The sequence below is a fragment of the Pongo abelii genome, chromosome 19, assembly GCF_028885655.2.
Source record: "Pongo abelii isolate AG06213 chromosome 19, NHGRI_mPonAbe1-v2.0_pri, whole genome shotgun sequence".
In the NCBI taxonomy this organism is placed as follows: Eukaryota; Metazoa; Chordata; class Mammalia; order Primates; family Hominidae; genus Pongo; species Pongo abelii.
Window position 1 is genome coordinate 72898464 of NC_072004.2, and position 276669 is coordinate 73175132.

General features: G+C 49.0%; 16 protein-coding genes, 1 long non-coding RNA gene and 5 pseudogenes across 52 annotated transcripts in view; 16 read left to right on the forward strand and 6 right to left on the reverse strand.

Annotated features, from left to right (window-relative positions):
- The first annotated feature begins 2375 nt into the window (after window positions 1-2375).
- Window positions 2376-2871, forward strand: LOC100453529 (large ribosomal subunit protein P1-like; annotated as a pseudogene).
- Window positions 2872-15593: 12722 nt separating this feature from the next.
- LOC112129698 (ATP synthase subunit g, mitochondrial-like) lies at window positions 15594-15903 on the forward strand (annotated as a pseudogene).
- A 12-nt stretch (window positions 15904-15915) lies between these two features.
- On the forward strand, window positions 15916-26955 carry LOC100452801 (high mobility group protein B3-like; annotated as a pseudogene).
- Window positions 26685-34546, forward strand: TUBG2 (tubulin gamma 2). 4 transcript variants are annotated; one of them, XM_024234604.3, is made up of 12 exons: window positions 26705-27010; window positions 27292-27404; window positions 27606-27773; window positions 28096-28164; window positions 28658-28684; window positions 30431-30510; window positions 30835-30961; window positions 33013-33099; window positions 33215-33364; window positions 33628-33780; window positions 33864-34025; window positions 34143-34546. In XM_024234604.3, the coding sequence occupies exons 1-12, from the start codon at window positions 26962-26964 to the stop codon at window positions 34338-34340; spliced, it is 1383 nt and encodes a 460-aa protein (XP_024090372.1). In that variant the 5' UTR covers window positions 26705-26961; the 3' UTR covers window positions 34341-34546. The 4 variants fall into 4 exon arrangements, with proteins under 4 accessions (XP_002827551.1, XP_024090372.1, XP_024090373.1 ...); XM_024234603.3 differs by lacking the exon at window positions 30431-30510 and adding an exon at window positions 32119-32216 and having other exon boundaries at window positions 26726-27010; XM_002827505.4 differs by lacking the exon at window positions 28658-28684 and having other exon boundaries at window positions 26685-27010.
- PLEKHH3 (pleckstrin homology, MyTH4 and FERM domain containing H3) lies at window positions 34465-44562 on the reverse strand. 10 transcript variants are annotated; one of them, XM_054546442.2, is made up of 14 exons: window positions 43940-44562; window positions 41896-41951; window positions 41476-41555; window positions 41185-41376; window positions 40941-41098; window positions 40718-40838; window positions 39628-39754; window positions 38892-39099; window positions 38529-38665; window positions 38108-38240; window positions 37453-37911; window positions 36968-37159; window positions 36237-36442; window positions 34465-35840 (listed from the first exon to the last, which is right to left on the reverse strand). In XM_054546442.2, the coding sequence occupies exons 1-14, from the start codon at window positions 44099-44101 to the stop codon at window positions 35816-35818; spliced, it is 2256 nt and encodes a 751-aa protein (XP_054402417.2). In that variant the 5' UTR covers window positions 44102-44562; the 3' UTR covers window positions 34465-35815. The 10 variants fall into 10 exon arrangements, 8 of the variants coding, with proteins under 8 accessions (XP_054402417.2, XP_063574282.1, XP_054402414.2 ...); XM_063718212.1 differs by having other exon boundaries at window positions 38538-38665; window positions 39628-39934; XM_054546439.2 differs by having other exon boundaries at window positions 34466-35840; window positions 39628-39934; window positions 43940-44561.
- A 1376-nt stretch (window positions 44563-45938) lies between these two features.
- On the reverse strand, window positions 45939-49562 carry CCR10 (C-C motif chemokine receptor 10). The gene is made up of 2 exons (XM_024234734.3): window positions 49367-49562; window positions 45939-48164 (listed from the first exon to the last, which is right to left on the reverse strand). The coding sequence occupies exons 1-2, from the start codon at window positions 49388-49390 to the stop codon at window positions 47091-47093; spliced, it is 1098 nt and encodes a 365-aa protein (XP_024090502.2). The 5' UTR covers window positions 49391-49562; the 3' UTR covers window positions 45939-47090.
- An 801-nt stretch (window positions 49563-50363) lies between these two features.
- Window positions 50364-67587, forward strand: CNTNAP1 (contactin associated protein 1). Its single transcript, XM_002827502.6, has 24 exons — window positions 50364-50492; window positions 51416-51517; window positions 51634-51827; window positions 52599-52746; window positions 52825-53028; window positions 53563-53747; window positions 54518-54661; window positions 55335-55596; window positions 56069-56218; window positions 56484-56655; window positions 57129-57235; window positions 57696-57815; window positions 58347-58550; window positions 58745-58901; window positions 58993-59120; window positions 59415-59600; window positions 60114-60335; window positions 60909-61148; window positions 63197-63550; window positions 63701-63828; window positions 64942-65035; window positions 65224-65469; window positions 65573-65620; window positions 66213-67587. The coding sequence occupies exons 1-24, from the start codon at window positions 50426-50428 to the stop codon at window positions 66503-66505; spliced, it is 4155 nt and encodes a 1384-aa protein (XP_002827548.2). The 5' UTR covers window positions 50364-50425; the 3' UTR covers window positions 66506-67587.
- Window positions 67588-67873: 286 nt separating this feature from the next.
- EZH1 (enhancer of zeste 1 polycomb repressive complex 2 subunit) lies at window positions 67874-116916 on the reverse strand. 4 transcript variants are annotated; one of them, XM_054546208.2, is made up of 21 exons: window positions 116846-116916; window positions 101459-101549; window positions 99781-99908; window positions 98610-98711; window positions 95271-95390; window positions 93754-93874; window positions 91246-91422; window positions 90088-90190; window positions 89438-89601; window positions 88960-89051; window positions 81066-81246; window positions 80138-80334; window positions 77452-77543; window positions 76476-76516; window positions 75558-75683; window positions 73605-73783; window positions 72685-72780; window positions 72199-72280; window positions 71334-71414; window positions 70488-70572; window positions 67874-70203 (listed from the first exon to the last, which is right to left on the reverse strand). In XM_054546208.2, exons 3-21 carry the CDS (start codon window positions 99895-99897, stop codon window positions 70143-70145), a joined length of 2217 nt encoding a protein of 738 aa, XP_054402183.1. In that variant the 5' UTR covers window positions 99898-99908; window positions 101459-101549; window positions 116846-116916; the 3' UTR covers window positions 67874-70142.
- On the forward strand, window positions 82166-82568 carry LOC134760492 (large ribosomal subunit protein eL34-like; annotated as a pseudogene).
- An 8867-nt stretch (window positions 116917-125783) lies between the features above and the next one.
- Window positions 125784-126162, reverse strand: LOC100938311 (non-histone chromosomal protein HMG-17-like; annotated as a pseudogene).
- A 7188-nt stretch (window positions 126163-133350) lies between these two features.
- Window positions 133351-135256, forward strand: RAMP2 (receptor activity modifying protein 2). Its single transcript, XM_002827500.6, has 4 exons — window positions 133351-133570; window positions 134046-134111; window positions 134567-134675; window positions 134809-135256. The coding sequence occupies exons 1-4, from the start codon at window positions 133474-133476 to the stop codon at window positions 135062-135064; spliced, it is 528 nt and encodes a 175-aa protein (XP_002827546.2). The 5' UTR covers window positions 133351-133473; the 3' UTR covers window positions 135065-135256.
- Window positions 135257-145593: 10337 nt separating this feature from the next.
- On the forward strand, window positions 145594-151774 carry VPS25 (vacuolar protein sorting 25 homolog). The gene is made up of 6 exons (XM_024235657.3): window positions 145594-145708; window positions 145912-146057; window positions 146820-146873; window positions 147554-147642; window positions 148418-148493; window positions 151132-151774. Exons 1-6 carry the CDS (start codon window positions 145656-145658, stop codon window positions 151242-151244), a joined length of 531 nt encoding a protein of 176 aa, XP_024091425.1. The 5' UTR covers window positions 145594-145655; the 3' UTR covers window positions 151245-151774.
- Window positions 151775-152762: 988 nt separating this feature from the next.
- On the forward strand, window positions 152763-169230 carry WNK4 (WNK lysine deficient protein kinase 4). 4 transcript variants are annotated; one of them, XM_063718216.1, is made up of 19 exons: window positions 152763-153483; window positions 155009-155181; window positions 156184-156404; window positions 156669-156826; window positions 157341-157429; window positions 157510-157726; window positions 159502-159766; window positions 160002-160123; window positions 160354-160412; window positions 160514-160631; window positions 160905-161021; window positions 165778-165915; window positions 166784-166838; window positions 166942-167552; window positions 167631-167691; window positions 167791-168199; window positions 168289-168488; window positions 168647-168744; window positions 168852-169230. In XM_063718216.1, the coding sequence occupies exons 1-19, from the start codon at window positions 152866-152868 to the stop codon at window positions 168852-168854; spliced, it is 3732 nt and encodes a 1243-aa protein (XP_063574286.1). In that variant the 5' UTR covers window positions 152763-152865; the 3' UTR covers window positions 168855-169230. The 4 variants fall into 4 exon arrangements, with proteins under 4 accessions (XP_063574286.1, XP_063574287.1, XP_063574285.1 ...); XM_063718217.1 differs by having other exon boundaries at window positions 166945-167552; XM_063718215.1 differs by having other exon boundaries at window positions 168647-169230.
- Window positions 169231-170029: 799 nt separating this feature from the next.
- On the reverse strand, window positions 170030-170865 carry COA3 (coiled-coil domain containing 56). The gene is given in 2 exon segments (NM_001132854.2): window positions 170030-170332; window positions 170635-170865. Coding segments are annotated over 2 exon segments (321 nt in total). The 5' UTR covers window positions 170849-170865; the 3' UTR covers window positions 170030-170225.
- On the forward strand, window positions 170666-180515 carry CNTD1 (cyclin N-terminal domain containing 1). 7 transcript variants are annotated; one of them, XM_054546446.2, is made up of 7 exons: window positions 170666-171000; window positions 173212-173287; window positions 173802-173973; window positions 175301-175463; window positions 176260-176404; window positions 177355-177451; window positions 178946-180129. In XM_054546446.2, exons 1-7 carry the CDS (start codon window positions 170847-170849, stop codon window positions 179114-179116), a joined length of 978 nt encoding a protein of 325 aa, XP_054402421.2. In that variant the 5' UTR covers window positions 170666-170846; the 3' UTR covers window positions 179117-180129. The 7 variants fall into 7 exon arrangements, with proteins under 7 accessions (XP_054402421.2, XP_054402423.1, XP_024091428.1 ...); XM_024235660.3 differs by having other exon boundaries at window positions 170977-171406; window positions 178946-180515; XM_024235661.3 differs by lacking the exon at window positions 170666-171000 and adding an exon at window positions 171023-171188.
- On the reverse strand, window positions 179718-202672 carry BECN1 (beclin 1). 9 transcript variants are annotated; one of them, XM_063717881.1, is made up of 13 exons: window positions 202422-202497; window positions 193455-193680; window positions 193047-193178; window positions 190153-190220; window positions 188934-188995; window positions 188173-188263; window positions 187930-188066; window positions 187607-187801; window positions 185316-185462; window positions 183937-184086; window positions 183360-183420; window positions 181235-181377; window positions 179718-180512 (listed from the first exon to the last, which is right to left on the reverse strand). In XM_063717881.1, the coding sequence occupies exons 3-13, from the start codon at window positions 193174-193176 to the stop codon at window positions 180344-180346; spliced, it is 1353 nt and encodes a 450-aa protein (XP_063573951.1). In that variant the 5' UTR covers window positions 193177-193178; window positions 193455-193680; window positions 202422-202497; the 3' UTR covers window positions 179718-180343.
- A 73-nt stretch (window positions 202673-202745) lies between these two features.
- Window positions 202746-212536, forward strand: PSME3 (proteasome activator subunit 3). Of its 2 annotated transcripts, none has more exon segments than NM_001131189.2 (11): window positions 202746-202982; window positions 203657-203689; window positions 203812-203874; window positions 204068-204172; window positions 206930-206978; window positions 207368-207480; window positions 208004-208072; window positions 208217-208284; window positions 208384-208438; window positions 208566-208652; window positions 210791-212532. In NM_001131189.2, coding segments are annotated over 11 exon segments (765 nt in total). In that variant the 5' UTR covers window positions 202746-202940; the 3' UTR covers window positions 210872-212532.
- A 508-nt stretch (window positions 212537-213044) lies between these two features.
- On the forward strand, window positions 213045-219979 carry AOC2 (amine oxidase copper containing 2). Its single transcript, XM_009251723.4, has 4 exons — window positions 213045-215509; window positions 218355-218640; window positions 218870-218999; window positions 219351-219979. Exons 1-4 carry the CDS (start codon window positions 213922-213924, stop codon window positions 219615-219617), a joined length of 2271 nt encoding a protein of 756 aa, XP_009249998.1. The 5' UTR covers window positions 213045-213921; the 3' UTR covers window positions 219618-219979.
- Window positions 219980-220476: 497 nt separating this feature from the next.
- Window positions 220477-227397, forward strand: AOC3 (amine oxidase copper containing 3). Of its 2 annotated transcripts, XM_054546224.1 has the most exons (5): window positions 221381-221499; window positions 221676-222210; window positions 223713-223998; window positions 224710-224839; window positions 225551-227397. In XM_054546224.1, exons 1-5 carry the CDS (start codon window positions 221491-221493, stop codon window positions 225824-225826), a joined length of 1236 nt encoding a protein of 411 aa, XP_054402199.1. In that variant the 5' UTR covers window positions 221381-221490; the 3' UTR covers window positions 225827-227397.
- A 12848-nt stretch (window positions 227398-240245) lies between these two features.
- Window positions 240246-247872, forward strand: LOC100445915 (membrane primary amine oxidase-like). Its single transcript, XM_002827494.5, has 4 exons — window positions 240246-241896; window positions 245410-245695; window positions 246398-246527; window positions 247116-247872. Exons 1-4 carry the CDS (start codon window positions 240300-240302, stop codon window positions 247389-247391), a joined length of 2289 nt encoding a protein of 762 aa, XP_002827540.3. The 5' UTR covers window positions 240246-240299; the 3' UTR covers window positions 247392-247872.
- Window positions 247873-262133: 14261 nt separating this feature from the next.
- Window positions 262134-264223, forward strand: LOC134760493 (uncharacterized). The gene is made up of 4 exons (XR_010137996.1): window positions 262134-262166; window positions 262545-262706; window positions 263172-263269; window positions 264127-264223. It is a non-coding gene; the product is annotated as an uncharacterized LOC134760493 (long non-coding RNA).
- Window positions 264224-273849: 9626 nt separating this feature from the next.
- Window positions 273850-276669, forward strand: part of G6PC1 (glucose-6-phosphatase catalytic subunit 1) — a 13610-nt gene continuing 10790 nt past the window's right edge. The window contains exon 1 of one of the 2 annotated variants that reach the window (XM_024235238.3): window positions 273850-274157. In XM_024235238.3, the coding sequence (XP_024091006.2) occupies window positions 273922-274157 (236 nt within the window). In that variant the 5' untranslated portion in view covers window positions 273850-273921. The remainder of the gene's footprint in view (window positions 274158-276669) is intronic. The other variant, XM_024235239.2, reaches the window with a different exon arrangement.

Consider the following 276669-nt stretch of genomic DNA (forward strand, 5'->3'; position numbering starts at 1 on the left):
TCCTTAGGATTTTCTATGTACAATTATGTCTTCTGTAAATAACAGTTTTATTTCTTCCTTTCAATAATAAAAGTAGAAAGACATCTCTACATTAACAAAGGTACCAGAGTATACATTTTCTTTTTCTGTATCCTCAGTAGCTTCTAGATAGGCCATGAAGGAGAAACAGTGCTACACAGAGGTCAATTCAGATTAGGAAAGATAAGATTAAAATCACTTTGATTCAAACACATGAGAACAGCTTAGGAATGACTATGCTTCAACATGTGATTAACAGCCATATATCACTCCTGAGATGGGGAGGAACTACGGCAGAGGGAAGCAGGGAAGTGCACACAAGTTTGTTTCCTTGGTTTATCAGCTCCTTATTTGAGCACAGAGTGATTCAACCAGCGAGCACTGCTTCAACCTGTTTGGTCTATCTAGAAAACTCACTGGCAGACTTGTTTCTATTGCTAACTTACAGTTGGGCTTGAAGCAAGCAAGGGAAGAGTTCTCAGAATAGTCACGGACTGGCCCAGACAGCCAGGGACTGTCTGAGACCTGCTGGGCCCTAGGGACAATCACCGAAGTCGGGAGAGGTAAGAAGCCAGAGGGGTCCAGGCGTGGTGGCCCATGCCTGTAATCCCAGCACTTTGGGAGGCTGAGGTGGGCGGATCACTTGAGGCCAGGTGTTCGAGACCAGCCTGGCCAACTTGGCGAAACCCTGTCTCTACTAAAAAAACAAAAATCAGCCGGGCATGGTGGCAGTCGCCTGTAATCCCAGCTACTCGGGAGGCTGAGGCAGGAGAATCACTTGAATCTGGGAAGCCGAGGTTGCAGTGAGCCAAGATCGCGCCACTGCACTCCAGTCTGGGCGACAGAGTGAGACCCCGTCTTAAAAAAGGAAAAAAAGAAGCCAGAGGGGAAGGCCAGCCAGGGCTCAGAAAACAAGAGCTCCAAAACTAGCAAACGAAACACTTTTCATTAGTGCAAAGTGTTAAGGACTTAAAATATCCTTAAAAAGCTATATCTTCTCTCTCTTTTTTTTCCATTTCTTTTTAGAGATTGGGTCTCACTCTGTCACCCAGGCTAGAGTGCAGTGGCCTGATCATAGCCCACTGCAGCCTCGAACTCCTGGAAATATTTGGAACTACAGGCAGGGGCCACCATGCGTGTTTTTTTTGGGCTTTTTTTTTTTTTTTTTTTTTTTTTTTGGTAGAGACAGGGTCTTCCTACGTTGCCCAGGCTGGTTTCAAACTCCTGGCCCCAAGGGATCCTGCCACCCTGGCCTCCCAAAGTCCTGGAATTATACACATATGCCACTGTGCCCAGCCTCCTGTCTTCAACTAGACTGTGAAATTACTATTCTGAGAACTTTACAGTGTTGATTTTTTTTTTTTTGAGGCAGTCTCGCTCTGTCGCCCAGGCTGGAGTGCAGTGGCGCCATCTCTGCTCACTGCAAACTCTGCCTCCCCGGTTCACGCCATTCTCCTGCCTCAGCCTCTCGATTAGCTGGGACTACAGGTGCCCACCACCACGCCTGGCTAATTTTTGTATTTTTAGTAGAGACGGGGTTTCACGGTGTTAGCCAGGATGGTCTCGATCTACTGACCTCATGATCCACCTGCCTTGGCCTCCCAAAGGGCTGGGATTACAGGCGTGAGCCACCACACCCGGCCTACAGTGTTGATTTAACAAACCAAATGATAGTAGGAAACTAAAATCATGTCAAATGTTAATGCTTAATAACAACATCCTAAATAGTTTTTAATTTAAAAATTTGCCTAGCACTGTGTTACTAACCTGTAGTCCTGCCTACTACTAGGAGGCTGAGGCAAGAGAACTGCTTCAGCCCCAGGAGTTCAAGGTTGCAGTGAGCTATGATCATGCCACTACACTCCAGTCTGGGCAACAGAGACTCTGTTTCTACAAAAATAAATAAATAAGTAATAAATATCAATTAAATCAAAATGGACTAAAATTCTCAACATACATATAAAAATAATGGAAGCAGGCCGAGCATAGTGGCTCACGCCTGTAATCTCAGCACTTTGGGAGGCCGAGATGGGCGGATCACCTGAGGTCAGGAGTTCAAGACCAGCTTGGCCAACATGGCAAAACCCCGTCTCTACTAAAAATACAAAAATTATCTGGGTGTGATGGCAGGTGCCTGTAATCCCACCTACTCTGGAGGCTGAGGCAGGAGAATCGCTTGAACCTGGGAGGCGGAGGTTGCAGTGAGCTGAGATTGCACCATTGCACTCCAGCCTGGGCGACAAGAGCAAGACTCCATCTCAAAAAATAATAATAATAAAATAAATAATGGAAGATGTAGGAATAAAGGAATAATAACTTAATCCCAGATACTTAAAAAAATCAATTTACCTTTTCCTCAGATGCCGCCAAGGTGCTCGGTCCTTCCGAGGAAGCTAAGGCCGCGTTGGGGTGAGGCCCTCACTTCATCCGGCAACTAGCACCGCGTCCAGCAGCACCAGCCCTACACTCGCCCGCGCCATGGCCTCTGTCTCCGAGCTCGGGTGCATCTACTCGGCCCTCATTCTGCACGACAATGAGGTGACAGTCACGGAGGATAAGATCAATGCCCTCAGTAAATGTTGAACCTTTTTGGCCTGGCTTGTTTGCAAAGGCCCTGGCCAATGTCAACATTGGGAGCCTCATCTGCAGTGTAGGGGCTGATGGACCTGCTCCAGCAGCTCGTGCTGCACCAGCAGGAGGTCCTGCCCCCTCCACTGCTGCTGCTCCAGCTGAGGAGAAGAAAGTGGAAGCAAAGAAAGAAGAATCCGAGGAGTCTGATGATGACATGGGCTTTGGTCTTTTTGACTAAACCTCTTTTATAACGTGTTCAATAAAAAGCTGAACTTTAAAAAAAAAATCAATTTACAAAATATAATAACATATTAAAACTTTATGTAAGAAATATATTTTACCATATTAGAAAATATTTCAGGCTGGGGACAGTGGCTCATGCCTGTAATCCCAGCACTTTGGGAGGCCAACATGGGAGGATCGCTTGAGGCTAGGCGTTTAAGACCAGCCTGGGCAACGTATCAAGACCCCGACTCTATTACATTTTTTAAAAGTATTTTAAGTTTTGGTCAGGCACGGTGTCTCAAGCCTGTAATCCCAGCACTTTGGGAGCCTGAGGCGGGTGGACCACCTGAGGTCAGGAGTTCGAGACCAGCCTGGCCAACATGGTGAAACCCCCATCTCTACTAAAAAAACAAAAATTAGCCGGGCGTTGTTGTAGGCGCCTGTAATCTCAGTTACTCAGGAGGCTGGGGCAGGAGAATTGCTTGAACCCAGGAGGTGGAGGCTGCAATGAGCCGAGATCATGCCATTGCACTCCAGCCTGGGTGACAAGAGCAAAACTCCATCTCAAAAGAAGAAAAAAAAAAGTATTTGTGAACGCATAGAAGCATAAATGGCTGGAACAGCAGGATCTTTTCTTTTCTTTTTTTTTTTTTTTTGAGACAGGGTCTCGCTCTGTCACCCAGGCAGGAGTGCAGCGGCAAGATCTTAGCTCACTGCAACCTATGCGTCCTGAGTCCAAGCAATCCACCCACTTCAGCCTCCCGGGTAGCTAAGACTACAGGCACATGACACCATGCCCGGCTAATTTTTGTACTTTATGTAGAAATGGGATTTCACTGTTGCCCAGGTTAGTTTCGAACTCCTGTACTCAAGTGATCTGACCACCTCAGCCTCCCAAAATGCTGGGATTATAGGCGTAAGCCACTGCGCCAGCCCAACAGCAGGATCTTAGGATCTCTGACAAAAGGCCCAACATAAATATATCATTGGTTAAACAGAAATCATGTTTAAGAAGGAAAAAATATATATATGTAATTTTCCTAATAAAAGGAAAATACAGACCATGCACATAATACTAATACTGTTATTTGTAAATGATTCAAATACATTTTTGAAAAAGAAAAGGGTCTGAGTTTCCTCATTCACGATACGGTGAGTTAAAATAGACTTGTGTGCCTATAATGGGCCATAGGTATGCTGGATCGGGACCCTTCAGCTTTGGATGGAGCCTGCAGGCAGCCCATCCTGCAGCAAGCTGCTTCTTCCCTTCCCTTTTCTTGGGGTGTTGGATAACATCTTCATTTTCTATGTGAACCCTGTGCAGGAAAGCCTGGGAAGCCTACTTAAGAAATGAGCTCCAGGTCCTGCCTAGGTCTAGCATGTGTCACTGTACCTCTAATAAATCAACATCATGATGCACTGGAGCAACAAGACAAACAGACAGAACCTCCATGTTGCACAAAAGGTAATGAAAATGACAGAAATGGCCAGGCGCAGTGGCTCACGCCTGTAATCCCAGCACTTTGGGAGGCTGAAGCAGGGAGATCACAAGGTCAAGAAATCAAGACCATCCTGGCCAACATGGTGGAACCCCATCTCTACTAAAAATACAAAAATTAGCTGGGCATGGTGGTGGGTGCCTGTAGTCCCAGCTACTTGGGAGGCTGAGGTAGGAGAAACGCTTGAACCCGGGAGGCGGAGGTTGCAGTGAGCTGAGATCGTGCCACTGCACTCCAGCCTGGTGACAGAGCAAGATTCCATCTTAGAAAAAAAAATGACAGAAATACCCCTATTCTTATAATAGCTACATTTCTGTAAGTTAAATACTTCAAAAAAGTTAGGGTCGGGCGCGGTGGCTCACACCTGTAATCCCAGCACTTTGGGAGGCTGAGGCGAGCGGATCACGAGGTCAGGAGATCGAGACCATCCTGGCTAACACGGTGAAACCCCGTCTCTACTAAAAATACAAAAAATTAGCTGGGCGCAGGGTCAGGCGCCTGTAGTCCCAGCTACTCGGGAGGCTGAGGCAGGGGAATGGCGTGAACCCGGAAGGCGGAGCTTGCAGTGAGCCGAGATTGTGCCACTGCACTCCAGCCTGGGTGACAGAGAAATACTCCGTCTCAAAAAAAAAAAAAAAAAAAAAGAAAAAGTTAGATGGGGTCTTGCTATGTTGCCCAGGCTGGAGTGCCCAGTCTGGCACTTTTCTGTCTTTCTTTCTTTTTTTTTAGACAGAGTCTCACTCTGTCGTCCAGGCTGGAGCGCAGTGGTGCAATCTTGGCCCACTGCAACCTCTACCTCCCAGGATCACATAATTCTCATGCCTCAGCCTCCCTAGGATTAGAGGTATACACCACTATCCCCAGCTAATTTTTGTATTTTTAATAGAGACAGGATTTCACCACGTTGGCCAGGCTGGTCTCGAACTACTTGAACAAGTAATCTTCCCACCTCGGCCTCCTAAAGTGCTGGGATTACAGGTGTGAGTCACCTCGCCCAGCCTCAAATTTATGTTTGGAATAAGTTTTCCATTTAAAGGCAACTGTAGGCCAGGCGTGGTAGTTCATGGCTGTAGTCCCAGCACTTTGGGAGGCCAAGGTCGGCGGATCACCTGAGGTCAGGAGTTTGAGACCAGCCTGGCCAACATGGTGAAACTTCATCTCTACTAAAATACAAAAATTAGCTGGGTGTGGTGGTGCGCACCTGTAATCCCAGCTACTTGGGAGGCTGAAGCAGGAGAATTGCTTGAACCCGGGAGGCATAGCTGAATCCTGAACATGTAACTTCAATCTGATCAGTTATGTATCTTTTCAGTGCTCTTCAATAAAAGAAAGAAAAAGACTCAATTAAGCATATTGTAGAGCAGTGCTTCTTAAACTTGAATATGTGTACAAACAACCCAGGAACCTCCTAAAAATGTAGATTTAGATTCAGTAGGTCTGCATGTAGTGGGACGTGAGATGGTATGTTTTTCTTTTCCTTTTATTAAAAATAGAGACAGGATCTCTGTCACCCAGGCTGGGGTACAGTGGCTCCATCTTGGCTCACCACAATCTCTGGCTCCCGGGCTCAAGTGATCCTCCCACCTCAGCCTCCCCAGTAGCTGGGACCACAGGTGTGCGCCACCATATCCAGCTAATTTTTGCATTTTTTGTATTTTTATATTTTTTGTAGGGTTTCTCCATGTTGCCCAGGCTGGTCTTGAACTCCTGGGCTCAAGCGATCAGACTTGGCCTCCCAAAGTGCTGGGATTACAGGCTTGAGCCACTGCACCTGGCCTTGCTTTTCCTTTTTTTGAGACAGGGTCTGGCTCTGTCCCCCAGGCTAGAGTGCAGGGACGCTATCATGGCTCACTGCAGTCTCTGCCTCCTAGGTTCAAGGGGTCCTTCCACCTCAGCCTCTGAGTAGCTGGGACTACCGATGTGCACCAACACACCTGGCTGATTTTTTTTTTTTTTTGGTAGAGATGGGGGTCTCCCCATATTGCCCAGGCTGGTCTCAAACTCCTGGGCTCAAGCGATCCGCTCACCTCAGCCTCCCAAAGTGCTGGGATTACAGGTGTGAGTCACTGCAACCGGCTGAAGTGGTATTTTTAAGCAAGCTCCCACGTTGTCCAGAACCACACAGTGAAGAGCATGGCTACAGAACGGTGGTTCTCACACTTTCGGTGCATGAGAATCACTGGGAGGGCTTGTTAAACCAGATCGTTGGGCCCACCCCCAGGGTTTCTGACTTAGAAGGTCTGGGGTGGCATATGATATTCTGCATTTCTGACAAGTTTCTCCGTGATACTGATGTTGCCTGTCCGGGGACCACACTTGGAGATCCACTGCTGCCAAGGAAAGCATATTAGATTGTGAGAGTCAGAACCTGGGTTACTAACTGGCCCTATGACTCTATCAGGTAGAAATGCATTCAACAGAACAACCAATTAACAGTAGCTTAAACAAATAATAGTTTGTTTTTCTCATTTGTTAAATCCAGAGGTGGGCAGTCCAGGTCTGGGGCGCTTCTTAGAAAGTCAGCAGGAACACGTGGTCTTTCTTTCTTTCTGCTCCACCATCACTAACATGTGGCTTTTGTGTTCATAGGCACAAGATGACTGTGGAACCAAGTTCCGAGCAGAAAGAAGGGAGCAGAGACTGGGCATGGTGGCTCACACCTGGAATCCCAGCAGTTTGGGAGACTGAGGCGGGATAATTACTTGAACTCAGGAGTTCGAGACCACCCTGGGCAATATGGTGAAACCCGGTCTGTACAGAAAAAAACACAAAAATTAGCTGGGAGGCATGCACCTGTAGTCCCAGCTACTTGGGAGGCTGAGGTGGGAGGATCACCTGAGCCCAGGAGGTTGAGGCTGCAATGAGCCGAGATCATGCCACTGCACTCCAGCCTGGGTGACGGAGTGAGACCCCGTTAAAAAAAAAAAAAAAAAAAAAAAAGGAAGGAGGGAGGGAGGGAAAGAGAGGAAGAGAGAGGAAGAAGGAAGGGAGGGAGGGAGGAAGGAAGGAAGGGAGGGAGGGAGGAAGGAAGGAAGGAAGGAAGGAAGGAAGGAGCAGAGCCAATGGGGAAGGAGCATCCAGCTTCACTTGCCCTTTTGAGAAAGTGTACCCAGGAGCCCTGCTCCATGACTTCTGCTTACATCTCATTGGCCTGAACTGTGGCAAACACAGACCAATCACTGGGCGGTAACTAGGGCAAAAGGGTGAGACTTGCTGCTTGACACTCTGCCACAGGGACCTCAGATATAGACACAAAATCTTAAGCCATGCATAGTAGTATGCATTTGTAGTCCCAGCTACTTGGAAGACTGAGGCAGGAAGCTTGTGTGAGTCCAAGACTTGGAGGCCAGCCTGGGCAACAGAGTGAGACCCCCTCTCTCTCTGTCTCTCTCTGTCTCTCTCTCTTTGAAACAGAGTCTTGTTTTGTCACCCAGGCTGGTGTGCAGTGGTGCAAAGACTGCAGCCTCGACCTCCTGGCCTCAAGCGATCCTCCCACTTAGGCCTCCCAAAGTGCTGGGATTAGGGGTGTGAGCCACCATGCCCAAGACAAGGTCTTGCTCTGTTGCCCAGGCTGCAGTGTGGTGGCGTGATCTCATCTCACTGCAGTGACCCTATCTCTTAAAAAAAAATCTTAATATAATTTAAATGCTACAGAAGCTCCCAAAAGTAGGCACATACCTCAGCTCTGTGAGCCTCAGTCTGCTTATCCATAAAATGTATGAGATGCATGACTGGCATTTTGCATAGGACAATTCATCAGTGTGTGGAGCTCTCCTGTGCATCGCAGAGTGTTTAGCCTCTCTAATCGCTAGATACCAAATGCCGGTATCACCCACCCACAGCATTGTGATAAAACCAAAGGCCTCTGTGGGTTTGCAAATACCTTCTGGTTGGGGTGGGGTATGGGAGGGGACCACCTTCCTGGGCTGGAAACCACCATACTTTTTTTTTTTTTTCTGTCACCCAGGCTGGAGTGCAATAGTGTGATCATAGTTCACTGCAGTCTCAAACTTGTGGGCTCAAGCAATCCTCCCACCTCAGCCTTTGGAGTAGCTAGAAGTACAGGCACACAACACCATGCTCATCTAATTTTTAGGTTTTTTTAAGAGACAGGGGTTTCATTGTGTTGCCCAGGCCGTAGCCTCTTTTATAAAGGTTTTTCTGTTTCTTGTTTTTTTTTTAACTTTCTTTCTCTGTTGCCAGGCTGAAGTGCAATGGTGCAATCTTGGCTCACTGCAACCTCCACCTCCCAGGTTCAAGCAATTCTCCTGCCTCAGCCTCCCAAGTAGCTGGGATTACAGGTGTATGCCACCACATCCGTCTGATTTTTGTATTTTTAGTAGAAACAGGATTTCGTTATGTTGGTTAGGCTGGTCTCGAACCCCTGACCTCAAGTGATCCTCCTGCCTCAGCCTTCCAAAGTGCTGGGATTACAGCCATGAGCCACTGCACCTGGCCTCTATCTACTATTGTTCCAATGATCTAACGACTTCAAAATCACTCCTCCATATTCCCAGAAGACCTTCCTTTCCACATTGCGAGGGGGGGGGGGGGTCTCACTCTCATCCCAGGTGACTTTCATTACGTTGGTGCAAAAGTAGTTGCAGTTTTTGCCATTACCTTTATTTTATTTTATTTATTTATTTTTTGAGACGGAGTCTCACACTGTTGCCTGGGCTAGAGTGCAGTGGCGCAATCTCAGTTCACTGCAACCTCTGCCTCCTAGGTTCAAGCAATTCTCCCGCCTCAGCCTCCCGAGTAGCTGGGATTACAGGCACCTGCTACCACGCCCGGCTAATTTTTTGTATTTTTAGTAGAGACAGGGTTTCACTATGTTGGCCAGGCTGGTCTCCAGTGCCTGACCTCATGATCCACCTGGGATCACGCTGGGATTACAGGCGTGAGCCACCGCACCCAGCCTATTTTTTTATTTTTTATTTATTTATTTTTTGAGACAGAGTCTCACTCTGCTACCTAGGCTAGAGCGCTATGGCTCCATCTTGGCTCACTGCAACCTCTGCCTCCCAGGTTCAGGTGATTCTCCTGCCTAAGCCTCCTGAGTAGCTGGAATTATAGGTGCCCACCGCCACATCTGGCTAATTTTTGTATTTTTAGTAGAGACAGGTTTCACCATGTTTGTTGGCCAGGCTGGTTTCAAACCCCTGACCTCAGGGGATCCGCCCATCTTGGCCTCCCAAAGTGCTGGGAATATAGACGTGAGCCGCCGCACCTGGCTGCCATTACCTTTAATGGCAAAAAGCACAATTACTTTTGCATCAACCTAATATGTCCATCTGGATGGTCCTGGCTGGACTGGCAGTTCCCCTTTACCAACACCCTTTACCTCTTCTCTATTTCACTTGCCCACACAGTGGCCAGAGCCCAGCACTTGCCGTCCATGAACTATTCCTTAACCTTAGACTTCACTGGCTCTGGCCGGGCGTGGTGGCTGTAATCCCAGCACTTTGGGAGGCCAACGTGGGCAGATCACTTGAGGTCAGGAGTTCGAGACCAGCCTGGCCAACATGGTGAAACCCCATCTCTACTAAAAATACAAAAATTAGCCAGGTGTGATGGCGCATGCCTGTAGTCCCAGCTACTCTGGAGGCTGAGGCAGGAGAATTGCTAGAACCCAAGAGGCGGAGGTTGCAGTGAGCTGAGATCATGCCATTGCACTCCAGCCTGGGCAACAGAGCAAGATTCCGTCTTTAAAAAAAAAAACTTCAGTGGCTCATCCGTGGTTCATCCCTTCCTGCATCTCCACTTTCTCATTCCCTTGGTCTCATTCTTCTTCCCCGTGTTTATTTGCCCTCCTCAGCTATCAGCCCCATTCTAGCTTCACATTCTTCTTCCTGCAGCCTGGATATGCTGATCCATGCTTCCTCCATTCCCCTGATCCTCCCCTCATCCTCCTGGGAGAACCCCAGCCTGGGCTCCAGCTGACTTTCTGCCCTCTTATCCCACACTTGGCAGCTGAACACTGATGGAGGCAGTGCACACCCAAGCAGATGGTTGCCATGACAACCCGGTGGTCTCTGGCCGCCCCACCCCCTCCACTCCTGGGCTGGGAGTTCTTCTGGGCTGTCCTTGTCAGCCCTTTCTGTTTCCTACCTTTATCCTCCTCCCTTCTCATTGTAACTCTCGACAGATAACTTCACTCCTACTTGTAGGTGAAAATAGAAGCCATCAGGCAGAAGCCCCCTCAACTTCCTGCCCCCCCACTCCCACCCCACTGAAACATTTATTTTTATCCACTCTTATCCTTTCCTCCCTTTTATTGTGGGAAAGGTTTCCTTCCTGTAGTTAATCCCTCCACCTGAGCCCTACATCCCAGTAGTTCAGCCTCCTCAGGGACCTTGGCTCTCAAAATCCCCTCTCTGCCCTTTCAGTATTTTAACATGTTAGCCTCTCCTCTCTCCTAAAAAGCCAGGTTCCCCAGATACTACAAGTCTCCCTTTCTCTCTTCTCTTGGAGCAACGGTTCCTAACCTTTTTTAACTGTGGATTCCTTTGGCAGTCTGGTGGGGGTTTTTTTGTTTTGTTTTTTTTTGTTTTTTGAGGCGGAGTTTCGCTCTGTCACCCAGGCTGGAGTGCAGTGGCACAACCTCTGCCTTCCCGGTTCAAGCAATCCTCCTGCCTCCGCCTCCCAAGTAGCTGGGATTACAGATGCCCACCACCCCGCCCAGCTAATTTTTTTTGTATTTTTAGTACAAAAATACCATGTTGGCCAGGCTGGTCTCGAAACACCTGACCTGAGGTGATCCGCCTGCCTCAGCCTCCCAAAGCGCTGGGATTATAGGCATGGGCCACCACCCCGGTGTTTTTTGAATACATAAAATGATACACATAGAATTAGCACAGGAACCAATTACATGCAATATGTGGTTACAATATTTTTAAGTTGCCTGAATAATTTTTGACAAGTTATACATTTTCTTTTATTTTGTGTCCTTTATTAATGCATTCAATAACGAGATCTTGAAGTGGGCCTAATAACTTCTGTATTTAATTTTTTTTTTTACAGACAAGGTCTCACTCTGTTGCCCAGGCTAGAGTGCAATGGCACCATCACAGCTCACTGTAACTTCAAACTCCTGGGCTCAAGAAATCCTCCTGCCTTAGCCTCTCAAAGTGCTGGAACTATAGGCATGTGCCACCATGCCTGGCTAATTTTTATTTTTATTTTTATTTTTTGTAGAGAGAGGGGGTCTGCATGTTGCCCAGGCCGGTCTCAAACTCCTGGGCTCAATTGATCCTCTCACCTTGGCCTCCCAAGATGCTGGGATTACAGGTGTGAGCCATCACACCCAGCAATTTCTGTATTTTTAAAATATTGATAATTATAAGCAATATTTTGCAATATCTGCATCAAAAAACTTTTTTTCACTAGCCGAGCATGGCAGCATGTGCCTGTAGTTCCAGCTACTCGGTAGGCTGAGGTGGAGGATTGCTTGCGCCTGAGAGGTTGAGGCTCCAATGCATGGTGATTATATCACTGTACTTGGGCAACAGAGCGAGACCCTGAACCTTCCAAAAAAAAAGTGTATACTCACTGACCACTTTCTTATCTTCCACACATCTCAATTTTATGATTTCTCAAACATCCATTTGTGTGAACTGTGTATAAGGATAAGCAGTGATTGTTTCGGCAGCACATATACTAAAATTGGAATGATACAGAGATTAGCAAAATTAAATTAAAAATTCAAAAATACAAAAAGGATAGGTAACCTTTTGCAGTCTAGTTTTTACTCCATGGCCCAGGGCCACTAGTCTTTCCAAAAGTTCCAATGATCCCTTGAATTTTTTTATTTTATTTTATTTTCTTGAGACAGAGTCTCACTCTGTTGCCCAGGCTGGAGTGCAAGTGCCATTCACTCAGCTCACTGCAACCTCTGCCTCCCAGCCTCAAGCAATTCTCCTTCCTCAGCCTTCAAGTAGCTGGGATTACAGGCGCGCACCACCATGCCTGGCTAATTTTTGTATTTTTAGTAGAGACGGGGTTTCACCATGTTGGCCAGGCTGGTCTCAAACTCCTGACCTCAAATAGTCCATCCACTTAGGCCTCCCAAAGTGCTGGCTGGGATTACAGGCACGAGCCACCGTGCCTGGGCTCTTGAATTTAAAGCACATTTTCTGGCCGGGTGTGGTGCCTCACGCCTGTAATCCCAGCACTTTGGGAGGCCGAGGTGGGTGGATCACGAGGTCAGGAGATTGAGACCATCCTGGCTAACATGGTGAAACCCTGTCTCTACTAAAAAATACAAAACTTTAGCCAGGCATGGTGGCGGGTGCCTGTAGTCCCAGCTACTGGGGAGGCTGAGGCAGGAGAATGGCGTGAACCCAGGAGGCTGAGCTTGCAGTGAGCCTAGATCGCGCCACTGCACTCCAGCCCAGGTGACAGAACAAGACTCCGTCTCAAAAAAATAATAATAAATAAATAAAAAATAAAGCACATTTTCTTTTCTTTTTTTTTGAGACAGAGTTTTGCTCCTGTTGCTCAGGTTGGAGTGCAATGGCACAATCTCAGCTTACCTCACACAACTTCCGTCTCCCGGGTTCAAGCGATTCTCCTGCCTCAGCCTCCTGAGTAACTGGGACTACAGGCATGCGCCACCACGCCTGGCTAATTTTGTATTTTTAGTAGAGATGGGGGTTTCTCCATGTTGTTTAGGCTGGTCTCGAACTTCTGATCTCAGGTTATCCACCCACTTCAGCCTCCCAAAGTGCTGGAATTACAGGTGTGAGCCACCATGCCTGGCTTTTCTTTTCTTTTTTTTTTTTTAATAGGCGTGTTTAGAGCTCAGTTTGATTATGTAACATCTAGCATGAGTGACTCCATTCTGGTTTGGTCTGGATCCCTAGGGCCTAGGACAGGAGGCTAGTCTAAAGCAATGGCCTCCTGTAAATTGTATTTAACAGCATGGATGGGATCTTCCAGGGAAAATATGTGGTGTGGGAACATCCTAGATTGGAAGAGGACTAGACTAGAACCTGATAGTGAGTGGCAAAGAAAAGTGAAGGAGCAAGCAAAAAAAGCAGAAGGAAAACTGGCGTGTGTCAGTATGGCTTCATTGCCTACCCCTTCATTTGGGACAAAGCCTCGATTTCGTTTTGCATTCCACCCTTCCTCCAAGTGGTTCAGCAATGAGTCCTGATTAATCCAAGCCAATCATTGTTATCACAATTTCCCTGTCAGGGACTGATTTAGGAAGGGGCATATAATGCAATACAGGCCAGTGAGATGTGAGGATAAAGACTTCTGGGGGCTTCTGGGGAAGGTCTCCTCATTGGTTAAAAATAAAGAGACGTATGGGAAAAGACACATTCTCTAGCTGCATTTTTTCATGTTGTGATATAGCATTGGAATGACTTGTATTAGGGTTTTCCAGAGAAACAGAACGAGTAGGTTCTAGATATAGATATATAGATAGATATTTATATATGAGGAGATTTATAGGAATTGGCTCATGTGGTTATGGAGGCCAGGAAGCCCCATGATATGCTCTCTGCAAGCTGGAGAATCTGGAAAGCCAGTGTGTAATTCTGCCTGAGTCCAAACGCCAGGTAATCAGCCGAGGGCCAATGATGTGGGTCCCACTCTGAGTCTGGAAGCCCAAGTCTGAGGGTAGGAGGAAATGGGTGCCTCAGCACAAGCAGAGAGAGGGAGTTCACCCTTGCTGGATCCTTTTGTTCTATTCAGGCCTTTAATGAATTGGGTGATGCCCACCCACACTGGGAGAGCCATCTGCTTCACTCAGTTCATCAGCTCAAACGAGAATCCCTTCCAGAAACATCCTCACAGACACAGCCAGAAATAATGTTTTACCAGTTATCTGGGCATCCCTTAGCCCAGTCAAGTAATACACCCAATTAATCATCACACACTGCTGCAGTCATCCTCGAACAGTGCAGAGGGCACCTTTAGGACAAGCCATCGTCTTCAGGGTGGTAGATCAGAATGGTGGATGGTAGCTGGGAGCAGCAGCTCATGCATGTAATCCCAGCACTTTGGGAGGCCAAGGCAGGCAGACTGCTTGATCCCAGGAGTTCAAGACTAGCCTGGGTGACATGGAGAAACCCTGTCTCTACCAGAAAAAAACAAAAAAATTAGCTGGGCATGGTGGCGCATGCCTGTACTCCCAGCTACTTGGGAGGCTGAGGCCAGAGGATCATTTGAGCCCAGAAGTTGAGGCTGTGGTGGGCCAAAATCATGCCACTGTACTCCAGCCTGGGTGATAGAGTGAGATCCTGTCTCAAAAAAAAAAAAAAAAAGGTGGAAGGCACCCAAGTCCCTGATGACACTGCAGAGCCTTCAAATTAATCAGCCCTGAAGCTCTTCAAATGTGAGGTATATTTTTCCTATGGTTCAAGCTACTTGACTTGGATTCTTTTTTTTTTTTTTATTTGCAGCTAAAGACATAGCCATAGAGAAGAATACTGCAAGAGCCTAGGCGGCAGAAAGCTCCAAAGAGGAAACGAGTTGGCATCTGAGGCTGCAGGGAAATGGAGTCATATGGAGACAGAAAAAGGTACTTTAGGCTGGGTGTGGTGGCGCATGCCTGTAATCCTAGCTACTTGGGAGGCTGAGGCAGGAGAATCGCTTGAACCCAGGAGGCAGAGGTTGCAGTGAGCCGAGATCGCACCACTGCACTGTGTCAGCCTGGGCAACAAGAGTGAAACTTCATCTCAAAAAAAAAAAAAAGAAGAAAGAAAAAACGGCCAGGCACAGTGGCTCATGCCTGTAATCCCAGCACTTTGAGGGCCAAGGCAGGAGGATCACTTGAGGTCAGGAGTTTGAGACCAGCCTGGCCAACATGGTGAAACCCGGTCTTTACTAAAAATACAAAAATTACCTGGGCATGGTGGTGCGTGCTGGTAATCCCAGCTACTCGGGAGGCTGAGGCAGGAGAATCGCTTGAACCTTGGAGGCGGAGTTTGCAATGAGGCAAGATCATGCCATAGCACTCCAGCCTGGGTGGTAGAGTGAGACTCTGTCTCAAAAAAAAAAAAAAAAAAAAAAAATTAAATTAAATAATTAAAAAAAAAACACACCACGAGATTCACAGCACCCAATCTAAAGAGCTCAGTTTACCTGTTGCCGTGATAATGAGGCCCCCTCTGTTTCAATCCTGTAAGGAAATCACTTTGAAACAACCAATCCACTTTTTGTTCTCTGTTTCTGCTTTCCTCAGTCCTTTTCTGTCTATAAAACCAATCTTTTGGATGTTCAGCTGCCTGTTTGGGGTGACAGACTTTCCATCCTAGAACCACGGCCTAATTTGTCTGTAACCTCACAGAGGTGACTCTGTCGCTAGTGAACAATGCTGCTGTGACTTATGCGAAACCTCAATTGGCCACATTTTGGTACTATGCCAAAGTTGAGCTGGTTCCTCCACCCCTGTTGAGATCCCTAGAGCTATCCAAAGCCTGGGGGAAAAAAATAAGTCACTAGTGCTCAAACTGGTAGCTTCAAACCGCTCACAGTTAAGGAAGTGGTGCTGAATGATTTGGTGGCCACTGAGGTGTGAATGTGGTTTTGTGTCGGAGGGATCACAGGCAAGTGTGACATGACTGGCTATAATATTTGAAGAACAAGACTAGCGAACAATACAGTCAGGATGGCTAAAGGTGACCCCAAGAAACCAAAGGGCAAGATGTCTGCTTATGCCTTCTTTGTGCAGACGTGCAGAGAAGAACATAAGAAGAAAAACCCAAAAGTCCCCATCAATTTTGCAGAATTTTCCAAAAAGTGCTCTGAGAGGTGGAAGACAATGTCCGAGAAAGAGAAATCTAAATTCAACGAACTGGGAAAGGCGGATAAAGTGCACTATGATCAGGAAATTACGGATTATGGACCAGCTAAGGGAGGCAAGAAGAAGAAGGAACCTAATGCCCGCAAAAGGCCACCGTCTGGATTCTTCCTGTTTGTTCAGAATTCCGCCCCAAGATCAAATCCACAAACCCCGGCATCTCTATTAGAGACGTGGCAAAAAAGCTGGGTGAGATGTGGAAGAACTTAAATGACAGTGAAAAGCAGCCTTATATCACTCAGGCAGCAAAGCTGAAGGAAAAGTATGAGAAGGATGTTGCTGTCTATAAGTTGAAAGGAAAGTCTGATGGCGCAAAGAGTCCTGCTAAAGTTGCCCAGAAAAAGGTGGAAGAGGAAGACGAAGACGAAGAGTTCTGTATTCTACACTCGGTGCTAACTTTTTGCTATGTCTATCTCCTTCACAAAACCATATGACTTTGGTTTGCTATCTCTATTTTCTGAGCTTAAAATAGTGTGCAAGGCTAGACATGGTGGCTCACACCTGTAATCCCAACACTTTGGGAGGCCGAGGCAGGTGGATTACCTGAGGTCAGGAGTTTGAGACCAGCATGGCCAACATAGAGAAACCCTGTCTCTACTAGAAATACAAAATTAACCGGGCGTGGTGGCGCATTCCCGTAGTCTCAGCTACTCGGGAGGCTGAGGCAGAAGAATCGCTTGAACCCGGGAGGCGGAGGTTGCAGTGAACCGAGATCGTGCCATTGCACTCCAGCCTGGGCAACAAGAGCGAAACTCCATCTCAAAACAAAACAGTGTGCAAACTTGCACATGTACCCACTGAACCTAGAATAAGAGTTGGAAAGAAAAAAAAAATATGGCAAATAAATCTATAAAGAAAAGGGGCCGGGCGTGGTGGCTCACACCTGTAATCCCAGCACTTTGGAAGGCTGAGGCGGGCGGATCACAAGGTCAGGAGATCGAGACCATCCTGGCTAACACGGTGAAACCCCGTCTCTACTAAAAATACAAAAAATTAGCCGGGCGTGGTGGCGGGCGCCTGTAGTTCCAGCTACTTGGGAGGCTGAGGCAGGAGAATGGCGTGAACCCGGGGGGCGGAGTTTGCAGTGAGCCGATATCGCGCCACTGCACTCCAGCCTGAGCGATAAAGACTCCGTCTCAAAAAAAAAAAAAAAAACTATCAAGAAAAAAATACCAGTGTTCCAGCCTAGTATAGATGCATAATAAAAAAAGAATAATCAAATGATCTACAAACAGGATTACTTTTAGGCTTATTTTCTTTTTCCTATTCCTTGAGAAAACAATACAGAAATAGGGCCGGGCGCGGTGGCTCACGCCTGTAATCCCAGCACTTTGGGAGGCCGAGACAGGCGGATCACAAGGTCAGGAGATCGACACCATCCTGGCTACCATGGTGAAACCCCGTCTCTACTAAAAATACAAAAAATTAGCCAGGCGCGGTGGCAGCGGCTGTACTCACAGCTACTCCGGAGGCTGAGGCAGGAGAATGGTGTGAACCTGGGAGGCGGAGCTTGCAGTGAGCCGAGATCGCGCCACTGCACTCTAGCCTGGGGCGACAGAGCGAGACTCCGTCTCCAAAAAAAAAAAAAAAAAACACAACTACAGAAACAGCCCATTTTGTTCTATTTCACAACTAAAATATGTAAAATATGAATTTAGTACAACTCCCTTCACATAAAGAGGGTCGGCTCTTTGCCTTCATTGTTTTAATTTTTCCTTTTCTTTTTTATTTTGTTCTGTTTTTGAGACGGAGTCTTGCTCTGTGCCCAGGCTGGAGTGTAGTGGCACAATCTCGGCTCACTGCAACCTCCACCTCCCTGGTTCAAGCAATTCCCCTGCCTCAGCCTCCTGAGTAGCTGGGATTACAGGCGCATGCCACCATGTCTGGCTAATTTTTTTTTTTTTTTTTTTTTTTTTGTATTTTTAGTAGAGACGGGGTTTCACCATGTTGGCCAGACTGGTCTCGAACTCCTGACCTCAGGCAATCTGCCCGCCTTGGCCTCCCAAAGTGCTGGGATTACAGACGTGAGCCATTGCGCCCGGCCCCCTTTTCTTTATTTCAAAAGTTAAACTCCCCGGGGTCATAAGATTCCAGTCTTATGACTAGAAGCAGCTCTAATTAGCTGCTCTTCTTCCCAGTCCCTGCCACAGCCTCATTCGGCCACCTCACACCTCTACCTCCTCACCTTGACAAGATACCTGTGCTCCTGACATACCACAGGCTGGGCATTCAGGAAAGGTCAGAAATGAAAGTGCATCCCAAAACATGTTTTATTCCACCTGGGATGTCCAAGAAAGGCTCTGGACATTTAACAAACTTGTTAGTTTACAAATGCTACGTTTATTATCAGAGGCCAACCAAGGCCTCAGACTAAGGAACAGCACATCCCACTGCATTATCACAACCAGGACCAGAGAACTTGCAGCCAAGCCAATTAAAGTCAACCTTCAACAATCAAGCCACGGGTACATGACCTTGAGGCCCTGGATGTGAAACCTATGAGAAGGACCATGACCCTGGGCTTTCTGCTCAACCTCATGAAAGTTCTATCTTAAACTGAATCTGTGGGATCATAAGCACTTGGGTGTTCAAGACCAGCCTGGGCAACTCCCGTCTCTACAAAAAAAAAAAAAAAAGCCGGGTGAGGTGGCTCATGCCTGTAATCCCAGCACTTTGGGAGGCCAAGGCAGGAGGATCACCTGAGGTCAGGAGTTCGAGACCAGCCTGGCCAGCATGATGAAACTTCGTCTCTACTAAAAATACAAAATTAGCCGGGCATGGTGGCTGCCACCTGTAATCCCAGCTACTTGAGAGGCTGAGGTGGGAAAATTGCTTGAACCTGAGACGGGGGCGTTGCAGTGAGCCGAGATCGTGCCACCGCACTCCAGCCTGGGCGACAGAGTGAGACTCTGTCTCAAAAACAAAGAAACAAACAAAAATTAGCCAATATGGTGGTATGTGTCTGTAGTCCCAGCTTCTCAGGAGGTTGAGGTGGGAGGATCAATTGAGCCCAGGACCCAGGAGGTCAAGGCTGCAGTGAGCCATGATTGTGCCAGTGCACTCCGCCCTGGGTGACAGAGCAAGACCTTGTCTCAAAAAAAAAAAAAAAAAAAATCTTTCATCTGCAGCAGCAGCCAAGCTATATACTTCAGTTCCGATTGCATCTAGTGATAATAATAACAGTGGCTAATATTTGTTAAGTGCTTACTATGAGTCAGTCACTGTGCTAGGTGCCCATGCATCATCTCATTTAACCCATATTGATTGGAAAGCATACCCTGCTAATGACTGGGAGAGCTACGGTCAGTTCTGCGAGTGCATTTCAATTTCCAACCCATTTCTACAAGACCAGGAAGAGAGGAGCCTCCTGTGTGTTAGAGATGGCTTCTGAGAGGAACTGTGCCGTGCAACTCCTCCAACTCAGAGTCACGTTTTCTTTTTTTTTAATTTGAGACGGAGTTTCACTCTTGTTGCCCAGGCTAGAGCGCAATGGCACGATCTCAGCTCACCGCAACCTCCACCTCCCAGGTTCAAGTGATTCTCCTTCCTCAGCCTCCCGAGTAGCTGGGATTACAGGCATGTGCCACCATGCCCAGCTAATTTTTTGTATTTTTAGTAGAGACAGGATTTCTCCATGTTGGTCAGGCTGGTCTCGAACTCCCAACTCAGGTGATCCACGGGCCTCGGCCTCCCAAAGTGCATGAGCCACCGCACCTGGCCAAATTCACATTTTCTAACCTGCTCGCCTACAGCCTGGGATTTGAAGAAAGTTTTCCAACTTTTGGGAGACTTAAACTCATCCTTCAACTTCTGGGAGACTATATGTTTGAGTAAGGCACTGTTACGAATCACAAGAAAAGGAGAAACTTAATTCCCCGGTTTCCCGAGTGTTTATGAACTAATTATCATTGTTATTATTGCTTTATTTAATTTAATTAATTTATTTTTTGAGACGGAGTTTCGCTCTTGTTGCCCAGGCTGGACTGCAATGGCACGGTCTTGGCTCACTGCAACCTTTGCCTCCCGGGTTCAAGCGATTCTCCTGTCTCATCCTCCCAAGTAGCTGGGATTACAGGCGACCATCACCATGTCCAGCTAATTTTTGTATTTTTAGTAGAGATGGGGTTTCATAACATTGGCCAGGCTGGTCTCGAACTCCTGACCTCAGATGATCCATCCAGCTTGGCCTCCGAAAGTGCTGGGATAACAGGCGTGAGCCACCGCGCCTGGCCTATTTTATTTTTTTGAGACAGAGTCTTACTCTGTCGCTCAGGTTGGAGTGCAGTGGCGAGATCTCGGCTCACTATAACCTCTGCCTCCCAGGTTCAAGCGATTCTCCTGACTCAGCCTCCCAAATAGCTGTAACTACAGGCATGTGCCACCACCCGGCTCATTTTTGTATTTTTAGTAGAGACAGGGTTTCACCATTTTAGCCAGGCTGGTCTCGAACTCCCGACCTCAAGTGATCCGCCCGCCTCGGCCTCCCAAAGTGCTGGGATTACAGGCGTAAGCCACCACACCCTGCTAATTATTATTATTATTATTTTTAGAGATGGGGGTCTCGCTATGTTGCCCAGACTGGGCTCAAACTCCTCTGCTCAACCAATCCTCTCTCCTGGGCCTCCCAAGTACCTGGGACTACAGATGGCGCCACCGCGCCTGGCTTTAGCTTACTATGTAAAAGCTCTACCAGACTCACGTGGCCGGGGGCCAGTTTATTCTCATCTCTTGAAGCCATGTGCTTCACCTGGGCCGACTGGGAGACAGTCCTGGCAAAGCTTCTGAAAACAGCCAGCCCCTAAGGAGCGGTTCTGTTGGGGGAAGGGAGCCTCAAGGCTAACGAAGGAGCTCCGATCCCACCCTTCAACTTCAGAGGGAGCAATGAACCCTTCCCTGAGAGGGCGAGACTACTGGGTCCTCCTGGGGGACGCTGGAGCTCCTCCTGGCCGGAGCTGGAGGAAGCTAGGAGGCTCTGCGGGGTGCGGGGAGGGAAACTGAGCCAAGGCCGGGTAGAGGGCGGGCGTGGGGCGAGCCAGACTTCTCAAGAAGCCCAGAGGATTCTGGGGACTGGAAAGCGGCCGAGTTCTTTAAAAAAAAAAGAGAGAGAGAGAGAGAAGGAAACAAAATCTCTCGTCTGAGCATGACTTTTGGCGGTGGTGCTTTCGCCAGCGCGTCTGCAGCGGTTCCCAGAGAAAGCCCGCCAGGCAGGGACAGACGGACAGACAGACTGAGCGGTCTTCCCAGCGAAGACTTGGAACGCCCCAGGGGGTGGGGGAGGCTGCACCGCCTCTTCAGTAATTGGTTTGGAGACAATTGGCCATCCATATGGAAAAGATAAAGTAGATCCTATCTGACTGCAGGCCTCCAAATAAATTCCAGATGAACTAGAGACCTACAGGGAGCAAGCGACGCTCTTACAGAGCTTCGGGAAGAAAACGGAAAGGTAGCTGTATGACACTGGGATAGGGGATGTTTTCTCTAACAAAGTATAAAACGTGCAAAACATAAAGGAAAAGATGGTATGGACCGGGCGCAGGGACTCACGCCTGTAACCCCAGCACTTTGGGCGGCGGAGGAGGGAGGATCGCTTGACCCCAGGAGTTTTTGTTTTTGTTTTTTTGAGACAAGGCGTCTTGCTCTTGCCCAGGCTGGAGTGCAGTGGCAGCGGGATCTCTGCTCACTGCAACCTCTGCCTCCCAAGGAGCTGGGTGGGGCTACAGGTACCACCACCACCACACTTGGCTAATTAAAAAAATTTTTTTTTGCAGAGATGAGGCCTCACTATACTGCCCAGGCTGGTCTCAAACTCCTGGCCTCAAATGTTTCTCCCGCCTCGGCCTCCCAAAGTGCTGGGATTACAGGCTGTTCCACTGTGCCCAGGGAGCCCAGGAGTCCGAGATGAGCCTGGGCAACACAGCCAGACTCCTGTCTCTATTTTTTTTTTTTTTAAGATGGTATGGTGTTATGATACATATTGGTTTTCCACAGCTCCTGGCTCATGACTCTCATAGTCCTTGTTAGTGTTTTGTTATAATATTGGGTGTGTTAGACCTCAGGGGCAGTATCTGACCTTCTTCTGCCCTCCTTTCACTCTAACCTTCCTAGGCTTTTCTGACCGTGGGCCTTAAGACCCTCCCATAAAGCTTCCATGAAAACCCAAGAAGACAGGGTTCAGTGAGCTTCCAGATGCCTGAACACCTGGAGGTTCCTGGAGAGTGGAGCACCCAGAGAGGGCATGGAAGCTCCACACCCCTACCCTCATACTTTACCCTCCGTGTCTCTTCATCTGTATCCTTTGCAATATGCTGGCTTTTTTTTTTTTTTTTTTTTCAGATGGAATCTTGCTCTTTCACCCAGGCTGGAGTGCAGTGGCGCCATCTCGGCCCACTGCAACCTCCACCTCCAGGGTTCAAGCGATTCTCATTGCCTTAGCCTCCCTTGTAGCTGGGATTACAGGCACCCACCAACCACGCCTGGCTAATTTTTTTTTTTTTTTTTTTTAGTAGAGACGGTTTCACCATGTTGGCCAGGCTGGTCTCGAAGTCCTGACCTCAAGCGATGCACTTGCCTTGGCCTCCCAAAGTGCTGGGATTATAGGCATGAGCCACAACACTAGGCCTGCAATATGGTTTCTGATAAACCAGTAATTGTCAGTGTTTCCCCGAGTTCTGTGAGCTGCTCCCACAAATCAATTGGACCCAAAGAGGGGGTCATGAGAACCCCAACTTGAAGCCTGCTGGTCAGAAGTTCTGGAGGCCCAGACTTGGGACTGGTAAGGGGCAGGGAGGCAGTCTTGCAGACTAAGCCCTCAACCTATGAGGTCTGACACTATCTCTGGGTAGATGGTGTTGGAACTGAATTAAAGGACACCCAGCTGGTGTCCACTGCTGGGTAGGGAACAAAAGCCCACAGAAATTTTCTGTGTGGATGATTGCTGTGGCATGAGAGTAGAGGAAATGGTTAGAGAGTTTTCTCTAAACAATTGGTGTCAGTGAAGTGGGATTTGCAGGAATGGCCCTGACTCACATAAACATGTGGTTTGGGAAGAAAAAGGATAAAAGGGTGGAGGAAGAGGTCATCAATTCCTGGGTGACCACGTGGTCACCACGGTGTGAAGCCACAACTCTGTTGAGATCAGTTACTAAAGGTAAAACTTACCAGTGGAATTTAGAGATGGATCCAGCTCCCAGGAATTTGTTCATTGAATGCATAAGGAAATGCAAACTAATAAGAAAAATGTGAAATATTCAGTCCCCTGATTATTGTTATCTATAATGGCTAAAATGAAAGTAAAAGAGGGTGCTGGGTTAGGAACTGAGGCTGGACCAAGCACAGATGTGGGTCTGGCTGAGCTCAGGCCACTAGCCTCAGAGTCACCCACAAAGGAGGAAATTATGCAGGGACAACAGAAAGTACCTCTGAGACCTGTGGTTACCAAGAAGGTAGTCAATGTGAAGGAACCAAGTAATTATCGAAACCAGACAGTAGAGTGTGGAGGAATTGTTCCAGTTCGTAGATCAGTATCATCAGCTTCCTGAGGAACATTTACTAAAATGGATTCTGAGAGTGACTAATTTAGGGGCAGTATGCAGAGTGAAAGAGCATGTTTGGGTTGATGCAGGACTCACAGTTCACTATTCTAGTCACAGTTGGGTATATATGATTCAGAGACACAGGAGATTATTCCTGAGGGAACAGCCAGCCTGGTGGAATGTAGAAAAGTCACTGTAAAGGTCGGGCATGGTGGCTCACACCTGTAATCCTGGCACTTTGGGAGGCCGAGGCGGGTGGATCACCTGAGGTCAGGAGTTCAAGACCAGCCGGGCCAACATGGTGAAACCCCGTCTCTACTAAAAATACAAAAGTTAGCCGGGCGTGGTGGCTCATGCCTGTAATCCCAGCTACTCGAGAGGCCAAGGCAAGAGAATCACTTGAACCCGGGAAGCGGAGGTTGCAGTGAGCCAAAATCATGCCACTGCACTCCAGCCTGGGCAACAGAAAGAGACTCTGTCTCAAAAAAAAAAAAATTAGCTGGCATGGTGGCATGTGCCTGTGGTCCCAGCTACTCAGGAGGCTGAGGTGGAAGGATCGCTTGAGCCCAGGATTCCAAGGCTGCATAAAAAGTCTCAGAGGCCGGGTGCGGTGGCTTACGCCTGTAATCCCAGCATTTGGAAGGGATCACAAGGTCAGGAGTTTGAGACCAGCCTGGCCAACATGATGAAACCCCGTCTCTACTAAAAATACAAAAATTAGCAGGCTATGGTGGAGCGTGCCTATAATCCCAGGTACTTGGGAGGCTGAAGCAGAAGAATTGCTTGAACCCGGGAGGCAGAGGTTGCAGTGAGCTGAGATCAAGCCATTGCACTCCAGCCTGGGCTACAGAGTGCGACTACATCTCCAAAAAAAAAAAAAAAAAAAAAAAGGCTGGGCGCGGTGGCTCACGCCCGTAATCCCACAGCACTTTGGGAGGCCAAGGCAGGTGGATCACATGAGGTCGACCAACCTGGAGAAACCCCGTCTGTACTAAAAATACAAAATTAGCTGGGCGTGATGGTGCATGCCTGTAATCCTAGCTACTTGGGAGGCTGAGGCGGGAGAATCGCTTGAACCCGGGAGGTGGAGCTTGCGGTGAGTTGAGATTGAGCCATTGCACTCCAGCCTGGGCAACAAGAGCGAAACTCCATCTAAAAAAAAAAAAAAAAAGATTGTAACTTGGCTGAGCATGGTGGCTCATGCCTGTAATCCCAGCACTTTGGGAGGATGAGGCAGGTGGATTACCTGAGCTCAGGGGTTCGAGACCAGTCTGGGTAACATGACGAAACCCCTGTCTCTACTGAAAATACAAAAAAAATTAGCTGGCTGTGGTGGTGCACACCTGTAATCTCAGCTACTAGGGAGGCTGAGCCAGGAGAATCGCTTGAACCTGAGAGAGGCAGAGGTTGTAGTGAGCCGAGATCATGCCACTGCACTCCAACCTGGGCAACAGAGTGAGACTTTGTCTCAAAAAAAAAAAAAAAATCTTAAGTGGCATTTACAGTGTTTGTGATTCTAGAATCAGGCTACATTTCATTCCATAAAATAAACAGAATGAGTGTTCAGATGACTCAAGCACAGGTTAGTTTTTATGGACAAAAAAGGGTAGAGAAAAATAGAAACAGAAGAAAAAAAGCAGATTGGTCCTTTCAAAGTTACTTTTCTTGTAAAGGTTAAAGCAGAAAGGACTTCCGTATCATGCCGGCTAACACTGGCTTGTTTGGGGTTTTGGCTCTTCCTTCCCGCTCCTGATTCCTCTGAAGGTTTGATAAACAACTTAGTGTTGCTTAGTGACATGGAACTTTAGCATGAGTGACTCCATTTTGGTTTGGTCTGTTGGGCCGAGCACAGGAGCTCAGTGCAAATCAATGGCCTCCTATAAAATTTATTTAACTGAACCCTTGTGCATCGCTGGTGGGAATTTAAAATGGTGCAGCTACCATGGAAAATCGTATGGCGATTCCTCAGAACATTAAACACAATGACCATATGATCCAGCAATTCTACCTCTGGGTGTATATCGAAAATAATTGAAAGCAGGGACTCGAACAGATATTTGTACACTCACATTCAAAGCAGCAACATTCACAATAGCCAAAAGGTGGAAGCAACCCAAATGTCCATGGAGGGATGAATGGTTTTGCAAAATGTGATACATCTATACAATGGAATATTATTCAGTTGTAAAAAGGAAGGAAATTCTGACACATGCTACAAAATGGAAGGATCTTGAAGATATTATGTTAGGTGAAAGAAGCTGGACCCAAAAAGACAAATACTGTATAATTCCACTCATATCAGGTGCCTAGAGTAGTCAAGGGGAAGTTACTGTTTAATCATGATAGAGTTTCAGTTTGGGAAGATGAGAAAGTTCTAGAAAAGAATGGTGGTGGTAGTTACAGAACAATGTGAGTGTACTTGATGCCACAGAACTGTATGCAGTACTTACAAATGGTTACAATGGTAAATTTAGGCCAGGAGTGGTGGGTCATGCCTGTAATCCCAGCATTTTGGGAGGCCAAGGCAGGAGGACTGATTGAGGCCGGTAGTTCAAGACCATCTTGGGCAACACGGTGAGATTCCCATCTCTATAAAAATACATTTTTAAAATTTAAAAATTAGCTGGGCGTGGTAACACACGCCTGTAGTCCCAGCTACTCGGGAGACTGAAGTGGGAGGATCACTTAAGCCAGAAGTTCGAGGCTACAGTGAGCTATGATCGCGCCACTGCACTCCAGCCTGGGCGACAGAGCGAGACCCTTCTGAAAAATAAAAAGGTAACATACATGTGTATGTATTGTAACACCATTAAAAAATAGAAATTTAAACGAAGAAAAGTTGGCTTCTAGCCTTTGGATCTAGCAAAGCTGACAGAGTCCTCACCTACCAATATAGGTAGGGGACTCCTCACACGTTGGACAAGCACATCCACCTGGTCGCTTCTCCCCTTTCCTCCCCTCCCCCGCTCTTCCCCTCCCCAACACATCCAGGTTCCGACCCTGCCACCCCCAACGAGTCTCACTGCGCAGGCGCGGAGCGGTGGGCAGGAGCGGGCGTGGCCTGACTCTGCGCCTGTGCCGAATTCCGGCTGCGACTGCTGAGGGAGAAAATGATGCCCAGGTTGGGCTCCCCGGCCCACCGGCCGAGGAGAGGCCTGCGCTGCACACGCGCAGACCGAGCATCCGCGTCAAGAGGCGAAGAGAGCGCGCGCTCCCCACGTCCTGCGCGCCTGGCTGCCAGGCATTCGTCTCAGCCGTGACTCTCGCCAGGCCGGGGCTGGCGCGCGCCCACGTCTGAAGAGCGATGCCCCGGGAGATCATCACCCTGCAGCTGGGCCAGTGCGGCAACCAGAGTGAGCAAGCGAGCGCCGGCCCCGCCGGTCTCTGGTTCTGCCCCTTCGGGTCCCACCCAAGTGCCTGTCTTCCACCAGTCCCCCTTTCCCTTCCATGAACCCCCTGCCCTGCTGCTCTGGATAACCCAGACCGAGAGCTGCGCCTCCAGCCCGGGGCTGGGGCAGCTACCAGACCCAGGCATCTTGGGTCCACCCTCTGATCGTGTCAGCCTCTGAGACTAAAACTGGGCTCCTCAGGCCTTAAGGCTCCAGCAGACCCGGGCATCTCCCCCCTCCCCCAGTTGGGTTCGAGTTCTGGAAACAGCTGTGCGCCGAGCATGGTATCAGCCCCGAGGGCATCGTGGAGGAGTTCGCCACCGAGGGCACTGACCGCAAGGACGTCTTTTTCTACCAGGTGCCCCCAGCGACTTGGCCAGGGGCGGCAGTGGCCAAAGGGGCGGAAGGGAAGGGAGTGGCCTGGTACTGGGAACCCCGCTGGGCAGAGGGGCCAGGCGGCTGGCTTGAGGAGGGAGGGCCGGAGGGAGCCAGAGTTGGGAAGACTTCGGACTTGGGCCGCCCTAGCTGATTGGGCCCCCTCCTGGACTCCCCTTGACAGGCAGACGATGAGCACTACATCCCCCGGGCGGTGCTGCTGGACCTGGAACCCCGGGTGATCCACTCCATCCTCAACTCCCCCTATGCCAAGCTCTACAATCCAGAGAACATCTACCTGTCGGAACATGGAGGAGGAGCTGGCAACAACTGGGCCAGCGGATTCTCCCAGGTGTCCAGGCGACCATTCCAGAGACCTTTGATATTCCCATCCAGAGGCAAGGCAGGCTCAAGCTACTAGGAATTTGGCCGGACTGACAGAAAATAAGACACAAAAGGATGCCCCGAACAAGAGGGACAGCCAGGGAGAGGTTTATGCAAATTTTGTGCAAATCATTTGCAATAGTAGCACTTCTGGGTTGAGGGCTACAGCCTAGGCTCTGCTTCAGGGTGGCAACAATATTCCAGGGTAGACAGAATTCTTGGTGCTGTGCTGAGAAAAGATGCTCTCTGGAACCTTTGGCCTGACCCTCCCTTTCCATGTCTCTATACAGGGTGAGAAAATTCATGAAGACATCTTTGACATCATAGACCGAGAAGCAGATGGAAGTGACAGTTTAGAGGTGAAGTTATGGAGTGGGGGAAGGAATGGGCAGGGAGGCTGAAGAGTGCTGGGGAAGGGTCAGGAGGTGGCCTGGATAGGTAATATGAGGGGAGCAATTCAATTCAAAACCTGTTTATGGAGCATCAGATGTGGGATATTGAGGTGAATAAGATATAATCTTTGTTCTCAAGGAAGTCATAAATCTGAATGGCACCGGCCCCTTAAGCATGAGTCATTCAGCTGCTTCTCCAGCTCCAAACCTTCCCAAGGAGCCTCAGCCTGGATGCATAAGAGGAAGCTTTGAGACATGGGCGTTTTGGGAATGGGGAATGAACTAAGCCGAAGTCCCTCCCCCAGATCCTTGGAGACTGCCTCTCCATCTCTCCCCATGCTGGGTGTGATATGTTCCTGGCTTACAGCTCTTATAACCCATGTAATTTCCTAAGGGACTAGAGCAATAATAGTATGTTTTGTTAAAATATTTGACCTTTTGTCCTTGGTTTCTGAAACAGCTCCAGAACAGCTCCAGAGTGATAAAGGTGAAAGACAGTCTTCTGTTATTTATAACAAGCCCCTTTCTTTTAGTTTAATCTTTCATTTTATTTTTAATTAGTTAATTTTACTAACCACTGTACTGAGGAACAAGTGCCTTTCAACCAAACCTGAGCTTATGTTAAAGAGGTGATTTTTGGAAAGTCCCAGATAGCCACTGGATGGGGGGCTGGTTGCCAGGGGAACAAACCTGGTGCTCTGAGGGTTGGAATTTACAGGCCCACCCCTCACCTCTGGGGAAGGGAGAGGGGATGAAGATTGAGTAGAGCACCAATTGCCAATGATTTAATCAGTCATGCCTGTGTAATGAAGCCTCCATAAAAATCCAAAAGGACTGAGTTTGGGGGCTTCCAGGAAGGTGAACAAGAACACATCCACAGGCCAGGAGGGTGCAAACCCAACGCCACAGGGCAGCAGCTCCTGTGCGCCGGACCCTTCCAGAGCTTCCCCTCGGTATCTCTTCATCTGGCTGTTTATTTGTATCCTTTAAAATATCCTTTATAACAAATGGATGAACGTAAGTAAGTGTCTCCTTGAGTTCTGTGAGCTACTCTAACAAATTAGTTGAACCCAAGGAGCAGTCCTGAGAACCTCGATTTATAGCCGGTTGGTCAGAGGCACAGATAAAACAACCTGAAGCTTATATTGGCATTGGAAGTGGGAGAGTCTTGTGGGACTGAGCCTTCACTCTGTGGGATCTGATGCTATCTTCAGGTACAGATAACTCCTCAACTTATAATGGGTTTATCAGGATGTAAACACATCACAAATTGAAAATATCGACTAGGCACAGTGGCTCATGCCTGTAATCCCAGCACTTTGGGAGGCCGAAGCAGGTGGATCATCCGAGCCCAGGAGTTCAAAACCAGCCTGGGCAACATGGTGAAACCCCATCTCTGCAAAATATACAAACATTATCCAGGCATGGTGGTGCATGCCTATAGTCCTAGCTACTTGGAGGCTGAGATAGGAAGATGCCTTGAGCCCAGGAATTCAAGGCTGCAGTGAGCTATGATCACACCACTGCACTGCAGTCTGGGGGACTGAGTGAGATCCTGTCGCTAAAACCAAAACAAATTTGAGGCCAGGTGCGGTAGCTCACGCCTGTAATCCCAACACTTTGGCATGCTGAGGCGGGCAGATCACTTGAGGTCAGGAGTTCAAGACCAGCCTGGTCAACATGGTGAAACCCCGTATCTACTAAAAATAAAAAAATTAGCCAGGCATGGTGGTGCATGCCCGTAGTCCCAGCTACTTGAGAGGCTGAGGCAGGAGAGTGGCTTGAACCTAGGAGGTGGAGGTTGCAGTGAGCCAAGATTAGGCCATTGCACTACAGCCTGGGTAACAGAGCAAGACTCCGTCTCAAAAAAAAAAAAAAAATTGAAAATACCATAAGTAGAAATGCATCAGGTTATAACCCAATAAGCCCATCATGAAGTTGAAAAATTGTAAATTGAACCATTGTAATTCAGATGCTTCTTGATTTAAGATGGGATTATGTCCTGATAAACCCATCATAAATCCAAAACATCTTAAATTAAACCATCCTAAGTCAGGGACAGTTTGTAGGTAGTCCAGAATTGAAGTGAATTAGTGGATACCCAGCTGGCATCTACTGTAGAATTGACTGCTTACCTGATGTGTGTGGTAAAACCCCACCCATCTGGTATCAGAATTGTGTTGTGAGAGTGTGGCAGGAGAAACTGAGTCTGTTTATTCCTGTATACACACAGGGCTTCGTGCTGTGTCACTCCATCGCTGGGGGTACGGGTTCTGGCCTGGGCTCCTACCTCCTGGAGCGACTGAATGACAGGCAAGCCTGTGTTTGGGGAGAGGGCATTAACCCTGGTTCCCTGGGTAATGTCATTGCTTTTTTCTCTTGAGCTAGAAAGTCTGCCACTACCCCTTTTGAGTCATAGGGACAGACCCACCCAAGGACCATGTTGGAAGCTATTTTGGGGGGTGGGGGTTTACCTATGGAAGGGAGGGGATCTACAGAATTTGAAGCTTTCAGGCTTATCCTTTTTGGCTCTGAAGACTCAGTTCTGCCCTCACCCCTTTTGTACAAAATGGCACATATGGGCAGTGATGGAGGAGTCCTTCCAGTTCACTATGCCGCCATCCTCTTTTCTCTCAGGTACCCCAAGAAGCTAGTGCAGACTTACTCAGTGTTTCCCTACCAGGACGAGATGAGCGACGTGGTGGTTCAGCCCTACAATTCACTCCTGACACTCAAGAGACTGACGCAGAACGCAGACTGTGTGGTGAGCAAAGAAAGAGTTGAGGGGCTGGGTGTGGTGGCTCATGCCTGTAGTTCTAGCACTTTGGGAGGCCTAGGCAGATGGATTGCTTGAGCTCAGGAGTTCAATACTAGCCTGGGCAACACGTGAAACCCTATCTCCACAGAAAATACAAAAATTAGGGCTGGGTGCGGCGGTTCACACCTGTAATCCCAGCACTTTGGGAGGCTGAGACGGGCGGATCACCTATGGTTGGGAGTTCGAGACCACCCTGACCAACATGAAGAAACCCCGTCTCTACTAAAAAAACAAAATTAGCCGGGCATGGTGGCGCATGCCTGTAGTCCCAGCTACTCGGGAGGCTGAGGCAGGAGAGTTGCTTGAACCCGGGAAGTGGAGGTTGCAATGAGCTGAGATCACACCGTTGCACTCCAGCCTGGGTGACAGAGCGAGACTCCGTCTCAAAAAAAAAAAAAAAAAAAAAATTAGCCAGTCCTGGTAGCATGTACCTGTAGTCCCAGCTACTTGGAGGCTGAGGCAGGAGAATCACTTGAACCCGGGAGGCAAAGATTGCGGTGAGTCAAGATCACACCATTGCACTCCAGCGTGGGTGACAGAGCGAGACTCTGCCTCAAAAAATAACATAAAAAAAAATTAGCCAGGCATGGTGGCATGTGCCTGTAGTCCTAGCTACACAGGAGGCTGAGGTGGGGGGATTGCTTGAGCTCAGGAAGTCGAGGCAGCAGTGAGCCATGATCACACCACTGCACTCCAGCTTGGGCAACAGAACAAGACCTTGTGTTTAAAAAAAAAAAAAAAGGGTAGAGGACTTTGGTGTGTCTCCTCAGGCCAGTGAGTCTCATTCACCCCACCCTTCCTCAGCCCCTATACACACAAAACAGAAGACCAACAAAGCCATACCTGTGGGCCAAATTAGGAAATAAAGTCCTGACCTCTAAGTTTCTTAGAATCCTTTTAGGCAGCAAAACTCTCAACAAAGTGAATATACCTTCCCCACACCACCACATATCCCACCTTTGCCTACTTAATGTCCACTCATGCTTGTATTCTCAGCTCAAGGATAACTTTCTTAGCAAAACCCTTCCTGACTACTCAGTCAAGATCAGATTCCTATATGTGTATTTCAGGGAGTTAACTATACTTTTCTGTTTTATATTTAGTGTGCCTCCCTCCACGAGACTGTAAGCCTAATGAAGGGAAAGACGGTGCCTGTTCCTCTCTGTGGTCTCCCCAGAGCCAGGCACAGTGTATGGCACATGTGGGTACTCACGTGTTTGTTTACTGCCCTGCGTAGTCCGAGAGTATCTCATGGTGCCCCAGAAACAGTACTTTTCTATTTTTTATTTATATTTATATATATATAATATATATTTATATATGTATATATTATATATATTTTTATATGTGTATATATTATATATATATTTTTATATGTATATATATTATATATATATTTATACTTTTTTATTTATATTTTTTACAGAGATGGCATCTTGCTGTGTTGCTCAGGCTGGTGTCCAACTCCTGGCCTCGAGTGGTCCTCCCACCTTGGCCTTGGGATTACAGGGCTGAGCCACCATGCCCAGCAGTACTTTTATTTTATTTATTTTATTTTATTATTTTATTTTTTATTTTATTTTATTTTTGAGACGGAGTCTTGCTCTGTCCCCCAGGCTGGAGTGTAGTGGCATGATCTCGGCTCACTGCAAACTCCGCCTCCCGGGTTCACGCCATTCTCCTGCCTCAGCCTCCCAATTAGCTGGGACTACAGGCGCCTGCCAACATACCTGGCTAATTTTTTGTATTTTTAGTAGAGACGGGGTTTCACCGTGTTAGCCAAGATGGTCTCGATCTCCTGACCTTGTGATCCGCCCGTCTCGGCCTCCCAAAGTGCTGGGATTATAGATGTGAGCCACAGCGCCCGGCCTCAGTACTTTTTTTTTAAACTAACAAACCTACTTCCTGGCTTTGGAGTTCAGCAGGGGCTAAGCCAATATCTTATTTCTATGCCCATTTTATCCTCAAGATGCTGTGACACTCTTCTGTCCCCCCAGGTGGTGCTGGACAACACAGCCCTGAACCGGATTGCCACAGACCGCCTGCACATCCAGAACCCGTCCTTCTCCCAGATCAACCAGCTGGTGGGCCCCCACTCCCGGACTCCTTTGGACTGGAAGCCCTCCTTGCTGGAGGGTCATCTGGGGAAGGAAGGTCCCACCCAGGCCGAGCCCCATGACATGGCACGCGTGTCCCCAGGTGTCCACCATCATGTCGGCCAGCACCACCACCCTGCGCTACCCTGGCTACATGAACAATGACCTCATCGGCCTCATCGCCTCGCTCATTCCCACCCCACGGCTCCACTTCCTCATGACCGGCTACACCCCGCTCACTACGGACCAGTCAGTAAGAGCAGCCTTCAGTGTCCCAGGCCAGGCCAGCCCTGGGCCCAACAGGCCCTGCCCCAGCCTTTCTCTCTTCCCCACTGCCCCCCAGGAGCTGCCCTTTGAGGGCCCCAAGGTACTGCGCTCAGGGACTGGCACAGAGCGGGCGACTTTCTTGCTGACTTGCTCTCCACCCTCCCTCTGCCTTTGGCTTCTGCCAAAGAGAAGCCACAGGGGGACTGTGCCCTGAGCGCTGGCCGGGTCCCTGTCTCACTGTCCCATCAGGTGGCCAGTGTGAGGAAGACCACGGTCCTGGATGTCATGAGGCGGCTGCTGCAGCCCAAGAACGTGATGGTGTCCACAGGCCGAGACCGCCAGACCAACCACTGCTACATCGCCATCCTCAACATCATCCAGGGAGAGGTGGACCCCACCCAGGTAGGGGAGGCCCCTTCATCCCGTGCCCCGGACCCGCAGGGGTAGAGGAGAGGCCACCTCCACTGCTCCTGTGCCCACCCCAGGTCCACAAGAGCCTGCAGAGGATCCGGGAACGGAAGTTGGCCAACTTCATCCCGTGGGGCCCCGCCAGCATCCAGGTGGCCCTGTCGAGGAAGTCTCCCTACCTGCCCTCGGCCCACCGGGTCAGCGGGCTCATGATGGCCAACCACACCAGCATCTCCTCGGTGAGTCTAGGTTTCTGTTCTTCTTAGGAGAGTCTGTTCTACTGGCCACCTTCATCATCTTCCCCAAGTTCACTCCTAACCCCTGGCTCGCATTTTGGAGATTTTCATCTCTTTCAGCTCTTTGAAAGTTCCTGCCAGCAGTTTGACAAGCTGCGGAAGCGGGATGCCTTCCTCGAGCAATTCCGTAAGGAGGACATGTTCAAGGACAACTTTGATGAGATGGACAGGTCTAGGGAGGTTGTTCAGGAGCTCATTGATGAGTACCATGCGGCCACCGAGCCAGACTACATTTCCTGGGGCACCCAGGAGCAGTGATTTCCCTCCCCACTACTCCTTCTCCTTCTGGATGGGAACCACAGCCTCGACCATGCCTGCTCCCTCTGACCCAATTTCACCTCATGGACAACCCTTCTTGGTTCATCTCCAGCCCATGAGCTGGTCCTGCTTCCTCCCTTCCATGCCCTAACTCTTAATATGCTTGTTCAGCTCTAATAAAGTAATAAAGCTTGGTTGTCAGTATAGCCAGGGCTTGATCTGTGAATACGGGGGGTGGTGAAGAGGTCCAGTTTCTAGGCATCTGACAGTAGGGTGGCCTTCACCTCCTCCAGCATCTTATCACTTAGTCCAAATCTTAGTGTGTTCACTGTTTCCACTGGCATCCCTCACCTTAAACTAGGCTGTTTAGTATTAAAAGAGTCAGCCCTTGTCTCAAGATTACAGAGCTTCACTGAGGTTTGCTGTCTCCTCAGTGCCTATGCCTTGTCCCAATGAGGGTCAATGTTGCCCCAACCTCTTCCACTCAGGGCAGAGGAGGTGGGGTCTACCGAAGGAGGGCACACTACATTCTGAGCAGGCCAGGAGAGCCAAGATTCCAGATTCCCAGTGCCCAGGGCCATGAGAGTTCCAGGAACTCAATCCAGTTCAACCCAACCTGATAAGTAGAAACAGAATTCAAGAGTAGGGCTGAGCACATCCTGAGTTACTTTTCTGTGCCAGAGAAATTCGTGGGTTGGTTATCTGCCCCAAGCTTCTCTCCATTCTAGGCCCAAAGCATTAGGCACACCAATGATGGGCCCAGAGCTGGACACCGAGTAAGAAATGGGCAGTGCCAGATCTGATGACTCACTGCCCTCCAGCCTCAGGGATTCCAGGAGGCCATCTGTATGCCACTCAGTAGAGAAGGGAGGGTGAGTAACTGCCAGCTTCCAATGAGGCCTGTTGGCCTGCTCCACCCACAAGCCTGTGGCAGCATACTGGCCAGGAGGAGGTTAAGTCTGGAAGGTCAAGGAGGGGGAGGGTGAAGCCCTGTGGTGTCCAGACTTCCCCCAGAGCCTGGTAAAAGCCCAGGGTGTGGGCGTCCCCAGAGGCGGGGCTCTGCGTTATGGGGTTCCAACTTGTCCCACTGAATAACACTCCCACAGGAAGGGTTTGTGTAAATAAGAAACTTTTTTTTTTTTTGCTTCTCTTCTACAAATAAATTAAGAAACAAACTAGAAAATTGCCCACACCCATTGTAGCCCTTGGGTGTGGGATGTGCCCTGTCCCTGCAGGGCCAAAAGGGTCCATGTTTCCCTCAAATCTCAGAGCAGTCCTGGCCCAGGCTGCAGGCAGGAGGGAAGTTGTGACCTCTTGGCAGGCTCAGTCCTGCAGCTGCCCCAAGCAGCCAGACTGTCCCTGGGGCTCGTCCAGGCCCGGGCGCTGGCTGGGAGGGGAGGTGTCTGGCAGGTCTTGGCATGGAGGAGAAGAGCTGCTGCAGGGCCTCTCGGGGGAGGGGTTGGCCAAGTAGGCATTCACCAGCTGCATGATCTCTTCCACCTAAGAGACGGCAGAGGTCAGTGTGCAACAGGGGCTGCCAGGTTCTCTTCTTTTTCTCATCCTTTCTCCAGGCTCTAGGGCTCCAGCTTCCCCACCAGGGTCCTATGTGCTCTGGCCCTGCAACCTTTCCTTCCTTGTCACCACTCTCTCCTCTCTCTCCTTCATTTCCTTTTTTTTTTTTTGAGATAGAGTCTCGCTGTGTCCCCCAGGTTGGAGTACAGTGGCGCGATCTCAGCTCACTACAAGCTCCGCCTCCCGGGTTCATGCCATTCTCCTGCCTCAGCCTCCCGAGTAGCTGGGACTACAGGCGCCCGCCAACACGACCGGCTAATTTTTTGTAATTTTAGTAGAAACGGGGTTTCACCGTGTTAGCCAAGATGGTCTTGATCTCCTGACCTCGTGATCCACCCGTCTCGGCCTCCCAAAGTGCTGGGATTACAGGCGTAAGCCACCACGGCCGGCCTCTCTCCTTCACTTCTATGTGCGCCAGTTATACTTGGTTCTTTCTGCTCTTCTAACATTTTTTGTTGTTGTTGTTGTTGTTGAGACGGAGTCTTGCTCTGTTGCCAGGCTGAAGTGCCTTGGCTCACTGCAACCTCCGCCTGCCGGGTTCAAGCAATTCTCCTACCTCAGCTTCCCGAGTAGCTGGGACTATAGGTGTGTGCCACCACCCCCAGCTAATTTTTGTATTTTTAGTAGAGATGCGGTTTTGCCATGTTGGTCAGGATGGGCTCGATCTCCTGACCTCGTGATCCGCCCCCCTCGGCCTCCCAAAGTGCTGGGATTACAGGCATGAGCCACTGCACCCGGCCACCTTACAATTCTTTCTACCTGGAATGCTGTTCCCCCAGGTCTTCCCTGGCTAGCTTAAATGGCACCCTTTTTGAGAACCCTTCCCTGGCTTCCTGTCACATCACTCCTCTGTAGCATTTCTCACTGTCTTCGTAGCCTGGGATTCCTTGTTTATTGTCTGACTCCACTCTAGTGTAAGCTCCTTCAGCTTGTCTGTGATCACTGCTGGATCCCCAGTGCTTAGAGCTCTACCTGGCCCATGTTTGGTGTTCTGTAAATGCTTCCTGACATCGCTTCCCTTCTCTCCTCCTCCCACAACTCCTCTTCTCACTCACCTGGGGGCTCTGCAGGAGAAGCTGGCTCTCTCCCACCCTCAAGGCCAGGGTGTGGGGGCCCATTAGCTGGCAGGCGGCCACATGGCCATAGCTGACACTGTGGATGGGCTCTGTCTCCCCTGGCCGGGAGAGGGACATGGCCTTGGCTCCCAAGCCCAGGCACAGCTTCTGTGGAGCACCCCCACCAGGCTCCTGCACACAGAGGGGCAGAGTCAGGGTGGAAGGAGCCCAGCGTTATTTTTGGTAGGGGGAGATGGGTGTCTGTGAGCAGGAGTTTCCTGATCCCCCTCTGATTCACAGCACGTGTGTGGAGGGGGCTAAGGCTCCGGGGATGTGAGGGCCCAAGGGCTGGTGACTCCTGGGGTTTGAGATGGGTAGCTGTTCTGGATGTGGGGAATTACGTGACCCTCCGTGGGACCTGTGGCTCTGGGGCAAAGGTGTGGGGCTTGGGCCGCCAGAGTCCCCTTCTCCCTTCTCCCCCTCACCGTGCTCAGCTCCAGAACGTCATACCGAGCAGCGCCGAACCCCGGACACTGCGCCGCCAGGGCCAGGTAGGTGGCCATGGCCTCAGCTCGGCCCATGCCCCGTAGCCGCTTCCAGCCGCCCAGCACGGCAGCTGCCGTGCCGGCGCCGCCTCCTCCCTCGCGGGCAATGCTTCCCGCAGTGCGGCCGGCCCCGCCGCGCCGGGCCCGCTCCGCCCGCCTCTTGGCCAGGCCCGGGGTCCAGAGCGCCCCGGCCAGCAGGGCAGCGGAAGGGGGCGGCCTGGGGGTCGGGCGGGGCGGGTCTTCGCGCGGCGGGGCCGGGGGCGGGAGCAGGCGGTCCAGGCGGGGCAGGGGCACCCGCGGAGAGAAGTCCCGGTGCAGGCTCTGCAGGCGCAGCGCCGCCAGGGCGCGCAGCGTGTCGTCGGGTGGGGGCGGCCGGCCCCGCAGCAGCAGAGCGTGAGCCTGCAGGGGAGGCACCCGGCGTCAGTGCACAAGCGGCGGCGGAACCGTCGCGAAAACGCCTCGCGGAATCTGAGGAGGTCTAGGTTCCAGTCAAGCCTCCCGAGGGGCTGCCATAGTGATGAAATGAGACGGCCCAGAAAACCAGGGGTTCAGGCTTGGGAGTCTGTTTGGAGGCGTGAACGCCGGAGAGCCTCACCTGCTCAAAGAGGAAAGGCAGTTCGTGACCGTCTGGGGACAGCCCCTCAGGGTGCAGAGGTCCGTGAAGACGCAGACATAGTCTCCACCCGGAGTCGGGCGAGTCCTCCAACCCAGCTTCCTCCGCCGCCAAGCTGCATAAGAGGATCGGACGAAGCGCTACGGAGAAGCCGGACCCCTACGGCGAGGGCAGCTTGGGGTGGGGGCGGGGCCATATGTTTGGGGCGGGGCCTGGGTGGAGCCGACAGCGGAGATGATGCTGCAGTCGGACTGCAAACCTGCGGCGGGCAGGTCCATCTGTAAACCAGCGAACACCACAGCGCAGGGCCAGGGGCAAGCGCTGGATAATGTCCGCTTAGAGACTGACCTCAGCTGAGAAGTGGATGGGCTAATAGAAAGCAGGGCTGGGGCTGGACATTTACTTCTCAAACCTGGTGAGCACGTCGGCCACGAGGGTCCCCCCAGCCAGGGCTCGCTCCTGGGCCCCTCGCTGCTCGTACAGCGCGAATGCGTTGCGGCTCCGCGCCAAGCCCAGCCGCCCCACCAGCTCTCGAGCCACCTAGAAGAGGAGGGTGAGGGGAAAGTTAGACCACTCAGGGGTCTTGCCAGGATTCTGGGAGGGGTTGATTCAATTGGAAGGGGTCTCTTAGTCCTGTCACCACCACTCCCTCCCTTACCAAAATAATCTAGACTCGGGGCAAACCTAGGGTCCAGGAAGCGGGAGAGACAGGCGTGAGAAGCTGGCAGGGTGGGTTGGAGGTCATGGGGCCTTTCTCTGGCCTCACCTCCCCCGCCGTGGTGTGGGAGTCGATGGCCACAGCACAGGCACCAGCCCCCGGACAGTGCACGGTACACAGCAGCTCCTGCCGTTGGCTCAACGCGGAAATCTCCGCCAGCGAGGGCACCAGCTCTCTGCCGCGCGTCCGGCCCAGTGCTTTCCGGATGAAGCGCGCATATTCCGCCAGTTCCGAGTCCGGGAGTGCCTGCTCGGTCCTGGGTTAGGAGGAACCCAGGGATCAATACTCCAAGGGCTTTCCTTCTCCCCCTCCCTCTTGCCTTCTTCTCTTATAGTTTATTTTATCTAGCCGATTTCCTCCCCGCCCCAACTCAAGTTCTTTGAAGGCTCTTCTAAATCTGTCCCCAGTGCTTTGCATAGAGCTGAATTACTTTTCAAGTCCCCTGGCAGCTTTCTCCCAACTGCCTCTACCACTTCCAAAAGTCTTCGTGATCTTCCTTCGGCCTGAAATCGAAATCCAGCCACTTTACTACATTTTCCTAAGCCCTGGCGCTGGCCTGCATCAGCTGGAGGAAAAGCAGCGTTTTCATAACTCCTCAGCCCAAGGGGGCCGTTTTATTGTAATTCATCCACTCACAACTGAGATAGGATCTTGTATCTCCCACAAAGGCACTGTATGTATTACTAGGTTCTTTACCTACCAAGTCTTTTGCAAAAGACCTTTCATTCTCTCCCAGCCCGGTAGCTCCTCGCCTAGGCCGTAACCCCCGCCCCGCCCCTCTCACCTCTCCAAGTGCCCCAGGAGGTGCCCCCGCACAGCTCCCCCAGGTCGGAAGGTGCAGCTCATGCAGGTGAGGAGTTGCCAGTACCGCAGGGCCGCAGGGTCTTGGGTAGCCGGGAGCCCGGGGGGACCTGCAGGGCCCGAGGTCTGCTTAGCCAGCTGCAGGAAGAGTTCATCCCGGAGCGCGGGCAAGTCCCGGCAGGTTTGGAGCACACCCTGCATCAAGGGCCCGGGGCGCCGCGCCCCCTCCAGCGCCTGCAGCGCCAAGAACAGCCGCACCGCCTCCTCGCGCAGGGGTGCATAGCCCGGACCTGTGGGAGGGTGGGGGCGGAGGGACGGTTTGGAGAGGGGACACAGAGCTGCGCCCTGGGAGGAAGGCATGAACCAGGGGAAGGTCAGAGGGAATATAAGGGGATGGGGTGGCAGGGAGGGGAGGGTACGAACGACAGGAAGAGTGAAGGGAAAGCAGTGGTCCCACGGATCCAGACTCTCAACCTCTGCCTCCCAGGAATCCCCTTCCCAATCCCTCTAAGCCTGGATTTGGACTTAGGGAGAGGGACGGCCGGGAAGGGCTGTAGATTCACACCCCACATTCTGTAACTCCATACTGAGGCTCACCACCATAGGTCAGAAAACAGGCTGGACTAGGAGTCAGAAAACCGGGGTTCCTCTCCCAGCACCCTTGAATCCTCTGACTTTAGGACCTGGGCCAGTCACTACACCGTTTAAGGAGAAGTACAGTTGGATGAGGCCAGCACGTTCTACAAAAGTGGTAGTTTTTCTACCACTTGTAAAGGTAATATGGCATGGTCTCAAGAGGATAATGAAAAAATAGGAGAGTGTACAAACTCCTGAAGGAACATCAGTAGTCAGAATGAGACCCATAGAGAAGGTGGCCAAAGGGGGCCCTTTTGTGTGTGCTGGCTTCCTCCCCTCCACCCTGGCCAGCTTCCAGTTTCACCTTCATCCTTCGAAAAGTGAGGAGCTGGCAGGTCCCTGAAGGATGCTTAGATCCCTGTCAGTTAAGGGATTCAGATTCTTACCTCTGAACCACCCCATCCCATCCAGGGGACTTGGGCCATGGGACCACTCACCTGGGGCACTGACTCCATAGGGCAGGGGCAGGAGCGGGGCGTACAAGGCTCCACTAGTGTGTCTCAGAATCGGGTTCCTCAGGTAAATGAGGGCAACGGCCTCTGGGTCCCCGCAACTTTCCTAGGGGGCCAGGGAGAGGGTCACCTTGATGGGGAAGGGAGTTCCTCACGAGCCCAGAAAGGTTTGGGGTCTACCACTCTCCCGGCTCTCCCTGGTGTGTACCTGTATGTCCCTGAGCAGTAGCTGGGTGGGGGTCTCCAGGGGTGCCTTGGAGGCGATCACTTCCCGCAATGCCACCCCCCAGCGCTCAGCCTCTGCCTGGCGTGGGGAGCAGAGGCGGACACTGTGTTTCCGACCAGACACAGTCACTGACCACAGACCTGGGGAAAAGAGAGGCCAGGGAGGGCCATTAGGGTCTGCCGGGGCTCCTGCCCAGGAAGGTAGGAGAGTCCCCAGGAGGTCTCACCTGTCTCCTTACGCCTGCGCTCTGGGCCGGTCACCGAGCACAGGCTGGTGAGCACGAGGCTCCCGAGACGCCGCGCCCCTTTCCCGCTGCTGCTGAACTGATCCAGGGAGTCCCGCGTGAGCACAAACCAGGCTCGGCGCGGGGGCAGCCAGGGCCGCGCCCCTCCTCCGCGGGGCTCCCGGTACAGCCAACCTGGGGGCCGGAGAGGGAGGGAAGGGACATCAGTAGAGACATTAATCCCTAGGGGGTTGGGATTGGGGGCCTCCAGAGTGCACTGAGGGGGATCTCTACCTTTCACAACGGTGTCCGGGTCATCCTCCGGCAGCCCTTTCTCCGGGATGAGGCTCCAAGTCTCCTCCCAGCTCTGCAGCCTGGGCCAGAGGGGAGGGAGGGTTGGGCCTCCACTCTGCCTCTAGGGGGCTCCTCTGTAGGGGCTCCCCAGACCGCAAAGGTGTCTGCTCCCAAGCTGGGCACCCCTCCCCCAGGCTGTGGGAACCGCTGGGCCATTCTGACCTCGAACCAGAAATAGCCCCGACCCCCCTCTTTCTCCCCGCGCCCCCAGCCGGACCGCCCCCCGGGACCGCAGCCAAACCACAGCGTCCGGCATAGGGCCTCTCCCTTATTGCACAACCGCTAGGGGAGACAGAGAGGATGGGGGTCCCGGGAACATGCTGGGGTCTCCAGACTATGGGACGTAGGGGCGTAGCTCACCTGTTGGAGACAGGCCCGCTCCTCACTGGCTGAGTCAGCGTCACTTCCAGGGGACCCTGGGGAGACAGGCGGGGAAGCCCTCAGGGTCAGAGCCCTTCCTGTGCAAGGTTCGTGCCTTCTGCCCTCAGGACAGGGCTGCTCAGGGGATTGAGGAAGGAGTCACAGAGTGGGGTCCTGACTAGGGTGGAGCACGCTGGAGCCGCTGGGCTCGCCCCTCCCGCCAGTCTCAACAGGACAAGCTCTCCAGAACAGCAGGAGCTAAGGAGCCGAGGCTCCTCTCAGTTACCCTTTGAAAATACAATCAGGGGTAGGGTAGGGTGGAAAGAGCACTGGGCAGAGAGTCAGGAGACTTGGGTTCCAATTCCCGCCCCACCACTAACTCACTGTGGAACCTTGGGCAAGTCTCTTCCCGTCTCCGGGCCTTAGTTTCCCCATCTTTGAAACAGGAGAGGTGAGCTCGTTCTGCCAGGCTCCAAGGCACCCTCTCCTCCTCATTTTCCCTTCTTCCACACTGCCTCCCTGGCCAAGGCAGGGCAGGTGGTAGGCACAGAGGTGAATGAAGGGCAGAGGGACCCTTTCAGTATAGGGCTTTCTCCAAAAGCGTCTTACATTCTCCCATAGACACTCCTGAGACTCAACGGTGAGCAGAGACCCTGCCCCTTTGCTGGGGCTTAGGAAGGGCGGGCCAGACTGAGGAATGGCACACCCTCTGGAGGCAGGTGTAGTTCAGGGTTTTGTCCTCCCCCTCCCCCTCCTCCTCCCTTCCCCCTGTCCTGGAACTTCAACAGTAGACTGGGGTCTGAGAGAGGCCACAAACCCAACCCGGAGGCCAGTCAGGCGGGAACCGTGCCATCCTCATATTGCTCACAGACTGCTAGAGCCAAGAGGGGGAGGTGGGGGAGGGGGCCAGGGACACCTGTCCCCAGGCTCCGGGAAGGGGGGAGTTGAGGTGGAGCATGAGGGAGGCAATGGCCTGGTAAAGCCGACCCTGCCCAAGCTGGAAGCTTGGGGACGCCTGGGTCCTGCGCCCTTCCTACGTGAACCTCCACCTATTTTCTGGAAGGTCTGAGTGGGGCTGTCAGCCATACCACATGTGGCAGGTACTGACCACCCTCTTAGGCTAACTCCCCTAATCTCAGTGCCCTGCTTCCCTCCCTCCCCCCCCTCTATATTTATCCACCCTCCGCCTCCGCCAGGTGCTGGCGCCGGCCCCGGCGGCGCAGCCCGCCCCAGCCGGGCACCGAGCCACTGGGCCTGCTGGGGACCCCTGCGCGGGGGATGGGAGCCTGACCCGGCCCATAGCACACGGGAGTCTGGCCGCCAGTGTGCAGGAGGGATAGGGGAGGAGACGTCAAGGGATGGAGGTCTCCCACACCAATCGTGCCTCCGTTTCCCCACGGGGAGATTCGACAAAACCAGGCAGCAGCCCAGTGTCCCTCACCATCCATCCTCTCAGGGGTTTCCCAGGAGCCTCACCGGGGAAAGCCGAGAGTTCTGTCCTGAGTGGCAGGGTAATGAGGAGGGGTCCTCAAAGAGCCCCCACCTCCCTCTCCGTGGGGTCCCCGCCACAGACCCCAATCCTGGGATGACTTCTCCCCCTCGTCCGGGTCTCCGCAGCGGGAGCTCTCGCATCTGGCCTCCGCGCTTGCGAACTGAGAGCGGAGGGGGACCCAGGCGTTCGAGCCGCCCAGCCGGCCTCGCCACATTCCTCGGCGCTGGCGGAGGCGGAAGGAGACGGGATGGGACGCGGGCCCAGCGGGGAAGGGAGAGGCAGGGCCAGGTCGGGCCACGCGTGACGCCTCCCCTGCCTCAGGGCCCCCAGCAGGTGGACAGCGCCCAGCCTGCAGCGGGAGGCCCACAGGCACATCCCGAGTAGGGCTGCTGCTCCGAGAGCTCCCGGGGGCTTTGGCCCCCAGGCAAAAAACTCTCCCTCGTCCCTAGTTCGCCAAGAGCGCAGCGTGTGGCTGGAGGCTGGAGCGGATCAGCGTGACGGCCGGTTACAGCGAGAGTGACTGAGACGAGGCTCCGAACCCCCGGGACTTACCCTCCCGCCGCCAGCTGGACTCGGGGTCCGCAGCTCAAAGGTTTCCTCGTCCTCGTCCTCGTCCCCGTCCCCGCTAAGCTCGCCGTCCCCGTAGTCCCGGTGCAGAAGAGTGAAGCCTCGACGGCAGCAGAGAAGCCACCACAGTCCCCCGGGGAGAGGCATCCGGGCGAGGAGCTGGGGATGGGGGCGCGGGCAGCCGCGGCCGAGCAGCAGGGGGTCGGAGGAACTGGCGGGGCTCCGACCCGAGCAGGGGAAAGATGAGGTGGGAGGAGCAGAAGGGAGAAGAGGACAGGGAGGAGGCAGTGTCCTGGGCTGGGGTGCAAGGGGACGCTAGCCAGACGCTGAGGGGGGCTCAGTGTCTGGGCCCCCGGAGGGGGGAGGGGGAAAAGCGTCCAGGGCCCCGGGAGAGGAGGGAGCAATGTCCGGAGCTGGGAAGTAGTGTCCGTTGGAGTGTCCAGCCCTGTGGGGGGCAGTGTCCGGTGCAGCGTCCGAGGTGGGCAGTTGTCCAAGCTCCAGGGAGGGTCGTGTCCGGTAGGGCGTCCGGTGGCCGGGGCCCGGGCCGCGCGCGCTGCGCTCCCTGCAGCCCCGGGACTGGCGCGCTGGGGGCGCGAGCACAGAGCTGGGACCCCGCCCCCCGGTCCCCTCCCTCTCGGGGGCCCCCCCTCTCTTCTTTCTCTCCTCCCTTCTTTACTAGGCAGGGTCCAGGTTTCGTCACAGCCTCCTCTGTCCAATCCCTGTGCCTGGCGCCGGGCGCGGCTACCAATCAGACGGCTGAAACCGCGTTGGGTTGCATCATGTGCCCCTGGCCTGGTGACAGCGGGGAGGGGCGGGGAAACAGGGAGGGAGGGGACGAGGTTATGTTAGCCACGCCCCAGTCTCTGAGGTCGGACGCGGGGTGCTAGTGACGTCACGGAAGCCCGCCTTCAGGCTCTTGTTTTAACTCTTGGCTCACCAACCAACAAATTAAAAACCCTGTTGAGGAGCTTTGGCACAGGACAGAGGAAAACCCAACTGCTGCTCTCTGAACCCGTGTCTCGTCTCAGGGTCCCTGAGAAAGGGAAACGCCTTGGCTACTAAGAGGATGACACCAGACCTGCAAGGACACAGCTCTGGAGGTGGCCCTCCACGTCTGGGGAGAAGGAGTCCAGTTTCTCGAGTTTCTCGGTCTGATTCAGCTCTCCCCCACCTTTTTTTTTCTTCCAGACAGGGTCTCGCTGTCTTGCCCAGGCTGGGGTGCGGTGGAGCCATTATAGCTTACTACAGCCTCGAACTCCTGGGCTCAAGGGATCCTCCCACCTCAGCCTCTCCAGGAGCTGGGACTACAGGCGCACACCACCATGCCTGGCTAATTTTTTAAATTTATTTTTTGTAGAAATGGAGTCTCACTATGTTGCCCAGGCTGGTCTCGAACTCCTGGGCTCAAGCGATCCTCCCAGCTTGGCTTCCCAAAGTGCTGGGATTACAGGTGTGAGCCACTGCACTCGGCCTCACCTCCTTTTCGAGGTGAAGGAGTTGAGGCAGGCACTCTGGGAACGTGCAGACCTAGGCCGGAAATAAAATCGAATATAGAGCTCACAGCTCACCGAACTCAGCTGGGGAGAGTGGCTTGGGATTCTAAGGAATTCTGTGGTCTCCGAATAGTGGAGGTCTCTTAGGGCTAATATCCTGCGGTTCTGTATAGGAAGGGGTTAACTCAGGCGCTAGGCGGCCGGGGCGGGGCCGCGGCCTCCGCGGGCGCGCGCGCGCGCGTTGCTGACTCAGCGGCGATTCCCGAGATCTCCGATGGAGGGTTCCAGGTCGGTCCCCAGTGGCTGGCGTGCGGGACCCTTTGAGGATCGGCGCCGTCTCCGGGCCTTCCCTGGATCCTGGCCCCTAGAGGCCGTGGGGGACCCCTTTTCGCCGCTGCTGCCGGAGGCTCTGAGGACTGCTAGCCTGGGCAGGGCTGGGCTGGGCGGGGAGGGGCGGGGAGGGGCGGGGAAGGGCGGGACGGGCGGGGCCGTCAGGTCAGCACCTCCCTTGAGACCTCCTCGCCACGCCCCGCCCTTCTCGACCCTAGACTCCCGGCTGGAGCGGTGGGGACAGTTTTGCTGACCGATATTAAACCGCGAGAACTGTCGCACGTGAACACTATCCTCCCCGCTGTGATTGTGTAAAACAAAGACCGGGAATCAAGGCGAGCGTGTCTAGGAGGCCATCTCGGCCGTGGCCTCTCTCCAGATGAGAGTGGCCTGTACTGAGAGATTACCTAGGAATGGAGATACCACAACCATCTTCCCGGTCTGGATCCCAGGCCCTTGCCTGCAGAGAAGTTTTTTCCCATATCCAACCTCTCTCTTTCCGGCCAGCTCAGTGCATTTCCTCTGACCCAGTCCCCAGAGAAGATGGAGAACAGCAAATATCCCTCACCCCCACCACACCCATGATAACTACTCTGGAAATTTGCAGATTGCAATCCCTCCTAGGTTTTTCTTCAAGGTGAAAAACTTCAACTCAACTTTTACAATTAATTTTTTCATTTTTTCTTTCCATCACAGACACTAGGAAGGGATTCTAAAGTGGTAATGTAATTCAAACGCCCACCAGAAACGGGAATCCCCTGCCCCTCCCCCTCCCCCCACACCACGCAAAGGCCCACAGCGTCCCCGACAGTTTGAACATTCCAATAGCGGGAACTCAGTATTTGCTAAGGCAGCCATTACTGGAGAGCGCTCTGGTTGTTAGAAAGCTCTTCCTTACAGCATTGCAAGAGGAACCTCCGCCCCTCCTTGCCTGGCAGCTTTCCCACCTCACCTCTGTTGGCTGAGGCCAGGTGACGGTGGAGGGGGTGTCAGTGGCTAGAGCTTTAGCAGACTCAGCAGCCCCCCACCCCCACCCAGGCCCTCAGCGTCTTCCACTCAGAGAGCCAAACGCAGGGCGGGGCCGGGGGGCGGGGGCGGGGTGTTAACCCACCGGTTCTGCCCTGCCACAAATCACTTCCAAGTCGGTGACTCAAAAATAGTAACAGTTGTTGGGTTGCATCTCATTTCCATGTTATCAATTTAATGTGGCGAGGCACAGAGGTAGTCCCTTTAGGTCCCTGCCTCTTAGTATTCCCCCACCTACTCCCCTTTCCCACGACCCTCAGCCTGCCCCCTCCTCTAGATTCGCAGCCCTAGTTGTCCCAGGAGAGACTGTGGGTCTCCGTGGGAGCTGAGCAGGAAGAAAGGCGGGGCCGGCGGGGCCGGCGGGCGCAGCCGCGGCGGGGTTGAGGCCCTGAGGGGCAGCCCCCACCCCGTAGCAGCCTCCGCAGGTCCTGGCGGAAGCGCAGGCCCAGGAAGGCGTAGAGCACGGGATTGAGGCCACAGCGGGCGAGGGCCAAGCCGCTGGTCACCAGCAGTGCGACATCCTTGCGTTTGCTGGCAGGGCAGCTCCGCTCGCGCGCAGCCAGTAGATCGGCCGTATCCAGCAGCAGGGCGAGGCTGTAGGGCAGCTGCAGCACCACGAAGGCCGCCACCAGAGCCACCACGACGCGCAGCGCACGCCGGCGCTCGGGCCCCCTGGCGGCCAGCAGCGTGCGGCCCAGAAGCGCGTAGCAGGCTACCATGACGCCCAGCGGCAGCGCGAAGCCCAGGGCCATCTGCGCCACGGCGCTCGCCCCCTTCACCGTCTGCGTGAGGCCCTCGGGGAAGATGAGGCGGCAGCGTCGTTGGCCTTCCCGCTGCCCATCCCGGCTGAAGAGGAGCGCAGGCAGAGCCAGGAGCAGTGACAGCAGCCACACGATGACGGAGACCAAGTGTGCGCGGCCGGGAGTGGAGGGCCGCGGCCCGGCTGGGAGCGCTCGCGTGATGGCCACGTAGCGGTCGGCGCTAATACAGGCCAGGAAGAGGAAGCCGGCGTGGAAGGAGGCCGAGTAGAGGCCAGAGATGGTGCGGCAGGTGGCACTTCCCAGACTCCAGCCCTGAAGAGCCCCTGCTGCCGCGAAGGGCAGAGTCAGGGCCAGCAAGAGGTCGGCCAGGGCCAGCTGGAGCAGGTGGGCGGAGGTGGGCGAGCGCGCTGCGCGTCGGGCTGCCAGGTGGGTGGCCAGGACCAGGCCATTGCCGGCCAGACCCAGCGCAGCCACGGTCAGGGAGACACTGGGTTGGAAGGCCCGGCTGAAGGCCTGGACATCGGCCTTGTAGCAAAGCTCTGGCAGTGGCTCAGCCGAGTATGCGTCCTCTTCATCCCCAGAGTAATGGCCCCAGGAAACCTGGGAGGGTCAAATGAGAGGCGGGATCTTATGAGACACATCTGACCACACAACTCCCCCGCCCACATTTGCCTTCCAAGCTGAGAGCTCCTGTGTGGCCAGATGTAACAGTATACGGGGAGACATAAGCTCTTCTCCAGACTCTTCCTAGCACACCTTCAGCAGGCCTTGGCTTCCCTTGCACCCCTCCTACCTCTGCTTCCAGCTTCCTGGGTGACCTTGAGCAAGCCACTTGCTCTTTCTAGACCTCAGTTACCTAACCTATAATGTTGAGATTATAAATCCTGACCAGCCCATCTCTCAAGGTTTGCTGTGAAGATGGCAATATGGAAAATGATGGATGGGGAGAACCTGTGTTCTCCAAAGGCCATAATACAAAGTTTGTATTATTATTATTATTATTATTATTATTATTATTATTATTTATTATTATTTTTGGAGACAGAGTCTTGCTCTGTCGCCCAGGCTGGAGTGCAATGGCACGATCTCGGCTCACTGCAACCTCCGCCTCCGGGTTCAAGCGATTCTCCTGCCTCAGCTTCCCGAGTAGCTGGGACTACAGGCGCCCACCACCACGCCCAGCTAATTTTTGTATTTTTAGTAGAGATGGGGTTTCACCATGTTGGCCAGGCTGGTCTCGAACTCCTGACCTCAGGCGATCCGCCCAGCTTGGCCTCCCAAAGTGCTGGGATTACAGGCCTGAGCTACCGCACCCAGCCCAAAGTTTGTATTATTAATAAATCCCACAGCTTCAGTTCCCTTTGCAGCGCCCTCTCCTGGAAGGATGCCCATATGCAGGCTTTGCTTCAGACCTGAGCCCTGGACTCCAACCTGGGTCTGGAGTGGGTTTCTGTTTCTCTTCTTTCCCTTCCTACCCACTTTCCCTGTACCTCCAATACCAGCACACTGAACCACTCATGCCAAGGGGGTCTCCAGGGTTGGGACTCAGTTTTTCAGGGCCCAGGTGGGACCCTGGACCTCTAGGTTCAACCCGCCTTTCCCCTCAGCCCTAGTCCCTGTCCCACAACCCCAGCCTCACACCACCAGCCCATTTATCTGGAGGACCCCTAGTCTGAGATAGCGCCAAGAATCCCGAATAAGCCATAGGATGGCAGAGGCCTATTGCCAGGTGGGGAATCCCATTCCTTCCCTGTCTCCTCCCTCTCTGTAACCCTTCTCCCCCTCCCTGCCCCCACTCCCACCTGCTCTGTGGCCTCCGTCCCCATCTCTGGCTACACAGGTTTCTGAGGTATAGCCACAGGGGGCAGAAGTTAAACTACTAGCGGCACAGGAAGGAAGAGGCGGGGAGAGGGGCCGAGAGGGAGGTGGGGATTAGGGTCTACGGGGTCACTTTCCCATTCCACCTCCTCCAAAAGACTTTACTCTCTTGTGCAGGATCTGGGTTTTACGAAAAAAAAAGAAGAAGAAAGGAAGGAAGGAGGAAAGAAAGAAATAAAGAAAGAAAGAAAAGGAAGGAAAGAAAGAAAAAAGAATGAACGAAAGAAAGAAAAAATAATTTACTGTCTTTGTCAGTGAAGAAAGAACGGGCTTCGGAATATAATCATTTGCTGTGTGATATTGACTAAGTTTCTTGACCTCTTTAAGCCTGAGGTTTTTCATCTGCAAAGTGGAGTAGGGCAAAAATGCTAAATTCACAGTGCCCAGCACCACTCCTAGAGCATAATTTGCCTTCAGAAAATTATGCTCTAGAAGCATAATTTTACTAGAAGATTCTTTTACTTACCCTTCATTCCATTTCCAGGCACCCTTCCCCCAAACCACCTCCCTTTTCTTGAAATTTTCAGGATGCTTCTGGCCCTAGGTTCCCTGTCCTCACCCCTGTGGCCCTAGTCCCGGGCAGCCTCGGGTTACTTGGGGTTTTCCCGGTGGCTAGAGGCTCTCTACCCCCTCCCTTTCGCAGCAGGGCTGAGGCACGCGCTTGCGCGGGGTCCGGGAAACCGGCGCGTGCCAGGAGACAGAGGCTGGGGAAGGGGGGAGGTGAGAGGAGAGAGGGTGGAAAGGAGAGGATAGAGAGACAAGAACGGAGGACCAGGAACCAGAGAGAGAGAGAGAGAGAGAAAAGAGAGGGGAGAGAGAGAGCGCTTGGGGGCGAAAGGAGAGAGGGAGGGAGGGAGGGCTGGGTAAGGAGGAGAGAGCGGTCTGCTGCAAACCCCAGGAGGAGAGCTTGAAGCCCAAGCCAGAACTCGAGCTCTAGCCGGAGCCGTTCACAGGGAGGCGGCTGCCGGGACCGTCAGCCCTGCATGATGCGTCTCCGGCTCTTCTGCATCCTGCTCGCCGCGGTCTCAGGAGCCGAGGGCTGGGGCTACTGTGAGTGTTGGGCTTGGAGGCAGGTGGGGTTGGGCCCAGGAGTCCAGAGCCTGCAGGGCGGCCCCGAACCGCATTGCGGCTGGGTGGTCGCGGGTCCTTCCCGGCCGGCGCGCGCCCGCTGGCTCTCATCTTTTCCTGCCTCTCCCCCGCGCTCCGCATTGCAGCTCTGAGGCTGCCGCGCGCGCCCGGGGCTGGGGCTGGGCTCCGGGGCGAGGATGAAGTCAGCGGGCAGGGATTTGGGGATGGGATCCAAGCAGGAGCTGGTGCCTGGGTTTGAGGCTAGGGCCGGGGGATAAGTGTATACTGGTGACCGATACTAGGATTAAGGTTTTGCCAGGGCTTGAGGCTGGACTTTGGAGCTGGCCAAGGGGTGAGGTTTGTGGCTAGGGCTGGGGTTTGTGGCTGGGGCTGTTTTGTGGCAGGGATCCAAGCAGGAGCTGGTGCCCCTGACTGATGCTAAGGCTGGACATGGAGCTGGTGATGGTGCTAGTACTGGCTGAGGTTGGGTGCAAGGCCTGTATTTGGGGATGGTGCAGGTTTTGGGGGCCGAGTTGGATTGAGGCTAGGGTTGGAGCTGGATTGGTGTCTTGGGTTGACTTAGGCTGTGGAAGATGCTGAGGTTTAGGATTGAGTTTGGGAAAGTACTAAACCAGGGCAGGTATTGGGCTAGCTAGGGAGGGTCTGGCCTTGGGCCTATGGGTGTAGCCTAGGGGTTTCCCTAGAAGGAGAAGGCAGCCTCCTCTGAGCATGCAGCTGTTGCTGCAGCCAGGATTGAATAGATGGCTTTAAGGTAGGGCTGGGTGTGCCTCTGGGGGTGGGGGTTGGGGGCACAGAAGGGGAAGCTTCGGTCGCTAAGTGGGCCGGCCTTTGGAAGGGTCTGGGAGGGGCCAGCGCTGACTAACATGTCGGTTTCCCTACCCTAGACGGCTGCGACGAGGAGCTGGTGGGTCCCCTGTATGCACGCTCCCTGGGCGCCTCCTCCTACTACAGTCTCCTTACTGCGCCGCGATTCGCCAGGCTGCACGGTGAGCTCCGCGGAACATCAGCTGCGAACTGGCAGCGCACCGCGGAAGGGTGGGGGCCTCCGGAGGACTTCGGGGAGAGGGATAGCCGCCGGTTAAAGCTCCTGTCCCTTCTGTAGGCATAAGCGGGTGGTCACCACGGATTGGGGATCCGAATCCCTGGCTCCAGATAGACTTAATGAAGAAGCACCGGATCCGGGCCGTGGCCACACAGGGATCCTTTAATTCTTGGGACTGGGTCACACGTTACATGCTGCTCTACGGCGACCGAGTGGACAGCTGGACACCGTTCTACCAGCGAGGGCACAACTCGGTACTCTGGGCGCCAAGGCGGTAACACTTGGGGAGCTTCCTCTGCTCCAGGCTCTGGGCCGGGCACCAGCCTCTGGGAAAATGGAGGGGGTGGTGGTGAAGGCTCGGACGAGGAGCAGTGACTCCACTCCAGGGATTCTGTCCAGAGGGACTGTCAGTTTAGGACGTGAGCGAAACACTCGGTTCACAGGGTTTAACACACTTTAGGGTAAAACCTGGGAGAGCTTCCTAAGGAGGAGACATTTGATTTCAGGTCTGAGGAAATAATAGGATTGTGGGAGAGGACACTTTATGGAAACTGTGCGGGCAAAGTCCCCAAGCAGGGAAGACCAAGGAGTGTTTACTTTCCAGAAGTCCAGATTGGCTGGGTGTGAAAGTGGTGGGCTGGGAGGCTATGGAGAAAGAAGCAGAGGGGGGCCGGGCGCAGTGGCTCACGCCTGTAATCCCAGCACTTTGGGAGGCCGAGGCAGGTGGATCACGAGGTCAGGAGTTTAAGACCAGCCTGGCCAATATGGTGAAACCCCGTCTCTATGAAAAATACAAAAAAATCAGCCGGGCGTAGTGGCGGGCGCCTGTAATCCCGGCTACTTGGGAGGCTGAGGAAGAGAATTATTTGAACCTGGGAAGCAGAGGTTGCGGTGAGCCGAGATCGTGCCACTGCACTCCAGCCTGGGCGACAGAACGAGACTCTGTCTCAAAAAATAAAATAAAAAAAAAAAAAAAAAGAAGCAGAGGGCGGGACGTGGTTACTACTCTCCCCCCACCCCCGCAGACCTTCTTTGGTAACGTGAACGAGTCGGCGGTGGTGCGCCATGACCTGCACTTCCACTTCACTGCGCGCTACATCCGCATCGTGCCCCTGGCCTGGAACCCACGCGGCAAGATCGGCCTGAGGCTCGGCCTCTATGGCTGCCCATACAGTAAGTGTGCAGAGAGAGCGGAGGGGGCCCGGGAGACAGCCTCCCCAGTTCCCGGCCCACCTACGGTCCTTTGCGCAGAGGCCGACATACTCTATTTCGACGGCGACGATGCCATCTCCTACCGCTTCCCGCGAGGGGTCAGCCGAAGCCTGTGGGACGTGTTCGCCTTCAGCTTCAAGACCGAGGAGAAGGACGGGCTTCTGCTGCACGCCGAGGGCGCCCAGGGCGACTACGTGACGCTCGAGCTGGAGGGGGCACACCTGCTGCTGCACATGAGCCTGGGTGAGCTCGGCGACCGGGTGCGATGCGGAGCCAACCCCTGAAGCTCTCTCACCGCCCTCTTCGTGGCACCTCCTCCGCACATCCGCGCTCAGCCTGGTCTTCCACTTCTCTAAGGCCTGGACCAAACTGCCCCTTTCTTGTAGCATTTGATGCTAGCAAAACACTGGAGTTGAGTGAGAACTGGATTCCAGTCTCAGCTCTACCACTACACAGAGATGTGACCTCGGATGGGGCACTTCCGAGCCTCAGTTCCCTCCTTGTAAACACACACACACACACACACACACTGTATCTCATCAGCTTTTCCTAACACCCGCAGATGAAATAGAAGCAGCTCATGTGTTCCCAGTTTTACAGACAGGAAGCCAGGCTAAATGGCTTACCCTGTCACACACTCGCCAGTGGCTGTTGATCTATTCGCTCACTCTCCCTGGTTGCCCTGGGCTTTGTTACACGCTGCTGCTCTGCCTAGGAGCTTGGACTCCATGCAGTTCTCCTGGCTTGAGGTCTCACTCTGTCCTGCCCCACCCTCAGGCAGCAGCCCTATCCAGCCAAGACCAGGTCACACCACCGTGAGCGCAGGCGGAGTCCTCAATGACCAGCACTGGCACTACGTGCGGGTGGACCGATTTGGCCGCGACGTAAATTTCACCCTGGACGGCTATGTGCAGCGCTTTATTCTCAATGGAGACTTCGAGAGGCTGAACCTGGACACTGAGGTGAGAGACTAGGGAGGTGCTATTTCGTGGTAGGGTAGATGCTGGATGAGTGAGTGCAGGTCGGTCTCTCCCTTTCTCTCTTTCTCTTTTTCTCTGTCTCTCAGAGGTAAGACCTCGCATTCAGGCTGTGGGTGGTGGCTCATGCCTGTAATCCCAGCACTTTGGGAGGCTGAGGTGGGAGGATTGCTTGAGGCCAGGTGTTCAAGACTCACCTGGGCAACATAGTGACATCCTACCTCTATTTAAAAAAAATTTTTTTTTCAAAGACTTCGCATTCCAATTCCTGAATATCCTAGCAGCCCTTGGCAAACTTGCCGCTCACCAGAAAAAGTCTTGTGTTTTTTTTTTTTTTTTTTTTTTTGTGGGTGGTGGTGGTGTTAGCATGCAGACTCCCAGGCACTATTTTAGAACTAATGAGATGGGGTTTGGAAATCCAGATTTTGGGGACTAGGCAAGGTAGGAAAATTGTTCCCTTGGATCCTCCCACAACTTTGTGGCGTTGTTAAAGACCCTGACCCCATCTGCAGATAAGAATCCCAGGCAGGCTAATTGACTTGCCCAAGGGCGTGCAGCCGATTTGTGTTGGAGTCAGAGCTTGAACTCAAGCCTTGAAAGGCCTAGCGAGCTTTAGTACCGACACTGGGGAAATGTGTGTTTTAAGTCTTTTACAAAGTCCCACCTGGCATTTGGGAAAGCATACGGTGGGGACGCGGGAGAAAGGCAGGCGCGCTCCTGTGCCCAAGAGGCCTCATTCCCCACGCCTCCCGCAGATGTTCATCGGAGGTCTGGTGGGCGCCGCGCGGAAGAACCTGGCCTATCGGCATAACTTCCGCGGCTGCATAGAAAACGTAATCTTCAACCGCGTCAACATCGCAGACCTGGCCGTGCGGCGCCATTCCCGGATCACCTTCGAGGCCAGTGGGCAGGGGGGTCTGGGAGGACAGGATACCAAAGCGTCGTGGAAAGCAAAGAGGTGGAGCGGGAAGAGATAGTGAACATCAGATAAAAGCCGAGGATCCCTCTGTCCCCAGCCAGATGCTCAAGTTGGGAGGGGAGCGGGTCTCACTTGAGGTGCATGAGCCACGCAGGCCCGTAGTTAAGAAGTAGTGGTCGGGTCCAATCACCTTCTTAGTTCATAGATGAGGAACGTAAGGCGCAGAGACAGGGAGTGGCTTGTCCAGGGGTCGTGCAGCTGCACGGTGGCTGAGTAGGGACTTGAATCGATGGCTTCTCTGATATGCCCCCCTCACCCCTCTCCGACTCTGGAGCTCTGTTGGGAAGCTGGCAGGAGCCAGGTCTGTGGTCCAAAATTGCCTCTCGATACTGGAAGGAGAGAAGCGGTGGAGTCGCAGACGGTGGAGATCAGCGAGAGCAAGCGAGCAGAGTTCCGAGGGCCGACTGGGTTGGGGCTCACTCCACAGATGGACGAGCTTGGAGGGGAAGAGGTCACGTCATGGTTGGAGATCTCACCCCCGCCAACACCGAAGGAGGGCGGTGACCAGGGTCTTAGACCGGTGTGAAAACTGAATTCCCAGCTGAGGCAGAGGCGGCTCACGGGTGTTGATGCGTCTTCACTTTTGCCCCTAGGGTAAGGTGGCTTTTCGTTGCCTGGACCCGGTACCGCACCCTATCAACTTCGGAGGCCCTCACAACTTCGTTCAAGTGCCCGGTTTCCCACGCCGCGGCCGCCTGGCAGTCTCATTTCGCTTCCGCACCTGGGACCTCACCGGGCTTCTCCTTTTCTCCCGTCTGGGGGACGGGCTGGGTCACGTGGAGCTGACGCTCAGCGAAGGGCAGGTCAACGTGTCCATCGCGCAGAGCGGCCGAAAGAAGCTTCAGTTCGCTGCTGGTGAGGGCGTTTCGGGGGAGGCACAAGAAGAGAAGAGAAGTGTAGAGGAAAGTTGTAGGCCTGGACTGAGGCCTTTACCTTCTGGAGAGGGGAGACGGAGTGAAGGGGGAAGGGCAGGAGGCCCCAGGGTAATGGGAAAGGTGGGAGTGGCTGGAGGCAGTGAGGAGGCGGATCTGAGGGACTAAGTATTCTTGGAGAAGGGGGAAGCCTGGGAGTCCTGGTATTCTCCGGTTCCAGAGGGCCCCTGGAGATTTGGTTACTCATTTATAACTATGCAGACTCTGTGGCAGTTGCTGGGTCATGGATACTGAAGAGACATTCAGAGAGGTCTCCACTGGGTGTGAGAAGTGTAATCACAGGGGCACACAGGCTGCTACTGGGACACAGTGGGGCTGCTGCTTCCCCACTCAGAACATTCTTCTAGCATAGTTGCTGCTTCCCTCCACCCACAACATCATCCGTTCTTGTCCAGGGTACCGACTGAATGACGGCTTTTGGCACGAGGTGAATTTTGTAGCACAGGAAAACCATGCAGTCATCAGCATTGATGATGTGGAGGGGGCAGAGGTCAGGGTCTCATATCCACTGCTGATCCGGACAGGGACCTCATATTTCTTTGGGGGTAAGTGGGGGCCAACCTGACCAGACCTCTGCTTCTGGGTGGGAAGGCTCCATCTAAGTTCACCCAGATGGGGCCACATGGAGAATTTTGGAGGGATCAAGCCCTCTTTCCCCTCTGGGGCCTTGGGGAGTGGAAGGTCATTGCCATCTACAATTTGGTTGTAGCCCCCTTTCTTCCTTTATGTCTGGCTCCCCCTCAGCATCTCCCTGGGGGAGGGTCTTTGGGGTCTCCCCTGGGGAGGGTCTCACAGGGGTGGTTGCTCCAGGTTGTCCCAAGCCAGCCAGTCGATGGGACTGCCACTCCAACCAGACGGCATTCCATGGCTGCATGGAGCTGCTCAAGGTGGATGGTCAACTGGTCAACCTGACTCTGGTGGAGGGCCGGCGGCTTGGATTCTATGCTGAGGTCCTCTTTGATACATGTGGCATCACTGATAGGTATCCAGAAGCCCCTAACAAGAGGTGACCCCTCCAAAGCCCTCTTCCCTGGTCTCCCAGTAGGAATGGCCTTTCTCAATAATCTCCCTTCTCCTTGTCTCTGCTCCTTAGTCCCCTGCTTGGGGATGATTCTTCTTTGATCTTTTACCTCCTATTTCTTCCCTTAAGGTGATACATGTTCAGGATGGAAATGACACCATCTGCTTTTGGTCCTAGAGGGGTTTTTTGTGCTAGGGGGTGACGGGGGTAGAATAAGGCATGTTTTGATGTTTTCGGGAAGGGGGAATAGTAGTACTTGAGCCCCGAGGACTGCCTAGTGCCCCTGCATCTGCGCTTATACCCGGATGGCTAGGCGGGGTGTGTCTCACTGGGTTCTGGGGCTTCAAGGAGCTGGGATTGAAGCTTGCGGGGATCAGACCCCACTCTCCAGCTCCTAGTAAGGCTCCTTTCCTTGGTCCTGACCCCTTCCCTAGGTGCAGCCCTAACATGTGTGAGCATGATGGACGCTGCTACCAGTCTTGGGATGACTTCATTTGCTACTGCGAACTGACTGGCTACAAGGGAGAGACCTGCCACACACGTAAGCCAGATGTGGTATGGGGGGAGTCAGGGGCAAAGGAGGTCAGGAGAAGGTTGCTGGGGATCATCAGGCTGCTAGAGATGGCGAGGATGGCCCTTCCAGCCCTCTCTCTTTTTGTTTTTGGTTTTTTTGAGACAGAGTCTTGCTCTGTTGCCCAGGCTGGAGTGCAGTGGTGCCATCTGGGCTCGCTGCAACCTCCGCCTCCTGGGTTCAAGCGATTCTCCTGCCTCAGCCTCCTAAGTAGCTGGGACTACAGGCGCGTACCACCACGCCTAGCTAATTTTTGTATTTTTAGTACAGATGAGGTTTCACCATGTTGGCCAGGCTGGTCTCGAACTCCTGACCTCAGGTGAGGCACCACCTCGGCCTCCCAAAGTGCTGGGATTACAGGCCCGAGCCGCCACACCTGGCCAGCCCTCTAACTCTCTAACTGCCTTTGTCTCACCCTATTATCTGCCAGCTTTGTATAAGGAATCCTGTGAGGCTTATCGGCTCAGTGGGAAAACTTCTGGAAACTTCACCATTGATCCTGATGGCAGTGGCCCCCTGAAGCCATTTGTAGTGTACTGTGATATCCGAGGTAAGTGTCTCTGATGGGTGGTAAGGGGGTGAGGAGAGAACCGGGAAGGATAGAGTGGTGGGTGGGGGCCAGTTAGACTAAACAGGTGAGGGTAAAGGAGGACAGAGGGGAAGGGGATACTGAGGAATTTGTAACCTAGCCTTAAAAGCAAATCCCAAGCCAGGCGTGGTGGCTCACACCTGTAATCCCAGCACTTTGGGAAGCTACTCGGGAGGCTGAGGCAGGAGAATCGCTTGAACCTGGGAGGTGGAGGTTGCAGTGAGCTGAGGAAGCGCCGTTGAACTCCAGCCTGGGCAACAGAGCGAGACTTCATCTCAAAAAAAAAAAAAAAAAAAGTATATCCCAGCTTCCTTACCCATTCCAGCTATCTTATTTCCAGCCTACGATGCAGAGTGCCCAGGGCAGAGGTGGAATGGAGCTGCTGGCCTCGTTCAGTGGCTCTGAGTTGCAGCAGTGGTGGTGGAGGTGGGCAGGGAGATGGGTAGAGAATGCCCAACTCCAGCCAAAGCTCTGTCCCCTCTTGTCTCCCAGAGAACCGAGCGTGGACAGTTGTGCGGCATGACAGGCTGTGGACAACTCGAGTGACAGGTTCCAGCATGGAGCGGCCATTCCTGGGGGCTATCCAGTACTGGAATGCATCCTGGGAGGAAGTCAGTGCTCTTGCCAATGCTTCCCAGCATTGTGAACAGTGGATCGAGTTCTCCTGCTACAATTCCCGGCTGCTCAACACTGCAGGTTAGGGCTGGGGTCAGGGAGGTGGCGGAACTGGAGGAGACACCAATGGGAGCCTGGGAGAAGGAAGCCAGAGAGCCAGCTGGGGCCTTGGGCTGGAAGATTCAAGGAGGGGTCTGAACTCGTTGGAAGGGCGAGAGGAGCCCAGAGGCTAATGGAGGGACAGGGCCTGGAAGCTGCCTGCACCTCTTCCCCAGGAGGCTACCCCTACAGCTTTTGGATTGGCCGAAATGAGGAGCAGCACTTCTACTGGGGAGGCTCCCAGCCTGGGATCCAGCGCTGTGCCTGTGGTCTGGACCGGAGCTGTGTGGACCCTGCCTTGTATTGCAACTGTGACGCTGACCAGCCCCAGTGGTGAGGGGGCAAACGGACAGGGTTTTTAGGACTCCGGGATGGGGGGGGAGCTGAGTGGCTAGGGCTGAGCCATGGCATCCTGCCCCCACAGGAGAACTGACAAGGGACTGCTGACCTTTGTGGACCATCTGCCTGTCACTCAGGTAGTGATAGGGGATACGAACCGCTCCACTTCTGAGGCCCAGTTCTTCCTGAGGCCTCTGCGCTGCTATGGCGATCGTGAGTGGCAGTCCCCTTTTGTGTGCCCTCCCAGAGCTGACTTTCCAGTTTCCAAAATCTAGGCTGCATGTCACTGGTGGTCTCTAGCTGGGGTGCCCGACCCCCAGCTCCTGCTGTGATGCGATCTCATTGCCCCTCTGCACCTGGCTCCTCTTTCATTCTACTCCTTAGTCTCCCCTCCGTCACCTCAAACCCTCCCCCTTTGCCCGACCTTCCCTGCCCCCAACCCCAGGTTCTCTTCCTCCTCCACCCTCCAATCTCCCTGACAAGACCTTCCTCCATCTGCTTTTCTAGGAAATTCCTGGAACACCATTTCCTTCCACACCGGGGCTGCACTACGCTTCCCCCCAATCCGTGCCAACCACAGCCTGGATGTCTCCTTCTACTTCAGAACCTCTGCTCCCTCGGGGGTCTTCCTAGAGAATATGGGGGGCCCTTACTGCCAGTGGCGCCGACCTTATGTGCGGGTGGAACTCAACAGTGAGCAGGCAGACTGTGGGAGGGCCTCAGGGTAGATGAAAGTGCTGTCTGGGGAGACAGGGGTAGGTGCAGGCTGGGGTTGGAGCCAAGGGCAGATGCCCTTTTGACAGGCAGCATGGGAAGGGTTGAGATACCCTGTGTTCTAGCCCTCACTCGGTCTTGATGGCTGGCTGGGTGACCCTAGGCATTCACTTGGCCTCTCTTGGCCTTAAGCCCCTTCCTTGTGCCATAAGGAAGCTGGACCTTCGAGTCCCTCTCACCGCTGATTAGCCATGCTTCTAGCCTGGGAAGTGAGGCTGGGAAGCTGGCTTCAGGGATCTGTGATGTGGGGAGAGACTAAGGGTATGAGGTTTTTAAGCAGTTGGTAAGTTTCAATGCAAGCTACAGATAAATTGGAGGGATATTCAAGAAGCTCCAAAGAGGTGAGGGAAAGAGGTTGTATTGGGCAAGGATCTATGAAGGGTCTTGTAGGTCTGAGTCCTTTTCTCCCCCACCCCGAATCACACTGTCCAGCATCCCGGGATGTGGTCTTCGCCTTTGATGTGGGGAATGGGGATGAGAACCTCACAGTACACTCAGACGACTTTGAGTTCAACGACGACGAGTGGCACCTGGTCCGGGCTGAAATCAACGTGAAGCAGGCCCGGCTCCGAGTGGATCACCGGCCCTGGGTTCTGCGGCCTATGCCGCTGCAGACCTACATCTGGATGGAGTATGACCAGCCCCTCTATGTGGGTGAGCAGCAACCCAGAGGCAAGTCTGAAGCCTCCTTTACCTCCCCACCCTCCAAGGCCGCTCACCTTGTTTCCAGGAGCCTCCTCCTGTCTTAGGTGCCAGTCCCCTCTGCTTCAGAGCAAGCCAGTGTCTCACTTGTCCCTCCAGGCCTTTGTATCCTATTCTATTCTTCCAGCCCCCTTGGCTCCCTTTCCAACTACAATACTTCATCCTGTCTCTGGCTCTGCCTCCATTTCTTTTTTTTTTTTTTTGAGACGGAGTCTCGCTCTGTCACCCAGGCTGGAGTGCAGTGGCACGATCTCGGCTCACTGCAAGCTCCGCCTCCCAGGTTCAAGCAGTTCTCCTGCCTCAGCCTCCCGAGTAGCTGGGACTACAGGCGCCCGCCACCGTGCCCGGCTAATTTTTTTTGTATTTTTTAGTAGAGACGGGGTTTCACCGTGTTAGCCAGGATGGACTCGATCTCCTGACCTCATGATTCACCTGCCTTGGCCTCCCAAAGTGCTGGGATTACAGGCGTGAGCCACCGCGCCCGGCCCTGCCTCCATTTCTTGACCTGTTGCCTACCCTTCCCAGGATCTGCAGAGCTTAAGAGACGCCCCTTTGTGGGTTGCTTGAGGGCCATGCGTCTGAACGGAGTGACTCTGAACCTGGAGGGCCGTGCCAATGCCTCTGAGGGTACCTCACCCAACTGCACAGGCCACTGTGCCCACCCTCGACTCCCCTGTTTCCATGGAGGCCGCTGCGTGGAACGCTATAGCTACTACACATGTGACTGTGACCTCACGGCTTTTGATGGGCCATACTGCAACCACGGTCAGCGCTGCTGGTTATGGGGCAACAGGGAGTCATAGGGCGTAATGGGATGTCGGGAGGGCAGGGAAGGAAATAGCATGTAAAGCCCACATCATGGAAAATTAGAGTTGTCCCTGGATTCCTGAGCTCTGAGTTTGGGGAGTTAGGCAGTTGAAGATCATGGATGACTCCAAAGGCATGGACAAGGAAGGGATGGTACAGATAGCTGGTGCAAAAAGAGCTCAAAATCACCAAGCATGCTTTGGGAGCCCAAGGTGGGAGGATTGCTTGAGGCTAGGAGTTTGAGACCAGCCTGGGCAACATGGCAAGACCCTGTCTCTACAAAAAAAATTTTTTTTTTTATGAGATGGAATCTCGCTCTGTCACCCAGGCTAGAGTGCAGTGGCACGATTTCGGCTCACTGCAACCTCCGCCTGGTTCAAGCGATTCTTCTGCCCCAGCCTCCCGAGTAGCTGGGACTACAGGTATGCACCACCATGCCTGGCTAATTTTTGTATTTTTAGTAGAGACGGGGTTTCACCACATTGGCCAGGCTGGTCTCAAACTCTTGACCTTGTGATCTGCCTGCCTCAGCCTCCCAAAGTGCTGGGATTACAGGCGTGAGCCACCGCGTCTGGCTAAAATAATTTCTTTTTTCTTTTTTTTTGAGACTGAGTTTCACTCTTGTTGCCCAGGCTGGAGTGTAATGGCTCGATCTCGGCTCACTGCAACCTCTGCCTCCTGGGCTGAAGTGATTCTCCTGCCTCAGCCTCCCAAGTAGCTGGGATTACAAGTGTGAGCCAGCACACCTGGCTAATTTTTGTATTTTTAGTAGAGACGGGGTTTCACCATGCTTGCCAGGCTGGTCACGAACTTCTGACCACAGGTGATCCACCCACCTTGGCCTCCCAAAGTGCTGGGATTACAGGCGTGAGCCACAGTGCCTGGCAAAATTTCTTAATTAGCTGGGCATGGTGGTGCACACTTAGGCCTAGCTACTCAGGAGGCTGAGGTGGGAGGATCACTTGCACCTAGGAGGTCAAGGCTGCAGTGAGCTATGATCGTGTCACTGTACTCCAGCCTGGGGGGCACAGCAAAGACTATGTCTACAAAAAAAAAAAAAAAAAAGCAAATCACTTCTCCATCTTCCCACCATCACCATGGTAACACAGGCGAACTCCCTTGTCAATGTATTTGATGATTGCTGCATTCCTAAAACATATCAATGACCCAGTTCTTGGTTAAGGTGAGCCTTGACATTCCCCATAGCAAGATCCTACACACATGCCAAGACTGCATCCTCCCTAAGGCTGGCCTATAGGGAGGATATATGGGCAGGTGGGTTACTGGTGGGAGGAGTATGGGGGACTAGGGAGATACAAGACTTAGGGACCAACAGATTTCTGGTGGTGGTTTGGAAGTGTGAGTAGTGGCACATATACTACACGGGGTCAGGATATCCCCATTCTAATCTTGGCTGTCCCCTTACTGTGTGTCTTTTTTTTTTTTTTTTTGAGACGGAGCCTCACTGTCACCCAGGCTGGAGTGCAGTGGCATGATCTTGGCTCACTGCAACCTCTGCCCCCTGGGCTCAAGCAATTCTCCTGCCTTGGCCTTCCTACAGTAGCTGGGATTACAGGCATGCACTACCACACCTAGCTAAGTTTTGTATTTTTAGCAGAGATGGGGTTTTGCCATGTTGGCCAGGCTGTTCTCAAACTCCTGACCTCAGATGATCTGCCTGCCTTGGCCTCCCAAACTGCTGGTATTACAGGCGTGAGCCACTGTGCCTAGCCTTACTGTGTGTCTTTAAGCAAGTCACTACTCATCTCTGAGCCTGTTTCCCCATTTGTAAAATGCAGGGGTTGGATCAGATGATCTCAAGTTTCCCATGGCTGTAAGATTCTGTTCTGTGACAGAGGGGCTCAAGGGGACCTAAAAGTAAATGGAGGGTTGTGAGGGTGGCAGAAACTGAAGTAAGTCTCAGGATGTGTGTATGGATGACATAAAACCTCTGAAATGGGGAGTGAGCAGTGTGGGGGCCCTAACCTCCCTGCTTCTACCTGCAGATATTGGTGGTTTCTTTGAGCCGGGCACCTGGATGCGCTATAACCTACAGTCAGCGCTGCGCTCTGCAGCCAGGGAATTCTCCCACATGCTGAGCCGGCCGGTGCCAGGATATGAGCCTGGCTACATCCCGGGCTATGATACTCCGGGCTATGTGCCTGGCTACCATGGCCCCGGGTACCGCCTGCCCGACTACCCCCGGCCTGGTCGGCCTGTGCCCGGTTACCGTGGGCCTGTCTACAATGTTACGGGAGAGGAGGTCTCCTTCAGCTTTAGCACCAGCTCCGCCCCTGCTGTCCTGCTCTATGTCAGTTCCTTTGTTCGTGACTACATGGCTGTGCTCATCAAGGATGATGGTAAGCTCTCCCGGGCTCTCTCACCCCACTCCAGCTTCACCCCGGTGCCCCTAATTCTTCTACTGATTCACAAATACAAGGACCCACGTGCTGTTAGAAGAGAGGAGTCATGGGGCCTGAGACCCTGAATTTCTTCTCCCCACCCCATAGGGACCCTTCAGCTGCGATATCAGCTGGGCACCAGTCCCTACGTGTACCAGCTAACCACTCGACCGGTGACCGATGGCCAGCCCCATAGCGTCAATATCACCCGTGTTTACCGGAACCTCTTCATCCAGGTATGCACAGAGGGAGGTGAGCCAGTTCAGATCATAACCTCATGGTCTCTGTTGTGGCATCCAGGAAAACATCAAATACTTAACATTTGCAGATCACATTTGAATGTATAGAGGATTTTCACGTGTGTCGCCTCAGGTAACCCTCACAATAGCTCCAAGAGGACAATAGGCATTTTTTTTTTTTTGAGATGGAATTTTGCTCTTGTTGCCCAGGCTGGAGTGCAATGGTGTGATCTCAGCTCACTGCAACCTCCGCCTCCCGGGTTCAAGCAATTCTTCTGCCTCAGCCTCCTGAGTAGCTGAGATTACAGGCATGCGCCACAACACCCAGCTAATTTTGTATTTTTAGTAGAGACAGGATTTCTCCATGTTGGTCAGGCTGGTCTCGAACACCCAACCTCAGATGATCTGCCTGCCTCAGCCTCCAAAAGTGCTGGGATTATAAGCATGAGCCACCGCGCCCAGCCAGACAATAGGCATTCTTATTTGTTTTACAAATCAGTAAAGAGAGAGCCTCAGAAAGTAAAGTGGTTTCAGCTACTCAGGAGGGTGAGGCAGGAAAATTGCTTGAATCTGGGAGGCAGAGGTTGCAGTGAGCTGAGATCGTGCCACTGCACTCCAGGCCTAGGCGACAGAGTGAGACTCCATCTCAAAAAAATAAAGTGGTTTCCCTAAAGTCAAACCGCAGGTAAGCTGCAAAGACGGGGCTTAAAACAGGGTTTTAAAAAATATATAGGCCAGGTGGAACGGCTCACACCTGTAATCCCAACACTTTGGGAGGCTGAAGTGGGAGGACTGCTTGAGGCCAGGAGTTTGAGACCAACCTGAGCAACATAGCAAGACCTCATCTTCACAAAGAAAAATATTTAATAAATAAAATAAAATAATAAAAATAAAAATATGTATACCAAATCCTACAACTAGGCCCAGGGGTTGCCCACTTCAGAGCTAGGACTCACCCAGCTGGCACTGCCAGTTTGGACAGAATGAGAGATCTCCAGTATCTGCCCCCAAGTATATTCCCAGGGTCCACACAGTTCCAGTCCAGCCCACAGGCATCTGCTTCTGGTCCTCGCTCCCTCATCGCCCTCCCCCTCCCCCTCCCTGCCTCAGGTGGACTACTTCCCACTGACAGAGCAGAAGTTCTCACTGTTGGTGGACAGCCAGTTGGACTCACCCAAGGCCTTGTATCTAGGGCGTGTGATGGGTAAGCTGCGGGTGCGGACGCGTTTTAGGCAAGGAGCTGTGGGATATGTTCCTGGATCCTCAAGGAAAGTGAAGGCCCTGGGAATGGCTGTGAGGGCGGTGGGAAGGATGAGTGGGAAACCTGTGGACAGTGAGAGTGGCAGGGCCTTTGGGTCCAAGTCCCTCTTTCCGGGCCTGCCTCTCTCTCAGAGACAGGAGTCATTGACCCGGAGATCCAGCGCTATAACACCCCAGGTTTCTCGGGCTGCCTGTCTGGTGTTCGATTCAACAACGTGGCTCCCCTCAAGACCCACTTCCGAACCCCTCGACCCATGACTGCTGAGCTAGCTGAGGCCCTTCGAGTTCAGGGAGAACTGTCCGAATCTAATTGCGGAGCTATGCCACGTCTTGTTTCAGAGGTGCCACCTGAGCTTGATCCCTGGTATCTGCCCCCAGGTACATTCCCAGGACACAGAGGACGGAAGGGAGGGATGAAAGGGAAGGGAATGATTCTTAACATGGAGGAGGCATCTCCTAACTGGTGCTTTCTCCTCTCCAGACTTCCCTTACTACCATGATGAAGGATGGGTTGCCATACTTTTAGGCTGTGAGTAGCACTGATCACTAACCTGACCTCCCAAGACTACCCTCTGACTGTCAGCATCCTTTCCCTGCCCCTGATCCCCAAGGCTGCAGGATGGCAAAGGCACTAGATGCACGATGGCACAAAGGATGATGAGACAGGCTATGCTGAAGGTGCCATATAACTGGGCACAGATTTTTAAATGTTTGAGGATGCTACAGATTTTTAAATAAAATATTAAAATGGGGCTATAGCTAAGGGATGGGAAAATGGGGATATAGTAACACCTAGAGAGATGAGAAATGGGGGTAACTACCAGGGATGTGGAAAGAGAATATTAGCAACAGAAGGTGGCGGGGGTAAGTCAGGAATTCAAACCTGCCAGACACTTGAGATGAGTTTAGTGTGGTCGAACAGCTAACTGAGGGTCATACATTATGCTTTTGGCCAAAAGTAAGTGTGTGTGTGTGTGTGTGTGTGTGTACAGGTGAAATCCCAAAGTGTGTGTATGTATACAGGTGAAATCTCAAAGTGTGTGTGTGTGTGTGTGTGTGTGTGTGTGTGTGTATACAGGTGAGATCCCAAAGATCTGAATTGTCCCTTTTCTTCCTTTCAGTTTTGGTGGCCTTTCTGCTGCTGGGGCTGGTGGGAATGTTGGTGCTCTTCTATCTGCAAAATCATCGCTACAAGGGCTCCTACCATACCAACGAGCCCAAGGCTGCCCACGAGTACCATCCTGGCAGCAAACCTCCCCTACCCCCTGCAGGCCCTGCCCAGGTCCCCACCCCTACAGCAACTCCCAACCAAGCTCCAGCCTCAGCCCCAGCCCCAGCCCCAACTCCAGCCCCAGCCCCTGGCCCCCGGGATCAGAACCTACCCCAGATCCTGGAGGAGTCCAGGTCTGAATGAGTCAGAAGGGCTTCTGGGACCAATTCCAACTCCTGAAATTCCCCCAGTCCTGCCTCTCCCCCATCCTATCAGGGACATTTGGCTCCTCTTAGCTGGCTCTGCTCATCCAGAGGATATCCCCCATCCCCCCCCACCCCCCGTCAAGTTTGGTGGGCAGAGCTACAGATGGGACCCAAGGGAGTGGCCGAGCCTCACTGCCTAAACCAATGCCCCGCTCATCCCTGTTTCCCCAGGCTCCTGGCTGTTTGTCTGCCCCAAAGGAGAAGCCTCATGGGGTTGACATAGGTCCTTCCTGCCATCTCTGTCCCAGCTGCTGTCAGGGATTAACAACAGAGTGTAGGGGAGATTAACTGCCTCCCTTCCAATAGACACTATCAGCAGGGACAGATGTGTGGGAGTGCAGGGCTGCAGAGGGTATGGGGGGAGGAGGCTGCTAAACCCTATCTCCCAGCCTCCCCCCTGCCCTGAAGATCTTCCATCTGCTTCCACTCAGCTGGAGGCTCAAGAGGGCTTGATGGCTGTCCCCTGCCCCCCTCCTTTTGTTTTGTACACAGAGACCAAGAGGCCTCAGTTTAGCACCTTAGTACCTCCACTGCTTCACTTGCTTTAGCCAAAGCCATAAAAAACCTGCAATGTAGAGAAAATAATGCAGATACCCTGACTAGCCAGCCCTCTACTCCTCCAACCTTTTCCAAGATATGCAATGGCCTTTGTGCCTGACCAAAGGCTTCGCCCCCTCCAGTGCATGAGGAACCCTCTTTCCTCCGCTCAGAGATGCTGCTTCATTTACCCAGGAGGTCATATTCTTTATATATATTTTTTGTTGCAAAGTCTCTCTCTAGAGAAACTCTATATATTATTCGAATTTTTAAATTATTTGTTTATATATAAAAGAAAAGTTCAATTGGCTGTGCTGTCCTGTGCTGTGCTGTGCCCACAGTCTGTAGTTTGCCTCTCCTGTGTTGGAAGTGTCGTGAGTCCTGCTGGTCACTCACCAGCCTGGTCCGGCCTCCACTCTGAAGCAGGGTTGAGCCTGCTGTGCTCTCAGACGCGGAGCCGTTCCAATAAAGCAGAGTGGCAGAGCCCCAGTCTGTGTGTGGTAGCTGGCGTCGTGGTTAGGGGATAAGTGGGATGATTTTAAGGGAACTAACCTGAGGGCTCAGGAATTTCTAGAAGGAGCTCTCAGAATCCTTGCATCACCTTCCAGGGACTTGACTGACTGGCTCTTGCCAGACCCCCCATATCCCCCTTTCCCAGATCTCAGTGGGTAAGTGGGGATCAGAATGCTGATGCTTTGGCCCGACCTGCTCCTGGACCGCATCCCTGGATCCTTCCAGCCCCAAAGCACACATACACGACTTGCCAAAATGGATTCTAACACTTTATTCAGATAAGAGGTCACAAGCCACAGGACTTTAAAGTGCATGAAATTTATTGGCAATGAAGCCGCATGTATAACAGGCTCCCCCAGTCCCCACCACCTTGCCCCATCCATCATGACGTGGTGGGGAGGGGTTGAGACCCATCTTTAAAAGTGGGGCACAGCAGGGACAAAGGATGGGAAACTGGAGGAACAGGAGTATTCATGAACTGAAGCTGGGACAGGAGGAGACTGACCACAGTGATTCTGCTCACTGAAGGAAGGGTAGGGTCAGTCTAGTCTCTCAAAGGCTGGTGAAAAGTTTTTTTTTTTCACCTATTCCTCACGGCGAGCCCCTGGCATTTCAAATAGACCTAACTCCTCCTCTTCATCTTTCTCTGGTTTTCTCCTCTATGAGTAATTTGGAGCCCACAGTCCAGCTTGAGGGTATCCCTGATATGCACAATGAATACAAACCACGGCGGATGCAGATTTCAGGATCCTGCTGGGGCCTGGCCCATTTCGGTGGGAGGAGCTTTCTGTCAGGAGTTGCTGGGTGTGGGGTGCATGTGTGCCCTCCAGTGTGGTGAGTGAGAGCATGTGAGTGTGTGTGCCTGTCCCACACCAAACCGTAAGAGGCAGCTGGGTCAGGAGGAACCCCACTTCTTCCTTCATGGGACAACCAGTGGAGTGGGAAGAAGGGGGGCTCTGGGTCCCAGAAAGAAGGGAGAAGCCTGCTCCCTACTGTAACACTCCCAGGCCAATCTATACCCGCCCACGCCCTTTCTACTCAACACACTGCTCCTTGTTCCCAACCAGCCCGGCACACCCGCCATGGACACAGGGCAGCTCTTGCTGGCCCCATTCACATGAAATTCTTCTGTGTGAAGCTCACTCCTCTGCCTCTCCCAGGAGATGAGACAGGACTGGAGGAGAATCTCCCACCCTCTCTTCTTCCCCCTCCCTCAGGAGTGGGATTTAGGCAGGGACCCTAGAGACCTTAGCCCAAACTCTACCCCAATCTATAGACCTTTTAAAAGAAATGGTTAAAGTGCTTTGCTCTGCATGAATGCCAGAGAGAGTGGCACCACAGCCTGGGACAGGTGGTCTACCTGCTTCTTCTCCCACTTCAGATACCCTCTGCCAGTGTGCCCTGCACACGGGGTGCCAGCCTAAACACGTGCAATTTAGCCCCTCACTGACCTTGGAACATGTATTCTAACTCACCCTTTCCAAACAGCAGGCACTACAGACAGGAAAGCAGATTACACCAATCTTTCTCCTCTCTAGTCCAAGCCTGTGCCCGCCTACCCTGAAGAGATAAGCAACACTGGCCATTGGGCCTTGCCTCTATGGGGAATGGAAGGCCTGAAAACACCCACAAATCCAGCGAGCCAGGGTGCTCACACCTGCCAGGCTCATCCCTAATGCTTCTTCAATAGCAGCATAATGCTTGCCTGTAGCTGCTAAGCCAGAATTTTGGAGGAGCTGGAGCACTGGCGTCTGCTCCCAGGAATCTGAAAACACTTCTCCATCTATCTCCAGAGTACACAGAGAAGGCTTTCGCAAAGCCTCCTGGGCCCAAGCTTAGCAGTTTAACTACTATCATTTGGCTGGTTCTCCCTCTCTGGCCAAGGAAGGATGGCGTAGCTTTCCTTCCCCCAGCCTTGAATGCCTGTACTTAGAACCCACACTCTTTCAGTTTGAGCCCTGCCACGAGGGAGGAGGTAGTAAGGTGACCTGTCTACCTCTGAGTTCAGTCCATGCTGCCTGCCAGGCTTGCCTCTAACCCAGACCTCTTGTAGGCTCCAGGGACCACGCTTCACTTAGCCTGTCCTCTCCAGGTCTTAGGACCACAGAGGTTTGCCTGCACCCGAATGACATAAGGACTCTTGATGTGGAAAGCTACAATTACAGGCTAGCGCTTGTTGGGAACTGCCTAAGTTGATTCCTGAGGCCACAGCCTGGGGAGCCGACACGAAATCACACATAAGTCATCCACCCCAGCCTGTGCTCGCTTCCTCTGAGGCCAGAGAAACAGTCTCCCATTTCTGTAACTCTCTCTCCTGGGAGACCAAGCCCTAGCTGCCTCTGTCTCCCCTCTCATTGAGACAGTTTTGTGCCCACTGGACATGGCAGAGGCCTCACTACAGAGGGAGTGGGTGGGGGGTTTCTCAGTGTGGGAGACACAGTGCAGGAGACTCGAGCAGCAGTGGTGTGAGCATGAAAGCCAAGACAGTGCCGCTACCATAAGTGCTGCCGTGGGGCCTGGGAGGGCTAAAGGACGTCGGTCTCCCTCTCGATCCCCACGTACTTGAGAGCATCAGCTTGGCTGTACCTGTCCCAGAGCAGGGAGGAGGAACCAGGTTACTCTCATGACTTTTGTGATTGAAAAGGCGGAGTCCCCTCCCGTTTCACTTCCCGTCCCACTCCTTAACGGCTGTTTACAATGGTCCCACTTCTGAGGCAAGGCACCAGATATCAGAACAAGAGACACAGCCTTGTTCACCGGGAGACTCTCTCCTCCACCCCCATTACCCTCCCTGAGCCCCCAAATCTATTCCAACAGCCACTCTTTCCAATACCTGGGCCACATCCCAAGGACCATTACTGGCACCTCACCTGTAATCAAAGAAGAGCTCTTCGCCAGCTTGAATTGCCCTCTTGGCAAAGATCCCAATCCGATGGTCTCCATTCACCATGACCACTGCAAGCAGGATAAACCCGAGGCTATAGGTTCCTACCCAACTCCAAGTCAATAACCAGTAGGCTTCTGGGTTGATTTTCTCCAAATTCCCAGTGAAAACATGAATCAAATGGAATTAGAAAGTAGTCAATATGGTAGTTGCCTCTATGCCTTTAGATCTGTTATTATGGCAGAAAAATTATCTTTATTATTATTATTAGTGGGGTTTTTTGTTTTGTTTTGTTTTTTGAGACAGAGTTTTGCTCTGTTGCCCAGGCTGGAGTGCAGTGGCATGATCTTGGCTCATTGCAACCTCCGCCTCTAGGGTTCAAGCAATTCTTGTGCCTCAGCCACCTGAGTAGCTGGGACTACAGGTGCACACCACCACGCCCCCCAGCTGACTTTTGTATTTTTAGTAGAGTTTCACCATGTTGGCTAGGCTGGTCTTGAACTCAAGTGATCCACCTGCCTCAGCCTCCCAAAGTGCTGGGATTACAGGCGTAAGCCACCACACCCAGCCTATTATTATTTTGTGAGATGGGTCTCACTATGTTGCTCAGGCTGGTTAAATCACATTTGTGGGAAAGTGTTTATAATGTATTCACTGAAAAAAGCAGATTACAAAACTAAGATTGAGAGGGGCCTAAAATGATACCAGATATTAATCATGATTATCTTTGGACAAAAAATAGCTCAGCTAAGGAAAAGGTTCAACAACGGATGGAAATCACAGTAAAGAGGCATCCATCCCCCACCCCACCTCCCAGGTCACTGGGACTCACCTTTGGCATAACAGTTGGGATTCACTGAATGATTTGCAAATCGAATTTTGTTTCCTTTCCGAGTAGCATCCACTACAAAATCTGTATAAAGTAAATCAAGGAAAACCATAAGCACGGCAGGCAACTCCACAGCTTCTCAGCTTGAATTTAAAATCAGTTAAATGGTAACAGAAACACTTTAGTCTGATGGGAATGTTGAAGCCCAGTGTGCTAACAGGAGCAGAGCAAAGCATGCAGCCTCAGAATTCAGCCTTGTGTGGGAGCACTCCCTTTGGGTCCCTCTTTGAATTATGGATCTTCTCATCTACTGGGCAGGGAGATTTCTCAGGTAAAGATGCTCAGTGCTCCTATCACAAACAGAACCCAGAAATGGAGGTTCTTCCAAAGCAAGGGCACTGTGGCCTGTGGGATCCCCGAGTGTGATCCTGCCCCCTTGCTCTATGCATCTGCTGGAATATTCGGAGCTGATCTAAACTTGGACTACAGCAAGGGCAATCTGGTAGAAAGATCACCTTGGGGCCGGGTGTGGTGGCTCACTCCTGTAATCCCAGCACTTTGGGAGGCCGAGGCGGGTGGATCACTTGAGACCAGGAGTTCAATACCAGCCTGGCCAACATGGTGAAACCCAGTCTCTACTAAAAATACAAAAATATTAGCCGGGCATGGTGGCAGGTGCTTGTAGTCCCAGCTACTTGGGAGGCTGAGGCAGGAGAATCACTTGAACCCAGGAGGCAGAGGGTAGAGGCTGCAGTGAGCCAAGATCGCACCATTGCACTCCAGCCTGGGCAACAGAGCAACACTCTGTCTCAAAAAAAAAGAAAAAAAAAAAAAGACCACCTTGGGACGAAACAAAGAGACTTCATACCATTATTAAGGTTGAAGAGGAAGCTGGACATGTATTTGTCATAGACCTTTCCGCGTCGATCAGCCTCATCCTGAGAGATGAGCTAGAGAGATAGACAAATAACAAATAGGAGTATCAGACTGCCTGCTCAGGGCATGGTACCCTGCCCCCAGAAAGGGCTGGGTGGTATCTCACATGAGTGCTTACTGAGCATCATGATGAGAATCATAAGAGAGCAAGCTCAAGTTAGGCTGTTCCAATTCCCACCCAGGCCGACCAGTTTTAAGGCTGAAAAGAGCCCCCGTCATCTCTTGTGTCTGGAGTTGCCAAAGAGTTGAACAGTGGTTTCAGTACTGCAAACGGTTCTGTGGGATCTCCCCAAGAGGCCACATGAGAACACAGCTGAGTTATTTAGAGATTAATTCAAAGAAGCCTGGCCCACAGAAAATCAGAGTTTCTCATCAGTCTCTCCCGAGTAAGAATGTGGGCCAAAACTATAGCACTCACCTCACCACAGTATTCAGAAATGAATTCGTTCTTCTGCACAGACTCCTTTATGAAGGTGCCCCATCCGGCCACATCTGAGGGGGCCAGCAGCAGGTGCTGGGGAAGAGGGGGCCAAGTCTCAGACTACAGGGTGTGCGTGAGTAGGGGGTGTGTGCTGGATGTGCACATGTGTGGTGGGGGTGGGGTGGAAAGAACCAGCAACTGTTAAGAGGATCTGAAAGCAGAAAAAGGTCTAACCCATTCTTTTCTGCTTGAGGGAGAAAAGAAAATGGGAGGTGGTCACGAACGGAAATAGGATATCTCCTCCTTTATCTATGGAGCCCTCCTGGGCCTTAGTCTATAGGAATTCACTGCGATGTGTGAGGTAAACATAGACATCACCAAAGGTGCATACACCTCTCAGCTCCTTTTTGTCTGGCCAGTTCAAGGAACCACTTTTCTTTCTTTTTTTTGGAGATGGAATCTTACTCTGTCCCAGGCTGGAGTGCAGTGGTGCGATCTCGGCTTGCTGCAACCTCCACCTCCCAGGTTCAAGCGATTCTCCTACCTCAGCCTTCCGAGTAGCTGGGATTACAGGCATGCACCACCATGCCTGGCTAATTTTTATATTTTTAGTAGAGACAGGGTTTCACCATGTTGCCCAGGCTGGTCTCAAACTCTTGACCTCATGATCCACTGGCCTCGGCCTCCCAAAGAGCTGGGATTACAGGCGTGAGCTACTACACCTGGCCAGGAACCACTTTTCTAAGCCCTACTGGGACTGAAGCCTTTATTAATTCAGTAAATATGTGTGTTTTAGGATTTATCAAGCACTTTCACATATAAAGCCTCAAAAGAACCAGTGGAAAGAGAATGCTTGGGACCGTTCCTTCCTTCCCCCTCCATTTTATCTGGTGTGGGGTCCTGAGGAAAGGCCTCACCTTCTTAAGGCCACGCTGGATGCTGCAGTTTTTACAGGAAACCACCTTGCAGTCCCAGTGCTCTGAAGCCCCACAGGTGAGACACAGGTCAGGGTCACATTCTCGCACTGCCAGATAGCAAGGACATTGCTTGGTATTGCACTGGGTCTTACAGCGACAGCCAGGGAAACGATTCTGACCTGGGAAGGGAAGACAGGTAAGTCTTAGAAGGGAAATAAGCTAATACTGGGGCTTGTGGTTGACTCAAGGGACAGCAAAGAAGTAAATTTTTTGTGTTCAAGGATGTTTGGCAAAATAAGAGGAAGCTCCCTTCCCAATAATCAAATACACAAGTTTTGTCCATAGAAAACTGAGTGCTTCCCAATATTCATGCCTTCGAGTCAAAAAAGCAGGTGTGGTCAGGCATGGTGGCTCATGCCTGTAATCCCAGCACTTTGGGAGGCCAAGGCAGGAGAATCACCTGAGCCCAGGAGTTCAAGACCAGGCTGGGCAACTTAGGGACACCCTGTCTCCACAAAAAAATTAAAAAAAAAAAAAATAGCCATGTGTGGTGACACCTGCCTGTAGTCCCAGGCTTGATGGATGTGGGAGGATGAATTGCTTGAGCCAGGGAGGTTGAGGCTGCAGTGAGCCATAATTGTGCCACTTCTCTCCAGCCTGAGCAACAGAGCTGAGATCCTGTCTCAAAAAAAATTAAAAAAATAAAAAAAAAGCAGGTATACTAATAAGAAGTGTCCCCTAGAGATTCCCCAACAATCCTCTCCCTCCCACTGAGGTGGAGAGTACCCCAGAGAAAATGAAATCAGTGCTTTTCACTGGTAAATTGTCACCATCAAAACAAGTATCATTTTGAGAACAGAATGCATCCGTTCTATGCCATCCTTCTCCACCCACTGCCCAACCCAGAACAACCACTTCTCTGCTGTGGCTAAGATCACTATCTGCTATGGGTTAGGAGGTACTTCCTCCAGCAAAACCGCCTGGGCACCAAGTTCTGCAAGCTGTGGGGGACTGCCATCAAACTGCTCAGCTTTGAGTTGGGAAGGGCATGGTGGGATAAGAAATGAAAGATAAGTACCCGGATGTCTCTGCTGACATCCAGGCCCCTGTCTTCTACCTGATATTAAAACTCCAGCTATGAAATGAAAATAGACATACACAGGATCACAAACACAAAATATCTGAATAAAAAAAAATTTTAAACAGTATTCAGAAAAGGGAAACTGGGGCTGTAACTTAAAAAAAAAAAAGAGTCTCACATTTCTTTTCTTTTTGAGACAGAGTCTTGCTCTGTTGCCCAGGCTGGAGTGCAGTGGCACAATCTTGGCTCACTGCAGCCTCTGCCCCCTGGGTTCAAGCAATTCTTGTGCCTCAGCCTCCCAAGTAGCTGGGACTACAAGCATGCACCACCATGTCTGGCTAATTTTTATATTTTTAGTAGAGACAGGGTTTTACCATGTTGGCCAGGCTGGTCTTGACTCCTGACCTCAGGTGATCTGCCCGACTTGGCCTTCCAAGTGCTGAGATTACAGGCATGAGCCACCATGCCTGGCCTAATTTTTTTATTTTTAGTAGAGATGAGGTTTCGCCATGTTGGCCAGGCTGGTCTTGAACTCCTGACCTCAAGTGATCCACCCACCGAAAGTGCTGGGATTACAGGCGTGAGTGACTGCGCCTGCCGCCCCCCACATTTCTTAATTCTCCCCTAGAAGACAAAGTTGGGAAAGTATCTGATTTCTGTGTAATTGCTGCTTTTAGAATCATGAACCCAAACGTTTTCCAGAAACAACTCTCCCAGATCTCATGCACTTATTTCATTCGTAGAATCCCTAAAACACAGCAAACAGAATATCAGAAGGCCATAAGCAGTAAAGGGCACAGGAACGGGGCAAACCTAGGGCACACTGGGGCCAACTGTTTTGGTAGACTATACGGAAAACGTAGCACACTTACAGTCTGGGTTGCACTGGCAGAACTTCTCACAGAAATTCTGAGTCATGATGCAGGGGCAGGTGCTGTCACAGGGGCGGTCTGGGTGGTCGCAGGGTTGGTAGTTGTACACTTGTGTGGAAGAGTTATCTAGGAAAGAAAACAGAGGAGGATGCTGCTGTGACCATACTCTCCAGCTGTCTTCCCTCCCAAGTGTCCAGCTGCCCTGATTTAGAGGAGGCTGGTCCTAACAATCTCCTTGGACACACATTTAGCACCTGAAGCGAGAAGACAGGGATGACCGTTGTTCATAAGCTGCAGTGGGGTGATCTGCTTTGTGGGGAGGGTGTGGAGATGGTCTGGGACAACAGGGAAGCTATTCTAAACATTAAATGAGGTCTGGAACCTGGCAAATGGCACACTAGAAAAGTCACATACTGGCCAGGCGCAGTGGCTCACGCCTGTAATCCCAGCACTTTGCGAGGCTGAGGCAGGTGGATCATTTGAGGTCAGGAGTTCGAGACCAGCCTGGCCAACATGGTGAAACCCCGTCTCTACTAAAAATAGAAAAATTAGCCAGGCATGGTGGTACATGCCTGTAATCCCAGCTACTCCGGAAGCTGAGGCAGGAGAATTGCTTGAACCCGGGAGGCAGAGGTTGCAGTGAGCCAAGATTGTGCCACTGCACTCCAGCCTGGGTGACAAAGCGAGGCCCCATCTCAAAAAAAAGAAAAATCACAGACCACAAGGCCCTTAATGTTACCTCCTAAGAGGTCTTCTCAGTTGCAGTGAGAGGCTGAGCTGTTCTCAGTTGCTGCAGAGAATTCTGCAATCTGCGGAAGTGGCACAGGGTCAACAAGTGCAGCTGGAGGTGGGGTAGGGTGATGACCACAGAGTGAGGCCTCCAGCTGAACTGCTGAAGAATGCCCTGGTAGAACTTACCTTTCTTCAGCTGAATCTTCCTGCAGTGTGCAGCCCACAGTCTGAAAAAGACAGGAAGGACAGGTCTCAGTCACGGCCCTAGGGAGCTCTGCAAATGCAGGTAAATGACAACGTGACTTGCTCTGAGGGACTGTGTTTGATGACTGGGGAGTATCTTCCCAAACTCCTCAACAGGATGACTTTGGTACACGGAAGCTAGAGTCCATCCTAAATCCAGCTGGCCTGTGCTACAAGATTTAAACTTAAACACAACCCCTCCCAAACGAGCAAATAACATAAAAGAACACAACACAGAAACAAAAGAAAGCCCAAGCCTATTGGTTTATTATAAAGCTATTGTTTCTCTCCAAATCTCTCCCTTTGTCTTTGTGGAGGTGGAGATGTGGGGTAGTTTCAAGATGGGGAGGTGGAAAGGCCTTTCAGGAATCTTCTCCGAAAGAACTGAAAGGGAAGAGCCACAGGGATTTCCTTCTGTATCTAGAAGTGGTGTCAGCTCCTTCCTCTGTTAGGTGATAGTCACTAGGGAACAGAGCCAGGGTGCAGAATTTTTAAAAAAACTTCCAACCTAAGCAAAGGCTAAGTAAAGGCTATCATGTAACTCAGAAAAACAACACAAACCAAGCAAATAAATAAACTCTGGTCAGAGTTGAGAAATGGGTAAAGTGGTAACTAAACCAACAAGGAGAAAGGGCTTCAGGGTGGAGCCATGAGGCCAGCTCATGTCCTATTGGCCAGAAGCTTAAATAGAAAAACAGACAGTTATGGTCCACAGCACTGGGGGACAAGAAGAGGGCTGATCCAAGGCACAGACCCTCGGGGAGCACTGGAGGCTGGCTCTCAGTCATGTGATGCCAAGCTGATGGGCTCACACAGCCTGTGCGGTTGCTAAAGAGGGAGGCAGATGGGAACTCCAAGGGGAGGTCAGAGCACAGGGAACAGCCTGGCTGTAAAACAAAACACTTTGTCCAATGCTTGCCTGTGCTTTCTTTTCTTCTTCTGTGAGGGGTTCATGAGCTCATCCGTTGGCAGCTTCAGGATAAGTGATTCTTTGACTGCAAACTGAAAGACCTGGAAGAGAAATCCAATGGGCCTGTCACTCCTTGAGCAAGGGGGTCAGGTAAGTGGCCCAGCTGGGTGCTGGCCTTGGGAGGGTTCTGAGGAACTCAGGCAGCTGACCAAGCCTCTCATCAGTCAGGGAGAGACAGAGTGCCACTGGGACATGGGGTTACTGGCTCTGAAGTTCATTCCTAATTATTTATCCTGACTCAGGAAAGGAGAAATACTGAGCACAGTAATACTGCCCCTGGTCAGAAGCTGTCACCTACTACTCTTTCTACCAAGCCACGGGTAGAAGACTGGGCTGATTGTGACCAACAGTATCTTCTTCTTTTTAGGAAGGGCAACTCTGTGCCTTGTGTAGCTGAGTATAAGGCAGGACAGGACAGGACAGGAATGGTTTCAGTGGGCTAAATATTAGCTCCCTCTGTCAGTATAAAGATACCAGAGCCTTGGCCATTTCAATAGGATGTGTTTTTTCTCTTAAAGCACTGGTTTTTAGTTTTTCCTTTTCTTTGTTGGGGCTATTGGCCCTTTGGGGGGGATCTTTGAAAACTGTAAATATTTTCAGGAAAATACAGACAAGAACATTCTTGCATACAAATCCATAGATGGTTATGTTGAGAACCTGTGATCAGGGAAATAGGTATGAGCTCCAAAATGAAAGCAAAGGGCACTTCAGCTCATGGTTCTTTTTTTTTTTTTTTAGAGAGAGGGTCTCATACTCTTGGCCAGGCTGGAGTGCAGTGGTGCCATCATAGCTCACTGTAGTATAGAACTCCTGGGCTCAAGCCATCTTCCCACCTCAGCCTCCTGAGTACTAGGACTACAGGTACATGGCTTTTTTTTTTTTTTTTTTTTTTTTTTGTAGAAATGGGGTCTCACTTTGTTGCCCACACTGGTCCCGAAATCCTGGCTTCAAGCAATCCTCCCACCATGGCTTCCCAAAGCACTGGAATTCTAGGTGTGAGCCACCTCGCCCAGTCCATGGTTCTATTAATTGTTCTCAGTACAGGAAGCATGAAGAAGAGGCCACAGAGTCTCCTCCAGAAGCTAGGAAGCCAAAGCACTGGGGTTCCTTTCCTGTTGGACATGCTGGCCCTGACACCTGCCTCCCTGTCCCTGTTCTTCAGTCTGTCTTCTCACTGTGGTCTTTTCCTGTCTCCGGAGCATCAGTGGCTGCTGTCAACTGTGTTTCTTGTGATGGTATGAGTGAGAAGGGTGAGGTCCAGGCCCAGCTATTGGGGGTGATAATTAGAAAATCTAGTGATGGCCAAAATCTAGTGGTGGCTCACGCCTGTAATTCCAGCACTTTGGAAGGCTGAGGCAGGTGGATGGCTTGAGCCTAAGAGTTCAAGATCAGCCTGGGCAACATGGTGAAACCTCATCTCTACAAAAAATTTAAGAATTAGCTGGGCTTGGGAGGCCGAGGTGGGCCAATCACTTGAGGTCAGGAGTTTGAGACCAGCCTGGCCAACATGGTGAAACCCCATCTCTACTAAAAAAAAATACAAAAATGGCCAGGCACGTTGGCTCATGCCTGTAATCCCAGCACTTTGGGAGGCCGAGGCAGGTGGATCACCTGAGGTCAGGAGTTTGAGACCAGCCTGGCCAACATGGTGAAACCCCGTCTCTACTAAAAATACAAAATTAGCCGGGCGTGGTGGTGCACACCTGTAATCCCAGCTACTTGGGAGGCTGTGGCAGAAGAATCACTTGAACCTGGGAGGCGGAGGCTGCAGTGAGCTGGGATCATGCCACTGCACTCCAGCCTGGGCAACAGACCGAGACTCCATCTCAAAAAAACAAAACAAAAAAAATTAGCTGGGTGTGGTGGTGGGCACCTGTAATCCCAGCTACTTGGGAGGATGAGGCAGAAGAATCACTTGAACTTGGGAGGCAGAGGTTGCAGTGAACCAAGATTATGCCACTGCACCACTCCAGCCTGGGCAACAGAGCGAGATTCTGTCTCAAAAAAAAAAAAAAAAAATTAGCTGGGCATAGTGGCCTGCACCTGTAGTCCCTTGCTACTTGGTTGGCTGAGTGGAGAGGACTGCTTGAGCCCAAGAGGCAGAGGTTGCAGTGAGCTATGATCATGCCACTGCACTCCAGCCTGGGCGACACAGTGAAACCCTGTCTCAAAGACAAAATAAAGATAATCTAGTGATAGAAAATATGGAGAATAAAATGACTGAGGAGGCTGGCGGAGTGGTGGAGGGAGCAGCAGCTGCAGCAGCAGCAGTGTGCTCGCTAACAAGAGCCAGAGAAAGACCCGGGAGTCCCTTCTGGGAAAGGGGTACACATTTAGAAAGGAGGCCAGAGCGAAAAAAAAGAAGCGAAAGAGTGTAGGACCCAGAAGCATTAAATAGAGGCCAGACAGAAATGAGCATTCAGCAAGGAGGAGGCGGGTCCCCAAACATCATTAGGCCTGGCACTTGCAGAAGGGCCATGTTTGGGAAACTCACAGATGCACAGGCTCATCAGGGACTGAACTTAAGACAACTTCTCTCCAGACCCAGACACACAGCCTGATAAGATGGCAAAGGGCTGGACAGAGCAACGCATGAAAGGAGGGGCCCATTTGTTCTGCTGCTTCCAGATGGTACCTGCTTGCACGTCTTGGTCCCCAGAAGCCTGGCTATTGAACAGAAGTTGTTGAAGTAGGTGCCATGGAAGACTCGAAAAAGAGATTCTTCAGCCCCAGTCCATTCCACAGGCTCCGAGGGTGCTTCCACTACGCACAGTTGAGGTGGGGCTGGACTAGCCTTCTGTTTTGTGGGAGTCTGACAGCGAGAGTTAGCCTCTGAGAAGGGAAGAAATAACAGAATCAGAAGAAGGTAGAATGCAGTTGTCATCAGTAGTTTGTCACAAACTCAGAAGTACTTCATCCTACTTTAAAAGGTAGAATAGTTAGGAATGAAAATATTCCCTATCTTTAGGCCAGGCATGGTGGCTCACGCCTGCAATCCCTGCATTTTGAGAGGCCGAGGTGGGTGGATTGCTTGAGCTCAGGAGTTCAAGACCAGCCTGGGCAACATGGCGAAACCCTGTCTCTACTAAAAATACAAAAATTAGCCAGGCAGGGTGGCTCACACCTGTAATCCCAGCACTTTAGGAGGCTGAGGCAGGTGGATCACCTGAGGTCAGAAGTTCAAGACCAGCCTGGCCAACATGGCAAAACCCCGTCTCTACTAAAAATATAAAAATTAGCCGGGCGTGGTGGCAGGCGCCTGTAATCCCAGCTACTTGGGAGGCTGAGGCCAGAGAATCGCTTGAACCTGGGAGGTGGGGGTTGCAGTGAGCCAAGATAGCACCACTGCACTCCAGCCTGGGCAACAGAGCGAGAGACTGTCTCAAAAAAAAAAAAAAGAAAAGAAAAGAAAAGAAAATATTCCCCATCTTTACTGTTTACAAAACTTGTAGAAAGAATTTATAATTTTTAAGAGGGAGTAAAGTTAAGTGTCAGGCAGTGATCCTGGGTTTACCAGAGTTCTTGCATGGAAAGAAAAAGTCTTCATTTTCTGTTCATCATACCTGAAGAACTGGAGGCCCAGTCATTGCCTGTGTCCCTGTCACTGTCTCCTTCTTTAGTCTCAGCCACAGCAGAAGCTGAGGCATTGGAGCAGGAAGCACTGACTATGTGGTGCCTTCTCCGGCGACGACCAGAGCACTTGGAGCGGGGGTTATGGAGCATGGCATACTCCTTTGCTCCTTCCTGCAGTGGACACATAACAGACAGGAAATAGGAACAGGCCCATCACCATATTGATCTCATCATCACAAACCTTCATCTTTACAATATCTGTGCTTAAATATAATAATAGTGTCTTTTCTTTTTCTCTGTACCATATAATAAGTATGATCATATAACAATGAGAGCTGCTTAACAAAACTTACAAACATACTTTTTCACAAAAGAGTTGTCCTATAATTTTTTTTTTTTTTTTTTTTTTTTTGGAGACAGGGTCTCTCTCTGTTGCCCAGGATGGAGTGCAGAGGCCTGCTCACTGCAGCCTCGAATTCCTGGGCTCAAGTGATTCCCTTGCCTCAGCTTCCCAAGTAGCTAGGACCACACGCACATGCCACCATGCCCAGCTAATGTCCTATAATCTTAAAAAAGATATAATCTATGCATCTGTGTCTTCAATTTTCCAGTGAGTTGTATCTAAAATTAACTTGTGTGTTACTTGTTTGGAATTTGAGAACACATTCTCCTATGGATGAAGAAATGAGATTCAGAGAGGAGAAGAAACTAGCTTGAGAGTACACAGCTAATAGTTCCAGAGGGGTATAGGATTCAGGGCTCCTTGTCTCCCTAGGCCACTATTCTTTCCATTCTACCACACTTTCTCTGTTTCCTGAATAAAATGTGTAATGCTTAATCTGTACAATCTTACACTTAATTTTGAAACTTCCACCCAAATCTGTGTATGAAACTCAGAAGAATATTGTTTCATTATTTTACAGCTATCACCCCCTTTTCTAAAAAATGAAATAATTATCACTCACGTAGATCATCAATATTTTCTCATCAGACTTGGTTTTCAAAGACTTCCTAGCTGTTTCTGAAAACTAAATCTATTTCTACAAAATAAAGGTTTATCTTCCAGTGACATTGTCTAGAGGCACTCAGAATGGTCCAGCATTTGACATACATGTAGGCTTTCCTACAATATAGCTTTTAACAAAACTAGGCTGTCCTGAGCCCCTGGTAATAGAATTGATTACCTTTATACCAAGAGGGTTGGGAAAGCACTGAAATCTGCATGTGGCATGTGCCCAGCAGACTTCGGGGGGTTTGTGCTATGAGACCTAAAGTTCCTATGAGATTGTCCAAAACAAAAAAGCATGTCAGCAGGGCCTATGGTGGATCCGTGTGTGCTGAATGTATTGGTGCAGGAGCAAGTGTGCTTTCCTTAGCGAGCAGCAGAAAATTGTTGTGAAAGTGTTGAAGGCACAAGCAGAGTCAGAAAGCTCAATTTAAAAATGAAGCTTTTTTGAGTGATAAAAATGAAAAAAAAATAAAGGTTAACTATCATTAAGGCTATTTGGAATTTGGAATAATATACAGTAAGGCCTAAAGGAAATTCCAAAAGAGAAGTTTTGAAATTAACTGAACCTGACATTATGTGCCTATGCTGTGTGTGAAGTATACAGTAACACTTATACTATTTTAAACATTTATATATATATTTTCTATATAATACATATATTTATATATGTATAATATATTATATATTAATATATAATATATAATATTAATATAAAACATATATTTATATATAATTCTACATTATATATAAATTATATAAATATAAAATATATATAAATATATATAATTTATGTAAATATAATTTATATATTATATGTATTTATATATTATATATTATATGTATTTATATATAATATATTATATATTATATATTATATGTATTTATATATTATATATTATAAGTATTTATATATAATATATTATATATTACATGTATTTCTATATAATATACTATATATGTATTTCTATATAATATACATTATATGTATTTCTATATAATATACATTATATGTATTTCTATATAATATACATTATATGTATTTATATATTATATATTATATGTATTTATATATAATATATATTATATGTATATATATTATATATGTATTTATATATAATATATATGTATTTATACATATATATTATATATGTATTTATACATAATATATTATATTCTATGTATTTATACATAATATATTCTATGTATTTATACATAATATATTCTATATTATATGTATTTATACATAATATATAATACATTATATGTATTTATACATTATATATTATGTATTTATACATAATATATTATATATTATATGTATTTATACATAATATGTTATATATTATATGTATTTATACATAATATGTTATATATTATATGTATTTATACATAATGTTATATATTATATGTATTTATACATAATATGTTATATATTATATGTATTTATACATAATGTTATATATTATATGTATTTATACATAATATGTTATATATTATATGTATTTATACATGTTATATATTATATGTATTTATACATGTTATATATTATATGTATTTATACATAATATGTTATATATTATATGTATTTATACATAATATGTTATATATGTATTTATACATGTTATATATTATATGTATTTATACATGTTATATATTATATGTATTTATACATAATATGTTATATATTATATGTATTTATACATATATATTATATGTATTTATACATAATATGTTATATATTATATGTATTTATACATGTTATATATTATATGTATTTATACATATTATATATTATATGTATTTATACATAATGTTATATATGTATTTATACATAATATGTTATATATTATATGTATTTATACATAATATGTTATATATGTATTTATACATAATATGTTATATATGTATTTATACATAATGTTATATATGTATTTATACATAATATGTTATATATTATATGTATTTATACATAATATGTTATATATTATATGTATTCATACATAATATGTTATATATTATATGTATTTATACATATGTTATATATTATATGTATTTATACATGTTATATATTATATGTATTTATACATATTATATATGTATTTATACATAATATATTATATATTATATGTATTTATATAATGTATTGCATATAATTATATATTATATGTATTTAATACATATAATAAAAAAATATACATATATATAAAAAATATACATATATACATATAAAAATACATATAATTATATATTATATGTATTTATACATAATATATTATATATTATGTATTTATACATAATATATAATATATTATATGTATTTATACATAATATATATTATGTATTTATACATAATATATATTATATGTATTTATACATAATATATAATATATTATATGTATTTATACATAATATATTATATATTATATGTATTTATACATAATATATTATATATTATATGTATTTATACATAATATATTATATATTATATGTATTTATACATAATATATTATATATTATATGTATTTATACATAATATATTATATATTATATGTATTTATACATAATATATTATATATTATATGTATTTATACATAATATATTATATATTATGTATTTATACATAATATATTATATATTATATGTATTTATATATAATATATTATTTATATATTTATATATATATATATTTTTTTGGTATTTTTAGTAGAGATGAGGTTTCACCATGTTGGCCAGGCTGGTCTCAAACTCCTGACCTTGTGATCCACCCGCCTTGGTATCCCAAAGTACTGGGATTACAGGCGTGAGCCACCACGCTGGACCCTATATATAATATATTATATATTATATGTATTTATATATTATTTATATATATTATATGTTATATGTATTTGTATATATTATATATGTATTTGTATATAATATATATGTATTTTTATATAATATATTATATATTACATGTATTTGTATATAATATATAATATATATTATATGTAATATATATTATATGTATTTATATAATATATAATATATATTATATGTAATATATTACATATTATATGTAATATATAATATGTATTTATATAATATATAATATATATTATATGTATTTCTATAATATATATTATATGTATTTCTATAATATATAATATATGTATTTATATAATATATTATATATTATATGTATTTATATAATATATAATATAATATATATGTATTTATATAATATATAAAATATATGTATTTATATTATATATAATATATTATATGTATTTATATTATATATTATATGTATTTATATAATATATAATATGTATTTATATAATATATAATATGTATTTATATATAATATATACTATATATTATATGTATTTATATATTATATATATTATATGTATTTATATATTATATATACCATATATTATATGTATTTTTATATTATATATACCATATATTATATGTATTTTTATATAATATATACCATATATCATATGTATTTATATATAATGTATACCATATATTATATGTATTTATATATAATGTATACCATATATTATATGTATTTATATATTATGTATACCATATATTATATGTATTTATATATAATGTATACCATATATTATATGTATTTATATATAATGTATACCATATATTATATGTATTTATATATAATGTATACCATATATTATATGTATTTATATATAATGTATACCATATAGTATATGTATTTATATATAATGTATACCATATAGTATATGTATTTATATATAATGTATACCATATAGTATATGTATTTATATATAATGTATACCATATAGTATATGTATTATATATAATGTATACCATATAGTATATGTATTATATATAATGTATACCATATAGTATATGTATTATATATAATGTATACCATATAGTATATGTATTATATATAATGTATACCATATAGTATATGTATTATATATAATGTATACCATATAGTATATGTATTATATATAATGTATACCATATAGTATATGTATTATATATAATGTATACCATATAGTATATGTATTATATATAATGTATACCATATAGTATATGTATTATATATAATGTATACCATATAGTATATGTATTATATATAATGTATACCATATAGTATATGTATTTATATATATATATTTTTTTGAGACAAGGTCTTGCTCTGTCACCCAGGTGAGTACAGTAGCATGATCTCAGCTCACTTCAGCCTTGACCTTCTAGGCTCAAGTGATCCTCCCACCTCAGCCTCGGAAGTCCAGTCCAGCTAATTTTTGTGTCTTGTATAGACACGGGGTTTTGCCATGTTACCCAGGCTGGTCTCGAACTCCTAGGCTCAAGCTATCCACCTGCTTCATCCCCCCAGATTGTTGGGATTACAGGCGTGAGCCACCATTTTAATATAATGGCCAAACTTAACATAAATAAAATCAAGTTTCCAGACCTAATTTCTAGGTTATAAGAAAGAGGAGACAGAAGAACAAAGAAATGACACTGTGAAAAAACAACAGATGAATCCAGGATGTGGGTCATCCTACAAGACAACCAGCCTGGAACTTTTAAAAAGATTTTAAAAGTGATAGAATTATTTGAGATTAAAAACGAGTAAAAAGACATAACAAGGCCGGGCGCCTTATTACGCCTGTAATCCCAGTACTTTGGGAGGCCAAGCAGGCTGATCACCTGAGGATGGGAGTTCAAGACCAGCCTGACCAACACGGAGAAACCCTGTCTCTACTAAAAACACAAAAATTAGCTGGGCGTGGTGGCACATGCCTGTAATCCCAGCTACTTGGGAGGCTGAGGCAGGAGAGTCATTTGAACCCAGGAGGTGGAGGTTGCGGTGAGCCGAGATGGCACCATTGCACTCCAGCCTGGGCAACAAGAGCGAAACTCCGTCTCAAAAAAAAAAAAAAAAAAAAAAAACACCAAATATGATGCCTGACTGGATGATCCTGGTTTGGAAACAAAACAAAACAAAACATAAAAATACCTATTCTTGGTACAGCTGAAAAAAAAATTAAATATATTAATAGAATGGGTAATAGAGGATATTATATAATTTTTGTTAATTGTCCTAGGTGTAATAATGTGGTTATGTAAGAGAATGTCTTTATGCTGAAACATTTAACAAATGAGCATCACAAGGTCTGCAACTTATTGTCAAATGGTTCAGCAAAAGATATACATACACAAATATATGGAGAAAGGAGATACAGAAAAAAATGTTATCAAATCCAGGAAGAAGGTATCTTTCAACTCTGCATGATTGAAAATGTTCTTAATAAACAGTTGGGGGAAAATAGTCCAGCATTATATTTAATATGCACTCAAACCTGAAACGCAATAAAAGAAAAATTGTGCATACATATCTCTGTAAGTTAAACATGCATACATTTCAGGCATTGGCAGCATCTTTGTAATACATGTACAGGGTATCAAGGTGACTCCTGTGAGAAGGGCAATGCCCTTTTGACTTATATAAATGCTGTTATGTTGACATAACATGGTACATATATATTTTTAAGCATGAAGTAATTTCATTTTATTATTATTATTTTTTGAGATGGAATCTCACTATCTCACCCAGGCTGGAGTACAGTGGCGTGATCTCGGCTCACTGCAGCCTCCACCTCCTGGGTTCAAGCAATTCTTCTGTCTCAGCCTCCTGAGTAGCTGGGACTACAGGCGTGCGCCACCACACTCGGCTAATTTTGTATTTTTAGTAGAGACAGGGTTTTTCCATGTTGACCAGGCTGGTCTCAAACTCCTGACCTCAGGTGATCCACCTTCCTCAGCCTCCCAAAGTGCTGGGATTATAGGTGTGCACTACCACGCCTGGCTGAAAAACATGGAGTAATTTTAAAAGCATGATCTGTGGAGTTAGAACCTGACTTGAATTTCATCGCTGCCATACCACTGACTTATCAACAAACTTTAGGCAAAATATATAACTTCTGTAATCCAGTTTCCTCTACCTCATGACACTGTTACAGGATGAAAATAAGACAAGGTATGTTAAAGGTCTACTACGATACTTGGCACATAGGAAGGAGTCAATACACATTAGGAAAAAATAAACCCAATAACGTCTATTCTTTTGCTTTTACAGTACGGCCCATTTTCCACATGTGTGCCCAACAGCATTCTCTACCATCTTTCCATCTATTATCCCACTAAAGATGGTTCCAAAAGCACTTGGCTGGTTGTATAATATAATTTTAATAGATGGCAGAAATTTTATCGAGGTATTTTATTCATCGCCTAGGCTCATCCTATTGTGTTAAAAGCCCAACTGTGTCTTTGGCAAGTCCAGTTGATCGATTTCCTTCCAGCTCTCAGTATATGGCCTCCCCACAGGTATGCCAGACCATTTATGCTGCTTCTTAAGGTCTGTCCATCAGGGAACGGTCCATCTGGTTGATCACAACAAGACATCAGCATCATCACGTGCTATTCGTCTCATAGTTATATGCATTTGTAAGAAGATAGCAAAGAAACTAGAGTGCATACCCACCCCCCCAGCACACACTTTGCTCCAATTCTAACAATACAGTTTTAGGCTCTGAAATCTAAGCAGATGATATTTAGAGCAGGCAAGCCTTTAATGATCTTCGAATCTGCACTCCATCAGACTGACTTTATAGTCCTACCATGTCTGGGGAGTTCCTTAAGAGCGGTCCCACAGTAACTGGGGAGCTCCTTAAGAGCAAAAGCCATGTTTTATTTGTGCTATATGACCTCCAGAGTGCTGTGTACTGGCTCACGTGGCTTGTGTTCCCAGAGGCAGAGAGCCTGAGGACCATTTCCTGCTCAATCTTCAATGAAGTTAATAACACCAGAACAGCTTAAGAACATACCAGCAAAAGGAAGCAGTCTGTGCCACATGGTTCTGGTTCAATCTTGATTTCTTTATTCTTGCGTTTATATACATTAGGGGTGGCATGAAAAGCTGGAAAACAAAAACTGTCTTGTTGCCAGTGGTCTATCCACTTGACAAGATGGGGAGAAACATAAGTGAATTAGAGAGCTATTGTAGCAGTTAGAATTCGATATAAATGGCTACCATCAGGGTGCACAAAATTCAGTCATTTCTGACATCAACACAATGCTTTCAAAGCTAAGAGGTACTGAGGGACAGATAAGTTGCTAGTTAGTCTGCCCCTATCATGCAAAGCATGTTGCACTATAATTGAACAAGGGAAAATAGAACTGGCCCTTTGTAAAACGTTAGAACAGAAGCCAGGAACTCTATATGAGAAACCAGAACAAAGAGAAGGAAATGGTGGCTGGGGATGGAAGAGAGGAGAGCATTTCAAACAGAGTAGCCCCACTCACGGTGAAGGAAGCAGTCGTATTTAAAGCAGCGCCGGCAAAAAAGTGTGTGGAAGGAGTGCAGAGATTGCTCCCGCTGCACAGACTTGGCATTGGGGCCATCGATGTTGGGTGTGCACTGAGGGGGAAGTGCATTGGGGTCTGACATCTCTGTTAGCTCTCGATACCTATTTAAGAAAAGAGAGATAAGAGTTCCTCTGAGGAACTGCCTCCACTGAGGAAATACAGATTGGGTACTGACAGTAGCTCACCTATGGTCTGCCAAGGGAGGATGGGTGTTTTTTATAGGTCTGGTTGATAAGAGAATGGTAGATAACTAAAGTGGGTCCACCATTGTAATTATGCTGGGTTGGGCAAATGTTGGAAAGTAAGGGGAGGGAAGGATTTGATAAGACGGTGCTGGAGTAACTCTCCAGGAAAATGGCAGAGTAAATGTTCTCTGCCCAGACTCAGTCAAAAGCCAGTATACGATGACCCTTAATATAGTAAGGGGGGCATTTAGAGGTAATTGAGTAAGCAAGAAATAATCAAATTGCAGGCAAATCATAATGCCCTTACCATAAACAAAGCTTTTTACTAACCAAAAATTAGGAGGGAATAAAGGTTTTGTCCGAGCACTCTGTATATGACCTAAGTGGGACAGCTTTCCCTACCTCTCCTTCATGTCATCTGGGACACCATTCTCAGGGAACATTGAGGCAATTGCACTGAAGATCATGTCATTTGGGAACTGTTTCTTGGAACTCTTTTTGTTGCCTGAATTGGAAATGACAAAAAGCTCCTGAGTGTGATTATCAGAACACGCAAACAAATCTGTGTGATCTTTTTTCCTTTTGTCACAGCATTTTGATTACAGCTGCTTTGTTAACCTAACCACTGATTGTTTGGAGATATATAAACATCAGTGCTATCTGGACTTATCTGATATATGCTACCAGTAAATAAGGAAGTTAGAGTAGTCTACATATTAACAACAAAATCCACAGTCCCAATTAGAATCTGGATGTGAGGTGGCTCACGCCTGTAATCCCAGTCAGTACTTTGAGAGGCCGAGGGGGGCGGATCACTTGAGGCCAGGAGTTTGAGACCAGCCTGGCCAACGTGGTAAAACCCCAACTCTACTAAAAATACGAAACTTAGCTGGGCATGGCGGTGCATGCCTGTAGTCCCAGCTACTTAGAAGGGAGGTGGAGGTTGTAGTGAGCCGAGATTGTGCCACTGCACTCCACCTTGGGTAACAGAGCAAGACTGTGTCTCAAAAAAATAATAATAGATTTTTAAAATAAAAATAAGAATTCGGAGGTGAAAAGAGTATTCATAGAGAGGCCTGAACATAGAAGAATCCTATCATAAAGTGGATGCTGAAGAACTACACTGGGATACTATAATTATGATACAATAAAAAAGAATATACTATGTCCCTGGACATATAGTATAATTAAAAAACATATAGTATAATTAAACTATTAAATTTTAAATTAAACATTAGTGACATGGAAAAGTACTCATAAGATTAAATAAAAAGGGATATAAAATTTAATATATACATATATATAAATTGGCATGATCCCAATTTCACATAAGACATATAATTAGAAATGAATAGCAATGATTATTCTATCAGTTCTTCTACTTTCTTCTTCACCCAAGTCACAGCTATCTGAAGCTATCACTTAATGATCATGTTCTCCTTTTAAGTGAACCAACAAGAAGCACCAACAGCCTTTAATAGGCAACAAACCTTTCCAGTTCTTCCTTCTTCCCTATCCCTGTCACTTTAAAAAAGGAATAAGGGAGCCAGTGCTATGTACCTTCAATAGCATGTCGCTTTCTCTTTCTTGTTACTGGCAGATCTTCTTTGCTGTCATCCTGCTTTCCATCTGAGGTGTCATTGTGCCCTTCCTCCTCCTCATCTGAGTACTGATTCAGGGCATCGACCAACTCCAGAAAAACAGCATCACTAATCAGGACGGATCCAGGGATCATCTCTGAAACATGAGGATTCGAAGGATGGGCAGTGGTCACTTCACATTCCATTAGTCCTCCTAGGCAGGTTTTCTTGTACTCACTCCAGAGGCCCAGATATGTCACATGTGTACATTTTTACATGGGAGATCAGGAAATTACAATCATTTGATTGGCTCCTACACATGCAGTGGGCAGCTGGCTAGAGTAGGAATACAGCTATAGGCTTCATTTATTTTTATTATTTTTTTTAGATGGAGTTTCGCCTTATTGCCCAGGCTGGAGTGCAATGGCGCAATCTCGGCTCACCGCAACTGCCACCTCCCAGGTTCAAGTGATTCTCCTGTCTCAGCCTCCCGAGTAGCTGGGATTACAGGCATATGCCACCACCCTGGCTAATTTTGTATTTTAGTAGAGACTGGGTTTCTCCATCTCAGGCTGGTCGTGAACTCCAGACCTCAGGTGATCCACCCGCCTCGGCCTCCCAAAATGCTGGGATTACAGGTGTGACCCACCGTGCCCAGCCATAGGCTTTATTCTTACTGAAGAACTTCACTTCCTCAGTCACAAGTCAACTCTGAATTTCTGCTTCAAAATCTCATGAAGGTGTTCAAACAATCTCCAAGTAGGGCAGAGAAAAATAATAAAATGAAAATTCTCTTGGCTTTGCTGCTGATGGGTCAGTAATGACATCTCTAAATCAAAAGACAGCAATTTTTCCTAAAATTGTACTTTATGGAGATGTACTACAATGTAGGAGGTCTTTGAACACTAGGAGGCACTGTGGACAAATAATGTAGTTCAACAGCATCACAACAGTGCCCACAATTGTCAAAAGAGCAGGTGGGGCTGTTGGTTTACGAAGTGATGGGGAGCCTCTCCTCTTTCCATTTCTTACACACGGACAGACTTTTCTAGAATTATGACTAAATCCAAACAATTGGCTTTTAGGAAATTCAGATTATTAAAACCAACTTCTGGGAGATCCAGGGGATGCCTGGATCAAAGAAGTATGACAGACAGCCTCATTGCCATTCTCAGAGAAAGAGAAATAAAGAACAAAATGGTCTTGGATGTCCCTTATGGAAAACTCCTAAGCCCTAAGATTAAACTTATTTGTACAATAAACTTTCCCTCTAGCCACTGATTACTACATAATCCTTTTATGTCCCAACTCCTTTTAAAATTTAACTAGGGTACTTTAAATAATTTTTACTTCTGTTTCTGCTGCTTGAATTAGAAATAACTAGGGTAATAAAAAAAAGAAAGAAAGAAAGAAATAACTAGGGTATTTTGGGCCAGGCATGTTGGCTCACTCTTGTAATCCCAGAGCTTTGGGAGGCCAACGTGGGAGGACTGCTTGACGCCAGGAGTTTAAGACCAGCCTGGGCAACGTGGTGAGACTCCATCTCTACAAAAAATTTTAAAAATAAGCCAGGGCCGGGCACAGTGGCTCACGCCTGTAATCCCAGCACTTTGGGAGGCTGAGGCGGGAGGATCACAAGGTCAGGAGATCGAGACCATCCTGGCTCACGTGGTGAAACCCCATCTCTACTAAAAATACAAAAAATTAGCCGGGTGTGGTAGGCACCTGTAGTCCCGGCTACCTCGGGAGGCTGAGGCAGGAGAATGGCATGAACCCGGGAGGCGGAGCTTACAGTGAGCTGAGATTGTGCCACTGCACTCCAGCCTGGGTGACACAGCGAGACTCTGTCTCAAAAAAAAAAGCCAGGTGTGGTGGAGTGCACCTGTAGTCCCAGCCTCCGAGGAGGCTAAAGCAGGAAAATCACTTAAGCCCAGGAGGTTGAGGCTACAATAAGCTATGATCGTGCCACTGCATTCCAGCCTGGGTGACTGAGTGAGTCCCTGTTTCTAAAAAAAAAAAAATAATAAAAAAATTGGGCTAGGCATGGTGGCTCACGCCTGTAATCCCAGCACTTTAGGAGGCCGAGGTAGGTGGATCACCTGAGGTCAGGAATTCGAGACCAGCCTCACCAACATGGTGAAACCCCATCTCTACTAAAAATACAAGAATTAGCTGGGCGCAGTGGCAGACACCTGTAGTCCCAGCTACTTGGGAGGCTGAGGCAGGAGAATCACTTGAACCCAGGAGGCAGAGACTGCAGTGAGCCTAGATTATACCACTGCACTCCAGCCTGGGCAACTAAGGCAAAACTCCGTCTCAAAAAAAAAAAAAAAAAAAAAATTAACTCCCAGCCATGTGATGACATTGAAATATTCTGCAGTGTGTACCCCATGGGGCAGAAGATAAAAGCAAGATGGTAAGATGATGAGGTACCAAAGAAGAGGCCTCATTCTAACAAAATTTTCTCCAAAGAGTTCAGTACCACTACCTTCTTCACCATGGACTTTCCCATCATAGTTATTGATCAGCTCCTCAATAAAAGTCTCATCTTCTTCTTTCACTTCATCTCCCATGTAGGGAATATTGCACAAAACCGTCTCATCTTCTACCTGAAATCAAACCAGATGTGATTTATTCCATGAAGCCATCATGCATCTCCTCTTTCCTATTTAGTGGAATCTTTGCTGAGCTTTGTTTGTTGCTTGAGTCTCCTGAAAATGCCTTTGTCCCAGAGTTTCCTGCATTTTAAACACCGGCCATTTTGTTTGGCCAAAAAAACCTCAAATGGGGCCAAGTGTGGTGGCTCACGCCTGCAATCCTAGCACTTTGGGAGGCCGAGGCAGGCAGATCATGAGGTCAGGAGATCAAGACCATCCTGGCCAACATGGTGAAACCCCATCTCTACTAAAATACAAAAAATTAGCTGGGCATGGTGGCGCGCGCCTGTAGTCCCAGCTACTAGGGAGGCCGAGGCAGGAGAATCGCTTGAACCTGTGAGGCAGAGGTTGCAGTAAGCTGAGATCGCGCCACTGTACTCCAGCCTGGCGACAGAGTGAGACTCCATCTCAAAAAAAAAAAAGTTTCTAATTGTTTTCATAAGTAGAGAGACAGATGGATAAATAAAAATGAAGGCTTCTAAGATTATGATCTGTAATTTAACTACAAAATAAACTGGGCAACCATAAGACATGGGTATTCTATAAAATGGACTAAGATTCTCCAATAATAAAAAAAAAATTATGATTACAACTCATGCCAGTCACACTCAATGGGAACCTAAAGTCAACTGCAGCCTAGGCTATGGATATTTTCTGGCAATAAACAATAGTAAATAATTTGGGGGGAGTGGGGTGCTTAGCAGAGAATATAGTCATTCTAAAATCCCCAAGTAGTAAGTAAAATTATTCTGAAGTTCTATTCTAAGAGATGATTCCCTTCTATAAACCTCGACCTCATTCCAACCAGTAGTACGGCTGTCACCAGGCAGATGATAAACAATGGCAGTATTTAGAGAGGAATGATTATCAAAACCACAAATAATCCTAGTAGGAGTCAGCACAAAGGCCCAGATGAAAGGACTGTGTGCACCTCTGTTGTCTCAGTTGTTTTTGTAGCATCTTGCATTTAGAGAATTCAGAAAGGATTACTCCATCAACAGGGAGCAGACAACCTGCTCAAGCCTCAAGAGTCTGATTTAGACTGCATTTAACTGTACATAATATTGGGCCAAGGTACTAAGAGAAAATTGAAGTCTTGCCCAATATTATTCATTTAAAAAAGAACCAGCATCAATTCCAAAGCACACATCAGAGAGCATAAAATCTGGCAAGTTAGAACAACTTGCAATAGATATTGTTTAGAGTAAGTAAATTACAACCTTGTTCTGCCCTGCGTGTCCTAGCTTTGTTAAATACTGGATAATCTTTACCCTAAGAGGAGCTCTGGCATATCAACGTAACACAATCATACAGTTTAAATAGCCACCACAGTGCTTTCAATACATACCATAAAGTTCTGTTGGAGAGGGGACCAGGAATACATGATGGGAACCAATGCAACTGTGTTCAGTGACCTCATTAACATATGTTGGCTTGCAAATCCCGGGAAAATGCTCTCTATGGTACACTGAAATATAAGCAATGACATGGAGAGGGAAAGACGGGCATATAACCCAAGAAATAAATGTAATTTCCTTCCAAAATTGGCCGGGCATAGTGGCTCATGCCAGTAATCCCAGCACTTTGGGAGGCCAAGACAGGCAGATCACTTGAAGTCAGTTGGAGACCAGCCAGGCCAACATGGTGAAACCCCAGCTCTACAAAAACGTAATACAAAAATTAGCTGAGCATGGTGGTGCACACATGTAATCCCAGCTACTTGGGAGACTGAGGTATGAGAATCACTTGAACCTGGGAGGCAGAGGTTGAGTGAGCCACTGTACTCTAGCCTGGGCGACAGAGCAAGACTCTGTCTCAAGAAAAAAAAAAAAAGAAAAAAAATGATCTTAGTAGCCTCTAGCTCTTACAAGCTAATAAATTAAATTTTTAAAATTCAGATGGCATTTAAAATTATAAAAAATTTGGCCAGGCGTGGTGGCTCACGACTGTAATCCCAGCACTTTGGGAGACCGAGGCGGGTGGATCACGAGGTCAGGAGATCAAGACTATCCTGGCCAACATGGTGAAACCCAGTCCCTACTAAAAACACAAAAATTAGCTGGGCGTGGTGGCACATGCCTGTAGTCCCAGCTACTCGGGAGGCTGAGGTAGGAGAATCACTTGAACCTGGGAGGTGGAGGTTGCAGTGAGCCAAGATCATGCCACTGCACTCCAGCCTGGAGACATAGCGATACTACGTCTCAAAAAAACAAAAACAAAAACAAAATTTTAAAAACAAATTAATAAATTGAGAGTTTTGTAACATCATCTCCTAAAAGGAATCCCTAGACTGCAAACTTGTGGAAAGTAGAAACTCTTTTTTTTTTTGAGACAGGATCTCACTCTGTTGCCTAGGCTGAGTGAAGTTGTGCAATCACAGCTCACTGCAGCCTCTGCCTCCCAGGCTAAAGCCATCCTCCAACCTCAGCCTCCCGAGAAGCTGGGATTACAGGCATGTGCTACTACATCCAGTTAACCAGCTAATTTTTCTTTTTTTTTTTGTAGAGACAGGGTCTCACTATATTGCCCACGCTGGTCTCCAACTCCTGGACTCAAGCAATCATCCTGACTTAGCCTCCCAAAGTGCTGGGATTACATGTGTGAGCCACTACACCCGGCCAAAAGCAGGGACTCTTATTCACCTTTGTGTCCTCTATAGAGTTCAGCACAGTACTTCCCATACTCAGCTGATGTTTACTTCAGCTCAAACTGTTGGTCTACTTGGGTTATACACAACAGTAAAGAGCCTCTGAAAGTCCTAAAAGATGAGGAAGTTTTCTGAAGACCTAAACTTTAAGACAGTGGACATCAACTTAGCTGCATAGGTGATAGGGCTAGTACATGGAGAAGCAAAGTGGTATAGAAATTATAGTAACATTCTGCTTCAGGAAAGATATTTGCTCTCAATACACTATCTGCTTTTTGTTTTTTGTTTTGAGACAGGGTCTCACTCTGTTGCCCAGGCTGGAGTGCAGTTGCACGATCTTGGCTCATTGCAACCTCCGCCTCCCAGGTTCAAGCAATTCTCCTGCCTCAGCCTCCCGAGTAGCTGGGATTATAGGTGCACGCCACCACGCTCGGCTAATTTTTGTATTTTTAGTAGAGACAGGGTTTCACCATGTTGGCCAGGCTGGTCTCGAACTCCTGACCTCAGGTGATCCACCTGTCACAGCCTCTAAAAGTGCTGGGATTACAGGCGTGAGCCACTGTGCCCAGCTTCTGCCTTTTTTTTTTTTTTTTTTTTAAGAGACAGAGTCTGACTCTGTCACCCAGGCTGGAGATCATAGCTCACTGCAGCCTTGAACTCTTGGGTTCAAGTGATTCTCCCACCTCAGTCTCCCGAGTAGCTGGGATTATAGGCATACAGTACCATGCCTGGATAATATTTACTTTTTATATTTTAAAAATATTATCTATTTCCCAGGTGTTGGAGGTTACAGTAAGCTATGATCATGACACTGCACTCCAGTCTGGGTGACATAGTGAGATCTTGTCTCTAAATAATAATAATGATAATAATTTATTTTCATAAAGTTTTTTTTTTTGGAGATGGTGTTTTGCTCTTGTTGCCCAGACTGGAGTACAATGGTGCCATCTCAGATCACTGCAACCTCCACCTCCTGGGTTCAAGCAATTCTCCTGCCTCAGCCTCCCTAGTAGCTGGGATTACAAAAGTGTGCCACCATGCCTGGCTAATCTTTTTGTACTATTAGTAGAGATGGGGTTTCACCATGTTGGCCAGCCTGGTCTCAAACTCCTGACCTCAGGTGATCCACCCACCTCGGCCTCCCAAAGTGCTGGGATTACAGGTGTGAGCCACCGCATCCAGCCAAAGTTTCTTAACTAGAAAATTCTTTTATTTATTTATTATTTATTATTTTTTTGAGACACAGTCTCACTCTTTCACCCAGGCTGGAGTGCAGCGGCGTGATCTTGGCTCACTGCAACTTCTGCCTCCTAGGTTCAAGAGGTTCTCAGGCCTCAGCCTCCCAACTAGCTGGGATTACAGGCATGCACCATCACACGCAGCTAACTTTTGTATTTTTAGTAGAGACAGTGTTTCGCTATGTTGGTCAGGCTGGTCTCAAACTCCTGGCCTCAAGTGATTCATCTGCCTCAGCCTCCCGAAGTGCTGAGATTACAGGTGTGAGCCACTGCGCCCAGCCCCCAAGATTATTCTTGAAGCTGCAGATTTACTATCTTAATTATTCAAAGTTGACTAAAATAGCTGTATCTATTAACCTTAACCTTATTTATTTATTTATTTCCTTTCTTTCCTTTTTTTTTAGACATAAGGTCTTGTCTGTCAACCCAGACTGGAGTGTTGTGGTGAAATCATAGTTTATTTCAGCCTTGAACTTCTGGGCTCAAGAAATCCTTCCACCTCAGCCTCCCAAGTAGCTAGGACTACAGGTGTGCACCACCATGTCTGGCTACTTTTTAAAAAAATTTTTTAGAGATATAGTCTATGTTGCCCAGGCTGGTCTCAAACTCCTCACCTCAAGCGATTTTCCCACCTCAGCCGCCCAAATAGCTGGGAATACTTGTGTGAGCCACCATACCTTGTCTTACTTACTCACTTTCTAAAAAGCCACAAATATAGGAAAAAGCTTTAAGCCCAAGGAAGAGAGGAAGACTGAGCTTAAACTCCCAAAAGTACCTTTTTGAGAAAAGGGTGTCCACTCACAGGCTTCATTGACTGAACAGGTTGGACACGAAGCTTCTTCCATTCTTCATTGAGGATCTGGGTTTTTTCTTGAACCTTTGCAAAATTTGCCACATACAAAGCCTAGCAAAGCCATGGAAAAGATTAAGATATATTGTTATTTAATTAATTAATTAATAATTTTTTTTTTTTTTGAGATGGAGTCTTGCTCTGTTGTCGCCCAGGCTGGAGTGTAGTAGCACGATCTCAGCTCACCACAACCTCTGACTCCCAGGTTCAAGCGATTCTCCTACCTCAGCCTCCCAAGTAGCTGGGATTACAGGCACAGACCACCACACCTGGCTAATTTTTGTATTTTTGGTAGAGACAGGGTTTCACTATGTTAGCCAGGCTGGTTTCAAACTCCTGGCCTCAAGTGATCTGCCCGCCTCAGCCTCCCAAACTGCTGGAATTACAGGCGTGAGCCACCGTGCCTGGCCTTTTGTTTTTTGTTTTGAGATGGAGTCTTGCTTTGTCACCCAGGCTGGAGTGCAGTGGCGCCATCTCGGCTCACTGCAACCTCTACCTCCTGGGTTCAAGCAATTCTCCTGCCTCAGCCTCCCAAGTAGCTGGGATTACAGGCACATGACACCACGCCTGGCTAATTTTTGCATTTTTAGTAGAGACGAGGTTTCACCAGGCAGGACAGGCTGGTCTCGAACTCCTGACCTCAGGTGATCCACCTGCCTCAGCCTCCCAAAGTGCTGGGATTACAGGTGTGAGCCACCGCACCTGGCCCTGTTAAGATTTCAAAACAAAAGTTAAAAAAAATTCCAACCCCTGGGCCAGGCGCGGTGGCTCACGCCTGTAATCCCAGCACTTTGGGAGGCCGAGGCGGGTGGATCATGAGGTCAGGAGATCGAGACCATCCTGGCTAACATGGTGAAACCCCGTCTCTACTAAAAATACAAGAAAATTAGCCGGGCGTGGTGGTGGGCGCCTGTAGTCCCAGCTAATCAGGAGGCTGAGGCAGGAGAATGGCGTGAACCTGGGAGGCGGAGCTTGCAGTGAGCTGAGATTACAACACTGCACTCCAGCCTGGGTGACAGAGTGAGACTCTGTCTCAAAAAAAAAAAAAAAAAAAAATCCAACCCCTTTTCACTGGGTTAGTATATTGAAATATATAAACTTTCACTTGGGAATTATTTTTTACCTTTGCACCCATATTTGCCTGAAGCCGTTTAAGTTGTCGAAGTCGCATGTATTCAGATTTCACTTTTCTTTTCCAGTAAGTGATACATTTGGAGGTAGGGGGATTTGGTATTTCCATCTTGCTGTAATCTAAGAGAGACAGAGATGAGAAATAGCATTTTATTGCCTGGAAATGAAGCCCTCCTCAAATACAAAAAAAAAATAAAAAAAAAAGATCAATTATGCTTTCATTCCCATTAAATTTACTCATAAAAACATACATTTAAAGAACCCAAATGTGTGAGTTCAACAGAAAGTTTCAATTTAAAAAAAAGAGGCAGCGGCTCACACCTGTAATACCAACACTTTAGGAAGCCGAGGTGGGAGCACTACTTGAGCCCAGTGATTTGAGACCACCTTGGGCAACATGGTGAAACCCCATCTCTACAGCAAATACGAAAGTTAGCCAGGTGTGTTGGCGAGTGCCTGTAGTCCCAGCTACTCAGGAGGCTGATGTGGGAGGACGGCTTGAGCCCAGGAGGTCAAGGCTGCAGTGAGCCGTGATCACGCCACTATACTTCAGCCTGAATGACAGAGTGAGACCTTGTCTCAAAAAACAAAACAAAACAAAAAACAAAAAACAACAAGAAGTCCAGGCATGGTGGCTCACGCCTGTAATCCCAGCACTTTGGGAGGCCAAGGTGGGCGGATCTTCTGAGGTCAGGAGTTCAAGACTAGCCTGGCCAACATAGCAAAACCCCGTCTCTACTAAAAATACAAAAAAAAAAAAAAAAAAAAATTAGTCGGGCATGGTGGCTTGTGCCTGTAATCCCAGCTACGTGGGAAGCTGAGACATGAGAATTGCTTAAACCTGGGAGGCAGAAGTTGCAGTGAGCCGAGATCGCACCACTGCACTCCAGCCTGGGTGACAGGCTCCATCTCAAAGAAGAAAAAAAAAAAATGCCGGGCATGGTGATTCATGCCTGTAATCCCAGCACTTTGGGAGGCCAAGGCGGGTGGATCACGAGGTCAGGAGTTCAAGACCAGCCTGGCCAAGATGCTGAAACCCCGTCTCTACTAAAAATACAAAAATTAGCTGGATGTGGTGGCACACGCCTGTAATCCCAGCTACTCAGGTGGCTGAGGCAGGAGAATGGCTTGAACCCGGGAGGTGGAAGTTGCAGTGAACCGAGATCGCATCACTGCACTCCAGCCTGGGCGACAGAGCAAGACTCCGTCTCAAAACAAAAACAAAAACAAAACAAAAAAAAACAACAACAAAATTTCACATCAGCAATTTCTGGTCCAATTATCAAAAAGCTTAGCCTCTGTCCTCCTGTGGTATCTTGTTTTTAATTTAGCACTCAAGAAGTTCTTCCACAGGTACTACGAACTTGGATTACTTCAAGATATGGAAGTCTTCTTTTTACTTTGAGTAAGAGAAGTGGTCAGCAAGAACCAAGTTTGCATCCAAGGGTTTCATGGAAAGATCCACCCATGCTACAAAACCGTACTGCCAAATTGTCTGAATTTACCACATGCCTAGCAATAAAAGTAGGATATGACAGCAGTATAATCTCATCTCCAAGTCAGCAGCAAGACATATGGAAATAGATAGCAATGCAAATCCCCCCTTTTTTGATATTGGAATTAAGGTTCAACATTTTAAAGAAGTATGTATTCTAATATACTTTACCTACCTCATAGAATGCAAGGGGAAATGTTGGGTTTTACAGTGTGCCTCTGTTCTTCAGGAGAATGGCAAGACACAACAGCAGAACAGGTGTCCAGCTTTTCAAAAGAGAACAGACAGTGGTTCTATTAAGTTAGTGCAGCAAGTTAGACCCTGATACCCTCAGTAGGATTTTCCCCCAGAATCAGAAAGACTTCAAGGTTTCTCCTACTATTTTTGTATGTCTAAGACAGGTCTCTATAACACTTGATGCCATTTGGGAAAAGCCCTTTACTTTATTAAATTCTATTTTTTCATAATGCTTTTTTTTTTTTTTTTTAAGACAGAGTCTCACTCTGTTGCCCAAGCTGGAGTGCAGTGGCACAATCTTGGCTCACTGCAACCTCCGCCTCCTGGGTTCAAGCCATTCTCCTGCCTCAGCCTCTCAAGTAGCTGGGAGGCACACCACCATAGCCGGCCAAATTTTTTTGTATTTGTAGTAGAGATGGGGTTTCACCATGTTCGCCAGGCTGGTCTTGAACTCCTGTCCTCAAGTGATCCGCCTGCCTCGGCCTCCCAAAGTACTGGGATTACAGGTGCAGGTGTGAGCCACTGTACCTGCCCATAATGCTTTTCTGAACCAATTTCTAGGCTCAGCTAACAGGCCTGTCAATTATTTTAGAGAAAGTACAAACACTAAATACATGTAAAAATTCAATAAAATCCACAAGATGATGCTTTTACTCTATAATAACTACTTGGGTTTCTTAGATAACTAGCTCTATTTGTTCCACCTAACATTAAAATTTTTTTAAAACATTACAAGGAGCTAGCCAGGTGCAGTGGCTCACGCCTGTGATACCAGCACTTTGGGAGGCTGAGGTCAGGAATTCAAGACCAGCCCGGTCAACATGGTGAAACCCCGTCTCCACTAAAAATACAAAAAAAAAAAAAATTAGCCAGGTGTGGTGGCAGGCACCTATAATCCCAGCTACTCTGGAGGCTGAGGCAGGAGAATCACGTGAACCCGGGAGGCAGAGGTTGCAGTGAGCTGAGATCATGCCATTGTACTGCAGCCTGGGCAACAAGAGTGAGACTCTGCCTCAAAAAAACAAAACAAAACAAAACAAAACATCACAAGGAGCTATGAAGAGCCAAAATTTGAAACAGAAACTAAAGTTTCACACCCTATTTTTTAAAATTTCCTACACATTTTTTTTTTTTTTTGCTGAGGTGAGAGGATCACTTAAGCCCAGGAGATTGAGGCCACAGTGAGCCATGATTGTACCACTGCATCCAGCCTGAGCAACTGAGCAAGACCCTGTCTCAAAAACAAAAACAAAACAAAACCAAAAAAAAAAAAAAAGGAAAAGAAAAGAAAAATAAATGATCAGGCAATGTGCAGTGGCTCATGCCTGTAATTCCAACACTTTGGGAGGCCAAGGAAGGAGGGTTGCTAAGAGGCCAGGAGTTTGAGATTAGCTTGGCCAACACAGATCCTATCTCTATTTTTCAAAATTTTATTTTGCTGTTGTTTTTGTCATTTTTTAAAGGAAAAGAGGCTGGGTGCAATGGCTTACATCTGTAATCCCAGCACTTTGGGAGGCCAAGCTGAGAGGATAGCCTGAGCTCAGGAGTTTGATACAAGCCTGGGTAACATAGTGAGACCTCATCTCTATAAAAAATCAAAAACATCGGCCGGGCGCGGTGGCTCACGCCTGTAATCCCAGCACTTTGGGAGGCCGAGGCGGGCGGATCACGAGGTCAGGAGATCGAGACCATCCTGGCTAACATGGTGAAACCCCGTCTCTACTAAAAATACAAAAAATTAGCCTGGTGAGGTGGCGGGCACCTGTAGTCCTAGCTACTCCGGAGGCTGAGACAGGAGACTGGCGAGAACCCCCAGGGGGCGGAGCCTGCAGTGAGCCGAGATCGCGCCACTGCACTCCAGCCTGGGCGACAGCGAGACTCCATCTCAAAACGAAACAAAAAAATCAAAAACATCATCCGGGCATGGTGGTGCATGCCTGTAGTTCCAGCTACTCAAGAAGCTGAGGCAGGAGGATCACTTGAGCCTAGGAGATCAAGGCTAGAGTGAGCTACTGAGATTGCGCCACTGCACTCCAGCCTGGGCAACAGAGTGAGACTCTGTCACGTGCAGTGGCTCATGCCTATAATTTCAACACTTTGGGACTCTGAGACCAGCCTGGGCAACAAAGTGAGACACCATCTCTACAAAAAAAAAAAAAAAAAAAAAAAAAAAAAAGCCAGGTGCGCTGGCTCACGGTTGTAATCCCAGCACTTTGAAAGGCCGAGGCGGGCGGATCACTTGAGGTTGGGAGTTCGAGACCAGCCTGACCAACATGGAGAAACCCTGTCTCTACTAAAAATACAAAATTAGCCGGGCGTGGTGGCGCGTGCCTATAATCCCAGCTACTCTGGAGGCTGAGGCAGGAGAATTGCTTGAACCTGGGAGGCAGAAGTTGCGATGAGCGAAGATTGCGCCATTGCACTCCAGCCTGGGCAACAAGAGCAAAACTCTGTCTCAAAAAAAAAAAAAAAAAGGCTGGGCACGGTGGCTCACGCCTGTAATCCCAGCCAGCACTTTGGGAGGCCGAGGCGGGCGGATCACGAGGTCAGGAGATCGAGACCATCCTGGCTAACACGGTGAAACCCCGTCTCTTCTAAAAATACAAAAAATTAGCCTGGCATGGTGGCAGGTGCCTGTGGTCTCAGCTACTGGGGAGGCTGAGGCAGGAGAAAGGCGTGAACCTGGGAGGTGGAGCTTGCGGTGAGCCGAGATCGCACCACTGCACTCCAGCCTGGGTGACAGAGCAAGACTCCATCTCAAAAAAAAAAAAAAAAAAAGGCCGGGCAGGGTGGCTGACGTCTATAATCTCAGCACTTTGGAAGGCTGAGGCAGGCAGATCACGAGGTCGAGACTGAGACCAGCCTGGCCAGCACAGTGAAACCTCGTCTCTACTAAAAATACAAAAAATTAGCTAGGCATGGTGGCGGGTACCTGTATTCCCAGTTACTTAGGAGGCTGAGGCAGAAGAATCGATTGAACACAGGAGGTGGAGGTTGCAGTGAGCCGAGACAGCGCCACTGCACTCCAGCCTGGTGACAGAGCGAGACTCCATTTCAAAAAAAAAAAAAAAAATCATCAGCACGGACAAGAAAACAGCAAAATTTAACCCATTGCCTCACATATACCACAATAAGCTCATGATTATATCTCATGAGCATGGATTTTTTTTTTTGGAGACGGAGTGTCGCTCTGTCACCCAAGCTGGAGTGTAGTGGCACGATCTTGGCTCACTGCAGCCTCCACCTCCCAGGTTCAAGTGATTCTCGTGCCTCAGCCTCCTGAGTAGCTGACATTACACCACCATGCCCGGCCAATTTTTGTATTTTTAGTAGAGACAAGGTTTCACCATGTTGGCCAGCCTGGTCTGAAACTCCTGGCCTCAAGTGATCCGCCTGCCTCAGTCTCCCAAAGTGCTGGGATTACAGGCATGAGCCACCGCACCTGGCCAAAATAATGGTTTTAAATTGCAATCCCTCTTCCGTTCCTTTTGGCATTCATTTTCCTTTTTTCCTATTTTCCTTTTTGAAATAGTAAGCTTAGGTTTCTCCATGTATTTGAAAATGAAGATTACCAGCTGGGACAACATGCCAAAACCCAGTCTCTACAAAAAAATTACAAAAATTATCCGGGCATGGTAGCCTGTGCCTGCAGTCAGTCCCAGCTACTCAGGAGGCTGAGTTGGGAGAATCACCTAAGCATGGGGAGGTAGAGGCTGCAGTGAGCCATGATTGTGCCTCTGTACTCCAGCCTGGGTGACAGAGTGAGGCCTTGTCAAAAAAAAAAAAAAAGTAAAGAAAGAAAGAAAGAAGGAAGGGCCGGGCGCAGTGGCTCACACCTGTAATCCCAGCACTTTGGGAGGCCGAGGTGGGCGGATCACCTGAGGTCAGGAATTCGAAACCAGCCTGGCCAACATGGTGAAACACATCTCTACTAAAAATACAAAAATTAGCCGGGTGTGGTGGTGGGTGCCTGTAATCCCAGCTACTTGGGAGGCTGAGGCAGGAGAATCGCTTGAACCTGGGAGGCAGAGGTTGCAGTGAGCTGAGATCGCGCCACTGCACTCCAGCCTGGGTGACAGAGTGAGACTTGGTCTCAAAAAAGAAGAGGAAAGAAAAGAAAAGAAAAGAAAGGAAGAAAGGAAGGAGGGAGGGAGGGAAAGAAACAGAAAGGCAGGGAGGGAAAGAAACAGAAAGGCAGGGAGGGAAAGAAAAGAAAAAAGAAGATTAAGTAACGGAATAGAACATAATCTACAGATGCTGTTGTGTCTGGCTGGCTGTGGTGGCTCATGCCTGTAATCCCAACACTGGGAGGCTGAGGCGGGTGGATCACTTGAGGCCAGGAGTTCGAGACCAGCCTGGCCAACATGGTGAAACCCTGACTCTACTAAAAATACAAAATTTAACAGGCCATGTTGGAACACACCTACTTGGGAGGCTGAGGCAAAAGAATTACTTGAAACTGGGAAGCAGGGGCTCACTTCAGTGAGCCGAGATCTTGCCAACTCCAGCTTGGGTGACAGAGTGAGACTCTGTCTCATAAAAAAAAAAAATACTTTTTTTTTAATTAAAGAAAAGAGCTATAGCTGAAATGTGATCTCCTACAGTCTGTCGAGATGACAGTAAACATATCATCATAATCCAATAATTAATGGCACCATTTCTAATTTTACTCAACTGTTTTATTTGGCCAGAGGAATACACACATACATGAAAATGCCATTAAGATTTAACCAATCACAATGTATAGTAAGCCACACTTCCTCCTTTTACAATTAGAGTGATATTTGACTCTCATGTGTCCATAAGTGAATATTTATCTTACATGGCTTTTCAGCGGGTCTTCAATGTCTCTAAAAGTTTATTTGGCAATTGGTCAGTCCCCACAAAGTGTCTAAGAAAGATGAGAATACTGCTTGAAATAGACAGATATGATTAAAATAAACACCTGAAACTCAGCCACAAGATGAGTTTTCACAGCAGCTGGACCCTAACCAACAATTATCATATCAAAGTTAAAAAAAAAAAAGTGAACAAATAAAAAACTTAGCATTCACTAGAACAGGCAGATTTGGAGAGATGGATTCATTCGTGTTGGGCAAAGGGAGTGGCACACAAAAAATACTTTATATTTCTACCAGATCTATTCTTTAGTTACTTAACACATGCAAAACAGCACTTATATTCCAGTTAGGTACTTAGCTAGTACTTAAGAGCCTTTCATTATGCTCATCTACACATTGAAGATAAACTCCAAAACATATGCTGTTTTGATCAAGAAATTAAAAAATAATTATTTATATAAGCAAGTCCTATAGCTCAATAATAAGACAAATCACCAATAAAAAGTGAGCAGAAGGCCGGATGTGGTGGCTCACGCCTGTAATCTCAGCACTTTGGGAGGTCAAGGCGGGCGGATCACAAGGTCAGGAGTTCGAGACCAGCCTGACCAACATTGTGAAACCCCATCTCTACTAAAAATACAAAATTAGCCGGGGTGGCGTGTGCATGCAATCTCAGCTACTCAGAAAGCTGAGGCAGGAGAATTGCTTAAACCCAGGAGGCAGAGGTTGCAGTGGGCCAAAATCGTGCCACTGCACTCCAGCCTGGGAGACAGCGAGACTCCGTCTCAAAAAAAAAAAAAAAAAAAAAAAAGTGAGCAGAAATTTGAACAGATATTTCACCAGAAAAGATACAGGAATGGCAAATGAGCACACAAAAGGTTGCTCCATATCATTAGTCCTTAGGGAAATGCAGATGAAAAATACAATGAGATACTATTAAACACCACTACCATGGCTAAAATGAAAAAAGACTGATAATACAACTTGTTAGTGAGGACGTGAAGCTACTGGAATCCTCATACGCTGCTGGTAGGAATGCAAAGTGATACAGCCACTATGGAAGGCAGTTTGCCAGTTTTTCAAAAATAAAGCTGAATATATACTTACCACAGAACCTGGCATACAATTTCTAATTATTTATCCAAGAGAATTGAAAACCTATGTCCCCACAAAGATCTGTACCCAAATGTTCATATTTATTTATAATAGCCAAAAGTGAAAACAACACACATATCAATGGATTGGCTAATGGATACAAAATGTAGTGTGTATAGATATATATACACACAATGGAATACTACTCAGCAACAAAAAGCCATGAATAGTTTCTATACATTCACACCACATCTCAAAACCATTAAAAGACTATGCTGGTTGAGCGCGGTGGCTCACGCCTGTAATCCCAGCACTTTGGGAGGCTGAGGCAGGCAGATCACTTGAGGTCAGGAGTTCGAGACCAGCCTGGCCAACATGGTGAAACCCCATCTCTAAAAAAATACAAAAATTAGCCGGGCATGGTGGTGTGCACCTGTAATCACAGCTGCTTGAAGGCTGAGGCAGGAGAATAGCTTGAACCTAGCAGGGCAGAGATTGCAGGGAGGTGGAGATTGCAGTGATCTAAGAATGTGCCATTGCACTCCAGCCTGGGGAACAGAGCGAGACTCTGCCTCATTAATAATAATAGTAACAATAAAATAAAAGCACTATACTAAGTGAAAAAAATAAGACACAAATAACTGCATATGATTCCGCTTAAGATGTTCTACTGGCCAGTTGCCGTGGCTTCACGTCTGTAATCCCAACACTTTGGGAGGCTGAGGCAGGAGGATCCCTTGAGCCCAGGAGTTTGAGACCAGCCTGGGCAACATAGGGAGACCCTGTCTCTATTAAAAAAAAAAAAAAAAGTGTTCTACTAGAATAAATCTAGAAAGGGCAAAACTAGTGACAGAAAGCAGATCAGTGGTTGCCAGGGGCTGAGGTGCGGTAAGAGATTAAACGGGAAGGAGCACAAGGGAACTTTCCTGGGATGATGAAATGTCCTAGACTTCGGTAGTGGTGATGGTTACATGATTATACACTTTTATGAAAACTCACTGAACTATATAAAGTGGGTGGATTTATTGTATGTAAATTTTTATCTTAATAAAGCTGACTTAAGAAAAAAATAAGTCTTGGTCAGGCCAGTATTTTCTAGACATTTGCTATTAAAAATCTGCAGGCAATTCCACCTTTTTTTTTTAACTCAAGTGAATTCGGAATGAATAAGTATAATAATATAATCAAAAGTGGTTCATTAACTGTAACAAATGTTACATGTATACTAATATAAGATGTTATTAATAGGGGAAACTGGATGTGGATTTATAGGAACTCCCTGTACTAGCTTTACAATTTTTTTTTTTTTTTTTGAGACACAGTCTCGCTCTGTCGCCCAGGCTGGAGTGTAATGATGCAATCTCGGCTCACTGCAACCTCCACCTTCTGGGCTCAAGCGATTCTCCTGCCTCAGCCTCCTAAGTAGCTGGGATTACAGGCACATGCCACCACGCCGAGCTAATTTTTGTATTTTTAGTAGAGACAGAGTTTCACCATGTTGCCTAGGCTGGTCTTGAACTCCTGACCTCAGGTGATCCACCCGCCTCGGCCTCCCAAAGTGCTGGGATTACAGGCGTGAGCCACCGCGCCCAGCCTACAATTTTTAAAATAAATCTAAAACTATTCTAGGGCAGGTGTGATGGCTCATGCCTGAAATTCCAACGCTTTTGGAGGCTAAGGCAGGTGGATCTCTTGGGCCCAGTTGTTTGAGACCAGCCTGGACAACATGGTGAGATCCCATCTCTACAAAAAAAATACAAAAATTAGTTGGGCATGGTGGCGTGTGCTTCTAGTCCCAGTTACCAGGGAGGCTGAGGTGAGAAGACAGATGGAGCCTGCACGATCAAGGCTGCAGGAGCAAGCTGTGACTGCGCCATTGCACTCCAGCCTGGGTGACAGAGTGAGACACTGTTTCAAACAAACCAAAAACAAACAAACTATTCTTTCTTTTTTTTCTTTCTTAAAAAACAAACAAACTATTCTAAAAAATAGAGTTTATTTTTTAAAAAGATTAATCATTGGAAATACGAACCACTTTATTTACGTGTCACATCTCTACAGGAAAAGAAAGCTATAAAAATGTAGAAATCTTTCCCCAGAAAACTGGATCTCAATTTGCTGCAAAGGCTAAAACTAGAATGTAGTCTGTCACTAGGTGGAAATGGGAAAACATTACTGAAATTGTATGGCAATAAAAAATTTAAGGAACGGCCGGGCGCGGTGGCTCACGCCTGCAATCCCAGCACTTTGGGAGGCCGAGGCAGGCAGATCACAAGGTCAGGAGATCGAGACCATCCTGGGTAACGCAGTGAAACCCCGTCTCTACTAAAAATACAAAAACTTAGCCGGGCATGGTGGCAGGCGCCTGTAGTCCCAGCTACTCAGGAGGCTGAGGCAGGAGAATGGTGTGAACCCAGGAGGCAGAGCTTGCAGTAAGCCGAGATGGCACCACTGAACTCCAGCCTGGGCGACAAAGCAAGACTCTGTCTCAAAAAAAAAAAAAAAAAAAATTTAAGGAACAAGTTCTTAAACTTAGACAGACTGAGATCAGAATACAAAAGTTCCAAACTATTAAATTTTTTCATCTACATAAGGTGTCCCTTTGCAGAAATAGCTTCTTTGTCTTAGGGGCAAATTCAGCGTCTTTGATAGTTTCTCTTGAATAATAATTTTATTAACCAGCAAGGCTAAGTAAGGCTTTGGAGGCAGATGGCACTACAGTTTTTTATTTTATTTATTTGTATTTATTATTTTTATTTATTTTTTGTATTTATTATTATTATTATTATTTTGAGACGGAATCTCACTCTGCTGGGATTACAGACGTGAGCCACCGTGCCCAGCCTATTTAAAAAATTTTTTTTTGAGATGGAGTCTCACTCTGTTGCCAGGCTGGAGTGCACTGGTGCAATAACAGCTCACTGCAACCTCTGCCCCAGCTAATTTTTGTATTTTTAGTAGAGACAGGGTTTCACCATGTTGGCCAGGCTGGTCTCGAACTCCTAACCTCAGGTAATCCACCCACCTTGGCCTCCCAAAGTGCTAGGATTACAGGCGTGAGCCACCGGGCCTGGCCTATATATATATGTATATATATATATTTTTTTTTTTTTTTGAGAAGGAGTCTCACTCTGTCACCCAGGCTGGAGTGCAGTGGTGCTATCTCAGCTCACTGCAATCTCCACCTCCTGGGTTCAAGCGATTCTCTTGCCTCCACCACCCCCCCCTTCGAGTAGCTGGGACTACGCCCGCCACCATGCCCGGTTAATTTCTGTATTTTTAGTAGAGGTGGGGTTTCACCATGTTGGCCAGGATGGTCTCGATCTCCTGACCTCATGATCCACCTGCCTCGGCCTCCCAAAGTGCTGAGATTACAGGCATGAGCTACCACGCCTGGCCCCTGGCCTAGATTTTTAAACAGTCCATCCTATTCCTTTTTTGATTCATAATGTAATTGAAACCTGAATGATAGGGGTGAACCTATTCCTGCAAAGAGCTCTAGTAACACACCTTTGGGTCATTCTGGTGATCACCAATTTCATCAACATTCCAATTAAAATAAATTCTGTGACTAGGTACACAGCCTGATCTCTCAGTTAGGATCTATAAAGCACATCTCTAATTTATACCCTCCAACTTCTCTGAGGTATTTTCATCTTCATTAGTTTGAGCTTCTGGGCACTACACACAGAAAGAACCTTCCTAACAGGAACCTGTGGCTCTGAATTCTAATTTAAAATAAAATTATAACATTAGTATTTCCTAGTGTTGCTTAATTAAGAGAATCAGATCAGCTGGGTGCAGTAGCTCACACCTGTAATCCCAGCACTTTGGGAGGCCGAGGCGAGTGGATCACCTGAGGACGGGGGTTCGAGACCAGCCTGACCAACATGCAGAAACCCCGTCTCTACTAAAAATACAAAATTAGCCGGGCGTGGTGGCGCATGCCTGTAATCCCAGCTACTCGGGAGGCTGAAGCAGGAGAATCGCTTGGACCCAAGAGGCAAAGGTTGCAATGAGCTGAGATCGCACCATTGCACTCCAGTCTGAGCAACAAGAATGAAATTCTGTCTCAAAAAAAAAAAATTAGATCATATGCACAGGAGGTAATGGTAACAAAAATCTAAACAGGATTAGTTTTTTTTTTTTTTTGAGATGGAGTCTCGCTCTGTCGCCCGGGCTGGAGTGCAGTGGCGCGATCTTGGCTCACTGCAAGCTCCACCCCCCAGGTTCACGCCATTCTCCTGCCTCAGCCTCCCGAGTAGCTGGGATCACAGGCGCCCACCACCATGCCCGGCTAATTTTTTGTATTTTTAGTAGAGACGGGGTTTCACCATAAACAGGATTAGTTTTTATGAGACCCAAAGGAAAATGCTGGCTCACAGGATTTATAACTCTGGTTTAATTTTATTTCATTTTATTTTGTTTTTTGAGAAAGGGTCCCACTCTGCCGACCAGGCATGATCATAGCTCACCGCAGCCTCGACCTCCCAGGCTCAAGGGATCCTTTGGCCCCAGCCTCCCTAGTAGCTGGGACTACAGGCACATGCCACCACGCCTGGCTAATTTTTTACATTTTCAGTGGAGACAAGATCTTTTTTTTTTTGAAATGGAGTCTTGCTCTGTTGCCAGGCTGGAGTGCAGTGGTGCAATCTCAGCTCACTGCAACCTCCACCTCCCAGGTTCAAGCGAGTCTCCTGCCTCAACCTTCCGAGTAGCTGGGACTACAGGTGCCCACCACCACGCCCAGCTAATTTTTGTATTTCAGTAGAGATGAGTTTCACCATATTGGCCAGGATGATCTCGATCTCTTGACCTTGTGATCCACCCGCTTCGGCCTCCCAAAGTGCTGGGATTACAGGCGTGAGCCGCTGCACCCAGCCTACAAGATCTTGCTATGTTTCCCAGGCTGGCCTTGAACTCCTGACTTGAAGTAATCCCCCTTCCTCAGCCTCCCAAAGGGTTGAGATTACAGACATGAGCCACCGTGCCCAGCGAGAATGCTGACTTGGAAGAGTAAAAGCAATCTCCTAACAGGCCACAGCCCTATCTTGACTGGTCTGTACTGTGTCAGCCCAAAGTTTAATACTGTACTGTATTTAGTGCCTGCTCATATCATCCAATAAAAATAAGACTTTTTAGTTTATTTTGAATCAAATTATTAGGGTAGGTGAGTTAGAGAATAAAACACACTAAAGGTACTGAATGAACCCCAACTACCCATTAAGTAACTCATGACTTTAGGGTGTAGTGTACTCAAGTCCCAACTGATGATTGACTGATAGACTAAGGAGTAGGAAAGAATCCAACATGTACACAGTTTGGACATAAAACAAAACAAAGAAAAAGCTGGGGACTTTCCAGAATGGAGAAGCACAATTTTTCTTTTTTTAACCTTTAACCCTTCCCCTCAATACCAACCTATCTAATTATCTTCACTTTTCTCCACACATTGTTTTCTCTTTTCTCTTTAGTTTATTCTATGTAGAAATGGAATTAGTGTGTTTTTAGTGTTGCTACCTCAAATCTTTTCTGGGACGCTACTAGTGAACAAAATAGAAATAGTGAACAAAGTGGAAACTTTTTTTGAGACAGGGTCTCCCTTTGTCGCCCAGGCTAGAGTACAGTGGCGCCATCTCAGCTCACTGCAACCTCCGCCTCCCAGGTTCAAGGGATTCTCGTTCCTCAGCCTCCCAAGTAGCTGGGATGACAGGCGTGGGATGCCCACGCCCGGCTAATTGTAGAAACGGGGTTTCACCGTGTTGGACAGGCTGGTCCCAAACTCCTGGCTTCAAGTGATCAATCCCTCCACCTCCTCCCAAAGTGTTGGGATCACAGGCGTGAGCCACAACGTGGGGGGCCCAAAGTGAAACTTTTTAAACTTAATCTAAGACCAGAAAAAGATATACTTAATGACATGAATTGTTACATGTTTCATATAAACAGCAAATCAAAGGGAAGGAACTGTTGCCTATAGAGTAATGAAGCCAGGTTTCAGATCCTAGGAATTAAAAATAGACAAAATTAATATTTTGAATCGGTTTCTTATTTTGTTTTGAGACAGGGTCTTGCTCTGTTGTGCAGGCTGGAATGCAGTGGCTTGATCTCGGCTCACTGCAACCTCTGCCTCCTGGGCTCAAGCAATCCTCCCTACTCAGCCTCCTGAGTAGTTGGGACTACAGGCCCACACCACCAGGCCTGGCTAATTTTTGTAACGTTTTTGTAGAGACAGAGTTTTGCCATGTTGCCCAGGCTGGTCTTACACTCCTGAACTCAAGTGATCCGCCCACCTCGGCCTCCCAAAGTACTGGGATTACAGGCGTGAGCCACAGTGTCCAGACTTAAATTGGTTGTTTGAAGGTATAATTCAAAGGCAAATATATAAGAAACAAGCCCGACCACATTTTTCTCACCTTTCCCTTCTCCCAAATGTCTTCTTGGGAGTAAAATTTCATTTTTAGTTCCAGCCTCCTTATTCTAGTGCTGTCTCTCTTTTTTTTTTTTTTCCCCCGAAATGGAGTCTCGCTCTTTCGCACCCAGGCTGGAGTGCAGTGGCACAATCTCAGCTCACTGCAACCTCCCACTCCCAAGTTCAAGCGATTCTCCCACCTCTGTCTCCCAAGAGCTAGGATTATAGGTGTCCGCCACCACGCCTGGCTAATTTTTTGTATTTTTAGTAGAGATGGGGTTTCACCATATTGGCCAGGCTGGTTTTGAACTCCCCGACCTCAGGTGATCCAACAGCCTCAGGCTCCCAAAGTGCTGGGCTTATAGGTGTGAGCCATCAAGCCTGGCCCCTAGTGCTGTTTCAAAGGGCACTAATGTAACCATCATAATGAAGAAGTCATTTACACTTTAAGGAATTTTAAGCTGGGCCTTAGCATCAAGTTCCACGATTAGCATACAAGTACTCTGCCAGTTACTGACAATACTAGCATCCGGATCACCTGACTCCCAGTGCCAGAAATTTCCCCACTATTTATTCCACAAATATATGTTGAGCACCTACTATTATACTTAATAGTAGTATCTACTATGTGTTACCGTTTTAGGTGTTTGGGGTACATCAGTGAATAAAACATATATCCCTGCCTTTGGAGTTGATTCATTATGTTTGTGACACACAACAATAAGCATAAACCTTGACAATGATAGCATTATTACAGTTTTATAGATAGTCCTTTCTCCTATTATGTATGTGCATTTTTAAGTACTTCTCTCTCCCTTTTTTTTTTCTTTTTTGAGATGGAGTCTTGCTTGTCACCCATGCTGCAGTGCAGTGGTGCAATGTCGGCTCACTGCAACCTCCACCTCCCGGGTTCAAGCGATTCTCGTGCCTCAGCCCCCTGAATAGCTGGGATTACAGGCACCCACCACCACACCCAGCTAATTCTTGTATTTTTCTAGAGAAGGAGTTTCGCCATGTTGCCCAGGCTGCTCTCGGACTCTTGACCTCAAGTGATCTGCCTGCCTTGGCCTCCCAAAGTGCTGGGATTACAGGCCTGAGCCACTGTGCCAGGCCTCCATTTTTTTTTTTTTTTTTTTTTTTTTTTTTTTGAGACAGAATCTCACTCTGTTGCCCAGGCTGGTGTGCAGTGGCACAATCTCGGCTCACTGCAACCTCCACCTCCTGGTTCAAGCGATTCTAATGCCTCAGCCCTCCCGAGTAGCTGGGACTACAGGCATGTGCCATCACACCTGGTTAATTTTTGTATTTTTAGTAGAGATGGAGTTTCGCCATGTTGCCCAGGCTGGTCTCAAACTCCTGGGCTCAAGTGACCGGTCCACCTCAGCCTCCCAAAAGTGCTGGGATTACAGGCATGAGCCACCGTGCCAGGCTTTTTTTTTTTTTTTTTCTTGAGACAGGGTCTCAGGTGCTGTCACCCAGATGGAGTGCAGTGGCAGGATCAGAGCTCATTGCAACCTTGACCTCCCAGTCTCAAGCAATACTCCTGTTTCAGCCTCCCAAGCAGCTGGGACTATAGGAGAAGGCCACCACATCTGGCTAGTTTTTTTTTTGTAGAGATGAGGTCTCGCTATTGCTGCCTGAGCTGGTCCCAAACTCCTGGGCTCAAGCTATTCTCCTGCCTGGGCCTCCCGAATGCTGGGATTTCAGATGTGAGCCACCGAGCCCAGTCTAAAGTACTTATCTCCTAACACATACTCTCTCCTGTGTAAGTAATCTCTTTTATCAGTGGCATATCTGGGGATTCCAAGACTTAAAATAGACAAGCTTTCACAGAAACCTCTAATAGGGTTAGCACCTTCTCAGGCTGGAAACCTCCTTCAATATCAGTTTCCTAAATTTAAAAAACACTGGGTGTGGGAATTTTTCTATTCAGCGGCAGCATGGCAGCAAACGTGGAGAAGGAGACCCACGTTTTCAATGCCATCCTTGCACACACCTAATTGTTAGTCTACCTGAGCTCCTTTGCCTTCATCCTCCCCTGCCAAGCGTCAGGTTCCTATCGGCCTGGGCTACATCACATACAACCCTATATTTCACCCTCCATATTCCTTCACATTCCACGGGGGGCACTAACATCCTTCAGGTATCCCTTCCCTTCCCTGCTCAAGAAACAATTCCTCAGTAGTCACTTTTTATTGAAATAAAAGTTTGTCCCACATTTCCTAACAGGCATGTCTCAAATACAACACCTTGTCTTTGCTTCAAGGCACTTTTATTTATATCATTTGATCCTCGGGAGAATGGTGGGGGTGAGCGATCATTGGCGTGAGACCAAAAGTCTGGAGTGAAGGAGATCCTTGCTCAGGGCCAGGCCTGGGCTGAGGCGACCGAGGCACCCAGGACGCACGTGAGGAGGCGCTCACTGCACTTGCGCGACCCTGAGTCAGTACTCCTTTACACTTTGTGCCTCGGGAGCCTTACTCACCTCACCCTAGTCTCGGCCTTGTTTTTACTGCTACCCCTCCTCAACATCCCCGAAAACCATCGCAAGATCAGCCCCGGTCTCTAGCCCTCCCCAAGCACAGCTCCAGGTCCCCAGAGTCCACCTCGCTAAAGGCCCCCGCAGGTGCCACCGCCCACCCCGCGCCCTTTGAGCGCTGGGGCTCCCGCCCACCGGCCCACCCCGCCGTCCAACAGGATTCCCTGTCCCCGAGCCCGCCCCCGCCGCTCCTCCTCCCGGGCACACAGCCCTCGTAGCCCCAGACGCTGTCCTCGCCTGGGGCTCCCTCGCCCCGTCGCCCCCATTCCCCCAGCCCTCGGAATGAGGAGGGGCGCCTGCTACCCCCGGCCAGGCAGGCAGTGTGTCCCTCGAATTCCTTCCAATTTCCTGATCCCTCCGCCTCTCCCTCCCTCAGGCCCAGGGCGGCGAGGGGAGGAGGCCCGGCCCCACCGCCCGGCCCAGGCTTGTTTACTCACTCACCCTCCATCCTGAGCCGCAGGGACCCGCTGCTAGGACGCATGCGCGCCGCGGCCCCACCCCTGCGCTGTGCCCCGCCCCGCGCCTGCTGTCGGCGCGTGCGCATTGACCAACCCGTGCAGCGCTGACGGACTACTGTCATTTGCCGCCAAAACCCCGCACTCAGGAGTCCTGGCGGGTGCAGCTGCTCAGACGGCTTCCAAAGCGGCGCTGGCAGGGGAGGGGAAGGGCTCTGGGGAAACCTTCGCAGAGCCACTAATATCTTCCTGAAGACCCTATTCAGCGGATGCGCCATCCCCACGCGCTGGTGACAAGCCACATCTCACTTCAGCGTTTGAAGCCAACCCAGATCACCTTCATACCGATGCTTCACCCCTACCAGTTCCCCAGACACCGGTCTATGGGTTCTAAGCCCTTTATTTATGTCTGATCTCCCTATTTCTGTCCACAGTTTTCTAGTCACTTAGAATCAAAATTATAGCCTTGTATCGAAATAAATCCCCACAAGACACCTGCTAGTTACAAAGGGAAAAAATAGCAACTTTACAGATAAGAATCTGGCAGACACCACCTTAACCAAGTGATCAAAGTTAGCATCACTAGTGATATGAGGTATTGTTTTCTTCTTCTTTTTTTGCCAGGGGGCGAGGCTGGACGGAGTCTCGCTTTGTTACTTACACAGGCTGGAGTGCAGTCGCGATCTCGGCTCACTGCAACCTTTGCCTCCCGGGCTCAAGCAATTCTCCCGCCTCAGCCTCCCAAGTAGCCAGGAATACAGGTTCGTGCCACCATGCCCGGCTAATTTTTGTATTTTTAGTAGAGATGGGGTTTCACCGTATTGGCCAGGCTGCTGTCAAACTCCTGACCTCAGGTGATCTGCCTACCTCGGCCTCCCAAAGTGCTGAGATTACCGGCATGAGCCACCACGCCCGGCCTCCCTCTTCTTTTTAAGGAGACAGGGTCTTGCTGTGTTGCCCAGGCTGGTCTTGAACTCCAGGGTTCAAGCCATCCTCCCACCTTGATTTCCCAAAGTGCTGGGATTACAGGCATGAGCCACTGCCCCCGGCTGAGAGGTATTCTTACCAGGTCCCTCTCAACATGATGCAATGAGAAGCGCACAAAATCACTTCTGTGATATTCTTGACAAACACGCATAATCTGATTTTGTGTGTGTGTTGTTTGTTTTGAAACAGTTTCACTCTTGTTGCCTAGGCCGGAGTGCGATGGTGCAATCTTGGCTCACTGCAACCTCTGCCTCCTGGGTTCAAGCGATTCTCCTGTCTCAGCCTCCCAAGTAGCTGGATTTACAGGCATGCACTACTACACCTGGCAAATTTTGTATTTTTAGTAGAGATGGGGTTCACCATGTTGTCCAGGCTGGTCTCGAACTGCTGACTCAGGTGATCCACCCACCTCTGCCTCCCAGTGCTGGGATTACAGGCATGAGCCACCATGCCCAGCCTGCATAAGCTGAATTTAATTATGAGGAAACATCAGACAAATCCAAAATGAGAGACAATCTACAAAATAACTGGCCAGTATCTTCAGTTGTCAAGATCATGAAAGACAAGGGGTGAGAAACCATCTCAGATTGGGAGACTGAGGAGATATGACAACTAAATGTAATGTGTGATCCTGGCTTGAATCCTGGTCCAGAAAAAGAACACCAATGGGATAATTTGATGAAATTAGAATAAAATCGCTAGATTAGTTAATAGTATTTTATCAATCTTATTCCTGGTTTTAATCATTGTAATTAAGGAAGTTTGATGGACATATAGGAACTCTACCATATTTGCAACTCTAGTAAATCTGAAATTATTTCAAAATATAAATTTTTAAAATTAAAAATTAAAATGCAAAATAATAACATCTTGATTTTGATTTTGTCTCAAAGTGTATAATTAGAAAAGCTTATAATGTTCATTTTTTCAAGTAATCTTCATAACAACTGTATGAAGTACGTAGGGCAACTTCAGTTTACACATCAGGTTATTCTGGCATAAAGGAATTAAAAGACTTGCCTTACACAGATGAATAATTCTGTCAGGTCTTAAACTCAGGTCGCTGGATTTAGTGTTCTTTTCCTTATATAAAAACTTTGACTTTGCTGTTTTTCCCTTGCCCCTATCCGTTTAACTACCAAATCAAGGAAAATATTCCAACCAGATTTAGTGTTCTTTTCCTTATATAAAAACTTTGACTTTGCTGTTTTTCCCTTGCCCCTATCCGTTTAACTACCAAATCAAGGAAAATATTCCAACCAGATTTAGTGTTCTTTTCCTTATATAAAAACTTTGACTTTGCTGTTTTTCCCTTGCCCCATCTGTTTAACTACCAAATCAAGGAAAATATTCCTTTATACTGGCATTCCTTTCTGTTCCCGCTGCCTTCTAGATAAGTGGTTCTCAAACTTGGCTCACACTTGGGGAGCTTGGGGAGCTTCTTTTTGAGATGGAGTTTCACTCTTGTTGCCCAGGCTGGAGTGCAATGGCGTGATCTCAGCTTACCGCACGCAACCTCTCTCTCCCAGGTTGAAGCGATTCTCCTGCCTCAGCCTTCCTGAGTAGCTGGGATTATAGGCATGTGCCACCACGCCTGGCTAATTTTGTATTTTTAGTAGAGACGAGGTTCTCCGTGTTGGTCAGGCTGGTCTTGAACTCCCGACCTCAAGTGATCCGCCCGCCTTGGCCTCCCAAAGTGCTGGCATTATAGGCGTGAGCCACCGTGCCCTGCCAAGGAGTTTTAATAACTACTGATGCCCATCTCCCACACCCAAAAGTCTGATTAATTGATCTAGGGTATGGCCTGAGCTTCAAGAGTTTTTAAAGCATCCAGGTGATTACAATGTGTGGTGAAGTTTGAGAGCCACTGCACAACATTAATAATTTTTGGGAGAAAGACTGTGGCTTTAGCTAGGGAGAGCTGTCCAGAAGATCTGAATGTCAGGAGAGAGACTAGTGAGAGATTTGGAAACCATCAACATATTGATGGTAACTGAAGCCACATAAGTGGACAACACTGCCTTAGGAGAAGATGCCAAATAACAAGAGAGTAGATACAAAGACATTTTGACATAACAAAGTATGGTTACAGAAATATTTTCAGGTGGAAAGGAAGTTGAAGGGATTTATACCAAAGCTGTAGATCAGAATCTGATCTACAGCCTAACCTAAGTTCCCTCTCTTCATTAAACCTTCTAGCCCTCCTGGATTTCCCAGCCCCTCAACTTCAGTATCACTTTACGCTCACTACTACACTGTATATCTCTTTCACCTCCACCATGATAGGACTACACACAGGGCTTAGTAACCCTCATTCACTGAAGGATTACAAAAATAACTTTCAGCCAGGCTCAGTGGCTCACACCTGTAATCCCAGCACTTTGGGAGAATGAGGCAGGTAGATTGCTTGAGTTCAGGAATTTGAGACCAGCCTGGGCAACACGGTGAAACCCCGTCTCTACAAAAAACACAAAAAAATTAGCCAGGCATGGTGGTGTGGGCCTGTAGTCCCAACTACTCGGAGGCTGAGGTGGGAAAATCGCCTGAGCCTGAGAAGTCAATACTGCAGTGAACCGTGATTGCACCACTGCACTCCAGCTTGGGCAACAGAATGAGAACCTGTCTCAATAATAATAACAATAATAATAAAAACAACTTTCCACACCACCAATAAGCGTGAGGTTCTTGGAGGAAAATTTGTTTGCCAGTTGCTTCCTCCTTATTGTGATGGGAGAGTTTTTCCTGAGACCAGACCCTTTCTTAGCTGACATTTCCTGAGACATTATCAGCCAAACTTTAGCTAGCTCTTCTTCTACAATTCTTTTTCTTTTGCAACCCTTCAGGTCTTTGTCCTGTAAATTCGTAGAAAAACTGCTGGCAAGTGGTCAGCAACCGGACCTTTGAAAAACAGTACAATCACCCCTGCCCCACTCCTCCCAGCCCCACCCCCAGGCAGTTAATGGGAGAAGGGAATAACTGTGTCACTCCTGGCTTCCAGTTGCTCATCTTGCTTTAAATTGGAGGTCTCTGGGGCTGAAAGAAACTGGACAAAGTGTGCTGAGTAGCCTAATAGGGCTGGTTCTTTTTCTGAAAGTTCCCTATTGCAGAAAAATAAAATTATGTGTTTAATTTTTGAAACCTGATGCCTGATTTGCCTTGGCAGCTACTCTCCTGGGCTTGGCCCAGAGTCCAGCAACCCTAGTATACTGATTAATACCAGCTCAATTTGCTCCCTGGAGAAGAACAGCATTATTTACTTGACTATTTTCTTAAATCCTTTTTAATTTGCTTATATTTTAGCATAATCTTCTTGGCTTTAACATGCTGTATCTTTGACCACTGGCCCCAGCGAAGCCTTAGGGAAGACCGCTCTGCTCTGTACACTCACATCCCCATCACAAAGCAAGATTGTGTTCAAGCCCATGATTAGAAATGACATGTCACGTGTTCTAGTCCTTCTGGGACGGGCGAGTTCTAAGTGTACTTTCATCCCCTGCTGGTCCTCAGGCCACTGGTAGAAAGGGAAGGAGATGATGCTTCTCAGAATTCAAACAGAGCTCTCTGCACTAGTATTCCTGCCTTCCAACCTGAGCCCCCTTCGGATGGTGACCCCTTGGCCTGTTGCACCCCTCCTTTGTAATGCCCAGAGATATCAAATAGCAATTTTCAGAGGGGACACAGCAGACTGAGGAAAGGCTGGGCCACAGACAGTCCCTGACAGGGAAGTGTAAACACAGCTGTGGAGATGGGAGCAAACCATCCTCCCTCCCCTCAGTTCCCACCCAGAAGCAGGGAAAGGCCACCCTGCCATGAAGAAACAAACAAGAAAACAAAGCAAAGCACAACCCAAAAGCTGCACGAAGGTCACCAGAAACTGGGGCTGCTGCCCAGGACTTGGTGGGGCCCGTTGAAGTGCCAGACCCCTCCCTGAACACTTAGAGGTGAAGGCAGCTCCAAAGCAGTTGAGGTCTGGACATTACAGAGCCTGGAAACAGGGCTCAATTTTTGAAGCCTCTCCACTCCCGGACACTTTGTCCTCTGATCGCAAAATCCTAGCTGTCTGTCTTACGTACTTAGCTCCTGACCCCTAGTTGCTTAGGGATCATAATAATGAATTCAATTCAGCAAGTAAGAACAGGCCCACAATAAACCCTTGTCCATGGCTGTTATAAGTTTAAACTCTGAGCCTCCAAACCAAAATATCAGAAAGGGCTTCCATAGTCTTTGTTAATTACAAAATAAATAATTCCAGCAGGAAGGGACTTTCTCTTTTGGGCACTCATTTGGGTGGAAGTCATGCCTTGATTTGCACATACCCTCAAGGCTCCAACCCCACAGCTAGGGTGGTGCTGCTGGTTCTTGCTCTCAGCACAGTTAATGCAGGGTCTTGATCCCTAAGGACACGCCTTTGGCACAGCCCTGCCGGGAAGTAGCTCTGATCGGGTGGACAGCTAATGAGCTGTGCTTCCTTTCTGGCCATTAGGGTCCTCAACTGTGAAAATGAAATGGCAGAACAAGAGAAAACAATAACAGCTTTCAAATACTGAGTACTTACTATGTACCTGACACTGTCCTGAGAGCTTTATATTTGATTTCATATGAATCAGGAATATTCTTTTTTTTTTTTTTTTTTTTTTTTTGAGGCGGAGTCTCGCTCTGTCGCCCAGGCTTGAGTGCAATGGTGGGATCTTGGCTCACTGCAAGCTCCGCCTCCTGGGTTCACCCCATTCTCCTGCCCCAACCTCCCGAGTAGCTGGGACTACAGGCGCCTGCCATCATGCCCGGCTAATTTTTTTTTTTATTTTTAGTAGAGACGGGGTTTCACCATGTTAGCCAGGATGGTCTCGATCTCCTGACCTCATGATCCGCCCGCCTCGGCCTCCCAAAGTGCTGGGATTACAGGTGTGAACCACTGTGCCCGGCTGAATCAGGAATATTCTTATCCCCACTTTACAGCTGAGGAAACTAGGGTTTAGAGAGATTCTATAACCTGCCCCAGGTCATCCAGCTAGTAAGTGGTATGGCCAGGATTTGGGCTGAGTTATTCTGACCCAACCAATCAATGCTCTGAACCACCCCACTATACCGCCTCCCTTCTCTGAGGTCTTCTAGCTCTGACATCATGATTCTGGATTTTCTCCATTGCTTTCTGCTCTCACCAGTGGTGCCAGAAAGAGAACGTGTTTGGGACTCTAGTCTGCAAGTCCAGAGGAAAACAGCTCCTGAAAGTTAAGGGGCTCCTTACTTCCTCTGTACTGGAGATGCCAATCAAAGCTGGACGCTTGACAGACCCCCATAACAACAGGGAACATACAGCCTGTGTGGAAGACAAACAAATCCTAGCCAGACAGGAAAAGGGAGTTTCCCTTGGTTCTGTGACTTCCCCTTCTCTCTTCTCTATCAGCAGGGTCCCACACTGCTGATGCTGTGGCCTTTTGAACCCTTCTGTGGCTAGGATGAAACACCAGGCTACAGAGACACTTTGGGAGCAAGAGAAGTGGCCATTGTATTCACAGTACACACATCTACAAATTATATCCATGATACTGTATGTAAAGGAGCAAAAATAAATCACATTTACTTATGCATTTAACAAGTTGCTTTTAGCATTTATATTATCACTAGACATTGCGCTGGGTAGGAATCCAATGTAATCCTGGCAAAATGCCTGGGAGTCAGGTATTATCCACATTTTACAGAGAAGAACACTGAGGCTCAGGGAAATTGACAACATTCTCCATGGCCCTAGGCGGGTAAGGAGAGCTGGAATTCAAATCCAGACTAGGTCTGTCTGACTCCAAAATCTATATTTGTTTCAATAAAAAGAGTGTTGTATAGTAAAAAGAGCAAAATTATGAAACTGTAAAGATCCCAGAATATCTTGGAAATATAATTGTCATAACTATATGTGTTACACATTATGATAGTAACTTCCATTTATTGCATGCTTAGCAGTCAGTGCCAGGCATTGGGCCAAATGCTTTACATAGTTCATCTGTACCTCTCAGCGAGATACACGATAGTGATCCCATTTTGCAGATAAGATGACAAGCTCAGAGGAGTTAAGTAACTTGCACAAAGTCTTTTTTTTTTTTAGACGAAGTCTTGCTGTGTTGCCCAAGCTGGAGTGTAGTGGTGCGATCTTGGCTCACTGCAAACTCTATCTCCCGGGTTCAAGCAATTCTCCTGCCTCAGCCTCCCAAGTAGCTGGGATTACAGGTGTGTGCCACTGCACCTGGCTAATTTTTTGTATTTTTAGTAGAGACGGGGTTTTACCACGTTGGCCAGGCTGGTCTTGAACTCCTCACCTCAGGTAATCCGCCTGGCTTAGCCTCCCAAAGTGCTGGGATTACAGGTGTGAGCCACCACATCCGGTCGCACAAAGTCTGATACAGCCAAATAAGTGATGGAGCTGGGATGCAAACCCAGGTCTACTTGACTCCAAAGTGTGTGCTCTTAAGCACTAAGGCAGTAATAAGAATAATGTAGTATTAACTATGGGCCAAGTTGTGCTTTGAGTGCTTTATACCTTGTAACTTACAGATATCATTATCACCCCCATTTTACAGATGAGGAAAAGATTGTCTTTTATAACATTACTTATGCTCACATTACAGACATCACACGCATGTGTTAAACACCCGTGTGTTACTAGTGTCATGTTTGCTTAACGTATGTTGGATCCTTGCTTATGATCTAGAAAATAATGTATTTTTTTCATTGTCCATCTAATGTGTTAAAGTGTCTTGCAGGAAAGAATGTGAAAAGGTACTGTCTATAGACAAAGTAAGCATAATCAGGAGAGGGACAGTACTGAGTGGGGAAAGACCTGTGTGCCCTGAAGGGCCCTGTCAGGTTGCCCTTCTAGCCAATCTTCCTCATTCTTTCCTATTCGATTCTCTCTAGCAAGTTGACTTATTTTTTTTTCAAGCTGTATCCAGCTTTATTAAAGATAATTTCCATAAACAATCATGGCATTTCAGGCAGGACATGGGCAGACAATCGTTAACAGTATACAACAACTTTCAAACTCCCTTCTTCAATGGACTACCAAAAATCAGAAAGCCACTATAAAACCCAATGAAGTCTTCATCTGATGCTCTGAACAGGGAAAGTTTAGAGTGAGGGTTGACATTTCACATTTAGCATGTTGTTTAACAACTTTTCACAGGCTGAACCTGACTTGCAGGAAGTGAAATGAAAATGGCAGAATTTATCTGAAGATCCACAATCTAGAAATGGAACCTACTCTATTGACAGGTGCCATCTCAGCAGCATCACTGGAAAATCCAGATTGCCTGACACACTGGTAACCAATGACTAGAGGTCAGGTCCCAACAGATGTCTGGGCTTAAGGGAGTTAAGTCTATGCTGAAGGATGGAAAGGGAGAAGAGGACATAAAAACTAATTTGTTGGCCGGGCGCAGTGGCTCACGCCTGTAATCCCAGCACTTTGGGAGGCCGAGGCGGGCGGATCATGAGGTCAGGAGATCGAGACCATCCTGGCTAATGCGGTGAAACCCTGTCTCTACTAAAAATACAAAAAATTAGCCGGGCGTAGTGGCGGGTGCCTGTAGTCCCAGCTACTCGGGAGGCTGAGGCAGGAGAATGGCATGAACCTGGGAGGCGGAGCTTGCAGTGAGCCGAGATCACACCACTGCACTCTAGTCTGGGCGACAAAGCAAGACTCTGTCTCAAAAAAAAAAAAAAAAAAAGAATTTGTTTTTCTATACCACAAGGCTTTTGTGCCAAGGTGGCCATGTGTGTCAAAGTCAGGGAATCCCTCCTTCTGGGAGCCAAGAGGAAATCTTTCAAAACTAGAAGGGAAACGTGTTTTCCCCACATCAATCCAGCTTTGGAGACACTCTATTAGTGACATATGCCCCTTCCCCAAAAAACAACAATGAAGTGTTCTGTGTGCTAACAACATAGCTTCAAAAAAAAAAGTAAAACAAAATTCTGCATTTTTATAAAACTTGATAGAAAATAGTATTTCAAACTGTACAGTCACCAGAAGTACACAGTCATCAAAAATGCACACACTTCACTTGGCATCTCCAGCACCTTCAGCTTTCTGTGCCTGGTCTGTTTTGGCATCTTCATTTTCTGCAGGGTTATTCCCCTTCTTGTCAGCATCACCTTTTCCCTTTTTCCCTTTGGGTATCTTCTCTCCCTTCTTTGCAGGGGCCTTTTTAGGCTTGGGCTGTGGCTTTGGAGGAGCAGGTTTAGCAGACAACCTCGCGGATCTTCTCTGTGGTTCGTCCTTCACCTTGGCCTTGTCTCCTTTAGCATCCCTTTAGCCTTTCTCTTGGGCATGGTGGTGGCAGCGACGGCAGTAAGATGTGGGCGCTGGACGCGGGATGCAGTGGCACGAGGGCTTTGGTCGGTCCAGGGGTTGTTCTCACCTCTTCTTCACACTGCTCCAACTTCTTTTTTTTTTTTTTTTGGCGCCCAGGCTGGAGTGCAGTGGCACTATCTTGGCTCACTGCAACCTCTACCTTCCAGGTTCAAGCGATTCTCCTGCCTCAGCCTCCCAAGTAGCTGGGATTACAGGCATGTGCCACAACGCCCTGCTAATTTTTGTATTTTCAGTAGAGACGGGTTTCACCATGTTGGCCAAGCTGGTCTCCAACTCCTGACCTCAGGTGATCCACCTGCCTCGGCCTCCCAAAGTGTTGGGATTACAGGCGTAAGCCACCGTGCCCGGCCTGTTTGTTTGTTTTCAATACAGGGTTTTGCTTTGCTGCCCAGGCTGGAGTACAATGGCATGATCATGGCTCACTGCAGCCTCAACTTCTGGGCTCAAGCAATCCTCCCACCTCAGCCTCTCAAGTAGCTGGGACTACAGGCACACACCACCAGGCCCAGATAATTTTTTGTAGAGATGGGTTCTCCCTATATTGCCTTGGCTGGTCTCAAACTCCCGGGCTTAAGCAATCGTCCTCCCACCTCAGCCTCCCAAACTGCTGGGATTACAGGAGTGAGCCACCATGCCTGGCCCTTACTTAACCTTTGAGACTCAGTTTCCTTGTCTGTAAAGTGAGTTGCTATGATACTTAATCTAATAGTTCAGTTTTAAATAAAACAATTTGTATGATGCATTGAGCATATCAGCATATTGCCTGTCATCTTCAAGGCTTGGTAAACAAATGAGTACCCTGTGTTATGCAGTATCCAGGCTCCTGGCATGCCAGGATGGGGTAGAAGGGTTCCTGGGGAGGGTTTCATAGGACAGTCCTAATGAATGGAGGGAGAAAGCAATCCTGGCATCTGGCATTGGGTCCTACAGCAACCATGAGTCAGCCCCAGGTGCTAAGGGACTAGCTATGTTCTCAGCACTGCTGGGTGTGTGCTATGGGTCACTTGGCCACGGTCCTTGACAGTCACGCTGCCTGAGCATCATTCTTGTAAATCTGGCCTGAGTTCTTTTTAAAAAACAGCCTCCACCATGTGATGTCATGGTCCAGCCAGGGTGGGAGAAGGAAGGAGGAGGAGGGTGTGTGCACACAGTCTGGGGATCTTCCTATTTGTGGAGGAATCAATTCGGTCCTAGAAGAAACTCTCTATCCTTCTCTCCTCCTTTCCAGACCCAGTAAGAAATTGGTATTCTGATCTGCAGTGAGAGGAGGTGATAAATCATAATGGTTAAGACATGAACTTTAGCATCAAGCTATCCTGGGTTTAAATCCTGGCTCTGCCAATTACTAGCTCTGGGACTGTAAACTTTCTCCTCCTGTTTCCCCATTTCACACATGGAGAAGATAATTCTGATGTTATAGTGGTGTGGCTTTAAGACATACATGCAAAGCTTTCAGCACATGTGTCAGTAGGCACATTATGCAGCTCATAGTAAGTGTTCAATAAATGGTAGTGACTGTTAGGTCTCCAGCAGTTGATGAGTAATATGACTTGATCAACTTCTCTGGAAGGACCCCGTCTTTTCCAATGGCTTTTTTTTTTTTCCTTCAGACAGAGTTTCACTCTTGTTGCCCAGGCTGGAGTGCAGTGGCACAATCTCGGCACACTGCAACTTCTGCCTTTCGGGTTCAAGCGATTCTCCTGCCTCAGCCTCCCAAGTAGCTGAAGTACAGGCAGGCACCACCATGCCCAGCAAATTTTTTGTATTTTTAGTAGAGATGGGGTTTCACCATGTTGTTCTGGCTGGTCTCGAACTCCTGACCTCAGGTGATCCATCCGCCTCGGCCTCCCAAAGCACTGGGATGACAGGCATGAGCCACCGCACCAGGCCCAGTGACCATTTTTCCCCCTGAAAGGTAGTCAGGCCCCTCCCAGGTGTGCCATCATTCTGGAGATGAGGAAGCTGGGGAGAGATGGAGTAGTTGTGTCAACACTCCTTTGTCTTCCCTCCCTTAGCTGGCTCCCTGGCTATAGCTCCTCTAGTTCTCCCTGCTATCTCCCTGCCCTCTCAAGAAGTCTGTCTCCTCTCTCTAGTTAGGAAGGATCAGCCCCAGCCAGCCAGGACTTCTGGCTTCCCCGACCCTGCCTCTTTCTCACACCTTCTCGTGCTCTGCTCTTCATTTTGCAGACAGCTGGGGGAGAGACCAGCAGGTGTGAATGACTGTGCATCATAGAGATGCTTATTGCAGGATGCTCCACATATAATTTCAAGGTGTAGAAGGACCTAGCACTTTTTACTTCCTCCTGGGTGGCTCTGCATTTGTGTGTGTGGTGGGGGTGGAGGTCAAAGATTAGAGATGCCACTCTTCCTAAGGGTCAAGTCACCTCTTGCCCTGCTCCAGGCAGGATGACCCTTGGCCTGTAACAAGAAAGGAAGTGGCGGTAGGATGGTAGTAGGATCCCTGCTCATGAGGAATTAACCTACACTGGGGCCAGAAGTCTCAGGACAATGTCCAGCTGGACAAGAACCAGATCCCTCTCTTTCCAAGCCCTAGGTGGTGGGGGGCAGAGGAATAAGGAAATGTGTAAGAAACTTAAAAACTAGATTTATGGCCAGGTGCGGTAGCTCATGCCTATAATCCCAGCACTTTGGGAGGCCGAGGCAGGTGGATTACCTGAGGTCAGGAGTTCGAGACCAGCCTGACCAACATGGTGAAATCCTGTCTCTACTAAAAATACAAAAATTAGCTGGGTGTGGTGGTGGGCGCCTGTAGTCCCAGCTACTCGGGAGGCTGAGGCAGGAGAATCACTTGAACCCAGGAGTCAGAGGTTGCAGTGAGTCGAGATAGCACCATTGCACTCCAGCTTGGGCAACAAGAGCGAAACTCCATCTCAAAAACAAACAAACAACAACAAAAAACAAACAAACTAGATTTCCAGGCCAGGCCCGGTGGCTCACGCCTGTAATTCCAGAATTTTGGAAGGCCAAGGTGGGCAGATCGCTTAAGGTCAGGAGTTTGAGACAAGCCTGGCCAACATGGTGAAACACTGTCTCTAGTAAAAATACAAAAATTAGCTGGGCCTTGTAGGGGGCATCTGTAATCCCAGCTACTTGGGAGGCTAAGGCAGGAGAATTGCTTGAACCTGGGAGGCGGAGGTTGCAGTGAGCTGAGATCACACCACTGCACTCCACCCTGGGCAACAGAGCAAGACTCCGTCTCAAAAATAAATAAATAAAAAACAAAGAAAACCCCCTAGATTTCACTAGACATAAGAAAAAAAAAAAAGGCTAAAGGCAATACTACGTACAGTTAAAAAGAAAGAGGCATACATACATATGTAGTATCATGGAAAGATATCCAAGACAGGTTACTAAGTGTTCCTTCCTTTCCTTCCTTTTTCCCCTTCCCCTTTCCTTCCTTTCTTTCTTCTTTTTCTATTTGGAGATAAGGTCTCACTCTGTAGCCCATGCTGGAGTGCAGTGGCATGATCATGGCTCACTGCAGCCTTAAAATTCTGGGCTCAAGGGATTCTCCTGTCTCAGCTTGCTGTGTAGTTGGGACTACAGGCATGTGCCACCAAGCCTGGCTAATTTATTTTTATTTTTTGTAGAGACAGGGTCTTGCCATGTTGCCCAGGCTGGTCTTGAACTCCTGACTTCAAGCGATCCTCCTGCCTTGGTCTCCCAAAGTGTTGGGTTTACAGGTGTGAGGCACTGCGCCTGGCTTCTTTATTATTATTATTATTATTTTAGACAGAGTCTCTCTATATCACCCAGGTTAGTCACCAATTACTGGGCTCAAGTTCCTGCTTCAGGCTCCTGAGTAACTGGGACTACAGGCATGAGCTGCATACCCAGCAACAGTATCACATTTTTTAAAAGACACTGAGGCCAGGCACAGTGGCTCACACCTGTAATCCCAGGATTTTGGGAGACCAAGGCAGGTGGATCCCTTGAGGTCAGGAGTTCAAGACAAGCCTGGCCAACCTGGTGAAACCCTGTCTCTACTAAAATACAAAAATTAGCTGGATGTGGTGGCGTGCACATGTAATCCCAGCTGCTCAGGAGGCTGAGGCAGGAGAATCACCTGAACCTGGGAAGTGGAGGTTGCAGTGAGCCAAGATGGCACCACTGCACTCCAGCCTGGGCAACAGAGCCAGACTCCATCTCAAGAAAAAAAAAAATCACTGAATAATAGGAGTATGAAATCCCATTTATGCTTTTCTTTAAAAAAATCCAAAATATGTGGGAAATGAGATAGGAGTGGGGATACAAAGTTTTCTGGGTTAAATATTTTGCAACTAGTATATGCTTATATATTACTTGCGATTTAAAAAGTGTATTTTTTAATAGCAAAAGCAGAAAGGGGCTTAGAAAGGGAATGTGAGGGCCCTCAGGAGTGGAAAACAGGGGACTTCCCATGACGAAACCAGCTTCTGTTCCTAATACAGCCCTTCCTCTACCCATTGCTACAGATCATCAGATCGTCGGACTATCTCCTATGGCTACATGGAAAAGAAAGGTGAGGTCTGCTGTCCCTATTCATCTCCAAAGACCCCCAAAGTAAACCCTCAGTTACCCGGATGCTCTCAGAGGTCAATAAAAATATTCAAACATCCAGCTGGCATGGAAAAGTGGAAGAGGAAAATCAAAACGAGAGAAAATTCCCAGATTCTCCAATTAGACAGTTTGGACACCCGAGCTCAGGAATGACTATAATAAGCTCACCTTTGGAGGTCTCAACATCATGATGCAAACTTAACCCCAACCCTAGGCTAAAAATAAAACTTCCCAAGGGCCAGGTGCAGTGGTTCATGCCTGGAATCCCAACACTTTAGGAGACTGATGCAGGAAGATTGCTTGAAGCCGGGAGTTCGAGACCAGCCTCGGCAACAAAGCAAGACCCCATATCTACAAAAAATATGCCTGTTGTCCTAGCTACTTGGGAGACTGAAGCAGAAGGATCTCTTGAGCCTAGAAGCTTAAGACTGCAGCATGCCATGATTCTTCCACTGCACTCCAATGTGGGCAACAGAGTGAGCTCCTGTTCCTAAAAAGTAAAGTAAGATAAAAATAAAATAGGAACTTCCTACCAAGTTACCTATATTTTCTTTTTTGATCTTAAGGCCATTTTACATATGAAAATCTTGAGCTCCAGAGATGTGAAATAACCTGCCCAAGTTACTTGCAGTAAGACAGAGGCAGAACCTACCTTCAGAATCCTCATCAGTTTTTTTTCTTTTATCCATTATCATTATCCATTATCATCATACCATATTGTCCTTTTTTTTTTTTGAGATATTGTGCAGATAGCCCAATCACAGCTCTCTGCAGCCTCGACCTCTGGGGCTCAAGTGATCCTCCTGCCTCAGCCTCCCAAGTAGCTGGGACTACAGGTGCACACCACTATGCCAGGCTAATTTTTAAAAATTTTTTTGTAGTTTTTTTTTTTTTTTTTTTTTGTAGAGACAGGGTTTCACTATGTTGCCCAGGCTCCATTTTAAATCTAACATTTGCTTTTGTCCCCTTTAATCTTGACCCCAACCCCAGCCCTAACCCATAGTGGGCTCATGTGCTTCTGGCCCCAACTCAGTGAAAATGGCTTGTTTTGCTTTCTGCACCTCCTTGCTCCTTCCTCCCATCTTATCACTCAGAAATCTCCCATGCTTCCTTCTTGAAAGGAGCAATCCTAGGCAGGCAGGAAGGACTAGATTTGGTCCCAGCCTGAAATGTCTCAGAGACTGCATGGCTCTTTTCTGCATCGTTGTAGAAATGATCCTTACCAGGAGGACTTTGGAGTTCACGTCAAGCAGGCCATTGACTCTCTCCCCCTGGATTCCTTGCAACAGCAGCCTCTTGACCATAGAGAAGGACACCAGGTTATCCGTGCCCATGATCCAAGAGCTTGAGATCCTGAGATGAAGACTTCAGGAGAGATCAGGACAGATAATTTGTGGTGGGCAGGAATCAGCAGCAGCTGAGTCCAAGGGTTAGCGTCTGGGAGTAATTTAGGAAAGTTTGGTGCTGACAGCTGTGTCTGGGACTTGAACGTCATGGCCAAACCAGCTCCTGGGCTCCTCAGCTGCTTCAGACTAATGAACCTCTGGCCCAGGACACAAGAGGCAGCTGTGGTGTGGCTGAAGTCAGGGCCCCTGGAGGCCCAGGCTCAGCCCTGCTGCTTCCTTAACAGTGTGACCTTAGACAAGTCACTTAGGAAAAGAGGAAAGGAAACTAGCATTTAGCGAGTGCAGTGCCCTTTCACAGCTGCCGTCATACAGTGAGGAGGGGAATGTCCCTATTTCACATGAGAAGTCCTGAAGGTAAACAGTGTCATTCAAGGCTCTATAGCTGGGGAGTAGGAAGACAGAATTAGAACCCAGAACTTCTGAATTCAAATCCCAGGCTGTTGGCCCTGAGCTTTAGCTTCTCGGTCTGTAAAATGGTGATACACTCACCTGGCACACGAAGTCGCACACTGAAGGTTCTAAAACCCCTCCCTTCTTTCTCCCAACCGTGGTCCTGAAGAGCTGTGGTACCTTCTTCCTGGGAACGTAGTCATCGTATTTTGCCCTCCCCACAACAGATTTGTGGGGTCTAGACCCCAGGAGGTGTCTGAAGGGAAGGTATTTGGACTTTGCTTTCCCCTCTACCCCACTCCCCAGACCTTCTCTCGACTCCAGAGGGCCGGCTCCCGCTTCTCCTCCCTAGTTTTGGCTGGCGGGCTGACATCAGCTGGTATTCCTAGGGATAGGATAAGGAACCCTGAGCTGCCTGGCTCAGCCCCAGGCGCCCCTTCCCCCACAACCCAGGACAGCCCCTTAGATGCAGCGGCGTCGAGAGGCCTCTTCTCCAGGTCTGGGAGAGCAGCTTGCCGACCCCTCCAGACCTGAAAGAGAGAGGGGACGACTCGAATCCGGGGAGCGATCCTGGAAGACCCTGGAGAGTCCTGGGCGCCACGCAGCCGAGCCCCCGAAATAGATCCCGGTTCCGGGGTTCCGGGAGCTGTCCAGCCTCGCGGGGTGAGCTACGAGAGGGTGGGCCAACGCCGGCGAGGCGGAGGGAGCCGCGGGCGCCAGGCGCGGGTGCGACAGCGACTCCCCCTCCAGCCGCGGGCCCCGGGCGTCGCCCCCGCCCCCCACGTGGCCGCCGCCGTCCCAGCCCCTCCGAGGAAGCGGCGCGGCTTCCTGCAGCTTGGGCTGGGGATATAGGCGCCCCCACACCCGGGCCCGGCTCAGCGCCGCCGCCGCTCCTCGCCTCCTTGCTGCACGATGGCCTCGCTCCGGGTGGAGCGCGCCGGCGGTCCGCGTCTCCCTAGGACCCAAGCCGGGCGGCCGGCAGCGCTCCGCCTCCTCCTCCTGCTGGGCGGTGAGCACGGCGCCCCGAGGCCCGGGCGGGAGGCGCGAGAGGCCCCGGAGGGGAGAGGGGAGAGGGGAGAGGGGCTGGATGGCCGAGGCCGGAACGGGCCCCGGGGTGCGGGTGCGGACCGACGGACCGAGCAGCACTGGCCCTCGGACGGTCCCTGACCCCACCTCGGGGCGGGCACAGCATGAGCTGCTTCCCACCCAGGGAAAGCTGGGGTGCTGGCCCCGGCCCCTCGGAGAGGGCTTGGGAGGACAGGAGTTGGCCAGAGATGAGGGGGCCTTGGGCCTGGGTGTGAGTGACAAGGAGCTGGTGCCAGCCCCTCCCTCCCCGGCACTGAGGCGTCCGTGGGGGCTAGATTATTCCTCCTTTTCTTCCAAGGTAGCCTATTTTCGGAGAGTCTCAGTCCCCCAACCCCCGTCGCAGGCTCCACTGCCGGGGTCCCCGCTATGCTACCCTCCTCTCCCGTTTCTTCCCGCAGCTGTCCTGAAGCCCCACGAGGCCCTGGCTCAGCCTCTTCCCACCACAGGCACACCGGCGTCAGAAGGTGGGTACCCAGGGTGTGGAAGGGTGGCCGAGGGCAAGGACGAGAGCAAGTTCAGTAGGGAGGGTTCCTTTCCCACGAGGCCTGCCCAACCCCAACTGATGCCCCACTACACTCCCCTCTGTTCTCTCTTGGGGCTCCTTGTGGTCTTTCTCCCTGTCCTCCCACAAAGCCCCTGCACGGCTCTGAGCTGCCCACTTCACAAGTGGGCGAGAAGACCCCAGGAAAAGGTGTACCTGGAAGTTCTTATCAGGCTGGGATGGAAAGTGCTTAGCACATGGAAGTCATTATAGGATTCCTGAGCTGGGACTCTGTCCTCAGCCAGAATGTTTTGCTAGGGAAACTTTCTGAAGGGTTCCCACGTTTGAAGACAGGCGGTTCACCTTGCAAGCACCTGGGCAGGAGTGTTTGTAGGGAGAGGGAGGGGTGTGGTCATTTTGCAGCATCTGTACCTACAGGGGGGACGGTGAAGAACTATGAGACAGCTGTCCAATTTTGCTGGAATCGTTATAAGGATCAAATGGATTCTATCGAAAAGGATTGGTGTGACTGGGCCATGATTAGCAGGTAGGGGCAGTGATGGAGGGTGGCTCAGGCCAGGGGGTGGACCTGCTCATTGCAGGTAGACCTTGAGTGAGAGTGGGGCACTCTTCTCCCTGGGTCCACCCCATCCCTCACTCAAGTGCTCTTCTGCCCCTAGGCCTTATAGCACCCTGCGAGATTGCCTGGAGCACTTTGCAGAGTTGTTTGACCTGGGCTTCCCCAATCCCTTGGCAGAGAGGATCATCTTTGAGACTCACCAGATCCACTTTGCCAACTGCTCCCTGGTGCAGCCCACCTTCTCCGACCCCCCAGAGGATGTACTCCTGGCCATGATCATAGCCCCCATCTGCCTCATCCCCTTCCTCATTACTCTTGTAGTATGGAGGAGTAAAGACAGTGAGGCCCAGGCCTAGGGGGCCACGAGCTTCTCAACAACCATCTTACTCCACTTCCCCACCCCCACCAGACCTCCCTCCTCCCCTCCTACTCCCTTTTCTCACTCTCATCCCCACCACAGATCCCTGGATTGCTGGGAATGGAAGCCGGGTGGGGTCATGGCACAAGTTCTGTAATCTTCAAAATAAAACTTTTTTTTTTGTACAATGTCCTCCCCATTTCAGTGGAACCTGTGTCCTTCCCTGCCACTCCCACAGGCCCTCAGCTCTGGGTAGTAGAACTGGAAAAATCTGGATGGCCCATTGTTCTGTTCATTTCACCTGCCCCCCTGCTGCCTGCCTCCATGAAGGTCACACCCCTATATTCTTTCCTCCCAGGCGGGCCTTTCCTGCCCATATCCAAACTCGGCTCCAGGAAACAAGCAGGAAGAGACTCCCTTCCGGTCTGGACAGCAGCTGGGGGCCTGCAACTGGGGAGGTGTGGGGGAAGGGGCAAGGGAGGAGTCTCTGCTTGTGACTCCTGCAAGAGGAGCAGGAGGCTGCCCAGGAGCCCTGACTATTCCTCTTCTTCATGCCTCAGTTTACTCGCAGGGCCTGGGAAGAGGAACCCTGACTGAGCAACAGGAATCCATTCCAAAGGCCCTCACAATTGAGGGAGAAAGCAGTGGGGGCTTCCTTTACTAGGTTCACCACCCCTCTCCATGTCCCTTGCCCTCATCCTACATTGTCCTGGACTGGGTGTGGCCTACAGCCTAGCAACACACTGCCCCCTGGTGTCCACTAAAGCCAGCAACCAGAAGACGTATCTGATCTGGAAGAAGCTCAAGGCTGAGGAGCACTGGACCCTGGGGTCAGAAAACTGCCATCTCTACAGCAATCACTAGTTCCTTGTTTGTTTGTTTGTTTGTTTGTTTGTTGAAACAAGTCTCATTCTGTCACCCAGGCTGGAGTTCAGTGGCACAAACATGGCTCGCTGCAGCCTCGACCTCCTGGGCTCAAGGATCCTCCCATCTCAGACTTCCAAGTAGCTGGGACCACAGGCGTGTGCCACCATGCCCGGCTAATTTTTTTTTTTTTGAGATGGAGTCTTGCTCTGTCACCCAGGCTGGAGGGCAGTGGCACAATCTCGGCTAACTGCAAGCTCTGCCTCCTGGTTCACGCCATTCTCCTGCCTCAGCCTCCAGAGTAGCTGGGACTACAGGCGCTCGCCACCGCACCCAGCTAATTTTTTGTATTTTTAGTAGTGACGGGGTTTCGCTGTGTTATCCAGGATGGTCTCGATCTCCTGACCTCATGATCCACCCACCTCGGCCTCCCAAAGTGCTGGGATTACAGGCATGAGCCACCGCACCCGGCCTAATTTTTTTTTTAAGTTTTTTAATACAGTTGGGGTCTCACTGTGTTGCCCAGGCTAGTCTTGAACTCCTGGCCTCAAGTGATCCTCCCCAGTCAGCCTCTCAAAGTGCTGGGATTACAAGCATGAGCCTGCTGTGCCTGCACAACCACTAGTTCTTAGCTGGACCCTTCTATCAGCTTCCTGAGACAAACAACACTCTCTTTAGATACCTTCCTACTTTCTAGGATCATACCCAACCCCTCTCTACAAGTCACCATTGCTGTATATGAACACACCTATATGTTCCCTGGATAGTGAGGCCCATTTCTTACCAGGTAACCTACATCTTCAACTCTCCATTGGACACAACTGCCAGGTCTCCAAAAAAATCTACAAAACAACTTTATTCTCCGTGGATACATCTGTTTACTCCTTGCGTCACCCTGAGCCTCTTTAGGGACTTTCCTTCTTGTTGAAATATCTGCCTTCTTGAGTACGTGCATGTCCATTTCTTGGGGTATCCTGCCTTTTCCATATATGCTTGTATGATTCCTGGAACATGCCTATTCATTCTCTGAGACACACATCTCTCAGGGCACATCTCTTTTTCTAGGCACACATATGTTCCCTAAAAATATTTTGAGTTTTCTGGCCGGGCACGGTGGCTGACGCCTGTAATCCCAGCACTTTGGGACGCCAAGGCTGGTGGATCACCTGAAGTTAGGAATTCGAGACCAGCCTAACCAATATGGTGAAACCCGTCTCTATTAAAAATACAAAAATTAGCCAGGCGTTGGGGCATGTGCTTGTAGTCCCGCTACTTAGGAGGCTGAGATAGGAGAATTGCTTGAACCTGGGAGGCAGAGGTTGCAGTGGGCCAAGATCGCTCCATTGCACTCCAGCCTAGGTGACAGAGCGAGATTCTGTCTCAAAAAAAAGTATATATATTTTGAGTTTTCACCTGAAATGCAGGTTTGCTTTATTTCCATGAATGCATCTGTCTTCCCTAAAGGTATATCTACTCCCTTTGTGGCATGTATTTGCCTTCATGCATTTTATTAATATACATCAAGGACCTGCTGGTATAAAACACTGTGTGTGCCGGGCGCAGTGGCTCACGCACTCCCAGCACTTTGGGAGTGTAATCCCAGCACTTTGGGAGGCTGAGGCGGGTAGATCACGAGGTCAGGAGTTCAAGACCAGCCTGACCAGGACAGTGAAACCCCGTCTCTACTAAAAATACAAAACTTAGCCAGTTGCGGTGACAGGCGCCTGTAATCCCAGCTACTCGGGAGGCTGAGGCAGGAGAATTGCTTGAACCTGGGTGGCAGACGTTGCGGTGAGCCAAAATCACGCCACTGCACTCCAGCCTGGGTGACAGAGTGAGACTCCATCTCAAAAAAAACAAAACAAAACAAAAAAGACACCGTGTGGTGTATTATGTTGGAAAGATAGGTTAGATAGAGTCTGGTTTTCCGCCCTCAGTGGCTTTCATCTAGTGAGAAAGTTGACATGTGTACAAATTAACAAACCAAAACAAAAGTGTGATGAGAATCATGCTAAGGATACAAACCAAATGTTATCTGAGTGTGAGGGAAAAAGGGATCACATCTGGCTGAGAAGATCACAAGGGGTATGATCACAGGAGGGTGACTGCAGAGTTGGTAGATGACTAGGCCATAGCTGGGGTACGTTCTTTTAGGGGAGAGAGTAGAAAGGGAGGTGAATTAGGAAATTATTGCAATAATCCAGACCTGAGAAAATGAGGACATGGGGCAAAGGAGTGTTGAATGGGGTAATGGAAAATAAGTATAAAGCAGAGGATAGGATTAAAAATGGGAGGAAGAGGCCAGATGTGGTGGCTCATACCTGTAATCCCAGCACTTTGGGAGACTGAGGTGGGAGGATCACCTGAGGCCAGGAGTTCAAGACTAGTCAGGGTAGCATAGTGAGACCATGTCTCTACAAAAAAAAAAACAAAACAAAACAGAGGCAGGGCGAGGTGGCTCATGCCTGTAATCCCAGCACTTTGGGAGGTTGCGATGGGTGGATCACTTGAGGTCAGGAATTTGAGACCAACATGGCGAAACACCATCTCTTTTTTTTTTTTTTTTTTTTTTTTGAGACACAGCGTTGCTCTGTCACTCAGGCCGAAGTACAGTGGTGCAATTTTGGCTCACCGCAACCTCTGCCTCTCTGGTTCAAGCGATTCCTGTGACTCAGCCTCCCAAGCTAGCACTACAGGCATGTGCCACCATGCCCAGCTAATTGTTATATTTGGGGTTTCACCAAGTTGAGTTGACCTGGCTGGTCTCGAACTCCTGAGCTTAGGTGATCCGCCTGCCTCGGCCTCTCAAAATGCTGGGATTACAGGCCTGTGCCACTGCGCCTGGCCCGAAACCCCATCTCTACTGAAAATACAAAAATTAGGCCAGATGCGGTGGCTCACGCCTGTAATCCTGGTACTTCGGGAGGCTGAGGTGGGCAGATCCCCTAAGCTCAGGGGTTCGAGAAAGGCCTGGCCAACATGGTGAAACTCTGTCTCTACTAAAAATACAAAAACTAGCCGGGCGTTGTGGTGCATGCCTGTCATCTCAGCTACTCCAGAGGCTAAGGCAGGAGAATCGCTTGAACCTGGGAGGCAGAGGCTGCAGTGAGCTGAGAATGTGATATTACACTCCAGCCTGGTCAACAGAGCGAAACTCTGTCTCAAAAAAAAAAAAAAAAAAAAAAAAGGCTGGCACAGCGGCTCATGCCTGTAATCCCAGCACTACCTTGGGAGGCCGAGGCGGGTGGATCCACGAGGTAAGGGGATTGAGACCATCCTGGCTAACATGGTGAAACCCTGTCTCTACTAAAAATACAAAAAATTAGCCGGTGTGGTGGCATGCGCCTGTAGTCCCAGCTACTCAGGAGGCTGAGGCAGGAGAATGGCATGAACCCAGGAGGCAGAGGTTGCAGTTGCGCCACTGCACTCCAACCTGGCAACAGAGTGAGACCCCGTCTAAAAAAAAAAAAAAAATTAGCTAGGTATGGTGGCACGTGCCTGTAGTCGCAGCTACTCAGGAGGCTGAGGCAGGAGAATCACTTGAACCTGGGAGGCGGAGGTTGCAATGAGCCAAGATCACGCCACTGCACTCCAGCCTGGGCAACAGAGTGAGACTCTGTCTCAAAAACAAACAAACAAACAAGAACTCAGCTGGATGTAGTGGCACATGTCTGTAGTTCCAGCTACTTGGGAGGCTGAGTGGGGAGGATCAGGGATTCAAGGTTATGGTGAGGTGTGATTGGGCCACTGCACTCCACCATGGGCAACCCTGTCTCTAAAAAAAATAAAATAAAAAAATACCAACAGACCCTTGATGTATATTCATGAAATGCATGAAGGCAAATACATGCCACGAAGGGAGTAGATATACCTTTAGGGAAGACAGATGCATTCATGGAAATAAAGCAAACCTTTATTTCAGGTGAAAACTCAAAATAGGGAATATTGTCCACTTCCCCATTCAACACTCCTTTGCTCCATGTCCTCATTTTCTCAAGCCTAGATAATTGCAATAATTTCCTAATTCACCTCCCTTTCTACTTTCTCCTCCAGGGAGGAAATTAGCAGGACTTGGATAAAACAGGAGGGAGAGGCCAGGGCTGAGGGAGAGGAGAGGTTGGGGTGACTCAGGCTTTGGACTTGAGTTACTAGGACAATTATGGCAGTAATAATAGAAAAGAGCCATTGAGGAGGAAGAACTGTCCTGAAGAAAAGAATGTACAATTATAAGGTAACAGTGGAACAAGCTGTTATGTTCCACAGAGAGTTAGAAATGGGGAGATGGGAGTGGAAAGAGGTTGGGTCTGGAAATATAAGTGTGGGAGTCTCCTGCACAGAAGTGTGCTGTAAAGCCATTAGATGGATGAGAACTCTAAGACAGAATGGTTCATTGAAAAGAGGAAGGCTGGCCGGGAGCAGTGGCTCACGCCTGTAATCTCAGCACTTTGGGAAGCCAAGGCGTGCGCAGATTACCTGAGGTCAGGAGTTCAAGACCAGCCTGGCCAACATGATGAAACCCTGTCTCTACCACAAATACAAAAATTAGCCAGGCACGGTGGTGTGCGCCTGTAATTCCAGTTTCTAGAGAGGCTGAGGCAGGAGAATTGCTTGAACCCGGGAGGCAGAGGTTGCAGTGAACCAAGATCATGCCACTGCACTCCATCCAGCCTGGGTGACAGAGCGAGACTTTGTCTCAAAAAAAAAAAAAAAAAAAAAAAAAGAAGAAGGCTGAGGTTACACTCTTAGGAAACATCACACTTAAAGAATGAGAAAAGGGCTGGGTGCAGTGGTTTATGCCTATAATCCCAGCACTAGAAGGCTGAGGCAGGACGATTGATTGAGTTTAGGAGTTCGAGACCAGCCTGGGCAACATGGCAAAACCCCATCTCTACAAAAATTTTAAAAGTTAGCCGGGTGTGGTGGTGCATGCCTGTAGTCCCAGCTACTCAAAAGGCTGAGATGGGAAGATCGCTTGAGCCTGGGAGGTTGGGCTACAGTGAACCAAGATCACACCACTGCACTCTCCAGCTTGGGCAACAGAGTAAGATCCTGTCTCAAAAAAACAAATAAATAGGCTGGGCGCGGTGGGGTCACGCCTGTAATCTCAGCACTTTGAGAGGTCAAGGCAGGCGGATCACGAGGTCAGGAGATTGAGACCATCCTAGCTAACACGGTGAAACCCCGTCTCTACTAAAAATACAAAAAATTAGCCGGGCGTGGTGGTGGGCACCTGTAGTCCCAGCTACTGGAGAGGCTGAGGCAGGAGTATCGCTTGAATCTGGGAGGTGGAGGTTGCAGTGAGCTGAAATCACGCCACTGCACTCCAGCCTGGGTGACAGAGCAAGTCTCCATCTCAAAAATAAATAAATAAATAAATAAGAGGGACAGAGGGAAGATCAGAGATGTAATAGCAGAACAAGAATAAAGGAGTGTCAAGGCCAGCCATGGTGGCTCACGCCTGTAATCCCAGCACTTTGGGAGGCTGAGGCAGGCGGATCACCTGAAGGTCCGGAGTTCGAGACCAGCCTGGCCAACATGGTGATACCCCGTCTCTACTAAAAAATACAAAAATTAGCCAGGCATGGTGCGGTGCCTGTAATCTCAGCTATTCAAGAGGCTGCAACAGGGAGAATTGCTTGAACCCGGAAGGCAGAGGTTGCAGTGAGCCGAGATCACACCACTGCACTCCAGCCTGGGTGAAAGAGCGAGACTCCACCTCAAAAAAAAAAAAAAAGCCTCGGCCAGTGGCTCACGCCTGTAATCCCAGCACTTTGGTGGCCAAGGCAGGCGGATCACCTGAGGTTGGGAGTTTGAGACCAGCCTGACCAACATGGAGAAACCCCGTCTCTACTAAAAATATAAAATTAGCTGGGTGTGATGGCACATGCCTGTAATCCCAGCTACTCGGGAGGTTGAGGCAGGAGAATCGCTTGAACCCAGGAGGTGGAGGTTGCAGTGAGCCGAGATCTTGCCATTGCACTCCAGCCTGGGCAACAAGAGCAAAACTCAATCTCAAAAAAAAAAGGAGTGCCATAAAGTCAAACGAAATAGCGAGCTTTGAGAAGGTATTATCAACTGAATGGCTCATTCATTCATTCATTTAACAAATATTTGTTGGTCATTCTGTGGACCAAGTACAGTGCACAGTGTTTTTACTTATTTTTTTTAAATTTCTTTTTTGTTTTTTTGAGACGGAGTCTCGCTCTGTCACCCAGGCTGGAGTGCAGTGGAGCGATTAAGCTCACTGCAACCTCAGCCTCCCGCGTTCCAGCAATTCTCCTGCCCGAGCCTCCCGAGTAGCTGGGATTACAGGTGTGCACCACCATACCCGGCTAATTTTTTGTATTTTTTGTAGAGACAAGGTTTCACCATGTTGGCCAGGCTGGTCTTGAACTCCTGACCTCAAGTGATCCGCCCACCTCGGCCTCCCACAGTGCTGAGATTACAGGCGTGAGCCACTGCAGCTGGCCTTTTCTTTTCTTTTACCCAGAGACTAAGGTCATAGGAACTGTGCCCATGAAGGATTTGGGTGAGGAAAAGGTTGGAAATCAGACAGAAAATTGAGATGAGATGACAAGGTCAAGGTTTGTACTTTTTTATTTATTTATTTTTTTGACACAGAGTCTCGTTCTCTCTCCCAGGCTGGAGTGCAGTGGTGTGATCTAGGCTCACTGCAACTTCTACCTTTTGGGTTTAAGCAATTCTTGTGCCTCAGCCTCCTGTATAGCTGGGATTACAGGCATGTGCACCAACACATCCAGCTAATTTTTGTATTTTTAGTAAAGACAGGGTTTCACCATGTTGCCCAGGCTGCTCTCCAACTCCTGATCTCAAGTGATCTGCCCGCCTCAGCTTCCCAAAGTGCTGGGATTACAAGTGTAAGCCACCATGCCCAGCCTGTACTTTTTTTTTTTTTCTTTAAGAGAAAGGGTCTTGCTCTGTCATCCAGGCTGGAGTGCAGTGGTGCGATCATACCACACTGCAGCCTCAAACTCCTGGGGTCAAACAATCCTCCTGTCTCAGCCTCCCAAAGTGTTGGGACTACAGGCATGTGTCACCATGCCTGGCTAATTTTAAAAATTTTTTGTATAGATGGAGTCTCGCTATGATACCAAGGGATGTAAATATCATTATTATCGGGCCAGGTGCGGTGGCTCACGCCTGTAATCCCAGCACTTTGGGAGGCCGAAGCGGGTGGATCATGAGGTCAGGAGTTTGATACCAGCCTGGCCAAGATGGTGAAACTCCGTCTCTAGTAAAAATACAAAAATTAGCCAGGCGTGGTGACTCATGCCTGTAGTCCCAGCTACTTGGGGGGCTGAGGCAGGAGAATTGCTTGAACCTGGGAAGCAGAGGTTGCGGTGAGCCGAGATCATGCCATTGCACTCCAGCCTCGGTGACAAGAGTGAAACTCCGTCTAAAAAAATATATATATATATTACTATTATTATTATTTTTTGAGATGGAGTTTCACTCTTGTCACCCAGGCTGGAGTGCAATGGTGCAATCTCGGCTCACCGCAACCTCCGCCTCCCGGGTTCAAGCGATTCTCCTGCCTCTGCCTCCCAAGTAGCTGGGATTACAGGTGCCCACCACCACGCCCAGCTATTTTTTTGTATTTTTTAGTAGAGATGGGGTTTCACCATGCTGGCCAGGCTGGTCTTGAACAACTCCTGACTTCATGTGATCTGCCTGCCTCAGCCTCCCAAAGTGCTGAGATTACAGGCATGAGCCACCGTGCCTGGCCAAGGGATTACATATTTTTAATTAAGGAAGACCTGAGCATATTTATAATATATGGGAGAGGAGCTAAGGGCAAGGGCGAGAGGGAAGATGATAGAGAAGTCCTGGAGGAAGTTGAAAAGGGGAGGCAAGAACATATGCCAAAGGGTGCAACACTTCTTCTGAGTCCAAAAGGAAGGAGTAGGCTGGATGCGGTAGCTCACGCCTGTAATCCCAGCACTTTGGGAGGCCGAGGTGGGCGGATCACTTGAGGTCAGGAGTTTAAGACCAGCCTGACCAACATGGTGAAACCCTGTCTCTACTAAAAATACAAAAATTAGCTGGGCGTGGTGGCTCATGCCTGTAATCCCAACTACTGGGGAGATGAGGCAGGAGAATCGCTTGAACCAGGGAGGCAGAGGTTGCAGTGAGCCGAGATCAAGGCACTGCACTCCAGCCCGGCAACAGTGCAAGACTCTGTCTCAAAAAAAAAAAAAAAAAAAAAAGGAAGGAGTAAAAGTGGAGAGAAATTTTTGAGTGATGAATCAAGTATAGAGACAGACGGAAAACTTAAAGGGTTCACATGCATGGCCTCAATCTCATAAAGCAGGAACGAAAGGCATTCTGAAGAGAGCAGAGAGATGGGGACAGGTGGAGTGGCTTGATGAATGTGGAAAAATTTGTATAGTTATCTTGAGGGTGACGGAGTCAATAAAAGACAAAGGATCACCGAGCTGCCCTTAGAGCCCCGCAGTGAGGATAGTCAGGGAATCTGGGACTTGGCAAACATGTTCTGGTTATTTTTCTTCCAGCAATACTCCAGAGCCCAGGAGCGAAAAAAAGAGATGGGGGAAATGGAGCAACGATCATTGGTTTGGGAACTGACCTGTAGGTAGGTAGGTAGGTAAGGGGACAGAATTGAGTAGTTTAGGGTGGTTAAGGAGTCAGATAAAACCAAAAGGGGTCCTAGGTCTTGAGACAAGAAAGGCGAGGTCATGGCAGAGGTGAGAGATAGGTGGTTGTGGTCAAAGGCTGCAGCTCTGAATCATGGAAGTAGGGCTGTCTCTAGTGATTCAAGCTACAAAGTGTGCTCCCATGGGTGCTGCAGGAGCCTGAGGAATGGTGAAGTCAAAGGAAATTGGAGGGCCGGGTTTGTCACCTGTTATCCCTTTGGGAGGCTGAGGTCTGGAGATCGCTTGAGCCCAGGAGTTTGAGACCAACCTGGGCCAACATAGTGAGTGCCCATCTCTAGAAAATATTAGCCAGGTTGCTGGGAGCGTTAACTCACTCCTGTAGTCCCAGCACTTTGGGAGGTCGAGGCAGGAGGATTACTTGAGCCCAGGAGTTTGGTGAGACCCCCATCTGTACCAAAACAACAACAAAATATATTTAATAACTGGGTGTGGTGGTGTGCACCTGTAGTCCCAGCTACTCAGGAGGCTGAAGCCGGACGATCGCCATATCTTGGGAGGTAGAGGCTGCAGTGAGCTGTGATTGTGCCACTGTATTCCAGCCTGGGCAACAAAGGGAGACCTTTCTCAAAGATAAACAAACAGATAAATAAATAAAAAATTAAAAATAAAACAAAGGACACTGGAATTGAGGAGCTTGGGTAATTGTGAGTTGATCAAATTAAATGGTAATTCACAGAAATGTTAATATTAAAAGAAGCCTAGCATAGAGGAAACAAAAGTAGGCTGGGATCTGGAGATCTGGGCTTTATTTGCCGTTCTACTTCAGCAACAAAAATTCACCGCTTTGGGGAAGACATGACCTTTCTCTGGGGTTGAACCAGAAGACTTCCCAGGACTCTTCCTGCTCCAAAAGATAGGGCTTTTTAGGATAACAGCCAGGGACTGGCTGGTGACGAGGACTCCTCCTGCCGGTCTTCCTCTTTCCAGAAAGGCGTCCGGAACCTTTCTGCATTGCCTTCTGCCCGGACGTGCGGAAGCGAAGGCCGGAAGTCCTTAGCCGGTAGCTTCCGGGTTTCCTGGGCTACTACGATGGCGATGAGTTTCGAGTGGCCGTGGCAGTATCGCTTCCCACCCTTCTTTACGTGAGGCTCAGACCCCAAGAAGCCCCGCTGTGCCTCCCTCCCCTCCCCGGACCCTGGGCTCAGCCCTGATGCTTCACATGGGGAGGGGGAGAAAAGACCCGGCCGCCAACACCCTCAGTCCCTTACTTTCTTCCTGAAACGCGTCCCAGGCAAGTGCTGCCTCCCGCCCTCTAATTCTGCGCCCCACTCCCTTCACCCGGCAGGTTACAACCGAATGTGGACACTCGGCAGAAGCAGCTGGCCGCCTGGTGCTCGCTGGTCCTGTCCTTCTGCCGCCTGCACAAACAGTCCAGCATGACGGTGATGGAAGCTCAGGAGAGCCCGCTCTTCAACAACGTCAAGCTACAGCGTATCCTCCCTCAGGCTCTTCCACAGCCCATACACATGCACTAATGCGCTTTCACACATGCCCAGACGCCCCCCCCCGCCGGCCCCCCTTTACCCATGGTAGGCAGATTCCCACCCAAATTGGACTTAAAGAGTGAAAATGTGTAGCTGACATTTTCCGCCGGCAAATGCAGTAGCATACCCTCTTGTTCTTGGCAGTGATGACTGCTCGGATGTCATTAAGGTCTTAGAATTTCTGCCCTGAAGCCAAGTTCCAAGCTTTTTAAACTAAACCCTTTTGACTGTTTGTATCTTCCATCCTTTTGTGTGTGAGGCCCAGACTTGGGTAACTACCTTTAATTATTTTCTCTGCCCCCCTCCTGCCAGGAAGTAAGGGTCATTTGTTTTTGCTGCCTGATTCATCCCTAAAATACCTGTGGAGAAAGGCTGAAGGAAGGCAACAGACAGAGGGTGAGGAATGACAGTACCTTTCGTTTTCTAAAGCTCCTTTCTTTCTTTCTTTTTTTTTGGAGACAGGGTCTTCCTCTCTTGCTCAGGCTGGAATGCAGTGGCACAATCACATAAAGCTCCTTTTAATTGGAGGAGTTTCTCTTTACCTTCCTCCTTTGAATATCCAGGAAATGCCAATTCATATCATGTTGGGAAATTGCACACATATGTGTGTGGGAGAGGAAGGGGCAGGTGTTTCTTAACATGGGACTGGCTCTGAGAATTTTTATCCTACCCAACTCATGTGTATGCCATTCCCTTAACCTTAAACCAGGAAAGCTTCCTGTGGAGTCGATCCAGATTGTATTAGAGGAACTGAGGAAGAAAGGTGGGTTCAGTTCCCCAGATTCCTTATTTTTCTTCCTAGTTGGGTTTTCCTGAGGGCAAATTAGGATAAGTCTTTTTCCCTTTAATAACTTTTTCTCTCTCCTGGCTTGAAGGCCAGAGTCTTCTGTAAAGTAGGCAGCCCAATTCCCACGTCCTTTCTTCTTCTTTGTACACAAAATTGAAATCTCTGTCTGTGCCCTAAACCTGAAGAGAAGTGGAAGAAGGATGAGTGCCTTGTAGATAATAATAGTAAAATAAATATTGAATCTCTCTTTCTGAAAGCTGAGTGTCTTCCACTCTGTCCCACCTTGGTATTTTTTTGCCTGTTTATTTCTTTTTAGATCATGATACTTTTTTGGGGGGGAAAGAGATAAGGTCTCACTGTCACCCAGGCTGGAGTGCAGTGGCTCAGTCCTATCTCACTGCAGCCTCGACTTCCCAGGCTCAGGTGATCCTCCCATCTCAGCCTCCTGAGTAGTTGAGACCACAGGCATGTGTCACTACACACCTGGCTAATTTTTTGTATTTTCTGTAGAGAGAATTTTTGGTATTTTCTGTAGGGTCTCGTCATGTTGCCCAGGCTAGTTTCGAACTCCTGGGCTCAAGTGATCCTCTCGCCTTGGCCTCCCAAAGTGTAAGCCACTGCGCCTGGTTGTGCTTTCATAAGTATCTGTTTTACAGGGAACCTCGAGTGGTTGGATAAGAGCAAGTCTAGCTTCCTGATCATGTGGCGGAGGCCAGAAGAATGGGGGAAACTCATCTATCAGTGGGTGAGATCATTCTTCTGCCAAGTATTCAACAGTGACCCATGGCAAAGGTTAACTATATTAGGGCCTAGCAGATAGCCAGTGTTCCCAGATCCAGACTGAGCAAAATGGGGAGGGAGCAGAAAGAGGAAGTGTAGGCCTTCTAGGCAAACCTCTTTAAGTGACTCAGTGTCTTTGGCTGCATAGAACCTCCCTTTCTTTGCCTGTGGGAGGCCAGGGGCTATGTGAGGCCATATTTGGAGAATGCAGAACTGGGAACCCTGAGTGCTATTGTTGGCTGGAGCCTCTGGCCACAGGAGATAAATGGGGAAAGGAAGGGAAAAAACCTGGGGCCCCTCCCCCACTGCACCGTTATGGGACTGTCCACAACATGAATGAGATATTCTGAACCAGTGTGGGTGTGGGGACAGAATACTCTTCCCCCTAAACCACCAGCCCCAAACATTCCCAAGGAAGAGAAGAGGGTAAGAAGCATCAACATTCTAAATATAACAAATACACACCATCCATTCTTGAACAGGAAAACAACCAGAATGAGAGGTCGAGGTCACTCCTCAGACACGTGAAGACCTGTGGTTTAGTGGTTCCAAATGAGTGTGTACACATATAAATATAGCACTTGTAGGGTTTATGGCTTTTAGGCCACTCTGCAGAGGTGACAGTGAGTCCTGGTTTGGGAATAGGTATCATTCCTGGATCAGAGAGGTGGAGCTGATGAATTTACTTTCTCCCAGGAGATTCTTGGTTCTAATTCACTCCTCATTTTCTGTGTTCACAGGTTTCCAGGAGTGGCCAGAACAACTCCGTCTTTACCCTGTATGAACTGACTAATGGGGAAGACACAGAGGATGAGGGTAATGCCTTTCCCTTCCCACTCACAGTTCATTTTTTGTTTTGTTTTTGTTTTTGTTTTTCCGATATGGAGTCTTACCCACGCTGGAGTGCAATGGTGCAATCTCGGCTCACTGCAACCTCTGCCTCCTAGGTTGAAGCCATTCTCCTGCCTCAGCTTCCCGAGTAGCTGGGATTATAGGTGCGCGCCACCACGCCTGGCTAATTTTTTGTATTTTTAGTAGAGATGGGGTTTTACCATGTTGGCCAGGTTGTTCTTGAACTCCTAACCTCGTGATCCGCCTGCCTTGGCCTCCCAAAGTGCTGGGATTACACGTGTGAGCCACTGTCCAGGCCTTTTTTTTTTTTTTTTTTTGATACAGAGTCACTGTCACTCAGGCTGGAGTGCAGTGGCACAGTCTCTGCTCACTGCAACCTCCGCCTCCTATGTTCAAGCAATTCTAAGTTCTTAACCCGTGTCCAAGGATTCCATAAGCCACCTGAATTCACATGCAAAAAATCCCAAATTTTGTTTTTGTGGATGCATGTGCATTTTTCTAGGGATAGGTTAGATATTGCAAGATTTCCAAGGGCATCTATGACCCATGAAAAGTTAAGAATTTCACTTTCAGCTGGGCACAGTGGCTCGTGCCTGTAATCCTAGCACTTTGGGAGGCTAAGGTGGGAGGATTGCTTGACGTCAGGAGTTTGAGACCAGCCTGGGCAACATAGGGAGATCCTGTCTCTACAAAAAATTTAAAAATCAGCTGGGTGTGGTGCTGTGCACCAGTAGTCTCAGTTACTCAGAAGGCTTAGGTGGGAGGATCGCTTGAGCCCAGGAGGTCAAGGCTGCAGTGAGCTATGATCACGCTACTGCACTCCAGCCTGGGCAACAGAGCGAGATCCTGTCTTAAAAAATAACAGTAGGCCGGGTGCAGTGGCTCACGCCTGTAATCCCAGCACTTTGGGAGGCCGAGGCAGGTGGGTCATCTGAGGTCAGGAGTTCCAGACCAGCCTGGCCAACATAGTGAAACGCTGTCTCTACTAAAAATACAAAAATTAGCCGGGCATGGTGGTGCATGCTTGTAATCTGAGCTACTTGGGAGGCTGCAGCAGGAGGATCGCTTGAACCCAAAGGCAGAGGTTGCAGTAAGCCAAGATCGCACCACTGCACTCTAGCCTGGATGACAGAGCGAGACTCCATCTCAGAAAATAAAAATAATAATAATAATAAAATACTATAAATAAACTTTCTTCATTCAGCATCTGCTATAGATGCCGAATGAGAAACAAGGGCAGGGGATTAAGCTTGAAATCTCATTCTTTGCTGACTCAGGCTCTCTTTCACCCTTTATTCTTATAGAGGGCTCAAGATCTGTGGGTGTCAGCTGAAGAGATTGGGCCAACACCCCCAGCCCATTTAAATACTTTGGTTTCTGGCCAGGCAAGGATTTGTATAGTGTTTGATTTTTACATAGCGTAAACACTCTTAGTTCTTTTTCTCCGACTCCAGATTCTGATCCTCTGGATCACCACAAGTTTCGATCTTAGCTGGGATAACAGGGGGTGTCTCCCCTTTCTGCCAGGCCCTGGCTGCCCTAGCAGAGTTTATAGCTCTTGGCTGTTCCCCCTCCTGCCCTGCAGGTCTCTGCTTGCTACTCCCACCATCACCCCATGATTTTAGCACTGTAGACTTGCCCAGCCCACCACTCAGGCTGGGCAAAGTTGTAGGCTTCCTCAGAAAGCAAGCTCCCTGACTTAGCTGAGCCCCCGCAGGGGGTGAGGTAAGCAAGCCTGTCAGGGCTTGCCTGCTGCCTCCCACATCTCCCTGCAGTATCTTACCATATCTCCACATACTCAGCTAGCCATAGGCTCCCCAATTTTTTTTTTTTTTTTTTTTTTTGAGACGAAGTCTTGCTCTGTCTCCCAAGCTGGAGTGCAGTTGCGTGATCTTGACTCACTGCAACCTCCACCTCCTGGGTTCAAGTGATTCTTCTGCCTCAGCCTCCTAAGTAGCTGGGATTACAGGTGACCACCACCATGCCCAGCTAATTTTTGTATTTTTAGTAGAGACAGGGTTTCTCCATGTTGGCCAGGCTGGTCTAGAACTCCTGATCTCAAGTGACCCTCCCACCTCAGCCTCCCAAAGTTCTGGGATTACAGGCGTGAGCCACCGCGCCTGGCCTGTGCTCCCAGCTAAAAGCTAGAAAAAGGGCAGATAACAGTGCTGGAGTTTAACAGTCTCCTGGCCAGGGGTGCTGGCTATATTCTTTGTGTTAGGATAGATCCTCTAGGGTCAGTGTCTAGTGACAATGGCTCCCATCTCCCTAGGCCTGATTTTCACGGCCCCTTTGTGGCCCTGAAGCAGATGGTGTCATTCTTGTGCATCAGACACAAATGCTAGGTGTGGGGGAGGTTGAGTCTGAGAGGAGAACCAGGAAGGGGGAAATAAGCACAAACTCATTTCATGCTGATTCAGGCTTTCTTCCACCCCTTACTCCTAAGGAGTGCCTGGGAAGTGTGGGTGGCAGCTGTAGCAGTATAGATGGCATATGCATACCCTGCCTCTGGGAGGTCTCGGCTTCCAGCCAGAGCACTCTCCTCAGAGGCCTTGGGCCCCAGGAGCTGATTGTCTCTGACTGCCTCTCTCTCCCTGTTCAGAGTTCCATGGGCTGGATGAAGCCACTCTACTGCGGGCTCTGCAGGCCCTACAGCAGGAGCACAAGGCCGAGATCATCACCGTCAGCGATGGCCGAGGCGTCAAGTTCTTCTAGCAGGGACCTGTTTCCCTTTACTTCTTACCTCCCACCTTTCCAGGGCTTTCAAAAGGAGACAGACCCAGTGTCCCTCAAAGACTGGATCTGTGACTCCACCAGACTCAAAAGGACTCCAGTCCTGAAGGCTGGGACCTGGGGATGCGTTTCTCACACCCCATATGTCTGTCCCTTGGATAGGGTGAGGCTGAAGCACCAGGGAGAAAAGATGTGCTTCTTCTTGCCCTACCTCCTTTCCCATCCTAGACTGTCCTTGAGCCAGGGTCTGTAAACCTGACACTTTATATGTGTTCACACATGTAAGTACATACACACATGCGCCTGCAGCACATGCTTCTGTCTCCTCCTCCTTCCACCCCTTTAGCTGCTGTTGCCTCCCTTCTCAGGCTGGTGCTGGATCCTTCCCAGGGGATGGGGGAAGCCCTGGCTGCAGGCAGCCTTCCAGGCAATATGAAGATAGGAGGCCCACGGGCCTGGCAGTGAGAGGTGTGGCCCGACACCGATTTATGATATTAAAATCTCAACTCCCACTGCCTGCCTCTTAAATTACTACAGTACTGGAATGGGGATGGGGAGGGCTGTGAAGTGTTGCCACCTGAGTAAATCCCAGCCTGGGAGAGGGGAGAGAAAAGAAAGCTTATGGCTTTTGTAGAAGAAAAGGTCCTCCAGGGCCCTGTGGGCTCCAGTGAGCCTGTGGTTTTACATCTGCTGTGTGGAGGAGTGCTGATGGAACACAGCTTGGGGACAGACTGCTTTCTCTCTGAATTGGAGTCACTTAAGGGCTCCCCCTTCCCTCACCATCTCCCTCATGGAAGTCCTGAACTACTCTGAAGCCCCTCCCTCCACCCATCTGGTCTGGGTGGGGTAATTGTGGCCAAGGGGAGCTGAGGGGGGTAAGCCGGATGTGGACTTTGGTTTATTGGAGACTGGCAAACAGAAGGGGAGGAAGGAGAGCCCACATAGCAAAAACAGCCACTCTGGCCAGGGTTAGGCTGCGGCCAAGGTGGCCTGGAGGGGATGGATGACCGGGCTCTTGGTTTGGGGGAGGGATTTATCCTGCAGAGTACACACCCATTCCCTATGCAGACCAGAGGGACAACAACGTCAGACCTTTCCACTGACCTCTCTGTTCGGCCTGGGGCTACTCCGGACAGTTAGGAGGGGGTGGTGCTGCCTTATCTGGGGTGTGCAGGAGGGTGGTAGCCTCCCCCTAAGTAATCCCCCACTAGGGTCCGGGTGTCGTTCTCTCCTGCCTTGCTCCGCGCACAAACAGGTTTGCGCACTCTTAGTGCGGGAGGACGCACAGCGGTCTCCCACTCAGTTCTGGCCTCAGAGTGAGACTGCGGCCGGGGGCTCGGGAAAGAAGGGGACGCGGCTGGGCGGGGCGGCGACTAAGGTGAGGGGCTGCTCGCGGGATCCGCACCGCGGGAGCAGCTCGGAGGGGCGGCCCTGGGGGGGCAAGGGCGGGCCGCGGGGCGGGGACAGGGGCGGGGCCGGGCCGAGTTCGGGGCTGGGGCCCCAGCCGCTCAGCCGGAGCGCTGCGCACCCAGCCGGTCCGCCTGTCAGGCCGCCTCCTCTCCGGCCGTCTGATTTTCTACTCTTCGGCGCCCTGCTCTTCCTCATGTTGGCACCCCCGGCCACGGAGACCACCGTCCCCATGTCCCAGACTGAAGCTGACCTGGCCCTGCGGCCCCCGCCGCCTCTTGCCACCTCGGGGCAGCCCCGCCTCGGGCCCCCTCCTCGCCGAGTGCGCCGCTTCTCCGGGAAGGCTGAGCCCCGGCCGCGCTCTTCTCGTCTCAGCCGCCGTAGCTCAGTCGACTTGGGGCTGCTGAGCTCTTGGTCTCTGCCAGCCTCACCCACTCCGGACCCCCCCGATCCTCCGGATTCCGCTGGTCCTGGCCCCGCGAAGAGCCCACCGCCTAGCTCCAAAGAAGCCCCCGAGGGCACGTGGACCGAGGGAGCCCCTGTGAAGGCTGCAGAAGACTCCGCGCGTCCCGAGCTCCCGGACTCTGCAGTGGGCCCGGGGTCCAGGGAGCCGCTGAGGGTCCCTGAAGCTGTGGCCCTAGAGCGGCGGCGGGAGCAGGAAGAAAAGGAGGACATGGAGACCCAGGCTGTGGCAACGTCCCCCGATGGCCGATACCTCAAGTTTGACATCGAGATTGGACGTGGCTCCTTCAAGACGGTGTATCGAGGGCTAGACACCGACACCACAGTGGAGGTGGCCTGGTGTGAGCTGCAGGTGCGGCTGGGAGCCCCCTCGGTGGCACCTTGGGATGGGACTCTGGAGGTCTTAGGATGAGAGACAGAGGGTGGGGGAGACAGCATCAAGGGAAGGATGTATTTTTCCAGTCAAATGTCTATAGACACCTCTGCTGTCTTTGCCCTGAATGATCTGACTGACTCTGGGCTGCAGAAGGAGAGACTGAGGCAGGTGGTGTCTGGTGATTCCCCCGTGGGTATGAACATTCTCACTTTAAAGTCTCCATACTCAACCCTGAGAGGTGGAAAATAGGATGGGAAATTGCGCAGGGGAGCCAGTTCAGGTCAGTTTCCTGCTGGTGGGTACCCACAATCCCTTCCTCTCCCCTGAGAGGTGGAAAATAGGATGGGAAATTGGGCAGGGGAGCCAGTTCAGGTCAGTTTCCTGCTGGTGGGTACCCACAATCCCTTCCTCTCCCCTAAGTCCTGAGATCCTCAGTTATGACCCTGGTCCTCTTGATCCCCTCACTCCTCCCGTCCCCTACCTATTTGCAGACCAGGAGGCTGGGATGTGGGAAGCCAGGAGCTGGGCAAGGGTCCTGTCCAACTCCAGAAGATTTAGGGCAGTTGTGGCAGAATGGGGCCCCCTAACCCCTTCTGGAGCAGTCAGACTTCTGGACTTCTCCACAGCCGCGAGGAGGGGGACTCCTCGCTCTCGAGTGAGTCCAGTTCTGCTCCTCATCCCACTGCCTACCTGTGCTCTCCCTTCCCAGACCTAAAGGCACTAAGCCCATGGGCTTTAGGGGGGCCTTCCTCCCATTGCTCCGGTGCTACATATGGGTTAGGAGAACCCAGGCAACTTGGGGCCTGAAGCTTTGGATTCAGATCAGGGGACAGAGCCTAGGGGAAGGGTCCCTCTCCAGCCCTGGCACAGGGCTCACCCCTTGCGCCTGCCAGTGCCGCGCCCCAGGCTCTGGGCCAGGCCAGGAGAGGCAGCCAAATTGGGGGGTGAGGGGAGGGAGAGGAGCCGGGGCGGGACAACTATGGGGGTGGGCGGCCTCCTGGCGCCTAGTCCTGGATCTTTTCTTTCCTTCTCAGTACCTCCCTCCATATCCCTCCCGCCTTCCGTCTGGATCTAGCAGTTCTGTTTCTGGGGCCAACCCCCTTGCCGGCCCCAATTCCCTGCCCGCAGTATCCTGCTGCCCGCCTGCTGCCTGCTCACTGCCAGCCCCTGGGTGCCCCTTCCCGCCCCATGGCCGGCCTGGGCAGCCACAAAGGCACTATTGAGCTCAGGGCTCCGGGACCGGGCTGCATAAAGGTGCTTGTGTCCAGCAGGGGGTCTAGGGGGCTCCCCCAGGCCCAGGTTGGGTGTGTCCTTGGATCAGCTTACGTGCGGGACTGTTGGAGAGTTCAGGGTCTGCAACCCACTAGGCGAGTAATCCCACTAACCCCACCCCATCTGTGGGCTCCAACCCTCACCTCTTCCTCCAACCCCACTCCAGGTGTCCCTCTTCCTTTCTGTGGGTGTCCTGGGCCTGACATGACACTCGTCCCCCATCCCACAGACTCGGAAACTGTCTAGAGCTGAGCGGCAGCGCTTCTCAGAGGAGGTGGAGATGCTCAAGGGGCTGCAGCACCCCAACATCGTCCGCTTCTACGATTCGTGGAAGTCGGTGCTGAGGGGCCAGGTTTGCATCGTGCTGGTCACCGAACTCATGACCTCGGGCACGCTCAAGACGTGAGCTCTGCGCATGAGTGGGTGGGGAGAGGGAGGCTGGGATGTGTGCCCACTGCTTCCTGAACTCCCAGGCTCCTCAAACTCTCTAATATCCAGGTGTAAAACCAGGTTCACCATCTCCCTCTCACCCAACCTTTGTCCCTGCCTCGGTGAGTGGCAATGTCCACCCAGCACTCCAGTAAAATACTTGGGTGTCTCCCCAGTCTCCTTTCTCCACTCTGCCCCCTCATCAGTCTGTCCCCAAGTCTTTCCTTAACCTTTCCCCACCTGGCTTTCACTGCTTCATCCATGCCACCACCTCAATGCCATCTCGCTGATCTGGAGCCCTGCAGCAGCCTCCTAAAGGGCCTTCCCAAACTCTGCCACCCTCTAAACGATCCTATCTTCCTGCAGCCTGGAGAATCTTTCCCAGTTGAAAATCTGAACTGTCACTCCCCTCCTTAAAACCCCTTCAAAGTTTCTCATGGCCTTGGAATAAAGCCCACACAGGCTCACCTGTTCACAAAGCCCTTAGGATACAGCCTCACTTTCAGCCTAAGTTCCAGACACACCAAATTCCTGGCACCTCCTCCCACCCTGCCTTGTCACTGGCTTTTTCCGTGCCTTTGAGCACGGTGTCCTGTCTGCCTGAGAAGTCTCCATCCCTTCCCCCTTTCACCTTTGAGCTCCTACTCATCATTCAAGATGCAACACCAAAGTATTTCCTCTCCGAAGCCCTCCCTCATGCTTGGGGCAATTAGTCATCCCTTCCTGCGCTCCCACAGCACCTTGGCCGAGGCCCTATCTATCAATTTACTTCCCAACCCGTTTGGTAACGTCATGTCTATCCACCACGCCCCCGACTCAGTTTCTCCCTGGGGCCGGGCAGACATAGGCTAGGAGAATGCTGGCAGAAGATGCGGAGGCAGCAGCAGGGTGCGGCAGGGGGGAACTTCCCAGTGGGGGGCTCCTCCCCGGAGGACGTGTCCCCCACCAGGACTCTGGCTATGCGCCCTCCCCCAGGTACCTGAGGCGGTTCCGGGAGATGAAGCCGCGGGTCCTTCAGCGCTGGAGCCGCCAAATCCTGCGGGGACTTCATTTCCTACACTCCCGGGTTCCTCCCATCCTGCACCGGGATCTCAAGTGCGACAATGTCTTTATCACGGGCCCTACTGGCTCTGTCAAAATCGGGGACCTGGGCCTGGCCACGCTCAAGCGCGCCTCCTTTGCCAAGAGTGTCATCGGTGCGTCTCTCCAGGAGGGTCCATGCCATTCCTTGCTCCCCCACCTCAGAAGAGAACCTGGGGACTCCCTCCCCTCAGCAAGGGCCTTCAAGGTCCACAGAACTACCAGACGACAGGGAAGCTGAGGAGACCTATGGCACCCCCCTCAACCCCACTGTGGGCCGGAGTCACTTGCACTCGCAGGGTTGCCTGGGGCTGCCTAGCCCAATGGGAAGGCCGAGGCCAGAGTGCCCAGCAATCTGACCCCTGCTGTGGACCCTACAGGGACCCCGGAATTCATGGCCCCCGAGATGTACGAGGAAAAGTACGATGAGGCCGTGGACGTGTATGCGTTCGGCATGTGCATGCTGGAGATGGCCACCTCTGAGTACCCGTACTCCGAGTGCCAGAATGCCGCGCAAATCTACCGCAAGGTCACTTCGGTGAGAGGGATGGGGCTGGCGGGAAAGGCAATTCCAGGGCCACTTCCCATTTTCCTGCGCCGGCCAGCCCGCAGTCAATGCCCTTTGCCTGCACGAAAACAGGCTAGACACAGAGTCGCCTTGGTGAACACAGAAGGATATTGAATGCACACGCGCCCCCACCAGTACACGCTATTTAGAATAATAATATGTGTGGTGCTCCCAAGAGTTCACAAATGATTTCGCATCCCATCTCTCATCCAATCCTTCCAGCTGCCCTGTGAGGTGAGCGGGGCAAATGTTCCACTCTGCGATTTACAGATGAACAAACAGCGGGAGACTTGTTCAAGGCCACACTGTAAATACTTGGGGGGGGAGGGGATTGGGATTTGAAATCACATCTTCCAGTAGCAATCAGGCTTTTGCAACTGCACGCGCAGCTGCCTAAGGCGGGAGTGGAGTAAGGGGTGGGGGGGTGTCAAGCCGAGAGCTGGGGATCAGAGGACCGGAGGTGTCATGCAACCCCTTCCCCCAGGGCAGAAAGCCGAACAGCTTCCACAATGTGAAGATACCCGAGGTGAAGGAGATCATTGAAGGCTGCATCCGCACGGATAAGAACGAGAGGTGGGGGTGAAAGGGCAGAGCGTGGGTAGAATAGGGCCGCGGGCCGCAGCGGGCTCGGCTCACCCACGCGTCACCCTCAGGTTCACCATCCAGGATCTCCTGGCCCACGCATTCTTCCGCGAGGAGCGCGGTGTGCACGTGGAACTAGCGGAGGAGGACGACGGCGAGAAGCCGGGCCTCAAGCTCTGGCTGCGCATGGAGGACGCGCGGCGCGGGGGGCGCCCACGGGACAACCAGGCCATCGAATTCCTGTTCCAGCTGGGCCGGGACGCGGCCGAGGAGGTGGCACAGGAGATGGTGAGCGGAGGACAGACTGTGCTGCCACTGGACGTGTAAAGGACATTGACCTGAGGGGACAGTGCAACAGGGATGGGGCGCAGGAGGGGTGGCAGCGATGGGGGCGGGGCACCTCACCCCTCTCAAAATCTCCTGCAGCGTCTCCCTACCTCTCCAGCCCTAACTTACCCGCACGCACACCCAGTTTTCCTTCACAGAGGGAGCCCTGGGTCCTCCAGCGTCCCTGCTTTACCTCCAGCTGATCTGTTCTTCCTGGAATGCCCTTCTTGCCAATTTATCTTTTCCTTCTTTCCTTCCTCCCCCTTTTTCTTTTTCTTTTTCTTCCAATATGATCAGAACCATCGATTTCGGGAAGCCGTCCCCTTTGGAGTCAAACTTAAATGCTTCTTTCCACTTCAGCAGGTTCTCGGTTACAGCACTCCCCACTATCGGTCTTGTCTTAAACCTGAATAAGTTCCTATCTTTCTTCTCCACTAGACTATAAACTCCCTGAGGGCAGAGACTGTGTTTTATTGATTCTTCTATCCCTGGCAGTGCTTGGCACAGAGTAAGAGCCCACTAATAGCCCACATCTGTACATGGCTTAAAGCACTTTCACATGCATTTGATCTTTGCTACCCAACCTGCATAGGGGGCTCTCTAATGGAAATTTAGAGAGGTTGAATACCTTGTCCAGGGCCCCAAGTAAGTAAGTGGAAGAGCTGGATTGAAACTGTGGTGGTTCAGATTTTAAATCAGGTTACCCTTCCCCACCTCCTTTACTCACTCAGCAAAGCTTGCGACTAAAAGGAATGAGGAGGTGATGAATGGAAGCTGGTAGAAGGGGAGAGGCATAAGATGCAAGGGCAGAAGCTTGGGGGCTGGCTTAGGAAGTCCTGAAGGGAGTATGGGATTCTTTTTTTTTGGGAGTAATGGAGTCTCACTCTGTCACCCAGGCTGGAGTGCAGTGGCGCTACCTCGGCTCATTGCAACCTCCGCCTCCTGGGTTCAAGCAATTCTCCTCCCTCAGCCTCCTGTGTAGCTGGGATTACAGGCAAGAGCCACAACGCCCAGCTAATTTTTGTATTTTTAGTAGAGACGGGGTTTCACCATGTTGGCCAGGCTGGTCTCGAACTCCTGACCTCAAATGACCCACTCGTCTTGGCCTCCCAAATTGCTGGGATTATAGGTGTGAACCACTGTGCCTGGCCAAGTATGGAATTCTTAATAGAGACATGACAGTTGCAAGGGTGGAGACCACCTATGGTACGTCAAGAATCTGAGAATGTGTTAGAAATTTAGAGCAGGTCTCCATAGCACGGCCCAACCTGACCTGAGATCAAATCTTGATCCATTGCTGACAAGAGATTCTTGGCCTTGGCACTGTTGACATGTTTGTTTTAGGGACTGTCCTGTGCATTGTAGGATGTTGAGAAGAACCCCTGGCTTCTACTCACTAGATTCAGTAGCATCTACCCTCTAGTTGTGGCAACTAAAAATGTCTCTAGATATTGCCAAACATCTCTTCTTCCCATTGGAAACCACTGACTTACTGTATAACTATGAACCAGTCACTTCATTAATCTCTAAAAATGGAATGGTAAGATTTATCCCACAAGGTTGTTTGGAGGATCTAGTGATGATAATGTAAGGAGCTGCCAGTTAACAGACATAGTGGGTAATCAGTAAGTGCTGGTTTCCTTCCTCCCATATCCTGGAGTTCCCAAGAAGGTGTCCTGATGGATCTTTGATGGGGGGTCCCAAGCTGTGTTTCTCATCCCCCACCCCAACTCCAGGTGGCTCTGGGCTTGGTCTGTGAAGCTGATTACCAGCCAGTGGCCCGTGCAGTACGTGAACGGGTTGCTGCCATCCAGCGAAAGCGTGAGAAGCTGCGTAAAGCAAGGGAATTGGAGGCGCTCCCACCAGAGCCAGGACCTCCACCAGCAACTGTGCCCATGGCTCCCAGTCCCCCCAGTGTCTTCCCCCCTGAGCCTGAGGAGCCAGAGGCAGACCAGCACCAGCCCTTCCTTTTCCGTCACGCCAGCTACTCATCTACCACCTGTAAGTCACCCCTGATCTTGAGACGTAGGTCCCAGAACACCTTGGCCTCTGCCCCCTACCCAGAAGTTCACCCCCACAGCAGTCACTTACCCTGCCTTCCACCTCTAGCCATGAAGCTCCCTCCAGGAAGGAACTCTCCCACAGCTCCAGGCCCTTCTTTGCTTAGGCAGGCCCCCTCCTCTGCCACTATTCCCTTTTATTTCCCCTTTTTTTGATCCCTTCCCTCCCCAACCAGCGGATTGCGAGACTGATGGCTACCTCAGCTCCTCCGGCTTCCTGGATGCCTCAGACCCTGCCCTTCAGCCCCCTGGGGGGGTGCCATCCAGCCTGGCTGAGTCCCATCTCTGCCTGCCCTCGGTAAGAGGGGGTCGCATGGGGGGCTCCCAGCCATTCCAAGCCTATGACCTATCTCCCTCCTTGTGAAACCCAATCTCATGATCCAGCCCCATGTCCCTGGAAATCTACCATTCTTGTCCTCCTCTTCCCTAATTCCATCTCCCTAATATCCTCCCAGCATCCTTGACACCATCTCCCTAGATCTCAACAGTTATCTTCCCCTGACCCCATGACCCCTTATCCTGTTTCAGGCTTTTGCCCTATCCATTCCACGTTCTGGCCCTGGAAGTGACTTTTCCCCTGGGGACAGGTATGTTCTGGTACAAGTTGGGGTGCCAGGGTGAGACACCTGGGGCACTGGGGTCCCAGTGTCTGCTCTGACAGTCATTCTATCTCCTTTCTCTTTACCAGCTATGCCTCAGATGCAGCTTCAGGCCTTAGCGATGTGGGAGAAGGGATGAGACAAATGAGGAGACCCCCAGGGAGGAATCTCCGGCGCAGACCCAGATCCCGGCTGCGGGTCACTAGTGTAAGGATGGAGTACAAGAGATAGAGAGTAACCTACAGGGCCAGGAGGGAAATGTCAGGGGGAGGCAGGGGAGGTCACCCAGAAAAGGGGAGAAGCAGTGTGTGACTAGTACTCAAGAGGCGGCCAGTCTGGTTTCTAATACCAGACTTTAGGGGTGGGGTCTACTTATCTCCAAGTCCATTGTGGCTGCTGTCACTTGGCTGGGGTAGGGTGGAGACACAGCATGATGAAGAGGGCTTGACCTCCTCCCTTCTGCTGACTTTGAATCTGAAGGTCTCAGACCAGAATGACAGAGTGGTTGAGTGCCAGCTACAGACCCATAACAGCAAGATGGTGACCTTCCGATTTGATCTGGATGGGGACAGCCCGGAAGAGATTGCAGCTGCCATGGTGAGGGGGAGAGAGATGAGGACAGAGTGTTTGGATCTGGAACAAGAGTCTCCTTCCTGATGTCCGCTGGGGCTGAAACCCACTGATCCGACAGCAAGGGTTTTTAAATCTCTGGTTGACAGCACAGTAACGCTGAAGATGTCTCAGCCCTTGTTTTGGGGGAGATTTCTGTTTATCCAGTGAGGTTTGGCTTCTCAGCTGGAGCAATCTGAGACTCACATTGACCAGGTACACACAAGTGCTACGTATAAGTGCCTGGTAGACGTGCAATACTGTGGCTGTAGGTGAAGGATGGACTGGGCAGCAGGGGCAATGGGCTTACCCAGGATCTTGGCAAATGGGCGAGAAAGGCTGTGAAGGGTGGAAAGGCCGTGAAGGGTGTCCCTATGCAGGGACAGCATAAGCAAAGGCATTCCAAGTAGAGAATGACTTGGAATATGGGTCTGGGAGGGCTTCATGAGGAAACCACTATCACTGGAAGTAAAGATTCCTATAGGAGAGTTGTGGGGAGTGAAGCCGGGTAGGTAGAGTGGGCCCAGATTGTGGAATAGACAATGTTAAGAGTTAGGCAGAGGCCAGGCGTGGTGGCTCACGCCTGTAATCCCAGCACTTTGGGAGGCCGAGGCAGGCAGATCACCCGAGGTCAGGAGTTCAAGACCAGCTTGGCCAACATGGGGAAACCCCGTCTCTACTAAAAAATACAAAAATTAGCTGGGTGTGGTGGTGCATGCCTGTAGTCCCAGCTACTTGAGAGGCTGAAGCAGGAGAATTGCTTGAACCTGGGAGGCGGAGGTTGCAGTGAGCCGAGATCACACCATTGCACTCCAGCCTGGGCGACAAGAGTGAGATTCTGTCTAAAAATAAATAAATAAATAAAGAGTTAGGCAGAGTGGGCTGGGTCCAGTGGCTCACACCTGTAATCCCAGCACTTTGGATGGATGAAGTAGGAGGATCGCTTGAGCCCAGGGGTTCAAGACCACCCTGGGAAATATAATGAGACCCTATCTCTACAAAAAATTTAAAAAATTAGCTGTGTGTGGCGGCACATGCCTGTCATCCCAACTACTTGGGAGGCTGAGGTGGGAGGATCACTTGAGCCTGGGAGGTCAAGGCTGCAGTGAGCTATGATCATGCCACTGCACTCCAGCCTGGAAGACAGAGTGAACTTTGTCTCAAAAAAAAAAAAAAAAAAAAAAAAGGCAGAGTGTGACGTGACAGTAGGCTTTATGAAAATTATCTGCCATGGGATGCAGAAGGGGGTTAGGGGAAGGGAAAATACCTGGGAGGTAGACCCAGGAAGCCATCTGTGGACAAAGGAGAGAGTGGCTTATGGGAGGGAAGAGGAGAAAGGGTGAATCTGAGGGTTGTTTCAGGAAAATAAGTTACTCTGTAATCCAGTAACCTATTGACGTAGTACAGAACATAGTACATAGTAGATGCTCAATAAATATTTGCTGAGTTGATATGATAGGGAGTTAGGGAGAAGGGATGTCAAGGACAACTTGTAGGCCACCAAAGGAGAGAGGAAATTAGAAATGAAAGAAGGTGTTTTTAAAGAGGTCATGATGAGCTTGAGTGAAGAAGGGACAGCCAAGACAAGACCCTCCATAGCCATGGGATATGGGTCAGGCAGGGCTGGAGAGATGTGGATGGAGGAGTAGTCAATACAGAGTTGAGAGTGAAGGGAGATGAGCCGGCAAAGCCAGAGACACAGAGGGTTGCAGAGTGTGTCTTGGCGCATACCACCAGTTCTGGAGTGGGAAGCGGGACGGTAGGTCATCGAAGGACACACAGATGAAGCCAGAGAGGTAGGAGGATGTTAGTCAAAACTGAGTGAGGAGAGAGTTTCAAGGAGGTGGCATAGGATGAATCCTCAGGCAAGACCACACTGGCTTTTGTTAGGAGATCTTTGTGGGAGACCAGTTTCAGTGGAGTGGGGGTGGTGGATGCCAGCCCATGGGGTGAAGGAGGGAAAGGAATGGGAGAAATGCCAGGCATCAGGAGCCCTCTCTAAAGCATCTCCTCCATCATGTCATTCACCTTGTGTCCAGGACAAAGACACAATATCACCTGGCACACAAGGCTCATCACCTTCCGTCAAACCACTTGACTCTTTCAGTCTTCCCTCCAGCCACACTGGTTTCAAAATGGGCCTCTGAAGAGGCTGGGTGCCTTCCTGCCTCTGCCTCCACCTGCTTAAGGGTCTCTCACTCTTAGAGCCTTCTGTATTGGGCTTTCAAGCCCCCTCTGATCCTGCACAGCCAAAGTGACCCCACCCCATGCACCCACAGTCTTTTGCCCTCTTTTCTATCCTTACCCAGTCCACCCTCCACTCCTCTGCAGCAGAATTCTCCTGAGACTTGGATCTGATCTGTTGATTTTCACCCGAAATTATTTAGTGGCTACTTGTGGTTGTAGAGTAAGGTCCAAATTCCAAAGCCTTTAAAATTTGCAGCACATTCAGCTACACTTGAGTCCTCACTATTTTAAGAATAGGTTGTGCTGGGCGTGGTGGCTCACGCCTATAATCCCAGCACTTTGGGAGGCCGAGGCGGGTGGATCACCTGAGGTCGGGAGTTCAAGACCAGCCTGACCAACATGGAGAAACCCTGTCTCTACTAAAAAATACAAAATTAGCCGGGCGTGGTGGTGCATGCCTGTAATCCCAGCTACTCGGGAGGCTGAGGCAGGAGAATCACTTGAACCCGGGAGGTGGAGGTTGCGGTGAGCCAAGGTCATACCATTGCACTCCAGCCTGGGCAACAAGAGCGAAACTCTGTCTCGAGAAAAAAAGAAAGAAAGAAAGAAAGATTGAATAGGCCGGGCACGGTGGCTCACGCTTGTAATCCCAGCACTTTTGGGAGGCCAAGGCAGGCAGATCACTTGAGGTCAGGAGTTTGAGACCAGCCTGGCCAACATGAAGACCTGTCTCTACTAAAAATATAAAAATTAGCTGGGCGTGGTGCCAGGCAGTCCCAGCTACTCAAGAGGCTGATGCAGGAGAATCTCTTGAACCCAGGAGGTGAGGTTGCAGTGAGCCAAGATTGTGCCACTGCACTCCAGCCTGGGCGATAGAGCAAGGCTCAGTCTCAAAAAAAAAAATAATAATAATAAATAAAAAAATAATAATGTACCATGCCTTTCATACTTCAAAGCTACTACACTGTTCTTGCTTCCTAGACTGCTCTTCTCTTCCTGATGAACAGCCTGGAATAGAGGAAGGGGTTGCTTTCATGTAATACCTAAGTTCAAACTTCAGCTCTGTTATTTACTAATCCAATGAACTTGGGCAAGTTTCTTAACTCTGTAAACTTCAGTTGCATGTAAGTAAAACGCAGATGATAGTATTTGTTTTGCAAAGATGTCCTGATATGACACAGTGTAATGTAGAAGTGTCCACACATGGTAGGTCCTCAATAGAGGTTGCTTTTCTCATCTGTCGATGTTCAGCTCCAAAGACTTACTCTGTGAAACTGCCCCAGCTTCCCCCTATCCCCAGGGTGGTATTCTGTCTTTGGAATAGCATTTTTTTAAATTGTGATTAAAAAAACATAAATATAAAATTTACCACCATAACCATTTTTAAGTGTACAGTTCAGCAATATTAAGTATATTCACATTGCTGTGAAACAGATCTCCAGGGGTTTTCTTATCTTGCAAATCTGAAACTCTGTACCCATTAAACAAATCTGCCTTTCCACACCCCCATCCCCGCAACCCTGGAACAGCATTTCTATCTATATCTCACTTGTAAGTGCCTTACCTATTACGGGCTGCCTTGCAGTAGGTTTAATTATGTATTTATGTGTCTCCTCCACTAAGTTTTGGGCTTCGTTAAGCCTAGGACCTTGTTTCATGCTTCCCTGTATTCCCACAGTACCCAGCACAATGCCAGCACATAGTAGGTGCTCAATAAGTATTCATGGATTTGAATGTGACATTTGCCATTTATTGCCTTATTCTGACTTAACTGTGTGGGATGGGTGTATGTGGGCCTGTGTGTTATACTTTATAAACCCTATGGGGCAGAAATTGTGTCCAAACGCATGTGAGGCAGCAGTGAAGATAACTCAGGCTCTGGCTTTAGGTAGATGTGAGTTTAAATCCTGTGACCTTAGGCAGACGGAACTTAACCTCTTTGAGCATTGGTTATCTTAATTCTACCACAGCAACATTAACATGGGCCCCAGAAAGTTACTGGTGGTGTTAAATGTGGTAATATATGCAAAGCAGCTGGTATACATACGCATCCTATGAATGTTAGCACCTTTCCTTCTAGGCTGTCTTTATTTCTCCTTACACCACACAGTGCCTGGAACACAATAGGTATGTACTTGTTTTAGGTTGGTGGTTGGCAGAAGCAGTAGTGTGAAGGGTGGATTTTTTATTTTTATTTTTTTGAGACGGAGTCTCGCTCAGTCATCCAGGCTGGAGTGCGGTGGTGTGATCTTGGCTCCACCGTTTCCCAGGTTCAAGTGATTCTCTCGTCTCAGCCTCCCGAGTAGCTGGGATTACAGGTGCCCGCCATCATGCCCGGCTACTTTTTGTATTTTAGTAGAGATGGGGTTATCACCATGTTGGCCCGGCTGGTCTTGAACTCCTGACATCAGGTGATCCACCCGCCTCGGCCTCCCAAAGTGCTAGGATTACAGGCATGAGCCGCCGTGCCTAGCCTGATGTTTTAAGATCAGAAGCAGGGGGAGAGGGATGAGTGAGATAAGAAGCTCTCCCTCCCCATCCTATTGACCCTCGCCAGGTGTATAACGAGTTCATTCTGCCCTCGGAGCGAGATGGCTTTCTCAGACGGATTCGGGAGATTATCCAGCGAGTGGAGACCCTGTTGAAGAGAGACACTGGCCCCGTGGAGGCTGCTGAAGACACCGTAAGCCCCCAGGTCAGACCCCTCTGGACACTTCCAGGGGAAATGGACTCTCTGCTCCAGGTTCATTACTCTCTGCCCTCAGTGGTCCCCTTGGATTTAACTCCTCTTCATCTCTGGGATCCTAAAACAGCGGCTCTTTTTTTTTGAGATGGAGTCTTGCTCTGTCGCCCAGGCTGGAGTGCAGTTGCACGATCTCGGCTCACTGCAAGCTCCACCTCCCGGGTTCACACCATTCTCCTGTCTCAGCCTCCCGAGTAGCTGGGACTACAGGCACCCGCCACCACACCCGGGTAATTTTTTTTGTATTTTTAGTAGAGACGGGGTTTCACCGTGTTAGCCAGGATGGTCTCGATCTCCTGACCTCGTGATCCGCCCTCCTCGGCCTCCCAAAGTGCTGGGATTACAGGCGTGAGCCACCGCGCCTGGCCCAAAACAGTGGCTCTTACCCCATTTGAGAATATGATGAAAGCCATGGACTCTTGTTCTAGAAAACTTGTTCAATACATACTTTTAACTCATTATTTTGAAATAATTTCAGACTTGTGGAGAGAAGTTGCAAGAATTATATAAAGAACCCCTGGATACTCTTTGCCCAGATTTGCCAATTGTTAGTGTTTTGCCACCTTAGCATCATCGTCTCTTCCTCTCCCCTCTGTATGTGTGCACACATATTATATTTTTCAGAACCACTTAAGAGTAAGTTGCAGACATCATGACCTTTTACCTCTATACATTTCAGCACATATGCTTCTGAATCCCTTGAAACTCATGTACAGACTCCTAGAGGTTCATGGGTCCTAGCTTAGGAACCCCAGTCTGACACCTTCCATCTCAGACTGCTCTTCCCCACTGTGACTGTGGACTCCTTTTTCTGCCTCAGGAGGAGCCAGCACCATTACTTGCCCTGCCCGTCCCCCTCCCAGACCCATCCAATGGTATGTACTGAGTTGTGTCCTTGCTCATCCCAACCCTTGGGGTTGCTCCTGGCAAGGGCATAGGGCATGTGGGACTGTGGTCTCAACATACCCTCCTTCCCAGCAGAGCTCCAGAGCAGCACTTCCCTGGAGCACAGGAGCTGGTCAGCCTTCTCCACCTTCTCATCTTCTCCTGGAACTCCTTTGTCTCCTGGAAACCCATTTTCCCCTGGAACCCCCATTTCCCCAGGTCCCATCTTCCCCATCACTTCTTCCCCATGTCATCCCAGCCCCTCCCCATTCTCCCCCATTTCTTCCCAGGTCTCCTCAAATTCCTCTCCACACCCCACCAGCTCTCCACTTCCATTCTCCTCCAGTGCACCCGAGTTTCCAGTCCCACTCTCTCAGTGTCCCCGGAGTTCTCTCCCCACGACTTCTCCACCTACATTCTCTCCCACTTGTTCTCAGGTCACTCTTAGTCCCCCTTTCTTTCCTCCATGCCCCTCCACTTCTTCCCTCCCTTCCACCACAGCAGCCCCTCTCCTTTCTCTGGCTAGTGCCTTCTCACTGGCTGTGATGACTGTGGCCCAGTCCCTGCTGTCCCCCTCACCTGGGCTCCTTTCCCAGTCTCCTCCAGCCCCTCCTAGTCCCCTCCCTAGCCTGCCCCTTCCCCCTCCCCTTGCTGCTGGTGGCCAGGAGAGCCCTTCACCCCACACAGCTGAGGTGGAGAGTGAGGTGAGTAGAAAACCAAGAGGGATGATTAGGGAGACTCCACTCTGCACTCTTCCCTTCTCATGGCCCCACACTTTCTAGGCCTCGCCACCTCCTGCTCGGCCCCTCCCAGGGGAAGCCAGGCTGGCGCCCATCTCTGAAGGTGAGGCCTCTGACCACGGACCTTCCCCTGCCATTATCCCTACTCACTATCCTGTCACTGCTCTCCTTTCCTCATGCCTTCTTCCTCTTCGCCCTACAGAGGGAAAGCCGCAGCTTGTTGGGCGTTTCCAAGTGACTTCATCCAAGGAACCGGCTGAGCCTCTTCACTTGCAGCCAACATCCCCCACTCTCTCCGGTTCTCCGAAACCTTCAACCCCTCAGCTCACTTCAGAGAGCTCAGATACAGAGGACAGTGCTGGAGGCGGGCCAGAGACCAGGGAAGCTCTGGCTGAGAGCGACCGTGCAGCTGAGGGTCTGGGGGCTGGAGTTGAGGAGGAAGGAGATGATGGGAAGGAACCCCAAGTCGGGGGCAGCCCCCCACCCCTGAGCCATCCCAGCCCAGTGTGGATGAACTACTCCTACAGCAGCCTGTGTTTGAGCAGCGAGGAGTCAGAAAGCAGTGGGGAAGATGAGGAGTTCTGGGCTGAGCTGCAGAGTCTTCGGCAGAAGTGAGTCTGGGGAGGATGGAGGAGCGAGAGGTGAACCTGGGAAAGCAAGGTGTGTGGCTAGCCCTTTCATGCCCTCTGTGCATCCTCAGGCACTTGTCAGAGGTGGAAACACTACAGACACTACAGAAAAAAGAAATTGAAGATTTGTACAGCCGGCTGGGGAAGCAACCCCCACCGGGTATTGTGGCCCCAGCTGCTATGCTGTCCAGCCGCCAGCGCCGCCTCTCCAAGGGCAGCTTCCCCACCTCCCGCCGCAACAGCCTACAGCGCTCTGAGCCCCCAGGCCCTGGTGAGACTGCAGTCACCCAGCTTCCATCTTTTCCCTGAGACCCCTTCCTGTCGACTGTTTTTCTCCAGGCCCTGGGGGTCTGCCCCGGGGGAATAGACCCCCTCTCCCCACCTCCCCTTTCCTCACTTAGTGCTCTCCCTCCCCCATCCTGCTCCCAGGCATCATGCGAAGGAACTCCCTGAGTGGCAGCAGCACCGGCTCCCAGGAGCAGCGGGCAAGCAAGGGGGTGACATTCGCCGGGGATGTTGGCAGGATGGTGAGGGCGGGCCCAAGGGAGGGAGAGCCCAGGGAATGGTACCTGGCTGCAGCTTCGCCTTCCTCCCACCTTGGAAGTGTCTTCATCACTTTTTCTTTTCCCTCCAGTGAATTCAGAACAGAAGCCATGTATCTCCCCCACACCAGGGCCCACCATGGAGCTTGTGTTCTCAGAATCTGATGCTTTTCTGACCAACACAACTGAGCAAGGAAGATCCCAACACTGAAGGGGTAGAAGGCCAGGGGGGCATGGAGAGTGCAGCTCCATTATAGCGAAGAGCCAAACATATGTGAACTGCTTGTTGTGTGGAGGTGTTAGTTCTGCTGCCTACCATCTTCATCTCTAGCCCCTCCCCTGCCAAGAGTCAACCACTAAGCAATCCCACTCAAGCCTGGATGCTTCTAGAAGGGCCCACTCCCAGCTGGTAGAGTATAGGGGATATGCTCACACCACATTAGCAGCAACCAATAAAAATGCTGGAAACAAGGACGCCGTGAATCCATATGCCATGCCTTAGGAATTGGGGGAGCAAAGCCTTGTGGGGTGAGGCAGGGGAGGATTTAAAAGGGACTTTCTTTTCACAATGGGAGGCAGGGGTGGAAGCTGCCCAGCCCTCTGGCTTCCTGCCATCAGTTAATGAGAAAACTGCAAGGTCAGTGATCCACTTGACTAAGTTAGGATCCCCTCCAGACCCCACCCTAGACCTGTATAGGCAGGTACCAGGGAAAGTTAAAAGAATGAAGACTGCTTGTCTTTCACCCTTCATCCACCTCTCTCTCTCTCCCTCTCTCTGGGGATGGGAAAAGCAGTAGAGTTACAGTATGTTCTTGTGGGTAGAGGACAGAAGAGTGACCTTCCTTCCCCTAAGACGTGGGTTCAGTCTCAAACTGCCCAGTGATCTCTCCCCTAAGTCAGGTGGAAAGATCTCATGGAAAAAGTAATTCTAGTTAAACATTTACAGCTCCCTGGGGCAATGCCACCACTGCAGCTACTGCTTGTGAAGCTTTCCAGCATGAAGTGCCATATGCTGCCTCTCAGCCTCCATACTCACTTGACTCCAGGAGAATGACTCAGTTTATTATTCTCAATTTGACCCTATGTATCCCACTGTAGGCTCAAACACTGCACAGAGCTGCCACGCCTAACCTCGTAACAATTGTGTCCCTGGAAGGTGAGGGGGGTAAACCACAGTCAGAAACTTTAGGAAAAGCCACGGTCGCATGCACACCTCTCAAACAAGGAAACAAACTACAAGAAAGAGCTCAGTCATTGTACACAGCAAGTGTGCGGTGGGCAAACTTCTGTTCTTTTGACAGTGGCCAAATGCGTAAGTCCCTGGTTTCTTGGGCTCAATCATGGTCCAAGGTTAGTAAGAAGGCCATCAATGTTGTGAGCAGGATTCAATTTCTACAGGGTCATGGGGCATCACCCACCATGTGAAGGGGCTCCAGCAGGTTGGAAATGATCAATACCCATCCAGATTAGGATCCTGACGCCCTTGCCAGAGCTCGGGCTCGGGCAGCTTTGGCCTCGTCTTCTAGCTCATCTAGGAAACGCTCCTGGGAAATCGAGTAGAAGGTGTAACCATCTGGGGAGGTAGGCTCAGGAAACCACACGGAATATGCACATTCCCCTTTCCTAGATTTGCTCTACCACTCTTGTTACTCTCCCAAATCAGTGATTCTGGCTTCCCGCGGCTGCTGTTTCTAAACCCTGAACCCCAATTCCGTTATTTTTAATAAATCAAATTAAAAGAGTACCTTAGGAATAACAAAGGAAAGTACTAACCCCATTTTACCCCAAAATTAAACGGGTGGTTCAGCCCTCTTGCACACTCTGTTCCCCTGCCCCTATATGCGGTCCCCTTGAGTCTACAACACGGACGGATACAAATAGCTAACACCAGGGCCCCGATGCCTAGGCCGGTCACGATGTTCCGGGTTCGCCGCCGTGGTAGGACCTTCTGCCACTGGGCAAGCTGCGCCTGCCGCATGAAATGCAGTTGCTCGGGTGTCAGCTTCTCCCGAGTCGGGTCGATACGCTGAGCGAACGGGGCCTCTCCACGCTTAGAATCCAGAGGGTCACCAGATCCCGAAGACGCCATGTTGCCGCTCCTCCCTTCGCCGTGCCGCCGCGCGGGGCTCGCTGGGAACAGTAGCCCTTGGCCGCTGCAGTGGACTCTGGGAGTTGTAGTCCGCGTGCCCTTTGCGGGGCAGAGCCGCCGCGGTTCCCAGGCACAGAGGATGGACGCGGGAGGTGAGAAACGGACGTGCTTTCTGATTGGCTGAGGAGTCCGTGGCTGTTGGGGCGGGAAAAAGCTGTGGAGGGTTCGAGGCTGTGGTGGCAATTGGGTTTTCCTCAGACTTGAGGCGACGACACACTCATTGGAAGGGGACGAGGAATCCAGGGTGTGGCAGAAGACTGGAGAGGAGCTAAGGGGGTCGGTATGTGTATCCAGTGAACCCGTCCAGGTGCCCCAAGAGGCTCGTGAATATGGACAGACCCATGAGGCCAAGATCGGCCTCCCTCGTTGACTTTCAGTTTGGAGTTGTCGCCACAGAGACGATCGAAGACGCCCTGCTTCACTTGGCCCAGCAGAATGAGCAAGCAGTGCGGGAGGCTTCGGGGCGGCTGGGCAGCTTCAGGGAGCCCCAGATCGTGGGTGCGGCTGCAGGGCCCGGGAGCTGGGTTCATGGGAGACTGGGGCTTGTGTCTTTCAGGCACCGACCTTGAGATTCCGTTGATTTTATTCATTCAGAGAATGTTTGCTAACACCTCTCTGTGGGGTGCTGGGGATACAGTGATGGACAAGACACAACAGTGCCCTCCCCTTGATTTCTTCGACATGTATGGAGTACTTATGAGTGGCACTGCTTGGCTAGAAAGATGAAATAGAGAGCCAGGCATGGTGGCTTACACCTGTAATCCCAGCACTTTGGGAGGCTGAGGTGGGAGGATCACCTGAGGTCAGGAGTTCGAGACCAGCCTGACCAACATGGTAAAATCCTGTCTCTACTAAAAATACAAAAATTAGCCAGGCCTGGTGGCGTGCACCTCTAATCCCAGCTACTCGGGAGGCTGAGGCAGGAGAATGGCGTGAACCCAGGAGGCGGAGCTTGCAGTGAGCTGAGATGGTGCCACTACACTCCAGCCTGGGTGACAGAGCGAGACTCTGTCTCAAAAAAAAAAAAAAGGAAAAAAAGAAAAAAGAAAGATGAAATAGAGATAGAGGTCTTGCCTTCAAACCATGTGCAATTTGGGGGAGATATTAGAACAAATATGCAATGACTAGGTACTATAGTTAGATAAGAGACATCAGAGAGAGATAAAACAAGCGTTTATCGGGGTTGAGAGGAGCGATGGGGTAATAGGAAGAATTCAGGGGATGGCCCAGGCATCGGGACATTTCAGGCAGACCTTGAAGGAAGGAGGACATTGGGTTGGTGAAGGGGGAGGAAGGAGATGAGGTAACGATGAGGTTTTGTACATCTATCTATGTGTAATGTGTGTTGAGTAGATTGTTACTTGTGTAAGCTTGACTTCATTTTCTAAGAAAGTTAAATTTTCTCTGAAGACATGATTATTTGACTAAATGTGTAATTCTCTATGGATCAATGCTAAAAGGTCTTCAGTCTGTAGGAGCTTTCTTTGTTGAGAACTGACATTTACCCTTGTTTCCACCCTCTAATGATATTGCAAGATAAATATAATTCTATCTGGAGCTGTTCTTTCAAAGAGAAACAGAGGCAGGCTAAAATCTTGCCAAGGTATCTCACCCTTCCCACCTTCCCAATGACTCCCTCCCCCTAAATTGGGCTATGTTCTCCAATTTAGGGGATGTTGCTTCCAAACAAGCCACTTCACAGTAACACACTTGCTCCTGGGGAGAGGCTCAGCCACCACAGATTTACCCAGCAAACTGGTGGTGGAGAGATGGTGTCCAGCTGTAAGGTGACTTGTGTTTGTAAAGCAATGGGAGTTCTCCAGAGGGTGGTTACTAAACAAACAGTGTCATAAAGAATATCGAAGCTCCAGGAGGGCTCTTTCTGTTCCTGCCAACATTCCACAGAAAACAGAATATAGGGATTAGGGTTTTTATCCATCCAAGAATCTTCCTTGAAGCTGGGGGTTCCCAGCATGGTGTAGAGGTCACCTAGACCAGCTGGTATGTTTGTGTGTAACTGGCCAAGCCTTTTATCAGCTAAAACCCACAGGAAGGCTCAAGGGTCACTGAGGGGGCTTGGTAAGCCCTTGTCTTTGGCACTCAGTCAGCCTCCTTTTCATGCCTCTGATCTGCCTATTGGCAGCAAAAGAAACTAAGCTCAGCTTTGGTTGTTTTAGTCTCATCTTTCTCGCCTCCTGACCCTCTTCCCTTGGCCCCATCATGGCTTTTACACAACGCCAAGAGTTCACAGAGTGGTTTTGGTTGCATCTTGTGAATTAGTCCCTTTTTTCCTGTTTTGGCAGAGTTTGTTTTTCTCCTGTCTGAACAATGGTGTCTGGAGAAATCTGTGAGCTACCAGGCTGTAGAAATCCTAGAAAGGTAAAGCCCTGGCATAATGCCTTTTGAGCGGCGCCTCTCAGAGTGGCTAATGTACCTACATCTTTAAGAAAGTATGAGTAGTTGCCCCTTACCGAGACCTGGTTTTACACCCTCTCTAACTTGCAGATATAAATTTCTTTGTTGTTATTGTTGTTTTGAGACAGGGTCTTGCTCTGTCACCCAGGCTGGAGTACAATGGTGGGATCTCGGCTCACTGCAGCCTTGACCTCCTGGGCTCAAGTGATCCTCCCACCTCAGCTTCCTGAGTAGCATGTGCCTCCACACTTGGCACTTGGCTATTTTTTTTTTTTAGAGACGGGTTTTTGCCATGTTGCCCAGGGTGGTCTTGAACTCCTGGGCTCAAGTCATCTGCCTGCCTCGGCCTCCCAAAGTGTTGGGATTACAGGTGCGAGCCACCATGCTCAGCCTCAAATGTAAATTTCTTAACCAGCAAATTAAACTCCCTTTAGTTTGTGTGAGTGAGGATTGTTTACTCTCCCTCCCTTCCTTACAGGTTTATGGTAAAACAGGCAGAGAACATCTGCAGGCAAGCCACAATCCAGCTAAGAGATAATAAGAGAGAGTCTCAGAATTGGAGGGCTCTGAAACAGCAGCTTGTCAACAAGTTTACTCTCCGTCTTGTGTCATGTGTTCAGCTGGCCAGCAAACTTTCCTTCCAAAACAAAGTAAGGAGCTGGGGTTGTTCATGGGCACCTGAGTGTTAGGAAGAAACCAGCTTTTATACAAAGGGGGGCTGTGATGAGCTTCAAGTCAGTGACAAGAAGAAAATAAATAAATTACAAAGTAAAATCAACGGCCGGGCGCAGTGGCTCATGCCTGTAATCCCAGCACTTTGGGAGGCCGAGGCAGGTGGATCACCTGAGGTCAGGAGTTCAAGACCAGCCTTGCCAACATGGTAAAACCCTGTCTCTACTAAAAATACAAAAATTAGCCAGGTGTGGTGGTGCACACCTGTAATTCCAGCTCCTCAGGAGGCTGAGGCAGAAGAATTGCTTGAACCTGGGAGGCGGAGGTTGCAGTGAGCTGAGGTCGTGCCATTGTACTCCAGCCTGGGCGACAGAGTGACTCTGTCTCAAAAAAACCAACAACAAAAAAAACAAGGTAGCTGTAAGAAACCTACTCCTAGGTTAGGTGATACAACTCATGGAAATTCCAGAGTGTAATTATGCTTCCTAAGCATACCTTCTACACACACACACGCACACACACACTCTCCATTTCTCCCCCTCTCACTCACACAGAGGCAGTTATTAAATAGCCTGAAGTTCTGTTCCCAAAGTATAATTGGGACAGATGCCATCATTCATACTGGTCACCTTTCCTCCCCTTGGACTCAAGGGCAGTTTACATAAGGTGCCTGAATTGCCAGCATACCTATCAGCAGTAGAAGCAAAGTATTACATTTATAAGGGAAAAAAAAGTTTCCTTATCACTGCCCAATGCCTATACAGTAAAATATCATTCATTCAACAAATACTTACTGAGTTTATTCTATGGCCAGATGCTGCACCAGGTGCCATGGCTACAACAGTAAAAATATTGTCTGTGCTCACAAGGAACCTATTATGTAATGGGAAAAGACACATACAAATAGTGTGGAAAAAAAAGCTCTGATTAATGTAAATACAGAGGGCTATAAATGTACCTCATCAGCCTTGGAGAGTCAAGAAGTGTATTTAGAGAAAATGACTTCTTGAAATGGGGTGGGTGGGAGATGGGAGGATCCTAAGAGAAGAGGGAGAGGAATTAGGGAGGAAAGGAAGGGAGATCCAGGTATAGAAAACAGCCTGTGTAGTGGCTTGGAGAGGGACAGCATGGTGGGTTTGGGAACTGCAAGTAATTTGGAATGACAAGCAGAGTATGAGGGGGAATTACCAAGAGACAAGACTGAAGATGAAGGAATAGGCTGGATTATGAAGGGCTTTGTGCACTCTGTCAAGATATATGACCTTTATCCTAACATTCTTCTTTCCCTCTCTTTTCTTTGCTCAGATAATCAGCAACATTACAGTCTTGAATTTCCTCCAGGCTCTAGGCTATCTACACACTAAAGAAGAACTGCTGGAATCAGAGCTTGATGTTTTGAAGTCCTTGAACTTCCAAATTAATCTGCCCACTCCCCTGGCATATGTGGAGACGCTCCTAGAGGTTTTAGGTATCTTATTGTGTTAGGGAGTATGGGTTGGAGACTTCCATAGAAGGCAATACAAAATGTGCATGGCGGGGTGTGGCTCATGCCTGTAATCCCAGCACTTTGGGAGGCTGAGGTAGGTGGATCACTTGAGGCCAGGAGTTCAAGACGAGCCTGGCCAACATAGTGAGACCCCATCTCTACTAAAAATACAAAGATTAGCTGGGTGTGGTGGTGGGCGCCTGTAATCCCAGCTACTTGGGAGGCTGAGGCACAAGAATTGCTTGAACCTGGAAGGTGCAGGTTGCAGTGAGCTGAGATCGTGCCACTGCATTCCAGCCTGAGCAACAGAGCAGACTCCTTCTCAAAAAAAAAAAAAAAAAAATGTGCACAGGGGTTTGGGAGCAGTGGGCAGAACCTGCCAATGAGGAACAGTAGAAAGCTTGATGGTGTCTCTGGATGACTGAAACAGGTGTTCCCTCTGGCACTTGTCAGGGAAAGAAGCTCAGAGGTCTTAGCAACTGGTTTCTATTTGGACTCACTAGGCACTCTTATTGCAGGATCAAAGAGGTGACTTTATAGAGAGGCATAAGATAAGAGAGGGACAACTACATGCTAATTGTATGTATACTACAGATGGAGGTTTCTCTACCTCTACCTTTGTCCTTTAAAACTGATCTCCAGCTAAACAGGTTTCTTGTAGTAGAACACAGCAACCAGGAAGCACATTAGCACCTCAACAGCTTTATGTCACAACTGTGGTTATGATCAGAGAAGACATAATCATAAATTCTCCCTATCATTCCCATACTCCATCTAGGATACAATGGCTGTTTGGTTCCAGCCATGAGGCTGCATGCAACCTGCCTGACACTGCTCGACCTGGTCTATCTTCTGCATGAACCCATATATGAGAGCCTGTTGAGGGCTTCCATTGAGAACTCCACTCCCAGTCAGCTGCAAGGGTAAGACAACTCCTATAGGGTAGGCTCCTTCCAGGAACAGGGAAGGGGAGACAGACCACAAGAACTTGGGGAATGGAATTAGCCTAGCATGACATCCAGTCCCGGATAACCTACTCAGGCTACCTGGTTCTCATTAGTTCCAATATGTTGTTTGGATGCAGGTGACTGAGCCTGGTCAGGAAAACCCTAAAGGCTTTTACTTTTAAATTTACTTTAAGTAATTAATATATTTTCTTTCCTAGTTTTTCCTTTATAGCTGCATAAAACTCAAGGTTACTGGACTGCTTTGGTCAGTCATTTAGAAAAAAAAAACAGTCGCTGGCACGGTGGCTCATGCCTGTAATCCCAGCACTTTGGGAGGCTGAGGCGGGTGGATCACGAGGTCAGGAGATCGAGACCATCCTGGCTAACAGGGTGAAACCACGTTTCCACTAAAAATACAAAAAATTAGCCGGGCGTGGTGGCGGGCGCCTGTAGTCCCAGCTACTTGGGAGGCTGAGGCAGGAGAATGGCATGACCCCAGGAGGCGGAGCTTGCAGTGAGCCGAGATGGCGCCACTGCACTCCAGCCTGGGCAACAGAGCGAGACTCCGTCTCAGAAAAAGAAAAAAGAAAAAAAAAAACAGCCACAGGGTTGCAACTTGGACAAAAGTGTTTGATTACTGTAAAGTCAGACTGGTTAAAAGCCTCACAGTTACAACTGTTAGGGAGACAGATAGAACTAAAAAAGGCCTACAAACCATTCAAGACATAAGGCTCATGTTAATCCCAGTTAAGTTGGGGGAGAATGGGAGAGCAGGTCAATGAGCTATTACTTGACCATTTCTTTCCATGTCTAAAAAATCCAAGATGATCGATAGAAATAATTCATAGTTGAAGTTCCATGACCCTATGATTTGGAAGATCAAGTTCCATTCTAGCTTTAAAATTAATGTGGTTTTAATCGCTCAGGGAAAAGTTTATTTCAGTGAAGGAAGACTTCATGCTGTTGGCAGTAGGAATCATTGCAGCAAGTGCTTTCATCCAAAACCATGAGTGTTGGAGCCAGGTATGCACCACTGAGCAGGACCAGCATGGTGAGAATTCATTTAACAGAAAGCATTTCACCCATCAGTTAAAGGAAAACAGAGGACAACCTACAGAAGTGCCAAGACCCAGGATTAGGATGAGTGTGCAAGATTTGAGAGGGAAAAATCTAGGATAGGGCTGAAATGTTTCCTTGTTTTCCTTTTATAAAAGTGGAAATGGAGGCCCAAGTTTGGCTTGTTCATTTCTCTTTATAACAATAACCTGCTATTATGTTAAAGTCCAGGCTGGGCATGGTGGCTCATGCCTGTAATCCCACGATTTTGGGAGGCCAAGGCAGGAGGACTGTTTGAGCCCAGGAGTTCAAGACCAGCCTGGTCAATGTAGCAAGACCTTGTCTCTACAAAAATCAAAAATTAGTCATGGCTGGGCGCAGTGGCTCACACCTGTAATCCCAGCACTTTAGGAGGCCGAGGTGGGTGGATCGCCTGAGCTCAGGAGTTGGAGACCAGCCTGGGCAACGTGGCAAAACCCTGTCTCTACCAAAAATTAAAAAAAATTAGCTGGGTGTGGAGGGACATGCCTGTGGTCCCAGCTACCCAGGAGGCCAAGGTAGAAGGATCGCTTGAGCCTGGGAGGTAGAGGTTGCAGTGAGCCAAGATTTCACCACTACACTCCAACCTGGGAGACAGAGTGAGACCCCGTCTCATTAAAAAAAAAAATATATATATATATATTAGCCAGGCATGGTGGTGCATGTCTGCAGTCCCACAACTATGTGGACTACTTGGCTGAGATGGGAGGATCACTTGAGCCCAGGAGTTGGAGGCTACAGTGAGCCATGATTGCACCACTGTACTCTAGCCTGGGTGACAGAGTGAAACCCTGTCTCAAACAAACAAAACAACAACAACAAAAAAGGCCAGGCAGGGTTGCTCACACCTGTAACTCCAGCATTTTGGGAGGCCAAAGCAGGATTGTTTGAGCCCAGGAGTTGGAGACAAGCCTGGGCAACACAGTGAGACCTCATTTCTACAAAAAATAAACAAAAGTAGCTGGACATAGTGGCTTGCGCCTGTAGTTCCAGCTACTCCAGAGGCTGAAGTGGGAGGATCACTTAAGCCCAGGAGGTGGAGGCTGCAGTGAGCCAAAAATCACACCACTGCATTGCAGCCTGGCAGCCTGGGCAACAGAGTGAGACCCTGTTTCAAAACAAAACAAAGTCCAACAATTATATCTTTTCAAATACTGAAAATGTCAAGGCCCAAATATCGTTCTTATATTTCACAAAACTTACCTCCAGCAGAGGGAAATGTCTAGCAGAAAGTTTCCATGCTAACATTATCAGGGCAAAGGTATCCTAATATAATTTGGCCATTGGCAAACACTGGAATCTGGATTTCGGAAAAATGAATTTACAATTGCCTTGACAGAACATCCCAAGTAATGTGTGTGTTTGTGCACTAAAACGTGTTGAGATTTTTTAGTAATAAGAAATCTGTCTCTATTTCTGAAGGTTGTGGGGCATTTGCAGAGCATCACTGGTATTGCCTTGGCAAGCATTGCTGAGTTCTCTTATGCAATCCTGACTCACAGCGTGGGAGCCAACACTCCGGGGAGACAGCAGTCTATTCCTCCCCACCTGGCAGCCAGAGCTCTGAAGACTGTTGCTTCCTCTAACACATGAGGGAGGCTGAATCCACCAAATATAAACAGCCTTCCGTCACTGCACTCATGTCTCCCTCTGTTTACTTTCATACTAAGGGTACAAAAGTTCCAGGTCTCTTTTGAACTGTATTTTGTATGCCAATTTCATGCTTATTTTTTCTTTATCAGAGAGAGTTAAGGTGGACGAGCATGCCCTTTTTGTCATATCAGCCTGAAAATGTTAAAAAGCTAGGTGGAGACAGATTAGTTGTTTCATTTTTGTTTAACAAGATATTTATACTTTTAGTTTAATTTCATTAAGAGGAACATCAGGCATTGTGATCAGTATTAATCAGGGGCTCAAATACACACTATCTGGGTGACCTTGACTAAGCATCAAGGAGGTAGCCTTTATTTCCCTTTAAAATTAGTTTAACATCTCTGTTCCATTATTCAGATCTACACAAACAGGACTTCCTCAACAGCTATCTATTTTTACTAGAGTCTTTTTTTAAAACTAAAACTAACTCTAAACATGTTTCAACAGAATTTCCACATACCTGCATTCATTAGAACTTGATTCTCCCAGAATACAAAGTACTCTATTTTAAAGAAAAACCCAACAGTGCGCCCCTGGGCAGTTTTCAGACTGCAGCAAATCTTTTATTACAAATAATTAAATCTCTCCATAATGTCTCAAACAGTATCAAACACCATTTCATATCTCTAACACAGAGCAGAGTCGGCATTCAGTATAAGAACCAAGTGAGAAGCGTTAAATTTCAAGCATCTCATCACATCACATGGTGACCAGGTAAAGCTTAGATGTTATTTTCCCACATTATCCAACTGTGCATCTCAAACATATCCTCGTCTCAATAAAAACAAAAGTTTCTATTTCATATTGTTAAGTGCAGGAAGTTGAGAGAGATAAAAATCCAGTGAAAACACATCAATCTCAATTCAACTCAGTTAAAAAAAAAAAAAAGCAAATTTAAATTAGTTTTTTTCAGAGAAGAAAGGGAAAGGAGTCCATGGGGTTAAGAGTCAAAACTGTGACAAGGGCTGGCAGCTATACATGGCATGTTGTAGCTCTGGAAAGTATCTGTCACATGATATTTTAAAATAAAGTGGCTTTTGTGGATTTTTTCTTTTTTGGTATTGTAAACATGTACTGTTTAATATTACCCGAATTTAATTTAAAACATGTTTGCAAACAAAACAAAATTAAAAGCCTTTAAGGCAAACCTCCCCTTAAGGAAAAAAGTCATTTGTTATAAAATTGTGAGGATACCCAAGCAAGACCCCACTTAAGATTCGTCAGCATGAACTTGAGAGCTTTTGTCCACTGCTCCTCAGAGTTAAACTGGGTTTTGATGGAATAGGAGCCACCGCTGCCTCCTGTGTCTTCAATCTTGCCTTTCTCCACATCCATCCTGCAGATGGACAGAGCAGAACTCATTAGTAACTGAGATCTGAGTTAAGTCAGTTCAGGGCAGGGACTTGATCATGGGACCATTCACGTCATTTTATCTATTAAAGAACACTTGGTGAGGAATGATAGTGTATTTTGGATTTGCTTGAAAGCCAAAAATCAAGAAGACTGTCACAAGAGCCTCATTGTCATTGCAGAGTACAGGGGCAGGACACACACCCAAAGAGAAGAGAAGCCTGGAGTAGGGGTGAGTGAAGGTTACAGTACTTCTTGCTGTTTTCCTAGGCATCCCTGAACTTGGCGGGGGAGAAAGGAGGCAGAAGAAAAAAAATGCTCTGTTTTGGGGTGATAGAAGTGGCCTTACTCTAGGTAAAAACAAGAGTTTCCATCCATCCATGGGATCCTAAAAAAATCAAAAGAAGCATTCCTGTGTATTTCCAAGGGCTTCAGGGAAAAACCTTCTTGAAACTGGAGAGGAGGCTTGAGCTCTATGCCAAGAAAACCCCCTAAACCATCTAAGGCAACACTCTTCTACTCCAAGGACTAGGTGGTCACATTCTGTCCTGCTTGCAGTATTGGGTCAGTCTCTGCCCATCAACGTCATGTGATTCTGTGCCATTTTTTTGCTTTCCATTTATATTGTTTTGCCTCCATTATTACTGCTGCTTCAATTCTGTTCAATTTGGTCCTATCCAAGTTCACTCAGCATTGCGCTATACTGACCTGTAGGGAAGACAAAAACGTGTCTCGCCTTTCTCAACCTCTTCTTTGAACTGCTGCACACAGTCCAGGAAAGCCACCATTGCATGGTCAAACTTGTTGTCCCAGAAAAACCGCAACCCCCCAGAACAGTATAACGGCAGCTCCTGCCCAAGAAGAGAAAACTGGCTATGGATCTGGCACAAAGACAGGCTTCCAGAGATTGTTCCCAATCCTATCAATCTTTCATGTCATCTTCTGTCTGTATCCCACTGGAAACTTGTATTGTAGCTGGACTCTATCTTCCATAGATTTGAACAACTACAATAACCTTGGGCAAATAACAATGCACTTAGAACTGTTTCACTATCATAAAAATGTACCATAGGTTGAGCATCCTTAATCCAAAAATCCAAAATGCTACAAAACCTTTCCAGGAAGAGTAGATGAGAAAAGAAAAATAAATAAATAGACCAGGCGCAGTGGCTCACGCCTGTAATCCCAGCACTTTGGGAGGCCAAGGTGGGCAGATCACCTGAGGCTGGGAGTTTGAGACTAGCCTGACCAACATGGAGAAATCCCGTCTCTACTAAAAATACCTAATTAGCCGGGCGTGGTGGTGCATGCCTGTAATCCCAGATACTCAGGAGGCTGAGGCAGGGGAATTGCTTGAACCCGGGAGGCGGAGGTTGCAGTGAGCCGAGATCATGCCATTGCACTTCAGCCTGGGCAACAAGAGCGAAACTCCATTTCAAAAAAACCCCAAAAAAACCCACAAAAAGAAAAGAAAAATAAATAAAAATAGGCCAGGCATGGTGCTCACGCCTGTAATCCCAGCACTTTGGGAGGCCGAGGCGGGTGGATCATGAGGTCAGGAGATCGAGACCATCATGGCTAACATGGTGAAACCCCATCACTACCAAAAATACAAAAAATTAGCCAGGCATTGTGGTGGGCGCCTGTAATCCCAGCTACTCGGGAGGAGAGGAGGCTGAGGCAGGAGAACGGCATGAACCCAGGAGGCGAAGCCTGCAGTGAGCTGAGATCACGCCACTGCACTCCAGCCTGGGTGACAGAGTGAGACTCCGTCTCAAAATAAGTAAATAAATAAATAAAAATAATAAAAAAATGCTACAAAACCTGAAACTTCTTGATCATTGATATGATGCCACAAGGGGAAAATTCCATACCTGATACCTTTCCTTTCTTTTTTTTTTTTTGAGACAGAGGCTCGCTCTGTTGCCCCGGCTGGAGTGCAGTGGCGCAATCTCAGCTTACTACAAGCTCTGCCTCCCAGGTTCATGCCATTCTCCTGCCACTGCCTCCTGAGTAGCTGGGACCACAGGCACCCGCCACCACACCCAGCTGATTTTTTTTTTGTATTTTTAGTAGAGACAGGGTTTCACTGTGTTAGCCAGGATGGTCTCGATCTCCTGACCTCGTGATCCACCCGCCCTGGCCTCCCAAAGTGCTGGGATTACAGGCGTGAGCCACCGTGCCCGGCCCTTTGCTTTCTGATGATTCAATGTATACAAGCTTTGTTTCATGCACAAAATTATTTAAAATATTGTATGAAATTACCTCAGACTACATGTATCAGGTATATATATGAAACATACAGGCCAGGCACGGTGGCTCACACCTGTAATCCTAGAACTTTGGGAGGCCGAGGTGGGTGGATCACCTGAGGTCAGGAGTTTGAGACTAGCCTGGTCCAACATGGTGAAACCCCATCTCTACTAAAATACAAAAATTAGCTGGGTGTGGTGGTGGGTGCCTGTAATCCCAGCTACTCCAGAGGCTGAGGCAGGAGACTCACTTGAACCTGGGAGGCGGAGGTTGCAGTAAGCCAAGATCGTGCCACTGCACTCCAGTCTGGGCAACAGAGCAAGACTCCGTCTCAAAAGAAGAAACATAAATGAATTTTGTGTTTAGGCTTGGGTCCCATTCCCAAGATATCTTAGTATCTATATGCCAATATCCCAAAATCTGAACTAAACCTGAACTAGACAAGATATTGAACAATATACTGGCTCTTCATATCTAGGTCTAAAAAATAAATTGAATGCCAATATCAAAGCAAACCGTCCATTTTCTTAAGAGATATAAGAACTCTGTATTCCAGTGAAAATGGAGCTTCACAGAGTACCTTAGATTTGTCTGTCAGAGACTCCAGATATGAATGGTTTCCGTAAGGAACAAGTCGGTATCTAAAATAGAGATACAAACAGAGATGGATACAGGACTCCTCCTAAAGTGATTATTGGGAAGTTATAACCCAGTGATTTCACTCTTCATTCTAGCCAAGGGCTTCTTTTATTATGCTCAACTCCCTCTCCCACCTCCCCATTGGATCCATGTTTAAAAGATTTTGTTTAATGAACAAACTACATTTATTACATAATTGCCTGGGGGCCTTCCATGAACAAATGTTATGTTTTGGTTTAAATTTAAGAAACAAAAACTGAAAATATCCTGAGGAACACTAAGGCTCTGGGGACTGTAGGCTGGGAACTATGCTATAGTCATGCAACTCAGTGACTGTGTGATCAGTGGAGAGAGCCCTGTGATGAGGGGAAAATCAGATGCTGACAGCTCTTCAGCCACAGAAAACTCCCGGTCTGTGGGCAGCAAGGGCTCCTGACATGGTGGACAGCAGTACCAGGTTGGAGATACAAATTATATCAAAGACACATCACTCCCCAAGAAAGGGCTACACTTCTTACCTCTGAAATTTCAGACCCATCTTATTGGCCAGAGCATGGAGCAGCAACACAGTCTGGCCCCAAGCAGCATTAATCTCATTCCATTCCACGGGAACACTGGGCAGGCGACCCAGCCTGAAGTTATTGATTGTGCCAAACTGTCCACTGTGCCTACAGAGGAAGGCAGAAAGGTGGGGGGAAATATAGGGATTACTTAAAACTTTTGACATTTCCCACTCTCACCCCAAACCTAGCTTAAATCTGTCTTCAAGTCCATATATGCAAGCTGTACTTGGCACTTTAAATACATGTCCAAAACTTGAGTCATCATCTTTTTCCCTGCTGCTCAGATGCCAAAGCAGAAACCTGGGTGGTATCCTTGAATGCTCCCTCAGCTCCTTCCATGCAAAACTGCCAACCTCTCCTGATTCTACCTGCTAAATCTCTTAGATCTTTCCACTTTTCTCCAAATTCAATGCTACTATTCTTTTCCTTTAGATTCCTACTGATGACTATCCTTTCCAACGATTCCACCCCTTTACCCCAAGTCATTCCCCATGGTGCAGGAAAAGCCATCGTTCACAAATACAAGTGTAATTACATCACTTCCCTAGCTAAAATGCTTCAGTGTCTCCTCTGCCTTTTGGATCAAGTCCAAACCTCTTAATGAGGCCTACGAGATCCTTCAGGAACTGGTAACTCTCCAGTTTCATATCCAGTCACTCTCCCCTTTACACTCAATCTTCAGTCACAATAAGCTCCTTTCTGTTCTCTGAATTCACCACTCCCTCTTTCCCATTTCTTTGCACATAATGTTCTCTCTGCTAGGAACAACCCCCTCTCTGCAGACTTCTACTTTACCTCTCAGTTTAAACATAAGTCCCCTATGGGGAAACTCTCCATATGGCCTCCCCAAACTGGATCAAGTGCCCTTATGTGTTCCCACAGCTCCCTGGGTTTACCATCATCACACTGCATTACAACTGCTTGTTATTTATCCATCCCTTCCACCAGATTATATGCAACTGGAAGGCTGACTGCATACTGTTTTGCTGTTGCCCTCCTAGCACTCAGCACAGTGCCTTTTCCAGAGCAGATGCTCAACAGTTATTAAATTAATGAAACATCAAACACCCTGGGGATAAGAAATCAGCACCAGGCAGCTTACCAGGTTTTTAAGTGGCTGAAGGGCTCAGGCCTTTTCCTTTCTTTAGAAGGGTGGATGTCACCAAGCTCTAGAATTCCAATCCCTACTGTGCCTATCCCATCATTATGAATGAAAGAAACCTAGCTGGGTGAAGATACAGCCCCTGTTTTGTGGGAAGTGGGCACCCAGGCTTAGTGGTCAACAGCTAAGGTCTAGATATGTGCAGTGCTCCTCATCCCCCAGCTCTCATTACCAGATGTGGAAGGTTGCATTAAAGACATTGGTTTTCTTCAGCTTATCCAGCTGCATCTGGGCATAACGCATCTGGTTTTCGACACTCTTCAGCTCATCATCCAGCTCCAGCTGTTGTCGTTTAAATTCACTGTATTCTCTCTGATACCTGTGAGCAGCCAAGGGGGCCATTGAAGGCTGTTAGTTTGGGGGCTAAAGTTTCTCTCTCACCACACTATGAATGATTCTTTAGTGATCATCGTTACATCTAGCTCTTGCATCTTTTATATTTGGCATAGATCCCATTCTGAGGAACATGTATGTCCTAGCTGTTTTGCCTGGAAGGAACAGAAATGTCTCAAATTCCAGCTGCCCATATGCAAAAAGGTGGAGGAAGAAAGAATTCTCTCAAACCAGGGCAAAAAACCTCTTATTTCTGATCTTTTTCAGAAGTGAGGTGAATGGGTTAGGAGTGGCTTCTTGGGGCCGGGCATGGTGGCTCACACCTGTAATCCCAGCACTTTGGGAGGCCGAGACGGGTGGATAACTTGAGGTCAGGACTTCAAAAGCAGTCTGGCCAATGTGGTGAAACCCTGTCTCTACTAAAAATACAAAAATTAGCCAGGCGTGGCGGCACACACCTGTAGTCCCAGCTACTTGGGAGGCTGAGGTGGGAGAATTGCTTCAACCCAGGAGGCAGAGGTTGCAGTGAGCTATCACACCACTGTACTCCAGAATGGGCAACAGAGCCAAGACTCCGTCTCAAAAAAAAAAAAGAGTGGCTTCTTCTGGGTTGGGCACAGTGTCTCATGCCTGTAATCCCAGCACTTTGGGAGGCCGAGGTGGGCAGATCACCTGAGGTCAGGAGTTAGAGGCCGGCCTGGCCAACATGGTAAAATTCTGTCTCTACTAAAAAAACAAAAATTAGCCAGGCGTGGTGGCGCGCGCCTGTAGTCCCAGCTACTTGGGAGGCTGAGGTAGGAGAATCGCTTGAACCTGGGAGGTGGAGGTTGCAGACAGCTGAGATCATGCCACTGCACTCCAGCCTAGGCAACAGAGTGAAGCTCTGTCTCAAAAAAAAAAAAACAAAAAAACAGTGGCTTTTTCCAGCTGGCCATGGTGGCTTATGCTTGTAATCCCAGCACTTTGGGAGGCTGAGGCAGTTGGATCACTTGAGCTCAAGAGTTCAAGACCAGCCTGGGCAACATGGGGAAACCCCATCTCTATAAAAAATCCAAAAATTAGCCAGGTATGGTGTTGCGCACCTGTAGTTCCAGCTACTTGGGAGGCTGAGGCGAGAGGATTGCTTGGGTGTAGGAAGTCAAGGCTGCAGTGAGTCATGACTGCACCACTGCACTCCAGCCTGGACAACAGAGTAAGACTCTGTTTCTAAAAAAAAAAAAACAAAAAACAGTGGCTTCTTCCATGAACTGGCCATAATTGGCCTTCTAAAGTTTCACTTCTATACACTTACTGTCCTTCAAATAGTTACTACACCCCACTTCCAGTGAAACTTGTTATACTACTGTGTGAAAAAAATGGACTTTTCTCTGTCCTTCATTTCCACAACTTTAGTTAGTATGGACACTGTGTCTCCTCCACTAGAGAAAGGGTTCTCTCAGGTCAAGGACATCTATAATGTTTTTATTTTTTGAGACAGGGTCTCAACTCTGCTGCCCAAGCTGGAGTGCAGTGGTGTGATCACAGCACACTGTAACCTCAAACTCCTGGGCTCAAGTTATCCTCCACTTCAGCCTCCTGAGTAGTTGCTAGGACTACAGGTCTACCACAGCAGCCTAGTTTTTTTTTTTAATTTTCATTTTTGTAGAGATGGGGTCTCACTATGTTGCCCCAGATGGTCTTAAATCCTGGCTTTAAGTGATCCTTCTGCCTTGGTCTCCCAAAGTGCTGGAATTACAGATATGAATGACCATACCTGGCCCCCATGAAATTTTTAAGCTTGGAGGGAACAAATGTAGGCTAATTAGCTCATCTTTTCAGCCAAGGATGGCTAGAAAGTGGCTGATTCATCCAAATGAGCCCATTCCCTACAGGACAGAGCCAAGACTGGAGCTCTGGTTTCTGTACTATTTAACCACATACTTTTTTCACTTAATCATGCTGACTCTTCATAGGTAACTCTCCCAACAAACCTCTAGAAAAAGGGCATGGAAGCAATATGCAGGATCTGGGGCAGGCATGCTGCTGACTGACAGTTGACTAGTTTACAAACTATTCAGACACATTCAGCTGGAAGCCATTTCCTCTCCTGGAGCCTTCAGTGTGAGATGATAGAACAGGGTGAGCACTCACTGAGCTTCCTCCTGATCCAGTCTCTCAGCCTCAGCCTGGACCTTCTCGAGATTTTCTGCCACTATCTTGCGGTTCTTTTCCACATCTTCCAGCTCCTGGATCAGCCTCTCCTCCTCTAGTGCCAGCTCCTTTAGCTCCATCTGTAACTGTTCACTGTCATCCTCATTCATTTGCTCTAAGATCTCCAAACAGCGTCTGCCAAAGACACAGGCAGACTATACTTACTAGAGCTCCATTTGCCTGAGTGGAGTACGGCTCTTGGGTAAGGGCCAAGCAGTCCCAGAGCAGTAACAGCTCTGAGCCCTGGCTCTGGAGACACTCACTTGTAGTTCTGACACTCATTTTCAGTGACGTTGAGCTGAGTGTCCAGCTGGTCTAAAAGAGTATCTGTGCATTCCTCACAGAGTGGGTGATCCACATCTGTCTGGCCCGACATGATGTCAAAAAGATCCCCAGTGACCTGGAAGTGTGGGAGAGTCAGGGTAGGGCCTCCCCCATGCTTCCTGCTCAATTACCCACTCTCCCAGCCAGGCCTACTGCTTGCCACCGGAATGGGGCCGACTTGCCTTCAGTCTTCGGCTGAGGTTCTCCATGGTGCCGCCATCAGATGCCTCCCCAATCAGAGTGAAGCTGTTGGCACTTTCTGTGGACATCATCCTGCAGACAGCCCCCCGCCCACGGGCCACATGAGGGAACAGAGAGGCTTCCTCCACCTACTGCAATGCCAGTGGCAGAGACTCTCAAGCACCAGCTGAGGGGCCTCAGGGAACATACCCACTCCTAGCCCGACTGACCTCCCAAGGGTACCTCTCTCCCAAAGGAAGGCCATGCTGGTCTTCCACAGGGACACTCAGCACGAAGGTTGGCCTTGATGGACTAAGGAGGGAGAGGGAGCATAAAAAATTGATATGTCTACAGTGGAAAAGAAGGGAGAACCAGGAAAGCCCATTTTAAAAAATATTATACCCCTTGCCAGCAAGCTCTTTACCTGCAGCAATGAGAACTAAGGACCTGAACATCTAACAACATTTGCTATTTTGAAACTTCTCAAGAGCCCATCTCTTGGTGATTAGTCAATCACTCCCTCAATTTTTTTCAATACTTCATCATTAAAGCTACTATCCTTTCCCACTGTGTGAATGGCTACAGGAAAAAATCCATACTGGAAGGTGACGGGCCAGGTATAAGGGAATACATCTTTCCTGAAAGGGCCAAAAGGCTAGGTGATGACGCATCTCTATCACCTGGCTCCAGGTCTCGATTCCTGGATTTAATTAAAATTCTACTAGCCTTTGGCAAGGAATGGGGGCTGAGAAGTAGTAGGCACCTGGCTGGGGGGATGAATCTGCGAGAGACACCATCCTGGCGAGGAGTTTCAATAAATGGCTCCTGGGAAAGAAATAAGAGGGCATTATAATTCTGGCAGCTTAGAGGTAGAGTTCATCTCCCAAACAGCCTCAGAACTATATGGCTTTAGTCTTGATAACCACAAGACTTGATAAACCACAGAGACTTAAAAAATGGGTATTATCGAAGCAATCCTTGTGTATGTGGACTAAGAAAGGACCCATGATACAGACAAACCTTAAGTCCCGTTTGATTTTTTTTTGTGGGGAACAGCATTTCCTAACTATGTTACACTCTACGTATGGTTAAATTTGCATTTCTCAACACTTAGCAGTCAGGGGCAGGGGACAGAATGCCCTAAATCACAGTACAAAGAAAAAGCCAGATCAGACTGCAATGAAGTCTGCCACAGTACAAAGCAGATAATTTATATGTTTTCAGTATTTTGAGATTACTCATATGTGACCAAAATCTCACGACATCTATTGACTTCAAATGCCAGACCCCTTTGCCTCCTTGCTTAAGGCTTTTCTGGCTCCTAGACTCTTCACTGCCTGCAGGGGGCGCTGGCCAGAATTAATGACCTCCACTAAACCTGACATCAGCACTCCCCCAGTGACTGGCAGCTGCGGGTAAATAAATACTCCAGCTCTCTTGCTACTTGAGAAGAAATCTCAGGTGTGTATTCAATAGTATCTCACAGGATGTTGTTCCACAGGATCACTGATATTATCACAGCTTAAAATGACATGTTCTCTAACACTGACGATTCTTTCTGTCCAGGGAAATCATACAATTCACTGTCCTAACCAGGATGCTTTTGAGAATGGAGAGGAGCAGATATTAACAACTAGCTAGAACAACAGATGCAAATCAATGCTCTGGAACGACCTGGACACACAGGTCATCCCATCTCCAACCTACGATAATTTATAATTCTGCTTCAAATAAAGAGCCCTTTCCAAGATTTTAAAATGGCTCATTCAGTAACCCTGTGACCTCAGGTGCAGACTGTACCTCCAGTGGTGCATAGCAGCCTGATCATGTAGAATGTCTCATTACCCAGAGACCCCAAAAGTCTGGGAGCTCTAGAAGCGCCAAGTAGCCTGCAGAAACCAAGCCTGCATTCCTGTGTTTTCATATATCTCTCACTTGGAATGCTTACTACATGAGGATAGGGGAGAGGGCACTTCTATTACCTCTCCTGAGTTAGTCTCTTCCTCCTGGGTCTCTCCTGGTTTCGCCTGGGCTGTGGTAAGTAATGGAGCTAAAGGCAAGGAAAATATTGGGTCAGAAACAGTCTTATTAAAGCAGGAAGGCATCTGAAGGTATGGGAAAAGAATGTGAAATATTCTCATCACCACCCTCACCTCCAATTTTTCTTAAAGTACCATTTACACCAAAATGAATCTGTGGTCCTCCTCACCCCCATTAAATCAGATTAAAGAAATGTTCAATTTTTTAAGGCATAATGGTATTATTATTATTATTATTAATATTATTATTTTAAGATGGAGTCTCGCTCTGTCGCCAGGCTGGAGTGCAGTGGCACGATCTCGGCTCACTGCAATCTCTGCCTCCCGGGTTCGAGTGATTCCCCTGCTTCAGTCCCCCAAGTAGGTGGGACTACAGGCGCGCACCACCATGCCCAGCTAATTTTTTTGTATTTTAGTAGAGACGAGTTTTCACCATGTTGGCCAGGCCTTGATCTCCTGACCTCGTGATCTACCCGTCTCAGCTACCCAAAGTGCTGGGATTACAGGCTGAGTCACCACGCCCGGCCAGTATCATTTATTTTTAAGAATCCTTATCTGTCAAAAATACAGAAATATTTAGTGTTTATGTTTGGGATTTGCTTCAAAACAATTCAGAGTGGGAAGGAATGGATGGGGCTGTAGACAAAGCTTGATTAAATATGTGCTGATAATTGTTGCAACTAGGTGATGGGTACACATGGGTTCATGATATACTCTGAAATTTTTCACCACAAAAGCAAACATCCTGTTTCCCCCAGAACAGCAAGGAGGGAACATAAGAAAACTTTCTAGGAAGATGAAACATTGCTAAATTGCAATGATCCAGATTACATGAGTGTATCCATTTGTCAAAAATGTACAGCTAAGATTCATACATTTCAAGGCACGACAATTTACCTTTCTAAAAAGGTGTAAAAAACATAATAATTGAGCAGGGGATGGGAGGTGAATGGAGGTGTAGACAACATAAGAATGTGAGAATATGGCTGATTGTTGAAGCTGGGTGATGAATACAAAGCAGGCTATGCTATTCTCTTGACTATATATGTCTCAAATTTTCCATAATAAAAAGTCAAAAATTGTTATTAAAAGAGTTCAAGAGGCACGGTGGCTCACGCTTGTAATCCCAGTACTTTGGGAGGCTGAGGCGGGCAGATCACAAGGTCAAGAGATCGAGACCATCCTGGCCAACATAGTGAAACCGTCTCTACTAAAAATACAAAAATTAGCTGGGCATGGCAGTACGTGCCTATAGTCCCAGCTACTCAGGAGGCTGATGCAGGACAATCGCTTGAACCAGGGAGGCAGAGGTTGCAGTGAGCCGAGATCGCGCCACTCCAGCCTGGCAACAGGGAGACTCCGTCTCAAACAAAAAAAAAAAAGAAAGAGCTAATTTCCCCTCAAGAAAGAGGAATCAGGTAATAATAGCAGCTAACACTTATTGAATACTATTTGCCCAGCAAATTCCTAAGTGTTTCTGTGGTTTGTCATATTTGAACTTTATAAATTCTTTATGAGGCAGTTTAACGTTTTACAGAAAAAATCAGAAACCAAGGCTTGGAGAAATGAGCTTATTTAAGCTGCCTATTCAGTCTTCTCTTTTACTGTCTGACTTAATCTGAAGTCTTCTTTGTGGGGTTTTGGGGTTTTTTATTTTTTTAATTATAGAGACAGGGTCTTACTGTGTTGCCCAGGCTGGTGTCAAACTCCTGCTCAAGTGATCCACCTGCCTCAGCCTCCCATAGTGCTGGGATCAGAGGTGTGAACCACCACTCCTGACCTTTTTAATTAATTAATTTATTTTTTGAGACAGGGTCTTGCACTGTTGCCCAAGCTGCAGTGCAGTGGCATGATCATAGCTTCCTGCAGCTTTGACCTCCTGGGCTCAAGTGATCCTCCTGCCTCAGCCTCCACCACCCACCACACCCAGCAATTTTTTTTTTTTTAGTAGAGACAAGATCTCTGCTAGGTTGCTCAGATTGGTCTTGAACTCCTGAGCTCAAGCGATCCTCCCACCTCAGCCTCCCAAAGCACTGAGATTACAGGCTCACGTGAGCCATCACGTCCAGCAAATTCTTCAGACTTTAAGACTCTACTCCATTTACCAGCTGTTGGACCTTAGGTAAGTCACTTAACCTCTCTGTGCCTCAGTTCTTCATCTGAAAAATGATGTAATGATGGTATACCCCGTGCGGGTTGTTACAGGGACTAAATGAAGTAATACGTGTAATGCACTTGGTATTACTATATAGTAAGTCCTCAAAAAATACCATTTATTATTATATATACATATTCCTTTTCTCTGAAACAGTAGGAGCAGAAAATAAGGATCTTTCTTTTGCTACCGAAAGCTCTCTTTTTTTGAGACGGAGCCTCGCTCTGTTGCCCAGGCTGGAGTTCAGTGGTGCGATCTCAGCTCACTGCAAACTCCACCTCCCGGGTTCAAGCGATTCTCCTACCTCAACCTCCCGAGTAGCTGGGACCACAGGCGCGTGCCATCACGCCCGGCTAATTTTTGTATTTTTAGTAGAGACGGGGTTTCGCCATGTTGGCCAGGCTGGTCTCGAACTCCTGACCTCAGGTGATCTGCCCGCCTTGGTCTCCCAAAATGCTGGAATTACAGGCGTGAGCCACCGCGCCCGGTCGGAAAGCTCTCAGAAGCCCACCATGTCAGAATGCTTTATGTTTCCGAGGAGAAAACAGAGAGCCAGATGAAGTGACTTTCCTAGGTTCACACGATGTTTGTGGCGGACTACACAGCCACCATAAGAATTATATCACCAAAGCTGCCCACCTTCCACATTCTTGACCACCCTCTTTCCAAGGGTCTCGCTGACCTGTGAGTTCCTGGATGGTGACACGGTCCAGGATCTTGAAACTCGTGTCCAGTTTCAGGGGCTGGCTGCAGCGCTGGCACACGAAGCTCACCTGCATGGTGCTGTTGTTGGACGTCTTAGACCCTTCCATCCCTGAGGCAGTGGAAAAGAGGCAACATTAGGGAGAAGCGACGCCCTAGAACCTCCGGCTCGGGGTTACCACATGCCTTGGTGACGATGGTAAAGGGAGGGAAGTCCCAGCCTGCGCCGTTCCCTCTAGGAATGGTACGATATGGGTCGCACCTGCTTCCGGGGCAGCCTGAGCAAAGGCAGTTTAGAGCCAAGGGTCAGGGAAGGGACTCCAGTAAGAGCCGTGAGGGTTCCCAGACTCCCTTCTAAGGTCCCACCTCAGCCCCCGATGCTCTTCACCTCGGGACCCCGGAGCCCGTCACCCAAGTCCGGTCTACCGCGGGGGCACTGTGGCCTCGGGTCGGCCCCGGAGCGAGGCCTCCAGAACTGCCATCGCTCTGTCTTCAGCGACTTCCCGGTACGCCGGCGGAAAACTTCCGCCCGAGACCGGACGTGACGCTACGACGGCAGCGGGAGCTCCTGGTCCACAGGCTCACAGATCCGGCAGCGGCCCCCAGAGGCCGGGCTGGAAAAAGCAGCGGGCTTCAGCGGATGACCGAGGTTACGAAGGGAAGTGTAGGAGCCAAGTCCGCAGAGAATGGGGAGGCTCCGCTATTCTCTAAATTCAGGGGGCGGAGGGCGCGGTAGCTCACGCCTGTAATCTCAGCACTCTGGGAGGCCGAGGAGGGCGGATCACGTGAGGTCAGGAGTTCGAGACCAGCCTGGCCAATACAGTGAAACCCCGTCTCTACTAAAAATACAAAAATTAGCCGGGTGTGGTGGGGCACGCCTATAATCCCAGCTTAATCCCAGCTACTCGGGAGGCTGAGGCAGGAGAATCGCTTGAACCTGGGAGGCAGAGGTTGCAGTGAGCCGAGATCGGGCCACTGCACTCCAGCCTGGGCGACAGGACAAGACTCCATCTCAAAACAACAACAACAACAACAAAAGGCCGGGCATGGTGGCTCACGCCTGTAATTCCAGCACTTTGGGAGGCCAAGGCGGGTGGATCACAAGGTCAGGAGTTCGAGACCAGCCTGGCCAACATGGTGAAATCCAGTCTCTACTAAAAAATACAACAATTAGCGGGGCATGGTGGCGTGCGCCTGTAATCCCAGCTACTCAGGAGGCTGAGGTAGGAAAATCGCTTGACCCCCGGAGGCGGAGGTTGCAGTGAGTTGAGATCATGCCACTGCACTCCAGCCTGGGCGACAGAAGGAGACTCCATCTCAAAAAAACCCACGCACAAAAAAACAAAAATAAAACCAACAAAAAAAGAAAACGTTATTCAAATAAAGGCTTGAAGAAGGTGAGGAAGGAATTCTTAGCTACATCTTAAGGAAGAGCATTCTAGGCCAAGGGAACAGCAAGAGCACAGAGGTTTGGGGATTAGCAGAGACTGGTGTGGCTAGAAGATGGGCAAGGAAAAGAGATACAGAAAATGGGGTGAGGGAGGTAAGAGTGTTGAGCTACCACCTAGGCTCTTATAGGGATTGTAAAGCTCTGGCTTTCACTTTGAAAGAGATGAGATGACTGGGTCTTGAGCAGAGGGACTTACTTCATTTTTAAAAACAACTTTATGGGGTATAATTTACATACCATAAGACTCACACTTTTTAAATGTACAGTTCAATGATTTTTAGTAAATTTACAGAGTTGCACAACTATCACCATAATCCAGTTTTAGAACATTTCCCGTCTCCCCTTGCAATCCCCCACTGTGGCCTCCCAAAGTGCTGAGATTACAGGTGTGAGGCAATGTGCCTGGCCAAAAGTTTTTCATTTCAATAAAGTCCAATGTTTATGCTTTTGGTGTAAAAGAAACCACTGCTTAACCCAAAATTGTATGTAGTATTGTCTATTTTATTTTGAGACAGCGTCTCACTCTGTTACCCAGGCTGGAGTGAAGCGGAACGAACAAACAAGGCTCACTGCAGATTTGACTTCCTGGCTCAAGCAATCCTCTTGCTTCAACCTCCACCATAGCAGGGACCACAGGTGAACACTACCATGCCCAGCTAATTTTAAAATTTTTTGTAGAGATGGGGTCTCACACTGCACTCCAGCCTCGGTGACAGAGCGAGACTCCATCTCAAAAAAAAAAAAAGAGATGGGGTTTCACTTTGTTGCCCAGGCTTCTGCTTTTTAAATTTAACATTTTTCTATGTTGCTACACAGTTATTGTAGTTATCATGGCTACATTACACTACACTAAATTTACTGCCTTAGTGTATTTTTTTACCACTGGAAATTCTACTATTTCCCCTTTGGGTGATTACAATAATCCTGCAATGAAGAGCTGACTACTTACTTATGATTGAGACTCATAACTGGGATTACAGAATTAAGAGTGTGTCAGCTATTTAATGTCTCTTCCTTAACATTGGGAATCATTTTCCAAAGTGCTTGCACATAACTATATTCTGCCTCCAGTAATGTATGAGGAAGCCTGTTTTCATATTGCCTTGGCCAGTATTGGGTATCATATATTTGGGGAACAAAACCAAAAAATGGCACTTCCTTGTTATTTTAATTAGCATCATTGATTGCTGGTAAGGCTGAACTTTTTGCTATGTATTTGCTTATTGTAGTTACTTTTTTTTTTTTTTTTTGAGATGGAGTCTTGCTCTGTTGCCCAGGCTGGAGTGCAGTGGTGCGATCTCAGCTCACTGCAACCTCTGCCTCCCGGGTTCACGCCATTCTCCTGTCTCAGCCTCCCGAGTAGCTGGGACTACAGGCGCCCACCACTATGCCTGGCTAATTTTTTGTATTTTTAGTGGAGACAGTTTCACCATGTTAGCCAGGATGGTCTCGATCTCCTGACCTCGTGATCCACCCGCCTTAGCCTCCCAAAGTGCTGGGATTACAGGTGTGAGCCACCATGCCCAGCCTTTTTTTTTTTTTTTTTTTTTTTTAAAGAGACACGGTCTCACTCTGTCACCCAGGCTGGAGTGCAGTGGTGCAATATCAGCTCACTGGAATCTCTGCCTCCGAGGCTCAAGCAGTAGTTACTTTTTTCTGAATTATGTTTGCATTCTTTGATTATTTAGGTATTAGATTCTTAGTATTTTTCTCAGTATTTTTAGTAATTTTTCATGAATGCTCTAATTAACATATTTTCCAGATGTTCAGAAAGTTTTAAGTTTTCAAGTCAAATCTGCTTATTTTTCTTGATGACTTATATTGCTTAGAAAGTTATTCCCACTTCCAGAAGTGTCTTTCTTTTCTTTTAAATGTATGTGGTCTTCTTATAGTTGGTAGTGGATGTGATATGTGGAACTAGATTGATTTTTCTCCTGGTTTTGTGACTAGGGATAGCGTTTACAATCCTTCTTCCTCTTAGCTCTTTCAGCATGAAAGCCCCTTTAGGGGAGGTGACTGGAATCATCCCCAAAGAATTCTCACCTGGTCCTGGTATGGCTGCTTCATAGTCCTGCGTTTCTTCCTGCTTGGCTGTCCCTAACATCTCAGAAACGCATAGAGAAGTAACGGGCTTCTAGAGAGGTAGGGGGTATAGTGTTACAACTGAGGATTTGGAAGTTGAGACCACCTGGTTCTTTACCATCCACTAACTATGTGACCTTGTGCAATTTATTCAACTGTTCTGTGCTTTGTTTTCTTATTTACAAAATGAGAATAATAGTATACAATAGTAAATATCATAAAGGGTAGTGTGATAAATGAGCTGATACATGTGGAATGGAGGGGAATGACTGTTACATAGTGAATGCTCTGTGTACCCTCCCACTTGGGAAGTATATGTAGTCAGTGTATGTAGTGCTTGAGGGATTGTGAATAGTACACAACATATCCTCAGTCATCGATTCAACAGATGTTTATTGAGGATGTACTATGTGCCAGTCCCTATTCTAGGTCTGAGAGGATATACTGGTGAACTGCTCTAATAGTTTATATTCTAGAGGAGAGAATTTGACAATAAACATGTAACCAAGTTAATAAGATAATTTCAGATAATGGCAGATATTATGGGTTGAATGATGTCCTCCAAAAGATGTTGAAGTCCTAACATCTGGGACTAACACATGGGAATGTGACCTTTTTTGGAAATAGGATTGTTGCAGATGAGGTCATTGATGTTAGCCCTAGACCAATATGACTGCGTCCTTATAAATAGGGGCAATCTGGACACAGAGACAGACACATACTGTGTCTGAGGGAAGATGATGTAAAGAGACACAGGGTGACCTGTAAGCCAAGGAAGACCTGAGGCTACCAAAAGCCAGGAAAGAGGTCTGGAATAGATACTTCTCTGGCTCCCTTAGAAGGAACATGGTCCTACTGACACCTTAATTTTGGATTTCTAGCATCCAGAACTCTGAGACAATATATTTCTCTGGTTCTAAGCCATCCACTTTGTGGTACTTTGCTACAGCAGCCCTAGAAAGCTAATACAGTAGGTAAGAGGGTGATGTGATAGAGACTAAGTGGGAGCAGGGTGCGAGGAGCTGCTTCAACTGGGGGATTCAGGAAGGCCTGTGTTATCTGGAAACCACTGAGGGTGACAAGTAGGGAAGAGACATGACTGGCTGACTTAAAAAGAAACTATTTACTGGGGGATAGAATACATAGGGGAAAAGACACAAATCATACGTGTATTTTCAATGAATTTTTACAAAATGAACATGTCAATGTAACCAGTACCCAACTCCCTCTCCCATGCCTCCTTCTAATTGATGCTCACCCTAAGGGCAAACAATATTGTCAATTTTAACACCTTAGATTGAGTTTTGACTGTTTTTTGAATTTCATGTAAATGGAATCATACATGACATACTCTTTTGTTTCCTTTCTCTCATCATGAGATTCATCCACCTTGTGTAGTTTTAGTTCATGCATTCTCAATACTTTGTAGTATTCCATTGTGTGACTATATTAAAATATAGATATCTCTCTTGCTGTTAAGAGGCATCTGGGTAGTTTCCAGTTTGGTCTATTGTGAATAGTGTTGCTATGAACATTCTTGCTCATGTCTTTTGGTGAATATATTTATGCATTTCTCTTGGGTGGGTTCCTAGAGTTGAGGTTTCTGGGATCTCTCTCTCTCTCTCTCTCTTTAGGTATAGATATTCATCTTGAGTAGATGCTACCATCTCTGTGGCTGACATATTAAAAGATTATTTTGAGCTGGCCTGGTGTGCACCTGTAATCCCAGCTCCTCAGGAGGCTGAGGTGGGAGGATCACTTGAGCCAGGAGTTGGAGACCAACTTGGGCAACATAGCAAGACCCCGTCTCAGTCAGTCAATCAATCAATCAATGATAAATTTTGGTGCTGAGTGAAGAATAGAATGTGACAGTTGGTGGGGGGTGGCAAGAGTGGAAATGGAGAGACCAGATAGGAGCCTACTGTAATAGTCCTTACAAATAGCAAAGGATGACAGTGGCTTTGGCCAGGGTAACAAGAGATGGAGGAAAGCACACTCATACCGGATGCATTATACAGGGAAAGCTGACGGGACTTGCTGATGGGTTGAATGTGGAGAGATGAGGAAAAGAGAGGAATCAAGGTTGACTGTTAGGTTTTTGGTTTGAACAACTAGGTGGAAAGTTATGTCAATTACTGAGATGGAGAAGAATAGGAAAATAACAGGTGTGTGGGAGAATCAAGAATTCTGGTTTGGCCATGTTAAGTTTGATATGCTCATTAGGTTTCCAAGTAGAAACATCAAATAGATGGTTGGAACTCAGTGAAGATGTCAGATTGGAGATACGAATCTGGGGCCCTCAAATCAGCATACAGATGATTTTTTTTTTTTTTTTTTGAGATGGAGTTTCGCTCTTGTTGCCCAGGCTGGGGTGCAATGGTGTGATCTCAGCTCACCGCAACCTCCACCTCCCGGGTTCAAGTGATTCTCCTGCCTCAGCCTCTCGAGTAGCTGGGATTACAGGCATCACCATGCCCGGCTAATTTTGTATTTTTAGTAGAGACGGGGTTTCTCCATGTTCAGGCTAGTCTCGAACTCCCAACCTCAGGTGATCTGCCTGCCTTGGCCTCCCAAAGTGCTGGGATTACAGGCATTAGCCCCCGTGCGTGTCTGGCCGAATACAGATGATACTTAAAGCTATGAACATGCATAGATCCTCTTTTTTTTTTTTTTTTTGAGACGGAGTCTCGCTCTGTCGCCCAGGCTGGAGTGCAGTGGTGGGATCTCGGCTTACTCCAAGCTCTGCCTCCCAGGTTCACGCCATTCTCCTGCCTCAGCCTCCCAAGTAGCTGGGACTACAGGCGCCCGCCACCACGCCCAGCTAATTTTTTGTATTTTTGGTAGAGACGGGGTTTCACCGTGTTAGCCAGGATGGTCTCAATCTCCTGACCTCGTGATCCACCCACCTCGGCCTCCCAAAGTGCTGGGATTACAGGCGTGAGCCACCACACCTGGCCGAAGATGCATAGATTCTCTTAGGGAGAAAGTGTAAGCAGAGAATAAAGGACCTAAGTCTCCTGAAGCATGCCATCATTAAGAAGTGGAGCAAAGGAGGAAGAGCCAGCAAAGGAAATGGGGAATCACTGTTGAGGCTGGAGAAAGATCAGAACAGGTTGATGTGTGTATTTTAAGAAGGGGAGTGGCTAATATGTTGAGTACTACTGAGAGATTCAAATAAGATGAGAGGCGACCACTGGTGCTGTCAACATGGTGGTCATTGGTAACCTAACAAAAATTATATCAGTGAGAAAGTGGAGTTGAGAAGTCTGATTAGAGTGGATTGGAGTAAACGGGGCATAAGGAAGTAGAGTAAGAGACAATAAATAATTCAAGAAGTCTTGCCAGGAAGGAGAGCACAGAAAGGGAGTAACAGCTACAGAGGAACCTGGATTCGGGGGGGAGTTTTCTCAAGATAGGGGATATTGGTTATGTCTTGAAATGACCCAGCAGAGGATGTGATGTAGGAAAAAGAGGGGCTAATCATGGGCACAGACATGAGATTGAGAAAGTGAAAGGGGATGGAATCCAAAGCACAAAAGGAAGAGATGGGAACAGGTTTGTTTCCTTCAATGAAAGCGGACAGGCAGAAAATATTTTGCAGATTGGCAGATTTGGTGGTGAGATGATGAGGTAGTTCTCATTTGCTTCTGTTTTCTCAATAAAGAATGAGCCCAGGCCATAAGTTGGAGGTGGGAGAGAAGGAATACTGGAGGTTCAGGGAGATGCGAAAGTATGATACTCATTGGGAGGGTGGGAGAGCAAACTTGTCAGGAGCATGTAGTAGGAGCTCAGGCAGTGTTGTGCACTCATTTGAGATTTTGGGACATGAATTTAAAATTAGACCAGTCATCAGTGATCACATGTGACTTGTAAGCACCCAGAAATGAAGTTATTGTTAAATGTAGTGGTACTCTCCAGTTGTTCACTGAATAAACAAATGAATGAATAGAGTATTATATGAAACACTTGGATGCGGAGGAGGAAGGGAAATAAAGAGAATGTGTATCTGTCTTATAACCTACTTCAAGGAGACAAAACATAATTATTTGAGAACAAAGCATATTTTAACAGGCACAAACATATTAAGTTTTCCAGCTGACATTATAAATTCTGACAGGAATAAGAATAGTGGCATACTTAAAATAGAATGGAGTAAATGTGGGAAATAATTCCTGAAGTTTCAAATCGGATCTCAAAAGTTCCCAGGGAAATGTGTTAACAGAAAACAGAGGTAAAAGGGGGAAAACTGATAGATGTTTATGAGCAAGATGTTATATGTGGCCTTCTATAAGCTGAAAAGGACTTTGAACTTGAAAGCAGGAATGGAAATAATTACTGTAATTTAAGGAGTAACTTCTTCATGCTAACCATTAAGAGATCACTTACTTATCTGACAGTGGCTACTATTTATTTTGTATCTAAGCACTGTGCTAATTGTTTTACATATATTATTTCTAATATTCACAACACTACAAAATTACATACTATTATTTATTACTAATAATTAAAATTCCATTTTACAGATGAGGGAATTGAGACTCAGCATTTCAATAATTTGCCCAAGATTCCAGTTAGTAAGGAACTGAGGTGGGATTTGAAGCCCAGGTCTCTGATCCCAAAGGCCATAGTCAGTCTTCTGTGCTTTACTCTATTTAATTGTGTATTCTCCTCATTTCCCTAGCACTTAGCAGAGAGGCCAGCCTAGAATAAATGTTTAACAGCAAGAGCGACCCCAAAATACAAATCTGATGACCTCCTTTTGCACTTAATCTAGATTGTTTACTAACAACCCTCCTCATCCCCAGCTCACTAGTCTTTGTCTTCAAGACAATCTCTTTCCTTCCCTAGAGCATTTGCCTGAGCTGTACTTATACCTCTCAAGGCTCTTCTCTTTCCATGCTAACCCCTTTATATCCTTTAGATCACAGCTTGTTCAGAGGCCTTCCTTGGCCATTCGATCTAAAATAGATCTCTGGTATTTTCTATGTCATCCACTTGTTTCCTAACATTTATCAAATTTTGCAGTTACCTTGTCAGTTTACTTTCTGGTGTTTTTCCAATATTATGCCCCATGGGACCAGCGACCTTGAATCTTGTTTGCCTTTGATTTCCCAGAGCTGTGCTGTTCAATACAGAAGCCAGCAGCCACATGTGGCTACTGAGCACTGTATTGCAAATGTGGTGTTGCCTTATTGAGATGTGCAGTTAAGTGTAAAATACGCACTGGATTTTGAAGACTTGGTATGAGAAAAGAATGCATAAGATATCGATTTTTAAATGTTGATTACATGTTGAAATATTTGTATAAACTGGGTTAAATATATGACTAAAATTTTCACTTGTTTTACTTTTTAATTGTGGCTACTAGAAGATTTCAACCTACATATGTGACTCACATAGTTCTAGAATCCGACACAGTGCCCTGGCCCATTTTATTTAATGAAATATCCGGTGTCGAGAGAGAGATCGAATGAATGGGTGCATGAAGAGGTATAGTCTCAAGCTTCCACTAGGCAAATAGATACAGCACTGCCGTAGAAGTTAGGAGATCCGGGTTCTGGCTCAGGATGTACTGGAAACGCCTTGGACAAGCCCTACCCTACTCTGGGGATCAATTTGCCAATTAGGTAGTTGATCTTTGAGGTCTGGAAGCTTACGAGAATCAGTTGGCAGGGAAATGTACCAGGAAAGCTTGGTACAACGGCACTTGTCTTTTTCGCTCTAGCCTAAACACTTGAGCCTCGGCAAACGGGCAGAGGCAGCGGGAATTAGGGACTACACCCCCGAACCCAGTACCCGCGTCCCCGACTTCCCCGAGCCTACGTCACTGGGGCGCGACGGCGTTGTCCCCGGGACTGCAGCGGCTGAGAAGGTCCCTTCGGTGAAGGCGAGTTCCGGGACAACAGAGAGGGTCGCACCGTTTCCGAGTCTCTCGGAGGCTCAGTTCTCACCGCACCATTCCCCACAGCTCTCCTTTTCACTTCACCTCTACCCGACACTTGACCCCGGCAGTGTGAACACCGCTGGGAGCGTCCAAAGCCGAGCCTCATCGCGGCTGCGCAGCGCACGTGCACAGCCTCGCAGGAGTCTCGGCGATTGGCTGTGACGCAGTTTCCGGCGTGAGCGGCGAAAGCCGGGAGGGCGAGCGAGAGAGCGACCAGGCGGCAGGCTGCCGGCGGGCGGGCGGACGGCACGGAGGGAGGGAGCGGGCGAGCAGTGAGTAAGCCAGCGAGGGCGGCCGGGTCCCGAGGTCAGCCGAGATTTCTCAGGTCCCTCCGGCCCCCTCCCTGGAGTCCACAGCGCCTCCAGTGTCCAGCGGATCGGACACGGCCCGGCCCGGCCATGGCCTCGTTGCTGAAGGTGGATCAGGAAGTGAAGCTCAAGGTAGCGGCACCGGTCCGGCCTTTTTGCCCCTCGCTTCGATCCCCCAGCAGTCTGACCGGCTTTCAACTCCCCATGGCGTCTTTGTCTCCCTGGGGATACCAGTTCTGAGCTTCTGCTCGGCTCAGCCCAGCCCCCAACTCCCGGGGTCGGCTTCGCGGGAGAGGAAAATATAGGATGGCTTTCTGTACCGCGTCTGATGATGGAGAGTCCCGGGGACACCTCCGCGGACACGTGTTGGACTCAGGGCTTTAGGCCAGTGACAGCTGGAAATCCCCCAGCCCAACAACGTCCCTGGACACTGCCCCTGCCCTTGGCGGCTGGCCTGCCTGGTATCATAGACCAGGTCTGGGTGGGGGTTGGCACGTTTGTGAGCTCACATCTTCCCTAACTACCTGTCTTTTGTCTGCTTATCAAATTCAGACAGCTTCAGACATAGGAGGGAGGGAGGGAAGGGGGAGGACGGAGGAGACAGGCAGGTGCTGTCCTCAAAGCCCTGCTTACTTCTCCTGAGATGGAAAAATGGATCCTCAAAAAAATAAAGTATTTGCAGTCTGGGGGCCTCTCAGCTTCTTATTACAGTTACAAGGTGAGGGAAAGACAGTTGGATTTGGGATTCTCCATCCTGCTCTTATCTCTGTCCCCAGGTACTGAATTGCTCTCTTTGTTAATTTTAGGTTGATTCTTTCAGGGAGCGGATCACAAGTGAGGTAAGTGAAATAAATAGAAAAATGATTGTTGGTTGAGAGTTTCCCAAAGAGGAGATATCTGTAGAGAGAGAGTGAGACCTTCCCACAGATATTAATTCAGCTGTATTTTCCCTCTTCCTTAGGCAGAAGACTTGGTGGCAAATTTTTTCCCAAAGAAGTTGTTAGAACTTGATAGTTTTCTGAAGGTGAGAGACCCTTTTCTTTCCTCAAATTCCCCGATTTTTTTGGCCCTGGTATTACTGTCAATTGGGATAAACTGTGTTGATTCTTCTTTTTATTTTTTTAAACTGTAAAAGTACTTTCATTTCTTGCTCTTCAAATCAAATACTTCTTTGTTCAGCTTGAAAAGATTAATGTTTTGGGGTGGGTGTCTTTCAGGAACCAATCTTAAACATCCATGACCTAACTCAGATCCACTCTGACATGAATCTCCCAGTCCCTGACCCCATTCTTCTCACCAATAGCCATGATGGACTGGATGGTGTAAGTGTCCTATATTTATCTTTGTGTTCTTGAGCAGTAGGTCCTCTGTCCTCTGTTTCCTTGTCAGTTTAAGATGTACAGAGGTGAACAGTGGGATTTGGATCTGGGAACTAGGACTCTTACAGACATGATGACTCTAGTATAGTTCTTTTATTTCTTATTTACTTATTTATTTTTGAGAAAGGGTGTCGCTTTTTTTGCCCAAGCTGGAGTGTAGTGGCGTGAATGCTGCTCGCTGCAGCCTTGACCTCCTGAACTCAAGCGATCCTTCCTCCTCAGCCCCGCAGGTAGCTGGGACTACAGGAGTGCACCACCATGCCCACTGATTTTTGTGTTTTTTGTAGAGATGGGGTTTCACCATGTTGCCCAGGCTGGTCTCAAACTCCTGAGCTCAAGTAATCCACCCGCCTCAGCCTCCCAAAGTACTGGGATTACAGGCATGAGTCACTGCATGGGGCCTCCAGTATATTCCTTTTAGACCCTGAGTTTCATTTACAACGTGAAGTGAATGTGCTAATGCTACTGTCAGTGTTAGAGTGAGTTTCAAATAAAAGAGAACTAGCTTAGGCCAGGCACCGTGGCTCACGCCTGTAATCCCAGCACTTTGGGAGGCCGAGGTGGACAGATCACGAGGTCAGGAGATCAAGACCATCCTGGCTAACATGGTGAAACCCTGTCTGTACTGAAAATACAAAAAATTAGCTGGGTGTGGTTGTGGGCCCCTGTAGTCTCAGCTACTTCGGAGGCTGAGGCAGGAGAATGGCATGAACCCAGGAGGCGGAGCTTGCAGTGAGCCGAGATCGCGCCACTGCACTCCAGCCTGGGTGACAGAGCGAGACTCTGTCTCAAAAAAAACAAAAAGAGAACTAGCTTCATCAGGTTACCTGGTTTTTCCCGTGGCTCTGAACAAGACTTTACTTACATTTGTTTCCATGTCTTGAGTAGTGTTATGGGATATGAAGTTCTTGCTATGTAACTGCAATTGCTATCTTTGCTGTGCATCTCTAACACCTAGTCTTTATCAGTCATGTGTCCACATGCTACTATAACACTGATGGTACTGTATTGTTGTCTGTAGTACTGCCTCATTGATAGAACTTGTACGTCTGGAAGGCAGGAACTATCTTTTTTTTTTTTTGAGACAGAGTCTCACTCTGTTGCCTAGGCTGGGTGCAGTGGCGCGATCTCAGCTTACTGTAACCTCCGCCTCCCGGGTTCAAGTGATTCTCCCATGTAGCTGAGATTACAGGTGCACGCCACCACACCCAGCCATTTTTTTTTATTTTTAGTGGAGACAGGGTTTCACCATGTTGTCCAGACTGGTCTCGAACTCCTGACCTCAGGTGATTTGCCTGCCTCAGCCTCCCAAAGTGCTGGGATTACAGGCGTGAGCCATCGTGCTCGGCTGGCAGGAGCTATCTTAATCTTTGTATTCCCAGCACCTAGTGTTGATCCTGGTCCCTAGCAATTGCTGAATACATGTTTGTTGACTGAATAATGTGTTCCTCTGTGGAACGAGCAGATTTGTACGTATTCCCTTAATTATCTTCCCTGCTTTGATTGGTTCTTTTTTCCTATTCTTTATAATACTTAATGTATTGTGTTTCTGGAAAGATTGGTCTTCCCAACTAGAGCGTAATTTGCTTTGTGGTAAGAACCTTTTGTTTCTTTTTCTGAGGGGGAACACAGTCTCACTCTGTCACCCAGGTTGGAGTGCAGTGGCTTAATCTCAGCTCACTGCAACCTCAAACTCCTGGGCTCAAGTGATCCTTCTACCTCAGCCTCCCAGGTAGCTGGGACTACAGGCACATGTGCCATCACATTCAGCTAGTTTTTGTATTTTTTGTGGAGACGGGGTTTCCCTATGTTGCCCAGGCTGGTCTTGAGCTCCTGAGCTCAAGTGATCTGCGTGCCTTGGCCTCCCAAAGTGCTGGGATTACAGGCGTGAGCCATGGCACCCAGTCCAAGAACCTTTTCTTTCTTTTTTTTTTTTTTTTTGAGATGGAGTTTCGCTCTTGTCACATAGGCTAGAGTGCAATGGCACAATCTCAGCTCACTGCAACCTCTACCTCCCAGGTTCAAGCAATTCTCCTGCCTCAGCCTTCCGAGTAGCTGGGATTACAGGTGCCTGCCACCACGCCCGGCTAATTTTTTGTATTTTTTTTTTTTTTTTTTTTTGAGATGGAGTCTTGCTCTGTTGCCCAGGCTGGAGTACAGTGATGCAATCTTGGCTCACTACAACCTCCACTTCCTGGGTTCAAGCAGTTCTCTGCCTCAGCCTCCCAAGTAGCTGGGATCATAGGTGGTTGCCACCACGCCCAGCTAATTTTTGTATTTTTAGTAGAGATGAGGTTTCACTATCTTGGCCAGGTTGGTCTTGAACTCCTGACCTTGTGATCCACCTACCTCGGCCTCCCAAAGTGCTGGGATTACAGGCATGAACCACCGCGCCTGGCTAACTTTTTATATTTTTAGTAGAGATGGGGTTTCACTATGTTGGCTAGCCTGGTCTCGAACTTCTGATCTCAGGTGATCCATCCACCTCAGCCCCCCAAATTGCTGGGATTACAGACATCAGCCACCACGCCTTGCCTCCAAGAACCTTTCTTAAAGCTTTATATGTACTTAGGAAATTGTGCAGAAATTAATAACATAAGCTGTGAGGCTGAGGAAGGGATTAAACTTGCTTGAAGGGTATCTTGTGATGGAGATGTGGGTGTCAAAAGTGGGCTCATCCCTGCCTCTTTGTATCCTTAGCCCACTTATAAGAAGCGAAGGTTGGATGATTGTGAAGAAGCCTTCCAAGGTAAGAGGCACCCTTACCTCACCTCCCCTCACCCCACCCCTGACTTGCAACCCTGAGAAGCAGGATGGATCTAGTGTTCTCCTGACCAGGAGGCAAGATCTGATCTTACTTCCCAGAGGTAGCATTCCCAACTCCTCCAAATGTGCTTGTTATTTAGTGCTCTAAACCTGGTTTTCCAATAAACAGAGGGTTTAAGACTTTTGTCATGTTTTAGATGCTCATCTGTTTTGTTCCATACATTCTCGTTGATTCTAATAGTGGTGTCATGGTAGGACTGTGACAAAGGCAGAGGTCACAGCATCTGATAGGTATAGAGAAAATAAGAGAGAGGCAGGGGATGCTGTGTCCTTCCCTCTTCCCTGATCATTTGACCTTCACATCTCTGCCAGGAACCAAGGTGTTTGTGATGCCCAATGGGATGCTGAAAAGCAACCAGCAGCTGGTGGACATTATTGAGAAAGTGAAACCTGAGATCCGGCTGTTGATTGAGAAATGTAACACGGTGAGGCACAGGCTGGTGACCTATGGGCCGGCCCCAAGTACCCCACCTGAAGTGCAAAAAACAGTGCATGTACGGGTGGTATGGGAATTGGCAGACTAGGTTTTTTTGTGTTTTTTTTGAGATGGGGTCTTGCTCCGTCACCCAGGTTGGAGTGCAGTGGCGCCATCTCGACTCACTGCAACCTCTGCCTCCTGGGTTCAAGTGATTCTCCTGCCTCAGCCTCCCGAGTACCTGGGATTACAGGTGCCTGCCAACACACCCAGCTACTTTTTGTATTTTTAGTAGAGGTGGGGCTTCACCATTTTGGCCATGGTTAGCCAGGCTGGTCTCGAACTCCTGACCTCAGGTGATCCACCCACTTCGGGGCCCCAAATTGCTGGGATTACTGGTGTGAGCCACCATGCCTGGCCAGACTAGGTATTTTGACTTCTGTGTTCCTGGCATCTGGCTCCGGCTGTCTTAATTGTGTACTTCATGGCTTCAGCCTTCAGGCTAAGGTCCTCATATATGTTTTGACCTCCAGGTCAAAATGTGGGTACAGCTCCTGATTCCCAGGATAGAAGATGGAAACAACTTTGGGGTGTCCATTCAGGTAATGTACTTGAATTACAAACTGGGAAGAACAGCTTGGGAGATACTCTCATCTCCCCTGCGTTATCTTTTTTCCTTTTTCTTTGGGGCTGCTGTGGATGACATGGAAGTGGCTTTTGATGCACCTGTTGTTTGTTTGTTTTAGGAGGAAACGGTTGCAGAGCTAAGAACTGTTGAGAGTGAAGCTGCATCTTATCTGGACCAGATTTCTAGGTAGGGCTGCTTGGGCTTGGCCGAGGCATTGGGGGCTGATGAGGTGGTGGGCACCATCAAGGGTCTCCTGCAGCTTCCTCCTCTTCTCTCTCCTTCCAGATATTATATTACAAGAGCCAAATTGGTTTCTAAAATAGCTAAATATCCCCATGTGGTAAGTAAGGGGTTTGTGGCCTGAGGGTGGAGGTGGCAGGATAGTGAAGAGTGACTGTTACTGGGAAGGAGCTGTCTGGGAACAATTGGGCTTTGGGGACTAGCTTTTTCCTCTATCCTCCTTGCAGGAGGACTATCGCCGCACCGTGACAGAGATTGATGAGAAAGAATATATCAGCCTTCGGCTCATAATATCAGAGCTGAGGAATCAATATGTGAGTAACCTCAGTCCTTGTCCATAGTTGCTGTGGCTTCTCTTAGTTCTGTTGAGAGTATTCTTAAAATTCTCTGAAGGGCTGAGATGAGGGTCTGAGATAAAATGAATAGACCAAATTCTATTCATCACCTGAGTGTTGAGAACCATGAAGTCATCCAGCAGGGTATCTCTCTTCTTTCTACCTGAGTGGAGGGGTGTGCAGTACAATATGGTTAAGATATAGGTGTCAGAGTCAGACAGACTTAGGTTTGCAGCCAGGCTCTACCTGTATTGTGTGACCTCGAGCAAATTGTTCAAGCTCAAACTTCAATTTTTTCTTTAAAATGGGACTGGGCTGGGCGCAGTGGCTAACGCCTGTAATCCCACCACTTTGGGAGGCCAAGTCGGGTGGATCACCTGAGGTCAGGAGTTTGAGACCAGCCTGACCAACATGGTGAAACCTTGTCTCTGCTAAAAATACAAAATTAGCTGGGCCTGGTGGCACATGGCTGTAATCCCAGCTACTTGGGAGGCTGAGGCAGGAGAATCAGTTGAACCCGGTAGTTGGAGGTTGCGGTGAGCCAAGATTGCTCCATTGCACTCCAGCCTGGGCAACAAGTGCGAAACTCCATCTCAAAAAAAAAATAAAAATAGGCCGGGTGTGGTGGCTCACACCTGTAATCCCAGCACTTTGGGAGGCCGAGGTGGGCGGATCACTTGAGGTCAGGAGTTCGAGAACAGCCTTACCAACATGGAAAAACCCCGTCTTTACTAAAAATACAAAAAAAATTTAGCTGGGCGTGGTGGTACATGCCTTTAATCCTAGCTACTCAGGAGGCTGAGGCAAGAGAATTGCTTGAACCCAGGAGGCGGAGTTTGCAGTGAGCCGAGATCGCGCCACTGGACTCCAGCCTGGGCAACAAGAGCGAAACTCCGCTTCAAATAAAAACAAATAAAATAAAATAAAATGGGACTGAAGAGGCCGGGTATGGTGGGTCACACCTGTAATGCCAGCACTGTGGGAGGCTGAGGCAGGTGGATCACATGAGGTCAGGAGTTTGAGACCAGTCTGGCCAACATGGTGAAACCCCATCTCTACTGAAAAATACAAAAAATTAGCTGGGCATGGTTGGCGGACCCCTGTAATCCCACCTAATCGGGAGGCTGAGGCAGGAGAATCGCTTGAACCCAAGAGGTGTAGGTTGCAGTGAGCCGAGATCGTGCCACTGTACTCCAGCCTGGGCAACAAGAGCGAAACTCCGTCTCAAAAAAAAGAAAACAAAACTGAAGAGTACCTACTGCACAAAATTCATTCGCTTTTTTAAAATAAGTGAGATAACACATAGAAGGACCTGGTGCAATTCTTACTATGTTAGGTGCACAATACATGTTAATTGTTATTAGACACTTGGGGCCTTGGAAATACCCATTTATACCCAGTTGAAGTATAAGAGAGGTGGTGCTGCCACCCTGAATGCCGGCTCAAGTGAGATTAAAATTACAGTAAGTTGGCCGGGCGCGGTGGCTCACGCCTGTAATCCCAGCACTTTGAGAGGCTGAGGCGGGCGGATCACGAGGTCAGGAGATCAAGACCATCCTGGCTAACATGGTGAAACCCCGTCTGTACTAAAAATACAAAAAATTAGCCGGGTGTGGTGGCAGGCGCCTGTAGTCCCAGCTACTCAGGTGGCTGAGGCAGGAGAATGGCATGAACCCGGGAGGCGGAGGTTGCAGTGAGCCGAGATCGCACCACTGCACTCCAGCCTGAGCGACAGAGCGAGACCCTGTCTAAAAAAAAAAAAAAAAAAAAAAAAAATACAGTAAGTCCTCACTTAATGTTGTCCATAGACTCTTAGAAACTGCGACTTTAAAAATGATGTATATCAAAACCAAGTTTTTTTTCATTAACATTGTAACAAAATGACATCGAACAAAATGACGTTATTTGAAACCAGGTTATTTGAGGACCTTCTGTACTTGATTTGCACCTGCTGTACTTTGATTTCCTTCAAGTCGCAGTTGCTAAGGACCTATTGATGACATTAAGGACTTACTGTATGCAGATGATTGCTTGGGGATTTGTGGAGGGGTCTCTCATTTTCTTGATGAGGTAAGGGTTGTACAGATATGTGATTCCCCTGATCCCTCTTCTCCCAGGTCACTCTACATGACATGATCCTGAAAAATATCGAGAAGATCAAACGGCCCCGGAGCAGCAATGCAGAGACTCTGTACTGAGGCCAGGGCCAGGGCCAGGGGACTCTGTGAGTCTGGCTCAAGACCGACATTGCCTTGGTTTGTTACATGACTATCGTGATGGGGAAACTGGCTGGAAATAGTAATCACACCTCTCTGTTTTTAGTTAGAGTCTAATGAAACTCTCATCTAGTTCTGTGATGTGTTTACCTCTTTTTTCAGGCCTCAGGAACTCTTCTATTTCCTTCCCTAATACCCCACACCCAACCTGTCGTAATTTCTGGAGAACTCCGGGTTTGTGTGTGCAGGATGTTGGCACAAAAATACCTGTGTTTTCATTCTCCTCCTCTCTCCCTCCTGTGTCTTGCGCTTTATGTTTTCTTCCTTTTGATAATTAGTTGGTTAAAAGCTGAGGAAACCGGAAGGAAAGTGCTAGGTGTTTTTTAGAAACTAGGGTGGCGGGGGGGACGAACTTCTCTTCCTCACGTGAGGTTACTGTTTCTTTCCTCTGTGGAGCTTTGGATCCTCCCACAGTTGCCCTGGTGATGACTTAGGGCTTCGCATCTGTGTACATCCCACCTTGAATCTTGATCGTGACAAGAAACACCTTAGGCCTTCAGTCAATTCCGAAGCTCCTTCAGATGTTTTTATAATGGGCGTTTTCACATGCACATATGTGTATGCATGTATACACCCATACAGACATGCACACACACACTCCTACTCCATTAGCTAACATACCCTCCCTCTCCACGATCCCTGTCACATACCTTTCAGGAGGTGATGGTTGTCTTAGTTGTCATCTACTCAGACAAACGTCCTGGGCCCATCCTCCCTCCTGATACTGTAGCCTCTTGGTACGCAGGGTGGGTTGGTGGAGAACAGAGAGATGAGAAGCAGAGAGCTTGGGGAAGGCCTGTTCCTCTCTGACTCAGCCCTTTTTGGCATTATTGCAAAAGCTTGACTCCTGGTTGCCTTTTCCCAGCCAGTTTTCAGTTGGGGTGAAGGTGTCTGCAAGTGTGAGGTCCGGATGCTGCTGCTCATGTTGGGCTTTCCTTTTGGGAACTATTTCTCTTTATTTATAGTGTCGAGCTTCCGGGGAAAGCAATCATTGGCGTGTATGTGTATGTGCACGCACACACATGCATATACACGTTTGTGTATGTGGAAATGCGCTGGGCAAGTCAAAACTATAGAAGAGTTGCCTCCTGTCTCTCGAATCTTCCAGAGATATCACTTAATTGTTAACAGCTTTTGTGTTAATCCCCTTCAGCCCCCAGCTCTTTTATTCTACCACGGCTGGAGAGTTGATACCTGCAGTCAGCCTGCCAGTGACTCTTAGTGTCTGTTTCTGACTTATTCTTCCTGTCTCTGTCTTCCAACCCCCAATAATATTTCCACCGGGGATGCATCATTTTTACTCCCAATATTCTGTAGAGAAGGAGTCAGGATGCTGTCTTCCCACGAATAGTACTCAGTAACAAACCAATTGCATTTTAGTTGGGCAGTGCTCCCACCCACCCTCCAGATCCCTTCCAGCTAAAACCCTTCCCCCTTCCCTCCATGTGTTTCTCAGTTTCCCGTTTTGTTTGTTGGATTGTTCCACTGCCCCTCCTCCTCACCCTATTACCCTTGGATCGTAATGTAAAATTCTTTTACCATGTCAAGAAATTATTAAAAATACAGGTACTTTGACCTCTTTCTAAAGCCGCAGACCCTGGTGCAATGCTCTGGTGGTTAGGGACGTACTCATGCTCGTATGTGTGCACGCTTGGACACCCACCTCCATGGACACCTAGCCACCCTGTTGTGTGTCCTTATGCCAGTTGAGCTGAATCTTTTCCCCAGTATAGTGGAAAGACTGAGGCTTCTGCCTACTGAGCAAGGGTGGGTGCTTCATTTGTGTTCAGTCTGAATTATGGGAAAGTTAGCTCTTCCCAGACCTAAGCTGCCTTCTCTCCCTACTTTCAGAAGATCCTAGTTCCTTCCTTCCCGAGTGATACCCACGAACTGCCAGTAGAGGCTGCTATCGTTCCACGTGTAAGGAATGACCTGGTTCAAGGCGTGTCCTACCCAGTCATTTTCTTTACCTTATACTAATTCTCCCTGAATAATGTCTTCAGTTTCTTGAGAAGACTCCTAGTTTTGGTTTTCAAATTACTTGGAGGGCTGCCTAGGAATCTATCTCCCTCTGAAATAAAGTTTCCTCAACTTCCACCTTGCAAGTAGCCTTCTGGTTTCCAATGATCCCCTCGTTGTCTCTGTAAAAAAAAGTTTAAGGTCTTGAACAATGGAGGAGCAGCTGCTCTGTTCTGTTTCAGAGATGACTACCAAAAGCTAGCGGTTTGTGAGTGCCTCCCCTGTGCCAGGCTGTTAAGTACCTAATGTGCATGATCACATTTAATCTTCAGGAATCTATAGGATAGTTGTATCTATTTGTTACAGATGAGGACACTGAGACTCAGGATAAGTATTTCCACTAAGGTTACACAGCTGAGGGAACTGGGATTGGTGGACAAACCTGATTACTAAGCCCAGGCCCTCAGCCACTCCACTGGATGGAAATGGCCTGACTATAAATCAAGGGCTTGGCATTAGGCAACAAGCAGAATTCAGTGCTTACTGCTGAACATGGCAGTGAATCCTGGAGCTGTTGGGATGCAGTTCCTGCCAGGAGGTAGGAAAATGGACAGCTTAGTGCTTGCACGCAGGCTGCAGAACTTAATTGGGCATCTGAGGTTTGTACTCTTCCTGAGACCCATTCCGGGTGGAAACTGGAGGTTAGCATCGTTAACCCAGATTCCCTTTCATCTGGTCTAAATGATGGAAATCAGTAGTTGGTACTGACTGCTACCAGTGGGAGTTCAGGGGCAAGGAAGAGGCTATGCATGTGGAAGCAGTGCCCTGGGCCAAACCACAGGACAGAAAATTGGAACAGAATTACATAAATCAAGGTCAGAAATTTCCTGCCCAACCCATGGGGTGGAGTTTTCTCCGTTCCTATCCATCCTAGTGAATATAAACCCCGACTTGATGTCAGTAACTGGAAGGAGCAGCTGTTAGAACTCTGATTTCAGCTCTCAGCATCCACCATGCATCTCAAGATAGTCCTGGCGTTCCTGGCACTGTCCCTCATTACCATCTTTGCCCTGGCCTATGTTTTGCTGACCAGCCCAGGTGGTTCCAGCCAGCCTCCCCACTGCCCCTCTGTATCCCATAGGGCCCAGCCCTGGCCACACCCTGGCCAGAGCCAGCTGTTTGCAGACCTGAGCCGAGAGGAGCTGACAGCTGTGATGCGCTTTCTGACCCAGCGGCTGGGGCCAGGGCTGGTGGATGCAGCCCAGGCTCAGCCCTCGGACAACTGCATCTTCTCAGTGGAGCTGCAGCTGCCCCCCAAGGCTGCAGCCCTGGCCCACCTGGACAGGGGGAGCCCCCCACCTGCCCGGGAGGCACTGGCCATCGTCCTCTTTGGTGGACAACCCCAGCCCAATGTGAGTGAGCTGGTGGTGGGGCCACTGCCTTACCCCTCCTACATGCGGGATGTGACTGTGGAGCGTCACGGCGGGCCCCTGCCCTATCACCGTCGCCCGGTGCTGAGAGCTGAGTTTACGCAGATGTGGAGGCATCTGAAAGAGGTGGAGCTACCCAAGGCACCCATCTTCCTGGCGTCCACCTTCAACTACAATGGCTCTACCCTGGCAGCTGTGCATGCCACCCCTCGGGGCTTGCGCTCGGGGGACCGAGCTACCTGGATGGCCCTCTACCATAACATCTCAGGGGTTGGTCTTTTCCTTCACCCCGTGGGCCTGGAGCTACTACTGGACCACAGGGCCCTGGACCCTGCCCACTGGACTGTCCAGCGGGTCTTCTACCTTGGGCACTACTATGCAGACTTGGGCCAGTTGGAACGGGAGTTTAAGTCTGGCCGGTTGGAAGTGGTTAGAGTCCCTCTACCCTCACCAAATGGAGCTTCATCCCTGAGGTCTCGGAACTCTCCAGGTCCTCTTCCCCCTCTTCAGTTCTCGCCCCAAGGTTCCCAGTACAGTGTGCAAGGAAACCTGGTGGTATCCTCCCTCTGGTCATTTACCTTTGGCCATGGGGTGTTCAGCGGCCTGAGGATTTTTGATGTTCGGTTCCAGGGTGAGCGAGTAGCCTATGAAGTCAGTGTCCAGGAGTGTGTGTCTATCTATGGTGCCGATTCACCCAAGACGATGCTGACTCGCTATTTGGATAGCAGCTTTGGACTCGGCCGTAACAGCCGAGGCTTGGTGCGGGGAGTGGACTGCCCCTATGAAGCCACGATGGTGGACATCCATATATTAGTGGGCAAAGGGGCAGTCCAGCTGCTTCCAGGGGCTGTGTGTGTATTTGAGGAAGCCCAGGGACTGCCCCTTCGAAGGCACCACAATTACCTTCAAAATCATTTCTATGGTGGTTTGGCCAGCTCAGCCCTTGTGGTCAGGTCTGTGTCATCTGTGGGCAACTATGACTACATTTGGGACTTTGTGTTTTACCCAAATGGGGCACTTGAAGGGCGGGTCCATGCCACGGGTTATATCAACACAGCTTTCCTGAAAGGGGGAGAGGAGGGCCTCCTCTTTGGGAACCGTGTGGGGGAACGAGTGCTGGGAACGGTGCACACACATGCCTTCCACTTCAAGCTGGACCTGGATGTGGCAGGTGAGTGCTGAGGGGATGAGGATGGAGACTTGGGGGCGGGGTCAGGTGGGGTGGAGGGAAGGGAAGGGAATCTCCCAGGTCAAGCTGAAATAACAAGTGGCAAGAGCCGGGTGTTCCAACACCACAGTTCTAGTGGCAACAGGGCAGGGACTGTTTGAGCATATTCAGTGCAGTCAGTCTGGTACTGGGCTACTGGGTATCTGGTAAAAGGTGAAAAGGGTTCCCCCGCCAAGCCTGTCTGACTTGCTGTGATTGTGAAACTAGTTTAAATGTAATGGCTGGGCATGATTGCTTTAGCTTCTAGTGATACTGGGTGGGTGAACTGGCCCAGTGGGGCTGGAGTTGGAGCACTTTGCTTCTTCCTAATTCTGAGGGTCAGTGGGGGTAGGGAGGGCAGGGTCCTGAGCCAAGGTCAGAAGAAGTCTGTCCAGAGTCTTCAGGGTGGGGGTGGACCTGGGGCTTAGGAAGGAGAGGGTAGCAAAGCTGGTGTTGCTCCCTAGGATAGGGCCACTCCTCGTCGGGAGGGCCATCCCATTCCTGTCTTCACAGTTGACTCATGGCAGGCACATAGCTTGCTGCAAGTATGGAAAGAGATTTCTCAAGCACGAAGGGCTCAACGCACACAGAGGACTTGCTGTTCCTGACAGACTGTCAAGGACAGAAAGGAACTTACAGACTCACAGACTTTTAGATCCACAAAGAAAATTAGAAACTCACCGGACCCTCTCCATTTTAAGGGAAACTAAGGAGGGTGGCGGGAGATGGGACAGGAAATGACTGCCCAAGTATAATGCAGCGTAAACTAGTATTTCTTGTGAAATGTTTTCTTATCCTCAAGTCTAAAGACATGGCACGTGCGTGCCTGTGTGTGTCTGTGTGCATGCACTTGCACTTGTGTTCGCAGTGGCATGGAGGGTAGGGAGGACTGATAGCATGATTGAAATGATCGTATTAACTAGATTACTCTTTGACATACTTGGATTTTGACTTGTTTTCTAATTGGAAGTTTTTCTTCAGCATCTTTGGCATTAAAGAGGCTTGTTTTGGGAAGTAACATTTATTGGACCCCTAGCGTGTGCAGCATGGGCTGCTGCTGTGGGCCAGAGAGGCTGTGTCAGGCACCAGCTCACAGGATGGCTGCAGAGGCATCAGCTTCAGCGCAGTGCCTCCTGTGCCAGGTGCCTTCATATAGGTCTCGTTGAAAGGAACTAACAGTCCAGACCTGCAGAAAGTGTGTGACCAAGTGCTGAGTTAGGCAGTGCAGGTTATGGATGCTGTAGAATTCCAAGGAACTCCCAGACAAAGATATGAATGTGCTCGCTTCTGAAAAAGACTGACAGTACTTCCCACCTTGCTGAGATCAAAAGTGAAGTCTCAGAGCTGGGAGGAGTATGCAGGGGACCATGGGAAGGGATTGGGTTTTCTTTTCTTTTTTTTGAGGCAGTGTCTCACTCTCACCCAGGCTGGAGTGCAGTGGTGCAGTCAGGTTACTGCAGCCCTGACCTCCTGGGCTCAAGCAGTCCTCCTGCCTCAGCCTCCTTAGTAGCTGGGATGACAGGCACACACTACCACGCCCAGCTTTTTTTTTTTTTTTTTTTTTTTTAAGACAGAGTCTCACTCTGTTGCCCAGGCTGGAGTGCAGTGGTGCAATCTCAGTTCACTGCAACCTCCACCTCCCAGGTTCAAGCGATTCTTGTGTCTCGGCCTCCAGAGTAGCACACCACCACACCTGGCTAATTTATTATTATTATTTATTTATTTAAGTAGAGATAGGGTTTCACCATGTTGGCCAGGCTCATCTTGAACTCCCAGTCTCAAGTGATCCACTCGCTTCGGCTTCCCAAAGTGCTGTGAGCTACCATGCCCGATTTTTTTTTTTTTTTTTTAAGAGGCAGTGTTTCATTCTATTACCCCAGCTGGTGTCCAGCACCTGGGTTCAAGGGATCTGCACCACCCTGCCACCAGCCTCCTGAGTTGCAAGCCACCACACCCGGCTCGGGAGTCAGTTTTTCAGCTAGCTTCTCTAAGACAAATATCATTATCCCTTTCATAGTTAAAAGAATGTCACTAGTCAGCTGCATGTGCTTTTCTGTTTATTGGGCACAGCCATAGAACACCTTTAATTATGCCCAGTGTAGGGATTCAGAAAGTGAATCAGAGAAGCAAATTGATCCAGGGACTGTTTGGTAGTCCAGTGCCAATAGAATTTTCTCCAGTGATAGAAATATTCTGTATTTGTCTGTGGCTCTAAACAATAGTCACTAGCCATGTATGGCAACTGGGCACATCAAGTGTGGCTAGTGTGACAGAGGAACTGAATATATATTTTAGACAGGGTCTTGCTCTGTTGCCCAGGCTGGAGTGCAGTGGTGTGATCTCAGCTCACTGCAGCCATAACCTACTGGGCTCAAGCAATCCTTCCACCCCAGCTTCCCAAGTAACTGGGACCACAGGCATGTGCCACCATGGCTGGCTGGTTTTTTTATTGTTTGTAGAGTCAGGGTTTTACCACATTGCACAGGCTGGTCTCAAACTCCTGGGCTCACATGATCCACCCGCCTCAGCCTCCCAAAGTGCTGGGATTGCAGGTGTGAGCCACCTCAGATGGCCCTAAATTTTAATTTTCATAGCCATGTGTGGCTAGTGGTTACCCTATGGGATAGGGCAAGTTGGAAGAAGATAGGAGCTTGCGCTTGCCTAGACCTCCTGGCTCCCAGCACTCTGTGCTCTGCTGCTCTCTCTGCCTTTTGTCACACCAGTGCAGTGGACATCATGGGGAAGACAGGGACCTGGCCAAGAGACCTTACCTGGTGTGGAACTCATCTCCCTTCCCTCCCCCTGGCAGGGCTGAAAAACTGGGTGGTAGCTGAAGATGTGGTGTTTAAACCTGTGGCCGCCCCCTGGAACCCGGAGCACTGGCTACAGCGCCCACAGCTGACTCGGCAGGTCCTGGGAAAGGAGGACCTGACAGCTTTTTCCTTGGGAAGCCCCCTACCCCGCTACCTCTACCTGGCTAGCAACCAGACTAATGCCTGGGGTCACCAGCGCGGGTACCGAATCCAGATCCACAGCCCCCTTGGCATACACATACCCCTGGAGAGTGACATGGAGAGGGCCCTCAGCTGGGGGAGGTGAGGAGGGCCCTGGCCTGGGTGGAAGGAAAGGACAGCCCCTCCCCTGCCCCAGTCTTTGGAGACAAACTCCCTGCCCACGGCTACCATTCATCCCTGTACCTCCCCTCAAACCCAAGTTAGATACACGGTGGGAAATGGTCTCACACGGAATCGGATCTAAGGGACTCCTGGGCCAGTAAAGGCACTTGACATTTTCCAAAACCACCTTCTTATGATTCCTGGCCAGATACCAACTTGTGGTGACCCAGAGAAAGGAGGAGGAGTCACAGAGCAGTAGCATCTATCACCAGAATGACATCTGGACACCCACAGTTACCTTTGCTGACTTCATCAACAATGAAACCCTCTTAGGAGAGGTTGGTTGCCCTAGGGACATAGGAAAGGGACACCTGTGGGCATGGCATCTTGGCTGCCCAGCCTCTGGCCAGAGGTTAGAGGGAATGGCTGATTTCCAGTTCGCAGATTCAGAGGCCATGGAGTTTTCTGATGACCAACACAGGTCATCCCTCCTGGGGTGAGATTAGCTCTGGGACACTGGCTCCCCCCTCTCCCCGCGCAGCTGCTTACATGGATTGCTCCATGTGTTGTGTGGGCATGAGGCTGGGCAGAGCGGAAGCCAGGCTGAGACTGGAGGCTGGGATTGTGGCTGAAGGGTGGTTCTTTGGGTCATGCTTCCATAGTCCTCCAGCTCCTCCTCCTTCCTGCAGGATCTCGTGGCTTGGGTCACAGCCAGCTTCCTGCACGTTCCCCATGCCGAGGACATCCCAAACACAGTGACTTTGGGGAACAGAGTTGGCTTCTTGCTCCGACCCTATAACTTCTTTGATGAGGACCCCTCCATCTTCTCCCCTGGCAGTGTCTACTTTGAGAAGGGCCAGGATGCTGGGCTCTGCAGCATCAATCCTGTGGCCTGCCTCCCCGACCTGGCAGCCTGTGTCCCAGACTTACCCCCTTTCTCTTACCAAGGCTTCTAGTCCTGAGGGTGTGGTGGGTGGCATGGTTAGGCACATGTACTTTTCCCTGTTTCTACTTTCTGTTCTCTGTGTTTTTATCACACCTGCTCCCCAGATTCCCACCCCCTCACTGTTCCTCTCACACGAAACCCCCATCCGTCCCTTTGGTTAATTCTTACTTCCTGTTCATCTCTAAAATGTTAAGTTATAAAAATGATTTTAAAATATTCAAAGAAAAATACCACAAATCCTACTACTCAGAAATAGGTGGTGTTCACATTACATCAGACATCTCTTTATGCGTGTGCATTGAAAAGGAAGAGTAGATAGACTTTTGTAAAACAGATGTTATATGTAATTTATAATAAAAAGTATTAGAGGAATTTTACTTGAATTTATTGTTTGACCTTTTAAGTATCTAGAGTCCCCTGGAGAATACTAAGGACTCTGGCCAGGGAAATTAGCGCCGGGGGACAGAGGGCAAGGGGGATAGACCTGGCCAAGGAATGTCATTTGGAAAGCTAAAGGGGCAGGGGGTGGGGGTCTTTGGAAGGAGAACAATAGTTTGAAGTTACAGGAAAAGAGCTGGCCCTGACTAAGTGGGGGGTTGGGGAAGAAGCTGGGCTGAGGTCAGGAGAGGCTACTCTGCGCAGATCCTGCTCCTTCCCGGTGCTGCGTTATCTTGAAATTTTCCTTCCCCTTCCCCCTAGCCCCAACTCTCCCCAACTCCAACCCTGACCCAGAAAGTAGAGTGATTTGGAGCCTGGAAGACAAAACCATGTAAGGTCTGTGGAAATCACAGCTGTTCAGACCCGCCTCCAACCCTGGCCACCCCGCCTCCTTGCCCCAGCCTTCCTGTGTCCTTCCCACCCTTAGTCCCAGGCATCTGACTATCAGGAACCTCAGCCAGAGTCCGGGAGCCCCCTGTCCAGGAGCCAACAGAGCCCCCGTCTTGCTGGCGTGAGAATACATTGCTCTCCTTTGGTTGAATCCGCTGTCCCTCTTCGTGGGAAAATGAACCAGAAGACCATCCTCGTGCTCCTCATTCTGGCCGTCATCACCATCTTTGCCTTGGTTTGTGTCCTGCTGGTGGGCAGGGGTGGAGATGGGGGTGAACCCAGCCAGCTTCCCCATTGCCCCTCTATATCTCCCAGTGCCCAGCCTTGGACACACCCTGGCCAGAGCCAGCTGTTTGCAGACCTGAGCCGAGAGGAGCTGACAGCTGTGATGCGCTTTCTGACCCAGCGGCTGGGACCAGGGCTGGTGGATGCAGCCCAGGCCCAGCCCTCGGACAACTGCATCTTCTCAGTGGAGCTGCAGCTGCCTCCCAAGGCTGCAGCCCTGGCTCACTTGGACAGGGGGAGCCCCCCACCTGCCCGGGAGGCACTGGCCATCATCTTATTTGGCAGACAACCCCAGCCCAACGTGAGTGAGCTGGTGGTGGGGCCACTGCCTCACCCCTCCTACATGCGGGACGTGACCGTGGAGCGTCATGGAGGCCCCCTGCCCTATCACCGACGCCCCGTGCTGTTCCAAGAGTACCTGGACATAGACCAGATGATCTTCGACAGAGAGCTGCCCCAGGCTTCTGGGCTTCTCCACCACTGTTGTTTCTACAAGCGCCGGGGACGGAACCTGGTGACAATGACCACGGCTCCCCGTGGTCTGCAATCAGGGGACCGGGCCACCTGGTTTGGCCTCTACTACAACATCTCAGGGGCTGGGTTCTTCCTGCACCACGTGGGCTTGGAGCTGCTAGTGAACCACAAGGCCCTGGACCCTGCCCACTGGACCATCCAGAAGGTGTTCTATCAAGGCCGCTACTACGACAGCCTGGCCCAGCTGGAGGCCCAGTTTGAGGCTGGCCTGGTGAATGTGGTGCTGATCCCAGACAATGGCACAGGTGGGTCCTGGTCCCTGAAGTCCCCTGTGCCCCCGGGTCCAGCTCCCCCTCTGCAGTTCTATCCCCAAGGCCCCCGCTTCAGTGTCCAGGGAAGTCGAGTGGCCTCCTCACTGTGGACTTTCTCCTTTGGCCTCGGAGCATTCAGTGGCCCAAGGATCTTTGACGTTCGCTTCCAGGGAGAAAGACTAGTTTATGAGATAAGCCTCCAAGAGGCCTTGGCCATCTATGGTGGAAATTCCCCAGCAGCAATGACGACCCGCTATGTGGATGGAGGCTTTGGCATGGGCAAGTACGCCACGCCCCTGACCCGCGGGGTGGACTGCCCCTACCTGGCCACCTACGTGGACTGGCACTTCCTTTTGGAGTCCCGGGCCCCCAAGACAATACGTGATGCCTTTTGTGTGTTTGAACAGAACCAGGGCCTCCCGCTGCGGCGACACCACTCAGATCTCTACTCTCACTACTTTGGGGGTCTTGCGGAAACGGTGCTGGTCATCAGATCTATGTCCACCTTGCTCAACTATGACTATGTGTGGGATATGGTCTTCCACCCCAGTGGGGCCATAGAAATCCGATTCTATGCCACGGGCTACATCAGCTCAGCATTCCTCTTTGGTGCTACTGGGAAGTACGGGAACCAAGTTTCAGAGCACACCCTGGGTACGGTCCACACCCACAGCGCCCACTTCAAGGTGGATCTGGATATAGCAGGTAAGACATTTTGGTGGGGAGAAGGCTTCTGGAAGAAGGGCTGAAAAGTTGTTTCCATTTGCTTTGGGTTTTATGTAGATTATCCCAAAAAGGAAGATGTGGATTTTTGTGCTTCCCCTTTTGCTGGATGGGGGAGAGTTGGCTGCTGAGTTTTATTTGGATCTTAGCTCACTGGCTGGGTGCAAAGCTGCAGCCTTCCTCCACGTGACCTCATCCAAAGATCTTGGGAAATGGCCAAGCTCAGGGAGGAGGCAGGATCTGGGCTAACAGGGTCCCCATTGCCCTCTTCCCTCCCTTGTACTTATATGGGCTCTGCTGCTAGGAGCAGCCTTCTGTTTGTCAGCTCAGTTCTGTGTCTGGCCTGTGGTGGTGGTGGTGTGTTGGAGGATCTCTTTGCGTTCTACCACGTCCCTGGCATGTGCAGGTCAGTCATTCCAGGTTGTACATTTCCTCTGGAGATGGACCTTCTTCCTCCCTGATTCTCCTTCTTTCTCTGGGCACAATTCACTTAAGTGTGAGGGGTCACATGGATCCTGTGGAGCATTCTCGATAGATCCTGGAGTCTGGTCACAGAGAGAGCCAAGGCTACATGATGGCTTGGAGTCTTCATCTTTGTCTTTTCACTGTCTTTCCCCACGTTGAGTCAGTCACCAGGTGGGTTTTTTTTTTGTTTTTTTGTTTTTTTTCTGTTTTGCACCTGCAGTATCTCACCAGGTCACACTGTCTTGCCCTGCAGGTGCCAGCCCTCTCTCTGCTGTTTTTGCTCTTGTTGCTCTCAGATCCAAGAGCCACTCTGCACCCAGAGGGCCTCCCATCCGCACCAGCCTACCCTTTACTCAGCTCTCACTTTCATCACCTGTGGGATCCTGTCCGCAGAACCCCCTCAAAACTCTTTCCTTCACAGTGCAGCTCCACCCTGCCTTGCTGTGCTCTGCACAGCTATACCCAAATACTCCATGTCCGTGGGCACGCACTTCACACGTTACAGTCAGGCATCCTCCTGTATGCTTATGCTTTGTCTCTGCTTAGAATGTCCTTCCATGTCATCTCTTCTGGTAATGTCCTTTAAGGCCAGGCTGAAAAGTTGCCCGGACGGGCCCCCTTTTCCTGCCTGCAACTGTATTCCTGTGACCCGGAAGCTGCCTAGTCCATGCTCCTCTCACGGGACAGGCCAGTCAGTGGTTTGCCTGTCTGTGTGGAAAGTGAGAGGGTAAGGATGATCATTCATCTCTATCCCCAGGGACGAGTACAGTCCTCTCTGCTAATGAATGTTGAAAGAATGAATGAGTGAAATGGAATGAACTCCTTGATGAAATATTTTAATTTATAGGTCAACAGCTTTGGCTAAAGGATTGGAGGTATCTTGGGGAGAGGGAAGAGAAGCAGGGGCACACTCAGTTCTGAGCTGCTCTTTGGCCCCCACTCTGAAGCCAGGTGGGGGCAGAGTCCAGAGGGGCCAGGGCAGTTACCTGACAGGCCCTCCCCCATCCCACCCTGAGCAGGACTGGAGAACTGGGTCTGGGCCGAGGATATGGTCTTTGTCCCCATGGCTGTGCCCTGGAGCCCTGAGCACCAGCTGCAGAGGCTGCAGGTGACCCGGAAGCTGCTGGAGACGGAGGAGCAGGCCGCCTTCCTCATGGGAAGCGCCACCCCTCGCTACTTGTACCTGGCCAGCAACCACAGCAACAAGTGGGGTCACCCCCGGGGCTACCGCATCCAGATGCTCAGCTTTGCTGGAAAGCCGCTGCCCCAAAACAGCTCCATGGCGAAAGGCTTCAGCTGGGAGAGGTGAGTGGTGGGCAGTCAGAGAGGAGGGGGGCAGTGAGAGTGGGAAAGGAGTGTTGGCGGGCACTCAGCTCACACTGTAGGTGAGGGGAGAGATCTCTCAGGAAGGCTTTTCTTTCCTTTTCTTTTTCTTTTTCTTTGAGATGGAGTTTTGCTCTGTTGCCCAGGCTGGAGTGCAGTGGCGCAATCTCACTGCATCTTCCGCCTCCCAGTTTCAAGCGATTCTCCTGCCTCAGCCTCCCCAGTAGCTGGGATTATAGGCGCACACCACCACACCTGGCTAATTTTTGTATTTTTAGTAGAGACAGGGTTTCACCATGTTGGCCAGGCTGGTCTCGAACTCCTGACCTCGTGATCCACCCTCCTTGGCCTCCCAAAGTGCTGTGATTACAGGCATGAGCCACAACGCCTGGCCAAAGGTTTTTCTAGTTATCCAAAGAAACCATGATGGGCACATTTTCCCCTTGGAGGCTAAAGCCCAGGAGTGAGAACTCTCTTCTGTTTTGGATGGGAGAGGGGTTGTGCTGTTAAATGACTGGGGATAAACAGGAGGACTTGACCCCCCTTAGGGTGTCGTCGGGGATTCTGTAGCGCCGAGTCAGTTGTATGACTGCAATTGGGGAAGCTGAGCTCTGAGCACTCAGTTCCCTTTCGTCATAATCAGGCAGCAGGATGGGGTCAATGGCCATGGAGGCCTGACCAGTGCCTCCGTAGGTACCAGCTGGCTGTGACCCAGCGGAAGGAGGAGGAGCCCAGTAGCAGCAGCGTTTTCAATCAGAATGACCCTTGGGCCGCCACTGTGGATTTCAGTGACTTCATCAACAATGAGACCATTGCTGGAAAGGTCAGCTGGCCGGGGTAGGGGGTACAGGATGAGCCTTGCTTTCTCTTGGGAGGGTCCCTGAAAACCACCTGCACTTCTCGGGGGTGGTGCTGATTCCTGCCTTCTGCACTTCAGTATATCTGATCATTATCCTTTGAGGGAACCTTCCTGAGCTGGGTGTCCATATGCAGACACTGAGTGAGGCCCTGGGCCTGTCCTTGGGATCTTAGAGCCCTCTTAGTTCCAGTTTCATGGACTGAGTCCTTTCCAGGCTCCAGGACTCAGGAGGGATGGAAGTTACCAGGGAAAATGACATCTCCTGTATCTGAAGCTTCTCCCATTCCTGACTTGATGAATTTCACAATGTTGGCCTGGTTCTGCTTCCCAAGCGCTGGTTCTTATTCCTCCGCCCTTCTTTCCTCAGTTGTGGGGAACTCTTGGAGAGTTAGGGGAAGAGGAGCTGAAGTAGCCTGTGGGTGTCACCCTCTGGGGGTAGATAGGCAATGGGTGATATGTTGGGAAGTGTCAGAGATGGAGGCTGCAAGCCAGGGACAGGGAAGCAGGTGTTCCTAATTCATATTAGGAACTTATGGACTACTTATGCTTTGACTTCTATCCAGTAGGAAAAAATGTTTAAAGACTCATGATCCTTGGGCTGGTGAGCTGAATCCCTACCAAGGCATGTCCTCAGCAAAGCCAGACCTCGTGATCCTCTTTCTTCTCCCCTGCTAGGACTTGGTGGCCTGGGTGACAGCTGGTTTTCTGCATATCCCACATGCAGAGGACATTCCTAACACGGTGACTGTGGGGAACGGCGTGGGCTTCTTCCTCCGACCCTACAACTTCTTTGACGAAGACCCCTCCTTCTACTCTGCCGACTCCATCTACTTCCGAGGGGACCAGGATGCTGGGGCCTGTGAGGTCAACCCCCTGGCTTGCCTGCCCCAGGCTGCTGCCTGTGCCCCCAACCTCCCTGCCTTCTCCCATGGGGGCTTTTCTCACAACTAGGCAGTCCTGGGATGGGGCATGTGGCCAAGGGCTCCAGGGCCAGGGCGTGAGGGATGAGGAGCAGCTGGGCACTGGGCCGGCAGCCTGGTTCCCTCTTTCCTGCGCCAGGACTCTCTTTCTTCCACTACCCTCCCTCGCATCCCCCTCTGAGCCAGGAGCCTCCTGACCCTGTGATCCCTGACACAGGGGACACTCAGCCTTGTTGATGCCAGCTGTCCTGAGTTCTCATCCAGAGAGGCCCAGGCATGGCCCAGCCTGGAGCCGTGGCCGAGGGCTTCTCTAGATGGTTCCCTTGTTTGCTGTCTGGCTTTCCCGAATCTTTTTAGGCCACCTCCAAGGATTCTAAAAGGGGGCTATTCCCTGGAGACCCCAGGGTAGGGTTGCCAGTCCTGCAAGTCCATAGCTGAGCTGGAAAGGATGCTTCTGCTCATGTTCGCTCTCATCCAGGTCCTTTCCTTCTCGTCTTCCTCTCTCTCACCTACTTCCCCCTCCTCCTGTTCCTGCCTTCTCTTCTATCCTGCAATTTCTCCCGAATCCTGAGGGGATATCCCTATGTCCCAGCCCCTGGTACTCCCCCAGCCCTCAGTTTTCAATCAACTTCCGTCTCCTCTCCAGCCCTATGGAAGTCTCAAGGTCGCGGGACCCCTAATCAGAGTGGCCAATCCCTGTGTGTCGTTCCCTTGTGTCTGTTGCTTATTGGGAGTAGGAGTTGCTCCTACCCCTGTCCTGGGGCTGGGTGTGTTTCAGGACAGCTGCTTCTGTGCATTTGTGTCTGCCTGCCTCATGCTCTTTATAGAGGAGGATGGTCATCGTGACAGCAGCAGCTCAAGTTAGCATTTCGAGTGATTTGGGGGTGCAATGATAATGAAGAATGGTCATTTTGTACCAGGGCTCTGTATTCTGCAACAGCCTGTTTGGGAGGCTGGAGTGGAAACCAAGGGTGGGCATCAAAGATGAGAAGCCAAAGCCCATACAGCTCCAGCCACCCAGCCAGGAGGGGCTGTCCAATCACATTCAGGCATGCAAATGAGCTGGGCCCTGGGTGAGGTGGGGGTCTGGCCTAATGGGGACGGGCCTGGCCTGGGTGGGGCAGGGCCTGGCCTGGTCCAGGCTTGGGCTCCCTTCCCATCACTGCTGTCCCTCCTGAGGTCTGGATTGGGGATGGGGACAAATAAATAGCAAGAGATGAGAAACAACAGAAACTTTTTTCCCTAAAGGATTGGTTAAATCAATTCAATACAGCCTTACAATACAATAGTATGCAGCTAAAAAATAATTGTATGTCTTTATATACTAATATGTAATAATCTTCAGGTAAAAAAGGCAAGCCACAGAAATGTGTGTAGTGCACTTCCCATTTGTGTTTCAGAAAGGAGTAGAATATAAATACATAATTGCTTATGTATTGCCTGTTCAGAATAAATGGATAACACTGATTACTTTTGGGAGGGGAACCAGGAGGTTGAGGACGGGGAGGGAAGGGTCTTAACGCTTATATCCTTTTGTACATTTTGAATTTTGAACCATGTGACTGTATTACCTATTCAAAATAAACAATAAATGGGCCCAAACAAGAATTGACTTTTTTTTTTACTGACACTTTTTTTTTTGGTGGGGAACAGGCTGGGGGTAGGGTAAAGTGGGTTAAGGAATGGGACCAGGGATGAAATTTTCTCCAGTTCTTGAGATCCAGAGAAGCAGGTGTGGCCTCTAGTAACTCCTTTTGCCTTCTCATGCTTGTACATCTTTGAGGAAATGTTAAACCTCAGTTAATTCCCTGACACACACACCCCCCACCCTTTCCCTCTCTCCTGTCTTCTCTCTCTCTCAGTGAGGGGCAATGAGAAGCAGTGAGGAGGGGTGACTTCTGCTTGCCAGAAGCCCAGGCCAGGGCAGGAGGTAAAGTGCAGGAAACATTCTGGATGCCACTCAGCTTCTGACCAGAAAAAGACCAGAATATGTTCTGGGAGCTCCAGCATCATGGAAGCTTCTGCTACCTTCTGTCTGTTCTGCCCCAAGTCCAAGTTCTGCCGTAGGTCAGTGGAACAATGGATGGCGAGGAATCAGTGAGCTGGAGAGAAATTAGGCTCTAAAGAACAGGGAGAAAGCCTTCAGTAAGGTGCAGGGGGCCTGCAATGGCATATTAATTCATAATATGGCCAGGAGTGGAGGCAGGAGTGAAGGAGGACAGGGAGAGATGGAGAGAAGGGCAGACTCAAGACAGAGATGCAGGAGAAAGGGGGATGCTGTGGCCTACTGGGACACTGATGCAGGCTTCACAATCCCTCTGACCTGAGGACTTGAACTTTTTTTTTTAATTTTTAATTTTTGAGATGGAATTTCACTCTTGTCACCCAGGCTGGAGTGCAATGGCACGCTCTCAGCTCACTGCAACCTCCACCTCCCGGGTTCAAGCGATTCTCCTGTCTCAGCCTCCTGAGTAGCTGGGATTACAGGTGCCTGCCACCACGCCCGGCTAATTTTGTATTTTTAGTAGAGATGGGGTTTCACTATGTTGGCCAGGCTGGTTTCGAACTCCTGACCTAAGGTGATCTGCCTGCCTTGGCCTCCCAAAGTGTTGGGATTACAGGTGTGAGCCACTGCGCCCGGCCTGAACTTCTCCTTTCAGTGCATATCCTCTTGTCCCCACCTCCTTATGGCTCTCTCTTATGGCTGCTTGCACCATCATCAGTGCTGGGGGAAGAGGAGCAAAGGAATTCAGATATCCACCCCTACCCCCTCACCATCTTGTTCACTGGAATTTAGTTGCCTTGAAACTCATCTCCAAAGATCATGAGTGTTTGTATGTGGTGTGTGTGTAATTGTATGTCAATTCTTACAAGCTTTTATATGAAAACGTGACTGGTTGTGTCTGCCTCCTTACATCTCAGCATGGTGATGATGCCACCTGCCCCAGGTCCCAGATGAGGGGAGGCAGAATGGACATCTAGATTGTTAGAACATCAGTTCAGCTCGGGTCAGGAGGGCCGCAAGGTGGACCTCCAGCCCCGCACCCAAATCCAATCTCTTCCTTAGACCACAGAAGTTGTCTGGAGTCTTGGCTTCAGACTTGTGGTCAATTGTCTAGGAGTGATTACTGGCTGAGGATGTCAGGTTCTGAAGGAACTGGTGCTGCCAAGGCTCAGATCTTTAGGACTTGGGGCCCAGTGGCCTGAGATAAAGGAGTTGGACAAGGGAATCCCTGAGGCTTGGGTCAGAGGGCATGACTAGGACTTCTCCAGGAATGTGGACATGGCAACCCCCTGTGAGGACATGAGGTGTGCCCACTTGCCTCGCCTCTTTTATTTTTTTATTTTGAGACTGAATTTCACTCTTGTCACCCAGGCTGGCGTGCAATGGCATGATCTTGGCTCACTGCAACCTCCACTTCCCGGGTTCAAGTGATTCTCCTGCCTCAGCCTCCTGAGTAGCTGGTATTACAGGCACCTGCCATTATGCCCGGCTAATTTTGTAGTTTTAGTAGAAACAGGGTTTCACCATGTTGTCCAGGCTGGTCTCGAACTCCTGACCTCAAGTGATCCACCCGCCTTGGCCTCTAAAAGTGCTGGGATTACAGGTGTGAGCCACAGCACCCGGCCCCCAGTGACTTCTTAAACACAAAATCAACAGGAGCTCCTGGCTGCCTACTTTCTGGACCTCTCGGTGGCATTTGACAACACCAACTGTCCTCCCTTCTTGGAACCCTCTCCCATCTTGACTCCCCCACATTGTCCCCTTTTCATCCATATTTGCTCCTTCTCAGTCTTCTCAGGCTCCTTGACTTCTGCTCCCCCTACCTACTCATGGAGCCCCAAGTTCTTGCCTTTTCTAGGGCTCTGTCCTTGATCCTCCTTTCTCCTCTCTCCAGAAGTCCTCCGTGGGTGATCTCAGCCTTTCTTTCTTTCTTTTTTTGTTTTCTTTTTTCTTTTTCTTTTTTTTCCCCCCTTAAGAAAAGGTCTTGCTTTGTCACCCAGGCTGGAGTGCAGTGGTACCACCATGGCTCACTGCAGCCTCAACCTCCCAGACTCAAGCGATCCTCCCACCTCAGCCTCCCAAGTAGCTGGAATGACAGGCGTGTGCCACCATGCCTGGCTAATTTAAAAAAATTTTTTTGTAGGCCAGGCGCAGTGGCTCATGCCTGTAATTCGAGCACTTTGGGAGGCCAACGCAGGTGGATCACCTGAGGTCAGGAGTTCAAGACCAGCCTGGCCAACGTGATGAAACCCCTTCTGTACTAAAAATACAAAAAATTAGCTGGGCATAGTGGCGGGTGCCTGTAATCCCAGCTACTCCGGAGGCTGAGGCAGGAGAATCACTTGAACCTGGGAGGTGGAGGTTGCAGTGAGCTGAGATCACATCACTGCACTCCAGCCTAGGCAACAAGAGTGAAACTTTGTCTCAAAAAAAAAAAAAATTGTAGAGACCATGTCTTGCTATGTTGCCTGGTCTCAAACTCCTGGGCTCAAGTGATCCTCCCACCTCGGCCTCCCAAAGTGCTGGGATTACAGGTGTAAGCCACCACACCCGGCCAGCCTTTCTTACTTTAACTGTCAATATTTGTAATTGGCCAAATCTCTCTCTACATATATGTTTTTGGTGTTTTGTTTTGTTTTTGAGACAGGTTCTCACTGTATTGCCCAGGCTGGAGTGTAGAGGTGCAATCTTGGCTCACTGCAACCTCCACCCTGTGGGCTCAAGTGATCCTCCCACTTCAGCCTCCCAAGAAGCTGGGACCACAGGCATGCACCACTATACCTGACTAATTTTTTATGTTTTTGGTAGACGGGGTTTGCCATGTTGCCCAGGCTGGTCTTGAACTCCTGAGCTCAAGGAATCTTCCCATCTTGGCCTCTCAAAGTGCTAGGATTACAGGTATGAGCCACCACGCCAGCCTATATATATATGTATTTTTAAAGTTATTGTAGCTCTCCCTCCCCCTCCCCCTCCCCCTCCCCCTCCCCCTCCCCCTCCCCCTCCCTCTCCCTCTCCTTTCTTCGGTCTCCCTCTCCTTCTTTTTTCGGTCTCCCACTGTTATCGAAGCTGGACTGTACTGCCATGATCTCGGCTCGCTGCAACCTCCCTGCCTCGGGCTCCTGTGACTCTCCTGCCTCGGCCTGCCGAGTGCCTGGGATTGCAGGCGCGCGCCGCCACGCCTGAATGGTTTTTGTATTTTTGGTGGAGACGGGGTTTCGCCGTGTTGACCGGGCTGGTCTCCAGCTCCTGGCCTCGAGTGATCTGCCTGCCTCGGCCTCCCGAGGTGCTGGGATTGCAGACGGAGTCTCGCTAACTCAATGCTCAATGGTGCTCAGGCTGGAGTGCAGTGGTGTGATCTCGGCTCGCTGCAACCTCCACCTACCAGCCTCCTGCCTTGGCCTCTTAAAGTGCTAAGATTACAGCCTCTGCCCCGCCGCCACCCCGTCTAGGAAGTGAGGAGCATCGCTGCCTGGCCGCCCATCGTCTGGGATGTGAGGAGCCCCTCTGCCCGGCCGCCCTATCTGGGAAGTGAGGAGCGCCTCTGCCCGGCCGCCCATCGTCTGGGATGTGAGGAGCGCCTCTGCCCGGCTGCCACCCCGTCTGGGAGGAAGTGAGGAGCACCTCTGCCCGGCTGCCCCGTCTGGGAGATGAGGAGCACCTCTGCCCGGCCGCCCCGTCTGGGAGGTGAGGAGCGCCTCTGCCTGGCCGCCACCCCGTCTGGAAGGAAGTGAGGAGCGCCTCTGCCTGGTTGCCCCATCTGGGAAGTGAGGAGCGCCTCTGCCTGGCCGCCACCCCGTCTGGGAAGTGAGGAGCGCCTCTGCCCGGCTGCCACCCCATATGGGAAGTGAGGAGCGCCTCTGCCCAGCCGCCCCTTCTGGGAGGTGAGGAGCGCCTCTGCCCAGCCGCCCCGTCTGGGAGGTGAGCAGTGCCTCTGCCCAGCCGCCCCGTCTGGGAGGTGAGGAGCGCCTCTGCCTGGCCGCCACCCCGTCTGGGAGGAAGTGAGGAGCACCTCTGCCCAGCTGCCCCATCTGGGAAGTGAGGAGCGCCTCTGCCCGGCTGCCACCCCCTATGGGAAGTGAGGAGCGCCTCTGCCCAGCCGCCCACTCTGGGAAGTGAGGAGCGCCTCTGCCCGGCCGCCCACTCTGGGAAGTGAGGAGCGCCTCTGCCCGGCCGCCCACTCTGGGAGGTGAGGAGTGCCTCTGCCCGGCCGCCCCGTCTGGGAGGTGAGGAGTGCCTCTGCCCCGCCGTCACCCCGTCTGGGAGGAAGTGAGGAGCACCTCTGCCCGGCTGCCCCGTCTGGGAGATGAGGAGCACCTCTGCCCGGCCGCCCCGTCTGGGAGATGAGGAGCACCTCTGCCCGGCCGCCCCGTCTGGGAGATGAGGAGCACCTCTGCCCGGCCGCCCCGTCTGGGAGGTGAGGAGCGCCTCTGCCCGGCCGCCACCCCGTCTGGGAGGAAGCGAGGAGCACCTCTGCCCGGCTGCCCCGTCTGGGAGATGAGGAGCACCTCTGCCTGGCCGCCCCGTCTGGGAGGTGAGGAGTGCCTCTGCCCGGCTGCCACCCCGTCTGGGAGGAAGTGAGGAGCACCTCTGCCCGGCCGCCCCCTCTGGGAAGTGAGGAGCGCCTCTGCCTGGCCGCCACCCCATCTGGGAGGAAGTGAGGACCGCCTCTGCCTGGCTGCCCCATCTGGGAAGGGAGGAGCGCCTCTGCCCAGCTGCCACACCGTCTAGGAAGTGAGGAGCGCCTCTGCCTGGCCACCCCGTCTAGGAGGTGAGGAGCGCCTCTGCCCGGCCGCCCAGTCTGGGAAGTGAGGAGCGCCTCTGCCCGGCCGCCCTGTCTGGGAGGTGAGGAGCGCCTCTGCCTGGCCGCCACCCCGTCTGGGAGGAAGTGAGGAGCGTCTCTGCCCGGCCGCCCCGTCTGGGAAGTGAGGAGCGCCTCTGCCCGGACGCCCCCTCTGGGAAGTGAGGAGCGCCTCTGCTCGGCCGCCCCGTCTGGGAAGTGAGGAGCGCCTCTGCCCGGCCGCCCCGTCTGGGAGGTGAGGAGCGCCTCTGCCCGGCTGCCACCCGGTCTGGGAGGAAGTGAGGAGCGCCTCTGCCCGGGCGGCCCCGTCTGGGAAGTGAGGAGCGCCTCTGCCTGGCCGCCCCGTCTGGGAGGAGAGGAGCGCCTCTGCCCGGGCGGCCCCCTCTGGGAAGCGAGGAGCGCCTCTGCCGGGCCGCCCTGTCTGGGAGGTGAGGAGCGCCTCTGCCCGGCCACCCTGTCTGGGAGGTGTACCCAACAGCTCCGAAGAGACAGCGACCATCGGGAGCGGGCCATGAGGACGATGGCGGTTTTGTTGAAGAGAAGGGGGGAAGTGTGGGGAAAGGAAGGAGAGATCAGATTGTTGCTGTGTCTGTGTAGATAGAGGTGGGCATAGGAGACTCCATTTTGTTCTGACTAGGAAAAATTCTTCTGCCTTGGGATGCTGCTGATCTATGGCCTTGCCCCCAGCCCCGTGCTCTCTGAAACATATGCTGTGTCATGTCAACTCAGGGTTAAATGGATTAAGGGCGGTGCAAGATGTGCTTTGTTAAACAGATGCTTGAAGGCAGCATGCTTGTTAAGAGTCATCACCACTCCCTAATCTCAAGTACCCAGGGACACAAACACTGTGGAAGGCCGCAGGGACCTCTGCCTAGGAAAACCAGAGACCTTTGTTCATGTGTTTATCTCCTGACCTTCTCTCCACTATTATCCTATGACCCTGCCACATCCCCCTCTCCGAGAAACACCCAAGAATCATCAATAAATACTTCATAAAAAAAAAAAAAAAAAAAAAGTTATTGTAGAGATGAGGCCTTGCTATGTTGCCCAGGGTGGCCTTGGACTCCTGGGCTCAAGCCATTCTCCTGTCTCTTCCTCACAAAGTGCTAGAATTATAGGCATGAGGCACCACACTCAACCAAAATAAATCTTTTCTCTTTCTGTTTTTTCTTTTTTTAGTGACAAGGTCTTGCTCTGTCACCTAGGCTGTAGTGCAGTGGCGCAATCATAGCTTACTGCAGCCTTGAACTCCTGGGCTCAAGCAATCCTCCTGCCTCAGCCTCCCAAGTAGCTAAGATGTGCCTGGCTAATTTTTTTTTAAATTTTTTGTAGAGATGAGGTTTCTCTATGTTGTCCAAGCTGGTCTCGAACTCCTGGGCTCATGTGATTCTCAACTCTTGGCATCCCAAAATGAAGGGATTACAGGTGTGAGCTGCTGCACCTGGTTAACATTAGTCGTCTTTTTTTTTCTTTTGAGACAGAGTCTCGCTCTGTCACCCAGGCTGGAGTGCCGTGGTGTGATCTCAGCTCACTGCGACCTCTGCCTCCCAGGTTCAAGCAATTCTCCTGCCTCAGCCTCCTGAGTAGCTGGGATTACAGGTGCCCACCACCATGCCCAGTTAATTTTTGTATTTTTCGTAGAGACGGGGTTTCACCATGTCGGCCAGGCTGTTCTTGAACTTTTGACCTCAAGTGATCTGCCCATCTTGGCCTCCCAAAGTGCTGGGATTACAGGTGTGAGCCACTGTGCCCAGCCCCAACATTAGTTGTCTTAATGGCATGTTCTTAGCCAAGAGCTAGAGGTACCTTTCCCGCTATTGACCATAACTTACCAAAGGACCAGACACAAGTTCCCTGGCCGGGATGGATTGCTTTGTGGCTAGGCCTTGACATTAGATTTTATTTCCTTTATCCTAAAGGTCACACAACTGTTGCAGGACACAGAGGACTAGAGAGACTAGTATGGGTGAATACAGGAGGATATTTATTAGGTGTGTACCAGCTCAGTGGACTCACAGCTAAAAAGCTGAGCGCTGAACAAAGAGAGTTTAGCTTATACAGGCTAGTACACAGAAACAGGACAAAGGCAGTAAACTATATAGTGACAAGTCACATAATCTATAGCATAACTGTTGACTTGGCATAACTTGTAAAACAGAAACTTATAAATTTTACTGAATACAAGTATTGGCAAACATAGTCATAATTAATGGTTTAGAGAAAGGGGAGATAGCAAAGGAATTTGTTCTTCTTTTAACTTTGCTTGGGGGTGTCTGGAGCCTATTTCTGCAGGCTAGGTCACCATGACCTGTCTATAGCCTTGCCTGCAGTAGAAGAAAACTTCTGTTTTTCATTTAACCTTTACTTTTCTTGGAGTGAATACATGCAGTATTTATTTTCTTTAAATTTCTGATTCACAACCTGTTTGCAGTGACCCCTTCCTGCCTTAGTTACAGTAATTCCATTGTCTGTCTTGACTTCAAGAAGCTTTCTAGTTCCTCATCTCCATGTTACTGCTCATTGATGGGAATATTGGGTGTGAGTTTTACTCCCCAACATTCGGGGGTAAGTATTAAATGTCACTTTTCTTTTTGTTTCTTTTTCTGAGATAGCATCCTGCTCTGTTGCCCAGGCTGAAGTGTAATGGCATCGTGATCATGCCTTACAGCAGCTAATTCTTTTTTTTTTTTAATTTTTTTAACTTTTTTGTAGAGATGTGGGTCTTGCTATGTTGCCCAGGCTGATCTTGAACTTCTGGGCTCAAGCAATCCTCCCACCTCACCTTCCCAAAGTGCTGGGATTACAGATGTGAGCCACCATGCCCGGTTACCTTCCTTTCTTTCTTTCTTTTTTTTTTCTTTCTTTCTTTTATTATTATTTTTTGAGACAGAGTCTTGCTCTGTGGCCCAGGCTGGAGTGCAGTGGCACGATCTCGGCTCACTGGAACCTCCGCCTCCCGGGTTCCCGCAATTCTCCTGTCTCAGCCTCCCCAGTAGCTGGGACTACAGGCACCTGCCACCACAACCGGCTAATTTTTGTATTTTTAGTAGAGACAGGGTTTCACCATATCGGTCAGGCTGGTCTGAAACTCCTGACCTCAGGTGATCCACCCGCTTCAGCCTCCCAAAGTGCTGGGATTACAGGCATGAGCCACCGTGCCTGGCTCGCTTGCTTGCTTGCTTTTTTCTTTCTTTCTCTTTCTTTTTTCTTTCTTTCTTTCTTTCTTTCTTTCTTTCTTTCTTTCTTTCTTTCTTTCTTTTCTTTCTTTCTTTCCTTCCTTCCTTCCTTTTTCTTTTCTTTCTCTCTCTCTCTTCCTTACTTCCTTGCCCTTCCCTTTCTTTCCTTCCTTCCTTCCTCCCCATCCTTCCTTTTCTTCCTACCTTTCCTCCCTCCTTTCCTCCCTCCCTCCCTCTCTTTCTCCTTCCTTCCTTCCCTCCCTCTCTCCTTTCCTTTCCTTCCTTTCCCTTCCCTTCCCTTTTCCTTCCTTCCTTCATTCCCTCCCTCCCTCCCTGCTTTCTTTCTCTCTTTCTTTCTCTTTCTCTCTTTCTCTTTCTTTCCTTTCTTTCTTTCCTTCCTTCTTTCTTTCTTTTTCTTTTCTTTCTCTCTCTCTTCCTTCGTTCCCTGCCCTTCCCTTTCTTTCCTTCCTTCCCTCTTTCCTTCTTTTCTTCCTACCTTTCTTCCCTCCTTCCCTCCCTCCCTCCCTCTCTCCTTCCTTCCTTCCCTCCCTCTCTCCTTTCCTTTCCTTCCTTTCCCTTCCCTTCCCTTTTCCTTCCTTCCTTCCTTCTCTCCCTCCCTCCTTTCTCTCTTTCTTTCTTTCTCTCTCTTTCTCTCTCTTTCTTTCTTTCTTTCTTTCTTTCTTTTCTTTCTTCTCTCTTCCTTTCTTTCCTCTTACTTTTTTTCTGAGATAGAGTCTAGCTCTGTTACCCAGGCTGGAGTGTAGTGGCACAATCTTGCCTCACTGCAAACGCCACCTCCCAGGTTCAAGTGATTCTTGTGTCTCAGCCTCCCAAGTAGCTGGGATTACAGACGTGGGCCACCACACCCAGCTAATTTTTATATTTTTAGTAGAGACAGGGTTTCACCACGTTGGCCAGGCTGGTCATAAACTCCCGACCTCAGGTGATCCACCCACCTCAGCCTCCTAAAGTGCTGGGATTACAAGCATGAGCCACCACTCCTGGCCTTATTTTTTTTTATGTTAGATAACCAGCTCTGTGCCCTCAGCTACCTGGCTGGCAGGAAATTAAACTCTAGGCATGTTTGTTGAGGGTGCTCATCTTTAGGGTTAGGTAAGACTCTGGAATCCGGGACTTTCGGGGACTGTCAGCTAGTCTTCAGTGGACAGTGATCACTGCTGTTAAACTCACTTTCCACTGCCTTGCCAAATCTTGCCAAGGTGGGGACAGAGGAGGGGCCAGGGCATGAGTTCCCCTCTGAGGCTGTCACTTCCCTAAGGCCTTGCTGGGTGGGAGAGTGGGCTCTAGCCATTCTTTCCCTCAACACACACACACACACACACACACACACACACACACTCCCTACTTGTGAATCCCACAAAATTCCCCGAAGATCTGCCCTCACTCTGTAGGGGATCTCTCAAAAACCTTCCTCCTTCCCAAGTTGATCCAGGGAGCTGTCATCTGTAATCCAAGAGCTTAGAGAGGCTGCAGCGGGAAGATTGCTTGAGCCCAGGAATTTGAGGCTACCTGGCTGGCAGGAAATTAAACTCTAGGCATGTTTGTTGAGGGTGCTCATCTTTAGGGTTAGGTAAGACTCTGGAATCCGGGACTTTCGGGGACTGTCAGCTAGTCTTCAGTGGACAGTGATCACTGCTGTTAAACTCACTTTCCACTGCCTTGCCAAATCTTGCCAAGGTGGGGACAGAGGAGGGGCCAGGGCATGAGTTCCCCTCTGAGGCTGTCACTTCCCTAAGGCCTTGCTGGGTGGGAGAGTGGGCTCTAGCCATTCTTTCCCTCAACACACACACACACACACACACACACACACACACACACTCCCTACTTGTGAATCCCACAAAATTCCCCGAAGATCTGCCCTCACTCTGTAGGGGATCTCTCAAAAACCTTCCTCCTTCCCAAGTTGATCCAGGGAGCTGTCATCTGTAATCCAAGAGCTTAGAGAGGCTGCAGCGGGAAGATTGCTTGAGCCCAGGAATTTGAGGCTGCTGTGAGTTATATATGACATCACTGCACTCCATGCACACTAGCCTGGGTGACAGAGTGAGACCATGTCTCAAAAACAAAACAAAACAAAACAAAAAACCCAACTTTTTTTTAAAACAGTTTCTTTCATGAAGAGCTTCTACAGAGCATAAAAACCAGCTCAGCAAGAGAAAATGTGGTTCTTGGTTTCCCTGAGGACAAGAAGGGCTCACATGCCTGGAGGGGGGAGTTATTATATTGAAATTCTGTCCCGCAGGAAAGGGGAACCCTACTTTTCTCACAGCCTTGAAAGGAGCCCCACTACTTCTACAGCTTTAAATAACAAGAGGCCGGGTGTGGTGGCTACGCCTGTAATCCCAGCAGTTTGGGAGGCTGAGGCGGGTGGATCACTTTGGATCAGGAGTTTGAGACCAGCCTGGCCACATGGTGAAACTCCATCTCTACTAAAAATACAAAATTAGTCAGGTGTGGTGACACACGTCTGTAATCCCAGCTAATCGGGAGGCTGAGGCAGGAGAATCGCTTGAACCCGAGAGGTGGAGTTTGCAGTGAGCTGAGATTGAGCCACTGCACTCCAGCCTGGGCGACAGAGCAAGACTCCATCTAAAATAAAATAAAATAAAGATACAAAAATTAGCCAGGTGTGGTGGCATACGCCTGTAATCCCAGCTACTCTGCAGGCTGAGGCAGGAAAATTGCTTGAACCTGGGAGAAGGAGCTTGTAGTGAGCTGAGATTGCACCATTTCACTCCAGCCTGGGCAACAGAGCAAGACTGTCTCAAAAAAAATAAAGTCAAATAAAAGAACAAGAGGCAGGAAAACCAGGCAAGTTTCCTTATCAAAATACAACCAATGGCGTAAACATTTCTGGATAGCCTGACCCTTCTGGTGTTGATTTATCTGGAGGATCCTGGTCTCTGTGTGGTGCTGCCAGTCAAGAGGAATGATGGATATTGTGAAAAACCCAAGGGCAGAGGGGTCGGGGGTGGAGCTAGAGGGGACTAGGAATCAGGTCGTGTTCAGGAGGTGGGGCAGAGTTAAACTTTGACTTTAAATGACCCACATAAGCCTCTGTCCTCCTGTTCCAAATCAAACAACGCACTCAGGGTCAGGATCAATGACCTGGTCTAGGTTTCCAGGTGTCTGTCTCACTGTCTTCCTGCAATGACTACTTTGCTGAAAACATGCGCCACGCAAGTCTTCATGATCTTACCTCCTCTGCCTACTCCCCTCCTCCCCAACTCCCACCAAATAGGCTGATCCTTGGCTGTTCCCTGCTTGTGCTGAGCTGTTTCAGGTTTCTGTGCCTTTGCTGGAATATCCTTCCTCTTCTCTGCCAGGTGAATGCATCATCTTCAAGGTCGGCTCAAACATCTCTTCCTGAGAAGTCTTCCTAGATGTGTCCAGGTTGGAGAGAATTCTTCCCCAGGTACACGAGGGAAGCACATCCCCCTTCTGGAACCCTCAGTCTCTTCCAGTTCCCCTCAGGACCTGGCTGCCCAAGTGACAGTGGCTTTCCACATGTTTGTCACCTGGAAAAGAAGCTGCTCAGCCATTGGCTGTGAAGGACAGAGGTGGCTTCACTCTCCATGTCGGCACCATTTTGGAAAAGGATTTTCAGGTCTGAGATAAGTCCACAGCCAGTTTCCCAGCCCCACCTGACCTCTGCCCTGGCCTATCCCTCAGTCCAGTACAAGGGGAGGCATGAAGGTCTCGGTTATACTCTGGTTCCTGCCCCCACACTCACCCCCACCCCAATGAACCAGGCAGCTTCTAGCTTGTTCTGCACCCTGCATACTCCCCTGCAGTGACTTAGGGCGCTCGGGGCCTCCACAAAGCTGACCTGGCTCAGCCCTTCAGCCCCCCAGCTCCCTACTAGATGCTTTGCTTTCTCATCATTACTCTCAGGCTTCCCTCAGGCTGCTGCTAGGATTCTGGTGGATGGATGGAGACAGGAGAGAGTGGTGGGAGGCAGAGCCTGGAGGATATCAAAAACTAGAGGAGGGAAGGAGGGAATCTGGCTGTGGAGGTGTGGCCAGGTGATTTTCCCTTGCAGCCTTGCAGCCAGGAGAAAAATTCCACCTGGAGGGAAGAGAAAGGAGAGCTGCAGGACAGTCGCCGCCCCCCACTTCCTCTTGAGCCTTGCTAGCTCTTATCTCCAAAACGCACCTCTCTGCCTACTTGGTTCATTGACCCTGACCCTGAGTACGTTGTTTGATTTGGAACAGGAGGACAGAGGCTTACGTGGGTCATTTAAAATCGAAGTTTAACTCTGCCCTACCTCCTGAACACAACCTGATTCCCAGTCCCCTCTAACTCCACCCCCGACCCCTCTGCCCTTGGGGTTTTTCACAATATCCATCATTCCTCTTGACCGGCAGCACCACACAGAGACCAGGACCCTCCAGAGGCTGTGAGAAACATCCTGCACCCAGGTCCTCTCTATCTGTTTATCATTGTCTATTTTGTACTCTGCATTCAGAACCAAGAGACTGAAGACGACCCAGGAGCTTCAGCTATGGCTGTCTTCATTATTTTGTCCCTGTTTAGTGTTCTGGTGACAGGCATGGGTGAAGGCGGGGCTGGGAGTGAGAAAGGAGGTGAGAGGAAATGTAAGCTGAACCAGCTTCCCCATTGCCCCTCCATATCTCCTAGTGCCCAGCCTTGGACACACCCTGGCCAGAGCCAGCTGTTTGCAGACCTGAGCCGAGAGGAGCTGACAGCTGTGATGCGCTTTCTGACCCAGCGGCTGGGGCCAGGGCTGGTGGATGCAGCCCAGGCTCAGCCCTCGGACAACTGCATCTTCTCAGTGGAGCTGCAGCTGCCCCCCAAGGCTGCAGCCCTGGCTCACTTGGACAGGGGGAGCCCCCCACCTGCCCGGGAGGCACTGGCCATCATCTTATTTGGCAGACAACCCCAGCCCAACGTGAGTGAGCTGGTGGTGGGGCCACTGCCTCACCCCTCCTACATGCGGGACGTGACCGTGGAGCGTCATGGAGGCCCCCTGCCCTATCACCGACGCCCCATGTTGTTCCGAGAGTACCTGGACATAGACCAGATGATCTTCGACAGAGAGCTGCCCCAGGCTTCTGGGCTTCTCCACCACTGTTGTTTCTACAAGCGCTGGGGACGGAACCTGGTGACAATGACCACGGCTCCCCGTGGTCTGCAATCAGGGGACCGGGCCACCTGGTTTGGCCTCTACTACAACATCTCAGGGGCTGGATTCTTCTTGCACCCCGTGGGCTTGGAGCTGCTAGTGAACCACAAGGCCCTGGACCCTGCCCACTGGACCATCCAGAAGGTGTTCTATCAAGGCCGCTACTACGACAGCCTGGCCCAGCTGGAGGCCCAGTTTGAGGCTGGCCTGGTGAATGTGGTGCTGATCCCAGACAATGGCACAGGTGGGTCCTGGTCCCTGAAGTCCCCTGTGCCCCCGGGTCCAGCTCCCCCTCTGCAGTTCCATCCCCAGGGCCCCCGCTTCAGTGTCCAGGGAAGTCGAGTGGCCTCCTCACTGTGGACTTTCTCCTTTGGCCTCGGAGCATTCAGTGGCCCAAGGATCTTTGACGTTCGCTTCCAAGGGGAGAGGGTGGCCTATGAAGTCAGTGTCCAGGAGGCCTTGGCCATCTATGGAGGCAATTCTCCTTCTGCTCTACGAAGCCGGTACATAGATAGTGGCTTTGGCTTGGGCCACTTCTCCACGCCCCTGACCCGCGGGGTGGACTGCCCCTACCTGGCCACCTACGTGGACTGGCACTTCCTTTTCGAGTCCCAGGCCCCCAAAACAATACGCGATGCCTTTTGTGTATTTGAACAGAACCAGGGCCTCCCGCTGCGGCGACACCACTCAGATTTCTACTCCCACTACTTTGGGGGCCTTGTGGAAACGGTGCTGGTCGTCAGATCTGTGTCTACTATGCTCAACTATGACTATGTGTGGGATACGGTCTTCCACCCTAACGGGGCCATAGAAGTCAGACTCCACACCACCGGCTACATCAGCTCAGCATTCCCCTTTGGTGCTGCCCAGAGGTATGGGAACAAAGTTTCAGAGCACACCCTGGGCACGGCCCACACCCACAGCGCCCACTTCAAGGTAGACCTGGATGTAGCAGGTAAGGCATGCTGGCAGAGGCAAAGGTGCTGGAGGGATGAGCTGAAGTCTCCATGCCTAGCTTTAAAAGTTTTCGTTGGGCTGGGCGCAGTAGCTCATGCCTGTAAGCCCAGCACTTTGGGAGTCTGAGGCGGGCAGATCATTTGAGGTCAGGAGTTCAAAACCAGCCTGGCCAACATGGCGAAATCCTGTCTGTACTAAAAATACAAAAATTAGCTGGGCATGGGTATGCCCGTAATCCTAGCTACTCAGGAGGCTGAGGCAGGAGAATCACTTGAATCTGGGAGTCAGAGGTTGCAGTGAGCTGAGATTGAGCCACTGCACTCCATCCTGTGTGACAGAACCAGACTTTGTCTCAAAAAAAAAAAGTATTCCATGCTTTAAAAAATTACCTCTGTGATTATAGAATTTATTATATTGTATACTATGTATAAATACGATATACTGATAAAAGTATTTAGATTTCTATATTCAAATGTTATCATAATGTACCTACGTTTTGCCAGTTCTGTTTTTTCACATAACAACATTATTCAAGCAAGCAACAAAAACGTATGAATGCACACTTGTGCCAAGCACCCCACTATGCAATTTAACAAAAGAAACAACATTGTTGCTCTCAGATGGTTTACATTCTTTTTTTCTTATCTTATCTTTTCTTTTTTCTTTTTTGAGACAGGGTCTCACTCTATCACCCAGGCTGGAATGAGGTAGTGTGATCATAGCTCACTGCAATCTCCAACTCCTGGGCTCATGTGATCCTCTCACCTCGATCTCCCAAAATGCTGGGATTACAGGTGTGAACCACAATGCTCAGCCCTTACCATTTTTTGGTGGTGAGAACACTTAAAATCTACTCTTAGCAGTTTTCAAGAATAAACAACATATTGTTATTAACTATAGTCACCATGTTGTACAATAGATCTCTTTGGGGTTTTTGTTGTTGTTTGAAATGGGGTCTTACTCTGTCACCCAGGCTGGAGTGCAATGGTGTGATTACAGCTCACTGCAGCCTCAACTTACTGGGCTCAAGCAATCCTCCCACTTCAGCCTCCTGAGTCGCTGGGACTATGGGCACATGCCACCATGCTCAGCTAATTTAAAATTTTTTTTTATAGAGATGAGGATCTCGCTATGTTTCTCAGGCTGGTCTTGAACTCCTGGGCTCAAGCGATCCTCCCTCCTCTGCCTCCCAAAGTGCTGGGATTACAGGCATGAGCCACCATGCCCAGTCCAATAGATCTCTTGAACTTCTGAAATTTTTTATTCATTGAGCTGCATCTCCCCAACTCCACCCTCCTTAAGGCCCTGATAACCACCATTCTATTTCCTACTGCGATGAGTTCAACTTTTTTTTAGATTCCACATATAAGTGAGATCATATAGTATTGTCCTGCTGTATCTGACTTACTTAATTAACATAATGTCCTCTAGGTTCATCCATGTTGTTGCAATGAGATTTTCTTCTTTTAAGGCTGAATAGTATTTCATTATGTATATATACTACATTTTCTTTATCCTTAAAATTTTTTCCTTATTCCTTATACATTTATTAATTGGAATTTTGCATAAGGAAGAGTTGTCCTTCCTTTTTATTTCAGTTTTCAATTATTTACTCAAATTGTATAGACTCATGGTTTTTTATTGTACTGCAAGGGTTATAACCCAGTACTTCATTTATTTTGTTCCTTATATTTTTCCAACTTTGGCCATTGGGAGATCCTTCAGATTAGTTCCTATGTCCTTTTCACATATCTCCACACGTTTTTGAGCACTTTACTTTTACTTTCTGGCACCCAAAAATGTTTCAATTTCATCTGGCATTTTCCCTGCTCCTACCCTGGAATCAACCTTGTCTCCAAGGAGATCAGGTTCACTTTATTGGAGAATGGTATTTAGAAACCAATATCTGGGCACCAAGTGTGCTCATTATTACTGGGATGTCATTGCTTTTAGGCCCTCTCAGTGGACTTAGCTAGAAAATTTAAGCATATATTCCAACCAACCCATACACACACATCTATCTTTATCTCTGTATTAAATGATGACAACTTTTAAAACACTTGGAACAGTGCCTGACACATAGCGGGCCCTTGAGAAATACTAGGTATTGTTGTGATTAGCCACAGGAGCCTACTTGTGCGTGTGGACCATAAAGAAGTCTTAGTCTGTGGCCAGGCTCAGTGGCTCACGCCTGTAATCCCAGCAGTTTGGGAGACTGAGGCGGGTGGATCTCCTGAGGTCAGGAGATCAAGACCAGCCTGGCCAACATGGCGAAACCCCGTCTCTATTAAAAATACAAAAATTAGCTGGGCATGCTCGTGTGCACTTATAATCCCAGCTACTCAGAGGCTGAGGCAAAATAATTACTTGAACCTGGGAGGCAGAGGTTGCAGTGAGCCAAGATCATGCCACTGTACTCCAGCCTGGGCAACAAGAGCGAAACTCTGTCTCAAAAAAAAAAAAAAAACTCTTAGTCTGCAATTGTCACCTAAGGGTGGAAACACTGGGATATGGAGTAGGGGCAATGAATCTACAAAAGGAAACTAAGGGTTTGCTGAATCAGTCTCTCCTCTCTCCTGGTCTTTGGAAGGTGCAGAGGGAGCTACCAGCATGTTTTGATTTATTGCTCCTTGTCTCAGATCACTTAACTTGACTCCTAATATGGGACCCAGTTAGACTCAAATAAAATCATTCAGACTCCAAAAGTTCAGGAAACAGATTGTGTCTTAAGCCCTGCTCCCTGCTCCCTGCCAAATTTCAAACTGCGAAAGCTACCTCCAAGCCCCAGCAGCATCAGGCCCAGTATTGGTTTTCCTTCCCCATGTCTGCTGTTCCTGTGTTGTGGTGTCTCTCTATGCTGTCTTCCTCTATGTGCTGATGTGTGGGCAGTGTAAGGCCAGACTAAGACCCATGTCCTCAGCACTGCCATGATATTAACCGTGTGTCCTTGCTGACCAACCAAGGTACATTATTGAATGCTCTAAGACTCAGTTGTCCCATCTGTAAAATGGAGACAATGATAGTTCCTCCTTTTTGAGATTGTTGTAAAAGTGAAAGCATGAATACACAGAAGGCACTCGGCATGCTGCCTACATAGCTCCTTTAGGTTCAGTCAATGTGAGGCTTATTTTCATGATAAGGCAGTCCTGGCAATGCCACAGGGCTTCACATGTGAGGGGAAGTCTTCAGGTCAGAGGGAGTGCCACCCTGCCCATTGCCCACGAGATTGTTCCAACCTCAGGTAAACACCCTCCCATGCAGCCCCTCAGAGGGAGGACATTGGTGGAGGCCCAGTCGCAAGGCATCTGGGATTATTACCAGAGAAGACAGTAGGGAGAAAGACCTCCTCCAAATCCCTGGACTGGGACTATCTTGGGGAGAGGGAAGAGAAGCAGGGGCACACTCAGTTCTGAGCTGCTCTTTGGCCCCTACTCTGAAGCCAGGTGGGGGCAGAGTCCAGAGGGGCCAGGGCAATTGCATGACAGGCCCTCCCTGATCCCACCCTGAGCAGGACTAGAGAACTGGGTCTGGGCCGAGGATATGGCCTTTGTCCCCACGGCTGTGCCCTGGAGCCCTGAGCACCAGATGCAGAGGATGGAGGTGACCCGGAAGCTGCTGGAGACGGAGGAGCAGGCCACCTTCCCCATGGGAGGCGCCACCCCTCGCTACCTGTACCTGGCCAGCAACCACAGCAACAAGTGGGGTCACCCCCGGGGCTACCGCATCCAGATTCGCAGCTTTTCTGGGGAGCCACTGCCCCAGAACAGCTCCATGGAGAGAGTCTTCGGCTGGGGGAGGTGAGTGGTCGGTGGCCAGGAGGGAGTGGGGCAGGTAGAATGTATGAAGGGCTCCACACTGCTCCACCTCCCACAGGTACACACAAACACACACACACATTTCTGTGGCCACAATCTGTAGCCACTCAAAACAAAGCCTAATGGGTGAGTGGAGGAATGCTGAGATATGAGGCATTGAAGCAAATCTAGGAAAATGTTAATGGTAGACGCTAGACTTGAGTATGTGGATGTTCACTATACAATTCTTCCAATTTTTCTGTATGTTTAAAATGTTCACATTAAAGGTTGGAGGAAAAAAACAGTGAGATGGGAACACAGATCAGAGGGAGGATTCCCTGAAATCTAGGTATTTGAGATACTGAACTTGACCTAGGATGGGAAACAGGCCATGTCCGTATGTATGGTTCCAAGGCCCAGGCTCAACATCATGCTCTGATCCAGATGGATGGATGAGCAACATTCCTACCTGAAGTCTGGTGGGCCAGTTGATGTTTAAGGTACAGGACAGTGGACAAGTGGGGGAACTCTGCAGAGGAGAGAGAGAGAGACAGAGACAGGCAAGGAGAACTGGACAAAGAATGATGCAGAGGCTCAATACTCCAAGACTTTGGGGCTCATTTCCCCGTTGTGTTCACTCTTCAGTGTAGTTTCAGGCAGTGGGACAGTTGATGAACTTGTAGGTCTAATAAAAAACTCCTGTAGGTACCAGCTGGCGGTAACCCAGCGGAAGGAGGAGGAACCTAGTAGCACCAGCATCTACAATTTGAATGACCCTTGGACACCCACTGTGGACTTCACTGACTTCATCAACAATGAGACCATTGCAGGGCAGGTTAGTTGCACGGAGGGGTGAGCAGGCAGCTGGGGAGGAGGGGAGGAGTCAGGGGGACAAGATGAGCCACTTCACTGCCTCAGGAGCCAGATTCCTCAGGGATCTTCAGAAACCACTAAGAATGAAACTTTGGCTGGGTGCAGTGGCTCATGCCTATAATCCCAGCACTTTAGGAGGCTGAGGCAGGTGGATATCTTGAGCTCAGGAGTTCGAGACCAGCCTGGCCAACATGGTGAAACTCCATGTCTACTAAAAATACAAAAATGAGCAGAGCGTGGTGGCACGTGCCTGTAATTCCAGCTATTCGGGTGCCTGAGGCTTGAACCCAGGAGGTGTGATTGCAATGAGTCGAGATCACACCACTGCACTCCAGCCTAGGTGACAGAGCGAGACTCTGTCTCAAAAAAAAAAAAAAAAAAAAAAAAAGAAAGAAAGAAAGAAAGAAACTTTATGATTTCACATTTTTCCTGAGGAACTAAGAACATATAGGTGGGTGAGCTGACTCCCTATCTGCAACATCACTGTGGGAGGCAGGGCACATCCTCAGCAAAGCCAGACCTCGTGATCCTCTTTCTTCTCCCTTACTAGGACTTGGTGGCCTGGGTGACAGCTGGTTTTCTGCATATCCCACATGCAGAGGACATTCCTAACACGGTGACTGTGGGGAACGGCGTGGGCTTCTTCCTCCGACCCTACAACTTCTTTGACGAAGACCCCTCCTTCTACTCTGCTGACTCCATCCACTTCCGAGGGGACCAGGATGCTGGGGCCTGTGAGGTCAACCCCCTGGCTTGCCTGCCCCAGGCTGCTGCCTGTGCCCCCGACCTCCCTGCCTTCTCCCACGGGGGCTTCTCTCGCAACTAGGCAGTCCTGGGATGGGGCATGTGGCCAAGGGCTCCAGGGCCAGGGTGTGAGGGATGAGGAGCAGCTGGGCATTGGGCCGGCAGCCTGGTTCCCTCTTCCCTGTGCCAGGACTCTCTTCCCTCCACTGCCCTCCCTCGCATCCCCCTCTGAGCCAGGAGCCTCCTGACCCTGTGATGCCTGACACAGGGGATAGTCAGCTTTGTGGATGCCAGCTGTGCTGAGTTCCCATCCAGAGAGGTGAGGTATGGCCCAGCCTGGAGCCTGGAGCTGTGGCCAAGCATTTCCCCAGACCACTCCTGGTTTTCTTAACAGTTTGTTTTTTTTTAATGAGACATAATTCACATACCATAAAATTCATCCCTTTAAAGTATACAATTTCAGCCGGGTGCAGTGGCTCACGCCTGTAATCCTAGCACTTTGGGAGGCCAAGGCAGGTGGATCACGAGTTCAGGAGATCAAGACCATCCTGGCTAACATGGTGAAACCCCGTCTCTACTAAAAATACAAAAACAAAATTAGCCGGGTGTGGTGGTGGGTGCCTCTAGTCCCAGCTACTCGGGAGGCTGAAGCAGGAGAATGGCGTGAACCCAGGAGGCACAGGTTGCAGTGAGCCGAGATCGCGCCACTGCACTCCAGCCTGGGCGAGAGAGTGAGACTTCGTCTCAAAATACAATAAAATAAAATAAAACAAAGTATACAATTTCATGATTTTTTTTTTTTTTTTTTGAGACAGAGTTTCGCTTTTGTTGCCTAGGCTGGAGTGCAATGGTGCGTTCTCGAGGCTTACTGCAACCTCTGCCTCCTCAGTTCAAGTGATTCTCCTGCCTCAGCCTCCCGAGTAGCTAAGATTACAGGTGCCCACCACCACGCCTGGCTAATTTATTGTTTTTTGTTTTTTTTTTTATTTTTAGTAGAGATGGGGTTTCACCATGTTGGCCAGGCTGGTCTCAAACTCCTGACCTCAGGTGATCCACCTGCCTCGGCCTCCCAAAGTGCTGGGATTACAGGCATGAGCCACTGTGCCTGGCCCAATTTCATGTTTTTTAGTATATCCACAAAGTTTTGCAACCATTGCCACTAATTCCAGAACATTTTTGTCACCCCAGAAGGAAACCCTGTATGTGTTAGCAGTCACTTTCTATTTTCCCCCCAATCCCTCTCCTTTTCTAGATAACCACTTCCCTACTTTCTGTCCCACTGGGCTTGCCTGTATTCTGGTCATTTGCATGAAAAGATTCAGACAATACGTTGTCTTCTGTGATTGGCTTCTTTCACTTAGCGTAATGTTTGTGAGATACATCCATGTTGTAGTGTATGTCAGTGCCTCGCTTCTTTATGGTTAAATGATATCTCATTGTATCAATATATCTCATTGTGATTATCCATTCATCCGTTGGTGGGTATTTGAGTTGTTTCCACTTTTTTGGTTATTATAGATAATGCTGCTATAAACGTTCATGCACAAGTTTTCGTGTGGATATGTGTTTCACTTCTCTTGGGTATATGCCTAGGAGTAGAATTTCTGGGTTATGCGGTAATTCTATGTTTAGCCTTTTGGGAAACTGCCAGATTGTTTTCCAAAGTGACTATACTTTTTTCCTTCTTTTAAAATTGTATAAAATATACGTAACATAAAATTTGCCACCTTGGCCCAGGCGAGTGGCCCACGCCTGTAATCCCAGCACTTTGGGAGACTGAGGCAGGCGGATCAACTGAGGTTGGGAGACTGAGACCAGCCTGGCCAATGTGGTGAAACCCCATCTCTACTAAAAATACAAAATTAGCTGGGTACAGTGGCATGCGCCTGTAATCCCAGCTACTCAGGAAGCTAAGGCAGGAGAATCACTTGAACCCGAGAGGCAGAGGTTGCAGTGAGCCCAGATTGCGCCATTGCACTCCAGCCTGGGCAAAAATAGCAAAACTCAGTCTCAAAAAAAAAAAAAAAAAAATTAGCCACTTTAACCATTTTTAGGTGAGAGTTTGGTGGCATTCAGTAAATTCGGAAGCTCTTTTGGGCCACCTTAGCTCTCCTCTGTCCTGTTTTGTTTTTTTTTTGTTTTTTTTTTTGTTTTTTAAGATAGATTCTCACTCTTGTTGCTCAGGCTGGAGTGCAGTGGCGCGATCTCGGCTCACTGCAATCTCTGCCACTCAGGTTCAGGCGATTCTCCTGCCTCAGTCTCCCAGGTAGCTGGGATTACAGGTGCCCGCCACCACGCCTGGCTAATTTTTATATTTTTAGGGGAGATGGAGTTTCATCATGTTGGCCAGGCTGGTCTCGAACTCCTAACCTCAAATGATCCACCTGCCTTGGCCTCCCAAAGTGTTGGGATTACAGGCGTGAGCAACCATGCCTGGCCTGCCCTGGGTCTTAAAGGTGAATAGGGAGCCTCTAGAGACCAGACTGTTCTCCCAAAGCCCCAGAGCAGGTTCCCCAGTAGATGTGCATCTCAGTTTTGGGCCTTGGACAGCAGGTCCTTCTCTCTGTCTGTTCCCTCTCATGCTGACAAAGTCCTCCTCCTCTCAGTTTTCCTGCTACTTCAGCTTCTATTCCCTGCTGGTTTTTGTTTTTTGTTTTTTGTTTGAGATGGAGTCTCTCTCTGTCACCCAGGCTGAAGTGCAGTGGCGTGATCCCGGCTCACTGCAACTTCCACCTCCCAGGTTCAAGTGATTCTCCAGCCTCAGCCTCCCAAGTAGCTGGGACTACAGGCGTGCACCATCATGTCGGGCTAATTTTTGTATTTTTTGGTACAGACAGGGTTTTGCCATTTGGCCAGCTGGTCTCACACTCCTGACCTCAAGTGATCCTCCGGCCTCGGCCTCCCAAAGTGCTGGGATTACAGGTGTGAGCCGCTGCGCCTGGCCTGTTCCCTGCTGTTTCTAGCGGAGGTCCTGTGGGAGTGTTCCTGCTGCCTCAGGTCTTGTAGTTCCTTCCTGCATTCCTTACTTCTGGTGTCTTCCTCTGCCCCTGGGCTGCCTTGGATCTGCAGGGACCGTCTTGTTTGAAGAAGGACAATGCTTGGTTATCTCCTTCTGGGGGACCTATGTCTCTGAACAGCTTTCTTCATCTTGTCTCTCTGCCTTTCATTGTCATCAAAAAATGTTTCCCCTGTCATCTTGTCATCTGCCTATACTGACAAATAATCCTCTTACAAGTTCCTGCCATTTACACAGGCCATGCGGAATATGCATTTGTGAGGGGGAAGGATGGTCAAGTGTCAGCAGCAGCCCAGGCGGTTTGTGGGTGGAAGGATGAAAAAGATGAAGGGTCATCTGATCCCAGGGCCCTGGTGACAGTAGCCTCTGTTACTCCGCAGCAGCCAGCGTAGGTGACCAGAAAGTCACTGAGGGTAGGCACTAAAAAGCCTCAGGAGTGGCCAGGTGCAGTGGCTCACACCTGTAATGCCAGCACTTTGGGAGGCTGAGGTGGGCAGATCACCAGGTCGGGAGTTCAAGACCAGCCTGACCAGGGCTGCCCCTCATGGGCTGTGGACTTTGGACTTTGGATAGGCATAAATAAGAACCGGGACAATTCCCAGGAGGGGATTTGGGGGTGGGAGTAAAGTGGGGAGGAGGTAGGGCTCAAACACCAAGCTTTCTCAGGGTGTGTCAAGGCAAGAGAAACTTACGCAGTATGCGGCGTCCACACCTCTGCTCCCTCAGTGTCTTTTCTGGGAGTGAGATCAAGAAGAGAGGGGGTCCCGTCCCAGCAGATGGTGAAACTCCGTCTGTAGCAAAAATACCAAAGTAGCCGGGCGTGGTGGTGCGTGCCTGTAATCCCAGCTACTCAGGAGGCTGAGGCGGGAGAATTGCTTGAGCCTGGGAGGCGGAGGTTGCTGTGAGCCGAGATCGCACCACTGCACCCCAGCCTGGGGGCAACAGAGCGAGGCTCCGTCTCAAAAAAAGAAAAAAAAAAAGTCTCAAGAGCTCTGGCAGCCAGGTGGGGAGGTGACCAATCAGGAGTGGGCATGCAAATGAGCCACGTGCCTCCCAGCGGGGGACCGGAGGCCAGGTCAGGGCAACAGCCTCCAGGGCTGCCCATCATGGGCTGTGGACTTTGGATAGGCATAAATAAGAACCGGGACAATTCCCAGGAGGGGATTTGGGGGTGGGAGTAAGGTGGCGGGGAGGTAGGGCTCAAACGCCAAGCTTTCTCAGGTGTGTCAAGGCAAGAGAAACTTATGCAGTATGTGGCGTCCACACCTCTGCTCCATCAGTGTCTTTTCTGGGAGTGAGATCAAGAAGAGAGGGGGGGTCCCGTCTCAGAAGGAAGCCCAGGCTGCCCACCCAGTCTGAGGGGATGGCACTGACTGGGCAGGATCTGGCAAGAGGGGAGTTCAGGGTGCAGATTTGGGTCCAATTCAGCCTGTGACCAGAAGAGGGATCATAAACTGGGATCCCAGATCACATGGAATCCTGTGGTTCCCTTGAGAACTGCCTGGACCCCCAGGTCGACCATATGGGCTGGAAAGGAAGTAAGTTCTGGCAAAGGGACCTTCATACAAGGACTAAAGCCGTGGGAACCACACTGCAATTCATGACTTTCAGCGTATCTTGAAAGCACTTAGATGGGGAAGGTTTGGAAAGGCAGAACTGCTGCTGCCGCTGCTGCTGCCTCTTCTTTCCATTTTGTGTCTCAGCTCAAAGATAGAGCTTCTCTTTACCCTCTCAGCCCAGATGAATATCTTGTTTTGCCTTTCTTGCATTTTTTTTTGTTTAAAGAAATTTGGAGGCTGAATTGGGAGGATCACTTGACCCCAGAAGGTCGAGGCTGCAGTGAGCCATGATTGCGCCACCGCACTCCAGCCTGGGCAACAGAGTGAGACCCCGTCTCAAAAAAAAAGGGGGGTGGGGCATAATAATGGAAATGCTCTGCCTTGCCCTGAAAATGAATGCTGTAGAGAGCCAGGGCTGCCACTCTTGGCTGCTCCACAGGTTGCTTCTCCAGATGCAGAGATGGGGAGAAGGGACCTGTGGCCCCAGGCTGAGGTCTGTGAGGGGCCTGCTGCTGTGGCTCACCTGCTGACCAAGGAGGATGCCATACGGCCCCCCACTGGGATCTGAGGGCACAACCCAAGCCACCCTGAAGGGGTGTGTGCACAAGGAGCTCTCAGGAGAAGCCCCCAAGGTGGCCTGTTGGAAGGCTCTGATGGGAACATTTCCTTCCACCTTCAAGAAAGAAGCAATGTGACCCTGAAGAATGCAGCCCAGAGAGATCCAAAGGGTCAGAGGCTCTGTGGCAAATCTGGTAAGCTTCCTGGGGGTGCCACAGACTCATCTCCACCTTGCCCTGTGGTCTGGCCCCGCCTCCTGGTGGAGCCTGCCCCGTCCCCACCCTGACACTTGACCTGTGGCTGACAGTGGGCCACCTCTGCTCCACTCAGGCTCTGTGGCCGGGGAGTCTGCAGCTTCTCTGGCATTCCTCCTCCCCGTCTGGGTCCTGTGATGGAAACAGTCTCATTCAGCTGCCCCAGAGACTCACAAGTCCTTTACTCATTCAGCAAGTATTTTCCAGTCCCTGCCATGTTTTGGGCCCCTGTTAATTCTATAGTAATATTTGTTGTGGTAAATAAAATTGCCTTCATAGTGATGTCATGGTGGAGGGAGGAACACTTGGAGGAAGAGGCTGTCTCTGAGCCCACAGAGCTCCCACTGCTATTTCTAAGAGGCCAGCAATACATCTTTGCATTTCAGAAAACTGGGTCTATTCAAGAAATAAAGATGGATGGAGGTCAAAATGGGAATGGATTTGGAGAACAGAGTGGGGGTGGGGATGGAGTAGGATGGAAGTGAGAGAGAGGTGGAGAGGGAATAGGGGGTAGGTTGGTGATGGGGAGGGGACAGGATAAGGAACAGGATGAGGAAGGGGGAAGGTGGAGTTGGAGTGGAGATGAGGATCAAAGTGAGGAGGGCTGGGTCATCCTCTGGCCTGTCCTACCATGCCACACGGATGCAAAGAAAACTTCTTTCACTCATTGAACGTTTCTGGGACTCTTCCAGAATGCCAGACTTGCATTGGTACGAAAAAATGACTCTCTTCATACTTGCCTTCAAAGAGCTCAGAGTCTGGGCTGCAGAGAGGTCTTTTTATGAACAAAAACACTGGCCGGGCGCAGTGGCTCACACCTATAATTTCAGCACTTTGGGAGGCGAAGGCGGGTGGATCACATGAGGTCAGGAGTTTGAGACCAGCCTGGCCAACATGGTGAAACTCTGTCTCTACTAAAAATACAAAAAGTATCCAGGTTTGGTAACGCATGCCTGTAATCCCAGCTACTTGGAGGGTGAGGCAGGAAAATCGCTTGAACCTGGGAGGCAGAGGTTGCAGTGAGTTGAGATCACACCAGTGCACTCCAGCCTGGGTGGCAGAGCGAGACTCTGTCTAAAAACAAACAAACAAAAAAACAAAAACACTGAGATAAGAGCTATGAGCAGGGCGCAGTGGCTCACGCCTATAATCCCAGCACTTTGGGAGGCTGAGGTGGGCGGATCACCTGAGGTCGGGAGTTTGAGACCAGCTTGACCAACATGGAGAAACCCCGTCTCTACTAAAAATACAAAATTAGCTGGGTGTGGTGGTGCATGCCTGTAATCCCAGCTACTTGGGAGGCTGAGGCAGGAGAATCACTCAAACCCAGGAGGCGGACGTTGTGATGACCCGAGATCATACCATTGCACTCCAGCCTGGGCAACAAGAGTGAAACTCTGTCTAAAAAAAAAAGGAGCTATGACAGACAAGTGGTACACAGAATGAAGAGTCATCTATCCCTGGTGGGAGTCTGGGAGGACTTCAGAGAGGAGGTGATGGTTATGTGTGTTTAATTGGATTCATTTATTTAATTCAATTAGTAATACATTCATATGTTCAAAATCCTAAAGGCACAAAAGAACTTGTGTCTGGTCATGGTTGCATAATTCTGTGAATGTACCAAACACCATGGAAACCATTGAATTATGTACTTTAAATGGGAGAATGATACAGTATGTGACTTACAGCTCAATAAAATTGTATTTCAGAAAATGGTTTATGTCTCCATCCCACATCTGATTCTAGTCCCTCCCTGAAGTCAAGTAATATGGTGAGTTTCTTCTGTATCTTTTTCTGTGGGAGGCGGGGAGTGACATCTGAAGTGGTGAATGAACTGAATTTAGACAAGTAGTGGACTGCGGAACACAGTGTTCTGGCAGTGACAGAGGTACGAAGGCTCGTGGTTCTGTGAATGCCCCAGTGGCTGGAGCATGGGGTGAGGGTGGCAGAATGGCAAAGGCTGATTGGGGGTGGGGTGAGCAGAGGCTTGGAGGCCATGCAAGGCAGTGTGTACTTTATCTGTAAGCAGTGATGATCCAGAACTTTAAGCTGCATGAAAAACAATGTGACAATAATTTAAAAACACCCAAGTCTCCCTCCAATATCCCATTGTCATTCATCTAAGTGAAACTGCAGTTCTTGTCTCTATGCACTCGTGTTTACCTAGTTAGGTAAGTACAGTCTAAATACACTTTTGTATTCTACTTTTTCCAGGTAATATTAATCATAAGCATCTTTATAGGTTGTCATGTAATACTCAAATGGATTTTTTTTTTTTTTTTTTTTGAGATGAAGTCTCGCTCTGTTGCCCAGGCTGGAGTGCAGTGGCACAATCTCAGCTCACTGCAAACTCCGCCTCCTGGGTTCAAGCGATTCTCCTGCCTCAGCCTCCTGAGTAGCTGGGATTACAGGCGCCCGCCATCGCGCCTGGCTAATTTCTGTATTTTTAGTAGAGACGGGGTTTCGTCATGTTGGCCAGGTTGTCTCAAACTCCTGACCTCAGGTAATCCACCCGCCTAGGCCTCTCAAAGTGCTAGGATTACAGGCATGAGCCACTGCACCCGGCCAAATGGATGGTTTTTAAAGGATAAAAGGTACTCTGTCAAGTTGATAGTAAACAAATCATTCCCCGTTGGGCAATTGGGTTGGTTCCAATTTGCTATCAAGTGGAAGAATGACCCAGTTGGATCTTGGCTTTGGACAATGGCTTTTACATGGCCAACTCACAGGCTCAGAGCTAAAAGCGATTCAGGGAGTTATCTGGGTTCATCCTTAGGGTTTCTGTGGCCGTGAGTAAGGACCCCATCTGAACCCATTTCTTCATCTGGAAAGTGATAATGTATTTAAATCACTCAAAAGCTTTTTAGGCCTTGGTAGATTGCTCTGACACTGGAAGGTCCATCCACAGCCTACCTGTTATGCATCAAAGGAACTATCTGAAGACACTGGAATCTTAGCCAGGCAGGGCGACTCATGCCTGTAATCCCAGCACTTTGGGAGGCTGGGGCAGGAGGATCGCTTGAGGCCAGGAGTTCAAGGTCAGCCTGAGCAACAGAGTGAGATTCTGTCTCTACAAAAAATTATTAAAATTAGCCGACCATGGTGGCACATGCTTATAGTTCTAGCTACTTGGGAAGCTTGAGGTAGGAGGATCAAGTACAAGCCCAGGAGTCCGAGGCTGCAGTGAGCTATTCTTATACCACCGCACCCCAGCCTGGGTGACAGAGTAAGGCCTTGTCTAAAAAGAAAAAGACATAAGACTTTGAGGTCCAGATGCTCTCTCCATATTCTGGCCTAGAAAAATGTCCCCATCACCCTCTTGCCTTCCTTGGTCAGATGGCAAATGAGTGTCTGGGGCAGATGCACTCTGGAGGCTCAAGAGGAAACATTCGGGGCTGCCTGCAGCAGTGCTGAGGCTGCAGTTTAATTTTCTTTGACATCAGTGGTAGAATTTGTCCACTAGGGGCCGGGCGCAGTGGCTCACACCTGTAATCCTAGCACTTTGGGAGGCCGACGTGGGTGGATCACCTGAGGTCAAGAGTTCGAGACCAGCCTGGCCAACATGATGAAATCCTGTCTCTACTAAAAATACAAAAAATTAGCTGGGTGTGGTAGCAGGTGCCTGTAATCCCAGCTACTCAGGAGGCTGAGGCAGGAGAATCGCTTGAATCCAGGAGGCAGAGGTTGCAGTGAGCTGAGATTGCACCATTGTACTCCAGCCTGGGCAACAAGAGCAAAATTCCGTCTCAAAAAAAAAAATAAATAAATAATAGAATTTGTCCACTAGGTACTGTGCTAGGTGCTTGTGGGGGAGACAGTGGGTCCCAGACAGACAGACATGGCCCCCTGACTGGCTTGGCCCAGGGGAGATGTTGCTGGAACAAGAAAACCTCTCTGATGGTTCTTGGAAGTGGGAGCTGGCCCGAGGCCCTCCATCTGCCCCTCATCTCCCTCTCAGAGGCTGTTGCTTCTTCACTCAGACTCTCTGGCCCCAGCTTCCCTGTAGCTGCCACAGAGACCTCATCATATGAAGGGAAAGAGGCTGTAGCATTCTCAGTAGGGCCCGGGTCTCAAACACCTCCATGCTGCATGTCTCTTATACCATTTTTTTTTTGAGACGGAGTTTTGCTCTGTTGCCCAGACTGGAGTGCAAGTGCCATGATCTCAGCTCATTGCAACCTCTGTTCCCGGGCTTAAGCGATTCTTGAGCCTCAGTCTCCCAAGTGGCTGGGACTACAGGCACGCGCCACCATCCCCAGCAAATTTTTGTATTTTTAGTAGAAATGGGGTTTTGCCATGTTGCCCAGGCTGGTCTCAAACTCCTGAGCTCAGGCATTCCATCTGTCTTGGCCTCCCAAAGTGCTAGGATTACAGGCATGAGCCATAGTACCCGGCCCCTTATGCCTCTTAACTTTACATCTCTGGGTCAGAATATGATGGGGAACTCTCCCTTTCTTGAGGACCTCCAAGGAATGTGATGTCTGTCATTCCCAATTCTCCTATTGAGAAGGAAAAGCCAGTACAGGACAGAATACTCTGGGCCAGATTATTTCCATTTTTGTTTCACTTAATCCGCATAACAACCTTGAAAGGCAGATGTTAATTATACCCATTTCACAGATGCAGAAACTACAATTCAGAGAGATTAGGAAACGTGCCCACAGTCATCTGGCTGCTAAAAGGTGGGGCTGGGAATGAACCCAGATCTTTGCAGAATTACACCTCACGGCCTTCCCTGGGCCATGGCTCTTTTTCCACTGCCTGGTAGGCCTGTTTGAAGAATTAAACAAGGTATCAGACTCGTCTGAATATTGTAAGAAAAAAAAAGAATGAAACAAGGTAATGCTTGAGAAACCCTTGGCACCTGATCCATATTCAGTGACCCTCTCAGAGCAAAGTCAACACTCAAACGACAGGGGCAGAAATATGCAGAGCTGCCTTTCACAAAGGTGCTCAACCCTGACTGCACGTTGAAATCACCTGGGAAGCTTGTAAAACTCAACATACCCAGACTGCACCTCAGCCTGATATGATCAGAGCCTCTGGGGGCAAACCGCAGACATGACTGGCTTTTAAATTTCCCCGGGTGATTCTACTGTGTAGCCAAGGTTGGGAGAACTCTGGAGACAGTAGTTCAGTTCCAAGCCTCCCAAGAGGAAGCTGACTAGAGAGTCTAAGACATAAAGAATGTGTCCATCAGAAGGTGCAGAAAGGGGCCAGGCACAGTGTCTCACACCTATAATTCCAGCACTTTGAGAGGCTGAGGCAGGCAGATCACTTGAGTCCAGGAGTTCGAGACCAGCCTGGCAACATGGCAAAACCCTGTCTCTACAAAAATACCAAAAAAAAAAAACCATTAGCCAGGATGGTGACATGCACCTGTGGTCCCAGCTACTAGGGAGGCTGAGGTGGGAGGATCATTTGAGCCTGGGAGGCAGAGGCTGCAGTTAGCCAAGATCATGCCACTGCACTCCAGCCTGGGTGACAGAGTGAGAAGACCCCGTCTCCCTCAGAAAGGGAGCATCACAGAGCCTGCCCTGACAGTGACAATCAGCCACATTTGGAGCAGAGGACCTGGCCAGGGCCAGGACACGTCCCGTCCTGGAGGCACTTTAGCCACGCACGTGGAGTCACCGGGCCTTATTGAAGCTATCTTGTGACCAACTGCTGGTTCTGATGCCCAGCTCGACAGGCCAGCTTCCCACCACATCATGGTGATGCGAAGAAAATGGACACATCACTTACATCTCTTTTTGTAAATGAACTAATTGACATTCTAATAAGAATTACTTTTGCTTTGACAGTTACAGTAAATCAACAGATTGACCTTCAGGTGTAATTTTGGTATATATAGACCTTCCCTGAAAGACAATTCCCATTGGTGATCTGAGGAATCTGGTTTCTGATTCAGGCTTCTCCTTTGGACTGGGGTGAATTCACCAATAAATCATCTTGAGATATCTTGGGAGATGTCAGCCAGCCTCGTCTGAGGCAACCAGCCTAGCCACGGACTTCACATCTAACTTTCAGAGCAGAGACTCCATGTCAGCAAATTCCTCACCTCCTTCCCTCCTCTCCTATAGTTTTGGCTTTTTGTATTGTTTTGTTTTTGTTGTTGTTTTGTTTTGTTTTGTTTTTGTTTTTGTTTTTGAGACAGAGTCTCACTCTGTCACCCAAGCTGGAATGCAGTGGCGCAATCTTGGCTCACTGCAGCCTCCGCCTCCAAGTTGAAGTGATTCTCCTGCCTCAGCTTATTGAGTAGCTGGGATTACAGGTGCCCGCCACCACACTCAGCTAATTTTTGTATTTTTAAGAGAGATGGGGTTTCACCATGTTGTTCAGGCTGGTCTCGAACTCCTGACCCCAGGTGATCTACCTGCCTTAGCCTCCCAAAGTGCTGGGATTACAGGCTTGAGCCACCGTGCCCGGCCTGTTTGTTTTCTGAGACGAGCTGTTTCTCTGTCACCCAGACTGGAGTGCAGTGGTTCAGTCTTGGCTCACTGCAGCCTAAACCTCCTGGGCTCAAGTGATCCTCCCAGCTCAGCCTCCTGAGTAGCTGGGACTATAGGCGCATGCCACCACCACTGGCTATATTTTTTTTCGATAGGATGTCGCTCTGTCACTCAGGCTGGAGTGCAGTGGTGCGATCACAGCTCACTGTAGCCTTGGCCTCCCAGGCCCAAGCAATCCTCCTGCCTCAGCCTCCAGAGTCGCTGGGATTACAAGTGTGCACCACCATACCCAGCTAATTTTTAAATATTTTGTAGAGACAGAGTCTCCTTATGTTGCCCAGGCTGGTCTTAAACCTTGAGCTCAGTGGATCTTCCTGCCTTGGCCTCTGAAAGCACTGGGTTTATAGGTGTAAGCCACTGTGCCTGGCCCCCTCCTATAGTTTTTCCCTGGCCAATATCCCTCTTATAAATCCACAGAGCTTCTCACTCTCCGCAGCGAATATTAGGTCATTCACATACCTGGGTTCAGTCCCTACACCGCAGTCATCGTGATGCTTACACCCCAGACGCCCCAGACGTGCGTCCTCCTTCAAACAGCCCATTCCCACCCACTAAGCCTCTGCCCATGTGTTCCGACTCCTCCCTCCCTTCTTTCCTCTGCTTCCTTCCTCTTTCCTCTTCCTTCTTCATCTAGTGACAGCTTATTCACTCTCTAAAACCCAACTCGAATCCCACTCTCTCTACCTTTCCCTGAACAACATTATTTACTTTGTTGTCTCTGCTCCCATAGTACTTTGGACAGAACTCTGCCACGGAGGTTCGCAAACTGAACTCTAGTTCCCTGACCACGTGTGTCCTCCCCTCATTCCCCACACTGAACCTGGCTTTGGTGGCCTGGTGCCCAGCATGGTGTCGTGCCCATGTGTGGATGCTTAAATACATCTTTGAAATTTGAATAAACAGTAAACATTGTTATATATGAGTCATGTTTTTCTCTTTAAAAGCCACATCATATCCATTTTCTCATTGGACTACTTCAAAAGAGAAGCTCTAAGGACATCCAAAGATCCTAAGTGAAAAATCACCCTGGCTGTACGGGTCAAGCCAGGACACAGGGCCAAAGGTCAGCACTGACACGCTGAGCCCAGGCGTTTGCTTTCCGGATGAGACCTGCACCGCCTGGACCAGCAATGCAGCAAAGGTAGCAGGAAGAGGGAGATGGAGCCAAAGGATTTCTGGGCAGGCGGTTGCTGGCAGATCTACAAATTGATTCCCCACAATGGGCTGTCACTGAAACAGGCCAGGAGTAGCCCAGAGCCTGGAGGTAGACCTGAGAGGGCAGGGTGTGGGAAGATTAGAAGCATAGGCTAGGCCAGGCACAGCGGATCATGCCTGTAATCCCAGCACTTTGGGAGGCTGAGGCAGATGGATCACCTGAGGTCAGGAGGTCAAGACCAGCCTCGCCAACATGGTGAAACCCATCTCTACTAAAAATATTAAAAAAATTAGCCGGGCATGGTGGCACATGCCTGTAATCCCAGCTATTCGGGAGGATGAGGCAGGAGAATCACTTGAAACTGAGAGGTGGAGTCTGCAGTGAGCCGAGATCGCGCCATTGCACTCCAGCCTGGGCAACAAGAGGAAAACGCCGTCTCAAAAAAAAAAAAAAAAAAACATAGGCTAGAAATTGGACCACAAAATAATATAGAATTTGACATGTGGGTGAAGAGGGGTGTTTTGGGGGCTGTAAATCAATAATGTTCTCCTCAATCTGCGTAAGCAGAGGCAATGAGGTATAGTGGTTTACAGTGTGGCTTCTGGAACTAGGTTCCTGGGGTTTGGATCCAGCACATGTGACACATGTGACCTTGAACAAGTTATTTAACTTCTCTGGACTTCACTTTCCTCACTTGTAAAAGGGGAACAGTAATAAAACCTACCTCAGGATTTTTATGAAAATTAGATTAGTAAATCCATGTAATTTTTCTTTTTTTTTTTTTTTTTTTTTGAAATGGAGTCTTGTTCTGTCACCCAGGCTGGAGTGCAGTGGCACGATCTTGGTTCACTGCAAGCTCCGCCTCCCGGGTTCACTCCATTCTTCTGCCTCAGCCTCCTGAGTAGCTGGGACTACAGGCGCCTGCCACCACGCCCGGCTAATTTTTTGTATTTTTAGTAGAGACAGGGTTTCACCATGTTAGCCAGAATGGTCTCGATCTCCTGACCTCGTGATCTGCCCGCCTCGGCCTCCCAAAGTGCTGGGATTACAGGCGTGAGCCACCGTGCCTGGCCCATGTAATTTTTCAGAACAAGTCCTTAGCTTATAGTAAATGCTCAATGAATGTGAGCTATTATTTAATATTTTATTAAGTAGCATCTATGAGGTGTTGCAGTGACTGTGTAAGGAAACCACGGTAGCTCACATCTATAATCCCCATACTTTGGAAGGCCGATGCAGGAGGATTTCTTGAGCCCAGGAGTTCAAGACCAGCGTGGACAATACAGCAAGACCCTGTTTCTACCAAAGAAATTTTGTTAAGTTAGCCAGGTGTGGTAGCAAGCACTTGTAGTCCTGGCTACTTGGGAGGTTGAGGCAGGATGATCTCTTGAGCCCAGGAATTCAGGGCTGCAGTGAGCTATGATGGATTGCACCATTGCACTCTGGCCTAGGCAGCAGAGCAAAACACTGTCTCTAAAAAAAAAAGAAAAAAAAAATAGAAAGAAAAAGGAAACCACCCGAAAACATAGTGGCTTAAAACAACAAACCAATACCTTGCTCACAATTCTGTAGGTCAGCAATCTGGCCCAGGCGCTGTTGGGCAGTTCTGCCAGATTCTCCTGGGATTGCTCCATGGATCACTCACATGGACTGGGGCTGGGTGGTCTAAGGCGGCCTCACTCTCAGCTCTGGTGACTAGGGGTGGCTGTCAGACAGGCCCCATGTTGTAGCAACCTGTCTCCAGGAGGCTGCCCGGGCTTCTCCCCTTTGTGAGCTGGGGTTCCAATCGTAGCCCAAAGAGGGTAAGCCCTGGCTTTTCAAGCTTTTGCTTAGATCACATTTGTTTTTTGTTGTTTGTTCGTTTTTCTGAGACAGTCTCACTCTGTCACCCAGGCTGGAGTACAGTGGTGCGATCTCAGCCCACGGCAATCTCCGCCTCCCAGGTTCAAGCAATTCTCCTCCCTCAGCCTCTCAAGTAGCTGGGACTGCAGGTCCCCGCCACCACAGCCGGCTAATTTTCTTATTTTTAGTAGAGATGGGGTTTCACCATATTGGCCAGGCTGGTCTCGAACTCCTGACCTCAAGTGATCTGCCCGCCTTGGCCTCCCAAAGTGCTGGGATTACGGGTGTGGGCCACCACACCTGGCCTACTTATATCACATTTGTTAATGTCCCATTAGCCAAGGCAAGTCACAAGATCAAGCCCAGATTCAAAGGATGAAGACATAAACTTTACATCTTGATGGGAAGAGAGGCGAAGTCACAATGCAAAAGAGCACACTTCAGGGATGGGAGCATTTTCACAGCCGTATGAACAGTCTACTATACTGGGCACCAAACATGTAAGCAGAGCTCAGTTCTGGAGGCTGGAAGGAATGCTTTCTTGGCCCTCAGGGCTCAGGATAGCAGGTTAAGATGCGAGCAAAACCATTATAATGCAAGGTCTGAATGTGATAAGTGCCCCAACATAGGAGTTCAAACCAGACAGATCTTTTGCAGCTAATGAGGGGTGGAGGTCAATGGGTTGAGAAGGCTTTATTTTCTTGACCTTGAAGTGTGGTTAGAATCTGGTCATACAGAGATGGGGAAAATGATATTCCAGGTGGAGGAAAAAGCAAAGTTGGAAAAACCAAGGCATGTTTGGGAAATCCAAACTTATCTAATATATCTGGTGTATGGCCTTCAAGGGGAACTGCAGGGCATAAAACTAGAAAGATAAGCTGGGGTCCAATGTGGGTGAGCTTGTGTTTGAACTTCAGTTTGAACTTCATTCTGTAGGCAATGGGGAGCCACTGAATATTTTTCAGGTGACAAGTGAAAAGAGCTGTATTGTAAGAAGACTCCTTGGCCTGTATTCTACAGGATGGCTTGGGGTGGGGAGCAAGAAGAGGAGAGGTGATCACAGGTAATGAAGGGACTGCGGGTGGGCGGCGGGGTTGGGGGACCTAGGCAATGGGGTTGGCCAGGGGCAGCACGAGTAGAAAGTATCTGGACAGATCCTGATGAGTGACTGCAAATGGGGCATGAAGAGGTGTCAAGGTTGGCTCCGAAGTTGCCAGGCTCACTGCCTAGAAGATGGAAGAGAGCAGGAGATTCATTTACAAAGCAGGGGAGTCTGAGCAACAACAGGTGTGAAGGGAACCTATGGATGTGGGGACTGTATGGGACATCCAGGTGGTATCCAACCAAGGTCCAACTTCATGCTAAGGAAGGAGGAGGAAGAGAAAGGAAAGGAGACTTTGTCAAAGCAACACTGAACACAATGTTTCAAGTTGGTTAACAGTCAAGTATCAGATGTGGCCAAATGATTAAGGAAGAAGAAAGATGAGTAGAGGCCAACCAGCTGATTTGACAATAAGGAGGTCACAGGTGACTTCCTAGGAGAGCAGAGGAGGCTGAAGTCCCCAGACTTTCTTTTCTTTTTTTTTTTTTTTTTGAGACGCAGTCTCGCTCTGTCGCCCCGGCTGGAACGCAGTCGTGCGATCTTGGCTCACTGCAAGTTCTGCCTCCTGGGTTCACGCCATTCTCCTGCCTCAGCCTCCCGAGTAGCTAGGACTACAGGGCATGCCACCATACCCAGCTAATTTTTGTATTTTTAGTAAAGACGGGGTTTCACCATGTTGGCCAGGATGGCCTCCGTCTCCTGACCTCGTGATCCGCCCGCCTCGGCCTCCCAAACTGCTAGGATTAGAGGCGCGAGCCACTGCGCCTGGCCCCCAGGCTTTATTTTTATTTGTTTGTTTGTCTCACTCTGTCACCCAGGCTAGAGTGCAGTGGTGGGATCTCAGCTCATTGCAACCTCCGCCTCCTGGCTCAAGTGGTCCTCCCACCTCAGCCTCTCAAGTAGCTGGGACTACAGGCACATACCACCACACTCAGCTAATTTTTTTAGGGGGTTTTTTGTGGGTTTAATTTTTGTGGGTTTCTTTTTTCTTTTTTTTTCTTTTTGTAGAGATGGGGTTTTGCCATGTAACCCAGGCTGGTCCAGGCTTTATTTTTTATATTTTATTTATTTTATATTTTATTTATTTTAATTTAAATTTTGTATGGAATGCTTCACGAATTTCACGACTTGTGCAGGGCCCACACTAATCTTCCCTGTACCATTGCAATTTTAGTATATGTGCTGCCGAAGCGATGACTGAAGTCCCCAGGCTTTGAGGAGGGAGCAACAGGCATCCTACTCTCTGGGATTCAAAGTTGGAGAGAACCCCTGGACTTACATGACCCTCTCTTTCCACTTCACACCCACTGGAGTGAATGAAATGTTAAAAATAAACACTGCTGTTCCCTTTCACCCTAAAGAAGAGAGGCCCGCTGGACTCTCCCTGCTCCTCTCCCTGTCTCTCTGGGCTGCTGGCTGGAGATCAGGCACCGCCAGGCAGACAGGCGCTGGCGGGACAGGCGGCTGTTTATTGCTAGTAGAGTACTGCTGTGTTTTCACAGCTCAGAATAGCTCTATAGCCACCCCCAGGCCTGGGGACCTAGGAGCCTCACTGTTTATTTTCATGACAATTCTGGGCCTCACCTCTTCCCTTCTCTGAGTCAAGGTCCTCATTTGAGAACTCTCAGAGGGGGTAAGGTGTGGGTTAAAGGGTCCAAGACTACTAATTTCCTAATTATCTGTCCCAGCTGGCTCTGGAAGAGGGGAGGACTAATAACTGACTGTACAACACAGGCGTTTTGGTTGGGATGGAATTTCCCCTGCTTTTAAAGAAAGAGTTGATTAAAGGACTGCATGGCCAGAGCCAGTGAGGAGGAAAACGTGGGAATGAAAGAGGGTAGAAGGGATGACCCCATCTGGATTGCGACAGGTTCTGTGTGAGGAGCTTTCACTAGAGAATTGTGGGTGCTTCTCTGACCATGGTGCGCCTCAAGTCAGGCTGGGTTCTGGCTGCCCTGGTGTTTAGAAGGTATTCAGAGGTAGGGGAAGACTCACAGAATACTCTTTTGAACTCTGAATTTTTTTAATAATGTGAATGTATTACTTTTGAAAATATTTTAGGCTCACTCCTGTAATCCCAGAACTTTGGGAGGCCGAGGCGGGTAGATCGCCTGAGGTCGGGAGTTCGAGACCAGCCTGGCCAATGTGGTGAAACCCGATCTCTACTAAAAAAAAAAACAAAAATTAGTTGGGCCCTGGTGGCATGTGCCTGTAGTCCTGGCTACTCGAGTGGCTGAGGCACAAGAATCGCTTGAACCCGGGAGGAGGAGGTTCCAGTGAGCCAAGATTGTGCCCCTGTACTCCAGCCTGGGTAACAGAGTGAGACCCTGTCTCAAAAAAAAAAAAAGGCCAGGCATAGTGTGACTCACACCTGTAATCCCAGCACTTTGGGAGGCCGAGGTGGATGGATCATCTGAGCTCAGGAGTTCGAGAACAACCTGGGCAACATGGTGAAACCGCATCTCTACTAAAAATGCAAAAAGTTAGCCGGGCGTGGTGGCACGTGCCTGTAATCCTAACTACTCGGGAGGCTGAAGCAGAAGAGTTGCTTGAACCCAGGAGCCGGAAGTTGCAGTAAGCGGAGATCGCACCACTGCACTCAAGCCTGGGCAACAGAGGGAGACCCTGTCTCAAAATAATAATAATAATTTTTAAAATATGACCACATTTATCTTTTTCTTCTAGCAATCATTAATCATTTACTTCTGTTAGATAATTCAAAGCCAGGCACCACTTCATTGGAGCTATGTTCAAAGGACTGCCACTACTCAGAATATCAAAGCTGAAAGGAGGGTGAGGGTCCCTGGGTCTCATTTTACAGTTGACAAAAGCAAAACCCAGAGACTCCAGTGACTTGGCCAAGGTTGCACAGTTTTTAAATTTTATTTCTTTTTTAAAATCCAGTGATGCCCATGGTGGGGGTACAGTTTCCTGGGCTGCCTGCTGGAGGCTTGAGAGTGTTTCTGAGAGTCTGCTAAGGAAAAGGAAGAAGCACTTTCTGCCCCCTGCCCACCTCCTACCCACCAGCCCCCACCTCTCTCCTGTCCACAACCAGGCTGAGCCACAGCTGGGCAATTGATGACTTGGTTTCTTTCCCTCCTTCTTTAGTCAGTCTCAATTATTCCAAAGAATCCTTGAGTTGAAGCAAGGAGGGACAGCGGTTTGGGCTTAGCTCAAGTCACACTTCCCTTCTCTCCTCAAATAGCCCTTCTTTGCCTCTGGGATACAGACCAGGACCAAGGGGAAAGAAAGCCTTTTAAAAATAGTCCTGGCCACACTTTTGCAGGTTTCCTTCCCTTGCCTCTGCCTCTGTAGTGCACCATCAGCAAGTTTAACTCCTGGCAGGAAGGATGAAATTTGACAGCAAGAATGTTTCTTAACTTCCTTCCCTTGCCTCTGCCTCTGTAGTGCGCCATCAACAAAGTTTAACTCCTGGCAGGATGGATGAAATTTGACAGCAAAAATGTTTTCTAACTGCAAAGGTAGTTTGGCACTGCAAAGGGTTGATTAAGAATGGGAGAAGAGGTTGGGTGCGGTGGCTCAAGCCTGTAATCCCAGCACTTTGGGAGGCTGAGGCGGGCGGATCACTTGAGGTCAGGAGTTTGAGACCAGCCTGGCCAACGTGGTGAAATCCCGTCTCTACTAAAAATACAAAAAATTAGTAGGGCGTGGTGGCATGCGCCTGTAATTTCAGTTACTTGGGAGGCTGAGGCAGGAGAATAGCTTGAGCCTGGGAAGCGGAGGTTGCATTGAGCTGAGATCACGCCACCGCACTCCAGCCTGGGCAACAGAGTAAGATTCTGTCTCAAAAAAAAAAAAAAAAACCAGAAAAGTCTACCATCTGTTTGTGAGGGAAGTAGTTAAATGTTCGTGGAAACAGGTTACTTCCTGGAGGGAACAACAGCTTCTTTTGGGGAAGGGGGCTAAGGAAGAGGGAGGTGAAGAAGAGGAAAGGCAGTTCGTGCTTCCCATAAAGGTTCTGGTGACTCATTTGATTTTGGAAGAAGGCAGGCCCTGGGATGGCAGGAGGAAGGTATCTAGTGGGGAGTTCTGAGATGTTTACAATGCAGCAAATGCCTTCAGGTTTTCTTCTGTGCACAAAGTGTGCAGCCCGTCCTGAGACACGCTCCATGCTTCCCCTACCTGCGCAGTTCAAGGTCCTGAAGCTGAACTTTCTCACTGTGCCAGAGAGAAGCCAGCCCTTTGCACTGGTGAACAATGATTAACCCACCTCTCCCTCCACCTGTTTTTCTCAACATGTTTTTCTAAAACATAAACTGGGTCACTCACTTAGAAGGTGACAGCAGTTGATCTGGCCAGTTTCCCATGTCCACCGTGAAACACTTCCTCCATTGATCACTTGGTAGGGGAAAAAAAAAAGCATAAAAAAGGAAAGTAATTAAAAACAAAAATAGAACTGTACATTTTGCAGTTTGGGCTGTAGCCCTGCTGCTCGGACTAAGCTGTGAACTGGAGCTAGGTTTTGAATCCCATCTATAGTATGTAGACAACACCCATTCTAGGTCAGGCACAGTGGTTCACGCCTATAATCCCAACACTTTGGGAGGCTGACAGAGGAGGACACTTGAGCCCAGGAGTTACAGACCAGCCTGGGCAACAAAATGAGACCCTGTTTCTACAAAAAATACAAAAAATTCGCCGGGTGTGGTAGCATCAGCCTGTAGTCCCAGGTACTGGAAAGGCTGAGCTGGAAAGATTGCTTGAGACCCAGGAGGTCGAGGCTGCAGTAAGCATTGATGGGACCACTGCACTCCAGCCTGGGCAACAGAGTGAGACCCTGTCTCAAAAACAAAACAAAACAAAACAAAACAAAAAACCCATTGTAGGATGATAACTGAGTAAAGGAAAGGTGGCTCCTCTCTCAACAGAATCCAGAGCCCCCACCCAGAATAGAAGATACAGCTTCAGGTAAAATCAGACTTTCTTTTTGGTAGTAAATGCAATTTTTGGATGAGGTGTGTGGTAAGTTACAGCTCCTTTTCCCTCTTTGCTTTCTCGTCTGCAAATAAACTTGTTCAAGTGAATGAGTCAACCTTGCCCTGGGAGAACGTGCCAGGGCCCTGGGCCCAGCTGCACTTATTCATCAGCAGACCAGACTGTACTTCCTGGCATCTTTCCTTCACGTTCTTCTCAAGATCCAAAGCCTCTGGATTTCTAGTTGTGGGGAAAATGCCTGAGGAGTGGCTTGCTTGGGTACCTACCAAAGAGGAGCCCGAATGATTTTCCATCCTCATTCCTTCCCCAACTCAGCTGGCCATTTCCCTAGAGGGCGTTAACGAATCTTCTCTACCGAGGACAAAATAATAGGGAACTCACTGATATTTCTACAAAGGAAATCAAAATATTTCACCCCAAACTATGGCTCCCAATATAATAAGTACTTTTTTTGTTCGTTTGAGACAGGGTCTCGCTCTGTTGCCCAGCAGGAGTGCAGTGGCACGATCACGACTCACTGTACCTCCCAGGTTCAAGTGATCCTCCCACTTCAGCCTCCAGAGTAGCTGCGATTACAGATGCCTGCCACCTCACTGGGCTAATTTTTTTTTTTTTTTTGAGATAGAGTCTCGTTCTGTCGCCCAGGCTGGAGTGTAATGGTGTGATCTCGGCTCGCTGCAACTTCCATCTCCTGGGCTCAAGGGATTCTCTTGCCTCAGCCTCCTGAGTAGCTGGGATTACAGGTGCCCACCACCATGCCTGGCTAATTTTTGTATTTTTAGTAGAGATGGGGTTTCACCACGTTGGTCAGGCTGGTCTTGAACTCTTGACCTCAGGTGATCCACCCACCTCAGCCTCCCAAAATGCTTGGATTACAGGCGTGAGCCACTGCACCTGGCCAATTTTTGTATTTTTTGTAGAGATGGGGTTTCACCATGTTGGCTAGGCTGGTCTCAAACTCCTAAGCTCAAGTGATCCACCAACCTCAACCTCTCAAAGTGCTGGGTTTACAGGTGTGAGCCATCGCACCAGGCCGTGACTATTTTAAGTAAAAAACCCTTGAGAGGTTTTTTTCACCCTTGGGAGCCTGGAAGAGATTTTTTTCCCCCGCTATCTTTCGCCTATAAAGATAGGACTGGCCGGGCGTGGTGGCTCATGCTTGTAATCCCAGCACTTTGGGAGGCCGAGGCGGGTGAATCACCTGAGGTCAGGAGTTCAAGACCAGCCTGACCCAACATGGCAAAACCCCATCTCTACTAAAAATACAAAAATTAGCCGGGCCTGGTGGCACACGCCTGTAATCCCAGCTACTTGGGGGGCTGAGGCACAAGAATCAGTGGATCCCAGGAGGCAGAGGTTGCAGTGAGCCAAGATCATCGCATTGCACTCCAGCCTGGGCAACAAGAGTGATACTACGTCTCAAAAAAAAAAAAAAAAAAAAAAAGGACTGACACGAAAGAACAATTGTTCTTCTTCTCCTTCCTTTATCCCATTATCCATTACAGAAAAGAAGACCAAAAATGTAACCATAAAAAAGTCTCAACAGACCCTTTTTCAAGATAATGACTGTCTCTGAGGACCATTTAAAATCCAGGGAGAACTATTTACAAGTTAATTTCTGTTCCTCGATCCAATCATTCTCCCTCTGCCCTTCGACAGAATTCCTCTTCTCCCCCTTCCCATAATCTGTTTTTAACAGGATCCAAGCCACCCATTCTTTCTGTAACCTCAGGATGGTGGATGAGCTTCCATACCTCACTGGGAAGTTGGATCTTCATTCTTAAGCCTCTCATGTATACATGTTAAATACATTTGTAATCCTTTTCTCCTATTAATTAATCTGCCTTATGTCAGTGACTTTTCAGCGAACTTGTAGCTAGTCACTCACATAAGGATCCTCCAGTTTACATAGTTTTGTAAATGTCAGGTCACCCTGTCCCACTAGACCACCAAGGTCCCGGAGGACACCTGGGATTTAACGTTTTTTTTTTTTTTTTTTTTTGAGACAGTCTCGCTGTCACTGAGGCTGGAGTGCAGTGTCAGGATCTCCGCTCACTGCAACCTCCGCCTCCCGGGTTTAAGTGATTCTCCTGCTTCAGCCTCCCAAGTAGCTGGGACTACAGGTGCCCCTCATCATACTCAGCTAATTTTTGTATTTTTAGTAGAGACGGCATTTTGCTATATTGGCCAGACTGGTCTCAAACTCCTGACCTCAGGTGATCCGCCCTCCTCAGCCTCCCAAAGTGCTGGGATTACAGGCGTGAGCCACCACGCCCAGCCTGGCTTTTAACTTTTAATTCCTCAGAGAGCCAGGCATGGTGCTTTACTCAGGAAATGTTGGTTGAATTAAACCGGGGCATTTCTTGAAAAGGGAAAATAACAAAGAGTTAGAAGGAGATGGCGGGAACCCCTCTCTGGAGATAGTTCTTTAACTTAGTGGATTCTGCAGGGCGCTGTTGCTCATACCTGTAATCCCAGCATTTTGGGAGGCCAAGGCAGGAGGACCACCTGATGCCGGGAGTTTGAGACCAGTCTGGGCAACATAGAGAAACCCCCATCTCCACAAAAAATAAAAAATTAGCCGGGTTTGGTGGTGTGCGCCTGTAGTCCCAGCTACCCAGAGGCTAAGGCAAAAGGATCCCTTAAGCCCAGGAGACTGAGGCTGCAGTGAGCCGTGATGGTGCCACCGCACTCCAGCCTGGGCAACAGAGTGAGACCCCGTCTCAAATAAACAGATAAATGAGTGGATTCTCAGCAAAACTTCTAGCCACTCACCTCATATATCCACAAGACCTTTGAGAATCCACAGTGTCTCGATGCAGTCAGCTTTCTAACAAGCTGGGGCCTCACCTGTTTTCCCACAGATAAAAACGTGCTGGAGGAAGCAGAAAGGGGCTGGCCGGTGGAAAGATGAGGACTAGCTCATCGCCTCATGACTATGAGGTTGCTCTGATCCAGAGGGTCCCCCTGCCTGGTGGCCAACCGCCAGGAAGACTCCCACTGTCCCTGGATGCCCAGAGTGGGATGTCAGCTCCATCACTTATCAACTCCTTATCCATAGGGGAATTCTTCCTGAGGCTTCTCAGAAAACAGGGGCCTCCCCATATTCTGACCACATAATAGAACCCCTCCCGACTCAGAGACCCTGGCTCCTAGCTGCCCTGCCATGACCCAGACGGTGGCCTTTGTATATTTTTTTAGACTCACCTTGACTCACCTCAGACCATAGACACTCTCATCCCAGAGGTCACTGCAATAGTTACTCCACAACAGAGGCTTATCTGGGTAGAGGGAGGCTCCCTATCTATGGCCCAGCAGCCCTGACAGTGCAGATCACACATACCCCACGCCCCAGCACTGCCTGCCACGAATGGGCTTACTTTGCACCCACCCACAGTCACCACCACATTACCTGCTTCTCCAAGGTTAGGCGTGGCAGGAGAAGGTTGCTTGGACCAGCAGAAACCATGCGGTCAAGGGCAATTGGAGTCAGCACGGGCTGGGTGGGAGCCCTCGGTGGGGTGGGGAGGAGACTCCAGGTCATACCTCCTGGAGGATGTTTTAATCATTTCCAGCATGGAATGCTGTCAACCTTTGCCACAGATTCATGAGCTCTGAGTTTCTTTTTTCTGTTCTCAGTTACCCCTTACATGTCAATATGGACTTAATGATGGGAAATTCAGGCAAGCTTTTAAACATTTTATTCCCCCTGGCTCTTATCCTCAAAAAATGCATGAATTTGGAGGCAGTGGCTCATGCCTGTAATCCCAACGCTTTGCGAGATTGAGACGGGAGGATCACTTGAAGCCAGGAATTTGAGACCAGCCTGGGCAGCATAGTGAGACCCCGTTTCTACAAAAATAAATAAATAAATAAATAAATAAATAAATAATAAATAATAGTGATATGAAGCATGATTAAATAGCTCTATTTTTTAAAAATGCATGAATTCGTTACCTGATTCATTCCCTGGTTCCTTTCACAGTCCTCCATGACCCAAGCATGAGGGTTTTGGTCTCTCTACTATTTGTAGGCTGATATATAGTATACACACACACACACACACACACACACACACACACACAGTGTATCTTGAGCTTTCTTTTGTATATCTACACACGTATATATAAGAAAGCTCAAGACACAGAAGCCCTTTTTCAAAAATAACTGAAAGTTTCAAACTCTTCAAGTCTCCAGTTACCATTTTGCTGGTATTCTTATTTGGAACCATACATTCATCATATTGTTGCACAGTAAGACTATACATTCATTATTTTGCTTAAACGTATGAGTTAAAACACTTGGCCAGGCATGGTGGTTCACACCTGTAATCCCAGAGCTTTGGGAGGCCAAGACTGGCAGATCGCTTGAGCTCAGGAGTTCAAGACCAGCCTGGGCAACATGGAAAAACCCCATCTCTACAAAAGATAAAAAAATTAGCCAGGCATGGTGGCGTGTGCCTGTGGTCCCAGCTACTCAGGAGGCTGAGGTGGGAGGATCACGTGAGCCCAGGAGGTTGAGGCTGCAGTGAGCCGTGATTATGCCACTGCACTCCAGCCTGGGAGACAGAGTGAGACCCTGTTTCAAAAAAAAGAGAGAGAAAATTTAAAAAAGAAAACAACACCAAGGGCTGTAACTTTAAGGTCATTAAATGAATTAATCACTGCATTCAAAAACAATTACTTTCTGGCCCTGAGAGACATGAGGCCAATACCAGCAAGGGGGTTGATCTCCCAAACCAGAGGCAGACCCTAGACTCTAATACAGTTAAGGAAAGACCAGCAAGATGACAGTCCCCAATACAATAGAAGTTACTATATTTTATTTGTTGTTTTTCTTTTGTTTTGTTTTGTTTTTTTAGAGACTGGGGTCTTGCTCGATTGCCTAGGCTGGAGTGCAGTGGTGGGACAATAGCTCACTGCAGCCTCCAACTCTTGGGCTCAAGCAATCCTCGTGCCTCAGCCTCCTGAATAGCTGGGACTACAAGGGTACACCACCACACACACCAAAACAATTTTTTAAATTTTTGTGTAGAAATGAGGGTCTTGCTTTGTTGCCCAGGCTGGTCTCCAACTCCTGGCTTCAAGGGATCCTCCCACCTCAGCCTCCCAAATTGCTGGGATTACAGGTGTGAGCCACCACAACCAGCCAGAACTTTACTAATTTTAAAATTAAGAACTTAAAACTTGAGTAGCTAGAGCACCAAGATTTTTCTTTGTCCCCAAATAAGTGCAGTTGCAGGCATAGAAAACTGACATCTTTGCAAGAATCATCATGGATGTAGACTCTGTCCTGTGTCTCTGGCCTGGTTTCGGGGACCAGGAGGGCAGCCCCTTGCACTGCCAAGAAGCATGCCAAAGTTAATCATTGGCCCTGCTGAGTACATGGCCGATCAGGCTGTTTTTGTGTGCCTGTTTTTCTATTTTACGTAAATCACCCTGAACATGTTTGCATCAACCTACTGGTGATGCACCTTTGATCAATACATTTTAGACAAACGTGGTTTTTGAGTCCAAAGATCAGGGCTGGGTTGACCCGAATACTGGATACAGGGCATATAAAACAGGGGCAAGGCACAGACTCATAGCAGAGCAATCACCACCAAGCCTGGAATAACTGCAAGGGCTCTGCTGACGTCTTCCTGAGGTGCCAAGGAAATGAGGATGGAGGAAGGAATGAATGTTCTCCATGACTTTGGGATCCAGTCAACACATTACCTCCAGGTGAATTACGAAGACTCCCAGGACTGGTTCATCTTGGTGTCCGTGATAGCAGACCTCAGGAATGCCTTCTACGTCCTCTTCCCCATCTGGTTCCATCTTCAGGAAGCTGTGGGCATTAAACTCCTCTGGGTAGCTGTGATTGGAGACTGGCTCAACCTCGTCTTTAAGTGGTAAGAACCATATAGAGAGGAGATCAGCAAGAAAAGAGGCTGGCATTTGCTCTGGCAATGTCTGTCCATCAGAAGTTGCTTTCCCCCAGGCTATTCAGGAAGCCACGGGCTACTCAAGCTCCCAACCCCTCTCTCTGACTTTGAATCATCTACATAAAGGGGGAAGACAGAAAAAGTCCTACCAGTGAGTTGAAAATACAGGAAAGCCTATTTCATATGGGTTAAAGGGTAGGACAGTTGAATTTCATGAAAAGTCTGAGTTATATAGGCTTTGAGCAAAGAGTTTTATTAGTATGAAGCAGAAGAGGTAACATAAAGAAAGATGTATGGGGCCAGGCATGGTGGCTCACACCTGTAATCCCAGCACTTTGGGAGGCCGAGGTGGACGAATCACTCTTGGGCGAACTCAGGAGTTCAAGACCAGCCGGGGCAACATGGTGAAACTCCATCTCTACAAAAACATTACGAAAATTAGCTGGGCGTGTTGGCACTGTAGTCCCAGCTACTCAGGAGGCTGAGGTGAGAGGCGGAGGAGGTTGCAGTGAGTCAAGATCATGCCACTGCACTCCAGCCTGGGCAACAGAGTAAGACCCTGTCTCAAAAAAAAAAAAAAAAAAAAGATAGATGATGTATACTATATGAAAAAAGGAAACACAGATGATTCAACAGCCTGTTTTGTGGGGTAATGAAAAGTCACCCTGGGAACTGGGCTCCAGCCCTCGTTCTGCCACCCACCAACTACATGTCCTTGGCAAGTCATATCAATTATCTGAGTTTCTGTTTTATAATCTACAAATAGGTTATCTCTGGCAGCTTAATAATAATCAGGGTTAACATTTATTAAACACTGTGTGCCAGTCCATGTGCTATGTGCTTTTCTGTGAGGTAGTTACTGCTATTTACAGAAATAGTAGATGCAGAGACCAAGGTGCTGAGTTAAATGATTAGGCCAACAAGGTTAGTACATGCCGAGCCAGGATGGAAGCCCAGGCAGGCAGGCTGGCTTCCACGGCAATGCTCTTATGAACTATGTTACGTCCAGTGCTGATAAACTGACTCTCTGGGGAGCATGGGGAAAGCCCTGAGTTTAGCATTTGCCAGTTTCTATCATGTAAACATTCCCAGTCTGGCCACTTTCTTTCTTTCTTTTGTTTGTTTGTTTGAGACGGAGTCTCACACTGTTGCCTGGCTGGAGTGCAATGGTGTGATCTCAGCTCACTGCAACCTCTGCCTCTCCGGTTCAAGTGATTCTCCTGCCTCAGTTTCCCAAGTAGCTGGGATTACAGGTGCCCTCCACCATGCCCGGCTAATATTTTTGTATTTTTAGTAGAGACACGGTTTCACTATGTTGACCAGGCTGGTCTCGAACTCCTGACCTAATGATCTGCCTGCCTTGGCCTCCCTAAGTGCTAGGATTACAGGCGTGAGCTACTACACCCAGCTGCATAATTCTAAAAAATAAAAAGATGAAGTGTTATTCCAAACTTCTGATCTCCATTGAAGAACCATGCAATCTCTCTGGGTTGATAGAGGCCAGAGTTAGTGGCTCTTCCTGATTTCGGTGAGAAATCAGTATTCCACCATCACAGGGGATAAAAGGCATCCTGACTGGTGGTTGACACCTATTTCCACAGTGAAAGATATATCTAGTACTTTTAAAGGGGAAGTGGTTTGTCTGAGATACTCTGTTTCAAAGCAGAGAGGATACAGAACAAGCGTCTGAAGCTATATACATCCTTACAGAGAGCAATTCTAATGGAAATTCAGGCCATGTTTGCTGGAGGGGCTCGTCCTAGGGGCTGGAGTGCATTCTCTGATGTCAGAGGAAATGCAAGATTCCCTGAGGCCTGAGGGAACCCATGGTATATGCAAGTCCAAGTTTCAAACTGTAGTTCCATATGCATTCTTCCAGGACAAATACTTCTTGAGGTTAAAAAAAAAAAGCCACATAGCTGCCATTTTATGGATTTCAGGATTCTTTTTTTTTTTGAGATGGAGTCTCGCTCTGTCACCCAGCCTGTAGTGCAGTGGCATAATCTTGGCTCACCGCAACCTCCGCCTCCCAGGTTCAAGCGATTCTCTTGCCTCAGCCTCCCAAGTAGCTGGGATTACAGTCACGCTCCACCACATCTGGCTAATTCTTTGTATTTTTTGGTAGAAACGGTGTTTCACCATGTTAGCCAGGCTGGTCTCAAACTCCTGACCTCATGTGATCTGCCTGCCTTGGCCTCCCAAAGTGCTGAGATTACAGGTGTGAGCCACCGCGCCTGCCCGGAGTTCAGAATCTTGGACTTCATTATTTGTGTTTAAGTAGATCATACAGTCAGGCACAGTGGCTCATGCCTGTAATCCCAGCACTTTGGGAGGCTGAGGTGGGAGGACTGCCTGAGTTCAGGAGATGGAGACCAGCCTGGGCAACATGGTGAAATCCCGTCTCTACTAAAAATACAAAAACTAGCTGGATGTGGTGGCACACACCTGTAGTCCCAGCTATTCAGGAGGCTGAGGTGGG

What these genes read in the sequence shown, in the direction of transcription:
- CCR10 (XM_024234734.3), bottom strand. Translation starts at nt 49,390, where the DNA reads ATGGGGACGGAGGCCACAGAGCAG. An exon ending in GGACGGAGGCCACAGAGCAG is followed by an intron (nt 48,165 to 49,366) that starts GTGGGAGTGGGG and finishes TGACCCTCCCAG; the next exon opens with GTTTCCTGGGGCCATTACTC.
- CNTNAP1 (XM_002827502.6), top strand. Translation starts at nt 50,426, where the DNA reads ATGATGCGTCTCCGGCTCTTCTGCATCCTGCTCGCCGCGGTCTCAGGA. An exon ending in GCGATTCGCCAGGCTGCACG is followed by an intron (nt 51,518 to 51,633) that starts GTGAGCTCCGCG and finishes TCCCTTCTGTAG; the next exon opens with GCATAAGCGGGTGGTCACCA. An exon ending in GACGCTGACCAGCCCCAGTG is followed by an intron (nt 58,902 to 58,992) that starts GTGAGGGGGCAA and finishes CTGCCCCCACAG; the next exon opens with GAGAACTGACAAGGGACTGC.
- WNK4 (XM_063718215.1), top strand. Translation starts at nt 152,866, where the DNA reads ATGTTGGCACCCCCGGCCACGGAGACCACCGTCCCCATGTCCCAGACT. An exon ending in CCCGGCTGCGGGTCACTAGT is followed by an intron (nt 160,632 to 160,904) that starts GTAAGGATGGAG and finishes TTGAATCTGAAG; the next exon opens with GTCTCAGACCAGAATGACAG. An exon ending in AAGAGATTGCAGCTGCCATG is followed by an intron (nt 161,022 to 165,777) that starts GTGAGGGGGAGA and finishes GACCCTCGCCAG; the next exon opens with GTGTATAACGAGTTCATTCT.
- PSME3 (XM_054546197.2), top strand. Translation starts at nt 203,494, where the DNA reads ATGGAAAAATGGATCCTCAAAAAAATAAAGTATTTGCAGTCTGGGGGC. An exon ending in CTTCTTATTACAGTTACAAG is followed by an intron (nt 203,569 to 203,656) that starts GTGAGGGAAAGA and finishes TGTTAATTTTAG; the next exon opens with GTTGATTCTTTCAGGGAGCG. An exon ending in CAGAGCTGAGGAATCAATAT is followed by an intron (nt 208,653 to 210,790) that starts GTGAGTAACCTC and finishes CTCTTCTCCCAG; the next exon opens with GTCACTCTACATGACATGAT.
- LOC100445915 (XM_002827494.5), top strand. Translation starts at nt 240,300, where the DNA reads ATGGCTGTCTTCATTATTTTGTCCCTGTTTAGTGTTCTGGTGACAGGC. An exon ending in GGTAGACCTGGATGTAGCAG is followed by an intron (nt 241,897 to 245,409) that starts GTAAGGCATGCT and finishes CACCCTGAGCAG; the next exon opens with GACTAGAGAACTGGGTCTGG. An exon ending in ATGAGACCATTGCAGGGCAG is followed by an intron (nt 246,528 to 247,115) that starts GTTAGTTGCACG and finishes CTCCCTTACTAG; the next exon opens with GACTTGGTGGCCTGGGTGAC.
- AOC2 (XM_009251723.4), top strand. Translation starts at nt 213,922, where the DNA reads ATGCATCTCAAGATAGTCCTGGCGTTCCTGGCACTGTCCCTCATTACC. An exon ending in GCTGGACCTGGATGTGGCAG is followed by an intron (nt 215,510 to 218,354) that starts GTGAGTGCTGAG and finishes TCCCCCTGGCAG; the next exon opens with GGCTGAAAAACTGGGTGGTA. An exon ending in ATGAAACCCTCTTAGGAGAG is followed by an intron (nt 219,000 to 219,350) that starts GTTGGTTGCCCT and finishes TCCTTCCTGCAG; the next exon opens with GATCTCGTGGCTTGGGTCAC.
- EZH1 (XM_024234146.3), bottom strand. Translation starts at nt 99,897, where the DNA reads ATGGAAATACCAAATCCCCCTACCTCCAAATGTATCACTTACTGGAAA. An exon ending in AGGCAAATATGGGTGCAAAG is followed by an intron (nt 98,712 to 99,780) that starts GTAAAAAATAAT and finishes TGGCTTTGCTAG; the next exon opens with GCTTTGTATGTGGCAAATTT. An exon ending in CAGACTGCTTCCTTTTGCTG is followed by an intron (nt 81,247 to 88,959) that starts GTATGTTCTTAA and finishes TGTCCACTGCAG; the next exon opens with GAAGGAGCAAAGGAGTATGC.
- RAMP2 (XM_002827500.6), top strand. Translation starts at nt 133,474, where the DNA reads ATGGCCTCGCTCCGGGTGGAGCGCGCCGGCGGTCCGCGTCTCCCTAGG. An exon ending in AGGCACACCGGCGTCAGAAG is followed by an intron (nt 134,112 to 134,566) that starts GTGGGTACCCAG and finishes CTGTACCTACAG; the next exon opens with GGGGGACGGTGAAGAACTAT. An exon ending in GACTGGGCCATGATTAGCAG is followed by an intron (nt 134,676 to 134,808) that starts GTAGGGGCAGTG and finishes TTCTGCCCCTAG; the next exon opens with GCCTTATAGCACCCTGCGAG.
- AOC3 (XM_054546224.1), top strand. An exon ending in GGTGGATCTGGATATAGCAG is followed by an intron (nt 222,211 to 223,712) that starts GTAAGACATTTT and finishes CACCCTGAGCAG; the next exon opens with GACTGGAGAACTGGGTCTGG. An exon ending in AAAGGCTTCAGCTGGGAGAG is followed by an intron (nt 223,999 to 224,709) that starts GTGAGTGGTGGG and finishes GTGCCTCCGTAG; the next exon opens with GTACCAGCTGGCTGTGACCC.
- TUBG2 (XM_024234603.3), top strand. Translation starts at nt 26,962, where the DNA reads ATGCCCCGGGAGATCATCACCCTGCAGCTGGGCCAGTGCGGCAACCAG. An exon ending in GGGCCAGTGCGGCAACCAGA is followed by an intron (nt 27,011 to 27,291) that starts GTGAGCAAGCGA and finishes CCCCTCCCCCAG; the next exon opens with TTGGGTTCGAGTTCTGGAAA. An exon ending in TCTCCCAGATCAACCAGCTG is followed by an intron (nt 33,100 to 33,214) that starts GTGGGCCCCCAC and finishes GCGTGTCCCCAG; the next exon opens with GTGTCCACCATCATGTCGGC.
- CNTD1 (XM_024235660.3), top strand. Translation starts at nt 171,238, where the DNA reads ATGGACAGACCCATGAGGCCAAGATCGGCCTCCCTCGTTGACTTTCAG. An exon ending in GCTGTAGAAATCCTAGAAAG is followed by an intron (nt 173,288 to 173,801) that starts GTAAAGCCCTGG and finishes CCTTCCTTACAG; the next exon opens with GTTTATGGTAAAACAGGCAG. An exon ending in GACGCTCCTAGAGGTTTTAG is followed by an intron (nt 175,464 to 176,259) that starts GTATCTTATTGT and finishes TACTCCATCTAG; the next exon opens with GATACAATGGCTGTTTGGTT.
- BECN1 (XM_063717882.1), bottom strand. Translation starts at nt 193,176, where the DNA reads ATGGAAGGGTCTAAGACGTCCAACAACAGCACCATGCAGGTGAGCTTC. An exon ending in AATGAGTGTCAGAACTACAA is followed by an intron (nt 187,802 to 187,929) that starts GTGAGTGTCTCC and finishes TGTCTTTGGCAG; the next exon opens with ACGCTGTTTGGAGATCTTAG. An exon ending in CTGGATCAGGAGGAAGCTCA is followed by an intron (nt 185,463 to 187,606) that starts GTGAGTGCTCAC and finishes GGCTGCTCACAG; the next exon opens with GTATCAGAGAGAATACAGTG.
- PLEKHH3 (XM_054546439.2), bottom strand. Translation starts at nt 44,101, where the DNA reads ATGCCTCTCCCCGGGGGACTGTGGTGGCTTCTCTGCTGCCGTCGAGGC. An exon ending in GCGCAGGCGTAAGGAGACAG is followed by an intron (nt 41,099 to 41,184) that starts GTGAGACCTCCT and finishes TCTTTTCCCCAG; the next exon opens with GTCTGTGGTCAGTGACTGTG. An exon ending in CGAGACGGGTGGATCACGAG is followed by an intron (nt 35,841 to 36,236) that starts GTCAGGAGATCA and finishes GCCGTCTCTTAG; the next exon opens with GTGGAAGAGATCATGCAGCT.
- VPS25 (XM_024235657.3), top strand. Translation starts at nt 145,656, where the DNA reads ATGGCGATGAGTTTCGAGTGGCCGTGGCAGTATCGCTTCCCACCCTTC. An exon ending in CGCTTCCCACCCTTCTTTAC is followed by an intron (nt 145,709 to 145,911) that starts GTGAGGCTCAGA and finishes TTCACCCGGCAG; the next exon opens with GTTACAACCGAATGTGGACA. An exon ending in GGAAACTCATCTATCAGTGG is followed by an intron (nt 147,643 to 148,417) that starts GTGAGATCATTC and finishes CTGTGTTCACAG; the next exon opens with GTTTCCAGGAGTGGCCAGAA.